Genomic DNA, 288,358 nt, shown 5'->3' on the forward strand with positions numbered 1-288,358 from the left:
GACCATTTTAGACATGGAAATAGAGTTCATATATTCACATGATATTCCATTCTTCTTTTTTTCCTAAGACTCCTACTTTATTTGTCGTCTGCCTTCCCTAATAGTCTATAGAATCCAAGAGTACAGGGGCCCTACCTTTATTGCTTATCAGTGTATTCTTAGAGCATACTATAGTGTTTAGCAAATAGTAAGATATAAGATATTTAATTCATGCAATAAAGTACAGGTTGACTTCCTTATTTCTGCAGAGTGTTCTTTGAATCACCCAAGCAGATATTATAAATTCCATGTTAACATCCCCACTGCAGCAAAGACACTACTACCTCTACTTTTTGCATTTAACACAAGATCTTGTCATTTTTCATTTACATATTTAACTTCTAAAATATAAGTTTCTTGTGTATTAGAATTGGATTTTATTTCCTTCTCTGGCACTTTATTTAATGTCTAGAACATAGTAAATGCTCAACATGTTTTTACAGAACTCAAATGACAGTGGCAAGGGAAATTGTTCAGATGGTAGAGTACAAGACTTGTAAGCCAAAAGCTTCTAGTTTGATCTATGAAACTACATGTACCACATGGTGCTCTAGTTTCTCTTTCCCTCTCTCTTTCTCTCTTTTCCTTCTCTCTCTCTCTCATATACACACACACACAGATACACACATACACACACACACACACACACACACACACATACACACACACACATCACTTAAAAGAAACTGAATTGATCATCTATCAGCTGACTAGATATGAACTCTGAAGGAATATGGAAAATCAAAGGTAAATTCTGTGCTTTGGCTTTTGACAGAGGTGGAGGAGTTGGTAGAGAAGGGCAATTTAGAATATAAATATATGCAGTTCTGAGCATGGATATTGATAGTAGTCATGACAGAAGGGAGAATTTATAGTGAGTGAGAAGGTCAGAATAGCAATGGAATCCTGAAAGGGCAGTATGAACATAATTCCCAGGGCAAGAAGCAGTCTTTGTAGTCAGGAGAAGGCTAATGAATAGGATACATTCTACCTTGCCTAGAACAGTCCTGGTTTACAACAGCTATTCTAAGAGAATAATTGATGATGCCTGCTCTCTAACACTCTCAAAAGAGGGCCAAGTAAGTTATTCCATCCATCCTATGGAAGACCACATGAATTTAGAAAAGTTAAGTTAGCAGCAAAAACACTTAGGATGAGGGCCTGGCAGAGAATTAGAGTGATTTCAGGTTGCAGTCAGTAAAGGGAAGTATTGTTACAGTCAAGAGCAAACTGTGAAATGAAACAGTTAATCACTTTAGATAAGCAGTCACTAAAAAACACACAAAAAAACACACACAAAAAAACACCAGATAGGTATAATACTTTCATTCATATTTTATAGATAAAATAAATGAAGCTCAAATTAAGTAATTTGCTCCCAGAGTTAACAAGGATATAGTTAGAAAGTTAAAAAAATAGAAAGTAAAAAAAAGGCCAAATATTAATAAATAGTTGGAAAGAGAAGTTAAAGGAAAAACTATCTGGAGTTTACCAGCGTTACCTGCTCTAACAACTTATAAGCATTTTGAGTAGGAAGGAAGAAACTGGACATCTTCCCCTAAAGAGAGGGCAACCAATACTATTGTGACCAATCTTATTGTGACGTATAAAATCAGTACCCACGGGAGTTGGGCGGTAGCGCAGTGGGTTAAGTGCACGTGGCGCAAAGCGCAAGGACCGGCATAAGGATCCCAGTTGGAGCCCCGGCTCCCCACCTGCAGGAGGTCGCTTCACAAGTGGTGAAGCAGGTCTGCAGGTGTCTATCTTTCTCTCCTCCTCTCTGTCTTCCCCTCCTCTCTCCATTTCTCTCTGTCCTAGCCAACAACGATGATATCAAGAACAAAAGTAATAACTACAACAATAAAACAACAAGGGCAACAAAAGAGAAAATAAATAAATATTTTTTAAAAATCAGTACCCACTAATTTCTGGAGTCAGGACCTTCACTATAAGCCATCCTTTCTTCCCTAAGGGAGATATGAGGTAACTTCAGTGAGATGGAAATAGGTACTGCTAGACTGGGATACACCTGGATTTAACATAAGCTTGGAGGTAGAGAAAAATCAAATACTGGGGCCAAAAAGAAATGTATATGGGCTAAAATGATGTTAGATATTCTTGCAGTAGAAAGTGGGAAAAAGACAAAACTATGAAAAACACAGAAATGTGTGTGTAGACATGAAAATTACTCCAAAAGTAGAGTAGAATCCAAGTAGTGGAGCAAAAACAGTGGAGGAACATATCAAGTGAGAACCATGAAAGACAAAAGAATCTAAACTTTACATGAGAGTAGTTTACAGGTTCATATATATATATATATATATATATATATATTCCCTTTTGTTGCCCTTGTTGTTTTATTGTTGTAGTTATTATTGTTGTCATTGTTGTTGGATAGGACAGAGAGAAATGGAGAGGGGAGGGGGAAGACAGAGAGAGGGAGAGAAAGATAGACACCTGCAGACCTGTTTCACCACTTGTGAAGCGACACATTCTGCAGGTGGGGAGCCAGGGCTTGAACCAGGATCCTTATGCAGGTCCTTGTGCTTAGCGCCACCTGTACTTAACCCGCTGCGCTACAGCCCGACTCCCAGTTTACAGGTTCTAAGGTGAGATACGGGTTGGTTCTTGTGATGATTCCTTCAAAGTCAATGAAAATTGCATTTTAGCTGCAAATATCCTTCAATCTTTCCCAAGAGCTAAATAAGATACTCTTTTTAAAAAATAATTAGTTTATTTCCTTTTGTTGTCCCCACTGTTTTATTGTTGTAGTTATTATTGTTGTTGTTGTTACTGATAGAGTTGTTGTTGATAGGACAGAGAGAAATGGAGAGAGGAGGGGAAGACAGAGAGGGGGAGAGAAAGATAGACACCTGCAGACCCACTTCACAGCCTGTGAAGCAACTCCCATGCAGGTGGGGAGCCCAATATATCCATGGGAGGTACCAAGATGATGGAAGATCTGAGAGGTTCCATAGAACAAGGAGTCACAAGGAGCTGAAGGTGGCAAGGAAGAAGGTGCACTGTGTATAATGCTGGCTAGCTCTGCTCATGTAGTCTCTATCTATCCTACATGATATTGGCAAGAAAAGGACTAATTAAAAACTAACCTTTATACTTTCCCTCCTTGTATGTAAAAAAACTTTGTTAAGACATCTGAATTCTAGACTGGGGAGATAGCTCAACTTGTTAGAGTACCAATTTATAAGTCAAAAGTGCCAGAGGCTGCAGGTTCAGTCCCTGGCATCACCACATACCAAAGCTGAGCAGTACTCTGGCTCCATCTATCTATAAACTAAACTAAATAAATATTTAAACATAAGTAATATATTTCAATGTCTCTTTGGTAATAGAAAATAACTAAAGATGTCTGAATTCTACCATTATACACACCCAAACCATGACTTGTGTCGGAAAATTTAATTTAGCAAAAAGAACTGTATAAATAAAAAATTAAGCAAATACATGAGCATGTAAGAATTTGGTGTTTTGTTTTGTTTTGTTTTGTTTTGCCCCCAGGGTTATTGCTGGGGCTTGGTGCCTACACTGCTAATCCACTGGTCCTGGAGGCTTTCTTTTTCTTTTTCTTCCTTTTGTTGCCCTTGTTTATCTTTGTTGTTCTTGTTATTGCTGTAGTTGTTGTTGGATAGGACAGAGAGAAATGGAGAAAGGAGGGGAGACAGAGAGGAGGAGAGAAAGAGAGACACTTGCAGACCTGCTTCACCACTTGTGAAGCAACTCCCCTGCCGGTGGGGAGCCGGGGGCTCGAACTGGGATCCTTATGCCGGTCCTTGCGCTTCGCGCCATGTGCTCATAACCAGCTACCTCCTGGCCCCTGATCTTTTAAAAATACAGTTTATTTATTTTGGATAGAGACATAAAGAAGTTTAGAGGGGGAAGGGAAGGGAGGGAGATATCTATAACAGTGCCTTACCACTTATGAAGCTTCCCCACTGCAGGTGAAGATCAGGGGCTTGGACCCAGGACCTTACACACTGTAAAAGTGCACCACCTCCCAGTCCCTATTAGAATCTGATCTTTTTAGTATATCTCTCTCCTTGAATCTTGAGCTTTAAGTTCAGTGACTCCTACTGAGTACACTGCTACATCTGCCATGATTAATCATGGTTCTGTATCAAAAGAAATATTTGCAGGACCTTCCAGACCATAGCTGGGTCCACTGTTCTCCATGAATCAGTTGGACCTGAAATTAACTAATTACCCTTCTCTTTCTTTCTTAATGTTTTAATTTGTTGGGGTTTCACTGCTCTAGGTCGACTTTTTTAGGTAGAGAGAGAAAGAGACCGGAGAGGATGGGAGAGACATCATGAATTTGCCCCAGTGCCATGTCAGGCTCAAAGACAGGTTAGGTGCATGGCAAACTGTGTGTCCTCACAGCTGATCTATCTTTCTGATCCTCTTTCCTTTTTAAAATGCAGCTGTGCTGGTAAATGATCTGAGGATTTCTTACATGTATAATACTGCATAATACTGCTGAACTGTCTTCCTGGCCAGATATTTTAAAATCCATTATCTTTAGAGAGACAGGGAGACCAAAAGACACAGAAAGAAACCAGTCTTGCAACTACCCTTGGTGCTCTCAGTGGTGTGAGGGATCAGCTAAGGAGCTCATACACGGTACCACCTGTGCTTTAACCAGCTGAGTCATCTCCCAGCCCTATACCTGTTTTCATAGACCAAAGCCCCAAATACAAAGAAATAATGGTTCCTTCTCTATATTTGTGGGACCATCATTCCTGAAATATTCTAAATTTCTTTAATCCTAATCTAATTACTTTCCTTACTTGCCAAAATTTACCATTTGCCCCCTGGAATTTTACCCCTTCTACATCTTCAACCACTTCCCTGAAGCCCCTTTCATCTCTTGCCTTATGAATTCTCCTCATATCCCACATCTGTGTAGCATCAGATAACAAGGCTACCATAGTACTACCCTGAGACCACTGTTTCTCCATCTGTTTCTAATAAGACTCCATTACCCTCTCCCTGATTAGTCAATACAATCTACTCATCTCCCAAATGTTCATCTTTCACAGAGAACACTGCCACTAATGGTCTTCCCTTGCTTGTACTGCAAGTCATGCCTTCATCCATATGACTTCTAGGTCCCATGAAAGATACCTGCTCTCTAGTGTCCTCCTACAATGCCACTTGACTACCTACACTGCAATGATTCTCTGGATCTTGTAACTACCTGAAACTGTTCTAGTCTATTCACTTCCAAAAATAATACTTTTTTTTCTTATTTATTTATTTATTTGGATAGAGACAGAGAGAAGTTGACAGGAAAGTGAGGTGATAGCGAGTTTAAGAGACAGAGAGATACCTGCAACACTTCTTCACCATTTGTGAAGCTTCCCCTCTGCAAGTGGGAACCAGGGGCTTGAACCACCTGCCCCCCCAAAAACTAATTTTTAAATATGTTTTTTAACATTTTTCTTTATTTGTTGGATAGAGACAATCAGAAATCAAGAGGGGAGGGAGAGACAGAGAGGGAGAGAGACAGAGAGACATCTGCAGCCCTGCTTCACCACTCACAAAGCTTTCCCCCTGCCGGTGGGGACCAAGGGCTCAAACCTGCGTCCTTGTGCACTGTAACATGTGTGCTCAACCAGGTGTGCCATCATATGGCCCCCAAAAAACTACATCTAATAGTTCACTTTTGGAACACACCCACCTATCCTTTCAGCTTTCTTATTAGAATAATCCAACAGTAGTATTTTCCCTTTTTATTTGAATATAGAATATTAATCCCTTTACTTTCTATTATTCTTTTTACTATTTTCAAGTCTCTGTTAATCTACTCTAAGGTTCATGCTCCATCATTTCACTCACTCTCTTAGAGTTACCCCGAACTTTCTTTTTGAGTGTACTCCTTCACTGTCTTCAAAGACTGTACACTCTACAGATTTATCTTACTTCTTTTGTAGATATTTTTTTTTACTGATCCTTTCTTTTCTGCTACTAAATCTTTAAATATCAGAATATATCAGACACCTGTTCTAGGAACTCTTCTCACTTCACTTAATACAGTTTTTAAGTAACCTCAACTCATCCCAATGGCTTCAGTTACTATGAGAATGTTTCCAAATTCATATCTTTGAATATAAAGTTGTTGCTTGATCTTCAGATTGATATACTGAACTGCTTACCTGGCATCCTCATAATAGTTATCTCCAGGGTACCTTCAACTCAACATATTCAAAAGGAAGCCCATCATTTTCCCATTAAATTTTCTCCTTCCATAAATCCCAGTATTTGTTGGCAACTCCTATCAAATTTCCCCATATTTAAGGAATCACCAAAGTCTGTTAATTCTATTTCCAAAATATTTCTCAGAATGTCCCTACTTTTCCCTATTTCTACTGTCACTTTTATGGTTCAAGTCACAGTTATTGTTACCACTGAGTATGTACTCAATACTTATCACATGCCATCATCCTAAGTGCTTGAAGCTCCAAAGAAGCCTTGTGCATGAATCAACTGTCTACCAGTAACCATTTCCCCCCTTCTGATCTACTTCTCATGACTAAAGACAACAATGATATTTTAAAGTTCAAATCTGATTTTGTTACCTCATTGTAAAGGTTAAACTAGATTATGTAAAGGACATAAGGTCTGGCACATAGTAGTTGATAAATATTATTAGTGAAAAGTGATTTTATGGGGGCTGGATGGTAGCACAGTAGGTTAAGCGCACATGGTACAAAGCACAAGGATTGGCATAAGGATCTCAGTTTGATCCCCCAGCTCCCCACCTGCAGGGGGTTCGCTTTGCAAGTGGTGAAGCAGGTCTGCAGGTGTCTATCTTTCTCTCCTCCTCTCTGTCTTCCCTTCTGCTCTCAATTTCTCTCTGTCCTATCCAACAATAACAGCCACAACAAGGACAACAAAATGGGAAAAATAGCCCCCAGGAACAGTGGATTCATAGTGCTGGCCTAGAGGCAAAAAAAAAAGATTTTGGAATAACCAGTCAGCCATTAAAACAATCTCTATCCCTGCCTCACTCCTTAGTCCCAAATGGGGATAGTCAGGGGGAGATAGAGATTGTTACACAGAACTTTGGTGGTAGGTATGGTGTGAACTCTTTCCCCATATAATCTTATCATATAAACTGCCGGGCTAGCCTGAGGGTGTTTCTTCCTGGGCATGCGCTCTCTGGGTTGGAGAGAACTTGACTGGAGCCAACCTAGGCTGCTGCTTACTCAGCGACGTGGGAGAAGAACCAGGAACTCTCATGGCTGAGCGGAAATGCAATGCAACGCATTTATTGATCAGAGAAAAATGCCTTTATATCTCCTGAAGCAGAAGTGGCAGGTCGGAAAAGGAAATGGCTAAGAGAGGGGGTGGGGGGGGGAGGGAGAAAAGAGCACGTAGTTCAGCAAGCTTCCATCTAACCAGTGGGGATTAAACCAATGCCCTGCAGGCAGGGTGGGTCTCAGACAAAACAGTGATTATGTAAATAGACCACAGCATCAAGCAATGCAACATGGAGCAGGGGGGAGCTGGTGTAATGCCCAATAATAGGCCATTATGAAGTCACTAATAAGTACAGAAAGAAAACATAAGTAAACACTTCTTTTTTACTTTTTTTTTGCTTCCAGGGTTATTGCTGGGGCTCAGTGCTTGCATTACGAATTCACTGTTCTTGGAGACCATTTTCCCATTTTGTTGCCCTTGTTGCTACCTTTGTTGTCATTGTTATTATTATTTTTGTTATTGCTGCTGTTGTTGTTGGACAGGACAGAGAGAAATTGAGAGAGGAGGAGAGACAGAGAGAGAGCAAGAAAAATAGACACCTGCAGTCCTGATTCACTGCCTGTGAAGCAACCCCCCCTGCAAGTAGGGAGCCGGAAGCTCAAACGGGGATCCTTGCACCAGTACTTTCGCTTTGTGCCATGTGTGCTTAACCCACTGTGCTACTGCCTGACCCCCAAGTAAACACTTCTTTATGTCTTGGAGTTGAAGAAGGTCTTGGGGGGTGGGCAGTGGCACACCAGTTAACTACACATAGTACTAAGCTCAAGGACCTATGTAAGGGTTTGGGTTCGAGTCCCTCATTCCCCACCTGTGGGGGGGGGTCACTTCACAAGTGGTGAAGCAAGTCTGTAGGTGTGTCTCTGTCTCTTCCTCTCAATTTCCCCCTCCCCTCTCAATTTCTCTCTGTCCTATCAAATAAAATGGAAAAAATGGCTGCCAGGAGCAGTGGATTCCTAGTGCCAGCATTGCGACCTAATGATAGCCCTGGAAGGAAAAAAAAAAAAAGGCCTTGCCAAATATGTCCCAGATCCTGGAGATAACTCACACTTTACCATGCCCAGGTTAGATGACACCACATGGGAGTACCATGCATAATGGGTTCTGCAGGGCCTCTCTTTTTTCTCTCTTTCTCCCCTCCCCCCCCATCACTTTCTATTAAAAAAAAAAGTCTACCAGAGTGTTGTATGCTTTACATTGGGTTGTCCTAGTTCTCCCCCGCCAAGAGAATTGGATCAGTCCTGCTAGTTTCGAGGGCCCTCTTGGCCCCACCCGAAGGAACCCCGAGAGAGTTCGAGAGTTCCAGAGTTCGAGAGTTGGAGAGTTGCAGAGTAAGAGAGTGCATGGTGCCGCCGCGGGGGAAAGAGGCAGCAGAGTTCTGTTTGGTGATTAGTTTGTCTTAGTTTATAAATCGTTGATCTTAAATAAAGAAATACAGCTTCCCTGCCCAGCCGTATGTCTCTGGTCGTCTCTGTTACCCGCCCGTGAAGCTAGCCCGGCCAGCTGGAGCCTCCGAATTTTAACAACAAATGGCGCCCACGTGGACCTGACCTGCGCATCTCTCAGATAAGTGAAGACAATTTGGCTACCTATGTACTATGGCCTTCTCTTCTGCTTGTGAAGAGATCTCCAAAGGCCTCTGCTCTTTCTTCACGAGACTGTTTTGCTGTTTCTGGAACATTTATCTCTGGACCACTCTGTGGTTCCCACTCGCTCGGGCGAACTCAGAACAGCCAGCGGGAATAGCCAGCGGGCGGGAGGCGAGGCGCCGAGCTGCTGTTTCCACCTGGTTAAACAGCCAGCCAGCTGGCTGTGCCCAGACAACCCCGCACACCGCGCCCGCAGCCCCACAGCCCACAGGAGGCTGACGCCAGCACGCAGGAGCCCGATGCCACCACGCAGGAGCCTGATGCCACCACACAGGAGCCCGATGCCAGCACGCAGGAGCCCGATGCCACCACACAGGAGCCCGATGCCACCACGCAGGAGCCCAATGCCAGCATGCAGGCCAGCCCATAGGAGCCAGCTCTCCACCGCGTGGCGCAGGGCACTGGACGTGTGATCCCTCCACGCTGCTCGGCCACTGTGAGCAGGGCAGCAGACATGACAGGGCCATGGGACAGAGCCGCGGCGGCCTATCATGGCCGCCACCCCTGGGCACCTAGGCCCACGCCTTCTACAAGGCTGGCCTGCCCGCCCTCTTGCTATGAATTCTGGAACAATCCCGGACCTCCCGGACCCCCGGGCTCCCTGCCGAAACTGGGCACACGAGATCTCCAGCTGCCGGTTTGGTCTGAAGGCAGACAAGCTGGAGTACACAGAGATTTGTGCAGAGATCGCAACCTGCAATTCCTAGAAGTGAAGCTGCCCAAGAGACCACCACTGGACAACGCACCCCCCCCAACAACTAAGATAGTACAGATTTGAATTCGTGTTTAAAATGATATGTCTTCGTAACAAAAGTTTCTCTCCTTGTGTATTAATGACCATGTTTATGTGTATGTTTAAAGTTTGGTAAACAGTAACTTTAAGGCTAAATTCTTACTAGTCAAAGTTAAATGAAAAAGGTTTTCAACGTAATTCTCATAAAGATAAAATTAACTTACATTTAAAGTCTGAGGTAAAAATTAGTTAACAATCAATATATTTTAACTAAGTTGGTCTAAACAAAAGGTTAAATAGACTTGTTGATATGTAAAACTCTCCATTACCTTCTCTATTAGAAATGGTAGATCGCACAATGGCTATGCTAATTATTCTCATGCCTGAGGTTTCCTTTCCTGCACACACCTAGGGTGTGACTCCATCTTGAATGGGTGTAACAAAAGGTTAAAAGACATTGTTGATATGTAAAAGTCTCAAATTCCTTCTCTATTAGAAACGTTAGATTGTGCTTCAGTTATGCTAATAACAAGTTTTGTTTCATAGTAAGTAAATTGCAGCCAGCTGCCTTTGGGACTCTAGGCTGTTCCCCACCCCCATGCAAATGCCTGTCGAGACAAGTACGCCCCCCCAGAGGCAAGAAATGTTTTTTTTTAAGCTGATAAAGTTTTGCCCACAGAGGCAAAAAAGGCCCCCTCAGGCCTTTCCTTGACAACACACTGGTTCTTGTTACTTGCTTACATGTTTCTCCATGTTTGTGACAGTTTCTTTTTTGAAATGCCTGTATGATAGAGGTTTCTGTTCACCCCACACCCTTGATACTGTAGTCATTTAGTTAAAAAGAAAAGGGGAATTGTTGTATGCTTTACATTGGGTTGTCCTAGCTCTCCCCCGCCAAGAGAATTGGATCAGTCCTGCTAGTTTCGAGGGCCCGCTTGGCCCCGCCCGAAGGAACCCCGAGAGAGTTCGAGAGTTCCAGAGTTCGAGAGTTGGAGAGTAGCAGAGTTGGAGAGTGCTTGGCACTGCCGCGGGGGAAAGAGGCAGCAGAGTTCTGTTTGGTGATTAGTTTGGTTTAGTTTATGAATCGTTGTTCCTGAATAAAGAAATATAGCTTCCCTACCCAGCCGTACGTCTCTGGTCGTCTCTGTTACCCGCTAGCCCGGCCAGCTGGAGCCTCCGAATTTTAACAACAAATGGCCCCGAATTTTAACAACACCAGAGTGGTAGAATTGTACACACATGAAACCCTAGTACATAAATAAAAAAGTTCCAAAGTCAGAAGTTGCAGGAGAAAATCTTAACTATATATAAATGAAAACACTATACAGCAAGAATATAACTGAAAGACATGGAACAAATAGGGAAAAAATTTACAATACTTTTTTTAGAGCTAGGACCTTGCACATGTGTGATTTCACTACTCTCAGTCCTGTGTTTTTTACTATTCAGATAGAGACAGAGAGGGAGACTCACTATAGCATTGGAATTTCCCTTGTGCCATGGAATTTCCAGTGGTATCTAGACAGGAACCTGGGCCATGCACATAGCAAGGCAAGCACCCAACCCACTGGACTATCACCCAGGCCCAAGTTCTTCAACTTTGGAAATGAAAAAGGTATTCCTCATTGCATCAAAGTAAAAGTCTCTGGGGTGGGTGAGTGGGGGGAGAATATAGGTCCTGGTAAAGTATGACAGAGGACTTAGTGGGTGTTGTTATGTAGAAAACTGAGAACTGTTATGCATGTACAAACTAATGTATTTACTGTTGACTATAAAATATTAATCCCCCAATAAAGAAAAAAAAGAAAAAGGAATTTCTCAGTCATCCTGACTGAAAAACAAACAAGCAAACAAACAACTCAGACCACCTAAAGGAGGAATCATGCAAGCCTCAAATATCACAGCAGTATTTTACAGTTGCAAAGTCTCTATGCAAATAAAATTAGCGTAAGAATATTATATCTGGTCAAGCTGTCATTTAAGCAGACAAAACAGATATTCCCAAGCAAGCCGGGACTTAGGAAACAAAGCTCCCTATGATATCTGTTCCTGTAGAAAAAAAAGACAGTGAAAATGAAATCAAACCAGCCAAGCAACTAGGACAAAAAACAAACAAACAAACAAAACCCTCAGAATCAGAAAAACATGAAGCAATGACTTTAGGGCTCCTAGGAGAAGAAAAGGCAACCTATGAATATTCCCTCCACTCACTGTTTTTTCAAGTATAAAAGCAAGAATCACATGTTGTTAAACACTTTAAATGATCATCCCAGAGAATTTGTATTAATGCGTATCTTGCTAAAAGTATTTGTGAATATATTTATCCACAGTCACCAATTATATTCAAGATACTATCCTTTATTATTATTATTGAATAGTGGTAACTAGTGACCGGGGATATAGCTCGGTGGTACAGACTGCATAATTGAGGTCCTGGGCTCAATCCACAGTATTTCCTCCCCGCCAAAAATGATATAACAAAGGGACCCCAGAAAGACAGCTTATTGTAGGGTGCTTGCCTTGCCATGAGCAATTGCCTAGGTTCACGTACCAGCACCACAAGAAAAGTGTGATGATATTTGGGGGATACTGAGTGTTGTTGTCTCTCTTTTGCTCCTGATTTCTCTGTCTGAATGAAAAAGTTAGTTTAGCAGCAGTAAAATTGTATGCTGGCTAGGCAGAAACAAACAAATAAATAAGTATGATAAATACTTGTGACATAACCCTCACATGCATCTTTTTAAAATTATATAGGTCTTATGGAAGGGAAAAATCACTGCTATTTTAATTTCATTTCCTCAGTTTAAAGTGAATTTGAACCATTGTTCATATGTTTATTAGACATATTTTTGTCACTTTTTTTAAACTGTTATTTTTTTAAAAGATTTTTAAAATACTTATTTATTTCCTTTTTGTTGCCCTTGCTGTTTTTATTGTTGTTGTAGTTATTATTGTTGTTTTTATTGATGTCATCATTGTTGGATAAGACAGAGAGAGATGGAGAGAGGAGGGGAAGACAGAGAGAAAGATAGACACCTGCAGACTGTTTCACCACCTGCAGGTGGGGAGCCAGGGGCTCCAACCAGGATTCTTGAGCTTTGCACCACATGTGCTTAACCTGCTGTGCTACCGCCCAACTCATGTCACTTTCTTAATTCATATCCTTTGTCCATTTATCTGCTGGACTGTCTTCCGCATATTAATTATTAGTATCTCTTCTAAAATTATGGATACTATACTCTGGTTTCTCTTCAGATCGCATAAATCTTTTGCCTTTTACTAAAATTATGGATACTAATCTTTTAAAATATCTTACAAATATGTGATTCCAATGTTCACAGAGATTTTCATGGTATCAAAGTTATATTTTTATTTATATATTTCCTTTATTTTTAAATGTCCTTTACTTATTTTATATACTTAATTTTTTACTTAAAATGAACATTTCAGCCACACATTTAATTTGTAAGTAATAATAGGTTACAAGATTGTAAGATTACAGTGTATAGTTTCATGCTACATCTATTACTAAAATTCTGTATCCCTACTCTCTGACCTGCCAAAGATAGTCACCATAGTTCTCCAAAGTTTTAAAAATAAATTCAAGGCTAACTTAGACACCACTAAAATCCTAGGTGTATTTTTTCCCCAACTTGAGGCCAGACCCTATAGACCAACTTGGATACAACAAATGACACTCAGTACTTTAACAGCCGGGAGAAAATTCTAAGCTTATCAGATAAAGAACTGACTACAAAAGCTGGAAAGGGTAAGAAACTTACATAATGGTGGTCTTTTTGGTCAGTATCAGGCCACTCCATCACCTGGGGCCCAAGTCAGGGAATCCTAGGATTCCCCCATAGATACGATGGGCCTCTCCATCATCACTGGTCATTTCCATCAGGAATATCATTACAAACCCTTTCAAGGGCCTCTCCAGGACCTTGCCCTCACTATATAATAGCAATTGTATAGACTGCCCTACTTTCCAAAGGGAGGCTGAATCAGCCTACACTGCCACTCAAGGAAGACAGGTCCTGAAAGGAGTGCAGCCTAGAATGTTCCTAGCTGTGACCATGGAGAGCAAGCTCAGATTGACAGGGACTCAGAGGTTATACAGACTCCTGTGCTAAATATGAAAATACATGGGATCTGGATCAGATTGGTGTGGTAAACAACTAATTGTATTATATATTTTCTTCAAGTTTGGAAGCTACTTTCTGCCCTAAACTAGCTTTCTAGTTCTATTCTCAACTCTGACTACATCTTTCCAGGTAATATTTTTAGCCTGGTAACTATCAAGTTCAAGCAAAAGTTGTGGGTCCCTAGGAACATACCTAAAATAGACTTCCTAGCTTCTTTCCACCCTAAAATCCCTATTTTCACATGCTCTATTCCTACTTTCTGGTCCTTGTTTATTAAATATTTTTTTCTGCCTCATATTGTACTGCCTTTCAGACACCAATTTGCAAATGTTACTATGATTCCATCCTGAACTCCATGGGTGGATGACCTCAGCAATGTGTCCCAGAACCTTATCTCTCCAGAGCCCTACTTCACTAGGGAAAGATAGAAACATGTTGGGGGTATGGATCAAACTGCCAATACCCATGTCCAGCAGAGAAACAATTAAAGAAGCAGAAACTCCTACCTTCTGCACCCCAAAAAGAATTTTAGTCCATACTCCCAGAGGGGGAAAATGTTAGGGGAAGATCATCAGAGGGGTCTAAAACCCAATTCCATCAGGAACCTGAAGGAGAAGAGGAAAAAAGGAAAAATATTTGGAAGTAGTAATAGGTGGCTTAAAGAGGAAGAGAAGACAAGACCATAGAAAAAATGGGCAAAAATATAAAGAGATAGACAGTTATAGAAATAATACTCTGATGGGGTTTACAGTTAACAACATTTATATACTTTTCCTATATTTGGGAGCTACTATCTGCTCAGATCCAGCCTTCTAGTCCTATTTCCAATTCTGACACCATCTTCCCAAACAATACCTTTAGCCCACCTGTATATTAGCTGTCAGGCCCAGTCAAAAATGAGTAAAGTCATGGGCCCCTTGGAATATACCTAAAATAGACCTACTAGCTTTTTCCAAAATAGAGACCCCAAATCTCATCTGCCATAATCTTATCTTTAGGTTCCTGACTATTAAACTATTTGTTCTGCTTTTATCTTAATGCCTTTCAGCCACCAAGATGAAGAAGCTACCATGATGCTAACCTGACTTTCCCAGATAGACAACTTCACCAATGTACCCTGGAACCCCACCTCTCCAGAGCCCTGAGCCCTGCCCACTAAGGAAAGATAGAAACAGGCAGGGAGGGGGCTATATGGCAGCTTGAAGACAACACCTGGTGTGAGCTCTGCAATAAAGCTGTTTTAAACCTGAGAATCTTGGCCACCAGTTTCCAGATGATATCATGATGCCAACTCAACTTCCTTGGGCAAAGGACCCCATCATGTGTCCTGGATCCCCACCTCCCCAGATCCCTGCCCCACTAGAGAAAGAGAGAGAGAGAGAGAGAGTGAGAGAGAGAGGCTGGGAGTATGGATCGACCTGCCAATGCCCATGCTCAGCAGAGAAGCAATAACAGAAGCAAGACCTTTCACCTTCTGCACTCTACAATGATCCTGGGCCCATACTCCCAGAGGGATAAAGAATAGGGAAGCTATCAAGGGAGGGGACTGGATATGGTGTTCTGGGGGTGGACACTGTGTGAAAATGTACCCCTCTTATCCTATAGTCTTGTCAATATTTCCATTTTATAAATTATATATATATGAAACAGGCTAGGAGTATGGATCAACCTTCCAATGCCCATATCCAGCAGGGAAACAATTGCAGAAGGCAGACCTCCCACCTTCTGTATTCCATAAGGATCCTGGGTCCACACTTCCAGAGGGATAAAGAATAGGAAAGTTGCCAACCAGACTTCCCTGGACAGACAATCTCACCAATGTGTCCTGGAGCTCCAATTCCCCAGAACCCTACCCCACTAGGGAAACAGACAGGCAGGCTGGGAGTATGAATCAAACTGTCAATGCTCATGTTCAACAGGGAAGCAATTACAGAAGCCAGATCTTCCACCTGCTGCAACCCACAATGACCTTGGGTCCATACTCCCAGAGGATTAAAGAATAGGAAAGCTGGGGGCAGAGCCAAGATGGTGACTTGGAGGCAGCTACTGGCGTGAGCTCTGACAACAATTGATGGGAAGGGTAGGATACCTGGCTGTCAGTAGGACAGTGAATAAGGGGTCCTAAGTGTGACATCAAGGAGGTGACTATAGCTCAATTTGGCTTAGAAAACAGAGAAAAAAGAAAGGAAATTTTTTTTATTATTTCTGAAGCGCACCCCGTCCCCCACCTTATAACCAGACCCCAAGGGCTGGAAAGCTGCTACTAGCAGGCTCTCCGCTGAGCTTTTTTCTTTACCAAGATTCCTGGCTCACCAGGGGTGTGATTCCAATCCTTTTCCTTTCTGATTCCCTTTGCTCTTTTATTTTCTTTCTAAGTGGCTCAAGCTCAGTTGGAGTTACAATATATCTGACCAATCAGAGCCTCACCCCACCTGGGGAAGACTACCTGGAGGTTTTTTTGTCTGTTTGTTTTGTTCTTTTTAACAATTGGCTGTCTTTGCTCAGGCTGCCTGAGCCTATCGGAAACTGTCCAAGCAGCAGACTGACTGTTAGGGTTTTTTACTCTGTTCTATTTTATTATTACTATTATATATACACATGTCCCTTCCCCTCCCCCCCTTCAGGTTGACCAAAATTAACTTTTAGTGTATTTTCCATTGCTAGGTGACTGGGTGTCCCATCCATTGTGAGAGGAACTTGTTTCATTCTACCTACCTCCTCTATCCACTCTCCCCTTTCTCCCTCCTCCTAGCTAATTTAAAAAAAAATCCTTTCACTGCTCCTTTTTTCTTTTTTTTTTTTCTCATTCTTGTCTTCTTTTCTTCCTTCCTCCTTCTTCTGCTTTCTGAATTCACTGATACTCATTTGTGAATTACTTGGGGGAAGAAATCTGACTCAGAGTGTACTCCCTTTGTGTGTGTCTCTTCTCTACTTCCCTTTCTCCTCTTGCTACCCCTAGAATTTACAGTGGACAGTAGATTTGCATAATTGTCTGTTCTTGCTATCCCTTTTTTCCTGTCTCTTTCTTTTTCATTTGGATTTGGTTGCTATTTTTTCTTGGACTGGAGGTATTGTTTGGCTTGCTGGTATTGGTTAAACTGCTTCAATTCTAGCTTCAGTTACTATTGTAATTTCCTAGGTTAGTGACTGCATTTGTCATAAAGGTATTTAGTATAGCGTGGCTTGTACTCAAAACACAACAACTGAAGAACAACAGAACATAAAAATAAAAAACACATTAATAAAAAAATGGTTAAACCAAGAGAAAATAAAACTGCTACTACAATGAATGAAGACAGGAGCCCAGAAGAAACCACAAATCAGTCAAAAGTAACCATAGATAAGAAAAGTATGCAAGCAATAGTAAATTTAATAATCACAGAAATGAAGGTAACTATGGAGGAAACGGCTATCAGAATTAAGGAAACAACAGATGAGACCCTCAAGGAAAATACTAGCTACCTCGAGGTAATTAGAGAACTAAAAGCTGAAGTAGCTGAACTGAATAAAGAAGCTGAGGAAGGGAAAGCAGACAACAGAAGCAGAAAACAGAATTAGCCAGACAGAGGATGAGCTAGAGAAAACTAAGACAGAAGTGAAAGAGCTCAAAAAGAGATTGATAGACACTGAAAACAACAACTGAGACATATGGGATGATCTCAAAAGAAGTAACATTCATATAATTGACCTGCCAGAGGAAGAAAGAGAGGAAAGGGAAGTAAACATTACAGAGGAAATTATAGAAGAAAACTTCCAGACCTGAACAACAGAAAGGATGTTAAAATGCAAGAAGCCCAGAGAGTCCCAAACAGTATCAACCCAGACCTGAAGACACCAAGACACATCATAGTTACAGTGAAAAGAAGTAAGGATAAATAAAGGATCCTAAACGTTGTAAGAAAAAAACAAAAAATCACATACAGGGGAAAACCCATAAGATTATCAGCAGACTTCTCCACTCAAACTCTAAACTCCAGAAGAGAATAGTAAGATATCTATCGAGCTCTGAGTGAAAAAGGGTTTCAACCAAGGATAATATATCCTGCTAGACTTTCATTCAAACTAGATGGAGGGATCAAAACCTTCTCAGACAGACGACAGTTAAAGGACACAACCATCAACAAGCCTTTCCTGAAAGAGATTCTAAAAAACCTCTTATAAACAAGAAAATCACTATAATACTTGCAATATATCAGAGCAAATAAAAAAGTGTTGAATAATGGCACTACAATACATTAAATCCATAATATCAATAAATATCAATGGCTTAAACTCACCCATCAAAGGCACAGAGTGGGGGATGGATCAGAAAACAGAACCCAACCATATGCTGCTTGCAAGAATCCCATCTGACACAACAAGATAAACACAGACTTACAGTGAAAGGATGGAAAACTATCATATAGGCTAATGGACCACAAAAAAGGGCAGGAACAGCCATTCTTATGTCTGACACAATAGATTTTAAATTAAATAAAGTAATAAAAGATAGGCAAGGCCATTACATAATGATTAGAGGATCAATCAGCCAAGAAGACTTAACAATTATTAACATCTATGCACCCAATGAAGGACCATCTAAATACATCAAACACCTACTGAAAGAACTATAAAAATACATCAATAGTAATACAATAATAGTGGGAGACTTTAACACCCCACTCTCACACTTAGACAGATAAACAGAGCAAAGAATCAACAAAGAAACAAGAGAATTAAATGAAGAGATGGACAGACTAGACCTCCTGGACATTTTCAGAGCTCTTCACCCCAACAAACTGGAATACACATTCTTTTGAAATCCACACAACACATACTCAAGGATAGACCACATGTTAGGCCACAAAGACAGCATCAACAAATTCAAGAGCATTGAAATCATCCCAAGTATCTTCTCAGACCACAGTGGAGTAAAGCTAACATTTAACAACAAACAGAGAATTACTAAAAGACACAGAATTAGGAAACTAAACAACATACTGCTTAAGAACCACTGGGTCAGAGAGACACTCAAGAAAGAAATTTAAATGTTCCTAGAAACAAATGAAAATGAAGACACAAGCTATCAAAATATTTGGGACACAGCTAAAGCAGTATTGAGAGGGAAACTCATAGACATACAATCACATATTAAAGACCAAGAAAAGTCTCAAATAAATGACTTTACTGCACACCTTAAGGACTTAGAGGAAGAGGAACAAAAGAACCCTAAAGCAACCAGAAGAACAGAAATCACTAAAATTTGAGCAGAAATAAATAACATCGAAAATAAGAGAACTATACAAAAGATCAATGAAGCCAAATGTTGGTTCTTTGAAAAATTAAACATGATTGACAACCCCCTAGCCAGACTCACTAAAAAAAAAAAAAAAGGAGAAGACTCAAATTAATAGAATCATAAACGATAGAGGAGACATCACAACTGACACCACAGAAATCCAGAAAATCATGCGAAACTTCTATGAAGAACTATACGCCACCAAGCTAGAAAATCTGGAAGAAATGGAAGAATTCCTAGAAACATATGCCCTTCCAAAACTGAACCAAGAAGAACTAGAAAACCTAAATACATCAATCACAGAGAAAGAAATCAAAACAGTTATTAAGAATCTACCCAACAACAAAAGTCCTGGACCAGATGGCTTCACAAATGAATTCTACAAAACCTTCAGGAAACAATTAATATCCATACTTTTAAAGCTTTTCCACAAGACTGAAAAAACAGGAACACTTCCTTCCACTTTCTATGAAGCCAACATCACCATGATACCAAAAGCAGATAGGGACACAGCAAAAAAGGAAAACTATAGACCAATATCTCTGATGAACATAGATAACAAAATATTAAACAAGATCTTGGCCAACTGGATACAGCAGTATATCAAAAAGATTGTTCATCACGACCAAGTGGGATTTATCCCAGGAATGCAAGGCTGGTTCAATATATGTAAGTCAATCAATGCCATGCACCACATCAATAAAAGCAAAGCCAAAAACCACATGATTATCTTACTAGATGCAGAGAAAGCCTTTTACAAAATCCAGCACCCATTTATGTTCAAAACACTACAAAAAAATGGGAATAGATGGGAAATTCCTCAAGATAGTGGAATCCATATACAGCAAACCTACAGCCAACAGCATACTTAATGGACAGAAGCTGAAAGCATTCCCCCTCAGATCAGGGACTAGACAGGGCTGTCCACTATCACCATTACTCTTCAACATAGTATTGGAAGTTCTTGCCATAGCAATCAGGCAAGAGAAAGAAATTAAAGGAATATAGATTGAAAGGGAAGAAGCCAAGTTCTCACTATTTGCAGATGATAGGATAGTATACATAGAAAAACCTAAGAATACATCAGAAAACTACTGGAAGTTATTAGGCAATATAGCAAGGTGTCAGCCTATAAAATCAATGTACAAAAAAAAGTGGCAGGGAGTTGAGCGGTAGTGCAGAGGGCTAAGCGCACATGGTGCAAAGCGCAAGGACCAGAGAAGGATCCCGGCTCGAGCCCCCAGCTCCTCACCCACAGGGTAGTCGCTTCACAGGTGGTGAAGTAAATCTGCGGGTGTCTATCTTTCCGTCCCCCTCTGTCTTCCCTTCCTCTCTCCATTTCTCTCTGTACTATCTAATATTGACAACAATAATAACTACAACAATAAAAACAACTAGGGTAACTAAAGGGAAAGTAAATAAATAAAAATTTTAAAAAAAATTTTTAATATTTATTTTATTTATTTATTCCCTTCTGTTGCCCTTGTTGTTTTATTGTTGTAGTTATTATTGTTGTTGTCATTGTTGGATAGGACAGAGAGAAATGGAGAGAGGAGGGGAAGACAGAGAGGAGGAGAGAAAGATAGACACCTGCAGACCTGCTTCACCACCTGTGAAGCGACTCCCCTGCAGGTGGGGAGCCGGGGTTCGAACCGGGATCCTTTTGCCAGTCCTTGTGCTTTGCGCCACCTGCGCTTAACCCGCTGCGCTACAGCCCGACTCCCCAATTTTAAAATTTTTTTTTAAAAATTAAAAAAAAAGAAAAAAAATCAGTGGCATTTCTTTATGCAAACACTAAATCTGAAGAAGAAGATATCCAGAAATCATTCCCATTCACTGTTGTAGCAAAATCAATAAAATACCTAGCAATAAAGCTGACCAAAGAAGTGAAAGACTTTTATACGGAAAACTGTGAGTCACTATTCAAGGAAATAGAAACAGATACTAAGAAATGGAAAGACATCCCATGATCATGGATTGGAAGAATAAATATCATCAAAATGAATATTCTCCCCAGAGCCATTTACAAATTTAATGTGATACCCATCAAAGTTCCACCAAGCTTCTTCAAGAGAATAGAACAAAAACTACATTCATTTATCTGGAACCAGAAAACACCTAGAATTGCCAAAACCATCTTGAGGAAAAGAAACAGAAATGGAGGCAACACACTCCCAGATCTCAAACTATATTATAAGGCCATCATCATCAAAACAGCATGGGACTGGGGAAAAAAATAGGCACACAGACAAATGGAACAGAATTGAAAGCCCAGAAGTAAACCCCCACATATATGGACATCTAATCTTTGATAAGGGGGCCCAAAGTATTAAATGGAGGAAGGAGGATCTCTTCAATAAATGGTGCTGGGAAAACTGGGTTGAAACATGCAGAAGAATGAAACTGAACCACCTTATCTCACCAGAAACAAAAATAAACTCGAAATGGATCAAGGACCTGGATGTTAGACCAGAAACTATCAAATACTTAGAGGAAAACATTGGTGGCACACTTTCCCACCTAAACCTCAAGGACATCTTTGATGAAATAAACCCAATTGCATGGAAGACTAAAGTAGAAACAAACCAATGGGACTACATCAAATTGAAAAGCTTCTGTACAACCAAAAAACCTATCACACAAACAAAGAGACCCCTCACATAATGGGAGACGATCTTCACATGCCATACATCAGACAAGAGACTAATAACCAAAATATACAAAGAGCTCAGCAAACTTAGCAACAAAAAAGTAAATGATCCCATCCAAAAATGGGCAGAGGATATGGACAAAACATTCATTTCAGAGGAGATCCAAAAGGCTAACAAACATATGAAAAATTGCTCCAGGTCGCTGATTGTCAGAGAAATGCAAATAAAGACAACATTGAGATACCACCTCACTCCTGTGAGAATGGCATACATCAAAAAGGACAGCAGCAACAAATGCTGAAGAGGCTGTGGGGACAGAGGAACCCTTCTGCACTGCTGTTGGGAATGTAAATTGGTCCAGCCTCTGTGGAGAGCAGTCTGGAGAACTCTCACAAGGCTAGACATGAACCTTCCATATGACCCAGTAATTCCTCTCCTGGGGATATACACCAAGGAGTCCATAATGCCCAACCAAAAAGATATGTGTACACCTATGTTCATAGAATCACAATTCATAATAGCTAAAACCTGGAAGTAACCCAACAACAGATGAGTGGCTGAGAAAGTTGTGGTATATATACACAATGGAATACTATGTAGCTATTAAGAACAATGAACCCACCTTCTATGACCCATCTTGGATGGAGGTAGAAGGAATTATGTTAAACTATGAGCTAAGTCAGAAAGATAAAGATGAGTATGGGATGATCCCACTCATCAAAAGAATTTGAGAAAGAACAGAAAGGGAAACTAAAAGCAGGATTTGACTAAATCTAGAGTAGGGCACCAAAGTAAAAACCCTGTGGTGAGGGGGAGGGTGGACATTTGGCTTCCTGGGGTGGTGCGGGGGCGGGGATGGGTGGGTGGGAATGGGACACAGTCTTCTGGTGATGGGAATGGTGTTTATGTACAGTCCTATTAAATTGTAGTCATATAAATCACTACTTAATATAAGAGGGGAAAATTGATTGTATGTCTCAAACTTTTTAAAGCACAGACTGAGTCTTTTTAATACATAGGCTGTCTTTGATATGTTGACTCTCTCAAAAGCCTAGACCAGGGAGAACAGAAGCAAGTGGTTGCACAGCTATATAAAAGATGTTGGGTATTATACAACAAATCCTAACAAAGGGACTTTTCAAAGTTAACCCAATTACCAAATAATGTGATGATAACAATAACTATCCATTGTCTTCTTGAACCCTAAGACAGCAGGAACCTCACATTTCCACTACAGAGCCTATATTTCCCCCAGCCCTGGAACCTTAGGGTGGTGCGCACTTTCCTGCATGCTTCTCTCAATTCATATCAAATAATATTGTATCCGCCAATCACAACCTAATCAAAGCAATGAGTGCCACCTCAGAATGCTTCACTTCAAACTGTGTCCAGAGACTTCAGGTGTGGAATGACAACCCTTCAGCTTCATTACTTGGGTGAGACCTTTCCTTTCATAGTATTCTCTAATTCCATTCCGTGTGGTTCACTTCCTAACAAAATCCCAAAACCTAGATATAGACCAAGTCCCCTGAGATAAAGCATATGTTCACACATATCCATAAACAAGGGCAAAATATATATGTAAAAACAAAAGTACACAATAGTCTTCAGTGAGTACCCCCCAACACTTCATCTGCACTATTCCAGCCTTTAGGTCCATGATTGTTCAACAATTTGTTTGGCTTTGTGTGTTAACTCTCTTTTCAGCCACCAGGTTCCAGATGCCAGCATGATGCTGACCAGACTTCCCTGGACTGACGACCCCACCAATGTGTCCTGGAGCTCTGCTTCCCCAGAGACCCACCCTACTAGGGAAAGAGAGAGGCAGACTGGGAGTATGGATCGACCAGTCAATGCCCATGTTCATCGGGGAAGCAATTACAGAAGCCAGACCTTCCACCTTCTGCAACCCACAATGACCTTGGGTCCATACTCCCAGAGGCATAAAGAATGGGAAAGATATCAGGGGATGGGGATGGGATATAGAGATCTGGTGGCGGGAATTGTGTGGAGTTGTACCCCTCCTATCCTATGGTTTTGTTAATGTCTCCTTTTTTAAATAAAAAAAAGAATAGGAAAGCTATTAGGGGATGGGGTGGGATATGGAGTCCAGGTGGTGGGAATTGTGTGGAGTTATACCCCTCTTATCCTATGGTTTTGTCAGTGTTTCCTTTTTATAAAAAAAAAAAAGAAAAAAAGAATTGGAAAGCTTCCAATGGAGGGGATGGGATATGGAACTCTGGTGCTGGGAATTGTGTGGAATTGTACCCCTCTTATCCCACAATCTTGTTTATCATTATTAAATCGGTAATTAAAAAATAAAATTAATTAATTAAAAAAGAAATAATAGTGAATCCATATCTGTGACCTTGAGAGAACCACTGCAGTTTCTTTCTTTCTTTTTTTTTTAAAATATATTTATTTATTGGATAGAGAAAGCCAGAAACTGAGAGGAGGATGGGAGATAGAGAGAGAGAGAGACAGAGAGACACCTGCAGCACTGCTTCATCACTCACAAAGCTTCCCCTGCAGGTGGGGACCGGGGCTCAAACCCAGGTCCTTGTGTACTGTAATATGTGTGCTCAACCAGGTGTGCCACCACCCGGTCCCTAGTTTATATATATTCCCTTTGTTTTTATTGTTGTTGTTGTTGCTGGATAGGGCAGAGAGAAATGAAGAGAGGAGGGGAAGACAGAGAGGGGGAGAGAAATATAGACACCTGAAAATCTGCTTCTCCGCTTGTGAAATGACTCACCTGCAGGTGGGGACCCTGGGGCTCAAACCAGGATCCTTACACTGGTCCTTGTGCTTTGTACCATCTGTGCTTAACCCATTGTGCTACTGCCTGACTTCCACCACTGTAGTTTCTAATAGAGGGAATAGGGATACAGAACTCTGGCAGTGGGAATAGTGTGGACTTATATCCCTGTTATTTTATAATTTTGTAAATTACAAATAAAAATGTTTTATAAATAGTTTGTTTATTTTTTTTTCAATTTTATGTGTATCAGACCTCTAAATTTTACATATGAGTGAAACCATCTCATTGTTGTCTTTCATCTCTTTACCTATTTCACTAAGCATAATCACCTGCACTTCCATCCATTTTGTCCCAAAGTACAAAGTATCATCTTTTTTGATTGCAGAGTAGTATTTCATGGAATGTATATCCCATGACATTTTTTCTTTCTTTCATCCAGTTGTTGGGGCTCAGTGCTGGCACTATGAATTCACTGCTCCTGAGGGCCTTTTCTTTTCTTTTCTTTCTTTTTCTCCTCCTATTTGATTGGATAGGACAGAGAGAAATTGAAAGGAGGGGGAGAGATAGAGAGGGAAAGAGAAAGATAGACACCTCCAGACCTGCTTCACCACTCATGAAATTTTCCTGCTTCAGGTGGGGAGCTGGGGACTTGAACCTGCATAGTACTATGTGTGCTTAACCAGGTATGCTACTCCCATAGCTTCTTCAGCCAGTCATCTGATGATGGGTATTCAGGTTGCTCCCAATCTTTGGCTATTCAGCTACAGATTTTAAAAAATACTCTGCTGCATTTTATCCTGGTCTATTTCATCTTTTTTTCATTTAGATCATTAGTTAAGTCTCAGATATACATAAATTAGATGACCCAACTTCATTTTTTTAAAAAAACAAAGCAATGCTCTGCTCTAGTTTATGGTGGCATGGGGGATTAAACCTGGGAACCCAGAGTCTCAGACATGAGTCTTTTTGGGTAACCATTATGCTATCTCCCCCAGCCAAGATGATTCAACTTCAATAATCAGACTCACATAAACAGTGAAGGCATAATTTTCCATTCATGAAAATGCTTGATAGCCTAGCAGAAGCACCCTATCTCTGTGTTGGTACTTGAGAGGCAGAATCAGTAAAACAGTCCCTTGATGGTATTCCCAGAGCTAGCAATTAAAGGAGGGGAGTATTTCAACCATTAGGTCAAAGATAAGAAGAATGGTGAACAAGAGGATAGTGTACAATGGAGCAGAATCCCCTGTCCTGAGGAAATAAATAGCTCTGGAAAGTGATGATTGAAATGCTCAGTTCCCTCTGTTCCTGATATCTTCCTCCCATGGACTGTACTGAAAGCATTCAGTTTAGGTTTTTTATCTCTCTGGCTGGCTTTCCTTTATTTCACTACAGACCACACTGGAGCTTTCTTTCCTTAGATGTGTAAATACTACTGATTAGTAGTCAAGACTGTTCCCAAGGGCCTAGGAGACAATGGGTTCCTTTCATCACCTGCTGATTAAGTTAAAGTCTCTCAAGGGCAGCCTTATTTTTCTCATTTGTAAGTTGCAAGTACTAACTACAGCACTTTCATCTGGGAAGAGAATACTAACTTGAAGAACAATTACTGGATAACATAGGATCCTATGTAACAGATGAAGAATACTGTATACTGTAAGAGAGTTATAGGAGGGTTTCAAGCATGGAAATTAGTGATGAAGAGGACTGGTATGTCAGACACATTAAGTGTGGAAGCTGAGGCCAGGAAACAGTAGAAACAACAAAAATAAGGATATAAGTCTTGTTCAACATTTTGTTTGGCTTTATATGTTAACTATCTTTTCAGCCACCAGGTTCCAGATGCCAGCATGATTCCGACCAGACTTCCCTGGACTGACGACCCCACCAATGTGTCCTGGAGCTCTGCTTCCCCAGAGACCCACCCTACTAGGGAAAGAGAGAGGCAGACTGGGAGTATGGATCGACCAGTCAATGCCCATGTTCATCGGGGAAGCAATTACAGAAGCCAGACCTTCCACCTTCTGCAACCCACAATGACCTTGGGTCCATACTCCCAGAGGGATAAAGAATGGGAAAGCTATCAGGGGAGGGGATGGGATATGGAGATCTGGTGGTGGGAATTGTGTGGAGTTGTACCCCTCCTATCCTATGGTTTTGTTAATGTCTCCTTTCTTAAATAAAAAAAAAAGGATATAAGTCAGAAAGCTTGTTGAAGTAATCAGCTCTAAGTTCTAGACCATAGGATTCATGCCTCATTAATCTCTGCATACAGCAATTAACCCAAAGTGAATTGGGACATTCAGATACTTTTTAAAAAAATGTTGTGCAAAACATTATTTATCCTATTAGTTTACTAATCCTCTTAATTTGGCTTAGTCATACCTTCCTTTGTAATAATAGCAACCATTTATCAAGGGTCCTCAAAGTGGCAGACATTTAAAGGTTTTTATATAGCCCTTATAACACTTCTATACTGATTTACAGCAAAGTCAAGCAGGTTCCGAGAATCTTAAGACATATGTATGTGCTTTATAGATACAAAATTACAGCCTTGACACTAAATAACACATCACAACTTAAGAGATGGAGAATTTCATGTTATCACTTTACTAGAAAAAAATCATATTTGATAAAAACTAGAGTCATATATAAAATAAGTCATATCCAGACTAGTCAGGAAAAAAAACACTCCACTAATATGTGCATATTTACTTCTAAATTACTCCCATTGGCTTATATCTCAAGTTACAATACATACTTAAGATAGAATATATTGAAAAGAAGATCATCTGTGACCGCAACAAGGCAGGACTAGAACAACTTCAGGAACCCACCAAATTACTGGTGAGTACAAATACATGTAGCTCCTGAACAGAGAGAACCTTAGGGAGAGATTAAGTGGCTGGTAACAGTCCGGCAGTTTACCAGTTGAGGCACCACATCCAATCTGTCTTACCAAAAAAAGACTGCTGAAAGGAGAAGACTCCCCTAAAACTCACCAAACGCAACTGTGAGTCTCTGTTTCTACTGCCCTCAGAAGGAGGCTGGAGCAGCAGAGGGAGGCCCTGTGCTGACACCAGGGGACAGAGAACTGATCAGGAAACTCAGGAGAAGATCTACACCTTGGTGGCCTAGCAGTGGGAGCCTTTCCATGTTGTTCTCCTGATGAGAACATAGTGAATAGTGGCCTCAGAACCTACAGACTATAAACAGGACTTTTTAGAAACTCACAGGGCCCAGCAGTGCTACCTGGCTTGGCAGAGAAGCTGAGTTGAGCCCTGAGCTTTGGATCCTTCGGGTGTGAGAGTCTCTTTGCATAACCACTGTGCTATCTCTCCCCCACACTGCTTTATCTCTTGGTCAGGAGTGAGGGATTAAGCTAAAAATCCTGCTTATAGTTTAAAAGCTCTCAGGCTCCCATTCCCTACAGTGAAGAAAAAGAACAAAAGACTTTTAAAGTCACTGTGCTCCATCTCATGGATTAAAATAATAGTGAAACAACTGTTAATTTCCACAACTGTGAACACTTTAAGTACCTTACTTAGACACAAATCAATCCAGGCAAGAGTGATCAATAATTTGAAAAGTACTGAGAAAGGGACTTCATAACATACTATATACAATGGTTAAACCAACAAGAAGAAATACTGGAGAAATGAACCAGGACAAGAGTCTAGCTAAAAGCCCCCCCAAAAGTTGAAGCACAAAATAATGAGGTCAACATCCAAACACTAGTTAAGGAAATAATCACAGGAGTGAGTAAAGAGTTTGAAAGAATTGTCATCAGAAATGCAGAAACAACAAATGAAAACAGTAATTAACTCAAGGTTCTTAGAGAGCTGAAATAGCTGAGCTAAGAACACAACTAGCTGAACAAACTAAAACAGTATCAGAACAGAGTAACAAAATAGATGAACTCCAGAAAACAGTAGGGGGAGAGAGAGAGAGTAGAATAACTAAGGCTGAAGACAGAATTAGCAAGATCAAGGACGAATTAGAGACAACAAAAAAAGAAGTAAGAGATCTCAAAAAGAGAATAAGAGATACTGAAAACAATAATAAAGATCTATGGGATGACTTCAAAAGAAATAATATATGCATTATTGGCTTACCAGAGGAAGAAAGAGAGGGAGGGGAAGAAAGCATTGTTCAGGACATAATAGCTGAGAACTTTTCTAGTCTAGACCATATAAAAGACATAAAGGTTCAGCTTAGGAGCCTATGTGACCTCTGCATCCCTGTAGATCTGAGCTCACATTCTGTGGTCATGAGTAGGAACATTCTAAGCTGCCCCAATATCTACCCATCTTCCTCAGCTGTAGTATAGAGTATGCTGTCCATCTTGCCTTTGGAGGATGGAACATTCTCTACCATTGTTGATCCAAGTTGAGGGCAAAGTCCAATGGGGGGCCCACAAAGGGGTCTATTTTGTTGTTCCTGATATGGATGATCAGTAACAATGGAGAGAGGGATTTTATCAGAATGTACTATCAAGCCTATCTTTACAAGTGGAACCATGGCAGGAATGTACAACTTGCATTAATAGAAGGGAGAGAGGGATTTATTTGAGGTCTAAGCAAAAAAAAAAAAAAAAAAGTATAATCACAGGCCCTTTGGAATATAACTAAAAAATGCCTACTACCTATCTACAAAATGGAGGACCCCCCCAACTCTTCATCTACACTATTCCAGCCTTTAGGTTGATGAATATTCAACAATTTGTGTGGCTTCGTATGTTAACTCTCTTTTCAACCACCAGGTTCCAGATGCTAGCATGATGCCAACCAGACTTCCCTGGACAGACACCCCCACCAATGTGTCCTGGAGCTCTACTTTCCCTGAGCCCTATCATACTAGGGGAAGAGACAGGCAGGCTGGGAGTATGGATCAACCTGTCAATGTCCATGTTCAGTGGGGAAGCAGTTACAGAAGCCAGACCTTCTACCTTCTGGATCCTACAATGATCTTGGGTCCATATTCCCAGAGGGTTAAATAATAGGAAATCTATCAAGGGAGGGGATGGGATATGGAGTCCTGGTGGTGGGAACTGTGTGGAGTTGTACCCCTCTTATCCTCTGGTTCTGTCAATGTTTCCTTTTTATAAAAAATAAAAATAACTCAACAATTTGTTTGGCTTTGTATGTTAACTCTCTTTTCAATCACCAGGTTCCAGATGCCATCAGGATGCTGGCCAGGCTTCCCTGGATTGAAGACCCCACCAATGTGTCCTGGAGTTCAGCTTCCCCAGAGACACACCCTACTAGGGAAAGAGAGAGGCAGACTCGGAGTATGGACTGACCAGTCAACGCCCATGTTCAGCAGGGAAGCAATTACAGAAGCCAGACCTTCTACCTTCTGCAACCCTCAATGACCCTGGGTCCATGCTCCCAGAGGGATAGAGAATGGGAAAGCTATCAGGGGAGGGAGTGGGATATGGAGATCTGGTAGTGGGAATTGTGTGGAGTTGTACCCCTCCTACCCTATGGTTTTGTTAATTAATCCTTTCTTAAATAAAATAAATTTAAAAAAATAAATAAATAAAATAAGAAATAAAAATAAATAAATATATAAAGACATGAAGGTTCAAGAAGCCCAGAGCATCCCAAACAGAATTAACCCAGACTTAAAGACACCAAGACACATTATATTTAGAATGGGAAGGAATAAGGATTAAGAAAGGATCCTGAAGGCTGCAAGAGAAAAACAAAGAGTCACCTACAGAGGAAAACTCATAAGATTAGCAGCAGACTTCTCCACACAAACACTACAGTCCAGAAGAGAATGGCAAGATATCTACCGAGTGCTCAATGAGAAAGGCTTTCAACCAAGACTACTGTATCCTGCTAGACTGTCATTCAGAGTAGATGGAGGCATAAAAACCTCCTCAGACAAGCAACAGTTGAAAGATTAAGAATCAATTATCACCAAGCCTGCCCTAAAAGAAGTTCTTAAAGGTCTCCTATAAATAGTCAGACCACCATAAATAGACCATATATCAGAACACTCTAAAAATGTAAAAGAATAGCATTAAAGCATCTTCAATCTATGATATCAATAAGTGCCAATGGCCTGAATTCACCTATTAAAGGCACAGAGTAGGAAGATGGATCAGAAAACACAACCCAACAATATGTTGTCTACAGAAAACCCACCTAACTCAACAAGACAAACAGACTCAAAGTGAAAGGATGGAAAACTATCATACACACCAATAGCCCACAAAAAAGGGCAGGAATAGTTATTCTCATATCTGACATGATAGACTTTAAAATAAATAAAATTTAAAAAGGTAGGGATAGACATTACTTAATGCTCAGAGGACCAGTCAATCAAGAGGACTTAACAATTATTAACATCTATGCACCTAATGAGAAGCCATCTAAATACATCAAACATCTACTGAAAGAGCTACAGCAATATACTAACAGCAACACAGTAATAGTAGGGGACTTCAACACCCCACTCTCTCGACTGGACAGATTACACAGGCAGAAAATCACTAAAGAAATGAGGGAGCTAAATGAGGATATAGATAAACTAGAACTATTGGACATTTTCAGAGTCTCATTCACTCCATGAAACTGGAATACACATTCTACTCAAGTCCACATGGGTCATTCTCAAGGATAGACCATATGTTAAGCCACAAAGACAGCATCAGCAAATTTAAGAGCATTGAAATCATCCCAAGCATCTTCTCAAACCACAGTGGAATTAAACTAACACTTAAGAAACAACAAAAGATTAGTAATAGTACCAAAATGTGGAAGCTCAACAGTACACTCCTTAACAACTACTAGGTCAAAGAGGAAATAAATGAAGAAATCAAAATGTCTCGAGAGTTTAATGAAAATGAAGACACAAGCTATCAAAATATTTGGGACACAACTAAGGCAGTACTGAGAGAGAAGTTCATTGCCATACACATTAAGAAACAAGTAAAAGCTCAAATAAACAACCTGATTGCATAGCTTAAAGACTTAGAAGAAGAACAAAGGAACCCTAAAGCAACCAGAAGGACAGAAATCACTAAAGTTAGGGCAGAAATAAATAACATTGAAAATAAGAAAACCATACAAAAGATCAACGAAAGTAAATGTTGGTTATTCAAAAGAGTGAACAAAATCAACAAGCCTTTAGCCAGACTCACAAAACAAAAAGGGGAGAAGACCCAAATAAATCAGATCATAAATGAAAGAGGAGATATCACAACAGACTCCGCAGAAACATATCATGCGAGGCTTCTATGAACAACTATATGCCACCAAGCTAAAGAACCAGGAAGAAATGGAAAATTTCCTAGATACCTACCAACTTCCAAAACTAAATAAAGAGGAACTAGATAATATGAACAGGCTCATCACAGCTAATGTAATTGAAACAGTTATCAAAAACCTTCCCAAGAATAAAAGTCCTAGACCAGATGGTTTTACAAATGAATTATACAAAACCTTCAAGGAAGAGTTAATACCTCTACTTTTAAAGGTCTTCCAGAAGATTGAAGACACTGGAATACTCTCTTCTAGTTTCTATGAAACCAGCATCACCCTGATACCAAAAGCAGACAGGGACACAACCAAAAAAGAAAATTACAGACCAATATCTCTGATGAACACAGATGCTAAAATACTGAATAAAATTCTAGCCAACTAAATGCAGCAATATATTTAAAAGACTGTTCATCTTGACCAAGTGGAGTTTATCCTAGGGATGCAAGGTTGTTTTAATATATGTAAATCAATCAACATGATCCACCACATCAATAAAAGCAAGACCCAAAACCACATGGTCATAGTAATAGATACAGAGAAAACCTTTGACAAAATACAACAACCCTTTATGATCAAAACACTACAAAAAATGGGAATAGATGGAAAATTCCTGAAGATAGTGGAGTCTATATATAGCAAACCTACAGCCAACATCATACTCAACGGTGAAAAACTGGAAGCATTTCCACTCAAATGAGGTACTAGACAGGGCTGCCCACTATCACCATTACTATTCAACATAAGGTTGGAAGTTCTTGCCATAGCAATCAGGCAGGAGCAAGGAATTAAAGGCATACAGATTGGAAGAGAGGAAGTCAAACTCTCCCTATTTGCAAATGACATGATAGTATACATAGAAAAACCCAAGGAATCCAGCAAGAAGCTTTTGGAAATCATCAGGCAATATAGTAAGGTGTTAGGCTAAAAAATTAACATATAAAAGTCAGTGGCATTCCTCTATGCAAACACTAAGTTAGAAGAAGATGAAATCTAGAAATCAATTCCTTTTAATATAGCAACAAAAACAATAAAATATCTAAGAATAAACCTAACAAAAGAAGTAAAAGACTAGTATACTGGAAATTATGAGTCACTACTCAAGGAAATTGAAAAAGACACAAAGAAGTGGAAAGATATTCCATGTTCATGGGTTGGAAGAATTAACATCATCAAAATGAATATACTACCCAGAGCCATCTACAAATTTAATGCTATCCCCATCAAGATCACAACCACATTTTTTAGGAGAATAGAACAAATGCTACAAATATTTATCTGGAAGCAGAAAAGACCTAGAATTGCCAAAACAATCTTGAGAAGAAAGAACAGAACTGGAGGCGTCACACTCCCAGATCTCAAATTGTATTATAGGGCCACTGTAATCAAAACTGCTTGGTACTGGAACATGAATAGACACATTGATCAGTGGAATAGAATTGAGAGCCCAGAAGTAAGTCCCCACACCTATGGGCATCTAATCTTTGATAAAGGTGTCCAGATTATTAAATGGGGAAAGCAGAGTCTCTTTAACAAATGGTGTTGGAAAAAATGGGTTGAAACATGCAGAAAAATGAAATTGAATCACTGTATTTCACCAAATACAAAAATAAATTCCAAGTGGATCAAGGACTTGGATGTTAGACTAGAAACTGTAACATACATAGAGGAAAATATTGGCAGAACTCTTTTCCGCATAAACTTTAAAGACATCTTCAATGAAACAAATCCAATTACAAAGAAGACTAAGGCAAGTATAAACCTATGGGATTACATCAAATTAAAATTTTCTGCACAGTAAAAGAAACCACTACCCAATCCAAGAGACCCCTCTCAGAAAGGGAGAAGATCTTTACATGGCATACATCAGACTAGAGTTTAATAACCAAAATATACAAAGAGCTTACTAAACTCAAACACTAGAAAACAAATAACCCCATCCAAAAATGGGGAGTGGACATGGACAGAATATTCACCACAGAAGAGATCCAAAAGGCAGAGAAATACACGAAAAAATGCTCCAAGTCTTTGTCAGAGAAATACAAATAAAGACAACAATGAGATACCACTTCACTCCTGTGAGAATGTCATACATCAGAAAAGGTAACAGCAACAAATGCTGGAGAGGGTGTGGGGACAAAGGAACCCTCCTGCACTGCTGGTGGGAATGTAAATTGGTCCAACCTCTGTGGAGAACAGTCTGGAGAACTCTCAGAAGGCTAGAAATGGACCTACCTTATGACCTTGCAATTCCTCTCCTGGGGATATATCCCAAGCAACCCAACACACTCATCCAAAAAGATTTCTGTATACTTATGTTCTTAGCAGCACAATTTGTAATAGCCAAGACCTGGAAGCAACCCAGGTGTCCAACAACAGATGAGTGGCTGAGCAAGTTGTGGTATATATACAATAGAATACTACTCAGCTGTAAAAAATGGTGACTTGGATGGAGCTTGAAAAAATTATGTTAAGTGAAATAAGTCAGAAACAGAAGGATGAATATGGAAAGATCTCACTCTCAGGCAGAAGGTGAAAATCAAGATCAGAAGAGAAAACACAAGCATAACCTGAACTGGAATTGGCGTATTGCACCAAAGTAAAAGACTCTGGGGTGGGTTGGGGGGGAGAATACAGGTCCAAAAAGGATGACAGAGGAGCTAGTGAGGGTTGTATTGTTATATGGAAAACTGGGAAATATTATGCATGTACAACCTATTGTATTTATTATCAAATGTAAAACATTAATTCCCCAATAATGAAATTTAAAAAAAAGAATTCATTATAATGCATATGAATCCGTATTTCAAATGCCATCCTAGTAATTTTAAATGGTGCTTACTGACTCTTTGTCAGTTCTGATTAGTTTGTCATTGGTTTTGTCTGATCTAAGATCTCCAACAAGGAATAAATAACTGCTTATGCTTGCATTTTGGGTATTATCTTCAGGTCATGTTTTCTTTCCAGGGATCTGTTTGAAACCACCTATCTGTTCTACAAATATGTTTAGCTAAAACTAGTTAACAGAAGGAATAAACTCCTTAATTGAGCACAGATTGACTACATGGTGTTGTGAACACTATTGTCAATCCCCCACATTTTGGATTTCCTGTCCCTTTCAAGATGGTCCAGTCCCTATATGACAGGTAACCTAGTGACTTACCAAGATCACCCATTTTTGGGTCAGCTACAGGGACTCAGTACCAGACATCCCTAGAGCAGCTACTACTGCCCCTCCCCCTTTTGGAGTCACTAAGGAAACTCAGGGGCCAAAGGCAACAGGGAGAGAGGGAGGAAGCCTCTGAATTGCTGAAGCCCACTCAGAAATAGCAGGAGGGGGCAGACAGAGAGGGGTTCAGGGCTCCCATTCCATTACACAAATGGCCTGCCAGTGCCTGCAGCCCCCACCTCTCCTCTAGCCTTGGCTCTCCCCCACCTTCCTTTCTCCCACTGTGCATCCTCTCCTACACAAGTCTCAGGCAGCACAGAGAGGTAAGCAAATACAACATTCGCTCCACTACTCTTAGATCTAATATGGGAGGTCAAGTAAACCCCCCCCATTTAATGCATAACAATGGCTGAGGGTCTTTGATTACTACTAATCAGCCCTTTCCCTCCATAACTCCTTTGCAGGGAGAATTTCTCGAAACTTTATGTCTCTGGTCTTTGAACCTCTGGACTATACATTACTCTTAGCCAAGTCTTAAGTCCCTGTACTTCATTTTGATTTACTTGGAAATTTACTTACAAACATTCAGGTGCCAAGGATGCTCCTATGCCTCTTTCCAGTTAAGTAGCAGTAGCTAATGTTAATGAGTACTTATTATGAGATAAATGATTTACATGAACTAACACATTTAAACCCTGCAGCAAGTCTATAAGGTAGATAGTCGAGCTACCCAGGCTTTATAGACAAGGAAATTGAATCTCAGAGACTCTAAAGTCCTTGCCTGAGACCTCCTAGCTGGCTAATGGTAAAGTTGAAATTTAAACCCAAGTAATTCAGATCCAGAGATCTGATCTTTTAGGAAATGTATTTAGTACCAGGTAGTTCCATATTGAAAGAGAAGAACAAAGAAAATGAAAGGGTGAGGGAGAGGGGTGGAGAGAGAGATAGGGTAATATACAATGCCAGGGCTCAAACTGGGAGTCTGAGGTATGAGAGTCATCTCTACTTTTTTTTTTCCTGTCACGAGGGTTATCACTGGGGCTCAGTGCCTATCCTACAAACCCAAACCCTGCTCTCTAAGGCCCTGAGAGTCCCACCACTCTTTATATATGCCTGACTACTGGAGTTGTCCTTTTTTTTTTTTCTTCCAGGGTTATTGCTGGGGCTTGGTGCCAGCACTATTAATTCACTGCTCCTGGGGTCCTTTTTTTTTTTTTTTACATTTTATTGGATAAAACATAGAGAAATTGAGAGGGGAGAGGAAGATAGAGAGGGGGAGACACCTGCAGACCTGTTTAACTGCTTGAAAAGTGACCCTTACTGCAGGTACAAAGCTGGGGACTGGAACCAGGATCATTGTGCTTCATACTATGTGCACTAAACCCAGTGCACTACCACCTGGCCTCCCAGAGTTATGTTCTTAATTACTATAGGCTAAGATAAGCTTTGTATAAGAAACTTATATTTTGGGAGTTGGGTGGTAGCACAGCGGCTTAAGCGCACGTGGCACGAAGCGCAAGGACCAGCCTAAGGTTCCAGATTCGAGCCCCCAGCTACCTACCTGCAGGGGAGTCACTTCACAGGTGGTAAAGCAGGTCTGCCAGTGTCTGTCTTTCTCTCCCTCTCTCTATCTTCCCCTCCTTTCTCCATTTCTCTCTGTCCTATCCAACAATGACGACATCAATAATAACTACAACAACAATGAAAAACAACAAGGGCAACAAAAAAGGGAAAATAAATTAATTAATTTTAAAAAGAAACATATTTTTCCAACTTCTTGTAAAGTATGACTAAAAACACAGGAAATGCTAAAAGTTAAGAAATGCTATAAGCTATAGAGTTGTAACTACATGGTTATTTCTTTGTAGGCCTGGTGCCCCCCCAACTTCCTATGTAGAAATTCTGGAATTGGTGCTGCAACTACCCTTTATTTGGCTCCTTCTTGAGACCCCTGACACCCCTATGGACACCAACATTGGTGGTCCTGTCTGCTCTCAGTGATATTCCTTTCCACTCTTTGAGGGGACACCTGCAGTGCTCAATAGTTGAATGTTTACTCCTCTTTCTGGGAGGAAGATGAAAGCAAGCAAGGAGACCTCGGTACACAGACATCCATCAAGTGGACTTTTGATCTTTCTGCCTGGGAAGCAGATTTAACACCCAAGCCAACTGCAACAAGTTTTACAAGAAAAGTGTCCTGTGACATCCCCTCCAGTTTGGAATTGAAACTGCATAGCAGTGAGTCTTCTGAAGGCCATGTCTGCCATCCCCCATCCCAAGGGCCTAGAGCTGGCTTGGGTGTGAGGACAGAAAACATTCAGATAATACAGTAGAACAGGCAGTCGATTCCTACAGAGACTGAGTAATACCAAAACCCAAACTCAGAATTCCTACTCTGTGCAGAGCCCATTGGACATTCGTATTTGCTATCATAGCCTGCAGGATAGGAGAGAGACTTGCTGGACACCATGACTAACCCTGCTCAAGGCAGTGACACTTGAGTTCTGTCATCCTGATGTAGGACCAGTTAGGTAACCTGGACACAAGTCAAATTATGTCATGATTCTCTGAGGGAAAATGGTAAGCAGATGTAGGGGCAAGGAGGGCTGCCAGGAGGCAGTGCCAGGTAGCAGCTGGAGAAGAAGAAAAGTCGACAGTGAAGGTATGAAAGGCAGGAGACCAGCTGTGATAAGGCCAGACAGCTGGTTGGCCAGAAGAAATCCGTTAGGGTGTCGTTCAGGACCTTAAATGCACCCTGAGCCGGGTAAGTTATTGCAACGCACTTGCAAATATAAAGTGCTGTACAAACACTAAATCTAGAATGGCTAATAATTTTGTTATGTTAAAGCATTCGTGTCAGGTAATTAATGTACTCATTGTGATCATTTAATTTTATGGCAGGTAGTGTAGGGCTGGACAGAAATAGGGCTCTTTGGCCCAGCCCTCTCATTTCTTATTAGATAAGCCAGCACAGTCTCCCTGGTGTGCAATGCTAAGGGCCTGCTGGAGGGGACTGCAGACAGAGATGCAGCACCTGGATCTGGGGCTTCCTTGACCTCTGGTGCCTAGAGGCCCTAGTGCCCTCTGGTGGTGCCTAAAGCACCACTGTGTCCACAAAGGAGCTGAATCAGCAAGGGGGAAAAGAAACAATGGAAACTTGATAATTATGCCTTGATAATTGTGCCTCAGAGCAACCAGGTACTGTGTGCAATCAAGGGGAAGCTGGCGTGGTAGGATGTTTCTTCTGGGGTCAACAGAGCAGAGGATTTGTAGCAGTTGGAGCACCTGGGAGGAACCAACCTGCCAGCCATCTTGCCCCAGAAAGTCCCCAAGAGAAATCATTCTAGGTCCTGCCTGCAGCACAGGCCACTGTCATGCTCTTGTGGAAAGAAGGAGAATATTTCTGGCCTAATCTATGTGGGTCTAGTTTATAGAAATGACTTTATCTACCCGCTGTTCTCTCTTCCTTATTTCCTATCACCTTTCTGTCTTCTTAACATGTCCTGAGTCAAGGCAAACTGCTCTCATCCCTTTTCCAAAATATTCCAGTGGGGACCTTCATGGCTAAGTGGATACCAAGGAAAAAATCTTCAATATGTTTTTGGTCCTATTCTATGTGCTAGCCTGGAATGAAGCTCAAGAGTGCTTAAGGGTAGGGCAGTAGTGCAGCAGGTTAAGCACACGTGGTGCAAAGCACAAGGACTGGAGTAAGGATCCTGGTTCGAGCCCCCAGCTCCCCACCTGCAGGGGAGTCGCTTCACAAGAGATGAAGCAGACCTGCAGGTGTCTATCTTTCTTTCCCCCTCTCTGTCTTCCCCTCCTCTCTCCATTTCTCTCTGTCCTATCCAACAACAATGACATCAATAACAACAATAACTACAACAATAAAACAACAAGGACAACAAAAAGGAATAAATAAATAAACAAACCTAAAAAAAAAGAGTGCTTAAGGGTAAGCCTTGTCCTGCCCTTAATGTTCCCTTAAAACACATTCATATAAACATGCACTCAGTGTACTCCATCCTGACCTTTATCTCTACATGCCTAGATGTGGTGTCTGAGGCTTTTTTGTATTGGATATATTAAGACTTATTTAGATAGAATTGAGCTATAATTTACAGAATCTTTGATAGTAGTCCTCTCTCTCTCTCCTCCTTTATTTATTTATTTATTTATTTATTTATTGCTTCCAGGCTTATTGCTGGGACTTGGTGCCTGCACTACAAATCCACAGCTTCTGTGGCTTTCTCTTCCTCTTTCTTTCTTTCTTTCCTTCTTTCTTTCTCTGTTCTTTGATAAGACAGAGAGAAATTGAGAGAGATAGGGGAGATAGGGAGAGAGAAAGATAGACACCTGCAGACCTGCTTCACTGCTTGTGAAGCATCTCCCCTACAGGTGGGGAGCTAGGGGCTCGAACTGGGATCCTTGCACAAGTCCTTGCACTTCGTACTATGTGTGCATAACCCAGTGTGCCACTACCCAGCTCTTCTCTCCTTTATTCTTTAATGGGCATTCCTCACTTTTGGAGATTGAAGATATAGCAGCCTGTTATAGTTATTTCCTTTTTTCTTAGTTGGATAAGGTATAGAGAAATTGAGAAGGGAGGGAGAGATAGTAAGGGACAGAGAAAGATGGGCACCTGCAGACCTGCTTCACTACTCATGAAGCATCCCACTACAGGTGGGGAGCAGGGGTTTGAATGTGGGTCCTTGCACATGGTAATGTGTGCTTAATTGGGTGCACCACCACCACCTGGCCCCTGAGTGTATTTATTATTGGCCCAGAGTAGTTTGGAGGAATGCTCTTCATAGTGATTTTCTCTGCTCAAGTCACCAACAATTGCTTGGGTGATCCACAATTCCAGGTTACTTAGAGTGGAGGGTCACAGTGGACTGTGGTCCTGCCTTTCAGAGTTGGTATGTCCTTAAAAAAGCTTTCTGTGTGGTAGGATCCTGCCTCACTCAGTTGAGTTAGGGACATGACTACTGCCTTGTAGGCCAGGAATTAGCTTAGAGCTCCATGCTCATTATTATGGGTCTCACAAAGGAAAATAATAACAACACCACCACCATGGCAACATCTCCATGTGCCAGGAGTGGTAGAAAAGTACTTTGCACACATTGTACCATTTAGCACAGCCAACACTGTTATGTCATCAGGGTCATTTTGGTCTCATTTTACAGATGTAAGAACTAAGTCTCAGAAAGTTTAAGAAGTTTGCTTAATTAAGACCTTATGGGACTGAAGAGATAGATCATCAGGTCATGTACATGCCTTGCTGTTTGCATGGCCTAGTTTGAGTCCCTGCACCTCATATGAGGTGCTGTGGCACCAGGTAAGTCCCAGTGCTATGGAATATCACCTCTCTGCCTATTTCTCTCTATCTGAATGAAAAAGCAGCCTCAAGTGGCAGAAAACATACACACAAGGCTCCTACTCTGCAGAAATGAAAAAAGCAAAAATATGACTGCTCGATGGCAAGTAGTCTACATATAAACCCACCACTCTATACCGCTTCCTTCTGTGCTATTTGAATACACTGACCTTCCATTCCAAAACAACTGTCATTGTCTACTCTGTGCTGGACACTCCGTTGGGTGCTTGGAAGGGGTGGACTTTATGTAAGATTGATTGATTAACTGACATTTCCCACTTGCCAGTCTTCATGATAAGATGTATTAGAGAGGAATCTATACTGGTAAGTGAAAACTACATGATGTTTCCATGTCAGAAGAAAGGGTTCTTGGTGCTTACTTGTGTACAGATGACCATTGTGTGTGTATGATTTACAAAATTATAAGATAAGAGAAATATAATTCCATACCATTCCCACCACCAGAATTCTGTGTCCCCACCACCCTCCATTGGAAGCTACAGTAGTTCTCCCAAGGCCACAGATAAGGTTGACTTTATATCTAAATCTGTATATACATACACACATACATTTTAATTAATTAATTAATTAATTTTGCCTATTTTTTCCGATAGTCCTGCCTTTGTTTCCTTTCTAGGTCTGCACTTATTACTACTTCTTACTGTCCTTCCCTTTTCCTCTTCTCTCTCAGATAACCAAAACGGTGCCTAACTTCCTCTGGTGCCTTCCAGATTCGCTTCCTTTTCAGTGATGGTATTAAAACAAAGATTCTTAGTAACAAATGTTTCAGATCCCAGTGAAATTGAAGTCCAGATTCCTCTCAGATGGGCATGTTTTATATCAATCAGTGTTACCACTTTCATCACAGTTCAATGAATCAGGGGTGGACTCTTGACCCAAAGGCAACCAGTCTAGTTGGCCAGGAATCTATGGAGTAATCCAGCAAGAAATCTCTGCTCATTAGAGCTACTGACTACAGTGTGACCATGCCAGCTAGACATATATATATATATACTGGAAAATATAAACTCATCTTGGTTGGAAGTGTTATGCTCTGTAGAAGCAAGGACATAGTACTGACTACAGTGAAAGTGGAAATCAGTTAATGTCCATTTCCGACACAGTGAATTTCTAGAACCCTATTATACTCTGAACATCCTCCTAACTCTCAGAGTTTTTATTTCTGTGAAGTCTCGCTGAGTGACTCTGAGTCTCACTATGTCTTGACTCCCTTGTTTTCCATCTATCTCCTTACAACAATCCTGTTACCAATACAGTCTCAATGTGTCCTCAACGGAGCTCATAATTAAGTGAATAACACAGACAGAAAATGATAGAGTTATAATAGACTATAATAAATACAACCACAGGGGAAGTCCAGGAGGCTGTGAAAACACAAAGAAGACACATATCTAACCAGAGAGAAAAAGCAAAAGCCATCATCCTTAAAACTCACCATAGCTGATTCTCCTATTCCTACATTTTCTTGGTTATTGCAGAGACATCATTGCTCCAGACTAATTTTTTATGTTAGAGAGAGAAAGAGAGGGAGAGGGAGGGGGAGAGGGAGAGGGAGAGGAAGCGGGAGAAGAAGAGGGAGAGGGAGAGGGGGAGGGGGAGAGAGAGAGAGAGAGAGAGAGAGAGACTACCACAGCACCAAAACTTCCTCCAATGTAGTGGAAGTTGGCCTTTAGTCTGGGTTATGTGTATGACAAAGCTGGTACACTTTCCAGGTGAACTATTTTGCCAGCCCATTTCTCTAATTTCTACTCCTGACACTGTTCCCCTTTTACATACTTGCTGGTCCCCTGACTGATTCTGAAATGGGGGCTCCTGTCTTCAAGTCTTTGAGTCTTCTCTTACTATTTTCTTTATCTGGGGTGTCTCCAGATATCCTCTCACTCCATTACATTTCAGGTCTCATATTTTCAGTGGGGCCTGATTTGACACCTGATTTAACAGCATCTGTCACCTAGTACACCAAGACACTACTAATCCTATCTTTCATGAGAGAAAAACAGTAATTTCAAATCCTGGCATCATTTGGGAGCATCAAGGGCAGGGCCTTGTGAGTCCTTGAATGATGGAGCAGGGCTGCAGTGTCTCTCCTCTCTGTTACTCTCTCTCTCTAAATAGAAATGTGAAAGAATTGGACCCAGAAGGTTGCTCAGTAGTGTCAGGCATGTGTAAGGGTCTGGGTTCATTTCCTGGGTGCTGCTTTTTCTTCTTCTAGCGTTTGCCCTTCTTCCGTAGCCAGTCAACAGCATCAGGTTGAGCCTGATGTAAAGTTTTGAGACCTCCTTTGAATCTGGAGAGGTAGCAGTCGTTGACTATGTGGGTCATAGTCTGTCTGGAGCCGCAGGGGCAGTTCGGGTCGTCTCTGGCTCCCTAGCGGTGGAACATAGCGGCGCACGGCCATGGCCTGTTCGATAGCGGTTGAGGAGGGCCCAATCATAACATGCTAGGTCAAAGCCGGGTTGATGCTTGCAGGGGTCTGTGATGAGGTGTTTGTTCTTTACCTCAGCTGACTGCCAACTCTGTTTCCAAGAGACTGGAACAGAGAAGTTCAGTGTAGGCATAGGGGACCAGATTGGGTGACGAGACGTCAAGCGTTGGACAGGGTGGGCGAAGATATCCGCGTATATTGGCAGGTCCAGTCGAGCGTAGACGTGGGAAATGAACTTAGATGATGCTGCATCCCGACGAATATCTGGTGGGGCGATGTTGCTAAGAACTGGCAGCCATGGAACCGGGGTGGAACGGATGGTTCCAGAAATTATCCTCATGGAGGAATATAATTTGGAATCGACCAAGTGGACATGGGGGCTACGGAACCATACTGGGGCACAGTATTCTGCAGTGGAATAGCATAATGCCAGAGATGATGATCGTAGTGTGGAAGCACTCGCGCCCCATGAGGAGCTGGCCAGTCTTGCAATGATGTTATTCCTCGCGCCCACCTTTGCTGCAGTTTTATGAGATATTCGTGAAATGACAGAGTGCGATCGAGAGTAACGCCAAGATAGACTGGCTGGGCTTCGAACCGGATTCTCGTATCGTCAAGCTGCACATTAAGCTCACGCGAGGCCGAGGCATGGTGTAGATGGAAAACAGATGATACCGTTTTGGCAGTGCTAGGGATTAGTCGCCATTTTTTACAGTAATCAGATATCAGAGACACGTCTTTCGTGAGTGTTTCCTCGAGGATGTCGAACTTTGATGCCTGAGTTGCACAGCAGATGTCATCGGCGTAGATGAACTTCCTTGAAGAAGTTTCTGGGAGGTCATTGATGCTGCTGAAGAGGAACATTAACAGAAACTTAAGATGTTTCTCTACTACTGTTTTAGTTTAATGAGTCCTATTACATCAGTATGTAGTTATTTTTGTGTGCTAGGTACTTGGCTACTAAACATTTTAAATTGATTATTAAGATTGTTTATTCTAGCCACATAATCTATAAAGTAGGTATTTGATGATGATGACTCCCACTTTAGAGGTGAAAACTGAAAGTTGGGACTGTTAACTAATGAATATATTTTATGTGTTTTTATTTTAAAGAGAGAGAAAGATATAGTGAGATCAGAGCACTGCTCAGCTCTGGTTTATGGTGGTATGGGGGTTGAATCTGGGACTTTGGAACCTCAAACATAGAAGTCTTTTTGCATAACCCTCCCACACCCATTAACTAACTCCTTAAGAACTTAAAGTTGGTCAGTAATTTGGCAGTCTGAATACTTGGTTAGTAATGTAGCAGTCTGAATACGTTGTCTGACTCTAAGGTGTATTGTTAAAAGAGCCACACTATGCAGGGGCTACGTTGTCTGACTCTAAGGTGTATTGTTAAAAGAGCCACACTATGCAGGGGCCTGGTGTGGCACACCTGGTTGAGAGCACATGTTGCAATGCTCAAGGACCGAGTTCCAGCCTCCAGTCCCCACCTGCAGAGGGAAAGCTTTGCAAGTGGTGAAACAGTGCTGCAGGTGTCTCTCTGTCTCCCCCTTCCTCTTAACTTCTGGCTATCTCTATCAAGAAAATAAAAAACAAATAAAAACAAAGAACCATACTATTAGCCTTTCTCTTCATGCTAATTTCCATAAACAAGGGTGAGGAAAATGTGTGTATGTGTGTTCAAGTAAAGACTTTTCTTCCTTTTTAAAATTTATTTTTAAGTAATTTTTATCATTGTTGTGATAATTATTATTGTTGTTATTGATGTCATTGTTGTTAGACAGGACAGAGAGAAATCAGGAGAGGAGAGGAATACAGAGGGGGAGAGAAAGATAGACACCTGCAGACCTTTGTCACCTCTTTTGAAGTGACTCCCCTGCAGGTGGGGAGCCGGGGGCTCAAACTGGGATTCTTATGTTGGTCCTTGTATTTTTAGTAATTTTTATGAGCAGTGGTCTAACATTGGTTTATGGAATAATAAGACTTCAGGAGTATAGTTTCATATCCATATATATGTATTGTAATTCACTGCACCCACCAGCAAATTTCTAGTTTTCTTTTTTATATATATTTATTTCCTTTTGTCGCCCTTGTTGTTTTATTGTTGTAGTTATTATTGTTGTTGTTATTGATGTCATCGCTGTTGAATAGTATAGAGAAATGGAGAGAGGAGGGGAAGATAGAGAGGGGAGAGAAAGATAGACACCTGCAGACCTGCTTCATCTCTTGTGAAGCGACTTCCCTGCAGGTGGGGAGCTGGGGGCTCGAATAGGGATCCTTATGCTGGTCCTTGTGCTTTGTGCCATGTGCGCTTAACCCGCTGCGCTACCACCCGACTCCCAAAGTTCTAGTTTTCACAAAGTCTAAGAGACAGTTTATTTAAGTTTTATTTATTTATTTATTTCAAGTTAATTTGCTTCAGTTACATATACTCCACACGAGTGAAACTATCTGGCAGATGCTCTTCACCTTATTTTACTTAGCATAATTGAAGTGGGTTTTTATGGAGAGGGAAGTGGGTGACAGAGGTGGAGAGAGACAGAGACATCTGCAGCCCTGCTTCACCACTCATGAAGCTTTCCCCCTGCAGGTAGGGACTTAGGGTTCAAACCTGGGTCCTTGTGCACTGTAGTTTGTGCACTCAACCAGGTGCACCACCACCTGACCTAGAGACTTTTTTATTGTTATTATTTTTATTTGCTTATTGGGTAGAGACAGCCAGAAATTGAGAGGAGGGGAAGAGGTAGAGAGGGAGTGAGACAGAGAGACACCTGCAGCACTGCTTCACCATTCATGAAGCTTTCCCCCTGCAGGTGGAGGCCATGGGCTCAAACCTGAGTCCTTGTGCATTGTAATACATGAGTTCAACTAGGTGCACCACCACCCAACTCCATGGAGACTTTTTTTTTTAGCATGACAATGCTGTGCTAAAGAATGTCAACATTTCTGTCAACCACTCTGTCCCTCATGCAACATTCACGGAATTCCTGGTTCATGTGGAACAAAATGGAAAGAAATGGAGGTCTTGCCACTATATCCTGGCCTCTTTCCTTGAAAAGATTCTCTACCAGAGGAGGGTTGGTACTCAGGACCAGGATGTGTATGTGTATGTGTGTGGTCCTCTCTGCACTCACCTGCCCAGGCCAGCCTGAAGGCTGAAGGAAGGAGAAGATGGCTTGGCTATTTGCTCCTCAGATGAAAAACTGCTCTTCCTCTCTGTTTCCAGGAGTTATCCCCCGCTCTGAAACCTTGGTGGAAGCACTAGCAGTCTAGTCCTAGATGTTTCTTTCCATCTTGCCCATTGGTCAGGTCAGTCTCTTCTTCGGGATCTCTGGTTCCTGATGCCTCAACAGCACCTAGTCCCCACTCATCTTTAGGTTATCTAGTTGATTTCTGCCTCACCTGCCCAGATTCCTACTTAGCCTCTTGTTTGTTTGTTTGCTGGGTGGTTTCTGGGGCTGCATGCATATCCCTGGCCCTGTCTCTGTTTTTAGTTCGGACTGGCAACATCTACAGCCTAAGTAATGACAATTTCAATTTAATAAGCACTTACTGTGTGCTAGGCTTTTAAGAAGACAAAAAGCTGGGGTTTTTTAAAATTTATTTTTTATTTAAGAAAGGATAAATTAACAAAACCATAAGGTAGAAGAGGTACAACTCCACATAATTCCCACCACCCATTCTCCATATCCCACCCCCTCCCCCGATAGCTTTCCCATTCTCTATCCCTCTGGGAGCATGGACCCAGGGTCATTGTGGGTTGCAGAAGGTGGAAGGTCTGGCTTCTGTAATTGCTTCCCCGATGAACATGGGCGTTGACTGGTGGGTCCATACTCCCAGTCTGCCTCTCTCTTTCCCTAGTAGGGTGGGTCTCTGGGGAAGCTGAGCTCCAGGACACATTGTGTTGTTAAATTTCGGGGGCTCCAGCTGGCCGGGCTAGCGTCATGGAGGTAGAGAGACTTGGAGACACACGGCTGGGCTGAGAAGCTACAGTTTTATCCTTATTCACGAACTAGCAAATCACCACACCATGTGCTTCCCCATGTTTCTTTTTCTGCTGCTGCTGGGACTCTGCCCATCCTTAGCATAAGGGGCGGGGAGAAAAAGGGGACGAAACTAGCAAGGACCAAACCATTTCTCTCCGAGGTAGGGGGAAGGGGGCCAAACCAACACAAAGAATGCCAACATATTCCCCCTTTTCTTTCTCCTGCATCCTTCTTCTCACGCCAGGGCGCCAAGAACTCTGGAACTCTGTAGGGGTTCCCTTGGCGGGGACAAGCGGCCCCTGCTAGTTTCAAACCAATTTTTCTAGGGGGGGGGGGGAAGCTAGACCAAACCAATGTAAAGCATACAACAACACTGGTGGGGTCTTCAGTCCAGGGAAGCTTGGCTGGCACCCTGATGGCATCTGGAACCTGGTGGCTGAAAAGAGAGTTGACATACAAAGCCAAACAAATTGTTGAGCAGTCATGGACCCAAAGGTTAGAATAGTGGAGAGGAAGTGTTGGGGGGGTACTCACTGCAAACTCCAGTGTACTTCTGCTTTCAGGTATACATTTTGCACTTGTTTATGGATACGTGTGAACATATGCTCTCTCTCACAGAACCTGGTGTATATCTAAGTTTTGGGACTTTGTTAGAAAGTGATCCACCTGGGATGGAATTAGAGAATGCTATGAAAGGAAAGGTCTCACCCAAGTAATGAAGCTGAAGGGTTGTCATTCCACACCTGAAGTCTCTGGACACAGTCTGAGCTGAAGCATGTTGAGGTGGCAATCGTTGTGTTGATTAGGTTGTGATCCAATATTATTTGATAAGGATTGGGAGAGGCATGCGGGAAAGTGGGCCCTATCCTAAGGTTCTAGGACTGGGGGAAATACCAGCTCTATAGTGGAGATGTGAGGTTCCTGCTGTCTTAGGGTTCAAAAAGACAATGGATAGTTAATGTTATCATCACATTATTTGGTAATTGGGTTAACTTTGAAAAGTCCTTTTGTTAGGGTTTGCTGTATAGTACCCAGTTCTTGTAAATAGCTGTGCCACTGGTTGCCTCTGATCTACTTGGTTTAGGCTTTTGAGAGAGTCTGCATATCAAATACACAGCCTATATATTAAGAAGACTCAGTCTGTGTTTTAAAAACTTCGAGACAAACAATTTCCCCATCTCATATTAATTAACTAGTGATTTATATGATTACACTTTACTAGGAGTGTACATAAACACCATTCCCACCACCAAAAGACTATGTCCCATCCCCCCCACCCCCCCACCCCCCACCGGCCCAGGAAGCCACATGTCTACCCCTCACCATAGGGTTTTTACTTTGGTGCCCTACGGCTGTTTTTATTTAATCCTGTGTCAACCCTATAATGGAGGCCCTGGCTGAACGTGAGGAGTGGAGAGGTAGATGCAGTCAGTAGGCAGAAGCAGTTTTTTAAAAAAATATTTATGTATTTATTTATTTATTACCTTTTGTTGCCCTTGTTGTAGTTATTATTGTTATTGTTATTGATGTAATTGTTGTTGGATAGGACAGAGAGAAATAAAGAGAGGTGGAGAAGACAGAGAGGGGAAGAGAAAGATAGACACCTGCAGACCAGCTTCACCGCTTTTGAAGCAATTCCCCTGCAGGTGGGGAGCCAAGGCTTGAACCGGGATCCTTATGCTGGTCCTTGCGCTTTGCGCCACATGTGCTTAAGCCGCTGCGCTACCGCCAACTCCCTGCAGAAGCAGTTCTTATGGCCAGAATTCTGCTGTCTCCCTGCCTGCTCTGCATATTGAGGCCATTCTGGGACCTGGGCCTGCTGCTCTGGTCTCATCTTGGGCCACCCCACCAGCTAGGTGTATAGCACACAAGGCTTTGAGTTTGTTTTCCCCTTACCAGTCTCCTGCACAGGTGTCTGTCTGCCAGGTCAGCTCCCTCTCCTTTGGCTACCGAAGTGCTTTCTCTGGCCTTGGCTCATGCTGTTCCTTCTGCCCAGAATCCCTTTCCCCTTTTCTGCTGGAACAATCCTTATTTCTCAAGGCTTGCTTTAATGTCATCCTGACCTTCCTGCCCTCTCCTGTCAGAATTAATTGCTCCCTCCTTTGTGTTGTTCAACAGCACTTATCACAGTGAACTATAGTTAGTACTGCCACTCAGCCTGAGGGAAGAGACTGCAGCAGCTGGTCTGATTCACCTGCCCATCTCTAGGGGCTCTGGGATGTCCAGTGTTTGCTGATGCCCATAGGTGAGAGGGTTGGGGTGGAAGGCTTAACCATGGACATCCTTGGGAGGAGGGCTGACTTCTCGCTGCACCCCTGCTGTTCCTCTGACCCTTTTCTCCCTGGCTGTCCCGAACTGGAATTCAGAGACTCAGATAGGATCCTGTCTGCTGGGATATATCCATCATCTCCCCCCAATACCGCAACCCCCCAATGAATCTCCTTCTTCAGTGACCAGCCTGCCCCCAGCCTCTCTCCTGGTGTGTCCTCCAGCTGTGGTGCTCCTGGCCTCTCCCCATTTAGCAGCATCTGTGGATTTCATTAACTTGCTACTTAACCCCTCTGGCTCAGATCAGCTCTGAAGATGATAAATCAGACCTGGGGCTCATCCCTGCAGCAACTGTCATCCCTACAGCCCCCTCTAACAAGGCTCTGGCTGCCCCTATTCATCACTGACTGCCCTTTCTCCTGCACCCCCTTGTCAGTGGTATCAGTGTAGTCACAGCCCAGTCATTGGACAGAGTCAGTTTGAGGGGGAGGGATCAGGCGGTAGCTCAGCAGGTTAAGCGCACATGGCACAAAGTGCAAAACCAGCGTAAGGACCCCTGTTCAAGCCCCCGGCTACCCACCTGCAGGGTGGTCGCTTCACAAGTGGTGAAACAGGTCTGCAGGTGTCTATCTTTCTCTCTCCCCTCTGACTTCCCCTCCTCTCTCCATTTCTCTCTGTCCTGTCCAACAACAATGACATCAATAACAACAATAATAATAACCACAACAACGATAAAAAAACAAGGGCAACAAAAAGGGGGAAAAATAGTCTCCAGGAGCAGTGGATTTGTGGTGCAGGCACCGAACCCCAGCAATAACCCTGGAGGCAAAAAAAAATCAGATTGGGGAACAGGTCCTGAGTGGGTGGTCTTTCTGGACCAGACCACCACTCTCCTGGGCACTGTGAGCCTTGCCTTCCTTCCTGAGGCTGTGAGGACAGCCTATAGAAAGCAGCACCCAGAGGCTACAGGGGAGGGTGGATCCTGGTGTGGGAAAGGATGGGGAAGGGTGAGGGGGCACAGAGCTGCATCCAAGTGATAATGTGTTCAGGTAGGGGCAAGGCAATCAATGGCTACAGGGAGCAGCAACCTCACTCTGTCACTTTCTTCCTCAAGACTCCTTTGCCTCTCAATCTTCCTATGTGTCCTTCTTTGTATCTCCTCTATGACTGCCAGTTTGACTCAGAATGGGTGAGATGATTATTGCTGCGCCAGTGACCCTGGGTGGTGGGGTGATCAGAGCAGCACTTCCTTTCGTTGATTCCTGAGCAAAGCTTCCCCTTCTCTGGGACTTCTTTTGCATCCTGATCATTTGAGCTCACCTTTTCCTTTTCCTTATCTTTTTTTAAAGATGCTTATTATCTATTTATTTATAAAAAGGAAACATTGACAAAACCATAGTATAAGAGGAGTACAATTCCAAACAATTTCCACCACCAGATCTCCGTATCCCATCTCCTCCACTGATAACTTTTCTATTCTTTAACCCTCTGGGAGTATGGACCCAAGGTCATTGTGGGATGCAGAAGGTGGAAGGTCTGGCTTCTGTAATTGCTTCCCCACTGAACATGGGCATTGACAGGTTAATCCATACACCCAGCCTGTCTCTGTCTCTTTCCCTAGTGGGGAAGGGCTCTGGAGAAGCGGAGCTCCAGGACACATTGGTGGGGTTGTCTGTCCAGGGAAGTCTGGCATCATGCTAGCATCTGGAACCTGGTGGCTGAAAAGAGAGTTAACATACAAAGCCACACAAATTGTGATCCTAAAGGCTGGAGTAGTGCAGATGAAGAGTTGGGGGATCCTCCATTTTGTAGATAGCTAGTAGGCATATTTTAGTTATATTCCAAAAGACCTGTAGCTATACTAGTTTTTTTTTTTTCCCCAGAGCCTGAAATCTGATATGCAGGTGGATCCAAGTTATTGTCTGGGGAGATAATGTCATGGCTGGAAAAGGACCAGAAAGCTGGATCAGGGAAGAGAGTAGCTCCCTAATATGGGAAAGGTGTATAAATATTGTTGACTATAAACCCCATTGATTTGGGGAGTCGGGCTGTAGCGCAGCGGGTTAAGCGCAGGTGGCACAAAGCACAAGGACCGGCACAAGGATCCCGGTTCAAACCCCGGCTCCCCACCTGCAGGGGAGTCGCTTCACAGGCAGTGAAGCAGGTCTGCAGGTGTCTATCTTTCTCTCCTCCTCTCTGTCTTCCCCTCCTCTCTCCATTTCTCTCTGTCCTATCCAACAATGACAACAATAATAACTACTACAATAAAACAACAAGGGCAACAAAAGGGAATAAATAAATAAAATAAATATTAAAAAAAAAACCATTGATTTGATTTGGTCTGGGCCCACATTCAGCTTAGGAGCCTATGTGACCTCTACATCCCTGTAGATCTGAGCTCACATTCTGTGGTCATGAGTAGGAACATTCCAAGCTGCCCCAGTATTGACCCATCTTCCTCAGGTGTAGCACAGAGTATGTTGTCTATCCTCTCTTCAGAGGATGGAACATTCTCTACTGTTGTTGATCCAAATTGAGGGCAAGGTCCTATGGGGAGTCCACAAAGGGGTATATTTTGTTGTTCCTGACAGAGATGATCAGTAACAATGGAGAGAGGGATTTATTTGAGATCTAGGCCCATCATGTCTGTTTGGGAATCGCAGGACTCCCTGAATAGGGCCCCAGCTGATGTGGGAGCTCACTTTTTTCTCACCTCTCAAAATTCCTCTTCTTACCACTCTGACACTGCCCCCTAACTGCTCTGCCCTCTTGCTCCCTGTCCCTGAAGCTGCTTTTATGCTCACTGGGGAGGGGGCTGTGGGGTGAACCTGAGTAGGGTACTGGAGTATGACTCCCCCTAAATTTAGCTCAACAGCCCCATCCCTCCTACTTTCCTCTCTAGCTGTTCCCCTGAGCCTCACCCAGAGGCCCTCCCTAATTTTCTTTCTTCCATCCTCCCCCCTTTTTCCTTTAGGCTCCAGATCTTTTTGCTGGCCTTTGTTCCTTCCCTCCTCTTCCCACCATTTATTTATAGACACAGACTCCCTAAGAGAAACCATCCCTACTGGGTCAGGGGCCCAGCTTTTTTGTAGTTCTGATGGGGTCTTTCTGCTTCTTTCTTACCCTAAAGATGTCTCCTCTCTGGGCCACCTTCTGTTACTGCCGCCACTGGCCTTCATTCTTTCTGCCCTTGTGTTCCCCTTCTTCTTGCCCTCATTTCGACTTCCACAGGACAGTGCTAGAGAAAATGGAACATCCAGCCTGACTCACAATAGCTTCTTGGAAAACATCAATAAAGCCCAAATTGGAGCCTTGCCTATCCTAGTTCCTTCTCTGTCTCCACAACCCCCTTTAAAATATGTATTTATTTGATAGGACAGAGAAAAAATTGAGAAGGGAGGGAAAAAATGAAAGGGAGAGAGAGAGAAAGAGAGAGAGAGAGACCTATAGCATTGCTTCACTACTCATGAAGCTTCCCCCCTGCAGATCGGGAGTAAGGGTTTGAACCTGAATTCTTGAGCACTGTAATGTGTGCACTCACCTGGGTGTGCCACCAACCAGCCCCTCTTGCCTGCCCCTTCCCAGGTCCTGTCATAACTGCTCCCCTCCACTGATACTCTTGTTCTGACAGGGGTGGGGTGATCTGGGATGTCATGTCGAGGCCATTGGATGAGCAGTGTGCCTCCCCCCACCTTGTGTGCTTTTGTCAGGTGCTATTTCTACAGTGTCTTCATTACCTCCTAATTGGCCAAATCTCTTTTCTTTATTTTTCTTGTTAAAGACAGATTTAAAGAACGAGTTCAGTAGCTCAGCCATTTTCAGACCCTCATTAATTTCCCGCCTTCTTATTTATTAATGGGGCAACTTCCTTGCTGGTATTTCTTGTTCCCTGGATATCTGTGTAAAAGCCTGCCTGGCTCACACAGCCCTTGGGACCAGTGCTAACTCACTCTGACTTTGTGCTGCCCTCAGCTGCTCAGGCAACATCCCCCCCCATACACACACAAAGATACATACAGGTCCTCCACCCACCCCCAGCCCCCAATAGGAGAGCAGGATAGCCTTGTGCTTGGCAAAGAGGCTTCCTCCACTGCTCTCAGAGAGGAATGAGGCTCCAAGAGTTCTCCTCCACCCCTTTTTTCCTCCCACAGAAGTTAGGCCCTGAACTAAGCAGGATGTACGCTCTCTCATCCACTACTAGGACCCTTTAATAACAGAAGAGAAACTGAAGCTCAGGGAACAGCAATGGCTTGCCCAGGTTTTACCTGGCTTCCTTGCTCCAGCTTCCTGTTCTGCCTGCCTGCTTTCAGGTAGTCAGTATGGAAAGGTCTTTTTTTTTTTTTTTTTAGTTGCACCAGGGCTATAACTGAGGCTCAGTGACAGCAGTATGAATCCACTGCTCCTGGTAACTGTATTTCCTTTTTTCTTTTTTATATTTTATTGGAGAGAAATTGAGAGAGAAGAGAAGGGGAGATAGTGAGAGAAAGATAGACACCTGCTTCATTGCTCATGAAGCATTTCCCCCTGCAGGTAGGGAGCAGGGGTTAGAATCTGAGTCCTTTCGCTTGGTAACATGTGTGGTTAACTGCATGAGCTACTGCCTAGCTCCAAGAAAAATCATTTTTAGGGGAAATGTGGATGCAGAGGTAGAAACTAGAATTGGTGTGATAACACTGTGGGAAACAGATTTAGCAACATGAAGATAGCCAGGGCCATGGTCAGCAAGCTGTGTCAAGTGACCTGTATCACCTCCCTGACCCTTGATCTCTTTGCTTTCTACATTCCTAGTCTCCCATGCCAGTTGGCCTAAGAGCTAAGAGCTGTGTTCTTTCATTATTATTGTTTTTACACCATGGGAGATTTGCACTATTCCACAGCTCCTGGAAGATTTTTTTTCTTTTAGTTTCAGATAAAAATAGACAGAAAGAGAAAAAGAGAGAGTCAGAGAGTAATAAGAAGAGATACCACAGTGTTGTTTTCACCATCTACAAAGCTTCTCATTGGTACTAAGTGTGGTGCTTCCATGTGGTGCAAAAACCTGCATCCTTGAGCAAGGGAAAGTGTGTACTCTACCAGGTGAGCTATCTCCCATGTCCAAAGACTCTTGATCTTAAATAATAATACTTATTTATTTATTTATTTTTGCTATAGAAAAGAGAAATTGAGAGGGGGAGGAAGACAGGGAGAGAGAGAGAGAGAGACACCTGCAGTATTGGCTTGTGAGGCTTCTTCCCTGCAAATAGGGTCTGGTGTCTTGAACACAGACAGACCCTTGTGCAAGGCAATGTGTGTGTGCTCCACCTGGTGTGCCACAGTACCCTTCTCACCCCTGCCCTGATTCTTGTTCTAATAGTGACATTGCTAACAAGTGGGAGGAGTTACCTGGGGGCTCTTTTCCTGACTCTGAGGGGTGGGTCTGTACATGTGGCCAACTCCCTGTGTAGACTTTCAAGTGTGCTCTGGGTCCCCATATCTGATGCTGGAGTTCCAGGAGCCTTACTTCTCTCCAGATGAGTGAGTTGGCCCTGCTGCTGCCCACAAACCTCTGCCCATATGGGGGTGTAGGTGAATCAGTAAGTCTCCTTGGGCAGACAGCTCCTAGGCCCTGGGCTTCAACACAGGCCTGGCTTCACTGCCATCTCCTAGCCCTTCTTAAATATGAGTGGCCAGGACTTATGGTGTAGTCCTGTTAGGATCCTCCTTGATTCTCCCACAATCAGGAACAGTTCTGTTGTCTCCTGCTCTGAGGCTAGACCCCAGGTCCAGCAGGTGAGTGAGGAGGTGGTGAAGGTACACAGAGATCCCAAATCAGGGTGGAGGCCTCACAAAGGCCTCTGTGGCTGCCACTAAATGCTTAGTCATTGCTCTTCTCTCTGGAAAAGAAAGCTCTGAGCAGGTGCTTAGAAAATCAGGAGAAGGGAGGAAAGAGAGAGAAGTCAAGGCAGAATCATCCTGCCCATAGGCACCTGGGCAGCCCCCTAGCAGGTATGGCTAGTGGCTGGTGGCTATAGCCATGAGGACTCCCCAGAGGCCAAGCCCTCAGAGCTGTGTTTTCACACTAAAAGACCTTGTTTCTTGTCTCGTACTGGTCATAACCCTACTTAATAGAGACATTAAGATGAATGACTGGAGCTGCCTCTTTCCCTGCAGCCAGAAGGAGGGGGCAGCCTAGGTGACCCTGGGCAGAGGGGACACAATGGAACTGGGATTGAGGGAGGAGGAAATGTACACAGCAAGCCCTGGACATGGGGACTCTGTTTTGGTAGGTGGAAACCTCAAGCCTCACAAGAGCTGCCCTAAAGCTGTCTCAGATCCTCTGGGCTTCTTGGCACTGACCCTAAGGCTGTAGAAGGGTTGATGTAAAAAGGAAAAGCTACCATAGATAGTTAAGGGGTAGCAGACACTTTTGCTTTTACAAGCTTTCAGAGGGCTTTGGTGAGTTATAATACACACAGGTTCTTTTTGTATTCACAAAAACAATAGCTGGTTGTAATCAGGTGCACCTTGCATTCTTCAGGGGCTGTGTTTATATGCACTATCACACTGATTATCACAACAGCCCATGAAGCAGGCAGAATTAGTACCCCCAATCAACAGATGACAAAACTGAAGCCTAGTAGTGGTGGTGGGCTATGAACCCAGGGCAACTGATTTCAGGCATCAGATACCACCTTCAGTGTTACAAACTGAAGTAGACCGGGATTGGGAGGAAGATGCAGAAAGACTTTTTTTTTTTTTTTTGTATCAGACAGGGAATTGATTTAGAGGTCAGAGATAACCGTTAGGGATAAACGGGCTCATATCTGGATGGGACTGCAGAAGCGGTGGGGCCCAAGGGAGCAGAGCTGAGACAGGCCTCATTTACCATGTTTATGACAGGTCTGGCAGAGGGCGGCTCAGTGAAAGCCGTACCCTTACAGAGGATGCCAAAGTCAGGAAAATGACTTCTTTTTTTTTCTTTCTTTCTTTCTTTTTCTTTTTTGTCTTCCTTTAGTCCCTCTGTCCCCTTGAACCTGGCCCTTTTCTGGGCACAGAGCAAACATTCCATAGTGCCTAAAATAAGAATGAAGGACCTCAGTTATTCTGAGCCAGTTTTAGTGGACACAGTGCTCTGTGCTGGTAGCTGGAAGTGGAGGTATCCAGGGAAGGCAGGAAGGTGGGTCACAGAGACCAGGTGACCTAAAACCACCTGACTCCCAGTGATCTGAGGACAGGAAAGTCACAGCATCTGTTAGAAATACAGATTTTTTTTTGTTTGTTTTTTGCCTCCAGTGTTATCACTGGAACTCAGTGCCTACACTATGAATCCACTGCTACTGGAGGCCATTTTTTCCCTTTTTGTTGCCCTTGTTGTTTATCATCATTGCTGTTATTATTGTTCTTATTGCTGTTATTGTTGTTGGATAGGACAGAGAGAAATCAAGAAAGAGGGGAAGACAGAAGGGGGAGAGAAAGATAGACACCTGCAGACCTGCTTCACCGCTTGGGAAGCGACTCCCTTTGCAGGTGGGGTGCCAGGGGCTCAAACCAGGATCCTTGAGCCAGTCTTTGAGCTTTGCACCATGTGTGCTTAACCAGGGGGCACTACAGCTCGGCCCCCAGAAATGCAGAATTTGAGGCTATCCCCAAACCCACACAATCATGATTTGGATTTTAACAAGATCACCAGATGACTGGAATGCACATTAAAATTGAAGTAGCCTGGCCCTAACACAGAAATGACCTAGTCACCGGCCTGCTTTAAACCCTTTGTGGGTCTCTATTGCCCTTCAAGATCAAGTTCAGCCACATTAAGTAGAATTGCTTTTAAGTCTTGCCTACTTCAAACTCTTCTTTTCATCCCTTGTTTTACCATACTTTCTGTCCTGATGGTACTGATTTCTCCCTACCCACGTGAGCCATTTCTTCACCTAGTGATTTTGCTCATGTTCTTTCCTTTGCCTAGAATGCCTTCTTCACTCTTCTTGTCTCCTTGGTCTAGGTAATATACTCAATGATACTTCCTAGTCAGCCATTAAGATTTGTCTAAAGTGTCACCTCTTTTGGGAAACTTTTCCATAGGTGACCAATGCATCTTTTAGTTGCAAGTGTTTTTTTTGTTTGTTTGTTTGTTTGTTTGTTTTTTAGTCGCTGCTCCAGTCTGCATGGCACATTTCTATACTTTTTCAGTAGAGTGTAAACTCTATGAGGGCAGGGACTGTGTCTAATATCCATAATGTTTCTCTCCTGTACATTCAAGAAGCTTAACACAGTAGGCACTTAAGGAATATCTGCTAGATCTTGAAAATATGTACACTTGAATAGGAACAAACTCAAGTTCTTAGTTACAACTTAGGAAAAGTGAATTCTGGAGCTCCTGGAAGAAATTCCCTGAATAGTATGAGTGCTCTTGTGGAAGTCCTAGAATGTCCTTAGGTCCTGGGGGGCACTGTCCAGAGAGGTTCAAGGCCCAATCCTTACCTACAGATAGGAAGCTTTAAGAGTAGTGGAGCAGTACTACAGGGGTTTCTTCTTTCTCTTCCTCTCTACATCTCTTGTCTCTCATCCTATATCAAAAAAGAAGAACTGGAGTTGGTATATTGCACCAAAGTAAAAGACTCTGGGGTGGTGGTGGTGGGGGGAGAGTACAGGTCCAAAAAGGATGACAGAGGATCTAGTGGGGGTTGTATTGTTATATGGAAAACTGAGAAATGTTATGCATGTAGAAACTATTGTATTTAATGTTGAATGTAAAACATTAATTCCCCAATAAAGAAATTTAAGAAAATAAATAACCCTGGAGGCAAAAAAAAAAGGTAAAAAAAGAGAAAAAAATCACTTATTTTGTTAATGTCTAGCTGATGACAAACAGTATTTAATAAATAGCATCTCACAGAATAGGATCTATGTGCTGTTCTTCATTTAGCAATTAGCATCTTAATAAGTTCTGAGCAAGAGGAATGGACTTCTAGAAGAAAATTGCTCATTTCCCCAAATTTTTAATAGATATACATTTACATGAAATGCCGCAAGTAAGTTCATTGCTTTATTATTATTTTCCAGAGCACTGCTCAGCTCTGGCTCATAGTAGCATGGGGTTTGTTTCTCTCTATCCTATCCAACAACAACAACAACATCAATAATAAATCTAACAATAAAACAACAAGGGCAACAAAAGGAAATAAATCAATAAATAAAAAAAAAAGAAGAAGAGGAGGAGGAAGATGAAGGAGAAATGCATTGGGAGTAGGGCACATTGCTCCAGGAGTTCTATAGATAGGATGGAAATGGGGAAGGTACTTCTAGTTGAGGAAACTTCACCAGCAAACACTTAGAGGCAGAAAGATACAAAGCACCTTGATGAAGAATAATTAGTGCCTTTGACTTGGAAAAGAAAGGAAATTAAAGAACTACCAGGATATAGATGACCTCACCAATGTGTCCCAGAACCTCACCTCTCCAGAGTCCTACCCTACTAAAGAAAGACAGAACCAGGCTGGGGGTATGGACCAACCTATAATTTCCAGCAGAGAGGCAATTACAGAAGCCAGAACTCCCATCTTCTGTACCCCTCCCCCATATTCTTTTGGTCCATTACTTCCAGCAGTGGAGAAATGATAGGGGAAGATGACCAGGGAGTTCTGAACACCAATTGCATCAGACCTAGAGAGAGAAGAAAAAAGGACATTTGGAAGTAGTAACAGGTGTAGGTGTGACTTAGAAAGGAAGAGAAGGCAGATTATATATATATATATATATATATATATATACACATTTATATATATGTATATATAAATACAGATAGTTATATGAATAATAGTGAACCCATATCTGCAACCTTAGGAGAACTACTGTAGCTTCCAATGGAGGGGGTGGGAATACAGAACTCTGGTGGTGGGGACATTGTGGAATTCTACTCATTACCTTATAATTTTGTATAATCAATATTTAGTCACTAACAACAACAAAAGGGCAAGAAGGAGAGGGAAAAGGGGTGGTTGGGCGGTGATGCATTTGGTTAAGTGCATGTACTACCATTCACAAGGATCCAGGTTCAAGCCCCTGGTCCCCACCTGCAGGGGGTATCCTTTTTTTCTTTATTTCTGGATTTATTTCCTTTTGTTGCCCTTGTTTCATTGTTATATTTATTATTGATGTTGTTGTTGATGTTGGATAAGACAGAGAGAAATGGAGAGAGGAGGGGAAGACAGAGAGGGGGAGAGAAAGATAGACACCTGCAGACCTACTTTACTGCCTGTGAAGGGACGCCCCTGCAGGTGGAGAGCCGGGGGCTTGAACTGGGATCCTTATGCCAGTCCTTGCCCTTAGTGCCACCTGCGCTTAACCCGCTGTGCTACCACCTGACTCCCTTTTTCTTATTTTAATTAATGTTTTTTTACCCTCCCTCCCTCTCAATTTCTCTCTGTTATATAAAATAAGATAAAGTTTTAAAAAAGGAAAGAACAACAAGGGCAACAAAAGGGAATGAATAAATTAAAGAAAAGGAAAGAAACATATTAACAAAAAAACAACTACCAGGGTAGTGGTGGGGGGGTGGCACAGTGGTTAGGGTGTTGGACTCTCAAGCATGAGGTCCTCAGTTCAGTCCCTGGCAGCACATGTACCATAATGATGTCTGGTTTTTTTTTTTCTCTCTCTCTCTTCTCCTATATTTATCATTAATAAATAAATAAAATCTAAAAAAAAAAAAAAACTACCAGGATATAAGGCTGAAAACATAGGTTGGATCCTGTGTAGAGGATGAATGCCAGATCAAGACTAGAAAAAGGGAGCCATGTAGCCATAAGAGATCCAGTATAAAAACAAGCCTTATTAGATTGAGAAGACAGGGAAAGGTGGCAGGCTCCTAGTAAAAGTTTATTCACTAAATCCTGGGTGTGTGGGCGGGGGAGGGATGCCATGTATTGTGGGTCCTAGTGTCCACATCCAGCATCTACTTGAATCCATTGATTTACTCGGGGGCTGGAAAGCCTTTCAGAGAAAAACAAATTGGAACTATACCCACAACTGTGTAGGTGTAAGCAGCTGGAGAGTAAGAGTGTGTGGACAACCTAGTAGACGCCATATTACTGGAAAGGCAAACACAAAGCCCTAGATGTTAAAGGAGGAAGGAGTGTGGCAGGTGACCCAGTTTCTACACTAGAACTAGAAGCTGGGGAGGGACTGTGACTCTGCTTCAGTGTGGGAGCTGCTCTATAAGCCTATCTTGACTACCCTGATGGTTGTAGATACATGGTAAGAAGAAAAAGGACAGCTTGAGTAAGTGGAGAGAGCTAACTCTGAAATTCACAAGAGTGCAAACCACCAGGGCATACCCCCTGTACCTCCCTCAATTATGTGGACATGGAGGGACTCTTTTTTTCTACCTTGTGAGACAGTGCCAGGCTCTCACACTGTCATTGTGCCAGGAGAGCTGAGCATATCAAGCAGAGGTGTCAAGATCAGCTTCTGCGGTATGCTTGGTGACAGGTTCCGGTGGAGCACAGTAGTTTGGACTGATTTGTGGGGACAACAGAAGCCTTTTTTCTTCTTTTTCTCCTTCTCCTCCTCCTTCTTTCTTTTACTTGACAGGATAGAAAGAAGCTAAGAGGAGAGGAGGAGTTAGAGAGGGGGAGAGAAAGAGAGACACCTGTAGCTCTGCTTCACTGCTGATGGAGCTACCCTCCTGCACGTGGGGAGTAGGATTTGAACCTGAGTCCTTGTGTATGGTAATGTGTGCGCTCAACTGGGTGTGCCACTGCCCAGCGCCCAACTGAAGCTCTTTTAAAATAACTCTGCTATGGACCCTACAGGGCAGATGGGACCTACAATTAGCAGGTTTACTACTGCAAGGTTAACATAAACTCACTGATAATGTCAGCTGGTGTAGACAGAACATCTGCATTGCAACAGACAAACCACAGGGTGAGGACTGTGACTAGAAACAGGGAGGCCAGAAGTCTGGGAGTGTTTATTTTATTTTATGAAAATGAAGCTATTATCTAGTAAGGTTTTAAAATATTTTATTTATTTTAATGAGAAGTGCACACACACACACACACAGAGAGAGACAGAGAGAGAGACAGAGAGACAGAGAGAGAGAAAGACAGAGAGAGAAGAGCACTGCTTAGCTCTGGCTTATGATGGTGCTGGGGACTGAACCTGGAACCTCAGAGCCTCAGGCATGAGTCTTTTGCATAGCCATTAGGCTGTCTCCCTAGGCCTTATTTATTATTTTTTTAAAGTGATTTAATAGTGAGTCACAAGACTACAGTTCCACATCACTGGGGTGTGTTTGAAAATATTGAGGGAGCATGGCCTGGAGGGGAGAAGTCAACAACATTTTAAAGGGCAGGGGGTGAAAACTGAGGAAGGAAACTCCACTCACAGAGCACCTATCTTAGGTGGGGACTGTACTTTCTTCACCTTATCATTCCTTTTAACTTTTTTTTTTTTTTTTTTTTTTTTTTTTTTACCAGAGCACTGTATAGCTCTGGTTTATGGTGGTGCAGGGGATTGAACCTGGGACTTTGGAGCCTCAAGTATGAGAGTCTATTTGCATAACCATTATTTGCATAATCTATACTCCACCCAGTTTAACTTTTGTTTTTACTTTGAATCCTGTGTAGAGAGTGAATGCCAAGTGGAGGCAGGGCACCAAGCATGCAGAACCCCACCACTCACAAGCCACTTTTTTTTTTTTTTCATTTCATTTTAGAAAGACAGAGAGGGAAAGACACCACAATTCTGTTCCACCACTTGTAGTGCTTCTCCAGGTGCTATGTTGTTCCCATATGGATCTAGGGCTAGAACCTGGGGCCTACCACATGGTAAGATGGGCACTTTACCAGGTGCCCATCTTTTTTTTTTTTTATTAAACTTTTTATTTATTTATTTTTTATACCAGAGCACCACTTAATTCTTTCATATGGTGGTGCTGGGAATCAAACTTGCTTTCCCTCTGTCTGTCTCTCTCTGTCTAAAAACATTAGCCTGAAGTGATGAAGCTGGTGACAATAACAACAGCAAGTCCAGCCAGCAGCAAGGCTAATTGCCCTTCCTCAGAAATACAGCTATGACTAAAGGCCCTTGTAATTATAGCTGTCCTGGGTTTGAATCCTGCTTCTAACATTTATTCACCTTGTAACCTGGGAAATATTTCTGTGAGTTATTGGACCATATGCCTATGTCTACCCTTGTCTATGTGCCACTCTATCATAACATGGTGTGTTATGCTGGAGAGTAAACTCATTGGCACATATCCTATCCAGTGAATTTATTATCTAGCTCGACAAATTATTGGATTGTCAGAGAATTCATGGCATATTCTCCTATGTTTTTCACCACAAAAATGTGTCACGAATTTTCTGACAACACAATATTTTATTATAAACAGACCCAGGTTCAATACCTGGCACCATGTGGGAGGTGTCATGGCACTGGGGGAAGCTCCTGTGCAGTGATGTCTCTCTTCTGTCTCTTTCTTTTTAAAAATTTATTTATAAAATAAAAAATAAAAAATATTGACAAGACCATAGGATAAGAGGGGTACAATTCCCCACAATTCCCACCACTAGAGTTCTGTATCCCATCCTCTTTTTTGAAAGCTTTCCTATTTGTTATCTCTCTGGAAGCATGGACCCAGGATCATTATGGGATACAGAAGGCGGAAGCTCTGGCTTCTGTAAATGTTTCTCTGCTGGACATGGGCATTGGCAGGTCGATCCATACTCCCAGCCTGTTTCTATCTTTCCTTAGTGGGACAGGGCTCTGAAGGTGTGGGGTTCGAGGGTACATTGGTGAGGTCATTTGCCTGGGGAAGTCAGGTTAGCGTCATGGTAGCATCAGCAACTTGGTGGCTGAAAAAGCATTAAGATATAAATCAGAACAAATTGTTTAATAATCAGGAACCTGAAGATGAGAACCTAAAGGTAAGAATATAGCAGATAAGATTTGGAAAAAGCTAGTAGGTCTATTTTAGGTATATTCCAAAGGGCCCATGGCTCTTTTTGACTGGGTCTTACAGCTAGCATGCAGGTGGACCAAAGGTATTGTCTGGGGAGATGGTGTTAGAGTTGTATGTCTCTTTCTATATTCATAGGTAGAGGACCAAAGGTGTGGCACACAGTACCAAAGCTTCCTCCAATGCAGTAGGGATTGGGTTTGAACCTGGGTTGTAAGTATGGCAAAGCAGGTATACTATCCAGGTGAACTATTTCACCTATCAGGCAGAAAAAATTCCAGGGGAACAGAGGATACTAGGAATTAAGGATGGAATATTCAGGTAACTCAGTAGCATTCAAGTTAAGATGATGATGCTTTTAGGTTTAAAGCCTTCCCTGGGACAGACAGAATTGATCCCAGAGCCTAGAAGTGGCTGTTAGTGGCTTTAGCTCTAGGAAATATTGGAGGCAGCAAACTAGCCAGTGTTAAGTTGGACTGGGACCAGAGTAGGGAGGATCTTAAAAATCAATCTGGGGGTTGAAAGAAGAGGCTACAGTGGGAGTAACAACGCAGATAGGGGAACAAAATCAGACAATGTCTGGGATGCAAGGAAAGCTTCCAATCTCTAGGATCATATCTCTTTTTGATCCTCTGAAGATTCCTGGCATTTCTGACTTTGATTTAAAAACTTGTTCTAAAAATGAGTTGGTGTATTGCACCAAAGTAACAGACTCTAGGGTGGATGGGGGGAGAATACAGGTCTTGGAAAAGGATGACAGAGGACCTAGTGGAGGTTGTACTGTTATGTGGAAAACTGAGAAATGTTAAGCATGTCCAAACTATTATATTTACTGTTGACTGTAAACCATTAATCCCCCAATAAATAATAATAAAAAACATGCTCCAAGTCATTGGTTGTCAGAGAAATGCAAATTAAGACAACAATGAGATACCACTTTACTCCTGTGAGACTGTCATACATCAGAAAAGGTAGCAGCACCAAATGCTGGAGAGGTTGTGGGCACAAAGGAACCCTCCTGCACTGCTGGTGGGAATGTCAATTGGTTCAACTCACGTGGAGAGCAATCTGGAGAATGCTCAGAAGTCTAACAGTGGACCTACCCTATGACCCTGCAACTCCTTTCCTGGGGATATAGCCTAAGGAACCAAACATACCCATCCAGAAAGATTTGTGTATACCTATGTTCACAACAGCACAATTTCTAGTAGCTAAAACCTAGAAGCAACCCAGGTGTCCAACAAATGAGTGGTTGAGCAAATTATGGTCTGGGGAGATGGTGTTCACCTTCTTCACCTCATCTTGGACGGAGCTTGAAGGAGTCATGTTAAGTGAGATAAGTCAGAAACAGATGGATGAATATGGGATGATCTCACTCATAGGCATAAGTTGAAAAAATAAGAACAGTAGAGAAACCACGAAGTGGAACTTGATCTGGAATTGGTGTATTGCACCAAAGTGAAAGACTGTCCTGGAACAGGATGGCAGAGGACCTAGTGGGGGCTTAATATTATGTGGAAAACTGGGAAATATTATGCATGTACAAACTGCTGTATTTACTGTTGACTGTTAAACATTAATTCCCCAATAAAGAGATTTAAAAAAACCAACCAAACAAAAAACTTGTTCTAGAGGGCTGGGTGGTAGTGCATCTGTTGGAGTGCACATGCTATAGTGCACAATGACCCAGGTTCAAGCCCCTAGTTCCTATCTGCAGGGAGAAGCTTTGAGAGTGGTGAAGCAGTGCTGTAGGTTTCTCTATATCTCCCCCTTTCCTCTAGATTTCTCTCTGCCTCTATTCAATAAATAAATAAAATATTAAAATATATGTAGAGAAAAAACTTATTTTAATTTCTTTTTCATATCAGATCTAGAACAGGACAAGGGTGTCAATCTTTTCTAGGGATTATGTGCCTATGACAAGTGACTGGGTAGCACATGTTGGGCTGTGGGCCTCACCCCTGGGGCAAATGAATCACAACTCTCTCTGGAGCAGTGGGCAAGGCAGGGGGAAGTGAGGCAGTCAGAGGCAGGAGTCCCCGTATTAGTGAAGGGCCAGTGAAGGCCGAGTGGAGCAGCTTGGGGAAAGACAGCTTCCCTGGGCAGGTGGCTCCATTTGATTTCCGATTTAAAGGGGAGGTTTAGATAGCCAGGAAGAAAAAAGCTAATAAGAAAAATATTAAACTGCAGTGTGTGTGTCCCGAGGGACTTCCTGTTGCCATGACTGACCTCCCAGAGAGCGCCATTCGTTCCCGAACATGGCAGCTTTATAGGCACTTGTAGGCCTGCAAAGAACACCAATTTGCTGCTGCAGTTTGTTTTGATAACTGAAACTTTCAATAAATCTATATTAAAATCAAAGGGAAAATTAACTAGGCCCCAGTGAGGGGCAGAGATAAGGAAGCACATTACCACCCTGGCCTCAGCCACCCCACATTCGTCTCTTAGTTCAGATTCAGGTCACCAGGGAGATGAATGGCTCAGGTTCCTGGGGAACAGCCCCTGGGAGAGCAGGGTGAAGAAGTTCAACCCCCCAGACCCTTACTGTTCCTGGAAAGGAGAAGACTGAAAAGGGGTAGAGATGGGTGGTAAGGAGGTGGGTAGTGGTGATCATGCTGGCAGAAGAGTTGGAGAATGAGGCAGGGGAGCTGCAGGAATAATATTAACAGCCAATCCACCGGATTCTTTATGTCTGATATTGTACTAGGCATGCTTGTATTTAATTCTAATGACAGGTGGATTCCAGTTATATATCCTGAAGAAACTGAACCTCAGAGTGGTATGCAATTTGCTAAGGTCACAAATGAAGCCATGCCTCTCTCTAAGCTCACATCCCTCTTAACTTTACTATGCTGTCTATGTAGCTTATAGGAATTTGAGACAATTGTGATTGTTTTTCCACTCTTCAGATAAAATGGTTTCAGATACAGTTTGAGTTCAGTCAGTAATGTCAAGTGCTGTACACTACCCTTGGTCTTTACTTTTCAACTGCTGGTGAAGGTTCTGGTTTTGATGATCTTCCCACTGCTTTTTCTGTTGATCTGATAGGTCAGTAGAAGAACTGCTCTTTGGTTCCTGCTTTTTTTTTTTTTTTCAGCTTTACTTATGGAAAATAGAGGTGATAGAACTAGAGCATTGCTCTGGCACATGATATGCTGGAGATTGAATTTATAGGATTATGAAAGGTTCTGTGGAGGATATAGTGGCTGGGTCTTTAGAAAGCCTGTAATCCTGATAGTATAGGCTCACTTCATTTTTATGGGAAAGAAAGTTTGCTGGACCTCATTCTCAGACTATGCTCAGAATATAGCAAAGTCAGAGAGGCAGGAGAGGCCACCTTAAGACCTATCACTTTACTGACCTAGGGTTAAGTGACAGCTGTCACTATTAATTCATTTGTCCACAAAATATTTATTACATGCCTGCTTTATGGATGGCACTGTGCTGTGTACTAATTATACAGAATGGACAATGTAACAGACAGTTGAAAGATGATAAATTCTGTAGGTGCAGAGTATAATCAATCACCTAATCCATTATGAAGAACTAAGGAAGGCACTCCTAGGTTAGGTGGGAACCATGCATGACATGAGATTTCAGAGGTGGTACGGCTCTAGAATTGATATTGACTGCAGGTCCTTTGGTCTTCATGCAATAGAAATTGACAAAAAGCTGATTTATTACCTGATAAAGCTTATTGAGGCTTACAAGTGACAGCACAGGCAGCAAAACTGTAAGGTGGCTGTCCCATGTGAGTCAGTACTATAGTATTAAGGAGCAGATTGTGATCACACAATGCTGTCCAGTCAGCATATAGGAAGCATGTGGCCAGATAGGCAAAAAGTGATGTCATTTCCCTAAATGAAAATATGTAAATGGGAGACATAGAGGCTGGTTAGGAAAGAGGGGCACAAAAGATGACTTCTTTTTTAATAATATTTTTTATTAATTTTTTTATTATATTATATTTATTTATTGGATAGAGATAGCCAGAAATCGAGAGGAAGGGGAGATAGGGAGAGAGACAGAGAGACACCTGCAGCCCTGCTTCATCACTTGTGAAGCTTTGCCCCTGCCGGTGGGGACAGGAGGCTTGAACCTGGGTCCTTGTGCACTGTAACATGTGCGTTCAGCCAGGTGCGCCATCTTCCAGCCCCCAAAGATGACTTCTGGTTGGCTGAAAAGCCGTCAAAACTACTATTGGCTTTGCTAAGGCTAGAACTGGTACTCACGACTTTCTAGAGTCATAGCCAAGATGTAGAAAAACATCTCTGGCTTTGGCCAGACTCTGTCCAAATAAATGACTGAAGAGAATAACTGCGACTTCCCCACAAATGAGGCCAGGATCCTTTAAACACTTAAATTCCCTTTGAAGCCCATATGAACAAGTCAGTCACCTTTATAAAGGCTCTTGAGAAAGATGAACATTTTCTTCCTGGCTTAAAACCCCTCTACCTTTCTCAAATCCTGCTCAGGCCTAGATCAGAGAGTACATGATAATGACTTGTTGAATGAAGGAATTATCAGGGATGTTAATGAAATATAATGTCATTTTCACGAGCCTATACTTACCTTATGACTATATATAGAAAGTGAGAAAATCTAGGTCAGGGACTATGATCATTCCAGGCCTTGGAAAGTTTTCGTATTTCAAAAATTTCCTTTACAACGCAGAAGTGAGCCCCTCCCCCTTCGCCCTCTTCTGAGTACGTGCAACCTCGAAACTACGAGTCCCATAAGGCCAGCCACTGCGAGTCGCCATCTTGATACACGTAGCGCGCATGTCGGCGGGAGAGCAGGCATTCGGGGCGAGGAGGCCCTGCCTCCCTACTGCCTATTGGTTGGAGGCGCCGGCAGCGGCCTCAGCGGTTGGCCACCGCGCCCGCCCGTCCACTGCGTCAACCGGGGTCAGAGTGCGCGGAGGTGAGTCGGAGTGTTGTGGACTCGTGGTGCTGGCTGCTGCTGTTGAGGCGGCCGGGAACGGGCGGTGGGGAGCAGGCGGAGCTGCCCTTGCCTCTGTCTGACCAGCGTCGCAGTCGGCACGGGCTGCCCCGGCTGTCGTAAACTGTCCTGAGCGCCTGCTGAGGCTGAGGGAGACGTCGGGGCCTGCACCTGGAGGGAGCCTACCGCGCTAGCCCCGAGGAGGGGGCGTTGCCATGGCGACAGCCTCTCCCGCCGCTGACGGGGGGCGGGGGCGGCCCTGGGAAGGAGGACTTGTCTCCTGGCCCCCAGCCCCTCCCCTCACGCTCCCCTGGACTTGGATGGGCCCGAATTGGGGGCAACACCCCGGGGTGGGTGATGCGGAGAGGCCCCCCCCCCCCCCAGATTGGGCCTTGGTTAATGCATGCAGGGTGAAGGTCGCGGCGCACAGTTTGTGCAGCTTGGGGTGCTGGCCCATGTGCTCACCCTGGATGCATGATCTGATGGTGCTGGTGGTGAGGGAGTGGGGCTGGGCTTTGCCAGACAGACTGGGTGAGGTGATTAAGGGTGCTGACTTACTAGGTAGGTTTGCTAGGGCAAAGGAAGAGCGATTTGAGCAGAGGGGTAGAAATGGACCAAGGAGATAAAAGGCTGATCATTCCTTTTCCTCCCCAATACATACACATATGCTCACAAGGTTAGCTGTTCACCTTGTAAATACGTAGCCAAGGTAGTAGTAATGGTGGAAGCGGTGAGTCAGGGGCCTAACCAGGCCAGCTTTCTGTTTGCCCTTCCTGCAAATAGTACAGCAACAGGTGTTTTTACGAAGAAAAGGAAAAAAAAAAGCATAGAGTTGGATGGGGATTTGACTGCTAGTTCTTGCAAAAATAGAACTGCTCTTTGTTGACTTGGACGATGCAGAGTGTAGCTTTTCATTTGATTTCTGCCCTTTGGGCTGGATTTTGCAAATTGATAGTGCCCATTCTTGCCTTTGTTAGAGGTCTCTCAACCGCTACTTGGCCTTAGTTCTTGTCAGACATTTTATCAGTCTCCTATCTGAAGGGCAAACAACCATGACTCCCATTGACTAAAGATCTTGTACTGTATTTGAATTGTAGTAGATTATGATTGGCTGAATGATTTTTGATTGTAGAGTTTCTACCAGAAATTGGCTTCATCAAATCCTGCTTTATCCTGACTTTATCATACACAGCATGCCTTGTTTTAGTGGATTCGTCCCTGGAGCTTAAGTATATTATACCTGAATCCCCTACCATTTAAAAGCCAATTTATAAACTGGGAGTTGGAGTGTGACTCCACTAATGTGTGTGTATGTGGTCTTGGTTAGAAACCCACTTGGATGTCTTTCATAGGAAAGGTGGGGGTTGGGTGGGGGAAAGGAGCTGCCTGGAAGTGATTGATAAGGTTTCCTTTATGGATTCTGTGGTGCTTCACTGGAGCTCAGAGCACTTTGGCAACTTAAGCACTCCAAATTAAAAGCTCATTAACAATTCCTGCCCAAAGATCCTGTAAATAATCGACTAGCTAGAGATCTTGGACCTTGGCTGAGAGCTCTCCTTCCAACTTGAAATCTCAAATAAAAGTGCTTTTATTTCTTTTCATTTTGAAAAGTATTTTCTTTGTGGTGGGGTAAGTTGTGAGTGGCATTTTCCCAGGGGATTTGAGTAGAATAATGCCTTGAATGATTTGAGTGGTAGGAAGAAGTAGACTGCAAATCCAGGTGTTTCATTGTGCAAAGGCATTGCTAATTTACACCTCTTCAACTTCTAGTCCTTTGGAAGATCTGAGTTAAGTGATAAATATGACAGCTGTCCACTGATCTTTGACTTGGGTTTTGGTTACCTTAACTTTCTTACTGCTTGCGGCAGACTTTGAATTATCCTGTTTTTCTTGGTCTGTGTGGCCATTTGCTGTATGGTCTGTGGGTCTGTGGCAGCCAGTCCCCTCCCTTCCCTAGTCCAGACACCAGTTCTTGAATACTGAATACTGTTAGCCTTATCTATATAAATAAACCTTAACTTCCTTGACTAGTCTAGGATTCTAGGATTACCCAGAGAGCTACCACAGGGCCATTTTTCTCAGTCCAAGTTTAGTTGTTGCAAATTTTTAATGTTTCTAGATTAACTTTTTTTTTTTTTTAATAAAAATGTGGTTTGGATGTAGTAATAAGATCATGAGTGACTTGGAGGGTAAGAGACAACTGGATCTGGAAGAAAAAAGGGAAATTGTGTGGAAATATAGACAGATAGTTGTAGAGCTGATAGTTAATTCATGTCTGCAACCTTAGGAAAACTAAAGTGGCTTGCAATGGAGGGATTGGGGATTCAGATCTCTGGTGGTGGGGACAGTGTGAAATTATACCCCTGTTGATATGTAATTTTGTAAATCAGTATTAAATCACTAATAGAATTTAAAAAAAGCAACATATGACAGCAAAAAAAGGATATATTAGACTGAATTAAATTGACTATAAATTAAAAAAAAAAAAGTGCTTCCAGAGAACATGAAACCATTTTTCCAGAAACAAATATAGTACAAGTAGCTTCTGAAAGGTCTAGAGGCACTAGTCTTCCAAACATTAGTTATTCCAAGTAGTTTTGAATTTAGGAGTTCGAAGTATGGTATGATCCTTAAATGATTTTGTATAGCAACTCTTTGGGATTTTGATACTTGATGTTGAAATAGACTTGTTGCAGAAATGTATGTTTATCCACAGCATTGGGGCTTTCCAGCTCTCACAGAACCATCAGCATCTCCAGCTGCCAGTCTTGGCATCTTCGAAGTAAGGAGAGGTGAGAATCCTGTTGCATGGTAAAGTTTGTCTTGATATCTTCCTTATGAAGGTGGGATTGAGGTTGGAGGTGGATGCAAATTGTATTTTTCTGTAGTTTTTTTTTTTTTTCTGATATGACAGCTATGCTCAGAGACTGCTGAAGCTCAGCTGAAATCTACTAAATGGTAAAAGTTGAAAATGGAGGGTCCAGATTCTCATGTTTTGTCATGAGTTTGTTACGGGTAGCAAATGTTTTAAGTTTCAGGATGACTGATGGAAGACAGACTAGTTCTTAATCCTGATAAATACACATTTCTTAAAAATTTTTTATTTATTAAAAAATTATTATCGGATAGAGAGAAAAATTAAGAGAGGGAGATAAAGGGGGAGAGACAGAGAGACACCTGCAGCCTTACTTCACCACTCTTGAAGCTTCCCCCTGTAGGTGGGGGCCAGGGGCTTGAACCTGGGTACATGTGCACTGTAGTGTGTGCGTTTAACCAGGTGCACCGCTGCCTGGCCCCAAAATACACATTTTAAGACTACAGGAAGGAAGGAACTTTTTATTTTGTGCTGATAATACATTTGACCAAAGCCTCTGAGACCTTGATTTAATGGAGTTGTAGGTTACTTTTGGGTGGATGGGTAACCCAGGCTATCTCCATTTAATAAGAATTAGGGATTGGGTAAAAAGGTGAACTCTGATGATTTATATCCAGGATCTCAGAGGCAACTGGGTCCTGAGATTAAATAGTGGTAAAACAGCCACTGTCCTGAGAAAGAGTTTATACATTCATGGGAGAGACATATCATGAGCTAGCAGTTATGATACATTCAAGAGCTAAGATAAGGTAAGTATATGTGTTTTGGAAGAACTCAGAAGGATCCCCAACCCAGACTAGTAGGCTTAGGGAAGGCTTCTCAGAAGTATCCTCCTCACCCAGAATTTGATGAAAACATGAGGGAGTAAGTGTGAAGGCCAGAGCTTTATTGAGTTTGAGAACCTGAAATTTAGTGTTTACTTCATTAAGTACTTCATGGAATTCTTAGTGAACAGGTGTCAGGAGACTATGGTGAGAAATTAAGCAGCAAAGTTAAGTTGCAACCAGCATCTTACTAAGCTTAAAAAGAGAGTGTAGCAAACTCCTGTAAAGAATCAAGCAGTAAACAGCCAGTTTTTGTGGGTTGCTATCATGGCTATTTAGCTTTACTGTTGTGGCACAAAAGCAGCCATCATTTTGGTATAATTTTATGAAAATAGGTGGCAAACTTGATTTAACTTTGGACCAGTTTCTTGATTCTTGTATCAGTAATACAACATTTAGAAGTTTTTATTTTAAATTCTTTCTTTATTATTTTATTTTATTTATTTATTCCCTTTTGTTGCCCTTATTGTTGTTGTCGTTGTTGGATAGGACAGAGAGAAATGGAGAGAGGAGGGGAAGACAGAGAGGAGAGAAAGATAGACACCTGCAGACCTGCTTCACCGCCGGTGAAGCGACTCCCCTGCAGGTGGGGAGCCGGGGGCTCGAACCGGGATCCTTATGCCGGTCCTTGTGCTTTGCGCCACCTGCGCTTAACCCACTGCGCTACCGCCCGACTCCCTTTAAATTCTTTTAGAAGGAGGAGTGGGGAGTTACCGCCCGACTCCCTTTAAATTCTTTTAGAAGGAGGAGTGGGGAGTTACCGCCCGACTCCCTTTAAATTCTTTTAGAAGGAGGAGTGGGGAGTCGGGCGGTGGCGCAGTGGGTTAAGCGCAGGTGGCGCAAAGCACAAGGACCGGCATAAGGATCCCGGTTCGAGCCCCCGGCTCCCCACCTGCAGGGGAGTCGCTTCACAGGCGGTGAAGCAGGTCTGCAGGTGTCTATCTCTCTCTCCCCCTTTCTGTCTTCCCCTCCTCTCTCCATTTCTCTCTGTCCTATCTAACAATGACGACATCAATCACAACAACAATAATAAAACAACAAGGGCAATAAAAGGAATAAATAAATAAAATATTAAAAAAAAAAAAAAGGAGGAGTGAGGGAAAGAGACCAGAACATTGCTCAGTTCTGGCATAAAGTTATTCTAGGAGTTGAACCTGGGAGTTCTAGAGCCTCAGGCATGCAAGTTGATACCACTGACAGGTTGAACTATCTCTCTACCCCATAGCTTTTAGAAGGGTTCAAGCAGTGGACTGAACTTAGCTTTGTTGTTAGGAATTTTGCTCTGCTTCAGTATTAAGAATGTTTGAAGAGGACAATGGTGGGATCAGAGAGACTGGCTGTGGCAGTTACATGGGCAGCATTATATATTTACCCCTATGAAGTCACTATTTTGACACTTTAAAATTGAGTAAAATGATTCTTTGTATATTAGCATATTCTAGTTCTCTTTAATATTTTCCTATCTATTGGAACTTAGATGATGTCTGTCAGAGAATTTGTTGGTGAAACATGCTCTTATTTCACAGAATAGAAAAGATGGAAGAGGAGGTGGCTATAGGGAATGATAATAACATTCATTATTAGAATGAATGTAAAAGTTTTAGAACTGTTGTCTTTGGAAAGAAGTAGATAATCAGTGGAGTCCTTGTAGAGATTTTATTTTCCTTAGAACATATAGCTTAATACCAATTGACTTTGGGGCTGGGTACCCAGTTGAATGCACACATTACCATGTGAAGGACCCAGGTCCAAGCCCCTGGTCCCCACCTACTGGAGCAAAGCTACATGAGTGGTGATGCAGCACTACAGGTCTCCCTCTTTCGCTCTCTCTCTTCTCTTTTTTTTTTTTTTTTTTAACTTTTTTTCTTTTAGTATTTATTTATTCCCTTTTGTTGCCCTTGTTTATTGTTGTAGTTATTGTTATTGATGTTGTTGTTGTTGGATAGGACAGAGAGAAATGGAGAGAGGAGGGAAAGGCAGAGAGGGGGAAGGTAAAGATAGACACCTGCAGACCTGCTTCACCACTTGTGAAGCAACTCCCCTGCTGGTGGGGATCCAGGGGCTCGAACTGGGATCCTTACTCGGTCCTTGCGCTTTATACCACATTTGCTTAACCGCTGCAATACCACCGGACTCCCTCCCTCTTCCTCTCTTATTCTCTCTCAATTTCTGTCTTACACAATAAAAAATAAAGTAAGGCTGTTGGGAGTGGATTTGTGTGCATGCACTGAGCCCAGTGATAACCCTGGCAATAAAAACAAAAACCCAGTTGCTTTGAACTTTTTTGACCTATGTAAACTGGTGTGTGTGTCCCCCATCTGACTACTTTCCAGTTAGTTGCCTCCATTCTATCTATCTCCTACTCAGTTTTTCTTTCCTTGCTTATGGCAAATTGATGATCTGATTTTAGGGAAAGATCTCTCAGTTCAGAATGATAGTTTAAGTTAGGGGACCAAATAAAAGCATCTGTTGAATGCCTAGTGAGAAGTCTTCCTCTTGAAAGCCCCAGCATACTTGTGCTGAGGGAGAAGACTTGAGAGATTTCTGATAGTGTCCTGTAACCTCACTGAGTTTGCCTTTGTGTCTGTGAAATGAAGATAATGTGACTTAATTGAGTTGGCAAGGGGCTTAGTGAGATAACATATGTAGAGCTCTCAATGGTTTTATTATTACTATAATAATAATAATTTATTTTATGGAACTGAATCTCAAACATGTGCAGCTTTACTGTTGCCATGACACTTTTTCATCCAGATAGACAGATAGCACCAGAGCTTTTCTTGGTGTCATGGCACTTTCATATGTACTGGGGACTTGGATTTGGGTTTTATGCATGCACCCTATCTGTTTAGCTATGTTTCTAACCCCAGTACAATACAATTTTTGAAAAAGCCACCTGCAGTTGGATGAGCTGGCCTTTGGCTTAGTATATTTTGGGTCTTCACAGGTATGACTGTATGATAGAAAAACAGCTACTGCTGGTGTCATCCAGTAGAAAGGAGGAAACCAAAGCAAGGGCAAGATACCACTCTTACTAAAGGAACATTTTCAGATAGCGGGAGTCCCACTCACGATCCCATAGTTCTCTTCAGGATGGTCATTACCCCCAACACCATCAGTGAAACATTGAATGAGCAGCTACCTGGAGTGTAGCCATTTATTTCTCCCAGTCTGTTGGGTCGTTTATTAATGGTATCACCCTTGTGGCCCTACATCATTGTAAAGTGCCCCTTGAATATGTTTTTATTACTTTCACCATGACTGGGGTGCAGGTCAGGTGGGTAGTTGTCATTGTCCTTGCTACCCATGTGAATAGATAAGACCCAAGAAGCTTATGTGTGTTGCCTGAAGACATGCTGTGAGGGGCTGCTAGAGCTAGTGCAGATATGCTTCAAGATGAAATTGTGCTACTTTATTGCTGCAATTTCTCTTCCTTTGAGTGAGACATGTACAGTTACTGCAGAACTGTAGTCTGCATGCATACCGTGTCCATATCTGCTAGGCTTGATTTGGGCCCCACTTCATCCACACGGTCCTGTTGGGTTTTAATTGATGACTGCTAAGAAAAGCCCTGTTGGAAAGCAGATTCCCTTTGGGTCATTGTTTTTAGCCCGTCCTCCTTTGGGGACAGTAGTAGAGGAGCCTTGGGTTACGAAAGATTGCTTTGATATGTTCAAAATTGTGCCTTGTGCCCCACAGCTACAGGTAAAATCAAAAGGCAGATAATTTATGGGAGTGTCAGAGCTGGCCGCTGGCACCTCAGGAGGCCATTAGTATGCCTGTTCAGACCCTCTATGTCTTTGCAATTGATTCTTCTTTGCATGAGCTTGATTTGGGAAGCTGTAGATCTGTGGGTAGTGATTGGATGTGACAGTCCAAACACCGGTCCCTAAATTAATCCTTTTAATAGTATTCTGACACCAAGGCAATTCTCTCTCTCTTTTACTGAGGACGACATGTTGGGGGTGGGCTAGGAAAGAGAAAGAAGCTTTGCTTGCTACTTAGTTTCTCAAGCATTCTAACACATTTTGATTTGAGTGAGCACTTGACACCATGACTTTGAGTATATTAATTCATTGCAAACATTTGCTTATACTTTCTTTGTGCCTGGCCCTGTGCTATGGTACTGGGAATACAGAAATGAATAAAATGTGGTCTTTATCCTTAATGATTTTACATGTGATGTAGTGTTTCTCATCTTTTAAGCTTATACAACATTTAGATTTAAAAATATATTTTTTAATATTTTACTTTAACAAGAGAGATCAGAATATTGCTCACCTTTGGCTTATTGTGATGCCAGGGATTGAACCTGGGAACCTCAGGTGTGAAAGTCTTTTTGCATAACCAGCCTCCTCCCCCAAAATCTTACCTTTTTTTTCCCTTTAAGATATAAATGAAAGAGGGAGAAAGAGTGAGAGAGAGAGGAGTGCTGCTATAGTACTACTTGTCTACTCATTAAGCTTTCTCTGTAGCTGTTCTTATGTGGTGGCCAGAGTTCTCAACCCCAGGTTATCTTGCATAGTAAAGTGTGCACTCTACTGGGTGAGCTGTCTCTATAAAGTTTTTAAAGTGTATCAAAAAAAAATCTAACAAAAAAGCAAGTAAAAAAAAAAGCAAATCAAAGAAATTCTAATGTCAGACATACACACACCTGACCCTGCTATCTCTTATCTTTCTTACCTAACTCCCTGGAAATTACTGGTAGCAGGTGAAACAGGTAACTAAAATCTTAGAATGTATGCATTGTAATATAGATAGACATAACATGACATAGACAAAAGTTAAAAAATAAGAATAAATTGTGCTACTGGGCTACACATAAAAGTGTAAGAGGTGTCTGGGAAAACTACTACTAGGAAAATTTGAGCTGAATTTTGAAGGAGCAATAATTTACCTGGTGTAATGGAAGTAAATACCTGAACAGATAGTAGCATTTGCCAAGGAATAAAACTGAGAAGAAAATGTTAAATTTGAGAATCTCAGCAAAAGCTAGTTGTAACTATCTCCTGTTGGTTTCTCCATTCTGTGAGATGGGAAGGTTTGCTTCTCTGGAATGATATTTGAAAAGAGACTTTGATTTCTTCATGCTGCAATTATTTTAATCCAAGGCTTCTTTTCCTGTTGCAGCTTTCTGTACCCAATTTGTTTTTCTTGTTAAAAAAAAAAAAGGCAAAAAACTTTATAGTGAGTATACATTTGGATGATTTAAACAATTACTGCTTATGATTGAGTGACTTTTAATGAAAGTCACACCTCAAAAGAAAAACTACACTAGGAATGTAGTTTAGTAGTAGAGTGCATGCTTTGTATGTATGACTACTTGAGTTCAGTCTGAAGCACAATAAGAAAAAGAATTGCAGCTGATGTGCATTGTTAGATAACCCTAAGAGTAATAGGAATCAGTCCAGTAGGAAAATGTGGACTTTTTTTTAACATGGAAGAAGGGACCAGGACCCTGAACTGAGTGCTTTCATTTTTTTTTTTTCTCATACATACAATGGGAGTTCTGTTATCCATGATGCTTAATATTTGGGAGGATTACATTCAGTGGAATATGTAAATCACCAGTACAGTACCTGACTTTTTTTAATTTCAGAAAATTTGTGTTTCCCTTTTCTCTTTCTCATGTACTGGTGGTAAATCCTTTTATTGAGCACTAGTTGTTATGCAGAGCACCTTAGAGTAGTATTATACAAAATATGTACCAGTCAGGATTTGAACCTGGGCTTGTCTAATACCAGTGCTTCAACAACTAGGGTGTATGACTCCTTGTTTCTTGTGAGATCTTTTTTGGAAGCAGAGGCATAGGAGGTTCTGGGTTCATGTCTCTCCTGTGGGTAAGATGCTGTCTGTAGGTGTAGGAGGTACTGAAGGGACTAAAGTACCATCCACTGCCTTTCCTCCATTTCTATGCTATTTATCATGTGATAGGAAACACAGTTTTTGCACCTTCTTGTGCAGCTGGCTCACAACTGACTTGTAGAACTTTGCACAGAGATGTTTTCCCAGCTTTGTCTCCCCTCACCCTCAGAGAAGTTTGCTTTTAAGCTACTGAGGGTTAGCAAACTGTAGCAAACAGTCACTTCTTTTATGCTCTTCCTTCAGTTGCTGGGGCAGTCCAATTGAAGGACAATGTGAGCCTCCCGTGAACTGTGATGTTACCAGTAGAACTTGGTGCTCCTGAATAGTTACCTCCTTGCTCCCTGCCCTAGGGCTTTGGTCTTAGTACCCAGGTGATTTCCCCCCACTCCTGGCAGTCTCAGTCAGCCTCTCCCTTTCCTTTCCTTTTTTTCCTTCCTTCCTTCCTTTTTTCCTTCCTTCCTTCCTTTTTTCCTTCCTTCCTTCTTTCTTTCCTTCCTTCCCTTCCCTTCCCTTCCCTTCCCTTCCCTTCCCTTCCCTTCCCTTCCCTTCCCTTCCCTTCCCTTCTTTCTCTCTTTCTCCTCCCCCACCTCATTTTCTCTCTCCAGAGAGAGGGTGAGAGACAGAAAAGGAGATAAACCAAGATACTGCTATATTAGTACCCTTTGCATGGAATGCCCAGGTGGTGACTGGGAGCTCAAACTCAAGTCCTGTGTGCACTGTGCTAGGTGAGCCCATCTCCCAGGCTTGCTCCTGAAGGTAGGTCTTTAGTGACTTTAGCTCTGCTGATAGTTTGAACTAGCAGCTATTTCTGATGTTGGGTGAACTCTCCCTTGCCTTGTTTTGGAGCAGAACCAGCTGAGGCTACAGTTCAAAGGAATGACAGATTATGGGAAGCAAGAGTGTGTTGTTGAAGTGAAGTGAGGGCCCAGCTTTAGAGTTTCTGTGTCCAGTTCACTTTGGTCCTCAGGAAATCTGGGAGAGATTCTGTGGCATTTCAAGCTTTGTTTTTTTTCCTCAACCTGTAGCCTAAAACAGATTAGACTGGGCCCTCAAGCTTCTATACTCCTGGAGAGTGGGGCTATAGAGAAGGTTGGAGGAAGAATGGTGAGGCCTGCTCTTTGTGTTAGGGCAGTAGCCCCAAGGCTCTGGCCTGGGAATTAGGAGTTTTGGGCTCAGTTCTTTTTCTCATTGCTCTGTGAACCTTGGATGGCCCTCTTTCCTTACTGGGTTTCATTTTCCCTGGACTGTGTCTCCATTTAGTTTTTCTTTCACCTTTGATAGCCTCTGATTTTCACAGAAAATGCTCTGGCAGATGGAGGCATTCATTAGATTGAAGATTGTGATTTTTGCAGGCGTGCAACTTATTTATAATTTTTCCCAGGTTATTTTTAGTTGCCCAAGACAGAGCCTGCGATTGAGTGAGTTCTAGACAGGTGCTTTCTGTGATGCTGCTGTAACCCAAGTACCTGAGCATTTGTGATGTTCCAGGTCAGACTGGGACAGGGACTTGCCCTGGAACTGGAAGCTGGGTGGTAATGACTGTTTCAGGTACCTTCTGCCTCAACTGGACTCAGAAACTGCCTCTGGTGTCGTTAAAGTTCGGGGCTCCAGCAGGCCGGGCTAGCTTCGCGGCGGTAGACAGAGACGACCAGAGACACACGGCTGGGCAGGGAAGCTGTATTTCTTTATTCATGAACACCAATTCATAAACTAACCCAAACTAATCACCACACAGATCTGTCCTGCATCCCCTCACGCGGCTGCACCAAGAACTCTCGAACTACTTAGCATAGGGGGCGGGGAGAAAGTGAGGTGCGAAACTAGCAAGGGCCAAACCAATTCTCTCAGAGGTGGGGGGAAGGAGACCAAACCAATATGAAACATATCAACACTCTGGTACTTGGAGTTTCTCAGGATTGTAGCCCTATATCTCACTATTGCTTTTAATGGAGTGAATTAAATCCAGGGTTGGTGTACACTCATACCCTTCCCTGAGATTCTAATTATTTGTGGTGAGGGGAACTGAGGTAGGACTTGACCCATATCATGACAGGTTTCTCTTCTTTCATCTCCCAGGCTCCCCCTTGCCCATGTATGCAGTTATTAAAGGATGGCCCCCCTCCCTGCGTCCTCCCTTTCCCCCTCCAGTAATGGAAGGCTATAAAATGTCTATTTACCCAAGACACCAGAATGACTCCTCTGTGGTTCCACTAATCTGGTGATTTGGTGCTTCTCTGGTCTCTCAGGTAAATATAGATTGAGGCTTTTTATAAAGGCATATTATTTCCCTCATTAAATGTGTGTTTTGGCACATGTGTTATTTACCTGACCGACAGTAATGGCTGCAGAGGAGCCATTGGTGTCTGTTGTGTAAATACTCTGCACAGAGACCATCCTCCAGGGGCTGTGTCGCAGGCCTGTTTCTCCAAATCGGCCAGGCCCCATGGCAGTCCTGTTTACCTGTCCCCTGTCCCAGATGTGTATGTGTAGGGTGTCTGGGCCTATCATGTGGAGGAGAGAATCATTTTCCTCCTTGCTATATACTGCTTTGCTCCTTAATTTGCTAACTAGGAGAAGGAGAAGGGTATCTGAGAATAAATGTGTGTAAACCTTGACAAACCTTGGTCCCTGATGACCAACATTCTGTGTGAAGAAACACACAGAATCATGAACAGTTTCATTTGAGTGCTACCCCTCATCTAGATACTAGAAGTCCTAGTTGATCATGGAAGCTATGTATTTAAATTCTGCAAATTGGAGTCTAAACTACAGAGGTCAGTAGAAGAGGGTAATCCCTAAGTGGACATGTCCCTAAGGGGGCAGGTGGGATGCTGCTGCAGGAAGTACAGTGGTGTCTCTTGAGAAGACCCCATGAAGGGACATTGAGTGGGGACTTTAATGGGAAGTAGATGCTTTGAAGGTTGACTTGCCAGCCTCCCTGCGGGAGGATTCCATGTAGGCAGGAAGAAGATTTGTGGATTGCACCAGGAGATCATTCCTAAACATACTATCTGTTGTGTCTGTTTTTCTTTCATTCTTTTTAAACCACATTACATATGGATTAAATAAAAAAATTAATTTGAAATAGGCCACATTTACATAAAAGTTGGAAGTGCAACACAAATAATTTTTCCCTTGAACCGTTTGAGAGTTAAGTTACCTACATAGTGCCCCATCACCTTGAATACTTTGTATTCCCCTCATTCAAGGACATTTTCCTACCTAACCACAATACAGCTATTAAACTCAGGAAATTACTATTGATACATTACTTCTATATAATCTTACCTTATTCAAATTTTGCCAACTATTCCAAAAATGATCTTTGTAGCAAAATGATCTACTTTGGAATTCTGTATTGCACTTAGTTGTCTCCATTAGACTTTTGGTAGTAAAGATTCCATAACTCTGTGACTTTAATACTTTTTTTTCTTGCTATCCCTAGCAATTCAGGCCTACTTTTTCAAATTAGAGAGACAGAGATAGAAATACCACAATGGTGAAGCTTCCTTCAATGTGGTGGTGGCCAGGGTTGAATCTAGGTTGTGCACATGGTGAAGCATGTGCACTAATGAAGTGAGCTATTTTGCTGGCCTGACCTTAATACTTTTGAAGATTACATGCTGGTTGGTTATTGTGTAGGATATCCCCTAGCTAAGGGTTATCTGATATTTTCTCATAATTAGATTCAAGTTATGCTTTATCTACAAGAATATTACACAGATGATGCTTTATCCTTCTCATTGCATCCTACCATACGGGACAGGGTATAATTTTGATTTATCAGGAGTTGGGCAGTAGCACAGTGAGTTAAGTGCACATGGTGCAAAGCGTAAGGACTGGCGTAAGGATCCCAGTTCAAGCCCCCAGCTCCCCACTCACTTGCAGGGGAGTCACTTTACAAGCAGTGAAGCAGGTCTGCAGGTGGCTATCTTTCTCCCTCTCTGTCTTCCCCTCCTCTCTCCATTTCTCTCTGCTCTATCTAACAACAATGACATCAATAACAACAACAATACAGCAACAATAAAAAACAAGGGCAACAAAAGGGAAAATAAATAAATATACATTTTTTTTTTAAATTTGATTTATCTCATTATTGATGATGTTCATTTTGATTACTTCACACCTTCTTGACTCTTGTGGATACCTTTTTCTCCATGCTATAGCTCTGATATGCCATCCTAGATACTTCTGGCTCCCTTGATTTCAATTGGTATAGATACCTAACTTCCTTCCCCTGCTAAAAATATTGTCTCTAAAGTCATTAGATTGAATTATTATTATTATTAATTATTATTTGCCTCTAGGGCTATCGCTGAGGCTCGGTGTCTGCATTATGTATCCACTGCTCTTGGAGACCATTTTCCCCATTTTGTTGCCCTTGTTGTTACTGTTATTGTTATTGCTGTTGTTGTCGCTGAATAGGACAGAGAGAAATCGAGAGAGGAGGGGAAGATAGAGAAGGGGAGAGAAAGATAGACACCTGCAGACCTGCTTCACTGCTTGTGAAGCAACCCCCCTGCAGGTAGGGAGCCAGGGCCTCAAACCAGAATCTTTACATTGGGCCCTCGCACTTTGTGCCATGTGCACTTAAACCAGTGCGCTACCACCTGGCCCCCAGATTGAAATTTTTTAGGAAGAAAACAGTAAAAACTGTCTTCTGTTTCTGACTTCGGTTGAGCTTAATTGTTAGAAGGAAGGGAACTATAGAACTCAGGGATTGCTGATGTGTAAAAGCTTGTTCTAATATTTGCTCTCAAGGATTTCTACAAGAGAACTTTTTTTTTTTTTTTTTTTTAAATATAGGAGGGGTTGGGTGAGAAAACAAAGGCTTTTGTAGGCCAGAAGTCCTGTGGTCATCATTGTGTTGTCCAAGGAATTGGGATATATGGGGTGCTGTATGGGTAGTCCAGAGTATCCTATGGGTCTGGGGGATTGATACTACTTTCATAGATTGCCTTATGCATATTGGATTTATAGGCCCAATGTATATAGTGATCTAGACTTCATCAGCTAGGCATAGCTCAATACATAATAGCTGTAATAATAGTAAGTTAATGTTTATTGAACCTTACATACTAGTCACTGCTCATAGTGCTTTATATGTGTTATTTCATTTTCACTTGAGAAGTAGGTATTAGCATTATTATGTCATTATAGCTGAAGAATTGAAAAACAGAACTTGGCCAACATGCCATGGCAAATAATTGACAAAGCCAGGATTTAAACCTGGATGCCCTCCTTAGTCATGATGTTTAATTGCCTACTAGCATTTGGTAGGATTCTAGTTGACTCCAAATATACATAATCTTTTACATATACATATTAGAGAACATTAAGATGTTAAAAAAATCCTCATGTATGACCTGAGTTTGAGGGGTTACAGAAGAGTTTTATGATTGTGTGAGACTTTGGATTCAAACTAGACTGTTGAATCTGAGCAAATTGGTGTCTCCCATCTCAGTTAGGCTTTGCTACTGTTAGGGAGTGGTTGCTGTGAAGTTATTTTGTTTTTTAATTTTATTTATTTTGCCAGAACACTGCTCAGCTCTGGTTTATAGTGGTGTGGGGATTGAACCTGGGACTTTGGAGCCCTAAGCATAAGTCTCTTTGCATAACCATTGTGCTATCTCCCCCAACATGAAGAGTAATTTTGAATACTGGTTTTTGAAAGGGTTATTGGTCTGTTTGCCTTTATGAAGGGTTTCATAAATGAAACTCAAACTAATCCTTTGTCTATCCCAGACTGAGGAATTTTGGCTACATTTTTGGAGAGACTATAAAACTATGGTGAAAACAAGCACTGGATCCATGAAGAAATTAGAATTCTTTCTAGTCTTAGTTCCACTCAATTGCTATTGAATACCACTATTGGGCTAGGGAAATTGAGGACTCATACTAGCATATATTCTAACACACACGAGTAAATTATTGTAGCTCCTTTGGTGAGTTGAGGGAGAGCTGGGACAAAAGATATTTGATATTGTCCATGTCCACTCACATAATGCTGACCTCATTGCCTTTGAGTGTATTTGGGATGTCACACATTGCTGTTTCCCTCTCGCCCAACCTGAGGGAGCAAGGACATGTTTGCAGACTTTCAGGGCAAGCATTTGACCTTGTTAGAATGGAGTTCCAGGGGAGTCGGGCTGTAGCGCAGTGGGTTAAGCGCAGGTGGCGCAAAGCACAAGGACCGGCATAAGGATCCCGGTTCGAACCCCGGCTCCCCACCTGCAGGGGAGTTGCTTCACAGGCGGTGAAGCAGGTCTGCAGGTGTCTATCTTTCTCTCCTCCTCTCTGTCTTCTCCTCCTCTCTCCATTTCTCTCTGTCCTATCCAACAACGACAACAACAATAATAACTACAACAATAAAACAACAAGGGCAACAAAAGGGAATAAATAAAATAAATAAATAAATATATATATATATGAATGGAGTTCCAGAAGGCAAAAATTGGTGATCTCTGTATTGAGCACTGAGATTTTTTTTTTTTTTTTGATTGTGAGGATTATAGTTAAGGAAGTTTGAGTCTTGGGCACAAAAGGGGGGAAACACAAGACTTCTGCTTTATTCCTTTTGTGTGTATGGGGTGGGGGGAGGTTTAGGTTGTGAGTAAAACTCAGACTTTGATTTTTTTATGTTTAGTTGGCCCACTAAGGAGCAGACATTCTGCAAATTTAAAGGGAAAAGTTAAAAAGTGGTTTGGAATTTTTTTTTTTCTGCACATGTTCACTCAAAAAACTTTACTAGATTTTTAGCAATGCTCCCATTACTGCCACATCTGGATTTTCTCTTTTTCTTCTCTATGTAAAAAAAGAAAAAATACTGCAGTCATTCCTGGCCTTTAGGAGAGAGTCTAGAGGCAGGGAATGGGAAGGCCTCAGGCTGCTGCCAGCTGTGTTCTGGGCTGCACTCATTCCCCCAGGGCGCCACTTACTGGTGTGGGGGGCTGGGGAATGGAAAGCTCTTGCGTGACTGACTCAGTACACTTTTGAGTTGGGAGAAGGGTAGGAGATGTCGGGATTGATACAGGAAAGCCAAGGGAGACATGGCTTGTAGTGGGAACTAAGGAGAGAATCTTGGGCATTTTTTGCTGTGTGACAGAGTATGCTTAGCATCCAGGACTGATTGTGCAACTGGGTCACCTCATGTTACTTTGAGAATCTTCATTTTATTGTTAACTGCCGCCACCGGGGAAGTGAACATAGACTTTTCTTGTCCCTCTTTAGAGCCTTGGAGCTCCATTTTAAAGTGAAGGCCGGTGTTGCATGTTGTTTTGAGAATGAATTGGGAGATTCTAAGCTGTTGTTAACACCACAAATGTCAGTATTAGGATCTCAAGCTTTGTAATGAGTACTGTGATTTAGACAAGGGGCCCAGAGACACTGGAGGGTGGGGGTCGGTTCATGTTATGAGAATATTCTTGAAAACTAGGGGGAACAGGATCACAGTGGGAGGGGAGTAACCCAGGCTCTCTTTGTTTGTTTGTTTGTTTTTCCTCCAATGTTTCTCCCCTAAGTTTTAGATGCTTCTGGATGTTCAATGCTAGCACCTTTACAGACTGGAGCAGCTCGATTTTCTTCATATTTGCTTTCAAGAGCAAGAAAAGTGCTGGGCTCCCAGTTATTTTCTCCGTGTGGTGTTCCGGAGTTCTGCTCCTTATCCACCAGAAAACTGGCGGCCCACGGCTTTGGTGCATCCATGGCGGCAATGGTGTCCTTCCCTCCCCAGAGGTATCACTACTTTTTAGTACTGGACTTTGAGGCCACGTGCGACAAGCCACAGATTCATCCTCAGGTAACTTGCATCATTGCTTCAGAAAAGGTGGGGTGGGCAAGGAGGGAGGGAACATAAAAATTTTGCTTGCTGGGACCTAGAGGAACTTTCTCCTGTCTTTGTGGCATTTAGTTACTTGCCTAGACCTCCTGCTTAGGAAGTAAAACTTGGTTCAGGCATGCCAAGGGGGAAGGTTAAACCTGAGAAATCTCTGGAGAGAACTGGGTACCTTTTTTCTCTCTGGATTCAACCTTTGGGAACCAAAACATTTTTTTTTCCTATCCTATCCTTCTCCTCTCCATTTCTGTCCTGCCTTTCTTACACTGCTGCAGTGTGTTCTTTTTAAGGAATACTATTGTAACCAGCCTTCAGAATGACCCCCAGTGATCCTGGCGCCTGATAGTCATGTACTTGGACTTCCGCCCCCACACTGAATCAGAGCTAAACCTGTGAAACCAAAAGAATATAGAAGAATAAACATTGTGTGACTTCTGAACCCAAATTGAAAAAAGCATTGTGATTCTTGCTGTTATTAGCAACTTGTTCTGGAGGAAGCCAGCTGTTGTACTAGGAGAACACTCAAGTAGCCATGCAGATGGACACTTGAGTATAAGAACTGAGACTATCTAAAAAAGCTACTACCAACATGTTTCTATGTTGAGGTTATCTTGGAAGTGAATCTACCTAGTCAGGCCTTCAGATAACTACAACCCTGGTGCACATGTGACTTCTACCTCAGGACATTTGACATTCAACTTCAAAAGTTCCAGACTGTGAACCAGACCTATTATTATTATTGTTATTATTCCCCTTCCGTTTTTTTTGGCACCAGGGTTATTCATGCCTGCACCATAACTTCATCATTCCTAGTGGCCTTTTTTCCCCTTTCCTTTTCTTTCTTTCTTTCTTTCTTTCTTTCTTTCTTTCTTTCTTTCTTTCTTTTTTTTAATGGAAGAGTGACTTTCTTTTCTTTTTTTAAAATTTTTTATTGTTGTTGTAGTTATTGATGTCATTGTTGTTAGGACAGAGAGAAATGGAGAGAGGAGGGGAAGACAGAGAGGGGGAGAGAAAGATAGACACCTACAGACCTGCTTCACCCCCTGTGAAGCGACTCCCCTGCGGGTGAGGAGCCGGGGGCTCGAACCGGGATCCTTACGCCTGTCCTTGTGCTTCTCACCACCCCCCGCTTAACCTGCTGTGCTACCACATGGCCCCCTCCTTCTTTTTCCTTTTCTTTTCTGATAGAGAAAGAAATGGGGAAGGAGAGACACCTACAACATTGCTTCACTGCTTGTGAAGCTTCCCTCCCCATACAGATGGAGTTTGGGGCCTCAAGCCCAGGCCCTTGCCTATTATAACATGTACTCTACTGGGTGTACTGCTGCCCAGTCTCATCCTTGACTCAGAAACTTTAAAAGAGTAAATTTCCTGTTCTCCCTTAAAGTGATGGTCTGCTTTGGGCTCACTGGAATCAAGGAGGATAAGAACAGTGTGAGGAGAAAGTTCTAAGGGAAGGAACTTTGTGTGAGAGGAAATAGGCTTGGGAATTCCCTGAACCACTTTCTCTTGTTGCTGCCCATTCCATAGAGTTTTCTCTGATACCCAAGATTGCTGGGAATTCTGTGGTGTGTGTGCCTGGCTGGTTGGTGGGAATTTTGGTTATGTAGATCCTCTTAAGTTGGGAACCAAGAATTCATATCCTTAATATCTTACTGATGTAGGTATTAGACATTGAGTAATCAGCCCTAGTAAGGACCTGAGTCTAAAATCTTAAGACATCTCTATTTCATGTGATTCACTTCTCTTCTGAACCTCATGGTTCCTTGGCACCTCCCATTAACATTTATTGCTTTCTTCTTCCTGCTATATGCCTATGTAGGTTTGTTGCTGAACTTTTCAGTTAGATTTTAAACACAGACAATTATTTAACTCTGGTCTCTTGTCCTAGATGATCCTGTCAGTGTTGCTGAAGGTGAAGTCTGATTCATGTCTCAAATTGGTCTGTCAATAGCACTTTTCATTTCTCTTTCAAGGGTGTTTTTTCAAACTTGCTTATTTATTGCAATACTGAAGATATAGTGCAGTTCAGATTTAAATTACTTGTTTCACCAACTTCCTTCTCAGACTTAGGCACCAAGGCCTTCCAGACTCATGCTGAGGTAGGATTTCCTGCTGTTTACCAGGATCTGGCTCTGATTAAAGATTATCTCCTGAATCAATGAACCCTGATGATGTGATTCCAAGGGCACTTAAGGAATTGGCTGCCCTGGTTCATTATTAGCAAAGCATTAGCTGTTGCTTTAGAGAACTCAGGAAGAAGCATTTGCTGTCTTGCTTATCTTTAAAAGAGGAATACGAATGATCTTGGAAATTATAGACCTGTTAGTTTACTGTGATTCTAGAGAAGATACTTGACCTGATCGTCAGATAATCAATCAGCAAACAGCTAGAAGAGCATAGGGTACTGAATAATAACTTACATGGGTTTGTGAAGGAGAGCAAATCCTGTCAGATCAATCTAACTTCTTCCTGTGTCATAGTGATGAATTTGAGTGGATCTAGGGCTGGTGATAAATGTAATGCAGCTCTACTTCATTAAGCTTCTGCACTGTTGTGATCAACAGGTAGGAAGGTGATTTGGGTCCAGATAGCTCTGTAGGGACTACCCATTGGACCTCCTTGAGGAGAGGGAAGGATGAGTCAGTCACTCAGGAGTGACTTGAGGCTGCTAGTGATGGTCACACCATTCCCACTCCCCCTTTAAAAAAATCTTTCAATTTTGCAGGTAGCAGGATCCTAGTAAGAGTCAGAGAAGGTGTGGAAGGGTCATTAGAGAAGTTTATAACTTCTCCCAGGTAGGACTGTGCCCTTCTGCTGAGGCTATCATAGATCAGGTTCTCATTACAGCCTCTGTATGAGGTCTCCTAGTCAACAAAGGCAGTGAGAGGTTTTTTTTTTTTTTAAAAAAGATTTTATTTATCTATTAATGAGAAACATAGGAGGAGAGAGAAAGGGCCAGACATCACTATGGTACATCTACTGCCGGGGATTGAACTCAGGACCTCATGCTTGAGAGTCCGATGCTTTATCCACTGCACCACCTCCTGGACCACAGAGGTGGAGAAATTTTGAGAGCCCAAGATAAGAGGGATGACTATCATTAGGAGTACAGTGGTTATAGGACTTCAAAATAAAGGGAATTAAGTATAGCTTTATTGACTGATTTCTTGTCCAGACTCAGTAATTGCATCATATGGGATGAGTTACTTCAAGGAATATGATAACTTACTCTTCATTTTAATAAGGGTTAAAAATAAATGGATTTAAATGGAAGCAGGAAGGATTGTGATTTGTGATGGAATGAACTTCTAGAAGACATAGGGAAGAGATTAGAATATGGTATGTAAGTTAGATCAGCTTTCCCTACTTACACTGCCTCAGAATAGCTTGATGGCTGACCACTTGACAGAGACTTAAGAGGCAAGGTCAGTATGTCTCTGAAGGATAAGCTCAGGGTTATGAATCACAACTATCTTGGCTCTCATGTTGACTACCAGCTCCCAAGAACTTTTAAAGCTTCTGAATAAGACACTGCTGATTCTTATGGGAGTATTTTCATACCCCGTTTGCTTAGGGGAGGCCAAAACAGGTTTGGGGCCAGGGCCTCTCTGGAAGCTTGGCACAGGTTTCATTTCACTTAACCTGTCTCTGGTTTTCAGAAGTTCCTGAGTCAGGTTATTGGGACTCTCTTAAAGGAATGTGATTATGAAAACTTGACAGGTGTAGGTTCTGTTGTACTTGTGAGTTAACAGTGTTGGCTATAAACATGGTAAAAACATTTGGTATTTTCCATTTATTTGTCATCATTTTTGTTTATTTGGTACTTTGTTCAGCTAGGTGAAACTGGAGTGGTTAGGTTGTTACTAATTGCCTTTCACTTTCTGGGTTTTGCATTTGTTTTACTTATTTCAAATATGTATGGTAAATATTTGTTCAACATAAGACTTTGTTCATTTGAAAACTTTTTTTTTTAATTTAAATTTTACTTTCAGTGGTTTAAAATGGGTTGAGCAGCAAGATTCCTTCCTTCCTTCCTTCCTTCCTTCCTTCCTTCCTTCCTTCCTTCCTTCCTTCCTTCCGGAATTGTTTCTTGTTACAAAAGTAGATTTTATCTGACTTGGGAAAATCACAGCTCCTTTTGTCCTCACTAGCAGAAGTTCATGTTGCTCATTTTGGTGTGGATGAGCATGCAGTGATGGTGGTTGTGACCTTGAAGCCCAGGGAGCAGCCTGAAAGCTTTGGTGGTATCTTTAATTGTGCATCTTTAACCTGGAGGCAAGTTCTCTCACCACCTCAGTGTTGAGAAAAGACCAGAGTGAATGTAAGTGAGGAAATGAGGTACAGGCCACAGCACCTGAGGAGGAAGAAGTAACCTCAGCTCTCCAGCTGGGGGTGGGGTGGCATAACCCTCCTTCTATGGGAACTGATGTTCTGACTAGGACCACCCTCCCTTCTTGAGTTCCCCTGGCTATTCATCAGGCTCCTGGGTGCAGTGTTTTGCTCATTGCTTTGCAGCATTCCCAGCCAACTATTTTCCTTCTCACCTGTATTCAAGTGCCCATAACTTTGGAGAAAAATGACCTTTGAGGTTGGGGTTTTCTATTGTTTGGTTTTTGTCCACAGGGATTTCTTTCCCTCCTTCCTTCTTTCCTTCCTTCTTTCGTTCCTTCCTCTCTCTCTCTCTCTCTTTACTTTTCTTTAAAGGAAACCTTAAGGAAACTCCATCTGCATTTTGAGTTAAACTAGGAGTAGAGGAGTTTCTGTTTTATAGAAAATTGTCCAGATGCTGGGCTATTTTGGGAGGAGAGGGTTGGGGGTGGGGGTGGGAGAGGGTTGATGGCAACAGGAGAAGGAATAATATGGGAGAAAGGCAGTTGAAGGATGTCAGTATGACTTAGCACTAGCATAGCAATATTAGTCTTTTGTGAGGGAGACGTTTTGGAAAACTTTACAGGAAATTGGTTAAGATCCCTAACAGATCAAACTATATTGATCCTCTTCTCCTCTTTCAAAAGCTGAGAGGCAGGAGCCCCTTTCTACCCTTAACTCAGTGAATTGCTCTTGCTTCATATTTAGCTTCTTTCCTTTTCTCTGTTCTTGGTTACCAAGCACTCCCATGTGGAGCAAAAGAGAGTTCCATAGAGAAGGACAACCCCTCCCAGGGGGGTTGAGGGGTGGGAGGTGGGAGGTGGTTGGGCCAAGTTTTTAGTGGGAGAGCCCAGTTGGGGTTATGTGGTCCATCTGCTTGTGACCCAGCCTGCCTTTTTCCCCCCATACAAACTAGCGAAGGCACGATGCTATTCTTCTAAACTGGGAAATGAAATGCAAAACCGACGTTAATGTAACATTATGGTTGAGATTAAATGCACCAAAATCAGGAAATTCAAAGTTATGCTTCCCACAGCAACTATAACTCAGCCTCATCTGGCATGTGTAGTATTTTGTGTTAGTGTGGATGGTGTTATATGTTAAGGCATTAAAGTTAACACCACAAGCAGAGAACAAAATGCTTGAGGGTCTGAGTTATGATGACTGTGTGAGCCATAAGTGTTCTTGCACAGGCTCCCGAGTCCTGGAATAATTTTCCCTGTGCCCATCAGAGCAATTATTGTTTTTCTTTTTAGTTATATCTCTGCTTTAATACATCTCTTTTTTCCAGGGTCACCATAAATTAATTCCTCTATTGGTGATGGTGGTAAGAATGAGGCATCCCACTAAGTCCTTTTGTCCTTTTTGTTGTGACCTGCATAAATGTGGTGTCTCTCCCCTCCTCCCAGGCTTCTGTTTCTTGGTGGTCTTCCCTAGAGCTGAGCCTCCCCCCTTACTCTCTGTGTGTCTTCTCACTGCTGCTTCCTGAGTGGGAACAGACATTTGCCGTGTCCATGTCTTGGCCCTGTTGTAAGTTCACATGAAAGCCAAAGGGCCATTTTTTCTCTGGAGCAGACATAGCAATGTAGAAGTAAAATATACATCTCATGGAGTGGAGCACTGATGCATGGTGGTGCTGCCTTGTGTGTTTGGTATATCAGAGGCACGAATGAAGTGGGTTTATTTGTTCTATTCCTACTGCTTCTGTGCCTTCCCCAGGGCTTATACCTTTAAACTGTCATGGTGTGTAGTTTGCCTATGGAGTGGCCTGAGGGTAGAACTGGGAACTTTCTTTAGGGAGCACTGAGTCACTGGTAACAAAATCACCACATAATTTAGTGCAAACCAGGAAACATCCGCACCAGTCTCTTTATTATCTCAGCAGCCTCCTCAGGGCTGAGACATCTGTTGGAATGCAGATTTTGTTAGACACTGGGCTAAGGTTGGTGGTGGGGAAGAATTCTAAAGAATAGGGCCATTGATAAACAGTGAATGAAATCAGGGACTGTAAACTAGCTTTAGTACTGAACTGCCTTTAAATGTTTTTGTTGGACCTGACAAAACCAACCAAGTCGGCAAAGGAATGGGGAGGATCTCATTGTAACCACCTTAGAGACAATAAAAAAAAGCCTCTTTTTACTCTTTGGATAGCAACTTCAATCTCTGTGTTGGATGCAGGGTGTAGAAAGACAAGTTAAGAAAACACACAGTTGAAGAGTGCGGGGATATGTGTATCCATGGTTAGGCAGTATGGAAACTACCATCTCATAAGCAAGTACTTGGTGCTGTGGGTGTGCAAAGGAGGGGGATAATTGACCCTACTCAGTGTTGGGGGTCACATAGGCTTGCAGTTAGGAGACTGCACAAGAGCTTGGTCAGCCTGAGGCTTCTCAGAATTGTTGTATTGGGGCTGGAAGAAAGTGCTTCTAGAGTAAGCCAGGATGAATTCTCCAAAGTCTGAAGAAACTGGCTTAGATTACAGGCTTATTTGTGGGGGTTTGAAAATGGGGAAGAGGGAAGACTTTGAATCTCGAAAATATATTGTTACTCAATTCATAGGATTATCTGTATTAGTTGTTTGCTACTTCCCATATTCCAAGTAGAAAAGTCTTACTAGGATTCTGTAAGTGAGAACACCAAAGCTAAGAAGAGGTTTAAGGGTGATTTTAGCCAATAAAATGTGGGCGATAAGGGTGAGGAAGCACTGTGTGGACTGGATTTCTGAGTCATTATCAGGGATCTCAGCTGTCAGGTCTCCAGGGTGAGACAAGGACTGCAGAGCAAAGGCCTGGGAATTTAATTCTGGATCTACTAGACATCCTTTGGGAGGTCCACCTTCCACAGATCAGGAAAGTTCAGGCCCTTGAGACAGATAAACAGCTGGCTGACTAACCTTGATAGAAGGGCGGAGGACAGGGCTAAGGTAGAGGCATGAGGGCCTGGGTAACCAAAGACATTTGCTAGAACAAAGGTGACTGGGGGGTATGGGGGTGGGGCTGAGGGTGAGGTGGGGGTAAGGGGCTGAGTTCTTTGTCCCAATAGCAGCAACAGGTGCAGCCATGAAAAGAAAGAGTGGGAGTGAAATCCATAAGAGTATTTCTCAACAAATTCATCGACTTCACTTCTCCCTACCCCCACCCTGTCTTGTCATTCCCCATTATTGATTATGTTTCTTACTTGTAGACTGATCACAGGCATTTGACATAAGGAAACTGATATTAGGAGTTGCTTTCTCCATTTCTGTGTCTTGTTGGGGAAAAGGATCCTGCATCATGTTGATTAAGATGTCATTGGGGTGATTATTTTTATTTTCTTATTCTGGGTGTTCACAACACTTGAAAAGGCCCCGCAGTCATACATTTGTGTGATGAGTTTTGAACTCCAGCTGCGAAAATTGAGTCATAGCCTAAAAGCCTGGAACAAGAGTCCTCCCAGATTGACACTAGCCCCCCAGGCCACAGGGCTGTAGCAGTTGGGTGAGGAGGCTGGAGCAGGGAGAGAAGGGTTTATATATATTGAGTGCTACAAAGCTCTGTTAGGTGCTGGGAAAGCCAGAGAAGTGGTAAGTAGACTCTAGAGGGAGAGGCAGGCATCAGGGAAGCTTTTAATCTGAAGTAGTGGTGTCATGGATTGGGCTGCTATTTTGGTCCAGTCCCTCGTTGTCCTAAGCCAATGGAAAATCTTGGTTGTGGAGAGCAAAACAGATCTGCTACATGAGAGGCCACTTCTACTCCAGGTCTGTGGCCAGTGTGTCATTCTGGAAAGTCCCTTCCTGCCAGGGTTTGGCTTGAAGACTAGATGTTGGCAAAGACTATATTTAGAGATGCCATTACTCCTGGAAGGAGGGGAAGTGTGATAGTCTGCAGGGAAGTTGGGGGCAAGGTTGGTGAGCCAGAATAGGACGTGTGAAATCAATAGAATGGAAAGTGTTGGACTGGCAAAATAACTCCCTTGGGTCCTTGCCATATGCATGACACAGGTTCTAGACTGGACCCCACTGCATTGAAGGAAGCTTGGGTGCTGTGGTTTTTATGTCACAGGAGCTGTCTCTGGGGCTTGGTGACTGCATGATGAATCCACTGCTCCTGGTGGTCTTCCCCTTTCCCTTTTTACTTGATAAGACAGAGGAATTGAGAGGGAAGGGAGAAGTAGAGAAGAAAAGAAAGAGACACTTAAGGATCTGCTTCACTGCTTTTTAAAAAATTTTTATTTATCTTTGTATTTATTGGATAGAGACAGCTAGAAATCAAGAGGGAAGGAAATAGAGAGGGACAGAGACACACCTGTAGCCCTGCTTCACCACTTATGAAGCTTTCCCCCTTCAGATGGGGACCAGGGACTCGAACCTGGGTCCTATGCACTGTAACATGTGCGCTCACCTAGGTATGCCACCACCCAGCCCGTTTCACTGGGGAATGGAGCCTTGAACCTGGGTCCTTGCAAATGTTAACTTGTGCTCTCAACCAGGCATGCCACCACCCAACCTAGTCTTCTTCTTCTAGCGTTTGCCCTTCTTCCGTAGCCAGTCAACAGCGTCAGGTTGAGCCTGATGTCTGCTTGTTGCTGGCTTTGAAAGTGACTGGATCCATGTGGATTCAGTCGGCTAGGAAGGATCATCAGTTTCCCCAATAAATGGGTACTCACGGGATGCACCACAAGAAGGTCGATCCAATGCATCCCCAACCCCTAGTGCTGTGGTTTGTTTCCCTCTTTACCTCTATCTTAACAAGTCAGCCCAGAATGGTGAAGCCCTGGAGATAACCGGAAAAAAAAAAATTGAGTGGAAGAGAAGAAACAGAAATACATTGTTGCAAGATAGACTTCCTAGGAACCAAGAGAAAAGTGTCCTTAGAGGTTGAAATAAGATGTAGGGAAACTGGCTAGCCGGCTTGTATCTCCCTTATTTTTGGCAGGGGGAGAGTAACTTTTCTCATTATTTTAAAGAGAAGAGAAGAGAAGAGAAGGAGAGAGAGAGAGAGAGAGAGAGAGAAGATAATGCAACATGATTCTGCCATCCATGGAACTCCCCCATCTCTATTTATGTTGCTTTCTTATGGTGCAGAGTTTGAATCTGGTGTCTTCACAATAAAGAGTCAGCTCTACTGGGTAAACATCTCCCAACCCCAGGAGGCATTTCTTAAAAAAAGATGTTAGTGGGTTGGACTAAGGTGTTTATAGTGGGAATGGACAGGTTTCATGTGGCAGCCCTTTGATGTTCTGGGAAAGAAATGAACTTGGAAACCATGCTTTTAAGTAGCTCATGGCTCCTTTGGATACTACTAGGATCCTGGCAGTCAGTGGTGCTCAGACATTTGGACTGTGGACCCTGTAGTTGTGTTTGTTTTGTTTTGTTTTGTATTTTACCAGAGCATTGCTCTGCTCTGGCTTACCTTGGTGGTGGTGGTGGTGAGGAGGATTTGTACCTGGGACTTTGAAGCTCAGGCATGAGAGTCTCTTTGCATAACCACTATGCAATCTACCCCCACCTGACCTGTAGTTGTTATGCATGGGGTGCTCTGAGCTGAAGGTTCAAACCATGGGGAACTGGTATAGAGGAGTTAGGGGAGTTCCTTAGTAGTTACTGCTCTAGGATCTGTTTCATGAACTGTTTGACCTTTAGCCTATGAGAGGCAGGATGATTAAGTACCTAGAAAACTTGGAACTTTGGTCTCCAAAAGTACGATACAGACTGAGAGCCATGACTTGTGATTGTTGTGTCATTCCCAGGTTTTTTTCTAGAACTATGAGCATTTGAATGAAAGGCCAACAGAAATGAATTGGTACTTAGAGATGGAATAGGTGAAGATCAGTGAATGGGATGAAATATACTATTTCAATAAGTCTGCTTTCATGAGATAGGTGATAGAGTAGAATAACAATGCAGGGGTGGGTCTTAAAGTAAGCTCATAGTGATGGTGCGGGATGTGGTGTTCAGTAATATTGGTTGGAGTCCCCAGCTGGTACCTCAGGAAATGACAGAAATTACTGTGATTCTTTTCCAGATTTGTGGCAGCTGTTAGGCCTTTCTCAGACCTAAAGACAATGAGATAGCACAGATGATTTCCTGGCTTGGGTCTGTAATGAATGGTCCTCATAGGAAAGGTACTTTTCTTCTTCTTTTTTTCCTTTTTGGTTCATTTAGACAGAAGGAAGGTATTTTTTTGGAGAAAGGGACTGGTAAGCACTCTAGTCTTGAGTGAGTGTGTGTTTAAAATTTATTTCTTTATTGTGAGAGAGAAGGCTTGAGGGAGGAGGGAGTATAAGAGAGGATCAGACCACTGCTCAGTTCAGGCATAAAGCCATGCCGGGGATTGAGCGGGGCTCCAACCTGGATCTTTGCATTGGTCCTTGAGCTTAGTACTATGTCTGCTTAACTGGATGTGCCACTGCCCGGCACCCCTGGTCAATAATTTTTAAAAAACTCTACAGTCAAACCAACACAACTGTTTCCCTGTCTTGGCTTCTGGCTGTCAAGTGTGGATAAAGAATAGGAATTCTAGGAAATAAACTGTAGGATGGAGTCTACTATGAAGAGACCAGCAGCCCCTGAAATCTTAGGTGGAGATTACTAAATAAGGAGTGAAGTTCAACCAGCTTCTTTAGGTCACCTAACCAGCACCTTCAGTCTACTGGAGTGGGCTTGGTTTTGTCTTGGTTACCTACTATTCCTGCCTCATCATCACCCCTCTCCCCTCAGCTGTCAGACCTTGAGCACATCTGCATTAATTGGAGAAAACGGTGTTTATCTAAGATTCAGCTGTGATCTTGTACAAGAGTGACCCCCCCCACATGTTGTTAAAATTCGGAGGCTCCAGCTGGCCGGGCTAGCTTCACGGGCGGGTAACAGAGACGACCAGAGACATACGGCTGGGCAGGGAAGCTGTATTTCTTTATTCAGGAACAACGATTCATAAACTAAACCAAACTAATCACCAAACAGAACTCTCCTGCCTCTTTTCCCTGCGGCGGCGCCAAGCACTCTCTAACTCTGGAACTCTGGAACTCTCTCGGGGTTCCTTGGGGCGGGGCCAAGTGGGCCCGCGAAACTAGCAGGACTGATCCAATTTTCTTGGCAGGGGGAGAGCTAGAACAACCCAGTGTAAAGCATACAACACCCACACACACCTTTCTGGTTGGTAAACTGAAAAGGTTTTAGCTGTTATGTTCCCAAGTCCCAGAATGTGGTCTCTGAACCTCTGGTGTGAGGGGATCTGAGATGGAAGTGGTTCTGCTGAGAAGCAGTCTAATAATAACCGTGGTTCAAAGCATGGATTGCAGAACTGTTCTCTGGATTTGAGTACTGACTTCACCACCTATGTGTATTCCTTATGCCTTATTGGCAAAATGGGATTAATAATTGTACCAGTCTTATAGGACCACTAGAAGAATAAAATGTAAGTGCTTAGAACATAATATGGTTATTATTCTGACTCATGGCCTCATAGTAATTTTTTGGGGGGTAGCAGGTGGCTGAAGGCAAATTGTACTTCTCCAAGGAGCATAGTAAAAGTCTTTAGGCATTCTTGCTAGTGTAGTGGGCAGAGCTGGGTCACTCACTAGAGAGATTTTTTTTCTACCACCCAAATGGTGAGTTAGATTTGATACCCTTCCACGTTCATGCCCTCCCTTAGTGCCACCTTTGGGGACCTCTCCTGCACGTGACCTGAGATTTGTCTCAATCCAATTTTTGACAAATATTGGTATACAGGTAGCTACAAAGAAACCACTCAGTTGTTGCCCTGAAGGATTGGCTTCACAGAGGCCACTAATATCTGAAGTTATTTACTATCAAGTATCTAAAAATGTGTGAAGGGAGGCTGATTCAGCATCTGGCACACCAGAGGTAGGTAGATATCAGGGTGCATACCCCTAGGTGAGAATACAGTCTAAGACTTTAGAACTCCTATCTTTTTTGTATTTTAAAACCAGTATATCAATAAAAGTAAATTATAATTAGTCTTCACCCTCCCCTAATAAAGAATATTAATTTCTGTTTTCCATATCTTTTCTACATTTTAATTGCTTTAAAGTCTGTGGGACTGGGTGAAGAAGAACATGCAGGTGAAAAATCAGCCTCTTAAAGCTCTGATTTTTCACCCTTCCTTGTCCTGAAACTTAGAGCATCAGCTCTCATCTGTCAAAGTGTAAATCAGCAATTAAAACCCAAACAGCCAAATGCCAAAGATGACCCGAAGCACAAAGCAACTGACAAACAAGTCCGGACAAATCGACGGGTAATTTATAAGCTTTGCCCTAAAATCTAATTATTTGGCAATTCGAATTTGCAGCCAGCCAGGGCTCGGCAATAAATTTAACCCGCCATAAATTATTTAGGAGCAGGCTGTGGTGTAAATCAAAACCACGAGTGTTTGTTTAAGAAATAAGCTCCTTGTGCATAAAATGTCTTTTTTTCTTTTCTTTCTCTCTCTTTTTTTTCTTTCCAAGAGAGAAACTGTTAAGCAAACCATACCCCCTTTGTTGCCTAGTATGGCTCCTCACATATTCAAACTTCTCTTCTGCCCTGAGGCCAGGGTGCTCCTTGATCCCTTGGAGAAAGTGTTCACCTTTGCAATTTTTTTAAATTCATAAACCAAATTCTTGTATAAAACCTTTACTTTTTTTGTTAGGTACTGCTTTTTCTACCTTGTGGTATGCTGCTGCTGCATTTGTAACTTTTCTGTGCAGGGTTGTTTACCTCTTTTGGGATTTTCTTTAGAGGATAAAGGGAAGAGACATATTAGTGGTTAATGTCTGTTAAGTAGATGGAATGCTGCTTCCTAGATTGAGAGAGGGATACTATTAAATAATGATCAGCTCATTTCCTTGGTTCAGTTAGGACTGTAGCACCATCCTCTCAGGCAAAGGAGAAACTGCTATGGAAAAGAAGGTCTGTGAAACTGCTATGCTATTAAACCCTGTGTTCCTTTGTAAAGAAATTCCAGCTGTCCTACCTGCCTAAAATCCTTATATTGTTGTTCTGTCTTCAAAAATAATCTTATCACTTTGGATCTTTAGTTCAAGGAAGTTTGAATACCCTGAAAGCAACCTGTACATTTATTTCTTGTAATCTACTGATTGTGGGTGTGAAGCTCCATTTCAAATGCTGTTGAGGTTTGTCTTCAGTTTATCAGGTGAATCACTGGAGTTCCTAGCTGAGCAATTAGAAAGCAGCCGTATTGAAAGCCTCTCTGTAGCTTAAACCTCTAATCACTTAAAAAAAAGTAAAAGAATATTTGCTTGGTGCTGCTTTTTCATCTCTCAGTCTTCCTTAGCCAACAGTGAGATTTGCAGTTGGCATTTTATTGAGGGAGGCAGTGGATAGACTAGGTTTGGAATGATGAATACTTCGAAACTATCTTAATTCTGTGACTTTTGTCCTTTGACCATTTCCCATCCACTGTGAGCAGACAGGCTTTTGAAGATTCTGATGTTTTACTCTTGGACATCCTGATGATGCGAGTTGCTTGTGGATGATATAGGGTAACTGAGAATCCTGACTATAGTACCAGAAGTCTGTATTCTAGGAAATTCTTGGTTCCAGGCTAATAGGAAGCTGGCATATTGGTGGTTTTTCATTGGTTGAGAGAGAACGAGAAACTGCCTAGAGCTAAGAGGCAAAGGACTCTGGTAGAAAAAAGTGATTTGGAATATTAGTGTATACTTAGGCTTGAATCCTGGCTCTGTCACCTTAGGTAGGTTACTTTGCCTTTATGGTCCTTTGGAAAGCTCTGTGAAATTCGGTCAGCAGAGTTGTGTATTTTCTGTGAGAGCTTTGTGCTTGGCTTCTGTTTTGCCATCTATCCACTCTTTCATATGTTTGTTCAAGTGCTAGCAAGGAGTTGGGTGCTAAAGAAGCACCTTGAGGGCTTGTGATTCTTGCCTTGTGAGCTTAGAGAGCAGAGCATTATCTGTGTGGAGCCTTTCCACAGGCAGTTCTCTGTCTGCATAATCCACAGTCTATATTCACTGCTCTCCTTAATTGAGAGTATAGTCTCTCTTCCTTGGAGATGCTAGGCTGAACTCTCTGAAGATAGCCTTTCAGACTGGAAGAATCAGATCTTTCTTAACCCTTCAGATTCTGAAAAGGTCTGATTTTCTGCTCTGATTTTCACTGTTTGGAGTCTTAGCTCTGTCTCTTACTAGCAATATAACCTTGAGCAAGTGACAACTTCTTTGGGGGCCATAGGTTTTTTTTTTGTGTGTGGGGGTGGGGTGGGGTGAAGGGAAAGGATAATAGTGGTTCCTACCTCATGAGTTGATGGGAGAATTCATGATAATCATTTATACTGAGCATTTAGCCAAGTGTCTCCCACATGGAAAACAATAAATGGAAAGAAATGATTCCCATTTTCAAGTTCTTCAGGGGTGTTGGGGCCTGCTCTCTTATGACTCTTGACCAGCCTTTGAACATCTCAGAAGAGCCAGATCTTACTTTCACACCCAACCACTGCCTGGTAAGTAGATGCTTAATAGTTATTGATGATGATGGTGATAAGGCCTACCTTTGAGGATGAATATGGGTAAGATCAGAAAATGTATTTGAAAGCACATTGCAAACTGAAAAGCATAGCACATGATGCATCTCTCTACTAAGATATCCATCATAGCACATTGTTCATTATTTGTTCATGTATCTTCTTCTTCTTCCCCTCCTCCTCCTCTTCCTCCTCCTCCTTCTTCATCATCATCATCATCATCATCTCCAGGGTTATCACTGGGGCTCAGTGCCTACACTACGAATCCACTGCTCCTAGAGGCCATTTTTTCCCTTGTTGTTTATCATTGTTGTTAATTGCTGTTGTTGTTGTTGGATAGGACAGAGAGAAATCAAAAGAGGACAAAAAGACAGAGATGGCGAGAGAAAGATAGAGACCTGCAGACTTGCTTCACTGTTTGTGAAACGACCCCCCTGTAGGTGGGGAGCTGGGATCCTTATGCTGGTCCTTGCACTTTGCACCATGTGTACTTAACCTTCTCTGCTCACTGTAATCTATGCTCTCCTCCAGAGCAGAGACTGTATCTTATCTCCAGATCCCACTCTAACACCTCTACTATGTCATGATGCTCAGGTAGCTTAATTGAATGAAAATGGCATAAATAAGTAAAGAATTATGAAAATGTTGCTAGAGATGGGGGAAAAAAAAAGAAAAACTCTCCTTTCCTTATTGGTGCTGCTTTTACAGCAGTAGATCCTTAACTGTTTCTAAAGAGTCTTTTCCCCCCTGGAGAATAGTGACATTGAGGGAGAACAAAGGAGGGATAAGGATTACTTTCTTTTTCTGAATAATTAGGCCTAGAAATAGGTTCACAGACACATCTTCATAAACTCTTAAGTTGGAATTAATGTAACTACTGTATAGTTTTGGGCTACTCCTCTGATCATTGTCAACTGAAAACTTGGAGTTTTGGGCTTCAGGTGCCCTAACCACACAGTTAGTTGTTCCACCTTGATACAGATTTGGGATCTTCTATGAATGAGCTGTTGGGGTTGATGTTTTGAGGTTGCAGCCTTGACTGGGCAGTATAGGAAGGTAAGATGCATTTAAGTGGGGTCCTTTCTGGTCTAACTCTCCAGAAGATCTTTTATCAGCAGTTTTTTTTTTTTTTTTTGCATACTCAGTGGCTGAAATGAATATGCCAGGGTTCAAGGTTACAACAGCTACTGATGGCTCTGAGAATGAACCCCTGCAAAATCATATTCTTCTTCTTCTTCTAGCGTTTGCCCTTCTTCCATAGCCAGTCAACAGCGTCAGGTTGAAAGCTGTCAGGAGCTGCTTGTTGCTGGCTTTGAAAGTGACTGGGATCCATGTGGATTCAGTTGGCTAGGAAGGATCGTCAGTTTCCCCAATGAATGGGTACTCACGGGATGCACCACGAGAAGGTCGATCCAATGCATCATGTTCTGATACTTGCCCATAGAAGTTCCTCCTTTTGGTGTTGGAGAGAAGACCTGGCTATTGAAATAGCAATACTAGGGAAGAGTTCAGTTTATCGTCTTTGAGCTTTGGGCTCCCAAACCCCAGGTATTTTAAGAGTATACCTCTCTTTTTGTATGGAGCTGAGACTGCCTTGTTTCTTCTTCTTGGAGAAACAAGTGTGAGTGCTTAGGTTGACCTTATCTTCTTAGGTTTAGGGGGTTGGGTGGTAAGAAAACTAGCAGCAGCAAAGTCAAGCTTTTGGAGCATCTACTGGAGATGCTGACTCCTTGATAATCAGAGCAAGGGCTAAAGCTCTTACTATTTTTATAAGAAATACTAATGAAATTTTAGATCTGTAATAACATTTCAGATATCTAAAACAAACCATGTGCTTGTAGAAAAGTGGAAAGAGATCAACTTTAAGCCATAAATTCTTGGTAATAGAGGGTTTGTTTTTTTTTCTATTTATGTTTGATAGATTTTTTTTTTCCAGAGGAATGTCAACTCCTAATTTCATAATGTATCATGGGCTTAAGAAAATTGAATTTAATAAAAGCCAGAGATGAATGGCATCCTTAAAGGTCCCAACACTTGTCTTTATTAGCAGGACAAACTGCAGGTCTCCAAACACTGCTTCTGTCCAAATGAAAGTTTAAATGAAAAGTACAGTTGTGTCACAGGTTAAATCTCATTGTGGGCCCAGCTAACATTGTTAGTGAGAAGCTGGCAGTATCTGTTCCCTTAGACACCAGGGCAGCCAAACTCACCAGGCTAGGCAGTGCTTTCTGTAGGGGAAGTGTTTCTTTTACTTCATGGGAGAGGAGGAATATGTCAGAAATTCTGGAGGCAGGTGAGCCTCACTTCAGAGCTTTTGGCAGTCTTGTGTATTTTGCCATGTGTGTGTGTGTGTGTGTGTGTGTGTGTCTGTGTGTGTGTGTCTCTGTGTGTGTGTGTGTGTGTCTCTGTGTGTGTGTGTGTGTGTGTGTGTGTTTAAAAAGTAGGGAGAGGAGGGAGTCGGGCGGTAGCGCAGCGGGTTAAGATTCTCTATCTTGTCTGCCTGGTAGTGCCTAGTAGGAAGATGAAGGGGCTATTACTGGGGACTCAGAGATAAGTACCTACTTCTCTTGGACTTGGGAAGAGAGGCATCACCTAGTCTGAGCAGCATCCAGGGCCTCCTCTTCATCTCCCTGGCTGCCTCCACCCAGAAGCATTTTTTTGGCTTCCTAGCTCTGGTGGCTCCTATCAGCTCCCCCATCTCTAGGGATCAACCCAGAACCTTTTAATTTCTCTGACATGAAATCTGACTGCCTTCATTTGACCTCTATGTCTTCTGTGATGTGTTGGATTGAAACAGATGCTTTAAAAGCCAGACCGATAATAGTGGGTGTGTTTGGGTGTGTATGTTGGAAGACACCTGGCTGCCCTTGGCTGTCAAGGAGGTTGGCTATTTCTTTTTCTGTCTTCCCACTTACCTGTTTCCTACATGCAGTCAGGTGTCAGTGGTTTCTGTTGTGCTGCTTTAGGCTTCCCTGGGGAGAACAATTTTTCCTTGATTGTAGTGATATGGGAAAGGTCTCTTTATAATGGTGGGGGTTGCTCTGGGATAGAGATGCCATGGGAATCTAATAGTTGGGGCCACCAAGTGGGCAAAGCCTCTGTTCTCTCTCTGCAGTGGATGCCTTTTCCACATGCTAATTTTACTTAGCGAATTTTACTTTTATTTATTTTTTTTATTATTTCCTATTTGTCTCTTCCAGATGTTTTCAGGGCAGTTTTTTTTGTGTGTGTGTTGTAAACTAATTCCATTCATGTTTTAAAAATTTATGAAAGCGCTAATAAAAATGTCAAAGTGGTAAAAATGTTAGCTTTTCCTCTGCTTTGATTAAATTTTGCAAACTGTTTTTGAATATTAAAAAGCAATATTTTTTTTATTCTCTCTTCCTGCTTTCCCTCTTTTCTCTGGTGCATGTGTGCTCTCTCCTGCCCTCTCCCCCCGCTGGTGTGTTCCTCCCTCCCCAGGAGCAATGTATGAGGCATGCTGCACAGCCAGCATTCTGCAAGCCTGTTTGCACACCAGGACCTTGATGCTGTGCATCTCTATTAAATAACGGAGACAAATTAATCTTAGAGACACCAAACAAATTGTCACTCCTCCTCCTTCTCTTCCATTACGTTCCAGTGGACTGGGAAGGGCTGGCTAAGCGGTTGGGGGTGGGGGGGGTGCAGGGAAAGGGGAGAGCTACTGCCTGAAAGAAAGGTGGGAAGCTTTCTAGCTCCTATTACTGTTGTTTTCTCCTTCCCTTTAGCATTCCCTTTGACTTTGTTTATTGTTTATCTTAAAACAAAAGAAACCAAACCAAACCAAACCAAACCAAACCAAAAAAAAAAAAAAAAAAATCTAAAGACAACAGAGAACTAATAAAGAAACTCATTGGCTCTATTTAAACTTCATATGCAAACATCTGCACATTGTTCTGATGGCTGGAAATCCAGGTTCATTCCAGAGCAGGGACCTGGGAAGAAGCCTGCTTTTAGGGGCTCCAATGAGCAGGCCTCTGCTAGAGAACCGTTTGGGGAACTGAGACAGATTGTGCTTCAGTCTCCCAGAGGCTGAAACCTTTAAAATTAATAACAGTTGGAAAGTTAGGGTGATAACTGAGCCAGCACAGTCTCACTTAGCCTTGAATTTTGGCCAGGTAGGAGCTAGTGAGTTTGAAAACACTCTCTCATTTTTGACTCGAGTTATTGTTTGAAACGTTTGATTAAAAAAAAAAATGTATTCCTGGGGCTGGGCGGTGGTGCACCTGGCTAAGTGCACACATTACAGTGCACAAGGACCCAGGTTCAAACCCCTGGTCCCCACCTGCAGGGGGAAAGCTTCACGAGTGGTGAAGCAGGGTTGCAGGTATCTCTCTGTCTCTCTCCCTCCCTATCTCCCCTTTCCCTCTCAATTGCTGTCTCTATCCAATATATAAAGATAATAATAAAAAAATGTATTCCTTACTTTCTTTTCTATGCCCATCCAGGAAATTATTGAGTTTCCCATCTTGAAGCTAAATGGCCGGACCATGGAGATTGAATCTACCTTTCATATGTATGTCCAGCCTGTAGTCCATCCACAACTCACTCCCTTCTGTACAGAGGTAAGGGTCATGGAACTGAGCAGCAAGGGCTGCTGGACAGGGGAAGCTTTGGTTTTATTTGTGGTGAAGGCAAGTACCTGTAGCACCCAGAAGTTGACTTATTACAAAGTCTGCCATTCCACTCAGGCCTCTATGGTCATTGAGGCTACCGGAGAACAGTGGCATAGTGTGTCCCAGCTTCCCTGACATTTTCCCTTTCTTGTCTTCCCTGCCCTTCCTGGTGACTGGTCACTTGGAGTCTAGGGGACAGGGTGGTGTTCATAGACTTCACTTTCTCTGTGGTTCCATTTCAACCCTTGACAGGAGGTGAAGATTTCATGTAGTTGGGAGGAGAGGTTATAATAAACTTTTTTCTTAGCTTTCTGTAGATGTTTCTCTGTCTTTGAGCCAAGAGGCCTTGCATGTAATATCAGCTGAGTTTGTGGGAAGCACATACTATGCCTGAAGAAAGAAAAGGACAATTCAGAAGGGGTTTGACTGCAGCTTGGCTAAGGCTGAAATGCCTTCATCTTTATCTTAGACTGGCATATATACCTTGTATCTTGTTAACAGGCTAATAATCGACCCCATTTAGTAGGTTGTGAAACTGGGGCTAACAAGATTTTGACATTTGCTGGAGGCTCAGAAGAGCTGTTGGCAGAGAAGGAGGCCTTCAGTAGTTCCGATTGTTGAGACTATATGGGGAAGCCTTCTGCAGCCTCTCTCTCCTATAATGTGGTCTTGCCATGAAGTCTGGTGGCCACAGGCTGTCATGGAATTATGGGTCAGAGCTGATGGAAAAACCAGAGTACTTCTGGCATCTGTTAAGAATTTAAGGCATTAGAGACTTTATGCCTTCATTTAGTGACATAATTTGTGCAACTGAATGAAACGGAAGTTCCAGAGCAATCCCGAAATCTCCTTGGTATGGAGCAGAAGGCTGGGGATGAGCCTTTGTGCTGGTGGGGAGGGTCTGACTTGCCTTGGATGTGAAGTTTTAAAAGACTCTTAGACTTGGTACTCATGTTTGCCACCTGAACCCAGTGGGCTGTTTATAGCAGGCCAAGATGTATAGTCTCAAATCTTTTGTTCATGAAGTTCTTGCTCCCTCTTTTCTTTGAAAATTATCTACACCACCAGGGGGCACTAGTCTGTCTTTTTGCCCCTTTCAAAATCACCTTTGTAATGATGATGACAATCACTTTCCTATAGCCTGGGAGGTGGTGTAGTGAATAAAGCCTTGGACTCTTAAGCATGAGGTCTTGAGTTTGATCTCTGGCATTTCATGTGCCAGAGTGATGCTGTGGTCCATTCCTTCCCCCTGTCTTTCTCTCTCTTTGTCTCTCTCTCATTAGTCATAAATAAATCAATCATAAAAAAGCAGTTAAAAAGAAAAAAAATATTTGGACTGAGCTTTGCTCTGGTCTGGAGTTATTCCCCTCTCCACTCTCTGTGTGTAGTCTTCTCTTAGGGACAGCCAGCTTTTGCTAGACTACCTGGCATAGGCACAATGTGATTGGAGCTCAGCCCTGTGCAGGAGTAGGTACTTGAAAATATTGGGGAAAGGTGCTTTTTCAGAGCAGGGCAGCTTGCTCCGTTTGTTGTTGTTGTTGTTGGGGAGTGGGGGACGGGGGTTTGCGACACTGAAAGTGATGCTTCTTTTTTCTAGAAAGTTTCACCCAAGGACGTACATAATTTGGAGAGCAGTAGATGTGATGGTACTGGGATACTTGCTGTACTGAAAGTACTGAAAGTGAAGGTCCCTGTGCTGCAGGCACCAAGCCCACCATTTTGGCTCAGGCATCCAGAGCTCTTAACTTCCCTGATCTGGTCTCTGCCTTTTTTTTTGTCCAGTCTACTATCTCCCTGCTTCATCTCCCTCACTTCCTTCACCCAAAGGTCCTGCATCCTCTCACAATCCATCTCTGATCACCAGAGTCCTCCTGCTTGTATGCTGCTCACATCCACCACTTGTCCTCCAGACTGCTTGGGTCACCTTCTCTGGGAAGCCTTCCCTGAACCCTAGCACCGTTGTGCCCACCTGAGATTACACTGATCAGATGCATTATACTAGTTATTGCTCTGTTTCCATATTACTGTGAATTACTTGAGGTCAGAAGCTAGATCTAAACCATCCCTGTCTGTTAGTAGGCCCTGATACCTGTTTTCCTGAAATGAATGACTACTGTTGACAACATAATCAATCACACCTTGCATCTCCCTAAAGTAATCTTACTACTGACTTGTACTTTTGAGTAAGTAGAGTCTTCTTTGGAAAACCTCAAGTCACCAAAATCTATCTCTCTCCTCCATAATAGATGGAACTGTAGAAAGAGAACATGGAAACAGGATGGGGTGGTTATCGTTCTGAGACATCATCCAGTCTGGCAGGATCTCTTTGATTGCAGGAACAGAGGAAATCTTTCATTAATAAATATGGAAGACAAACATAAACCTCTACATTGTACCTAAGCAGCTCCTGTGGCAGATTTATTGGTCTCTTTGTCTGAGGAGAAAGAGTGGGTCTGATTATCAGATTGCACACCAGAGACAAGTGCTTATGTAATCAACAAACTGTCTTGGTGTCAGAATACGATTGTGTTGGAGATAAACTGTGAAAGGAGAAAGTGCTGGATACTGACATGCTATTGGCACCAAGTGTCCTGGGACGCTTCCTTTAGTTGCTTGGGTTAATGACGAAGCTAGTTCTTTCTCAGACAAAGCCCCTGTGTGGGCAAGGGATCTCAAGTTACCAGCCATGTTATCAGTCAGGGTCAAAAGACCCTTGCCTTGTGGTTTCTGAGTTTGGAGAAGCGGGAGTTAATCTGTAATCCCTCAGTGAAAGGAACCACAAAGCACACATTAATTCTTCCTCTTACCTCTCCTGCTTTAAGTGGTTAAGGTCTGAGCTCTGTTTAGCCTGTGAGCCTTGGTTCTCAGCTTAATCATACTTGGCTTTGCTCTAGTACCATTCACTGTGAGGATGTGAAAGCTTTTTACAAACATATATATTAACCCAAGTAGGGATGGGCTTAAACTGCAGTGTGCAGGATTTAAGTTAGATGGAAGGAAGAACTTCCCTATATTTATCTTATTAAATTGCCTGTCTTCTTCACAGCTTGTTGTATGAGTTTTGAGGCCTTCAATATCAGATACAGGGAGTGGACCTGGGAAGGTTGTATAATGGCTATGTAAAAGATTTTCATACCTGAGGCACCAGAAGTCCAAAATTTAATCCATAGCACCAACATAAGCCAGAACTGAGCTGTGTGCTGATAAAATGACAATAGTAACAAACAGGCAAATAAACACATATTCCTAGACACAATGTACAAACAGATTCAGAAATTATCTTTCATAATTCCACCCTCTCCCCTTTTTCATCCAGTGCCTTGGAAAAACTGATATGTCATGGTCCAGCCTCAGATTAATACAGGGAAGTGAGGTCTCCTCCCTGGAAGTCTTCCTCTAGTTAAACCATTAGCTCAAGCCCTTGTGTCTTTGGGAGTTGAGTTCAAGTCCTTTGTGGAGGAAGCTGGACTTTGAAAGGTTTGGGAGACTCAAAAGAGCAAGAGACCTGAGCTCACCAGGCTCCTCTAGGCTAGTGAGTCTAGCATTGCTGTGTCCTGGAGAGGAGAGCTAATACCCCCTAGACCTTAGAGCCCAAGGCAAGAAGGGACCAGCTTAGCCAGTAGTGAGGGGGCACTGCAGGGCAACACCCAGTTTTCCTTTTGGTAGAGTAATTTTTTCGTCACATGTCAGTGACTTCCCTGGGGTTTAGGCAAGTGCTGGTGGGGTACATGGGTGTTGACCAAAGTCTCCCCTCCTGTGAGGGTAGGTTCTTGGCCAGGCTCCTTACACACTGTAATGTGAGCGCTTAACCAGGTGTGCCACTGCCTGGTCACTTGGTCTCTCTTTTTTCCAAAAATGCCCCTGCCCCTTTAGCCTGCTTCAGCTGTCACTGTGACAACCCTGGAAAAATTAATCAGAGGAGAAAACTGAGCCAGAAAGGGCAGTGGTGGGTACATGGCCATAGTCAGTCATCTTGGTGTTGGACCTGGATTTGGCAACAAGCCTGCTCTGGAGACTGGCCACTCCATGCCTAAGACAAAACACAAGGGCACTGCCAGTTGCACGTGTGACTCAGCTGGGTTGGGTGAAGGAGGAGGCTGTCAAGAATAGCAGTTCCTCTATAGCAGGGTTTTCATGTTTTCCTTCCTGGCTAGATCCCTTATTCCTAGAATGGGGCCCAGCACATTGTGGGCACATCTGCTTGACTAAATAAAAGGGAGAGTTCTTAACACTCCTAAGATTAAAGCTGCTAACCCAGTGCTGTCCCTCATGCCCATGCCCACAGCCCTAAGTGGGCTATCTTTTCTTCTCTGGCTCAGGCCCTCCCTCTGCTGGGCAGTTCCTAGTCTCCCAAGCAAGGCAGGGGTGTGGAGGTGCCAGCCGGGTGGGCATGCTGTGGGTTAAAGCCTTGCGAAACAACAGTATAGTTAATCTTTCTAATTTATTTTCCTTTTAGACCATGGGAAGTCTGTAGGCAGCAGCTGTTACCCAATTAAAATACAGATTAATATAAAAACAGTTTCTGGAATATAAAATAGAGTGGCTGTGTCCTTACACTTCCTTAAAATACCACCTAATAATGACTTGATGAACTACAGAAACCCACCTAGAGGAACTCAGCGTTCTTAAAATGAAAATTTCTTCCCTAAAAGGTGTGTATTACCATTCCATGTAAGTCACTATGAGAAAATAACCTTCCCTCTTAGAACCAGCAGTTTCTGTGAGTTGGGTATTTGGTATTCATTAAATGTAATTATAGTTTAATTGGAGTTTAATCCCCCACCCTCACTTAAAAAAAAAAAAAGATGACATTTCCAGCCAAGCCTAAGCTACTGCTCTCTTAGAAATAGCCGCACTGACATGAGGATGGAGCTTGTGGGTGAAGGTTCCCACCTCAGGGCATCAAGAGCCTGCTCTTGCCTCTGGCTTCTGCCACAAGGACATCTTCTCACCTCACAATAAAACAACTTGGAAGGTTGTTTGAATCTGGTCTGAGCTGGGTGGAGTATAGGGCCATGAGTCATCGACCCTTCAGGCCAGATTTGTATAGAAACTCCTCACTTAACCAATAGGTTCTTGGAAAGTGATTTTTTTCAATGAAGCTTTGCATAATGAAACCAAGTCCTTGAATAGCATTTCATTCAGTATAAGCCAGGGTTCCCTCCCCCTCCTTTCCTTCTCTTCAGAATTATAACAGAACAATGTTACTTGCTGTATACCAGGCCTTTTTGTCTGAGTTTCCCTACCATCAGCTACAGGGTGCGTCTGCTTGGCTAGTTGGCATTGTGGGCCTGGAGCGAGGGTGAAAGATGGATGTCTGTGGAGTCCCTCTATCTTCACTGATGTTAGTAGGGAAAATGCTGATCATCAAAGCTCAGAGAAGAGGTAGACTTGAGACCAAGTGTGCCTGTTGTGTAGGAGCACTCCCCAGGTTTTACAAGAACTTCTCCAAAGCTTGGAAGTGAATTGATACTAGCTTGTAATCTGTGAGGCATTGAACCTACTGAAAACGAAAGCCATGTAAAAATCAATTTCTCTGCAAAATGATTGCTGAAAGAAGCATGAGGCACCCCCCCCCCCCCATGGTCAGTGTGTACCTGTGTGTCCTTATGGCAGGGCAGGATGTTGTGGGGTGAGTTCATGTTGTGTCCTGGAACTTTATACCCAAGCCTTCTGTCAGACTGAGCCTGAAGCAGTGTAGGCCAGAATCTCTGATAGCAGGGTGCACTCAGACAGGAGTGATTCCTGTCCAGTGTTGAGACCCTGTGCTCTGGTTTTCCACCTACCAGCTGTTTCTCTTTCCTTTCAGCTCACCGGGATTATTCAAGCCATGGTGGATGGTCAGCCAAGCTTGCAGCAAGTGTTGGAGGTAGGTTGAATCACCTTTAATTCCTGACCCTTGACTCCTTCCTGCTGCCTTTCTCTCCTTCCCCTCCTGAGAATGTAGCCGTGTAATTTGACTATGATTATGGCTTGATTAGAATAACATTTGCTGTCACATCAGTGACATGCTGTTGAGAGTATTGAACCATTGATCTGTCATCTCCAGCTGTTCCTGTCAGGGTTACTGACAAGATGTCCGAGCGCTGCCAGGAGTCGTGCAGAAGACCCCCACCCCGCTTGGCTCATGGCCCTGCGCTGGCCTGCTTGGGGTAACCCAGGTTGGATGGCTTGGGGACCAAGGGAGTGGAGCTGTGGCATTGCAGGCCCTGCCCTGGGGACTGGAGGTGTTTTTGTTTAGCTTTAGTGCTGTCTCCTTGTGGCATGTGAGCACTTCATTAACTCACCCACAATTCCCCATCAATGGCTTTTGTTTGCTGTTAACTCCTCTAGGAGGTGTAGCTGGGCCCAACTGCCCACTGTAGCTTGCCGCTGGACACATGATGCCTGTCAGGGGTGCAGAGGCTGCACTGGGTAATGATTCCTAATCAGAATAATTACAACAATTGCCTATGTGAGGGAAATCAAATTAAAGGTCTTTAGAACCCTTGGCAGAGACCACACTTCTAGGATGTTCTCCTCAGGGAGCTGGAAAAGGTTAAGATGCTGTTTCTTGTGCTCTAGCCCAGGGGAATAAGGAAAGGCAGTGCTTGGCCTCAGCTCGTCTCACATCCCCCTTACTACCTGGGGCTTTTCAGAGAGGGAGAGGGTCCCCCTCCTGCTTCTTCTCTCTCAGGGGAGGGGAGAAGAGGGAAAGCCTGTGAATCTCTAGGTGCTTTATTTATTTCCAGATCCATAGACCCAAAGCCCAGCCCTGAGCCCTGCACAGGAGAAGCAGAGTCTCTCAGGGATAGCAGGGTGCATCTGCATTGGAGTGGTTAGCCTAGAGGAAATGGGATGGGATGATCTCTCTCTTGAGCCCCAAAGGGTCTCTTGAGACTGACTTTTCTGGGGCTTCTCCAGATGAGTCAGGACCAGAGAGTCAGGTTCCAGTCCACCTAGGATCTGCATGGGCAAACCTCCAGATCACTAAGATGTCCAGAGAGCCAACTTAGAAGTAATCTTACATCAGTATTGCCATGCTCTCTCTACAGCCTACTGGGCACACAAGACTCTTCACTGTCATGCGTAACCTAGACCCCCAACATCACTTCCTGTACGTTGTGAATTTCAGTCATACTCTCTGATCATTGCAGTCAGTCAGCAAGTATCTGTCAAGAAAGCACTGAATAAAGCAGTGAATAAAGCACAGAGTCCTGCCTTCATGGCACTTATAGTTTGGTAAAGAAGGCAGATATTACACAGATCATTGCTTCTCAAATACAAAATGATATGGCTATGCTTGCTTATAGTATTATTTCCTGTGTTCTTCCCTGTCAAGCAAACCCAACCACCATATTCCCAACCACCATATTCCCAGTTGAATTGTCTTCTTTATGAAACCTTTCAGACTCCTTTCCCTTTATGGAGAGAGCCAGCCCTGTCTTTGTCTTGCTACTAGAACATTCTATCACTTCTCCATCACCCCATCTGTTACTTTTTATTATGATGATCTATCTGCCTTTTCTACCTTTTTTGGCTTGCTCTCTGTTCTGTACATAAAATGCCACCACATTGTATTGTCAAACCAACCCTGTAAGGTTATCTATACTATCTCATTTTATATATAAAGGAAATTGAAGTTCAGGGTTAAATGTCTTTTAAATGACCTCCCATCAGTGGCATAGCCAGGATATGGAGAACAAAGGTTAGAACATAGGTGTGTCTGACTTCAGCCTGCATTTCTCTAACTTCTCAACAATCCTCCTTTGTGACTGAGACAGTGGTGGGATCTGCTGCACCCTCATCCCATGCCTGAGGTTGTCTGAAATGTTGGCAATGCTCCTTATGTAATGATTTTAGTATTTTTACTTTCAGTATAAGGATAAATAATAAAACTGAGCAAAGTCTGTGTTTGGGATGCGTTTTTTTTCTCTGTTAAGAAATTGAGCTTAGCCTTCCAAAGATTCTGATGAATTTGAATTACCAACAGGAAAGGAGAAATATGAAATCTATAAGCTGTATACCATGAGGTTTTATTAACTAGAGCAGGCAGTACTATCCTGGGATTCAGGACTGGGCTCCATCCCAGCAAAGGGGCCTCTCCTGTTAGAGTTGCGGTAAAAGTTAACTTGCCCTTCTTTTGAGAAATAACCAAATTAATAAATTAGGCTTATAAACATTTAGTGGGAGGGAGAAGTGAATTGTGAATGAATGAACCTATGGACTGGAGTTCCTGTTTGGAGCCTCCTCCTGGCCTGTTCTCACAGTCCAGGACAGCCTATAGCTGTGTAGGCTGTGCCTTTGAGGACCAAAGGTACTTGGGCTGACCCAGTGGAACCATCATTATGCTGCTTAGGGTAGGCTCCTAGGCAGTTGAGGGACATGTGGAGTCTCCCTATATAGATAACCCTCCATAACCCTCTTCTGAGCCAAGACCATGATCCCTGTGTGGAGCCATGGCTAGATAAAACTTCTTCCTGTTCTGATTACAAACAGCTTGTCTGTGTTTTACTGTTGGGGTTCTTCACAGCTCAGGAAGAGGAAAAAGAAAAAAAGTAAAATCTCATTTGTTCTTGTGTACTTTTCAGAGGGTCGATGAGTGGATGGCAAAGGAAGGCCTCTTAGATCCAAACGTCAAGTCAATTTTTGTCACCTGTGGAGACTGGGACTTAAAAGTCATGTGAGTATGGAAAGGGCTACTTTTCCAGTAGGCTTAAAATCTGTGGGACCTGGTTTTACCTTCTGCAGACTTAAATGTACATTCCTGCAGGGTCGGGGAGTCCCTGGATCTTTGGGGCTGTGCCTTCTCCCTCTGGAGTAAGCAGGGACACTAAACGGGCTGTGTCCTTTTTGCCTTTACTTGATTTTACTACTCAGTTGTGTGGTACCATGTTATTGGAGGAAGAAGTTAAAGGAAGGTCATTAAAAAAATACTCAAATATATTATTCTAAGTGTTTTAGAAATAGTAATACACTTAATGACCCTAGATATTCCAATTTTTATAGATGAGGAAATTCAAGCACAGAGAGGCAAAGTCACTTGCTTAAGAACTACAGAGCTGTGATTCAGACCCAAGCAACTTGGCCTTAAGATCCTTTTTCTTAGCCATTATACGCTTATCTGGTGAGCCAAATGAGAACTTAATGATGGAATGAGAGAGGGCTTCTTTTAGATGGCTGTCCAAGTCATCAACCTCCTCTTTTCTTCTTTGTCCCCAGTACTTTTTCTCCTTTGTCTCCTGCTCCTGCTCAGGTTGTGGAAGACAGAACTGGTTAACACATAAGCCTCTTGTCTATCCTTGTGGATAGCTGGCTTCATACAGCCCTCAGGGAACTAAAAAGGGGGTGTATGTGGTGGGGGCACTGTTTGCTGAGGACTGATAGAATCGATACTTCTGTGTTCTTTGTGATTGAAGGCAGCAGCAAACCATGTGTGTGTGTGTATGTGTGTGTGTGTGTGTGTGTGTGTGTGTACAGGGTAGGGTGTTGGTGGGAGAGGTTGGGGAGTGATAACTATGGTGTGACATTTCCTACTAATCAAACATTATCTTCCCACCACTGTTTTTTTGTTGTTTTTTTTTTGTGCTGAGCCTTTTGAATGCTGGGCATTAAGGTGAAGTTATGTGCCCAGGCCGGTGTCATGTCTGCATCTGATTTAGTAATTTTAGGTTAGGCAGGGGGAAGAACAAGCCTGGATCACATAGACACACCTCATCTTTACATCCCTTAGGCCATGTGAATGCACTGAGTATACACATCTTGGTTTGCATAGCAGCTCCCGGGGCACTAGAGGCTCTCTGTGCTCCCAGATGTCTCTCATTTGTTAGGGAAATTATACTGGCTGGGCCTGAAAACATCTATGATGCAGAGAGGGTTCCATAGAGAAGGTAAGAAGAAGGAAGGCTGCTCTTGCTGAGCAGTACTGAGCACTTGTAGCAGAGAAGGCATTTATATGGAATGCTGGAAGCACAGGAGAAGCAGGATTCAGGCTGATAGCTGTGGACTTTTAAGTCTCGTGGTCTCCGTTCTAGAGACCTAGTTCTTCCATTAGCCTCCCAAGACCTCTAGCCTACCAGTGATTTTCTGTCTCTGGCCTGCTCATGTTTCAAGCAGCCACATTTTAGTCTTCTATGCTAACCATGAATGGCATATATATATACACACACACACACACATATATGCAGATTCATGTGAGAGGTTGGAGACTATCTGGCTGGGCTTCCTAAGTTGGGAATTAGTCTCCCCATGAAATGTCAGAGGGTGTCTTCTTCTTTGGGATTGTCCTATTCTGACCTGTAGCTCTAGTTCAGCCCTTAGCATAGTGGGCCCTGGACAGATTTTGGTGACTAAGGAGACTGCTTATATTGTCACAGGAAAATACATTAAGACAAGGGGTTGTGTTGTGGAATCTAAAAAATGAAAGGAAACTAATTTTTTTTTTGCCTCCAGGGTTATTGCTGGGGCTCAGTGCCTGCACTATGAATCCACTGCTCCTGGAGGCCATTTTTCTCATTTTGTTGCCCTTGTTGTTACCCTTGTTATTATTGTTGTTGTTGGATAGGACAGATAGGACAGAGAGAAATCGAGAGAGGAGGGGAAGACAGGGGGAGAGAAAGATAGACACCTGTAGACCTGCTTCACTGCTTATGGAGTGACCCCCCTGCAGGTGGGGAACTAGAGTCTCAAAATGGTATCCTTTCGCTGGTCCTTGTGCTTCACACCATTGTGTGCTTAGCCCTCTGTGCTACGGCCCAGCTCCTGGAAACTAAACTTTAAAGAGCACATGGCATGTCTCATTCAATGTTCCAGACCTCCCTACTTTGGTAGGAAATGGCATCTCCCTTTTATAGACAAAGAAATGAGACATTACAGGGGGCTAGATGGTAGTACACTGGGTTAAGTGCACATAGTGTGAAGCACAAGAATCCCGGCTCCCCACCTGTAGAAGGGTCATTTCACAAGTGGTCAAGCAGATCTGCAGATATTTATCTTTTTCTCCCCCTCTCTGTCTTGCCCTCCTCTCTCAATTTCTCTCTGTCCTATCCAACAACAACAACAATAGTAACAGCAACAACAACAACAGTGGGGAAAAAAAAGATGGCCACTAGGAGCAGTGGATTTGAAGTGCAGACACCGAGCCCCAGTGATAACCCTGGAGCAAAAAAAAATAAATAAAAAATATTAAAAACCTGAAACAGGAGTTGGTTGGTAGCACAGTGGGTTAAGCGCACAATGGTTAATGGCACAAAGTGTAAGGCCCGGCCTAAGTATCCCAGTTCGAGCCCCAGACTTCCCATCTGCAGGGGAGTCACTTCACAAGTGGTGAAGCAGGTCTGCAGATGTCTGTCTTTCTCTCCCCCTCTCTGTTTCCCTTCCTCTCTCCATTTCTCTCTGTCCTATCCAACAACAAAGACAACAATAAAACAACAAGGGCAAAAAAACCCTGAAACTTGGCTAGGTGGCAGCACACCTGGTTGAGGGCACATGTTACAACATGCAAGGACCCGGGGTCAAGCCCCAGGTTCTCACCTGCAGGCAGAAAGCTTTATGAATGGTGAAGCTGTGTTGCAGGTGTCTGTCTCTCTCCCTTTTTATCACCCCTCCTGTCTCAATTTCTGGCTGTCTCTATCCAATAAATAAAGATAATTAAAACAAACAAACAACCTGAGACTAAAATTGGTAAAGACTCAGCACTTGATAGAATTGAACTCCAAGACTGTTGCATCTAATAAGAGATGGCACAGTGGACTCCAGTGGGGGGTTTGGTTTGGATGGGAAGACCAGTGAAGCTCTTCTCTCAACAAGTATTCACAGGAGGAAGCAGATGTCAGGTGCCACCTGGGGTGGGTGGGGGGGAGGAGAGCTTGGTGGCTGGCTGCCTTTTAGAGGCAGGACTCTGCATAACTGCCGAGAAGGTTCTTAATTAAATGTGAAACAAAATAAAAACAGCCGGAGAGGAAGCCTAAGCAGTGCTTCGTGACAGTGCACAGCTTATCGGCATTCCTGGAGCCTCTCATCAGGGAATCACCTTCTTCTTCACTTGCTGAAGGCTGCTGATGAGCCTGACAAGAGTTGTGGTAAATTGACACCCACAACTTATTAGTAAGTGGCTTACTTCTTATTCTGACATCCATTTTCAGATTTAACCAAGTCTTAGGAACTGGGCATGTATTTTGATTTCCTGCTCTGGCTTCCTGGTTTCCTGGGTCCTCCTCATTGCTGCCCTTCCTCTCTCTTCAGCCTCCTCCCCCAGCCAGCTTCATATCACTTTGGTTGGAAAGGGTCTGATTAGTGAGGCACTGAGAAGTGGGAACTGAAGTGCCAGTGGTAATCCCACTGGAGAAAAGAAACCTGCTCCCATCCTCACAGAATCATTTTGTGGCCATCTTTTGTCAAAGCTAAATTAGTTTATACTCCAGATTTACATGGGTTTAGATGTGATAGTCCCAGATCCTGCTAAGCTGGGCTTTAATTTAGTGGTTGTGGATTTAATTTCTTCCCCTAAACTTATGTAAGAGATGGAATTTGTTATGGAATTGGTCAGCTTGCCTTTCAAAACCTGACCTATCTTTTCTGTCTTATCTAGTGTTTCTTGAAAGTCCCCATGAGGTTTAGTGTTCTTTCAGTTTTCTATCTTCTCTGTTTACCCAGGTTAGGGAATGTCTATACAGGGGGGCCCATCTCTGACATGGTGGGAGAGTAGGGCAGGTGTAGAGTAAAGAGTGATACCTGCACAGGTACCACCACCCTTGAGGAACTCAGATGTCAGCCTGTAGCTTAAAATATGCATGCTCCAGCTGAACAACTTAGAATGACTGAGAAGCTAGACCACAGACTTTCCCACTGGCTGTGAGTCTGAAGAGAGGGAGAAATCTGGAACATGAGGTGGTGGGGGTTGGGGGGTGTTGAAGTGGGGTGGGGGCTGAAGTGGGGGGGAAAAGGGAGAGCTGACATGAGGGAGGCCCTGGCTCTCAGTATAGTCTGGGAAGAAACCCTTTGGCAAGGTTAGGTAGTCAGACAATGCTCTAGTAAAGCAAAATCAGAACCTGCTCAGTCTGTTCAGAGGACCTTCATCTGCTCAACTTCTGCTTTGGAATGGGATTTTTCCCATTGAAGGTCGACCAGGTGAATCTTGGCCTGTCTTCCTTGGTGCTGTGTAGATGTAGACCAGGAGCAACTAAATACATTTTAAAATTTGGAGATCAAAAAAATACTTAGTTTATCGTACTCTGTCACTGCCTGATTTGGTAGGGGAAGACACTTGAGGTTACTGATGGCTGCAGTCAAGTGACCGAAGACTGAATGAGCAGAGATTGCAGCCATTTGAAGTGAAGTCCTATTATGACGGAACCACACACCTACGAGAGCACTTGATGGAGGGGGGCTATAAAACAATGATTAAAGAAAGGGTGACCAGTGACATGCCTGTGGAGATAGGGGTTTAGGCTGGGCCTTCCTTTTTAAATATATTTTTTAAATTTTTATTTATAAAATGGAAATGTCGACAAGACCATAGGATAAGAAGAGGGGTACAATTCTACACATTTTCCACCACCAGAACTCTGTATCCCTTCCTCTCCCCTCCCCTGATAGCTTTCCTATTCTTATCCCTCTGGGAGTATGGACCCAGGATCATTATGGGGTGCAGAAGGTGGAAGGTCTGGCTTCTGTAATTGCTTCCCTGATGAACATGGGCGTTGGCCGATCAATCCGTACTCCCAGGCTAGGTGTTCTTGACAGTGTTCTACAGAGTTAGCTCTCTCATCCCTGAAACACCCTATTTTTGCCTCCAGGGTTTTTGCTTGTGTTCAGTGCCTACACTATGAATCCACTGTCCTGGAGGCCATTTTCCCCATTTTGTTGCCCTTATTGTTACCCTTGTTGTCATTATTTTGTTGCCATTGCTGTTGTTGTTGTTATTGGACAGGACAGAGAAATCGAGAGAGGAGGGGAGACGGAGTGGAGGTAGACACCTGCAGACCTGCTTCATGCTTGCGAAGCGACCCCCCTGCAGAGGGGGAGCTGGTGGCTTGAACCCGGATCCTTATGCCAGCCCTTATGCTTTGCATCATGTGCGCTTAACCCACTGTGCTACCGCCCGATCCTCTCCCCCCCCAAAAAAAAACGCTTTATCTTGAATTTCCTTGTATGTCCTATTTCTCTGCTTTTCCTTCAATTTCTCTTGCAGATGCTGCTGTCCTTTTCTTAAATTTGATGATCCTTAAATATTGGTGTTTCTTTGTTCTCCTGGCTGTCTTTTCTTTTTATTCTGCCCACTTGAACTTAACCAGAGTGGTTTCTTCTTTTGCCACAGCTGCTACTGTCATACTCTGTATGCTGATATCTTTTCAACTTTTTCTCCAACTGAGAAGTGGGAGCTGACAAGGCAACAGAGAGATCCTGTTGGGGAAAATCTGCTCCTTCCATCTGAACTCCCAGCCTTCATATTGGCTATAGGTCTCTTAAAATGCAAGTGTCTTTTCCCAACACCTCATCCTCCAGCATTCTTTCCAGTGATGACTGGTATTCACTAGTTCTGGTGGGAACCCAAGAATCATCTTGATTTCTTTCTATGACCGGAACCATTTAATTGCCAAATCCTGCTGATACCCATTGGTTTCTCAAAGTCATTGCTTTCTTTCCACCCCACTACCTTTGGTTAGTTAAAACCACTGTATTCTTCTTGGGTAATTACTCTGACTCCAGTCTTGCTTCTATTTCCCTTGACCCTCAAAGCAAGTGACACTTTTTTTTTTTTTTTTTTGACTTTCAAGGTTCTTGCTTACTTCTCTCATTTCCTCAATACTCTTTATGGTTTGGTCTTCCTCCCTATCACCCACAAGACAGATGCTATAGTTGATTAATTCCTAAGGTGTTCTCTGGCATCTTTCTTCTCAGTGCTTTCCTATGGAGTATATGTACTTACGCAGACATAAAACTGTACTGTAGCTGCCTCTACTGTTTGTCTCTTCTGCTGGATTGTGAGTACCATTGTAACTCCAGGACAAGGCTTGGCATGTTACATAAATGACAACTAAGCAACTGAGTAGGCCTCTGGTACATGTGCTGCCAGGGATTGAATCCCTACCTAGGAAGAATGACAGAGGTAGATTCACGGAGAATGAGACAGAAGTTGTGTCAGGCCTTTATGTACCAGCCTGAGTATGAGAGGTTAGAGAATTAAGCTGACAGTGCCAGGAAGCTCCTGGATTTCCTCACTGCCATCATGGTGTGTAGGCCTTTCATGCTGGGTCTGGGTGAAATGACCTATAGGCCTGGGCTGTGGGGAAATTTGAACCTATGAACAATGTGAAGGCTTTTCTTTGAGATAACTGTGCCTTTACTACTGGGAGGATTGGGAGTGCTCTAGAAAACGTGTCATCACTTAGTAAAGCTAGTCAGCATTTATTGAGCATCATTGCACACTAGGAATTCTTGATATTTATACACTACCTTGTTTAGTGTAATCCTGATGTAATCCTATGAAGAATTTTTTTTTTTTCCTCCAGGGTTATTGCTGGGCTCGGTGCCTGCACCATGAATCCACCGCTCCTGGAGACCATTCCCCCCCCCCCGCCTTTTGTTGCCCTTGTTGTTGTAGCCTCATTGTGGTCATTATTATTGTCATTGTTGGATAGGACAGAGAGAAATGGAGAGAGGAGGGGAAGACAGAGAGAGAGGGGGAGAGAAAGATAGACACCTGCAGACCTGCTTCACCGCCTGTGAAGCAACTCCCCTGCAGGTGGGGAGCCGGGGGCTTGAACTGGGATCCTTACGCCGGTTCTTGCGCTTTGCGCCACATGCGCTTAACCCACTGCGCCACCGCCTGACCCCGAAGAAAATTTTTATAAAGAGAGAAAAACCAGAGCACCATTCTAGCACATGTAACACCAGGTATTGAACATGGAACCTCAGACATGCAATTTCTTTTCTTTATTTATTTTTATTATTGATTTAATTATGATCAACAAGATTGTAGGATAAGGGGGGTACAACTCCACACAGTTCCCACCACCAGAGTTCCATATCCTATCTCCTCCCTTGATAGCTTTCCTATTCTTCATCCTTCTGGAAGCATGAACCCAGAATCATTATGGAGTGCAGAAGGTGGAAGTTCTGGCTTCTGTAATTGTTTCTTTGCTGGACATGGGCATTGGCAGGTTGATCCATACTCCCAGCCTATTTCTATCTTTCCCTAGTGGGGCAGGGACCTGGGGAGGTGGGATATTAGGGCACATCGGTGAGGTCATCTGCCAGTGATGTCAGGTTGGTGTCATGGTAGCACCTGTAACTTGGTTCCTGAAAAAGCATTAAGATATAAAGCAGAACAAATAGTTTAATAATCAGTAATTTAAGGATAAGGCTATAGCCATTGATATTTGGGGTCTCCATTTTGGATAAAGCTAGCCGGTCTATTTTAGGTATATTCCAAGGTATCCATGACTTCACTGATTTTTGACTGAGCCTGACAGCTAACAGGCAGGTGGGCCAAAGGCGCTGTCTGGGGAGATAGTGTCAGAGTTGGAAATCGGACCAGACAGCTGGATCAGGGAAGAGAGTAGCTCCCAATTATGGGAAAAGTATATAAATATTGTTAACTATAAACCCCATTAATTTGATCTGGGGTCCATGTTTAACATAGGAGCCTGTGTAGCCTCAGCATTCCTGTAGATCTGAGCTTGTATTCTGTGGTCACAGCTAGGAACATTCTAGGCTGTACTCATTGCAGGACCTGTCTTCCTAGAGTGGCAGAGTATGCCGACTCAACCTCCCTTCAGAGAATGGGGCAATCCCCACCAATGGTGACCCACATTGAGGGCAAGGTCTTGTAGAGGCCCACAAGAGGGTCTACTATGCTGTTTCTGATGGAGGTGGCCAGCGACAGTGGTCTAGGCCCATCACAGGCATGTGGTTTTTATGCTCTTCAGTTGAGCTATTTACCCAAGTGCTGAAATAAGTTTTTGATCACCCCCCCTTTTTTTTTTAAAGGAAAATCCAGAGTGGTAAGTTATTTGTTCAGGACACACAACCAGTTTGTGGCAGGGCAGGAATTTGAACCAAGGCATTCTGACTCTGAAACTCATGTGTTTTAACTACCTTGTTATCTAACCATCTGCTCCCATCTTCTTTCATGTTCCATGGTTTTGTGGTAATGGGTAATGCCCTTCCTCCCCTCCTTTTTGTGCTTTGAGTGCCAGAAAATATTCTCCAAAACCCTAGGCTGTTGGTACTTAATTTGGTGTTGCTAGAGATCTAGACTATTCTATTCATTTTGATATGGGAGTAGTTAGCCAGGGGGTGTGGCAGGGAATGATTTAGGGCTGATCCAGAGCCTCCTTGCTTAGCTACAAGTGAATGAATCCTAAGATCAGATTTCAGGAAACCACTGCCCATGTTGTTTGGGACACCCCTGTCCTGCAGTATATTTAGAAGCGCACTGGGCACATCATGCCACTAGGCTTCTGAGAGCCTTGCCCCTTACCCATGAGTATGCCACTTGGTCTCTACACTGAGCTGCATCACCTTTGATTAGCAGCCTGCTGGGGGGAGGGGGTTTGACTAAGAACTCCCTGGCAGTCTTGACTTGTTTCATTTCCTGATACTTTTATCTGTCACTGCAAGTGCTTGGGCTCCCCTCCTGAACTAATTAAGTTTGCATGTGTTTAGACACATTGCCAAATAGGGCTTAGCAAAGCGGAACTGAGCTACATCTCTTTCTGAGTAGGAAAGGAAGGGTATATGAATGCTTATCCAGGAGGACCAGAGAGGAGTATGGATGGTATGGAGTGGGTGTGTGTAGCAATGGTTGGCATTCTGCCCTGGCCTTCCTAAGGACACCACAGGCCTGCAAAGCAGCCTTCTTATTAACTTGGGGGGGGTTGATGAGGACCCACCCTCCCTCCAGCTGTCTCAGTGAATTCAGTATTCATTAAGATGAAAAGGGGGTGGGTTTTGAGGTAGGATTTTCCTCCCCTCCACAAGCAAAACTGAATGCCCAACTCAGTAGCATTTTCAGGGAAAGTTTGTTCTGCTGTGTGCTGCCTACCTGGCTTACCTACCTCCTAGACCTGAAACCCCTGTGTGGCTAGCAGAGTACAGGGTGGCTTTCTTTCCTAGTCTGTGAGAGCTACATTGGGAATATGTACAACTAAAGGCTCACATTTTCCTTTTTGCCTAATGGACTCCGGCTTCTTCTTCTCAGACCCAGTGAAGTAGTGCCAGAGGGAGGTGGAAGGAAGTAGAGTAGTACTGCCCAACATCTCATCCTGAAGGTGGGGTTCAACCTCATGTATCACCTGTGTGAGCTGGTGGCTAACAGCTTGTTTTTGTGTTTAGTGTTTAGTGGCATCTACCTTTCCCCTAGTCTTTGGTGGCCTGAAATCTGAGATGCCATGTGGTAGAACTTACTTAGGTTCTGTCCAGATAGGAGACATGGGGGCCTTACCATCATATAGACACCTGTGCAGTGGGGAGTGAGGGTGTCTCCTACAATAGCAGGAAGCCTGCTGAGGGCCTGGTCAGGGCCTCAGTCCAGTGGGTCAGCTTCCTGGTCACAAAAAGGCTCTTGATGACAACACACAGTGTGTCTTGGGGCTGTGTGAGGAGGGGGTTTGCAGATTGTATAGGAGTTCTGGACCTTGGAGCTATTTCCTTAGCCCAGAGAACACAAGAACCAGACCTTCTGCCCCGCCTTCAGCTTCCCCAGAGCCCTCATGTCAGGGTTAGCCCCAAGAAGGCAGCTTGAGTTGATGGGGTCATGTTTCAGCTGCAACTAATCCAAGTCACTCGATATAAATCTCTCCCTGCTGCCTCTTCCCCCCCTCCCATCCCCAACTCACAGACAGGGAAATGAATCCTGGCCCTCGCCCTGAATACATCATGGCAGGCCTGCCTCTAATGAGAGAGGACCATTCATTGTGGGGTGAAGCTCCCTGCAGAGGCTGGGATGCCATTAATTAAAGAAGAGCCACCTGAAGCCAGTCGTGCGGTGCAGCCTGCCACGCTCAGATGGAGTGGTGGTGGGGTAGCCTCGTTAGCCTGACAGCTCCTTGGGCCGAGGGTTCTTGGGCTTGGAGAAGCGAGGGGTGCCCCGCCTCCATTTGAGAGCACACATGCTTCTGAAGCCAGCCTACTCTAAAACACTGGGGAGCCCCTCCTGTCCTTGTTCTGGGGTCTAAAATATTACAGTGCAATGAAGGGTGCTCAATAATGGCTTGGCAGATTATCCGTGTCTTCTGTGCAGGCCTTAGGGCATATGCAGCTCTCTGGTGACCACCAGGCTCCTGGTTTTCTGTGGTCGTAGAGCTACAGATCAACAGGCAACTCAACCTGCATCCTTCTCTCAGCCTGAGTTTGGGGGAATTGGTCACTCTGGAAGGACTCTGGACCTGGAGGGATCCTAGGAGAGACCTCTGTTGTCTGGTCAATAAGTAGAGCCTCTCCCTGGAGGGCAGAACCTCTAGTGTCCAGCTTTCTGGGTGTTTCTACAAACAAGGGTGGCTCTTTACTGCTTAATTGGTTTTGAAGCAAGTTTTGAAGAAACTAAGCAAGTTGCTGCTTAGTTTCTTACCCTGATGTGAAACTCCCTGTGACCATCTGTAAGGGTCTTATCCTTTTTGGCTCGCAGGAGGGGCTTCGGCATAGCTCAGACTCCCTGTCTGGAAGACAAATTGGTCTTGGTGCTCTTGGGCATAGTCTCTGGATTTCCAGCTCTACTCACTGTGTTAGAATTTGACAGGCTGCTTCTGAAAGCCTCAGCCAGCTGGAGGCATGGCTTTAATGGTATGAGGATCTCTGCTTCTCAGTTCATCTTTCATGGAATGGATGACCTGCACCTCCCACAAGAGCAGTTTCCGAGACTAGAACTTGGGCTGTGCTTCTTTGTGTTTTGAATATTTTTAGGTCTTTACCAGTCTTATCACTGCTTGGGTCCCTTCTAGCCTTTGGAAAATAGAAGGAAGGCTAGAAAGTTTACCAGCCCTGAACTCCATGAAGGAGCTACTGTTGCTCTTTTGGGGGTAAAAAAAAAGAAAAAAAAAAAGTGTTTACCTTCTGTAAGGGGAAGCTTCATGAGAGGTGAAGCAGGGCTGCAGGTGTCTTTCCCTCTATCACCCCTTCCCTAATTTCTCTCTGTCTCTCTATAAAAAAAGTCTGCTGAGAGTGGTGGAATTTTGGAGACACAAAGCTCCAGTAAAGCCTTTGCTTGCAGAGTAAATACATAAAACAAACAAGAGAGTTATCCATATTGTTATAGCTATTTTGTTTTATCCATTTTGTTGCTGTGTTGACTTCCATTGTGTCTTTACCCTGTAGTTTATCTGTTTTCTTTTTGTCAGGTTACCTTCTCTAGTCCTTCAGTACATGCTGGAATGAGGCTGTGAATGTCCAAACTGATATAGAGTCTCTTGAGGCTTATCAGTTTGTCCCAATCCACCATATCCTTTCACTACTCTGAATCCCTTGGACATGTGATCTTTCCTATCTCCTAGCATCTGCACTGATCTCACTCTTCTCTGTACTTTTGTGATAGGGAGAGGCTGTTGAAGGTACCATTGAACTATACCAATCCATTCATTTATATTCTTTCAGCAGATATTCATTGCATACTCTTGATATGCCTTGCACTATTCTAAGTGTTGAAGATATAGTAATAAACAAAGATATAGCTTCCAGAGCATCTGTCCTTCAGCAAGTAGTCCTGCCCTTTGCCTTTTGGACCCTAATGGCAGAAGAATCATATTCGGTTGTTGGAAAAGTCACGACATTTTTTGCATGCTTCCCCCCCTTCTTTTTGCCTTTGGGGTTATCACTGGGCTTAGTGCCAGTGCCTGCACTACGAATTCACCGCTCCTGGAGGCTGTTTTTCCCATTTTGTTGCCTTTGTTGTTGTTATTGTTATTGTTGCTATTGCTGTTGTTGTAGGATAGGATAGAGAGAAATTCAGAGAGGGGGAGAGAAAGATAGACACTTGCAGATCTGCTTCACCACTTGTAAAATGACACCCCCCAGCAGATGGGGAGCTGGGGCTCAAACCGGGATCCTTATGCTGGACCCTGTGCTTTGCGCCACGTGCGGTTAACCCACTGCACTACTACCTCGCTCCCTTTTGTATGCTTTTTTATGCAAAAATACATCATGCATTTTCATACAGCCCAGTATTTCTTGTACAGGCTCCCTTGCCCTGTGGGGTTCTGCAGGAGCTGGGTAGTGGTGGACCTTGACACTTTGATAGGACCTCTTTAAGACTTATGGGCTTTCATCTCCCCTTGCTGCTGCTGCTGTAGTGGCTACTTGGCAGTGAAAGGGTCTCTCAGTCCTGTTGTAGCCTTTCCACTATCCGGGAGTCTGATTCCCTCTGTGAAAGGAGAGAATTAATCTCCAACTTTCCATGCCTGTAAGGTGAGTGACCTCTGTTTTGTCAGTGCTTGCCAATCTGTCCTTTAATTCCCAGCTGGGATAATGGAGACATTACTTTGTTCTAAAGCAAGCCTCCACTTCTGCTAGTGCAGATGCCGTCCAGACCCAGCACCAGGAGTGACAGGGCATCTCTGTGGGGGTTCTCCTCGCAGGTACACAGGCTGAAGGGGTGTTGGTACCTGAGCAGCTTTCTTCCTGAACTGTAGTTGGCAGATTTAAGGAGGAAGGATGCTCTGCATCATATTCTCCTAGCCACTATTCATGCCAGTGGGGGGAGCTGCTTCAGTTTGGATTGGAATAGGTTGTTTTCATCAAGTCCCTCCCAAAAGCACACGAGAGTCTACAAACAACCCAGTGAGTAAGAAGAGATCAGAGAGCAGAGGTCTTTCAAGATGAAGGTCAGGGTGCTCAAGGTGTAGTTGGCATAGTGGCCTGTATCTGAATGATCTGTGGACTCTTAAGGGTGAGCTTTGGGAAGGGTGACTGTGAGCAAGTAGGATAAGTTCTGTGTCCCTGGGCAAAGGGTGACACGACTCAGACTTGATAGTTCTGTAAAACTGTTTCTTCCAAAGTCCGCAAGGATTCTGGTTTGGGGAAGAAAGCTAGGCAGCCCAGAGAATCCCAGGAGCCTGACAGGCCTTTTTCTCTGTGATTCTTTCTTGCAGGCAGCCTGAGGCAGCCTGTCTCTTTGTTATCAGAGTGACAGCAATGTGACACCATGGAAATAATTACTAACAAATCACGGTGCTGACTGCAAACAGCTCTCTGTCTTCAGAGGCATGTCAGGGTGCATTAGAGCAGGACTGGAGAAGCGACACATGTGGGGGCTGAGGCGCAGCCTGCACTCAGCGCTCTACCCTTCTTCCCCCACCCTGACCCCTTTCTGCTTGCTCTGGCTTTCCTGCTCATGGCCTTTTTCTACTCTCAGTCAGTTGAAGTGCCTGGCTGGATAAGTGGCATCTGGCTAATCCCACTTCTTCCTGGCAGGTAGCTGGGATGCCCATCTTTGCTAAGGAACCCTTGGGTAGCTATGAGGTCTAGAAATTTTTCCTTTGTGGGCTTCCCCCTAAAGCCAAAAAAAATGCTTTATCTGCTAGTGATTTGGGGTTTGGGGGTGTCAAGTATAGGGAAATTTTTGCATCTCAGCATTGGCTCAGTTCCCTTCCCCCATAACCTCAATTTCTTCTTCAGTAGCCATAGTCAATTTTTGGTAAGTCGACTTTGTCCATTCCCTCTTGGTTAGCAGAGTGATTGCTCTGACTGTCAGGGCTGTAAATAATGTTCGTGTGTGTGTGTGTGTGTGTGTGTGTGTGTGTGTGTGTGTGTGTAGGCATCAATGTAGGGTGGGGAAAAGAGTAGGAGGAGCGGCACGCCAATGGCTTCCATGCTCACCCCCTCCCCTCTCATACAATATTTATCCAGGGATGGGAGTCAGATGCAGCGACCTCAGGGGTCACCCAGTTAAATAGCTTCTGAACCTCCCTGCATTCTAATTGCTGCAGTTGTCCTTTGCTCTGGAGACTTCTCCTCCCCATTGTCTGCTGAGGCACACACTAATGGCTGTCCTCCCTGGCCCTGCTGGGAGGCACGGTGGGGGGGCTGGTGGGGAGGGCACACCACTACCTTTCTTTCCCCAGGGATAAAGGAATCTAGGGCCTATTAACAAGTGGCTTTAGTTTAGGAGGAACACAGTTCCTAGTACCCTTCCCCTACTCCCAATTTTCCCAAAACTGATTGTAGAAGGAGGTTCAGCCTGTGGACTTGGTTAATGGGACCAAGGGATCCCCCCTAACCCCCCATTTCCAGTTAGTCCTAAAAGCAGAATTAAGACTAGTGACTTCTCTGTAAGGGACAGACCTTTGAGATATTCAGCTGATAAGCAGCATCCCATGTTCCCATAATCCCACATTCATTATTTGGAAACTTCTAATGAGTAATGTGTCCTCTTTGAATGTGCTACATTTTGTCCAAAGACTGGCCAGATGTAAAAGTCCCTTTGCTTCCCTGGAGGTCAATTTAGATTCCTGATGATAGTAGCAGGTGTGCCTGTGTGCTGATTTAAGAGTGGCATGCACCACTTGTCTTCACAAGGACCTTCTTGTAAGCGTTAGCTACCCTTCCCTGCAGCTTTCTCTCCCAGGGAAAACTATTGGAAATTGCCATGGAAGGCTACCAGGGCATAGCCTGAGGTGCTGGCATTTCATGACAATCTTTATAAAACTTACCTCTTCTGGGACCTGTTCCAGGCCCAGCAGGTCCTGAATAGGGGAGTATAGGTGGGTCAAGTGATCAGGACAAAAGAACAGCATATATATAGCCACTCATTTGCTAAGTAAGGTAAAGCCTGAGAATGCAATAAAGAAATTATAAGGAAAATGCTCCGAGTATAGCAAAGAGACAAAATGGATAATATTTTTCAGCAGTAGACTATTTTTAAAAGCTCAGTATTTCAAAATATAGAAGTAGGCACTGCCCATTTTTTCTTCTCCAATCTGCACAGTAGCCTGATGTCTCTCCAGGAAACCCAGAGCTTCATGGAACACAGTTTAAAATCCACTAGCCAGTCTTAATGTTCATCCAGAAATGTGACTTCATGTTACATGTGCTGAGATGTCTTGAAGGGGTTAGAAGAACTGGGACCAGGGTAGAAGAGACCAGCCGGAGTAAGGGGATCAGGTGTGTCCCCAAATGTATTAAAGCAGAGCTCAGACTTCAATACATACCAGATGCTGGATGCTAGCAGGATGCCTTCTCATGGAGCCTCCAGAGGGCATTGTAGGCTACTTAAAGACAGTCCAGGCAAAGGGTCAGAATGGCCAGAAGCCAGGTGGAGACTGAAGTAGACATGCATGTGGTATCTTGGAGAGAGCTCATTCTGCTTGAGAGCTTCTAATTTCCCTGGTCAGAAAGAAAATAAATAGCTCATCAGCTGAGATGCTGACCAAAGTGCCTCAGAAAATTTTATGTCACCTATTTCCCTTCCTCTCCAACCCTATTCCTTGCTACTTACCTCTGCTATCCCATTTGGGACCCCCACCCCCACCCCCACCCCCCAGTCAGGTAATAGTGGCAGTGTCAGCACTTCTACAGCCACAACAGGTGGGTCATTGAGACCTTTCCCTGGAAGAATTTCCTTGGGAGGATCCCTAGGGAGATACTTGTCTTATTGTTTCAGTATCGAAGGGCGGGGGGAGACAAAGGCTAGTTACTTTCAGAGGGATATTTGTGGCATTGGGAGCTGCATGTTACACTGTTGTTTCACAGGATGTTTGTGGCACTTCTGTGCTTCTTTTGGCCATTTATGTGACCTCCATGTGGGGGAAATGGAAGCAGGGATAGTTGGTACGTGGACCAGAAAGGAGTATGCTGTATGTGTATATACACACTCATGGACACACACAGAGCTTTAGGAGGTTTCTAACGACTGCCTAGCACTAGGGATTTGAGGCTGGTCTTTTTTGGGAGGACTAACAACCCTGTTGATGGGCATCATTCTGTACCCACCAGTGCTCTGGTTTCTGTTTGGGAACTCTCCAGAGCAGCATGTCTGGGAACACTTCCAGCTGTGCTGCCAGACCCAGACGCAGGTGACGGCCTTTCGTCTGTACCACAGGGAAACTGAGAGGAAATTAAATGTCATTTGCCCCCTGCACAGCAGGTCGCTGCCAGATCAGACACCGCTGATTAGAGCAATGGGGAGGGCACCCTAGGGAAAGCTGGTGCCTGCCACCATGCCCTCTGAGCGTGATGGCCTGGCTCACTCCCAGGGCTTTCTCTGCCTTGCTGGGTCCACCCTGGCCTGGAGCCCAGCCCTGTTACATGGCAGCTGTGGCCCCTGCCAGGCCAGAGGTGTGTGTGTACCAGTGGGAGGGAGTGGTCTGGGAGGGTGGGGGAAGAGCATGGCAATGAAGGATGCACAAGAGACAGTGAAGTAATCAGCTGTTCCTCATAAAAACTGCCTAAACAAGGTCATTTGAATGAAAAAAGACCTAGGTTCAAATCCTGACTCTGCTTACCGATGGTAGGATCTTGAAACATTGATTCTCAGCCTCTACTTCCTCACCTATAAAATGGAGATCATAATAAGTTCTGGCTCCTGACATCTGTGGAGGCAGTGACTACCTACTGGGGCTGGTGCTAGACTCCCTCACTTCTCCTACCTGAGTTTGAAAGGCTGGTCTTTGGCTGTGGGGCCTCGTGGTGTAGAGAATTAGCAGAATGATGGGAGATGAGGTGGGTAGTCAGCCTGACCTGAAAGGCACAGTTGGTCATCTTTCCTGCCCAAGGTTTTTCCTTCTTGTCCTAGTCCTATCATGCAAGCATCCAAAGGCCTTTATAAGCTGAGTTTGGTGATGGTATCCACCCTCCTAACTGTGGGGTTAAGTTGACTCCAGCCTCACACTTGCATTCCCCTTCCTCTTTGGGATGTCCTAGGGTTTTTCCCAAGCCCTCTATTGCCTTGAAATTTTAGTAGCTGGCTATAGTTCTTAGCTCTGCAGTATCATTTATTAACATAACTTTGTGAAAAGATGTTTTAATACTATGAGTATTCTTCCCAGAGAACTCCCCACCCCCAGCCTCAACGCCCCACCCCATACCCCCCAACTGAAGCATGGCTGCTGGTGGTGAAATTCATTAGTGTTCCCTGACAGGCAGTGGCGACAGAGGTGCTTGCTGTCTGCTTCCCGCTCCCTCGCTCTCGTGCTCCTGCTTCACGCACACTGATATTTAAAGCTGATGGGCTGCTTATAGACTTCTTGTACCATGACAAGTTTGGGGAGGGGGTGGGGGAGAAAGAGACAGACAAGGAGCCAGCTGTCACACTGGTATTTCAAACAGTACTCTCTCCTGACCCTTTGCAGGCTCCAGCAAGTGTATCATCTTTCTGAAGCCTGTGGTTAGAATTGTAACCTGCAACTGTCCCAGAGGACAGGGGCAAGTGTGGGGGCAAAGCAGGCTGAGAAGTCTGTGGTGCATTCTCTCAAGGCTGTGGGAAAGCAAAGAAGGGAAGGTGTGTGTGTGTGTGTGTGTGTGTGTGTGTGTGTGTGTGTGTGTGTGTATGTGTGTGCAAAGGAAATTGGAGCTGAGTCCTTATAAGTGCTCCTCAACACTGCCCTCCCATCTCCAGAAATGAGATAGCCCTGTCTCAGTACTCTCTGCTAGAGTGATCATTATGTTTCATGCCATGCTTATTTATCTTCTAGGTGGACCAGGGAGCTCCCTGAATATAGAAATCAGATTTGATTGGCCTTCACCCTTTAATGATCCTGGGTCTTGTTGGTGGCAGTTGAACTACAAAATTCTCTCTCTCTCTCTCTCTCTCTCTTTTTTTCTCGTCTATGCTTGGACTTTGGCTTTTGTTCCTTGTTTATGTGCTGATTCTTGGTACCGTCTCCAACCACACAGCTCCTCTCTTCTTCTCCCAAGTTTTTTGAGCTTATTTTTGCAACTGGACCTTTCCATTTGCCTGTCATCCTCAGCAAAGTTTGATCAATATCTAATTTCTTTCTTTCTTTCTTTCGTCACTGGGACTTCACTACCTGAGGCCACTTTTTTTCAGAGAGAAAGCCAGAGACAGACATAGAAAGACACTGTAGCACTGAAGCATTCCTCAGTGTAGTGGGGGCCAGGCTTGAACCTGGGTTAGACCCAAGGTGAAGCAAATGCTCTATCCAACTGGGCTATCCTGCTGACCCCAATATTTGTTTTCTAACTATGGCATAGTCTTCTCAGTGCAGGTGGCCTGGGAACATCTCCAAAGGTGGTGATTGTTGGTTTGGTTTCAGCTGATCTCCATATACCCAGTAGCCCTTTTCTGAATGCTTATTTATAAAATGTTTCTCTTGGCTGACTTGTAGCCTCCACAGAACAGGATATGGAGGTGTTGTAACTTGCTTAAGGACACATGGTCATTTGGCCAGGTTGTTCTCTCATGCAGCAGAGCCATGGTGCAAAGTGGTGGTTGTACTTCCAGGCTCGACAGTGGGGGGAGTCACTGGGGAACAGATCAGGCTTCTCTGTTCCCTGCCTTTAGTCTTGTCAATGGCAGCCTCAATTTCAGCTCAGAGGGTATGTGTTTGTTTGGGGGCATAACTAGCTTAAAAACAAAACAAACAACAGCAGTAACAAAACAAAGAAAAAACACCACCTTGGCACCTCCTTCTGGTAGAGGGTGGAGCCAGAGTGGCTTTTCTTTTTCTTTTATTTTTAAATTTATTTACTTATTTAAGAAAGGAGACATTAACAAAATCATAGGATGGGGGGGGGTACAACTCCACACAATTCCCGCCACCCAATCTCCATATCCCACCCCCTCCCCTGATAGCTTTCCCATTCTCTATCCCTCTGGAAGCATGGACCCAGGGTCGTTGTGGGTTGCAGAAGGTGGGAGGTCTGGCTTCTGTAATTGCTTCCCCGCTGAACATGGACGTTGACTGGTCGGTCCATACTCCCAGTCTGCCTCAGAGTGGCTTTTCTGTCTGTAGACTCAAGTGTATTCTTTTTAAAAATATTTTATTTATTTATTCCCTTTTTGTTGCCCTTGTTGTTTTATTGTTGTAGTTATTATTGTTGTTGTTATTTATGTTGTTGTTGGATAGGACAGAGAGAAATGGAAAGAAGAGGGTAAGACAGAGAGGGGGAGAGAAAGATAGACACCTGCAGACCTGCTTCACTGTTTGTGAAGTGACTCCCCTACAGGTGGGGAGCCAGGGGCTCAAACCGGGATCCTTACGCCGGTCCTTGTACTTGGCACCACATTCAAGTGTATTCTTGAACATTCGACTATTATTTCTTACATGATCATGTTCAATAACCTGTCCCTCCGCCGCCCCCCCCCCCCAACTCCTAGCTGGCAGTCTGTCTCAGAGGATCCTAGTAGGGCTGCTGATATGGGACTGTTGTCTTGGGCAGCTCCCCTTTTCTCTCTTCCTGTTCTTGCTGATGCTGCCTTGACTGAAAGCACTTAATGCATGGCCTTCTAGGGTGGCCTGGGCTGTGTCTTTCTGCCAGGGTGCATCTTGCAGGTGTAGTGGAAACTAACTGGCTTTGATAAGTAGGTGGCTCGAGCATTAATTTTTTTATACATCAGCAGTGGCCAAGTGAGTGAATTCAATTATAAGTCTGCTTGCTCTCCTCCTTCTCACCCCAGTGTGGTGGTTCAGAGCAGAGACTAGGAACCTGTTGAAACGAGAAACCCCTATTTCCTGGCTTGACCCCCTTACTAATTCGGGTTAAATTGCTATGCTATTGCAGTGGTGACACATTGTGCCTGCCTCTGTTTGTATAAGAGAATGCAGTGGGGGAGGAAGGACCAATTTGTGCCGAGATAAAAGGTGTCACAGGCAGATAACTAACGTCCCAGCCTTGTGCCTGCTCTCATTGTTGCTCAATTTGCTCTGTGTAGTCCAGCCTTTCCCTCTTTCTTCCTTCCCACCCCTTGCTCATATTTTACCTCAGTGCCACAGTGTAATGATGCCCTGCGTAGTGGGGGAGGAGATAGGCACCTCTGGCTGACAGCCCTTCCTGATAACCAAATTCCAGCCCATCCATCACCAGCTACTCTCCTCAACTTGAGGAAAAGTGATCGTGAAAGGCGCGCCGTTTATCACCCAGGGTCTGTTTATCTCCTCTGGGTGGGGGAATGGAAAGAGGAGAGACAAAGAGCTGTGTTCCCAGCTAAACACTGCCTTTGCTGGATGCAGACTCACCTCTTGCTGCTGGTGAAGCCTCTGCCTTGGTGGGACTCCCAGACTCAGACCCAGGGGAATAGGACTTTCCTTGAGCCTCAGCCTCAGTGCTTGCAGAGAAACAAAGGAACTGTAGCAGTTTTGTAAGGCAAGGCAGCCAGTGACAATATTCTGGGGCAGTGTTTGTATTGGAATGAGCAAGTGTGGAGACCCCACATGGCAGCAAACCCCATCCACTCCTCACAGGTGTCCTCTTAGCAGGAGCATTCCTTAGGCTGATTGCCCTGCTCCTCTAGGCTAGACTTCCTGTGCCTCCAGGTGCCAACTGTGACTTTGAAGAGGACAGGTATCCTGTCTTCTTAACCTGTGCTTTCAAAGGTCCCCCCCCCCCATATGTCCATATGTATCAAATAGAACAAAAGAGTTTGCCTTTATAGGTGAACAGTTTTTACATGTCCTAGAGCTTTAGGGAACAACTTTCCAAGATCCAAGTCCCCCAGCTTTTCCAAAGAGGCACAAAAGGGTTAGCTATGGCTCCAGATTCAGCTGACGGCCTCTTTAAGGGCTTGAGTCAATATATTAAGAGTGAGATTATCACCCACCTTCCTGATTTGAGGTTGTCCCTACACACACACACACACACACACACACACACACACACACACACACACACACACACACACACACACACACACACACACACGGTAGGTGGGGTAGGGGAGGGGTCCATGGCCTGTTCTGGCACTGCTGGTTCTGGCTATTGGTGTTGGCCAGTCTGTCTGTCAGACCTCCATAGGTTGCTGCTGGACTCCTTGATTTAAGTGTTGCAGTTCTAACAGAGATCTCCACCCCCGCAAGCTCTACTTCACCTAATCTTCAAAGCTGAGTCTCTGCTCACAAATGGCTTCATCTTGCCCATGCCCATTAATGGGGGTGGCGTTCCCTTAATGAGCTAGTCCCCTGCCTTGGCTGGCGCCGAGCTAGTCACACCTGTTTGCCATCAGGGCCCGTCTGGACCCAGCCCTAGTGCTGGGTTGCAGGTGGTAGGGCTGAATAAAGGGTGGTGGAGAAGGCGGAGGTCTTTTTGCTTTCTGCTATACTGGCGGCAGGGAGGGGGAGGGGGTCAGTTTCTTCTCCTTCTGTTCTTTCCATAGTTTTATTTCAAAGTATGGTGAGGATTCTCTGCTTCCTTTTTTGTTACTTAAGAGGAATAATAAGGGAACTTGAGGCATTTTCTTGTAACTTTCCCTCCCTGATGGAATAGCAAGGAGCCAGGTGCCTGAGGGTGAGGTTTGATGTTCTGTTCTGATGACATTTAGAGAACTGTATGGTAAGAACCGGGTCACTGGTAAGCCCCAAAGGTGGAACCTTTCCTGGCCATAGGCTCCCAAAAATCACTTGGAAAGTGATCATTTTCTCACTTTGGATCCAACAGACAGGACTGGGGGACCCTTCCTTTAAGGGGGCCCCTTACATTCATGAAGCTAAAGGAAGTTTTGATTTGGCTGAAAAAAAAAAACCCATTCCTTTTTATGGCCTGGACATAATTGGCTCTTTTCTATTGGCCATCAGTGATGTCATTCCGACCCTCATAAAGAAGGGGAAATCACACCTGTGGACTTGGTGCATAAAATTTCATTGGGTAACAGTAATAAGCATGGCCAGATGATGTTTAAGCATTCAAGGAGCTTTGTGCCCAGTGATCCCAGCTGCATGGAGACCTGGGCACCATAAACCTTCCTGCACGTTCATGCCCACAGGCTAGTCCAGGGCCCACTGCCAGTGGCTCTTTTCTTAGGATCAGTATCTGGTAGGAACTCAAAACATTCATACACTATGTGCCACAACAGCTTTTGTCTTTTTCTTTTCCAAATTGGCATTAAGTTTGTACCTACTACTACTCATCCTAGCCTTAGATTCCTAATATCTTTGGACCCATTGCTTCAAGAGTGACCACCATGCTACCTGCCTTTTTAGACCAGATCTTGCCTTTCCAGGTACTGTAAAGAGCTTTGAATACATCTGATGAGTGATGCTTTGTGCAGGCAGAATACTTAGACCCCATTTCTAGTTCTGCCTTTGGCTTACTGTATGCTCAAGCAGATCCTTTTCCTTCTCTGGATGTCAGTTTCCTCTTTCATGTAGGGTGACTCCCATAGAGTTCCTTTTTCCTGCTTTCTCTCAACTGGAGTAGGGTTCTGTAGAATTGTGTACTTGTTTTCCTAGTAGATAACCTAGTAGGATTTCAAATTTAGGCATTGGGCTCTGACTCTTGTGAAGATGGTTTCATACCCTGATACCTTTGTTCTGCTTGTATTTGTAGTTATAGGAACAGAACCATCCTTGGGCTAGAGACTCAATAACCCAAATAACCATGAGTCTTCATACAACATATGTATCTGCAAGCCACTAGAACCTCTGAAAGAGAAGTTGGAAGGGTGCTTTAGTCAGCTGGAAGGTACAGAATAGCACTCAGAACTGCCACAAAAGATGTTGAGCCTCCAGCCCAATGAGCTGCCATGATGAAGTTTCTCTGCTATCAGGGAAAAGCCTATTCCTCCATGAGAAGCAGGCAGGAGCCTCCTGAGCTAAGCCCTTCCTGCCAAGGGAGATATGTCTTTTTTTTTTTTAATTTATTTTTTATTTAAGAAAGCATAAGTTAATAAAACCATAGGGTAGAAGGGGTACAACTCCACACAATTCCCACCACCCAATCTCCATATCCCATCCTCTCCCCTGATAGCTTTCCCATTCTCTGTCCCTCTGGGAGCATGGACCCAAGGTCATTGTGGGTTGCAGAAGGTGGGAGGTCTGGCTTCTGTAATGGCTTCCCCGCTGAACATGGACGTTGACTGGTCGGTCCATACTCCCAGTCTGCCTCTCTCTTTCCCTAGTAGGGTGGGTCTCTGGGGAAGCGGAGCTCCAGGACACATTGGTGGGGTCTTCAGTCCAGGGAAGCCTGGCTGGCATCCTAATGACATCTGGAACCTGGTGGCTGAAAAGAGAGTTGACATACAAAGCCAAACAAATTGTTGAGCACTCATGAACCCAAAGGTTGGAATAGTGGAGAGGAAGTGTTGGGGGGGGTACTCACTGCAAACTCCAGTGTACTTCTGCTTTCAGGTATATATTTTGCACTAGTTTATGGATACGTGTGAACATATGCTCTCTCTCACAGAACCTGGTGTATATCTAGGTTTTGGGACTTTGTTAGAAAGTGATCCCCCTGGGATGGAATTAGAGAATGCTATGAAAGGAAAGGTCTCACCCAAGTAATGAAGCTGAAGGGTTGTCATTCCACACCTGAAGTCTCTGGACATAGTCTGAGCTGAAGTATGTTGAGGTGGCAATCGTTGCGTTGATCAGGTTGCGATCGGCTGATGCAATATTATTTGATATGGATTGGGAGAGGCATGCGGGAAAGTGGGCCCTATCCTAAGGTTCCAGGACTGGGAGAAATATAGGCTCTATAGTGGAGATGTGAGGTTCCTGCTGTCTTAGGGTTCAAAAAGACAATGGATAGTTAATGTTATCATCACATTATTTGGTAATTGGGTTAACTTTGAAAAGTCCTTTTGTTAGGGTTTGCTGTATAGTACCCAATATTTTGTAAATAGTTGTGCCAGGGAGATATATCTTATAGCTACCATCTACATTTGAAATCCCCAGTCTCCCCCAGGGCTAGCCAGAACCAATAAGACCCCTGACCTATGTTAAATAAAAGGTTAGAAGCACTGAGGTTGGCTTAAGAATCTGATAGGTGCCCCATGATCCCTGACTTTTCTGACCAGTCCTTGTGACCTGTCCATTTGCAGATGCTGCACAGTTTATTCCTCTCCCCATCACTCACAAATATTAATGTAATTTTTCAAAAATACTTTAGCTCAGCAGGCATTTTCACAAATTCCAAGTATAAGGAACATGAAAGAAAAACTGAAGGAAACAAGGAAACTCTCCAAACATTACAGTTCTGCTTCTTAGGCAACTACATTATAGTTACAAAGGCTATCTTTCTCCTTCTTCTTCTTCTTCTTCTTCTTCTTCTTCTTCTTCTTCTTCTTCTCCTTCTCCTTCTCCTTCTCCTTCTCCTTCTCCTTCTCCTTCTCCTTCTTCTTTCTCTTCTTCTTCCTTTTCTTCTTTTTTGTTATTTGAAAAATTTATTTTAAAAAACTCTCGATATGGTTTAAGATTATTGTTATCATTATTTTGCAGACACATGAAAATGTGTTTATTTATTTATTTATTTATTTATTTTAAAAAGGAGGTATTAACAAAGCCGTAGGATAAGAGGGGTACAACTCCACACAATTCCCACCACCAGATCTCTATATCCTATCCCCATCCCCTGATAGCTTTCCCATTCTTTATCCCTCTGGGAGTATGGACCCAAGGTCATTGTGGGTTGCAGAAGGTGGAAGGTCTGGCTTCTGTAATTGCTTTCCCGCTGAACATTGCGTTGATTGGTCGATTCATACTCCCAGCCTGCCTCTCTCTTTCCTTAGTAGGGTGGGTCTCTGGGGAAGCGGAGCTCCAGGACACATTGGTGGGGTCGTCTGTCCAAGGAAGTCTGGTCGGCATCATGCTGGCTTTTGGAACCTGGTGGCTGAAAAGAGAGTTAACATACAAAGCCAAACAATTATGAACAATTATGGACCTAAAGGCTGGAATAGTGCAGACGAAGTGTTGGGGGATACTCACTGCAGGCTCTTGTGTACTTCTGCTTTCAGGTATATATTTTGCCCTAGTTTATGGATACATATGAACATATGCTCTATCTCAGGGGACTTGGTCTATATCTAGGTTTTGGGACTTTGTTAGGAAGTGAATCACCTGGAATGGAACTAGAGAATACTATGAAAGGAAAGGTCTCACCTGAGTAATGAAGCTGAAGGGTTGTCATTCCACACCTGAAGTCTCTGGACACAGTCTGAAGTGAAGTATACTGAGGTGACACTCACTGCGTCAAAGGCTATCTTTCATCCTCAAAACCTTGCCTACTTCCTTGAACTGGATTCTCTTCACACTAGCATTTTTTTTTTTTTTTTGCAGTGGAACCTTGGGTCACCTCTCTGAATCTCATTTTCCTATCTTATCTGTAAAATGTAGGCAACAGTATTATCTCACAGGAATACTTTGAAGATGAATGCAACAATGTAAGTAAGATGCTTGGCATAGTGTAGGCACCAGGAAATAGTAGTTGCTGGTATTTTTCAGCTATATTTGATTTGTTTTTATGAGAGAGAAAGTAAGCAGAGTTCCACACCAGCATATGTAGTGCTGGGAGTTGAACCTGAGGTCTCACATATACAAGTCCTGCACTCTGCCCCCCAGTCCCCCTCTCTGGTTGTTGATATTTTTTTTGAATACAGTCTCTGGGTTCTCATACTTGGATTTGGAGGCCCAGTGTCCAGGATGCTGGAGATGGGTATGCCTTTCTGAGGGGAAGTAATGGGTTAGCATTTTGAAGTCGATTTGTCCAATCGACTCTTGAATTTCTGAATTTAAGTCAGTACCTGAGACGTGGGTGTTCCAAACATATTTCTTCTTCCCTTTCTTGTAGGCTTCCAGGCCAGTGCCAGTACTTGGGTTTGCCAGTTGCGGATTACTTCAAACAGTGGATTAATCTGAAAAAGGTACAGTGTCTGAGTCCCACTTGGGGCTTCCTCTGATTCTCCTATGCCTCAGATCTCCCCTTTCCCTCCTGCGTTCTCTTTACTTATCTCTTCTTTTCTCAACATCTCAGGTAGAAGGAGGGATACTTAGGCTTAGGAGTGGGATCTCTAATCTTCCTGGCCCTGATTCTTTCCCTGATGGTGGGAAGGTGAAGTTGGTTTAGACGGGCCTTGGTCCTGCCTTGCCCCAGCAGAGCCTTGCTCATGAGGAAAGGCCACAGAAACTAGACCCAATTTCCTTTGAGTATCTAAGAAGAGACTAGGCACCAGTGTAGCACCAAGTACCTTGCAAGTGGGCACTAACATAGTGGGATAAGAGGGAGCCCATATAGCTCAGAAACTGGGCCCTGACAGAGAACAAGTCACTCAGAAAACTATACTCTTACAGTGTGTGCAGTTACTTCCTAGGTAAGCAGAAGAAATGAGACAGGAAAGGATTCTTTTGATCCGTGTTCTGTTGGGATCCTTGCTCTAGGGGTTCCACTGCACTAGGGAGATTCACCCTCATAAATCCTTCTGATGTAAGGCCATTATCCCTGGAGCAGCCTCAGAAACCTCATGTCACCAATCAACTTGGGGACTCAGCTCAGAGAAAGATAAACTCTCTAGAGGGCATGAGGGTGGCTCCTAGGGGGTCTCAGGAAAAAGAGGTCATTGAAGGGTCAGAGTTGGTAATGTTTGGACTGGGTCTTGCACTATGCATCTAAGGAAGACAGGGTATAGTCTGAGAAGTAGATAAGGCCTTGTAAGCAGGGAGAGCAACCTGTATGTGGGAGCTCAAATTAAACATGTGGAGGAAGTGTGAAAGAAAATGACCATGGACTTAGGACAACCATTCTTTGTGATAGTGTTTGAACTCTTTGTCCTCTGGTGTCTGTTTCCTTTGCACTTTAATTTACTGTACATTGACCCATACTCACTACCCCATGTAGCTAAGCAGGCAGCTACTTTTTACCTCCTAGCTTTGGCTGAGAAGGCCAAGTTCTGTCCCACTTCCAGACCTTGGCCTTTGAGCACTTACTCTGAAGTGTCCTCCAGCCATCTCCAGCAGGCCAGTCACTCTCTTTGAGAATCATCTCAGGTATCACATTACCTCTGCCCAGCACATCTTGCCTGAGGTTCCTTAACATTCTAGCTCTCTGTGATCTTGGAGTGTTCAAACTGTGTGTGTGTGTGTGTGTGTGTGTGTGTGTGTGTGTGTGTGTGTGTGTGTGTATATTCACCTGTGTCTTTCCAGCTGTCTTCATCTGGAGCACAGAGACCACAAGTTTAGTTCCTCTCTCTGTTCCCAGTTGGCCAATGTGGCTAAGGACAGAGTATGTGCTTAGTGAACAATTGTTGGCTGATCTTTGAGAGCTGGCTCCTAAAAGGGCCTCACACACAGGGTTTGGCAGGGCTATTTTATGTGGGTGTGGCTAGCCTCGTGTTCTCAGAAGACCAGCATGCCAGCTGTCAGAGTGCATCTGAGGTTGCTTGCTGGGCTCAGCAAATGCAATGTGAAGGCCTGGCCAGGCGAGGCAGGCGCTGACCATGAACAATCCTCTGTGAAGTTCACTTGACTTTTTGGTGTGCATGTTCTATGCCTCTAGGTTCCTTGGCTGAGAGGCAGGAAAGCAGCTGACCCGTGTGGTAACTTAGGTCTACACACACACACACACACACACACACACACACACACATACATATACACACATACTTTGAACACTCTGAGATCACAGAGAGCCAGAGTGTTAAGCCTCAGGCAAGATGTGTGATAGCTGAGATTATTCTCAAGGAGAGTGAACTGGCTTGCTGGAGATGACTGGAAGACACTCAGTGCTACTACCTTGTTGCTGCTGGGGATAAAGATGGGTTGTTCAGATTGGGTCTCTGCCAGACTGCTGAGCTGTAGAGGGCACAAAGATAAACTGAGGACTCTGTTCCTCATTGGCCTTGTGATTACCTTTTGTGAGTACACTAAACAGTTCTAGGGGAAATAAGGAGTCCAACCCCTTCCTCTGTCCTCTAGGCATAGGATGTTCCATGTGCTTGAGGGCAGCAGCAGGAGAGTTGACCACTCTGGATGTTAACATAGTCCTGACTGGCAAGTGTTCAAGATAAGTTATTGCCAAGGATCTGGAGGTTAAGGGGCATGGTGATCTTCCTGACCTTTATACTATACAGTATAAGCAGCACAAACATTCCTGCTCCCTTGAAAAGAAGTAATGAGAAAAGCAAAGCCACAGCCACTTCCAAGCCTTATGCAAAAGCCTTACTCCGTACCTTCTTTCCTCATGTGTGACTTAGACTCTGAATGTCTTCATGGTGCTCTCTTGTCCTTGATGTTTGTCCTTCCACCACCCCTTCCTCTCATTCTCTCCTCAGCTTCTTAGCACAGCTAAAGCACCATGAAAAATGCAGGGAAGGCCCTCCTCAGCTTAGCCACCTATACCCTCCTAGTAAGTGAGCAAATGCCACTGAATCACCATCCCTACTTCCCAAACTGTTTAATCTGAGAAGAGGCAAAATGTTATCTTTTAGTTGCCCTTTTCAGCCTGGCAGTGATATAGGCTGCATAAGGAAGAGCAGCTTTTCAGTGACCAAGTTTTCACATCTCCCACCTCCACCTACTTCCCCTGTAGCAGAGTAGAACAAGCCAGTGTTTGCTGACATTTGGAATGTCATTGAATGATCATATACTCTTATTGAACTGTCAGCTTAAAGAGGACTTGAGGCCCAGCTCCCAGCTCCTTCTAGCAGGTCAAAGTTGTCACTGAGGAGCTAAATGAATACACACACAAATGTACACATACATGCATATGTGAATTAGTAATGTAGGTAGGCATATCCAAAATTGTGTCTAAGTACCCATACATGTTCTTATAGATATAAACTCATTCACATCATCACCTGCAGACATATTTGACAATATGAACCAACACAAATATATTTATACGTACATATTCATGAAGTGTAAAGGCACATGTACATACATAAACATTCACATTTTCAACAGTAAACAAATATTATTGAGTAGCCTTCTGTGGTAGACCTGGAGGTTTAGCAGAAAAGATAGAAGGTGGGGGAGATAGCATAATGGCTAGGCAAACAGACTGTGATGCCTGAGGCTCCAGTCTCCCACATTACTATAAGCCAGAGCGGAGGAATCCTTTAAAAAAAACAAGGCCTGGGTGGTGGTGCACCTGGTTGATGTCCATGTTGCAATGTGTAAGGATCTGGGTTTGAGCCCCTGGTCCCCACACATGAGGAAAGAAGGTACGGAGTAAGGCTTTTGCATAAGGCTTGGAAGTGGCTGTGGCTTTGCTTTTCTCATTACTTCTTTTCAAGGGAGCAGGAATGTTTGTGCTGTTTATACTGTATAGTATAAAGGTCAGGAAGATCACCATGCCCCTTAACCTCCAGATCCTTGGCAATAACTTATCTTGAACACTTGCCAGTCAGGACTATGTTAACATCCAGAGTGGTCAACTCTCCTGCTGCTGCCCTCAAGCACATGGAACATCCTATGCCTAGAGGACAGAGGAAGGGGTTGGACTCCTTATTTCTCCTAGAATTGTTTAGTGTACTCACAAAAGGTAATCACAAGGCCAATGAGGAACAGAGTCCTCAGTTTATCTTTGTGCCCTCTACAGCTCAGCAGTCTGGCAGAGACCCAATCTGAACAACCCACCTTTATCCCCAGCAGCAACAAGGTAGTAGCACTGAGTGTCTTCCAGTCAGTCATCTCCAGCAAGCCAGTTTACTCTCCTTGAGGAAAGCTATGTGAGTGATGAAGCAGTGTTGCAGGTGTCTCTCTGCCTCTCTCCCTATCACCCCCATCCTTCTCGAGTTCTGGCTTTCTGTTTCAGTAAATTAAATAAAGATAATTTAAAAATTAAAAAGAGAATAAGATAAAAATAGCATTGAATTCTCAAGTGTGATGTCCCGAGTCCAACCCCCTGCAGCAAATGTACCAGAGTGATATCTGGTTCTGTCAGTCTGACTGACTGACTGTCTCTGTCTATCTGTTTTCTTTATGAGTAAATAAGTAAAATCTTAAAAGAAAAAGAAATTAAAGGGGACCAGGTGGTAGTGCACCTAGTTGAGTATGTGTTCCCATGTGCAAGGACCTGGGTTTAAGCACCCAGTCCCCACCTGCAAGAGGAAAGCTATGTTAGTGGTGAATCAGTGCGATAGGTGCCTCTCTTCCTCTCTATCTCCCCTTCCCTTCTCAATTTCTCTGTGTCCTATCAAATAAATAAAAAATTAAAAAGATCTTAAATGATTTCAATTGTGCTATAGTACTAGCAATTCAGAACCCCAGAATTAGATAATTAGGGAACCTGATTTAGTGGGGTGGAGTCACAGACTGGTTTCCTGAGAAAGGTTATCTAAGCTGAGACCTGAGGATGAGTAGGAATTAGCTAAGCAGAGGAAGCAGCATACAGAGAGACCCTGAAGTGAGGAGAAACCTGCTAACATCATATAATTAGAATCTAAGTTACAGGAAGGCAGGGAATTGTGTGTTTTGATGACTGTTTTGTCTCTATTACTTTGAATAGTTCCTGGCATGCATTAGATGTTTAATTGCAATTTAGTGAATAAATGATCATCTGAAACATAGGGAATGTAGAGAAGGGGGGAGAGTGGGATGAGATGAAACTGCAGTGGGAAGCAGGAACTTTTAGGTCATATTTGGGATTTTCATCTTTATCCTCAGGGTAATGGGAAGCTGTTGAAGGCCCCTAAACATAGGCATGGTGTCATCTAGTTTGACATTTTGGAAAATCTCTCTGGCTGCAATGTAGAGTGAACTAAGAATGGAGTGAATAAATGAGAAGAGTCTAAGACAGAACACTGAGACATTTGATAGGGGAAAAGTCAGATATGGAGAAGGAGTGGTCACTAATAGTAATAATGCTAATTATCATTTGTTTATTTCATTTAAATAAATCATTTATTTATTTGCATTTTGTGTGCTAGACCTGTGTTGCCCAGTATAGTTGTCACTAGCCACCAGACCATTAGGAATGTCACTGGTATGACTGAAGAAAAAAAAAAAATTTATTTTTTCAGTAATTTGCTCTTTATTTTTAAAAAAGATTTATTACATTTCATAGGAGCTAGAAGGAGGAGGGAGGGAAGGAATGTCAGAGAAACCAAGCATTCCAGTACATGTGGCATGTGATGCTGAGAATTGAACCTGGAATTTCAGACATGAAATTTCTACACTTAATCTATTTTCCCAGCTGCACTTGCTCTTAATTAAAAAAGAAAAAAAATTGACAGAGAAAACAATACCACTCTAGCATATGCCAGCTCCAGGGATCAGACCTAGAGCTCCATGCATGCCAGACCTGTGCTCTGTCCCTGAACCACCTTCTAGCTGCAATAATTTGCTCTTTATTTTAAATTCTTTACTCCTGTTTTTATTTCCTTAGCTAATGTTTGGATGTTGAACTCGTTTTGTGCTTCGCCCTCTGGAGGACTTTTAGCTGGACTCTTGTCCTGGTTCGAGTCTCCATTATTTTTTCTTGTTGTTTTAACCATTTTATATAAGTTAACAGTTTTTTCAATCCCTGAGTTGGAGTTCAGTGGTGTAAAAGCCTTTTTTTTCCCCCTGTAGGCTATGGTAGCCTGAGGGCTTTTAAACTATCAATAGGCTTCTTGGCTTAATCAATGACTCCTGACCAAGAGATAAAGCAGGGTGTGGCAGAGATAATCCAGTGGTTATGCAAAGAGACTTTCACAGCCCTTCAGCTATGCCACCGAGGTATAGGTCTTCTCCTGAGTTTCCCGGTTAGATCTCTGTGCCCTGGTGTCCCTCCCTGTTGCTGCTCCAGATTCTGAGGGTAGTAGCAATGGAGACTCAGAGTTGTACTTGGTGAGTCTCTGGGGAGTCCTTTCCTCCCTTCAGCTGTCCCCTTGTTGGTGGAGCAGACTGAGGTGGTGTCTCCACTGACAGACTGTCGAACTGTTAGCAGTCACTTAATCTCTCCTTAGGCCCCTCTCTCCTCTCTGTCACCAGCCACGCGTGTTTGTACTCACGGGTGATTTACTGGGTTTCTGTGGTCATTCTAGTCCTGTCTTGTTTCGGTCCGGGTGGTCTCCTTTGGTATTCCTAGTTGATCCGGGAGAGGAGAGGAGAGGAGAGGAGAGGAGAGGAGAGGAGAGGAGAGGAGAGGAGAGGAGAGGAGAGGAGAGGAGAGGAGAGGAGAGGAGAGGAGAGGAGAGGAGAGAAAGCGATCTGCTGCTCGTAGCTCCGCCTCCGGAAGTCGAATCCAATTTGCTCTTTATTTTAATTAACTAGTTAATTAAAATATTTTATTTTTAAATTTAGAGAGGTACAGAGAGAGAGACTGGCTAGAGCACTGCTCAGCTATAGCTTATGGTGGTACTTCGGATTGAACCTGGAACCTTGGAGCCTCATGCATGAAAGTCTTTTACTTCATCACTATGCTGTCTCCCTCAGCTCCAATTAATTTATTTTTAATGAAATAGAAGGCCAAAAACTTTTGACAGCATGTTAGGGACAAGAGCCAAATTGGAAAGAGCTGGGAATTAAATGAGAAATAAGGAGGTAGATAAATTTAACCTTTTTTTTCTTTTAAATATGACTTTGAAGGAGGAGAGAGGACCAGGACCAAAGCTATAGTGGCCTAATAATGGGGTTGAGCAGATTTTAAGAGGGAGACATATATGCCCATATGTATGTGCAATTAGAGAAGAAAAGATTGAATATGTAGGACTGAGAGGCCTCTAAGCAGGTGAAGGAGATGGTTATTGACATTGGCTCTCCTCAGGAGGAAAGTTTCCACTTCCATTGTGATGGGGAAGGAGAAGAAGATGGATTCAGAAAGGGGCAAGCAGGCCTGTAGATTTGGGAATTGCTAGTTGAAACAGTTCCCATTTGATGGCTTTTAACTAATAGGGAAAGGCCAGGAAGTTTTGTAGATGGCAAAAATGGAATTCTATAGCTTTACTGAATAGAAATGTTTACTACTGGAAGAAGTATAGTTAAATTTCAAGGTGTATAGTAGAGGTACTCTGTTCTGTTTAATTAATTAGTTGGCTATTAATTAATTAATTCAGCACTAACCTGCCTGGCTGTGGGCATGCAGAAGGCAGACTTTTAAATTCATCCAGTAGGATTTTTCCCTGCAAGTGTTATGAAAGAAGGTGAGGGTGTTGTCAAGATAGTGGTTGCTAAGATGAACTACAGAATCTTAGCTAGCTATTGAGGGGAGAGAAGACAAAGGGGGAGGGGGCCATAAATCTGCAAAAAGTAACTAGGTCTCAATAAGATGAAGAACAGGTATATTGGTTGCATTTAGATAGAAGAATAAGATAGTAAGATTGGAAAGTAGTATGTCCACATTAGTGGTTTCAGAGATGGAGCAGTTCTAGGTGTTGACAGTTTCATAGCAGGTGTGCCCACCAGAGTGGGTAGCTAAGGTTGAGTAGAGAAGAATGTACCTGTAAATGAGGGGGAAGAAATTATAGTTCTGATGTAAGACCTCCATGAAGATGTGAGTCTGGATATACACATTCACACACAATACAAACCTTTGCTACTTACATGACATGTATTATATTCACTGCCTAGGCACAGATACATGCTTGGATACACATGCAGTTCATGTACATTCATACCAAGCTTTGCACATTTACTCACATACGCTCATAAACGGTCTGGAATGCCCTCTGATTTCAGGGTCTGTTTGGATGGGCTTTGGGGAAGCAGGCCACCAGCCTTAGGAGGATTCTGAGTTAGTGCTGGGAGATGGCTCAACCAGTCATGCTCAGAGATTGTAAGGAAGGGGAAGTCACCTAGATTTGAACAGGCATACTAGGGTGTGAAGGGTGCCATTCTACGTTTCCTCTGCCATCTGTGCTATAGCCCTGCTACAGGTCTGGATGCCATAAAAAGAGTGAGGGTAAAGCTGTTAAAGAGGAAGTATGGAGGAGGTGGAGTCCTTCTTGGGTCCTGCTAAGAAGCGTCTGTCTAACCCTCCCTCTTCTGGGAGGGGACAGCAGGAGAAACTGCTGAAGGGAGTGTTAGTGTCTGCGATTGAGCACGACTTTTTCTGACCTTGGAGCATTCAGAGTCCCAATCAGTGCAGTAATAAATTAAGGGCTTATGGAGGAATAAATTCTCGGTCTTAATGAAGTTCTTTGCTGGGGGCCATAGGCAGGTCAGCAGGTCGGGATGATACAGATTGGAGGCTCCAGTGAGTGGGCTGAGCGAGCTAGAAAGCCATCAGGATGGAAAGGATCTGTTATTCTGCAGATCAGACCACACACACATGTGAGGATAAGATTATTGATGGGCAGCCTGACAGGAGCTAGAACTTCATATAATTGTGGCTGCTTGGCTGCAGCTGTAGAGCCACTGGAGCTGTTCATTTGAGGTGGGGTGAGGTGGAAAACACAAAAGATAAAAACCAAAAGAGGTGTGACGATCGAAGGGCCCTGCAAGGTGTTTGTTTTATTTTATTTTGGCAGAAGGAGGGCTTGCGCCAAGACTTAGTGATCAGTACCAGATTAGGACTGTAGTCTAGGTATTTGGTATCATCTAAAGTGCAGGTGTTGTCTGCAGGGTGATGGACAGTTGTGACTGATGTCTTGGAGGGAACCAGCTCTGCAGCAAGGCAGATTAGGGACTCTTAACTGTTTGGGGGAAGAAACACAAGCACAGAGGACAGGACCCAGAGCTCCAGGTGTAAATGAAGAAGAACTGAGGAAATAGACACAGCACAAGAAGAGGGCACTTGGGAGAGCATCCCAGAGTGCTTACTGCTGCAATGTTGGGAGGAGCCAGTTTGGGGGCTGAACACTGCTGAATTGTAGAACTGAAACTAGAACCCGAGGCTCAGGGTTCCTCAACCTGAGGCCTTTCCCCATTCAACCCACCCTCTACAATGCCAGCTTGGGAGGTGTAGTCCAGCCTGCCCAGTTCAGAGGCAGTAGAAGGAACAGTGCTGTATTTGGAGCCAGGGGCAGCTGGAGCTGCAGAGAATGTATGTCTGCTTTCTTCTTATCTCCCTGCCCCCATGGGGTAGTACCCTGCCTGGGCTTTTCCTTTAAATATGTCTTACAGCTGTCTGAACTCTGAAATTTCTTTCACTCCTTCTCTTGCCTTGTTAACATGTGTTGCCTTTGGGGTAATCAGGGAAAAAATATTATGTCCTTTTACAATTACCGGGTTTTGGAATATTAAAATGTCTCGCTGCATCGGCACTGTTATTTTGATTGGTATTCTAACCTTTGACTAGCCCATAAAGCGCGCTGCTCCTGAAGCCAATATTGCAGGACTGAAATTTAATTCCGAAATGATTCCAGATAATAGGGAGACAGATAATATATGCATGAAGGATATTATGTTTGGACTAACTGCAGCAGGGCCAGGCTTGGGAGCTGAATAATAGCCCAGAGTGAGTTATAATCTATGGGACAGAAATGCCTTACTGTCAGGGCCAGGATAGGAACTCTTAAATCAAAGACATGGAAAAGGGTGTGATTGCAGTGTGTTTGCTTTGACAGGAAGAGCACTGGAGCCAAGTGGGTCCTAGGTATCGAAGACTATGGCCCATCCCATCCCTTGGTCAGAATATCTGAAGCCCAGGATGATCAAGCTCATTTCATCACCATCTTCCTATCTCTCACCCCTGTAATATTCTAGCCATATCAAACTTCTTGCTGTTCTCCCCATATATAAGACTACCTCACCTTCCTTTGTACATCTTATTCTGTTTTTCTTACACAGTCTTTCCACTTTTTTAGTGTATTGGTGAAACTCCTGCTTATTCTTCAAAACCCACTTTTTGAACCTGCCTCTGACATTCCCCCCCTTCAGAGAAATCCTTAATAACCACCTCTTTTATAGGCCTTTAATACTTCATATTGAGTATAGCACAGGTTTTATAGTTGTCTGCTTACTAGATTATGAGCTCTCTGAGGCTTACATGCTACCCATCTCTGTATTTCCAGTGCTCAACACTGGGCCTACTGCCTACTAGGTATCAAAAGCACTAACTGAATTCACACTGAAGATAGGACAACAGTAATAAACTCCAGAGTATAGAATCCTAATTCTCTCCCAGACATCTGAGTCAAATAGACTTAGAGAAGTTAAGTGTACTGTATGTACCTAAGGCCACAGAGCCAAAAAGAGGCAAAGCTAGGATTTGAACCCAGGTACCTACACTTTTTTTTTTTTCCCCCAGACCATGTATCTTAGGCAGATGTGCAGAGATGGAGTTGGAAGAAGGGTAGGAAAGATAGAGGCTTAGTTTTCTGACTCCTTTTCATAGCGCAGAAATTTAGTCTTCTTTATTGGAGATTGTACTGGTTCTTGGCCTCTGTGAGACTCAAGTCCTGGATGGCACTGTGCTTTCTGTTGCCACACAAAAGACACTCCTTTATTTTGAGTTTGTAGCAAAGATTAAGAAAATACTGTGAGAAAAGCACCCAGGTGATTTTGGAGAGCTCTTAAGGATACTTGGAGCTCTTATTATTGTCTGAAAACTTCCTGGATAGTACTTTTCCCCCTTTAGTATTCAGTGGGCCTTCTATTATGACTATATACTGGTAAAGTACATAATGAAGCAAGTTAGGTGAATGTCTTTGACTTTTAAATGGTTTTGCATTTTGTTAATTACAGTACTATTTCTATAAATCCAGACAAATGACATGACAATAAGTAAGATTTCCTCTTCACTTAATCTCTAGGCGATGATTGGGATATATACTGGCCCATGGGAAAATGACTCCATATAGGATAATGGAGATAATGGAGACTACTGGTGCAAGAGAGAACTTTGGAGCCAAATGAGTCTGGCTAAGACATCTGATACTGCTACCAAACTAGCTGTTTGATCTAGAGAAATTCCTTAACCTCTCTGAACCTAGAAAAGATGACAGATATCTGACACACAGAGCTTGGGCTCTGGCTTGATTTAATTTCAACTCTGCACTTACTACTTATGTGGCTTTAGGGAAATCACATGTTGTCTCTCAGCCTCACATCATCCTTTGTATAACAGGAAAACTAACACCCATTCCCTGAGTTGTGCATGAAGCAATAGCACTATACTTTTGCTCCTCCCTCTCCTAGCACAGACCACTAGAGGTGAGATGGCTAGGCTTCAAAGAATGGAGGAGAAAGGAGATAGGAGCTTAATGTAGACATTGAAGCTTGGAAAGGGATTTTCCCAGCAGTATTCAGTTGAGTGCCTGGGATGGGGAACCTTCTGCAGTTTCTGTTCTACCTTACCCACAGTCACACTAAGGAGGAGGGCCAGTCTTCTCATGCCCTCGATTCCAGCTGCCATCAGCATGCTGACTCTCTACTGTAGTTCAGAGTCGCATTCACCTTCAGACAGGTCTTGCCTCTGTCACCCACCTTGGTGTATGATCTTGAACAAATGACCTACCTTTCTAGAATCTTTCTCACTTATAGAAATAATACAGTAATATTTAAGAACAGATGCTGTTCTAAATGTTTTCTGTGAATTGACTTAATCATCTGTGAGGAAAATATTATTATTAGTCATCTTAAAGATGAAGAAATTTGAGGTACAGGGAGATAAAGTACTGTCCACAAGGTTCCGCACCTAGTGAGTGATGGAACAGGTGCTTGAATCTAGGTGTAGACTCCAGAGTTCATACTCTCAATTTACTTGCTCCATTGCATTTTTTTTTTAAGTTAGTAATCTGGTCCAGCCACATGTATGCCTTTTACCAATGAAAAAACAGAGAAAGTATGAGCAAACAAGTACAGTAAAGAGCCATTGCCCAATTGTCTAGTTTAGAACTGGCCTAGATTACCTTCTGAGAATGAGGCAAAGCTCTTAGAAACTGTTAGGCTTATGTCCATCGAGGGAAGGAGAGCAGAGGGGTCAGGGAAAGCTGTAAAGGATAGAGGCTCTCTGCCTTACAGCCATGGGCAGCGCAAGATTGGTATACCACAATATCCCATACGTATACTCATGGTAACGTAGGAGATTGCAGCCTGAGGAATCAGGCCATGTTTGTAAAGTTCCGAGACCAGTGTTGGTGTTCTGTGTGTGGCTGGCAGCTTGACACAACCTTAGCCAGGGAGTCAGCCTTGATCTGCTTCCACGGTGAATGTGGCCATCAGGGCAAAAGGAGCAGGTGAAGGTATTAACTCCAGGCTGCTGGGATGTTTTCCATCTCTGCAGCTACTGTGAGAGGACCTCTTCTCTGCAGCTGGCCCAGGGATCTGTCTCTGCCTCTCCATGACTGCTTCTCAGAGTCTGTGTCCTGTCAAGTGACTCAGACTCTCTGTCCTAGCCCCACTGTCAGCCTTCTCTTTCTCTTGTACTTGTCAGGAAGTGAATTCTGAGCTCACTGTGGAGCTTAGGTGAGTAGGGAGCTACCCTGGGTCTCATTGGGTAGCTGGATTTAAACTTGGACGTGCTGACTGCAGGGCCAACACTTTTAACCCACAGGCCAAATACCAATGCCTAGTATAACCTGGGATTGGATGTTATGTTGTGGGTTCTTCCTCTGTGAAGGATAACGAGCCACTTGAAGAAAGGGACAAAATCTACTTCTTGTGGGTTAAGCGCAGGTGGCACAAAGTGCAAGGACCAGCGTAAGGATTCTGGTTTGAGCACCTGGCTCCCTACCTGCAAGGGAGTTGCTTTACAGGTGGTGAAGTAGGTCTGCAGGTGTCTTTCTCTCCCCCTCTCTGTCTTCCCTTCCTCTCTCCATTTCTCTCTGTCCTATCCAACAATGACGGCATCAATAACAACAACAATCATAGCTACAACAGTAAAACAACAAGGACAACAAAAGAGAAAATAAATAAATATTTAAAAAATCTATTTCTCTGAACCCACAGAGCTAGGCAAGTGGAGGGGATCTCAAGGAAACATTTGGCTGTATAGATACTGTGAAATAACTGAGAACTTCAGTACTCATTGTTAAGTCTGAGGGAGCCAAGGGAGTCTCTAATAACTTTGCCTTCCCCTAGGTTAATTTATGTTTTTAGTTTTTTCCTTTTTGTCTTATTTTTGCTGCTCTGGACCCTGCAAAGTGAGGAAGGTTACAGAAAAGGACAAGAGGACTTTGAAGGCAACAGGCACAGCCCTGCCTTCCATCTATCTTCCACAGTATCCTGAAGGCCACGGTGGAAAGGCAGGCTCATTGACCACATTCTAGTTTTTAAACACAGGGATCTTGTACACACATGATTCCACTGCTCACAACTCTCCCTTCCCTCCCCTCCCCTCCCCTCCCCTCCCCTCCCCTCCCCTCCCCTCCCCTCCCCTCCCCTCCCCTCCCCTCCCCTTCCTTTCCTTTCCTTTTTATTTATTCCCTTTTGTTGCCCTTGTTGTTTTATTGTTGTAGTTATTGTTGTTGTTACTGATGTTGTCGTTGTTGTTGGATAGGTCAGAGAGAAATGGAGAGAGGAGGGGAAGACAGATGGGGGAGAGAAAGATAGACACCTGCAGACCTGCTTCACTGCTTGTGGGGGCTTGAACCAGGATCCTTACGCGTGTCCTGCGCTTAACTGACTGCACTACTGCCTGACTACTCCCCCTTCCTTTCTTTTTAATTACAGATAGAGAAAGAGAGGAAGAGAAAGAGATACTAGAGACACACAGCACCACTCCACCATTCTTGGAGCTCCCCCTCCACTACCCTTAACCTCCACCCCCCCCCGTGCTGTCTGTGGTGCTCCCATGTGATCCTGAGGCTCTAACCCAAGTCCTCACTCATGGTAAAGTGTGTACTCTCCCAGATGAGCTTTATCTTGGTCCCAGATTTGACATCTCTTTGTATTAATAACAGAGTGTCAATGAACTGAGCCTTGATTGGTGCCAGCCTCTGTGCTAGGTGATTTACATATGTTATTATGTTCTGTCTCCTAGCTACTCAGCAAGGAAGAAACAGTTGTCCCTATTTATAGGTGCTAAAATAGAGACTTAGGTTAAGAAACTTGCCCCACTTCACATGGCCAGGATATAAATTCAGATTCTTTCCTTACAGAGCTTCCTTCTTGTTATTTATCGCATACCAGGTACCATCTGAAGGCACTTTCTCTTATTTGACCTGGTTTGAGCTGGAGATTGGGGAGCATCACCAGCTATTACAAGTTGCATGGCTAATAAAAGTCAGTGACTGACTTCATACTGCAGATCTCGTGGGAGAGATATTTACTTACCTATTTATTGTGGAGCCAAGTCCTTGCTCATGTATGATTTTTACCACCCCTGGGCCACTTTTTCATATGTACATATTTTCTTTCTTTTTTTTTCTTTATTGGGGAATTAATGTTTTACATTCAACAGTAAGTACAATAGTTTGTACATGCATAACATTCCCCAGTTTCCCATATAACAATACAACCCCACCAGGTCCTCTGTCATCCTTCTTGGACCTGTATTCTCCCCACCTACCCACCCCAGAGTCTTTTACTTTGGTGCGATATGCCAATTCCATTTCAGGTTCTACTTGCGTTTTCTTTGCTGATCTTGTTTTTCAACTTCTGCCTGAGAGTGAGATCATCCCATATTCATCCTTCTGTTTCTGACTTAGTTCACTCAACATGAGTTTTTCAAGGTCCATCCAAGATCGGCTGAAAACGGTGAAGTCACCATTTTTTACAGCTGAGTAGTATTCCATTGTGTATATATACCACAACTTGCTCAGCCACTCATCTGTTGTTGGACATATTTTCATGGAGTGGGAGGCGGGGCAGGGCAGGGAGAGAGAGACCATAGCATCAGAGTTTCCTCTGATGCTGCTAAACTCCCATTCTTTCTGGGCCTCATACCTGGACTGTGTGCATGGCAAGGCTTGCACTCTACCTGGCAATCTCTCTCTCTCTCTCTCTGACCCCAGTGATGCCTATTTAATGGGAATCTGTGTGTGAGAAAATGTGCCCCTGTATACATGCATTCATATGTGTTTAGGGAAGTGTATCTCCTCTTGAAGAGGTTTGTATCTGTGTGTGCTCAGGTATGTGCTTGAGCCCACATATGGGAATATGGCTATCGAGTAGGCATGGAATCTGTGTATTCACCCCATGCACCTGAAAGTAAACAGATGAGGCTCTGTCTCTAGAAGACAAGAGTGCAAAAATTCCTGGACTCACCTTGAAGCTGGATGAGAAAGACAGAAGCTCTGGTGCTGGGTCACTTACCCTTCCTGAGACCTCATTTTCCTTATCTAATGAACCAGGGAGTGAGTTGAATGAAGTGATCTCTTCTACTCTTGTCATTCTGATATCATGATGATACTACAGATTTCCTCTTTTTGCTCTTAGCAAAAAGTGAGACAGACACAAGTAAAGTAAGGGAAATTCCTCTCTCACCTTCACCTACTTTGATCTCTAGCCTTGGGATTATTTTCCCATCCCATTGGAAAGAGTTGAAGGTTCAGGGAAGACAGGATATTGGTATCCGGTTGGGAGAGCTGGGGGCTCAGATGTTGAGTAAGAGTTTGGATAGCTGGTACTTGTCCCAGTGTGAGGTAACCTGGATGGGACATGAATGACTTTGATACTTTAGACTTATGTGTGAGAATATGGGATGAGAAACTTGTATCCCGACTTTTTTGGGGGATAGATATAATACAACACCCCCCCCCCAAAGAAACAAGAAAATACCCTAAATAGCCCAGGCCTGTCCTGTAAACTTTGAGCCCCTTTGTTGATTGTCTGGGCTGTCATGGAGTGATGGCCGAAAGACCAAGAAAAGTAACTAGACAGGGGCCAGGTGGTGCACCTGATTAAACGTACACAGTGTAATGCTCAAGGACCCAGGTTCAAGCCCCTGGTCCCCACCTGCAGGGGGAAAGCTTCATGAGTGGTGAAGCAGGTCTGCAGATATCTTTCTGTCTCTCTCTCTCTCCCTGTCTCCCCCGTCCTCTCAATTTCTCTCGGTCTCTATCCAATAATAAATAATTAAAAATTTAAAAAAACAAATTAGACTTGTGTACACATTTATATAGAACTTTCACTATTCAGACCTAGCTGTGAACTGATTTGCCCTACTTTCAAATCTCTTGGAAGAAGAGTGGTTTTAAGGTTGGGTGTTTTAATTTCCTCTGGTTGACTTCTCAAACTATCTGGCTGACTCCTCAAGAGAGGAGACCTTGACTGTCTCAATATTCACTTGGGACTATAGCAGGATTTTTGTCTTTTCTGTCCCATTAGTTCTCTGTCAGTTCCCTATAACTTCTGAATTCTACTGGCTGCTCTGCAGAGAAGAGACACACATTGCAGGGCACTCAGTGCTAGGGGAGACTTCCTCCTGTTGGTTGGACTGATGAAATTGAACATAGGTGGTTAGGGCATCTGTATTCACATCCAATCACCAGTCACTCACTGAAACCTGTGTGCCAGAGCATTTAGACTCAGTGATGAGCCAGGTCAAGTCTTCAACTGTACAGAATTCCCAGTCTAATGGGAAAAGTAGCAAGCAAGGTGTATGGATAAAATACAATGAAGTTAGTAAGTAGGGTGATAGGAGTATATATATATAGTATGATTTTATATATATATACACACATATAGGTGTATATGTATATTATCTGTATTGAGTTGGAGTTAGGAAACATCAGATTCATGTAGGCATGTCTGTGTTATCATTTATCTCCTGTTTGTGAGACTCAGTAATCTCAGAAACACCTGAATGAGCTAGCCTATGCTCACTAGACCTCTGATACTTCTTTAAGGGTCTGAAAGTGGGGCCCTCAAGAGACCCTAGGTTGCACTGCTTGGAAGAGGAGTGACTCTCCAGGAGAGATGAACTCCAGTCTCATGTTCAGCATGTGCTTGTGTGCAGGTGTGCTTGTGAGTTTACACAGGTAAGAGCCTAAGTGTGCATATGACCAGAGTGCCCTGTCCTCAGCACCATGACCAGGTCTGGGACTGGACTAGACACCTACTTGGCTGCAGGCAGGAGGACAGGCTGCAGGCAGATCCCAGGGCAGCCTGGAGGCCTCCCTAGTGGTGTATTTGCTGTGCCTAATTACCCGGCAGTTGTTTAACTATGCAAGCTGCATGCCTGCCTTTATTGCGCTGTGATTGCTGAGCTGCCTATGGGGAGTGTCATAAAAAGATATAAAATGCCCATTATCTGTCTGACGCCTTCCTCCTGGACTGTGGGTGTTTGTGTTTTATTTTATTTTTATGGCTTGAGGGAAGCTCAGCAGGAAAGGAAGGGAGGGAGGAGAGAAGGGAGGAGAGGTAGTACAGGGGTGGGGGGCTGGGAGACGGAAGTGCCCCTTCATTCTCTGCTCAGCCATGAACTGATGGCTCTCCCATCCAGAGAGGTAGGAGGGTCCCAGGTCAGGACAAGATGCTCAGGAAGTAAGGCTGAGACCTTCCCCTCTTAATCCTTCTGCAAGCCCTACAGCTTATGTTTCTACCTTACATATCTGTCAGCTTTCATGTAAGGTCACTGTTTAGGGTGCAGGGTTCTGAGAATGGGCTATGGGGAATGATCTCTCATAACCTTCAGTCCTTTAGTGGCTGTGATGATCTGGCTTGCTGCTGGCCTCCTAGAGGACCATGACTTGCTTTGGGACCAGTAGCACAGGCAACATCATCTGAAGCCCTCTCCACTACAGCCCCTCCCTTCTCTTCTAGCCACAGTGCTGTATTCAGGCCCATCTCATCAAGATTCAGTGGATCTTGGGGAAACTTCCTAGATCAGAAGGAAAGGAATTAATACAATTTAAGCACTTTCCCAGCCAAGCAGAACCTGTGCAAGGCACTGAGGCCAGAGATCAGAAGAGCTTATGCTATGTAACTAAAGTGCCAACTTCACAATAGGTGTTCAATAAATGTTTCTTAAGTAGGATTGAACTTGACATTCATTCAGTTTGTTTTTCTTCTTTTTATTACCTATTTAATATTGATTTACAAAATTACAAAATAACGTATAATTCCATACCATTCCTACCACCAGGGTTCTGAGTCTCCATTCCCTCCATTGGACACTGTTACAGTTCTCCCAAGGTCACAGATATGGGTTGACTATTATTTCTATTTCTATATATTTATATGTTTTTGTCCATTTTTTTCTATGGTCCTGCCTTCTGTTCCTCTCTAAGTCACACCTACCCGTTACTACTTCTGAACACTCATTCATTTTTCATCCAGTAAATGGCTGTTAGGGTACCTACCAAGTCAGGCACTCTGCCTAGCACTGGGGATAAAATAGTAGAGAAAAGCTGACAAAATTCCAGCTTTCATTGGTCATTAGAGTTTATTAGGAGAGGATTTAAGGATTGAAGCCATGGGTAACTGCTCCCTCCAAAACCATGTGCTCGAATTATGACCTGTTGTTTCCCCAGCCTGAACCATCAACTCTAGTCTGCCCTGTTAGGATTATCTATCTTCTATACTTGAAAGATCTTGATGTCTACTGAATGAAGTATAGACTTTCTAGCCTGTCCTTTTAGACTCTCAAAGTCTCCTTTCTAACTTCAGCAGGTCATCAAAGAAAGTCATTGTAAAATTGAGGGGGAAAAAAAAAGAAATTCTAGGCAATGGTGAAATAAATGTTATTAAGGGTGTGGTTTTGGTACATGTCATTTCCTTGAAGTTGGAGTTTCCAAGAACCTTCAAGGGTGTTAAGTGAGGAAATACTAGTTGTCAAGATAACCTTTATGGTCCACATTCAAACCATTATTCACATCTGCTTTATTTATCTGGAATACCTTTTCCTGCAGTCCTGCCTAGTGGTGCCTGCTGATCCTAAAACCTTAACTCCTTTCCATCCTATATGAAGGCTTTCAGTTTCCCTTTGGGAACATCCTTCATTTTCACAGACCTGTTTTCAGTGCCTCTAAATATTGAGGCACTATGCTGTCCAACCTTCTCTACCTAAGTCTAGAACATTTTTGTACCCCCCCCAAAAAAAAAACCTCTATGAGCAGTCCCTACTTTCTTCCAAATGTCCCACATATTTTTATGATTTTGTTTTATATCATTGTTTTCATTTTTCATAATTTGTTTTATGCCTTTACATTGATAAATTTGCTTGTTCTTGCAATTCTGGGAATTTCTTAACAGATATTTTGTGACTGACTTTCACTTAGCACAATTTCAAGGTCATCTGTTTTGTACTGTGAGCCAGTACTTCATTTATTTTCATTGCTAAATGATAGTCCAGCTTGTGGATATACCACATTTCATTTATCTCCTTATCCATTGATGGATATTTGGGTCATTCCCATTTTTTTGCCTGTTATGAATAATTCCATTATGAACACTCATGTACAGGTTCACTCTATTGTTTTTAAACACTTCTCTGTGTTTCCTAGTATATTGTTAGCTCCTGAAAGTAAGGCTCACTTCTATATAATGTATCCCCACTCCTTACCCCATGCTTAGCACTTAGTAAATGTCAGTGAATGAATATATGCATGCTTTCTAATTCTCTTTCCCTCTCAGGATATAATAGCAAATTGTTGGGATCTGTTTTAATCACACAACCCACTCTGTCCTGGGTATCTCTGTATACATATATCTGGTACCCATGCTGAAGCATAAGTTCATTCATCAGTGTCCTTGGCCCTTTCATTCTGCTGTTGGCTTCTTTAGTTAAATCTTTGCTCAGGAACAGCTGATGTGAAAAGATTTCCTGGGTTGCCCCCATAATGGCAGATATGGCCTCTGGCTATCCAAACACTTGAGGCAAGTATAGACTCTACCTCTCCACCTGCTTCCCTTTCCTGCTGAGACTCTGGGTCAGCCTCAGGGAAGGCTGAAGCTGTGGAAAGACTCTGCCTGGATTGTTAGGTGGGGTGGCAGCCTGCCTGACTTGAGCCCTATGTCACAGGTCCTGATGCCTGGCATCTGAGGAGGGGAAGCAGCCTGTACAGTCATTTCAGGCAGTAACCAGATCTGTGGGAGCAAAGGAATTTCTAGAACCAATAGTCTGAGAACTTAGCAAAACCAATATTTCTCTTTTCTCTGCACTCACTCACCCTAATAGTTTGAGCTCATAATTAGAATTGGGCTTTATTAGGCTAATTAGGAGGTAGGAATGATGGCAGAAGGGCATGTGGAGGTGCATTTGGGCGGTGGGCAGTAAATCTAGAGTTTTAATAGGTTTGCTCCATAATCAGGTGGTTGGGAAGGCTGACTGGATAACTGAGCCCTCTCCCTCCCTCCTGCTCCTGTCACTCCTTGAAGTGGCCTTCATACTTTGTTGTCCTTGTCCCTGCTACTGGCAGTGGCACTGGGATAAGGGGGCCTCAAGAAGGAGGGAGGAGACCCCACCCAGAGCTTCATTGCCTATGCACACACCGTCCAGCCTGGCGGCATGATTACCTTGCTGAGAAATCCGTCCAGGCGCAGGGCTGCTGATAGCAATCATTGATTAAGAGGGTAATTGTCCTGAAAATTCAGATTGATCAGAAGGCAGAAATGATAACTTGTGTAACTGTGTTTAAAGCCACGTCCTGTCAATAGAAGAGACTGAGATGTATCACGCCAAGAGGGGGGCAGAACGGATGGGTGTGTGCGGGCGGGCGCTGCCATCCTTCTCCCAGGGCTGAGCAGGATGTTTCTTGTCAGTAACCTGGACTATTGGAGATTCAATCACTTTTATCTCCCCCCTCTCTCTCAATCCAAATGCCTTTTCATATTAGGAAATTAGAATTGGCCCTGCTCATGCAAGATTTATTAGCTCTACTGAGCAGTCGCACCAAAGAGTAAATGATTTTGCATTGCTGGAGCTTTTTACACATTAGGACCCAACTTCTTCCCTGCTCTGTGCCACTGGCTGCCTGGAGGAGTGGATTCAACAACCAGGTACTCAGGGTGTGAGCTTGCAAAGTCTGGTTTGGGAGGAAAGCCTCACTCAGGTCTGGCTTCTTATAGGGTTTGGGTGAACATCCCAGAGTTGGATGTCCTGATGGAGGTCCTCTGAGTGTGTGTTGTGATAGGGACTGACGATAAAGGCAGAGAGACTCCTCCCTCCCCTCCCCTGTGCCTTCTCTCCCCAAAGCCTGGGACTGTTCTGTCAGGGGTGGGCCTACAAAGGCTGGTACATCTTTCTGAGCCCCTGGGGAAGCTGTCTAGGACATTGTCTGGGTGTTTAGAATGTGAAAACTGCTTAGAGCAAGTTTAAGGCTGTCTGGATCTGCTGGCTACTTGTGTCTAGGGGACTTCAGGGTTGACTCTGGTTGAGGCTTTGTGATCTGCCAGCAATGCAAGCTCTTGGGGAAGGGAGGGCCTAGCATCCAGGCTTCACTATAGCCTTCGACTCAGAGACAGTGCAGGCATATATAACTAGCTATACCTGGCTTGCCTTGAGAGCCAGGAAATCGCTAGGCTGTTTTGGTTGTGAAGAGAACCATTCTCCTGCTCTGAGAGTGCCCTCCCTTCTTACCCTTTGTCTTTAGTCTTCCATGTCTTTGGGTCACATGGCCCCACAGACAAATGCCAGTCATTATCATTGGTTCACCCTTCTTCTTGCAGGTATTTGATCCTAGAAACTTGAGAGAGCAGATCAGAGTACTTCTCACATGGGGCAAGGGGAAGTTTAATGGAACTTCTGATTTTTTGTGGAAGGGATATGATCCCAAGAACTAGCCTCTCCCTACTTTACTCTTTTACTTGACCCTCTGAGTTCTCCTTTGCTCTGATGCTCAAGTTATTTCCCCCCAAGTTAAGATATAGCTGGTACATCATTAATGCCAGAGGTACAGAGTTGGGCTGGAAGTGATGGGTCTCCAGGAGTAAGTGTTGAATGTAGATGGCAGCCATTTTGATTGAGAAGCTGGGCTGTTTTCAGACAGGAGGAGGCTTTTGGTGGGGGGGAGAGAATTTGCCAAATGTCTGAATGATGTTTCCTAGTTGGAACCTGCCTTGGGTCAGATCTATAGGCCATCAGCTTTTTGACTGTGGGTCTGCTTCAGGTCTTTCTTTTCCATCAGCAGATTCTGCCCTTGGAGAAACCTTGACTTTCATGGTAGTCTCCCCTCACTGAACTGATCAGGAAGGGCAGGCCTTTCTTCTGCACATACGTGCCACCCTCCCTCCCCCTTCCACCTTCTAGATGGACACCTACCAAGAAGGGTATATTGAAGACTACAGCAATCTGGGAGCTTGATGCAGCCCCACTGTCCCCTACTATAGTGGATTATGAAAGGAACAAGTGTATGGGGCCCTGTGAGCTTCTGCCTCTGCCTCTGAGCTAGGCCTGCTGCTGCCTAGAAATACTTTGTAATTCAGAGATAAGACTGAGTAATGTTTGGCTTAGTCAAATGCCACAAGCAGCTTGGACCTAAAAACATAGTACTCAGAGGACAGATTTTCAAGGATCTAGGGGAGACAAGAGGGCCACTAATGATAGAAATAAACTTTATAAATAATGTTACCTTCTAGAGCCCAGAAGAGAGGGTGCCTGTGAGAGTTCAGGCAGGCATCCAGAGAGGGGATGAACTGAAGTTGTGGGAGTGCACCATGGAAGAAGTGTGAGTGAGCATCTAGGAGAAAGAATAAGAAGTGGGGCTAGAACTAGGGCACAGCAAGTTTTATTTTTCCTGGGCACACCTCTTTTTAACCTGTGAAATACTAGCTGGGCTAGCTGGGCAGCTGAGGAACTAGGGGTCTTGGATTAGACCAGCTGGGAGCTGAGTATGGAAAGATTTGTGGTATAGAGCCATAGAGAATGGACTCCAAGCATTCCCTCTGCTCCACTCTCTTTCCCATCATGCCTAAAGAGCCTAGAGAAGGGGTCAGGGATCCCCACTAAGAGAACAATCAGGGGAATCTTCTAGACAGCTTGCTCCACCCTTGCTAAACCCACCAGCTCTGTCTTGAGCTGAGCTCTAGCCCTGATGCCAGGGGGTGGGCTCGTTCCCATGGGCCCCGTAGGGAGGCCTGAAGAAGACCTGGAAGCCCAGAGACTTATTTTCACTGGAATTTGACCTAAAGCAGGATTGGAAGGAAAGAAAAGAAACTGAACAAAAGTGCAGGCAGGAAGGAGCTGTTAACGAGCCTTTCTTTCTCTTTGGGGACAGAGCAGAGCGCATAGCGGGGCGCGGCGCCTGCTCTCCTCAGCCTCTCTCTAAGGTAGCTGCAGTCTCTGGCTGCTCCTGTCTTGCTCGCTCTCCTTTTTCCCCTCTCTTCTTTCTCGGCTCTCTCTATTATGGGGACTTGCTCCAGCTCTTTCTCTCTCTTCTGTCTCTCCTTTTGTTCTCTCTTTGTCTATTTATCACACTGTGAAGGTTGAAAGAGATGTTATTAATCTGGGAGAATGAAGGCAGGATTAGTGGTATGAATCGGATTTTGAGAGGTGTAATGATAGAAAGACTCGCTCGGCTGGCGGCCTGCGTGAGCTTGATAAATGGGGAGCACTCCAGACTGACTTGTGCCTTCCTCCGCGCGGTGCGCCCTGCCTGCTGGGGCGTGCCGCGCTCTCAGATCTGCCAGCCGGCCCACCCCGCTTGTACCTGAACCGGAGCAAAAAGCCAAGGGTAAAGCAGACACAAATATCTCCCATCGCACTTGGAGACATCATTGCTTGTAGCACCCTCTTCAAGTGGAGGCCTGTTGAGTTCTCAGAGGACTGGGCAGTTGAGAGTGGGGGCCCAGACTTCTGCCTGCTTCTGGGGCCTTTGAGTATAGAGCTTCCTGCCTCCTCCTTGAAATGGATTTCAGGGGTCAGGCAGTGAGAAGACAGTCCTTACACCAATCAAATAAGAGGACCAGACCATATGTAATGTGTAATTAGGCAGAGTGCTTTTGGGAGAACACAGGCTGGTCTGTGGAAGTCAGGAAGCGACACGGGTGAGAAATTAGGAAGGGCTTGCTGAAGGTGCTATCCTAGTAGACAGGGTGGATTAGGAGAGGCTAGAGGAAGGTTAGTGTTGGAGTAGGTGGATGAGCATAAGCAGAGAAATAAGCCTGTTGTCTGTGGAATATTGGAGAGCCTCAGATCTGCTGGATGTTGGGTGGAACCTGTGAAACCAAGTAATTAAGCCTCTCTACACAGAAGAGGAGACAGGCTTGGCAGCTAGGTGATTTTTTTTTTCTGACTGGACAACACTCAGCTTTGGTTATTGGTGGTGCCAGGAATAGAACCTGGAACCTCTCACATGCAAGTACTGTGTTACTATTGAACTATCTCCCCAGCCCTATACCTTGTTCTAGAGATGTCCTCCTGTTCATCATCCTAAAACCATGTGGTGAGACTTACTTTCTTCTTCTCTGACTTTGGTCACATTCTTTCAGTCTTTACCTTTGCAACAGGAAGACACACGTTCCTTCTCTTGGTCTCCAGCCTTCTCTCAGTAGCCATATGGCTAAAGGCTTTCCATATACTCCTGTCCACAGCCTAGTCTGCAGGCTATGTGAAGAACACTTTCATTGAGCAGAGGACCTGGAGGCAGTTTACCCCATTTTGGGCTTCAGATGCCTCCAGACTGAGCACTTTCTTCTCTGAAGTTCTTTACAAAGAATACATGAGCAGTGATTGGTTATCCAATAGTATGTTGCTTCTGTTTCTCTACAAATTTTTCTGAGTTTCTTTGAGGGCACAGTCTAGATATGGTTCAGCTGAGCTGCCGGAGTCAGACAGGCCATCAGTAAATATGTGAATCTTTCAAGAATAAGCTCAGCTGCTTGGGTGGTGTCTTTATCTCCTTAAAATAGATAGAAAATGGTCTTAGTTATTTCTAGTTTTTCCCAGGGCTGGCTACCCTTAAGACCAGGAAAGGGGTTAGTATACAAAGGAACTAACATTTGACATAGGAAGAGCACTATAAATCACAGAGCATAACAGCAATAGACCCTTGGGTTACTTCACATTGCCTGAAGAAGTAGTGTGGAACCCTTACTGTAGCTTTCAAGGCCCTGCATGTCCTGGCATCTGCATTAGCCACACCACATGCTTGTTTTTGGTGTTTTAAGGACACTGTCCTTGATATGAGACTATCTAGATGCTGGGTTAAGTTTATAGCGTGTTGCACCCTCTTACCTACTACCAACAGTTTCCCCCTTCAGCTAGTCTCTGCTTTTACCTGTTCTGATGGAAACAGTTCCCAGCCAGGTCAGGTTCCTCTCTTCCACCCTATCATAGCAGCTGCATTTCTTCTTTGAAGCCTTTTTTTTTTAAAATTTCTTTAATCTTTTTATTTATTGGATAGAGACAGCTGGAATTTGAGAGGGAAGGGGGAAGGTAGAGAGGGAGACAGATAGAGACATCTGCAGCCCTGCTTCACCACTTGCAAAGCTTTCCTCTTGCAGGTGGGAACTGGGGGCTCAAACCTGGGTCCTTGAACGTTGTAACACATGCACTCAACCAGGTGCACCACCACCTGGTCCCTCTTTGAATCCTTACTATAGCTATAACTTCGTGATTGTGTTGCTGTTTAACATTTGCTTTCTCCAGTAGACTATAAGCTCTCTAAGCACAGTACTGTGCCTTTATACTACATGCTATCATCTAGACTGTCACATTATAGGCTCTCTATAAATGTTTGCTATGAATGGGCCTTTACTTTCCTATCATAATCACACCTGGGTGCATTGAAAGTGGAAGTGACATCACAGGTGGTGAAGCAGGTCTGCAGGTGTCTTTCTCTCCCCCTCTCTGCCTTCTCCTCCTCTCTCCATTTCTCTCTGTCCTATCTAACAACGACTACATCAATAACTACAAAGAAATCAAGAACAACAAAAGGGAACATAAATAAATAAACATTAAAAAAATTTTAAAAGTGGAGGTGGCAAGGGCAGGTGCAGAGGCTAGGGTGGTAGGTACACTCTGAGAGGAGTGTGCCTTATCTCTGAGTGGGTCTTATCTCTGGAAGTTCTAGCCTTCCCATCTCTCAGCCTTTCACCACCACCACAACCCCCCCCCCCAGCATCAAAGAGGAGAAGGCCCTTCTCTGATGCTAAAGGCTTTTATTCTCTTCCTAGGTGGTCTTAGCCACTCTGAGTTTCATGTACCACCCACATGCTTCCTCATCTCAGCTCAGACCACTGAACTAATCCCTGTACCTATAAGCCCACCTTGGATGTCCCACTGAAGACCATCTTGATGCTTCTCAGTGATTTTCCTCCAGGTCTGATATGGGCTACATCTTCAGGGCTCTTATAGCATCTCAGCCCTTCACCACATGTGAATTTACATGTCTCTCCTAGCTTGGAAGCTCCTTGAAGTTAGTAATCTAGTCTGCTTGATCTGTCTCCAGCACTTTGTGCAGAACTTGGCATATAGTAGTTGCTTGATTAGTTATATGGTACATGAATAAGCTAGTGAAGAGTCAGGGAGGTCTGGTCTGATGGTTTTGAAGATGCTTTTCATTCTTCTCAGAAAGAAAGTAAAGGTGCATGTGCTGTGTGCAAGTGTACACATACCATCTTGTGTGAGGGCTGGGTGGTGGTGGTATTGCAAGCTTGGTAAAGGATTATATTTTAATTTGGAAAGCACTTTAGAAACTTAAAGTGCTTTGCCTGAGTTCTGACTGCTATTAGTGTCTCCTTTTTATTAGGAAAAAGGACATGATTTTTCTCTTTTATCTTCAGGCTTGTCCAACTTCTGAGAGTCAAACTTAGCAAAATGCCTACCCCTCACCGAGGACTAGTTACATGCCAACTTCAAAGCTTTGGACTTGAAACGCAGAATTCTGGTTTGCAGACCAGTTCTGACACCCCTGAGGTGATTAGCCCTAACAGCTCAGTATTGGGAAGGGGATGGGAGAGACAGGGTCACTTGACATAGTTCTAACTGTAGTCCTGGGGCCTTCCTCTCTCCAGGTAGACCTGGGTGATGGAGAACACAAGAACTTGGATTTTTTTTTCCTGGAGGGGGTAAAGGGCCTACGATAACAACCATACTGGTTATCCAAAAACTATTTGTCATATAATAAGAAGGACCATATTTCAGAGAGGACTGAGGATGAATAACTGAGAAGAATTGGGTTTGTTCAGCTGAGGGATGATAGGACCAAAAACAGTGGCATCACAACTGCTGGACCTGCTTGTTAAGAGGTGCCTCCAAAGGGACTATGTCTGAGGAAGAGAGTCTGTATCAGTAGCAGGAGGAATCTGTCCTGTAGACAGGGAGACAGGAACTTGCTATATCCCTTATGAACACCCCTGGGTTCATGCTGGTTTGAAAGAAAGGTAACGCCCCTCACCATGAAGATACTTCCTTGCTTCAGTGGCAGAAGGTGTGGAAGGCCCAGCTGAGCCGTATCTCTGTGCAGTCTCTGTTCCAGGCTCTTCCTGAGAGTTCACAAGCCCAGCAGCATCCTGCTCTCAATCATGCCTCCCTCTGCCAGCCCTGGATGCTGAAGGCTGGGCCTAACAAAGGCTGATGCACTGGGAGGTGGAGGCATTGGTCCAACTTGCTAGTGTCCTTCAGTCTCCATCTCCTAGTAGGGTTCTCATTTGGGGGAGCTAGGGTAGTGGTGGGGGGGAGTACATTGAGCCTTCTGCCTTAACTGAATTTCCATACCTCCCGTTGTTAATTATAGAGATGTAATAATGCGATTAGTGCACGATTAAAAAAAATCCCTGATATGATTACCATGGATTTAATATCACATGATATATCATTATATCGTTATGCAGTGACAGATGTAATTGAAATACACTTATTGGAGCCGGGGGTGGTATTTCATTCAATCCCTAGCACCCCAGGGAGAAAAAGGCTGACTAAAAAGAAGCAATGGGAGAGGAAATTGTAATGAAAACAAAGAAAACTCACAATGTAGCTCTCACCGTGGGCAGCTGCCTTAGATCGACCTGCTGCCTTCAACTTTGTGACCTCAAGTGTGGCACCCCAGACAGACCACCCTCATTTGTCAGTGAGGCAGCATGGCTCTGGGGCTCTTTATCTGGCTCTTGCCCCAGAAATCTCATTGTCCCCAAGTCCACCTCTGACTCAGCAATGAAGCAAGATTCTAGGAACATGAGAGCAACTGCACCACCTAGAATTAATTGTCCTCTATATGTTTTGACCCTCGACTTGTGGTGCTGCTGCCATGCCTTTGCTGAGGTGGTGGTCTAGTGCACAAGAGTCAACTGTTTGTGGTAGGCAGTGAGCAGGAAGGTTAAGCATACAGGGATGTGTTCTGTTGATGTATAGAATGAAGCACCTCTGAACCCCTGCAGTATGCTGATAACTAAGGTGTACTTTAACATAAATCTACCAACTAGTGATAGAGAAGATGTGTTTGTGTCTATTCTTCCGTTGCTAAAGTCTCTAGCCTCTGTTGGACCCCAGCAGTCGAGTGGGGCTACCCATAAAACCAAAGAGTTCAGAAAAAAAGAAAGGGGACAAGATTAGTCTCTCCTCCTTTCTTAATACAGTGGATGGACTTTCCTTTCTAAGTGTGAATATTGGGGGCTTGCTGTTCTGCTGGACAAAACAGCTATAGTTCCTGAAGGACACAGATAAGATTGGAAGAAGTGGTAGTTCTCAACCAGGCTTTGCTTCTCATCAGAATTAGACACAGAGATATCTATTTTTCCCTTCCTTCAATGAAGCCCATCTGAAAGACAACAGATAGAACCCCTACCCTTAAAAATCACTCAACATAGGGCTGGCGAAAGAGCTGCTTTGCCATATGTGCAGCCCTGGATTGAGCCTGGCCTCTACCATACTGAATGAAGCTTAGGTTCTGTGGTGTGTCTATCTCTCTTTCTCTGTTTCTAAAAATATCTCTCAGCATCACACAGCTGTAAAAAATGGTGAAATAAGCAGGAGGAGGGGGGCTGGGTGGTAGTGCGTCGCTTAAGCGTACATGGCACGATGTGTAGGGACTGGCATAAGGATCCCGGTTCCAGCTCTTCACCTGCAGGGGGGTCACTCACAGGTGGTGAAGCAGGTCTACAGGTGTCTATCTTTCTCTCCCCCTCTCTGTCTTCCCCTTCTCTCTTGATTTCTCTGTCCTATCCAACAACGACAACAATAAAAACAATAAAAACAATGATAAACAGCAAAGGCAACAAAAGAGAAAAAAATAGCTTCCAGGAGCAGTGGATTCATAGTGGAGGCACCGAATCCCAGCGATAACCCTAGAGGCAAAGAAAAAAAAAAAAGAGCAAGAGAATAATTATCACGTGATTTCATTCATATTGAGACCTAAGAAACAAAGCAAGCAAGGGACAATACAGGGTGAATCCTCAAAGAAGTGTGGTATGTTGTAGCAGATCCAGAGACTTCAAAGGGGTCAGGGATGAATGTTAGGGGATGCTGGTGACCTAAAGCCCTCTGGTGGAATAGGGTATTGGTTTTGGTGAAGGGTGAGATGTACTGACACCTATCTTGGGGAAATATGGGAATGTATCCATATGACAATAATCCTATAAGTCAACATCCCCTCAATAAAATGATGCCAAAGTTGAGGAAGAAACGACTCTCTCACCATCATGGGATAACATATTTGTAAGTAAATCTAAAGTTTCAGCAGTTGTTCCACATATGGATGGATTTAAAGAAAGCATGAATCAGGCAAGATTTTAAAAGGCACTTTTGAACTGTATGCCTATTGAATTTTATTGTTCAATAGGACAGAGAGTGGAAGAAGTTGGAGAGTATTTTAGTAGACTGAAGGAATTACTTGAAAAAAGTCTTCAGATACGTAACACAGCAATTTCAAGACGTGGTGGACAGTAAGACAGAAGAAGGAAGCAAGGTTAACACATTTTCCCATCCCATCCCACTCTCCCCCCCATTTCTGGTAGACCAAGTTTTCTCTGGACCTTGGAACCCAAGAGAAGGACCACTTCAGAGGAAGTGAGTTTAGCATATTGAGAATGAAGAGCCCAAGTGAAATTCAGGTGGAAGTTTCAGGTACACAGTATAGTATATATGTTTGACAGTCCAGTCATAACAAAAAATATTGATCTGGAAGTTGGAGAGTGTTGGGAAATTGTGAGGAGTCTCACAAAGCACCCTGCATTGGCCTATCTACATAATCATTGTTTTGCCTGAAAGATCCCCATCCATTCCATTCCTTTGATCTATCTTCTTTCTACCCTGAAGACCCTCCTGCCTCCAGGGTAGTATTAATTCCACCAGTTAAAACCCTCGCAACGGTTGCTAAGGGAGTTCCTGCCTTTCTCTGCCCCCTTCCTAGCCATTTCCATTTCCAACTCCCCACTTCCAGGTCTGTCTTTTAAAAGCCGTGGCTCTCTGATCAGTAAAGACATTGCATTGTCTCGCCACGTGTTTGGTTCCTGAGTCATCTCCCTTGCGTTGCTGAGTGAATAGCAGCCTAGGCTGGCTCCGGTCGAGTTCTCTCCAACCCAGAGAGTACAAGTACGTGCCCGGGGAAGAGGCACGCCCACGCTAGCCTGGCAGGAGAGGTCAAAGACAAGGGAGGTGAAGAAATATACTCAAGAATCATGGCAGAGGGTAGACAAAATCAGGAAGAGTGTGTGTGAGCACATATAGAGGATGATCAAATGTGGAAGAGAGTATGCAGGAGGTAGTGAGGAAAACATCAGAGAGAGAGAAAAACTCAAAAAGTACAATGTTGAGAAAACCAAAGGAGAAGAGTTTCAAAGATGAAGCAGATAGCAGAGTGGTGAAAACAGCAAGAAGCTGAAATTATCCATAGATGTGGGCAGTGTGGTGAGAATTGTTGGTTTCAGCAGGAACCTACAGGAATGCAGTTGAAAGAATTCTATTCAGCAGCTTTTACTGTCTTTGCAAAAGTAGGGGAGTGAAATTGTTATATACTATTAAAAATTGCTAAGATCTTGAATCTGTAGTGGCCACTTCAATACATGAGTGAATTTTTTCCTGCATCACTTAGCTCAATGTATAGAGAAGGAGAGTGGGAGTTGTAGGAATTTTTCAGGGAAAATCCTAGATAAGTGGGCAGAGGTATTGAAGATTGAAGAATGGGTGGTTGAAGTGATAACATCTGAAGGATCCAGGTTCCGTAGAAAAGGAATTAAGGTCAGAATACGATGGGCATACCGGGGAAAGGGAGAAACAGTAGAAGGAGAGAAGGTACAAAATCTAGAAGGATATAGAATCTGAAGTCAGAGTGGATGCTGTCATTTTTAATATTTCAAGGGGAAAGCAATTCCAATTGATCACCTGTTCCGGGGTGTTGCTGGCCAAGCTAGGTAGACAAAATGATCGTTAAGAGCACAGTAAGTGGAGAAATTGAAAGGCAAAGGTGTGGGTAGGCTATCCCATAGATGCCAGAGTTGTGATGGTTAGGAATGAAGTCTTAGAGGGAGACTTCCAGAATAGTCTGGAAGCATCAAGAAAGAAGTTAAAGGTATTGGCATTAATATATCCAGAAGTTAGTAGGTATTAGCTTTCCAAGTTACTGTTGCTGCGTAACCAGTCATCACATAATGAAGTGACTTAAGACAATAACTTTTTATTATTTCTCATGCTTTTGTTCTAATCAATAATTGAAGGACTAAATTCTGCCTCAGGCTCTCCCATGCATTTATGGTTGGTGACTGGAGCTGGCATAGAACATGATTAGAGAAACCAGAGAGTGGCTAGGCTGCTTGTTTTCCTCACCTAGTCATATGGCTTCTCTGGGTGGTCTCTGCATGAGCTAGCTTGGGCTTTCTTACCAGACCAGCCTGACAGGCCAGCTTAGAGCTCCAAGACAGCTATTCTAATGAATGAGAACACACACCAGCATTACTGTGTTGGCTGAAGTAGTTACTCAGATCTACTGTTTCAAAGAGAGAGGACACAGACTCTTCCTCTTGATTATTATAGGTATATCAAAGTCACACTGTAAGAAGAGAATGCTCGATGGGAGATAGTGTTTCAGCTGTCACTGGAAAATACATTCTGCCACAAGTGGTATTAGATTGAACCCAGAAGAAGGGGAGAGAGCTGTATTCTTTGCCCCCTCCCCTTTTTCCAGAGCACTGCTCAGCTTTGGTTTATGGTGGTACGGGGGGTTGAACCTGGGACTTTGGAGCCTCAGGAACGAGAGTCTCTCTGCATAGCCATTATGCTGTCTACCCCCTGCCCAAGAGCAGCATTCTCAAAGACTGTATTGTTTGATCATGAAGAACTTCTGGAGGTGGCAGTAGGAATGAGTATTCCTGAGTGGCTTCAGATGTACATGGGGAAAAGAACTGTCATCCTATTTTGGAGTACAGGAGACCAAAGCTCAAAGAAATTTGACAGTTGATCCAGAGTTAAAGTGCGAATAACTTCGAAACTGGGAACAACCCCAGGTTTGTCTGATTCTCGGTCTTGGACACACTACCTTTATATGAGGCATAGGCTATAGGTTATGCCATCTTCTGGCTTATCTGTGACCCAGTACTTCAGGTTTACCTGTTGGCCAGTAGAAAAAAGGTGAGGTAGTATTAACAGTTATGTCTGTCAGACTTATCTTTTATTAGAGTGCCATTTTTCCAGCTTTGTCAGTTGGGTATTTGTGAGAATGGCAGGTGATTTGATTTGATTTCTCATCTTGGGAAGTGGTTCACCAACCTTAGACCTGCAAAGTCACAAGTTACCTGAAGACTTGCCCTTCTTCCACCTCATGGAGAGGCTGGAAGAATGCCAGCCTGTTCAGTAGCTCTGATTTTCCTGGGAGTTTGCAAAGCAGTCTATGCTTCTGTCTACAATCTGAGTTGGGTTCTAGCTGCAACCACAACACTGCAATCCCGCTCTTGGGACCCTGGTAGGTAGTGAATGGGTGGGCACAGACACCCTTGCAGCTGTCGATGCCTCTTCTTTCCTCTTTGAAAGATCTGATGCTGCTGCCGATGAGGGCTACTTCATCTATTAAACCCAATACACTTGTCGCAGCTGCTAAGCCCCCGTAAGCCGCCGGGTGCCGTGTTTGTGATGGGACTGACAGTGCATGGAGGAGGCTGATTATACACGATTCCATTTCTCGGGCCCAGCAATGTAATTTCACAGGGCGATCAGCGTTTGCATGTAATAGCAGGCTATGCTGAGGTGTCAGAATATTAAAGGCGCTAATGGCAAAGCTCCCTGTTACACAGGGGGCCACCCGCCGCGCCTACAGCAGGGCTGCACGGCAGGCCCGTCGCAGATGGCTGGCCACTAAGCTAATGGGGCAGCAGCCAAGGCGGGCAGAGCCGAGAGAGGGGAGAGCCAGCCGGGAGCAGCTCGGCACCTGCTTCCCTGTGCATGGAAATTACAGCCGCCCAGGGGAAGGGAAGTGTGTGTGCATGCCTGCCTGGCCCGGGGCTGGGGCCAGGCTAGTTTGGTAGGGCCCGCTTTGCTCATGCCAACTCCACCTGCCCCGGATAGACACAGGAGCTCCCCAGTCTTCTGTGCTCTATACCCCATCCGGAACCATGGTGGTTAGGAGAGATGAAGTGGGAGAAGTAGCACCCAGAGCATTTGGAACCAGCATGGCAAGGGGGCTCAAACACAGCCTTGGCAATAGCTCTTACAGCAAATCCCTGCCTGACTGTGAGCAAGGTCAGAGAGCTTCTGGATCCCTTGCCCTTGCATCTCACAGACTGGCAGGAGGGAGAGGGGGCAGACATAGAAGCAGGTGGGAGGAAAGGGGTGAATGATAGTGGACCCCTTGTCTGACACCCTTGTTGCTGTTAGGGAGGCAGCACCTCAACATATGGCTCCTTTCATTCTTGTTGGCTGCCCCAGCCACACCCAAGCCCTTGCCTATAATCTAAATCAGCTCCTGCCATTGTCCTTTGTCCTTGCTGTGTCTCCACCCTGGATTGTCTTCAAGCCCTCCAGTACCACATTCTCTAGGAAGCTTATCCAGCTGCCTCCAACCCTGCAGGGCTTGTTTGTCTCTATTGTCCCTGTGGGCAACCCAAGGTCTCTCCCTCTCTCTCTCTCTCTCTCTCTCTCTCTCTCTCATGCATGCACACGCACATGCACACACAAACACAAACACACCCACCTCTGATCTTCCTGCTATGGTGACTCCCTGGGTGTTCCCAACCTGGAATCCTCAAATTTCCTGTCAGAATATCTGATCCATAACCCATGTCACCTTGCCCTGAACTGAGCTTCTGGGAAGTCTCTACCAAGATTCAAAGATGGATTCAGCTTCTCAAGTGAGTGGAGAATGGGCCAGGCAATCTGAGAGAAAGCTTCATGCCCTATGTGGGTTTGCTCCTCAATGGTGTGTACATCTAGGAAGGAGGGGAGGATCATCAGACTTGAATTTTGGATCAGGGCCTGGTGGTAATGCACCTGGTTGGACACACACATTACCATCTACAAGCCTTTACTCCCTACCTGTCAGGGGAAAGCTTTACAAGTGGTGAAGCAGTGCTTCAAGTGTCTTTCATTTCCTCACCTCTATCTTTCTTCCTCCTCTTAATTTCTCTCTGTTCTATCAAATATGACTATTTCTTTAAACACAAATGACTTTTGGGGGGGTGGTCATGTGGGTACAGGTGCAGAGGGGCAGCACGTGTGAGGATCCAGACCCCACATGGATAGGAGCACAGCTGCTAGAGGACCTTGTGTTCTCTGGGTACTACCCCTCTGGCTACTGGCTATGCCTCAGGGATAGCTGAGATGGCAGGAATTGTGGGGAGCTTGCAGAGCTGCGCCTGGAGGAGGAGGGCACTCACCAAGTTGGCGGCTTCATCTGAAGGGTCAGCCCTGTAGGGAAAGTGGCAGGACCTAGGGGAGACATGCCAGGGCTCTTAGCAGGGGGAGAGCCCAGGCTGAAGGAGAGCAGTTTTAATTAACCGTTTTTAATATCATTTTGGACTTTGGCTGGTATGTGAAGGCCCCGCTGGAAGCAGCATTTGTAAAAATTAAATCCCTCTTATTAGGAGCTTGGCAGACCCATGTACATGCACAACCCCCCTGCCCCCACCCTTGCGCCCCTCAGGACGTACTGGATGAGTCCATGTCACAGCAGCAATTGGTTATCATGCCTTATCTGGGAATATGAAACTGTGGCATGACACCCACGGCTGGTGGAGACGCCAATTCATCTCGCCTTCACTCTGACAGGCTAGACTGCCCTTCCTGAAAGGCATCCGTCAGGTGGGACCTCCATGTTCCTGCCATGGGTTCTGGCTTGCCTGGGTCCAACCAGGCCCAGCCTGGCCCTCCTGGACTCTGTTGTCCTCCACTCCCCCCTTCCACATGTCCCAGACTGGGGGAGATCTTGGGGAGTCATAATTACAATAATAATCTAATCATGGCGACACGTCGGGGCAGGTGTCTAATGTTATCTGAAGTGGTCTTCCCGCTTAGCTGTGATAAGACTCAGGATGACGTGCAGATAACGTTGAGCTGCCCTGTCCCCAACTCAAGCAGAGCAGAGGGGCCTCCACAGCCCTGTCGCCCGCCCGCCACTTTAAGCCGGGAAGCGGCAGCACCTGCTAATGCAAGTGTTTAATATTTGATGGGCTGGGATAAAGCAGGATCACCTTCGAATTGAATTGAGTGTCAGCCGAGAATCTATTACTGAAATTCGGGTGTGATTTGACAGCAAAGTAGACGATGTTATTCTTCACTAGTTACTGCAATCTTCTCCCCGACATCACTTAAATATTTTTTTCTTTGCTTGAGTAAACACACATTATCCTTCTTTTCCCCCCCTTCCTTCCCTTTTTCCTTTTTAGAGGAGGGGAAAAAACATCAAGCTTGCCTTCTCCAGGCTGATAGAGTAGATTGTTATTTCTTTATTTGTCCTATTAAATGGAATTTCTGATCGTTTAATCCGGCCTTTGTAAGTGATTTTAAAGTACTTGAAAGCCGGCCTGCCACTGCTCTCTGGCCCACTGCGCTCCAGCCGTGGCCCTGACCACGCTCAGCAGCTCTTCCAGCTGTGCACCGCCCACTGGCTGCTTTCTCCCTGCCCGAGAGTCTGGCTCAGCCCTGGCTCACAGCCAGTGTCGTTTCCCTTGTCCTTGAGGCTTACACACAGCCTCTAGTTTGTGGGTATACTTGTGGCCTGGGAAAGATGGGTGAGTGGGTGGATGGCAGAGAAGATAGGTTGTGGCTAATACCTCTGTGGTCAAGGCAGATGTCTTTGGCATGTGCAAAGGTTCAAGTACACTGGCTCCTAAGCCTCTCCGTACCTGTAAGGCTGGAGGCTTGGTTTCTGCAATTGGGAAGGAAAGGTCCTCGTTTAGTCAGTGTTCAGCTTCCTGTTCTTCTTACCCTCCTTTCTTTTTCCCCCGCTCTCTCTCCTCCTTCTTGTCTCCTTTCCACCCCCCCTTTCCTTCCTTCCTTTTTAATTTTAGATCTATTTCTTTTAGTGTGTGTGTATATGTGTGTGTGTGTGTGAGAGAGAGAGAGAGAAGGAGAGACAGAGACAGAGACACAGAAAAAGTACTGAGAGGTCAACTGTCTGACCCAAGCACAGCTCAGTTCCGGCTTATGGTTGTACCAAGGATTGATCCTGGGGTCTCAGAGCCTCAGATATAAAAGTCTGATGCACTATTTCACTGACCTCTGTTATTTGTTTCATATCCCACTGTGGACCCTGATTTAAAAAATTTTTTATTTCTTTATCGGGAGATTAATGGTTTACAGTCAACAGTAAAATATAATAGTTTGTACATGTGAGAAAAATAGTTTGGACATGTCTAACATTTCTCAGTTTTCCACATAACAGTTCAACCCCCGCTAGGTCCTCCTCTGCCATCATGTTCCAGGGCCTGAACCCTTCCCCCCACCCCAGAGTCTTTTACTTTGGTGCAATATACCAAGGCCCTGTATTTTGTAGTGGGATGGGGATCTCCTAGATCCAGTGCTGGCCAAGGGCACAACAGTGTCTGGCTCACCTTGGTTGGCAGTCACTTTGGTTCTTTCAACGGACACACTGTACAACTTCTCGGTACTGACCCCAAGCTTCATATCCACTAACCACAGTCCCTCATTGATGTTATCTTCTTGCCACCTACTGGAAGAAGTTCAGGGACATCTAAAGTGAGGGAGTGGGCAATGGTCATTGGCCATACCGTCCTATCCTGGACATTGTGAGCAGGCTAAGCAGGAATTAAATTCCTGTTGGGCTACTTTGCAGCAGACCTTTACAAGTCTCTCCTTGCTAGACCCCAGCTTCTTGTTTGTGAAACATAAGCTCAGTCATGCCTGTAAGGGAAGGTGCCGTCTCTGGCCCCCTCCTGCCCCATGGAGGCTGGTGGCGGCCAGGTGGCAGCAGTGATGCAGGTTGGAGGTGAGGAAATGGAGAGCTGGGGGCCAGAGCGGATCGATGCCCCCAGCACTTCCTTCCCCAGCCCCAGGAAAACAATTAAGTACAGATCGATGGGTGGTCGCTTTGAATATGCATAAGTGAGCACTTGACCTTCAGAGGAGATTGGCTCCCCACACCACAGTATATGCACGGGAGCACGTGCGCATGCACACGCACGCGTGTGTGCGCGCGCTCTCTCTCTCTCTCTCTGTGCATGCCACGTGCTTCCCTCACAGCTGCTTGAGTCAGCCAGGTGACCTGACCTCATGATACTCAGCTGCCTTCTGTGGAATGAAGTTTGGGTACCCTGGTCTTATGGGTTCTTTCCAAATAGCAGTTTTTGTCACCAGTGATACTGTAATACTGGGGAAGGAGCCCAACAGAGTTCTGGGGGCTGGGGTGGGGCTGGGGTGGTGCATAGTGAAGGAGAGGAGAGGAGGGGTTCTGATAAGGAGAGTCTTTAGTAAATGGGAGCTCTATGGTGAGGGAGTGCCCAGTGAGGATTGGGGGTCTGTGGTCAGGAAATCCTCAGGACAAAGGTGCTCTCAGTGGGGTGGGGCTGTTATAAAGTGGCTTGCAGAGAATAAGCCCTCTGGTGGGAAGACTCAAGGGGAGGGCAGGGTTGGTGAACGAGTGGGGTTGGCTCAGGGCCTCTGTTAACCACTCTTGCCTCCTGTCTTCCAGGCTTACAGCTTCGCCATGGGCTGCTGGCCCAAGAATGGACTTCTAGACATGAACAAGGGTCTCAGCCTGCAGCACATAGGCCGGCCCCACAGCGGCATTGGTCAGTCCCTCCACATATCCCCCTGGCAGCTCGGTCAGTCTCTTGCCTGCATGTCCCAGGCCCTTGAAATCTAGAGGAGTTTTATGGCTCATTCAGTGCTCTTAATAGTGCAGCCCATAGTTGGAGGGCGGTGGTCGGGGGGAGGGGAGTGAGGAGAGACTGGAACCAGGCCATTGATGATCTCTCAGAATGATATTTAGGAAGAAGCTTGACTCTGAGCTTCTGGTAGGTCACTGGTGGCCTTGGATTCAGGTTCAGGTGCTCCCTCCATTCCAGCTGCATCCTCAGTGGGTGATGTCCTCAAAGGGGGTGGGCATGTCAGCTTACCCATCCCCATGGAACTGGAGGAGGCTATTTAATATTGTTTCAAGTCTGTGGCCACTAAACTGGGCGATCAATGGGAGTTAAGGAGATGAATTATTTAAACTTCACCAGCTTTTAATTAGTTGGGGTCCTTCTGACCGATGGCTCCGTCCACAGGGTATTGACTCCCCCGAAGGAGCAGCAGCCTCCATTGAGCGATGCCTGGGTTGGGAGGGACCACTTGGGGTACTGGGAGGGGGTGCACCCTTAGGAAGATTCCTATTTGGGAGGGGCCTGGATGGTTGTGGTTCCAGACATGGGAGGCTCTGATGTATCATTGTGGATGTGTCTCTTTGGGCATCTGACAGCTCCAGCTGACTGTCTCTGTGTGTCTATCTCAAAGAAGCATTAGTGCCCCCATGTCTGTGTATGTCTGTGTGAGGAATGTGAGTGTAATAGTATATCAGTGTATGTTTTCCTAAGGGCATGTGTCTGTATATGGAAGTAACCACCAGCCTGTGTGTGTATCCATTCTGATGCCTGTTCCTGTCTGTGTATCTTATTTTGTTTGGTGTGCACACACAGGCATGCACATACTTTGAAACAGAGTACTTGACAGGCATTGGCTTTGTTCCAGGTGGGGAGGAACGGGACTATTCCTGGATGACACTGTGGGGAAGGGGCCTGGAAAGATAACACCCAAAAGACCCAGTCACCAGCAACAGATTAGCCCCTCAAGTTTTCTTAGACACTGTTGCCTGGTGGTGGCTAGACATGCTGAAAGAAGGTTCCTATCCTCCAGGAGCTCACACCTGGTGGGAGATGGAGACAGAACTGGCTGGTTGCCATCCACGATGCTAAGGGCTGTGATAAAAACACCTGATGTCCCCTGTCCTCAGTTGCCAAGGTGGCATCCACATCTTCATTTATATTTCACTGACACCCCCAAGACTTCTGAGGTGCACTTCTGAGAGGAAGTGGTCAGTTGACCTAGGGGAGTTAGGGTTCCCCACAGCAACTGCTGCTCCCTCCCATTGGAATTTTTTCATACAACCTAGAGGAGGCCCCCAGATCCAGTAAGTTGATTTGCTTGAGAGGTCTGCAGGAAGTTTCCTAGAAAAAAGTGCACTTAGGTCATCCTTGACATGATCTCCTTGAAGGATGAATAGGAGTTCAGTAGGCAGAAAAAATTGAGGGAGGGTTTTAATCCTAGCGAGGACGGTGCATGGCAAGAGCCAGAGGCCATGAGAAAGGCCAGCATGTCTGGAGGCATGTCTGAACATCTACAAATAGCTTCCTGTGACTGGAGTGGGACACTGGACTGGGGAATGACTAAAAGAGGAATTGTTCTGAATGCCATGTTAAAAGGCGTGGCTTTTGTGTGAGATTCTGAGGACACAAGAGGAGGCTTATGAATGAGAAAGTAACTTGATCAGAGCTTCAGTTCAGAGTCATGAATGCTGTATAAACCATTTCTTAGCAGGGCCCCACAAGTGCTGTGGAAGGATGGATGAGTGTGTGAGTGTGTGGCTGAAACAATCGAGGACTGATGGAAAGGAAGGAGTAGAGAAGAAAGACCATGAGAGGGGGAGAAGACTTGCTTTAGCCAGGGAAGGGGGAACTGCTGCTGTGTATCCATGCCAGAGTATGTTAGAGAGAAAAAGGGATTCCTTGTTCCCACTCTTTGCTGCCTCTTGGGATGCAGGATGCTCCTCCCCACCCTTCTCTTCCCCCATGCTGACTCTTGAATGAGAACCTCCTTCAGAGAAGGTTTCCTACCTGGACAGTCCCAGGCTATGAGAGTGAAGTAAGAAAGTCAAGCTACCCAGCCTGAGACAGGAACAGTGGTTCTTCTGTCTCTATCTTCTGGGTGTGAGTTCCTGCAGGTCAGAGACCTTCATTCAGCATGCCTTGCCACCACTAGGCACCCCCATGGCACCCAGGGAATCTGAATTAACTATTACCTACTTTTTTATGTATAGAAAGCATATGGGGTTATTCTGTGACCTTTTGGTGTGTCTTTCCAAACCATAGCTGCTGGGAAGGCCCAGAGGTCACCTCTGTAAAGGGCTTGCACAGTGGGTGCTCGTGGAAACCTCCCCTTGCCAGCACCACAGGCTTCCTAGAGCACAGGGGTTCCTGGCACTTGATCTTTGTATGTTTGAATGAAAAGGGCTGCCCTGCTGGCTCCTGGCTGGTGTTGAGGTGTGGGTGAGGGTGCTTGGAAGGGAGGGAGGATGCTGGGCATTAATTGGGCTGAGAGAGGCAGGGAGGAGAGGCGTGGGTTTTGAGCAGTGAGGTTAATGGCCCTCGCGCCAAAGAGACAGCTTTAATGAGCTTCAGCTGGCGGTGCCCCGAGTTACTATGCGTGCTAAAAGGGTCGCACTGTAAGAGTTTGATGTGGACTGTTTCCCAGCCCTGGGGTCAGGGGTCAGCTCCTGTCACTGGCCACTCAGGCTGGTCCTCAGTGACATGGTGCTAATTAACTGTGTGAGGAGCTGCCAGCCTGGAGTGGGGAGTATATGTATCTCAGTGGGGGGTGAGGCGGTATGGGTGATGTTGGACAAGGACTCTGGAGATCCCACAGCTTTGCCATCGACGACATCCATTTGGCTATTCCACAATGCCACGGGCACCAGTGGCTGTGTCTAAAACAATGGTAACCCTAAGCCCAAGAGGCATCTCCTGAACTCACTTTCTGAAAGGTACATCTGGAAGAGTTAGGCACATAGGGGTAGGACAGAGAGAGATAGCTGGAGAGAGGGTAAGGGCCCGTTGGGGCGGTGAATGGAGCTGTTTGAGGGGCAGCCATAGAAATGCTCAGGCAAAGGAGTGGCCTGGCCAGCTGGATGTCAGAGCTCATGCAGGGAGGACTAGTGAGAACTTGACAGTGAGGTCACGGGGGAGGCCCAGTAAGGCATGTGGTAGGTAATAGTTAATTCAGATTCCCTGGGTGCCATGGGAATGGAGGTGGGGGTCCATTCAGTAAAGATTTACCTGTATCTACATATGTTAGGAGCTGTGTTAGTTAAGTGCCCTGCCTACACAGAGCTCACAGGCACATGTGGGTATGGAGATGGCTTGGCCCTGGGGACTAACAGGGAGAGGTGGAGTACGGGGATGGAGGCTGTGGGGCTCCCAGCAGAAAAGGAGTGCTGGGACTCTCAGCATGGCCTCTTAGTTCCTCCTGGGAGAGTGGGGTTGGCCTGAGGAACCTGGTGGACAGGGTATTGTGGAACAGGTTGTGGTGTGGTGGATACTTATGTGTAGACCTGCTGATGTCCAGGGCAGTCAGTGGCTCTATCAGCATCCTAGACATGGGACAAAGGCTCTGAGGCAGGATAGCTCCACAAGGGATTCCTGAGTGCTCTCTGTTCCTTCTCTTATTTCAACAAACTATCAGAGGGGTGCTCTCATGATGGGAAGGGGGGGCTCTTTTTATTAACTGATCTAATTTTTTATACCAGTCTGATGGAGACAGCAACACTATTCCCATCTTAGAGCCTAGGAAACTGAGACTCAGTTAAGTGATTTCTGTGAGGTCATACAGTCAGTTGAATTCAAGGGATTCAAACCCAGATCCAGTTAAGTACAAAGCCTATGTTCTCACCACTGAGCTGAACTAGAAAGCTTTTTTGGTATTGGTCTTTGTACAACCAGTAGATGAAGTGGAAGCAAACAAGTTGACTCTCTTCATTTTCCTCAGGGTCGCTTGAAGCACACAAAGCTCCAGTAGCCGCAACTTGAGGAGCAAAGACAAGGTGGTATTGTCACCTCTTCACCCCTACTAGTTGTCCTCAGAGCCTGAACCCAGCAACGATTTGCTTCTCACCTTCTCTGATCCCAGCAGTTCTTGCTCAGTATTTCAGTTTCTCCACTACTTAAGTCAGGAAATCCTGTCCATCTTCCAGGGACCACCTCCTCTGGGAATATTGCCCAGCCTTTCTTGTGCGACTGTATAGAACCCTTGAGCCCTGACTATAATTTGTTGGGGGTAATGATCAGACCCTGCACACTTGACATCTTCTAAGGGCAGGACCCAGACCCTCTTCCTTCTCTTTTGAAAATCCGTAGGAAATGTTAGTAAAATCTCACCTGATGTTGGGACATGCAAGCCACGTAGACTGCTGGTTTCAGCTGGCAGGGAGAGTAACTGTAAGCCTCCCCGGTGCCTGGCTGGGTGGTCCTGCCCTCTGTTCAGTGGCTGAGGAGGAAGAGGGACCCATCGGAGGCTCATGATAATGTGGGGTGGTCAGTTACCTTTGGACTCTCTCAGGATCCATGGCTCTGCATGATTTGGGGAGAGAGCTTGGGTGGTAGGTGGCAGGGTGAGGATCTGACCCTGGGAGACAGTACTGGCCCGTGGTCTCCCTGAAGGAGTGGGGTGTTTATCAGGAGTCCAGTCAGAGCACATTAGCTCAGTGACACGGATCTCATTAGTGCCTGTGAGAGGTGTCACTGCAGGAGAATCGTCGGCTCAGGGAGACGCTTGTACCAAAAGGAAGAAAGGACAGTGACAGGCTTTTCTCTGCCGCCACACTCCCTGGGCTGCTAGCCCTCCTCCTCATGGGAGGGGGATCTGGGGTGCTGGCTAATGAGCTCATCTACAGTACAGCTTTGCCTTCCCCTCCTTGAAGTTCCCTAGGTCCCTCTGAAGACCTCAGGCCCAGGATTAGCACACACCAAACGCCAGCCCCCCTCTTGCCCAGCAGGGAGTTCCTTCTGATCACCCTCCTCCTGCTACCATCAGCAAGGGGAAGGAGGTGTGCCAAGTCAGGGTCTCTGTGGCCAGGGGAGGGGGCTCCAGCCCCTTGGCCTCCCTCCCCTGACAGAGTGACCATGTTTACTGCTCTGTGCTGGGCTTCATCCTAGAGTTGTGATCTTCTCCATGCCTCTCCTTCCCCCATCATATCTTCTGTCCCGCCAATGTCACCCATTCCTAAGGCCAGTCCTCTGGCCAAGGTTCAGTATCATTTAGATCTCATCTGATGCAGGACTTTCTGGCTCAGCCAGAGCACTTCTGAATCAGCAAAACTCCAGGACCTGGGCTATAGCTAGTCTTAGGAAGTGAAGTATTGATCTGAAGCCCCACAGACCCAACACCCCCTTCCCATTTGACCACCTTCAAATAGCACCAGTACTAGCTACCTACCCTCTGGGGGAGGGAACAGAGACAGCTGGAATTTGCCTGATGCTCTTCCTTCTCCTGGTTCTTGTGTGGTTCTTTTGGATGTGGCCCAGAGAAAGTAGGGGAGATAGATGGACATGAGGTATCAACAGGGTTGGTCCTCTGAGCTGCCCTGATAGTGCCAAGGGAGAGGGGCACTTGCTCCTTCCTCCCTGAGCTGGCTTCCTTGGGGCTAAGGGACATCTGAGGATGTCCTTACCATACACCAGATTCTAATCATGGATAGACAGATGGCTGAGTAGACTGATAGATGGGTGGAGGAAGCTTCTGTTGCATGTATGTATATATGCATGTATATATGTATGTATGTGTTCTTTGTGTGTGATACACTGGCAAGCACAATCTTTGTTTCCCTACCTTCCTAGCCTGAGGCCTGGCCTCCTCTTGTCTCTCTCTGTATCTCCTGTCAAACCATCACAGACATAAATGACAAAGAAATCAGAAAGACAGATCAATGCTGGCCAAATTAGCACTTGCAGATAGACTGTGTGGGGATGTCAGCGCCCTGACCCCTGGTGATCTTGCAGTCTCCGCTGCTGATATTATGCAAATTGCATCCATCTGGCAGGACCTGCGTGCTGGCTGCTCCTACTGTGGAGTAATGGGCTGGGGGGTGGGCTGGAGTGTTGGAGCAAGAGTCTGGTGTGTGTGTGTGTGTGTGTGTGTGTGTGTGTGTGCGCGCGCGCATGTGCATGGGTGAGAGTGTGCATGAGTGTGTATGAGGGCGCAAGGTGCCCACCAAGTACTGGGCGGTGATGGAATGATTGACAGGGCAGATAAGGGGCTGCATTGGATTCCTTTGGGCTGGGGGATTAGGAGCAGTCACAGATGGGAGATAACTGGACTTCATTTCAGTTTATTTCCCTCCTTATCCCCTCTCCCCACCTTCACCCTCCGAAAAACACAATCTCTGTAGTTTGCGTTTTTCATCAATATTTGCAAGTCATTACCACTGGTTTAAGGTGAGAGACAATGTCAGGGCCAGAGCAGACAGGCCACCCCCTCCCCCATCCTGTCCATTCTTGGTATCCTGAGAATGAATGCTGTTGCAGCCTGACAGCCTACACTCCAGGGATGGCCACAGTTTCTGCTCCTGTCAGGCCCACAGTCCTCATTGGATGCTCCGAACCTCATCACTCAACCCACCTTGTCTGATCTGACACCAGTCCTGAAGCTGGGCCCCTGCCACTCCCACCTTATGCTGCTAGATGACACTCTTGCCCCCCAAGCTTAGGCTCCTCCATAGGTGTGGATATCTGCTCTGCCCTCTAGGAGCTGCTCTTTCTCTTCTGAGTCTCCAATCCCTTCCTTAGAGCTCTTCCCATCCTGACACTACTGACCAGGGTCCAGTCCTAGACTGTACAGAGCACGGCCTACAGCCTATGGAAAAGGGAACTTGCTTGGTCTGGCCCAAATCTTCCACTGAAACTGGCATCCTTCCACATTTGCTGAGTGCCAGAAGTGATACACAGCATAGAAAACATTATCCCTGTTCTCTTGTTGCATTTTCAACCCCTGTGAGAAAGGGGATGTCTGTCACCTCCATTGTACCTGTCACCTCCATGAGGAATCCATGATGTCGGTCACCTCCATGAGGAATCTCAGGCTCAAGAAGGTTGTCATTTATCCAAGACTGCATTGCAAGGATGTGGGAGAACTGGAATTTAAACACATATCTCTCTAGGGTCAGAGCTCTTCATCAGCACTCTCCTGCTTTTCACTACCATTCTCCACAATGGATCCATTTAAGGGAACCATCCTGTAGCAGGCAGGAGAATGTCTGAACACAGACTTTGACCCAGACTCAGCAGGCTGAACCAGACCCAGGGGGACAGGATCCAAATACATCCTGCCCTCAAGAGCCCTGTGTGTGAGACAGTTGGACTGTATGTAGCAAAAAGGACACACAGAGGACAGACCACACCCAGTGGCTGAGCCCACCCAGGGATTTGTCGTAGCACTTGGTGTCCAGGACCCCTCGGCTCAAGAATAGAGGCTAGTGCAGACTCACCCAGCCAGCTGTGGTATCTGAGGGTAGAGCTGCCCCAGGGGCTGCTCCAAAACTGGGTCCCTGCATTACTCCCACCAGGCAGGATTGGGAGCTGGGAGTGCTGGGGACATGTCCGGGGACACATGTGCAAGGGGAGCTTGTCCTAATGAGGAGAACATGGCTGCTAGTTAGGCGAGGGGCGGGCGGGGAGCCACAGAGCTGATTGAAGGCAGGGGCAAGGGTCAGACAATTAGGCCCAGATCCGGCCGTTTGATGTGAGTTCTGAGACCTCAAAGCCTCCCTTCAGCCCGCTCCCTCTACTCCCTCCTCTCCCTCCTCTTTCCTTTCTTCTTCTGCCCAAAGGCAGGAAGGATGGAAACGCTTACACTCAGTTACTATTATTAAACTCTGTGGAAGGCCAGCCAGACCCCAGGACTCCTGCCCACAGGGGGCACCCTAGGCCCCAGGAGGCTCCTTGGGCCCCAGGGGGGCATCTGGCCAGTGGCCAAGACCAGGCAGAGGGCAAGGTCACCCTGCTACTCTCTTGCTTCTGAGGCCCATGTGAATGGAGCTGCCCAGGAGGATTTGGGCTTTGGGCTGCCAGGGCCACATCCCAGGCCTGCTTTGACCATAGACTCCTGCAGCCACTTAGTTCCTTTCTGTTCTGTCCTAGGGGTGGGGGTAGGGGGAGATGAGGGCGTGGCTTATTCAGGCTCAGTCCTGTCGTGCAGCCATCCCAGAACCTAGCCCCACAGGATAAAAATACATAGGGTCACACAGCCCCAGAGTACTTTGACACACAGCAAATCAGAGTGCCACCCCCTTCCCCTGCCCCAGATGTCAGCCACACATACCCGCAGAGTCTATACTTCAATCCAGACACAGGTCTTGCTCCCTGTGGCAAGGCCCTGGGAGCTGGACCTCTCCCCCAGAGGAGCTAGGAACAGCTGGCCAGTCTTGTGTCCAGGGTGGGTAGGAGGGGCGTTGGGTACCAGGTCCTTCCCATCCCCCATCCTAGGAGAGGAGCCTGGAGAGCTGGTACTGACCAGAGAGTGGGAAGGACCCAGATTGGGGGGGCTGTGGGGAGAGGGAGGGTGGGAGCAGAGATAAATGTTAGCTCATTTCTTCCGTAATTAGTTACTCCCTCATCCCCGCGTTGTAATTGTGAACAAGCTGTAATGTTTAATTAGTCTGTAAATGAAACCCCAATTTCATAATGGCCTGGCTGACAGGGCTAAGTGAACAGGGGAGGAGGCTGGGGGGGGGGGGCGGCGGGCGGTAATAGGGAGGGCCCGAGGAGGGGGGAGGACAGACCTGGCTCTTCTCAGCCTCAGCCCAGCCCAGCCTCAGTTGGGGGAGGCTCTCTTCCAGGTTAGGGAAGGGGAGGCTCCCAGGCTCCTGCTCCCCCCACCCCCACCTCAACCATTTTTCAAGTTGGGATGCCACCATCACGGCTTCCAGGCAAGGCTGCTGCTTCATTCCTAGGTCCAACCGTACCCCTCTCCCCATATCATCCACCTGCTAAGAGGCCTTGTTGTGGCCCCTAGACCTCAGGAGCTGACCCTCCTCCTAAAGGAGCAGTGATTGGCGCAGCACAGGCCCCTCCTGCTCCGCCCATGAATCCAGTATCCTTCCTGACCCTCCACTGCAGACTGTGATAAACCGGAGCTGCCGCAGGGGGGAGCCCCCGGCCCCACCTCCACCTCGCCTCTCTTCTGCCCCCCCCCCCCCAAAGTCCTCCCGCCTGTACACGCCCTCGCCCCGCCTGCCGCAGCCATAAATCTCAATTTACGAGGGCAGCTCTTGTGGGGGAGGGAGGCAGCGCTGCTAATGACGGCTCCGCAGCCGGATTTTTCATGTTGCACAGTCATAAATTTTTAAGAACAGCATGGGCAGCACGTTAGCGAGTTATCGAGGCTGCCTCTGTGCTGGCTGCCTGGCTCCGTGAGCAGAACTCTGTTGGGACAGGGGAGGGACAGGCAGCCAGACTGGTCTGAGGATCAGGGTGAAGTGGGCCAGCCAGCAGGCCAGGTGAGGCTGTGCACTGGGCGGGTGGGCCCTGGGAGCCAGGAAGGGCACACAGGTGGGATCCAGCGTTATTGGCGGGCACACAGACCATGGCATCGAGAACTGCTGATGGATGCCTCTGCTCCAGGACTTGACACCATGATGTACGAGGAGCCTGGAGACATATGGATTTTCAAAGTGGCCACTTTGAATAGAATTATAAACCCTGGCCATGCGCACAGTGAGGCTTCTGCCCTTGCAGAGCTGCAGTTGGATAAAAAACCAGGTGCTGTTCGGGAGTCCTTCTTAAAAGGCACCTGGGGTCACTGAAGGAGTTCCCTGGGGGAGTCTCCACAGGGGTGGGTGTATCAGCGGATGAGCCGGGAGCCAGGCTGACCTTGTTCTAGTTAAGCAGCTTCACTTCCACGTGGAGTGGTCCTGGGTAAGTCATGTACAATCCTGGGCCTCTGTTGCTCCCTCTTTAAAATGGGTGATGATGGTTCCTAACTCTTTAAAATTAAGATAAGAGCAAAATAGCTCACCTGGATAGTGCTCCTGCATTGCCAAATGAGGGATCTAGATTCAAAACTGGCTCCACTGCACTGGGGAAAGCTTGGTTCCCTCCTGCTGCTTTCCTTTTCTCTATCTGAAAAAGCCCACTCTAAGCAATGAAGCCCAGGCTATGACAAATAAAGGTTGTTCTTTTGGAAACACTGTTTGGCTTTGAGGTCATGTTAGCTCACTAGCTTCTTTAAATTTGGGGGGAAAATTGAGGGAATTACTGGAGGAACATATCTTAAAATCTCTGTGGCCATAGTAGTATTCATTTTTGTTCATTCACTCAGATGTTTGCTGATGGCTGGATGAACTAGATGGCTACCCAGTCCAGATTTGGGGATTCAGAGGTGAGGGGAGTTTCTCCCTGGGGAATGTCCCCAGCCCTGTGCCTTGTCTCCTCCCTGCCTGGACCTGCCAGGTACACACCTAAGCTGTTGGGTGCTGAGCCCTACACAGAGCCCCTCACAGGTCCATACATGGGATGCTCACTTGAGTTTGCAGATCTGCATAGCTGAAAGTTAATGAACTTTACTGCCTCTTGGGAAACATTTGTACAAGAAGTCAGTGGAGGTGGTACGACAGTGTTTGTATGGGAATTCCAGAGTGACTCACTCTGTGATGAGGAGACCAATGCTGCTCCTCTAGGGAGAAGAGAGTCTTCAGGTTGGGCTTTGCTCTCCTCTCTTGGGGACTATCCTGCTGGCTTTCCCTGCACGAGACACCTGGCTCTGTCCCACCTTCTCTCACCTGCAGGACTTAGTCCACTCGATCCCCATTCCTTGACCTAGTTAATGCCTATACATGTCTCATAAGTGCAACTCAAGATTTGCTCCTTGAGGCTAGACTAGGTCAGATCCCCTCCTCTGTGCTCTGCTTCATCACATATTGCACCCCCTGGGCCTCATAATAATTAAAAAATAAGTTGTTTGCTGCCCCTCTTCCCAGCCTGACTGTAAGTTCCCTGAGGGCAGGAACTTCCACCTGTTCTGTTCAGCTCGACCTCCCTACCACAAAGCTCACCACAGTGTCCGAGTCATGTAGGCAGATGGTAAATAAAGTGTGTTATTTTGAATTGAGTTAAATTGAGTTGAGATGGCCTTGGCCCACCCCTGGGTGCCAGGGCAGGGGGAGGTGGCTAGGGAAGTGCCTGGAGCCGAGGTGCTTCCCATTAGTCCTCATGATTAATTCACAGCCACACCGTGATGGAGTGGGCTTGTCCCCAGCCAGCGTCTCCGCTGGGGCCCACCTGTTAACGACAAACAAACAAAGGGGATAAATAATGCATTGGGAGCTGAGCCAGGCAAGGCGGCGGTATTGAAATTAATAGGGATTAGCTGAGCAGCTTGAGGATGAAATATTTACCAGGTGGGGCTGGGGCTTAGTGAGGGTAGCCCCCCCTAGTCCCTAAGCTTAGCCTACACTGGCTAGAAATGGGGAGTTCCAGCATCACTACCACCCCCAGCTTTCTTGGTTTATAGGACAGGCTGACCAGACTGCTGAGAGCTGACTTTTGTCATGGCAGGTGGGGAAAGGGCTGAAGCCCTCCCTCAGTACCCTAGAAGCTGAGGACAAGGGCCATCACTGTTCCCAGAATCTGGGCAGATCTAGCTTTTCATGATATGTGTTCCTGCTGAAAGAGACTCACCTGTGTTCTTGTGCTCCACCCTCTCCAGTCCTTCCTCCCTTCCATGTGATGCAGAGTTACAGAGGCCTGTGTGTAGGTAACATTGTGCCTTGGGGTTTGTGATCTAGCAGGTACTGACAGGAGGGCACAGGGTACTGTGGGAATACTGAAAAGGGGTCTCTAATACAAACCTGAGCTGGTGGTGGCACACTTGGTTGAATGCACACATTACCATGTGCAAGGACCCAGGTTCAGTCCCCTGATCCCCACCTGCAGGGGAAAACTTTATGAGCGGGTGAAGCAGGTCTGTAGGTATCTTTCTTTCTCTCTCCCTTTCTGTCTCCTACCCTCTCAGTTTCTCTCTAAAAAAGACCAAAAACAGGTGCTTGCTTCGGCAGCACATATACTAAAATTGGAATGATACAGAGAAGATTAGCATGCCCCCGCACAAGGATGGTACACAAATTAGTGAAGCATTCCATATTTTTCAAAAAAGCAAAAACAGCAAAAATGCATACATTACAAAGCCCCTCGCCCCCCAAAATGGTAGCAAGTTTTGTTGCTGAGGGAAGAGGGCTAATGGAAGATTTTCAGAAAAGACCATGAGGCAAAAGATCCCAAACTCCATGGTCCGGCAGGAGAGTGGGAGAGATGGAAAGAAAAGTTGGGCAGGGGGAGTCAAGCGGTAGCACAGCGGGTTAAGTGCAGCGCGAAGTGCATGGGCTGGTTTAAGGATCCCAGTTCAAGCCCCCGGCTCCTCACCTGCAGGGGAGTCCCTTCACAAGCGGTGAAGCAGGTCTGCGGGTGTCTTTCTCTCCCCCTCTCTGTCTTCCCCTCCTCTCTCCATTTCTCTCTGTCCTATCCAATAGTGACGACAACAAGAATAACTACAATGATAAAACAACAAGGGCAACAAAAGGGAAGGAAGGAAGGAAGGAAGGAAGGAAGGAAGGAAGGAAGGAAGGAAGGAAGGAAGAAAGAAAGAACAACCAGGGCCAGGCACCTGGTTTAAAAAGAAAAAGTTGGGCAGACCATCAGAACTTCATTAAGAAGAGTTTGTAGACTATCTAAGCAATGAAGTACCATTGGAGGTGGTTGCTTTTTTTTTTTTTTTTTTTTTTCACTTAGAAGCTAGGTAATTTTTGTTTTCTAATAAGAGACAGGGACAAGGTGGTGGCATATCTGGTTAAGAGCACCTATAGTGCTCAAGTACCCATGTTCAAGCCGCTAGTCCCCACCTGCAGGGTAAAGCTTCATGAGTGATGAAGTAGGGCTACAGGTGTCTCTCTGTCTCTTTCCCTCTGTCTCCTCCTCCCTGCTCAGTTTCTCCCTCTCTATCCAATAATAAATAAATAATAAATTTGAAAAATAGATACAGAGAGAAAGTGAGAGAGAGAGAGAGACTAGAGCACCCCTTAGCTCTAGTTTATGACGGTGCTGGGGACTGAACCTGGGACCTCAGAGCCTCCAGCTTGAAACTCTTCATGTATAGTCATTATACTATCTCCCTAGCCCAGCTCAGAACTTTTATTTTGAATTCATTTTACATTTTCAGGAAAGTTTCTACATTCACTGTTGCCACTCATTTTATTTTCTGTTCCTGGTCCAGACCACTGAAGGGTTTTAAGACTTGGAGTGAAATAGCCAGATTGATAGCTCCAAGGATTGATGTGTGTACTGCTGTCACCAGATGAGAGATGGTGGTGCCCTGGACCAGGGTGGTAGTCATGGGGATATAGATTTGGAAACTGTTGGAAAATACATGGTAATTAAAAGCCTTGGGGGTGGATTCAGTTGCCCAGGGAGAGATAAGAGGGTCAAATGACAGTTCTGAACAGCACCTGCATGTTAGGGGTAGAAGCAGCGGCAAGTGCAGAGGGACCCAGAAAGCTTGGGGAGATGAAAAGCTGCCACGGAAGCCAGGGTTTCCAGGAGTGAGTCAGTCCCCTTCTTCTTCTTCCACTGGGTCGACCTAACTAGACTTTTTTGGGTAATCTTTATTTATTTATTGGGTAGAGAGAGCCAGAAATTGAGAGGAAGGGAAAGGAGGGAGAGAGGCAGACAGACACCTGCAGCCCTGCATCACCACTTGTGAAGCTTTCCCCCTGCAGGTGGGGATCAGGGGCTTGAACCTGATGAGTCTTTGTGCACTGTAATGTGTGTGCTTAACCAGGTACGCCACCACCTGGCCCCCTAACTAAGCCTTCACCCCCAAAGTCTCAGAGATCATTAGGGAAAGTGGAGGGTGGGGTGGGGTCCAGATTGCAAGTTGGGAGATGAAGAAACATAACTGTTAACAACTCTGAAGTTTGGCTGTGGGGGCTCTGTTCAATGTAAGGCCCTTTTAAAAGGGCAGCGTGGTTGGACTCCAGAGCCCAGGTGGGGTGAAGAGCTGCGCTGTAGAAGAGCCTGACAGGGTGAGCCCCTTCTGAGATCAGGACGTAACAAGAGGATGGCTGCAGGCCAGGGGAGCTCCTGTGTCTCCTGTGCTGTAGGAGGTAGGGCTGTATGGGTGAAGAGGTAGAGGCCATGCTGGGGGTAGATTTGAGACTCTGTGGACAGTAGGGGAAAATTAAAATCATCACTATTGAGAGAAAGGGCACAATATCCTCAGGAATGTGCAAGATTGGTGGCAGTTTTCAACACCCAGTTGAAGTTTGTGATTTTTTTTTCTTTCTAGCTAGAGGGTGAGATACAGAAAAGGAGAAAGCCAGAAAAGGAGAGACCTCAGAGCACTGTTCTACCACTTGTGAAGCTTCCCTTGTGCAAGCTCTCCATTGTGGTGGTGGGGTCTTGAAGCCAGATCCTTGTGCATGATAAAGTGTACACACTACTGGGTGAGCCATCTCCTGACCTCAAAATACCCACATTAAAATTAAAATTTTTTTATTATTCTTATTTATTGGATAGACACAGAAATTGAGAAGGGAGAAGGTGATAGAGATAGAGAGGAACAGAGCCAGAGAGACCTGCAGCTCTGCTTTGCTGCTCATAAATCTTTCCCTCTGCAGGTGGAGACTGGGGACTTGAACCTGGGTCCTTGCACTCTGTGATGTAACATGTGCTCAACAGGTGCGCCACCGTCGCCCCCCCCATTTTTAAAAATTGATTTATTTTAACGAAAGATCAGGGCACTGCTCAACCCTGGCTTATGATAGTACTGGGGATTGAATTAGAACTTCTAAACTTCAGACATGGAAGTCTGGTGTGCTACCTTCCTGGCATTACTGTGATCTTAGGTGTGGCTTGAACCTATGTGGTGCCAATTCCTCATGTCATACTTAGTCCAGATGTAGGTGCAGAGAAGACAGTGTCTGGGTTTTTTCCAGGCTAGGGTGATGGAAAGAAAAGTGAGAGAGAGAGAGAGAGAGAGAGAGAGAGAGAGAGAATTAATACAGAAAGGGGGGCTGGGCAGTGGCACATCTGGTTGAGAACACAAGCCCCCAGTCCTCACCTGCAAGGGGAAAGCTTCACAAGTGATGAAGCTATGCTGGAGGTGTCTCCCCCCTCCCCCATCTCTCTTTTTAAAGATTTCACTTATTAATAATGAGAAAGATAGGAGAGAGAGAAAGAACCAGACATCATGTTGGTACATGTGCTGCTAAGGATTGGACTCTGGACCTCATGCTTGAGAGGTCCATGCTTTATCCACTGCGGCATTTCCTGGACTACTTTCTTCCCTTTCTGTCTCCTCCTTCCTTCTCCATATTTTTCAATCCTTATCCAATAATAATACATATTTAAGTATTAAAAGAGAGAATTAATACTGGCAAGAAAAGGTTGACATGGTGGATGATGGACTACAAGCTCCAGAGTTAAGAGCATCAGTTAGGATGCTAGAACAAAAGCTGCTTGATGCATATCCCTATTGTCCGCTGCCCTTCTTCACTAAATAGAACCCCTGTATTAGTGCATATTCTGTTAAGGCTATTATTTTTTAGTATATTTTTGCTGCTACCAGAGTTATCACTGGGGCTTGGTACCTGCATGATGAATCCTTGCTCTTATGGCCATTTTTCCTTTTTCTTTTTTTATTCTCTCTTTTATTTGGTAGGATAGAGAGATATTGAGAGGGCAAGAGGAGTTATCGAGGGAGACAGAAAGATAGACACCTGCAGCACTGCTTCACCACTCAGGAAGCATCCTCCCTACAGGAGCTAAAACCTGGGTCCTTGAGCATGGTAATGTAAATACTCAACTAGGTTTGCCATCACTCTACCCCCTGGAGCTAATTTTTAAAAAGTATCATCTCATACAACTAGATATGGTTGTCTCTGAGTTCTAGCCAGTGAGATAAAAGGAGAAGTTATGTTATTATTAGAAACAATACTAATGGAAAATGACTTGGTTAGAAAATGCTTTGCTTTTGTGATGGAGTTTCAATAGCCATTTTGGACTGTTCGATAACACAAAATTTGGAAGCAAAATGTTGTGAATATGTAAGACAGAAGGAAGAAAACTATGTCCTTGATTCTGTGGAGATGTGGGGCTTTCAGTCAACTAATTAATTAATTCCTTTGTCACCAGGGTATCACTGGGGCACAGTGCCTACACAAAGAATCCACCACTCCCAGTGGCCATTTTTTTGTTTTTATTTTTTGGTAGTGAGACACAGAGAGTTAGGGCAAATAGAGGGAGAGAAGGGGAGCAAGAAGAGAGAGAGAGAGACACCTGTAGCACTATTCTGATACTTATGACACTTCTCCCCAACGTGGGGGGGGCAGGGGCTTGAACCTGCACCTTTGTACGTTATAACCTGTGCACTCTACTGGGTGTGCTACCACTTGCCCCTGGGATTTAGACTATAAGTCACCAACATAAAAAAAATCTCACCAAGTAAAGCTGTATTTCCCTGTTTTCACATAGGCTCCCATCTAACTTTGACATTTATCCTTCTTAGTAGCATGGGCTGTGTCCTGAGGTACAGCAGGAAGCAATTAAAAAGCATCGGAGCACAGCAAAGGTTACCAAATTCTAGCCTGGACTGGCACCATTCTTATTGCCGTGTGCCGTTCTCCTCTGCCCTCATTCAGCTGAGTGTACATTTAGGGTCCATTTGTTTCATCATTCTCTTTCCTACCTTAACATTCAGTATTAGTATGATTTCTGATACAAGAGAAGGAAAACCAAATTTGGACTGGTAAGATAGTTCACTTTGGATAGTTTGCTTATTTTGTCACTTGCAACCTGGCCCCCACTGTGCTGAAGAAAGCTGTGGTGCTGTCTCTTTGTCTCTTTATCTGGGGTTGGGGGAGGGTTGTTGGCCTGGGGTGTTGAAAGCCCAGTGAGAAGCAAGAGAGGAAGGAAGGAAGGAAGGCAAGCAGTGCTCCAGCCTTCCCAATTTAAACTGTCATAAATATCAACAGATAATTTCACAAAACTTTTAAGGGCTTGTTATCGTTAGCTAACCAGTTAATTCAAAACCCCAGTGTCACCAAGGACCCACATCTCTCCCATCCTTTTACCTTCATCATGTTTTTTGCAATCTAAATCCCCTAAAGGTTGGAAGTCCCAAATACTATGTGCAGACCTGAAACCATTCAGCAGAATGTAAAGAACTATTTCCTTTTTGCTCTTCTCTAGAGAGTGAAGGATATTTCCTGACCTTGAACTCACCTACCCTCACACCTCAGGATCCAGACCGTGACCACCCCTAAATAAGTAGCCAGCAAAGGGGAGAGCTTGGATCCTCGCATCTTAGACCACACAGGCTGTGCCTGGCCACTTGAGGGAGGATTGAGCTCTGTCAACTGGGTGCAGGGGTTGGTGAAGTGAGAAAAAGTGGATTGGCGGGTGGTGATGGTGGGTGTAGACAGGAAGAGTCAAGGCATACATGGCTTTAAGGTCCCAGGAAGATGAAAGAAAATGCACTGTTGTGTCAGAAGCTAGGGATGTTTAAATTTTTTTTTTTTAAATTTTTTATTTAAGAAAGGATTAATGAACAAAAACATAAGGTAGGAGGGGTACAACTCCACACAATTCCCACCACCCAATCCCCATAACCCACCCCCTCCCATGATAGCTTTCCCATTCTCTAGCCCTCTGGGAGCATGGACCCAGGGTCGTTGAGGGTTGCAGAAGGTAGAAGGTCTGGCTTCTGTAATTGCTTCCCCGCTGAACATGGGCGTTGACTGGTCGGTCCATACTCCCAGTCTGCCTCTCTCTTTCCCTAGTAAGGTGTGTCTCTGGGGAAGCTGAGCTCCAGGACACATTGGTGGGGTCTTCAATCCAGGGAAGCCTGGCCAGCATCCTGGTGGCATCTGGAACCTGGTGATTGAAAAGAGGGTTAACATATGAAGCCAAACAATTTGTTGAGCAATCATGGATCCCAAGCTTGGAATAGTGGAGAGGAAGTGTTAGGGAGGTACTCACTGCAAACTCTAGTGTACTTCTGCTTTCAGGTATATATTTTGCAGTAGTTTATGGATACGTGTGCACATAAGCTCTCTCTCTCAGAAACCGGTGTATATCTAGGTTATGGGACTTTGTTAGAAAGTGAACTACCTGAGATGAAATTAGAGTGTACTATAAAAGGAAAGGTCTCACCCGAGTAATGCAGCTGAAGGTTTGTCATTCCACACGTGAAGTCTCTGGACACAGTCTGAGGTGAAGCATGCTGAGGTGGCAATCGTTGCGTTGGTTAGGTTGTGATCGGCGGATGCAATATTATTTGGTTTGGATTGGGAGATGCATATGGGAAAGTGGGCCCTATCCAAGGGTTCCAGGACTGGGGGAAGTAGGGGCTCTATAGTGTAGATGTGAGGTTCCTGCTGTCTTAGGGTTCAAAAAGACAATCGATAGTTAATATTATCATCACATTATTTGGTAATTGGGTTAACTTTGAAAAGTCCCTTTGTTATGGTTTGCTGTACAGTATCCAGTATCTTGTATATAGCTGTGCTATTGGATGCTTCTAATCTACTTGGTCTAGGCTTTTGAGAGAGTCCGCATATCAAATACATAGCCTATATATTAAAAAGATTCAGTTTGTCTTTTTAGAAACTTTGAGACATACAATTGATTTCCCCCCTCTCATATTAATTAACTACTGATTTATATGTCTACATTTTGCTAGGAGTGTACATAAACACCATTCCCACCACCAAAGGACTGTGACCCATCCCTCCCGAACTGCTCTAGGTCACTGATTGTCAGAGAAATGCAAATTAAGACAACACTAAGATACCACCTCACTCCTGTAAGAATGGCATACATCAAAAAGGACAGCAGCAACAAATGCTGGAGAGGATGTGGGGACAGAGGAACCCTTTTACATTGCTGGTGGGAATGTAAATTGGTACAGCCTCTGTGGAGAGCAGTCTGGAAAACTCTCAGAAGGCTAGACATGGACCTTCCATATGATCCAGTAATTCCTCTCCTGGGGTTATACCCCAAGGACTCCATAACACCCAACCAAAAAGAGGTGTGTACTCCTATGTTCATAGCAGCACAGTTCATAATAGCTAAAACCTGGAAGCAACCCAGGTGCCCAACAACAAATGAGTGGCTGAGAAAGCTGTGGTATATATACACAATGGAATACTATGCAGCTATCAAAAACAATGAACCCACCTTCTCTGACCCATCTTGGACAGAGCTAGAAGGAATTATGTTAAGTGAACTAAGTCAGAAAGATAAAGATGAGTATGGGATGATCCCACTCATCAACAGAAGCTGACTAAGAAGATCTGAAAGGGAAACTAAAAGGCAGGACCTGATCAAATTGTAAGTAGGGCACCAAAGTAAAAACCCAGTGGTGAGGGGTAGACATGCAGCTTCCTGGGCCAGTGGGGGGATGTTTAAATTTTTATGTTTCAGAGAAAGAGCAGTGGAGAGGATGTTAAGAAGTGAAAGGTAAGGAGAGTTGGGCGGTAGCGCAGCAGGTTAAGCGCATGTGGCGCAAAGCGCAAAGACCGGCTTGGCATAAGGATCCCGGTTTGAGCCCCTGGCTTCCCACATGCAGGGGAGTCGCTTCACAGGTGGTGAAGCAGGTCTGCAGGTGTCTATCTTTCTCTCCCCCTCTCTGTCTTCCCCTCCTCTCTCCATTTCTCTCTGTTCTATCCAACAACAACAATAATAACTACAACAATAAAACAACAAGGGCAACAAAAGGGAATAAATATTTTTTAAAAAAAGAAGTGAAAGGTGGGAGTCGGCCGGTAGCATAGGGGGTTAAGTGCAGGTGGCACAAAGTGCAAGGACTGGTGTAAGGATCCTGGTTCGAGACCCCAGCTCCCCACCTTCAGGGGAGTCACTTCACAAGCGGTGAAGCAGGTCTGCAGGTGTCTATCTTTTTCTCCCCCTCTCTGTCTTCCGCTCCTCTCTGTCCTATCTAACGAGGACAACATCAGTAACAACAACAATAACTACAGTAAAACAACAAGGGCAACAAAAGGGAATAAATATATATATATATATATATGTGTGTGGCTGTGGAATTGAGATCCAAGGACATCACTGGTCATTGCTGTTCAGGTCCTAGAATGAGGCTGGTGACAAGTTTTTCAAAGGAGAGGCTGTGCTCAGCTGGTCTCAGAAGCCAGTTTCCCCATGGCCCTCCCAGGGCAGGCATCTTCACTGGGCCTTGGGCTGTCTATCTGGCTGTCCTCTAGCACCCCTAGCAGTACCATCCCAGAGCCAGGAGGAGTGGGAGACTACCTGGCCCCTCTACCTGGATGGGGTCTTGACAGGAATGAGTGGGGGGAGGTTGGTACCCGTTGTAATGGCTAGAACAGCCACCCTGTTACTATGGCGTATTTCACTTTTAATTCTGACATATAATGTAATGATCTTTTTTAAGGCCCGATGATATTATCTGCCTGACTAGATTATTGAGTCTTCATCATCTCCAGATAAATTTATGGCCAGGACGAGGCTCAGGATTTATCATCAGTCAATAGAGCTCGATACTCTAACAAGGCGTGTAATAAGATATACATATTTAATGATCCAAGGGGAGGAGCGCTAATGGGAGCCCAGAGTGAGTGGTCCACAGGCCGGGGCTCTGCCCTCCGGTTGCTATAGATTCAAGGCCATGGGCATAGTCTTCGCCTGCCGTCTGTCCCCAGCTCCAGCACCTCAGTGTCTTGTTGGGACTCTGTGTGTGAGGCAGCACTGGGGACAGTGTCAGAGCTGAAGCCTAGGCTCTCTCAGCCCAAAGGGTACACAGGCATCCCTCCAGGAAACTCCTCTCCTGCTTCTAGACCTCAGAAGGGTTGGGGGGAGTCTTAGACCTGGACGAACAGGCCCCTGAGTGTTAGGGCGGGCCCACAGGGGAAGGGAGTGCCGGGGCTGCGTGCCCAGGCCGCTGATGGTGACGGATGGTTTTTCATTACAGCCTCTCAGGTCCTGCCCGCGCCCTGTGTGGAAATTCTATTTATTCCCTAATTTGTAAAAATTCCCTCTTTATCTGATCCCAATCAGGGCGGGGTAATTGGCTCTCTGGGGCAGCGGCTGGGGTCCTTGATGAAGAGCTATGTGGATATACCCAGCCTGGCCCCCGCCCAGCCCGCCACCAGGGCCCACAATTAATAATGATTTGCAAATGGCAGACAAGCAATAACACAGAAAGATGTGGTGTCCGCGCTGCCTCTTCATTTCTTCCCCTCGCAGATATAAATGGCCATAGAACAAAAACCCAGCAGTATAAATTCTGGAATTACTTATTCGCTGGGATAAATGGGGCCTGGAGCCACCTGCCCTGCTCCCGCCACCCTGCTTGCCAATGCCCTGACCTCAGGTCTGGCCCCTCTGCTCTTTGGTTTCCACCATAGTCACCACCACTCTCTCTGCTCCTACTTGTGTGGCCCAGAGTTGAGAGTGGTCAGTTGCCTGCCCTGTGGTCTATAGCTTCCTTAGTCTCTGTCTTCTCTCATTGGCTTCTGTCCCCACTCTGCACTGGACTTTGAATGGAGTTCACATGTCCCACCAGACCTGGGAGTCTGGCTCAAGGTGGGTGGTGAGTATTTTCTTTGGCACTTAGGACCCATCCTGTGATTGGCCTAGTTGAGTCTGAGTTGGGTTCCTGGTGGCCAAATGTGATGCAAGGTACATAAGAAGTTTGATGCTGTGCTGACTGGTGCTGTTGTGGGAGGTTGGCACAGGCATTTCCGGGCATGATGCCCTCTCGGCCAGGCGCATCCTCTTCCCCCCCCCCCCCAGTGGCTGTGAGCTGGCGGGTAATGGGCGTGTAATGGCCTCATTTCTATGCCCGGCCTCCAGGAGTGGCGGTAAGTGTTTGATTGCCTTAATTTCCAAACACATCATTATCCCAGCTTTACCAGCGCTTAATAAACACTTTATGAGGATTTTTTTAAAAACATCTTCGGTTCGCATACTTCTCTAAAGTGATAAACTCTAATTAAGTCTAATATTTAAAAATATGGTAATGGTGAGTTGTTTGAATAAGTGGACTGCATTTCTGTAATTTCATTATTACGTAAAACACGCTAATTATTTGGAGCGCTCTTATTATGGAGAGAGAAATCGCCTGCTAATCAAGATGAAATTGCCTTTTCCCCTTATTGTGGAACCACCATCATCTTTCACCATCAGCCCCGTGGCACCTCCAGGCACCTCGGTCGGGTGGAGGAGGCTGAGAGGAGGGGCTGAAAGAAGGGGTCACTTTGGAGTTGAGGCTGCAAGGCCCTGTCTATGGAGAGGAGGGAGGGAATCTTTGTCTGGGGAGGGGTCCTTCCAGTGAGCCAGGGTGGCCCTTCTTGAGCCCCTAGGGGACTGTGTAGACCTTGTCTGGGACAAAGAACAGGGGCTTGAGACTGGGGGTTATTAAGGCATTACTGGTAGAACACTATTATTATTATTTGATATTACTGGAACAACAACAGCTAGCCCGGGCACTGATTCAAGAAAAGACAAACAGACAAAAACCTCACTGCATTTAAAAAACCAAAAAAAAAAAACACAAAAAAAAACCTTGAGGGAATGTTAGAGAAAACAAAACATGGCTGGTTAAACAAGTTCACACTGTTATAAAGTGGAAGCTTTGACTTGTACCCAGAATCTAAGGCTACACAGGGGCCCTTTGCTGGTTCAGTTCTACATTCAGTGCCTTCACCCCCGTCTTCCTTGTGACTCCATTTGTTATTATCCTGAATTCTACCTAGCTATAGAATAAGGTGTTGGACCCCACACCACAAAGCAGCACACCATCTAAGTGTGGTGGCCTGAAGCTACATCTGTATCTTACTAGATAACAAAAAAGTTAATTTTAGGAGGCCGGGTGGTGGAACACTGGTTTAAGTGCACATAGTACAAAGCACAAGGGTCCAGGTTCGAGCCCCCGCTCCCCCCCCACCCCCGCAGGGGAGGTCATGCCTCACAAGCAGTGAAGCAGGTCTGCAGGTGCCTGTCTTTTGTCTCTCCCTCTCTATTTCCCCCTCCCCTCTCAATTTCTCTGTCCTATCCAATAAAATGGTAAAAATGGCCACTAGGCACAGTGGATTTGAAGCTCTGGCACCAAGCCCCAGCTACAGTAACCTTGGAAGCCAAAAAAACTGTTAATTTCAGACAGGTTAATAAGTAAAATTTAGGGGCCAGGCCATGTATAACTAGTTAAGTGCTCACATTAGAGTGCACAAGGACCTGGGTTCAAGACACTGGTCCTTACTTGCAGGGGGAAAGCTTCACGAGTGGTGAAGCAGGGCTGCAGGTATCTGTCTCTCTCCCTCTCTATCTCCTCCTCCCCTTTCAACTTCTCTGTCTCTAATAAATGAAAGTAAAATATAAAGTCTGGAAGTATTTGAGGAAAATACAGTTTTCTAACAATGCTGGAGGACTATTAGGCTTTCTGAAGCAATAAATAGCACCTAGAAACCATCAAGGGAATGACTGATAAGCTTAGGTGTTCTATAGGAATCATCACAGCCCCAAACCTGGACTGTAGACAGTAGTTTGCTGTGTCTCCATGAGTGGTACTAAGATTCTAGACTCAGCCCTCCCCTCCTACCCTCCCATCCCCCCTTGCTACGACTTGCTCCACCTGGCTCCTGAAGAGCTCTTCCTCCAAGTGCTAGTAGGTTTCCATCTGTCTCTGCTGCCGCGGGCCTAACACAGGGCCAATGTTCCCAGCCTGCTGCTTGGGCTCTCAGCCTTCTGAGTTAACCCCTCCAATCCTTGAATGAAAATTCTGAATAATCAGAGATGTAGCATTCTCATACCTGTGCCACACACTTTAGTTTCTTCCCATCTTCCCCAGAATAGAATCTTAGATGCTTCAGGGCTCTGCAGGGTTTCCTGTGTTCAGTCACTGCTGACCTTGCCAACTTCCTCTCTCACTACCCCTCTGCTGTTTATTCTTCAGCAACCCCCACCAACCCTCATCAGAGCACTGCTCAGCTCTGGCTTATGGTGGTTCTAGAGACTGAGCCTGGACCTCTGGTTCCTGCCACAGATATAAAAGTCTTTTTACATAACCATTGTGTGAGCTCCCCAGCCCCTCAAGTTTTTTTTTTTTTTTATTAACATTCTCTGTTTCCCCTCCAAAAATGTGCCTGCACTGTCCACTATTCTGAGACCACCCCTTCACCCAACCCACTGGCTAGCTCCCTTCTCATTTGCCCTTCGGATCTCTGCTTATCTTCTCCCAGGAACCTTTCCCTGACCCTTAGACTGCACGAGGCACTTTTCCACGCCTCTTTTTCTCGTAGCACTGCTCACGCTGCTCCACTGACAGGTCTGCCTCTGAGCTCCTTAAGACCAGGGAGTTGGACTGTGTGTAGCCCTTTGACATAGCATGCCCTGTGTTCTGGGCACACAGAAGGGGCCAGTGTGTGTGTGTTGAATGACACAAGTGCACAGGTGAAGGCCTTCCATCTCCAGGAGTGTCCTGGGGCCCCTTCTCTCCTGAGGGTCTCCCTGGCCTGGGCCCTACTTCTGTCCTCAGCTATTCAGTCTCCATCAATGACAGCTAACGGGAACATGTTAGCCTTTCCATTATTGGCCCTGGCAATATAAAAATACTTCTAACAGTAAGAATATACATGCCCCCAGAAGAAGAGGGCCATCTTATTATGAGTTGATGACTCTGCAGGAACATAAGAACAGGTTGGCCTAGAATTTGGAGGTGATGAAGACCTGCTCTTGGAGGCTTCCACTCTGGGCTCAAGGCTGTGCTTCACTTCTGTTTCGGCCTCCCTTTCCGTAATAGCTTCAGGCTGGCCTCGTTAGCTCCACAAGAGGTTCCAGGAGCTAGGGCTGCTGACCCAGGTGACCGCAGGGAACTTTAAGAGGCCATGTCACTAGTAGGCTCACTCTGCTGTTACCTGTCTGAACTTACAGACTATTAAAAGCCCCAGATCTGTCTCCATGCTTCTACCCAGTGACTTTTCAGACTGATCCATAATTTGCATGAACTTATGAATGCTTCAAGGAATGGAAAATGCCATACCAGTAAATATGCTGGGTGAACTGGAACTGATGTCTCCCTCAACCTGGGTCTCCACTGTAGTGGTCCATTCGCAACAATTGAGACACTAGAATCCACAGTAAACAGGATTAGTAGTCAAGAGTTTGTGGAGCAAATGACCACTGGTTTCATCAAGTGTGTTGGGCCCGTTTATTTGTGTCGCTGATTACACAAATATACATTTTCTCACCATTGGGCCACCCAGAAAGCTAGCATCCCTGCAAGTTGCTAGGTATCCCAAGCATAATGCCTGAGCAAAGACATGTGATGCACCACCTTTTGTAGTCTGTGAAGATCAAGTTCAGAGAAACTAAGCTCTTGCCCAAGGTCACATAGCAAGTGAGCAAAGACTAGAAGCAGGTCTGTTTGGCTCCAAAATCCATTGTCTTTTTCAGATAGCAGTAAATGACACTTTGAGACTGGATTATGGGACCTGGGGGTGGGGGTTGTCAAGTGGCAGAAGTGAGACCATTCTGTTATTAAGGATTCAGAGGGTAGGAGTGGGTGGGGGGGGTGCAGAGGTGCAGCTTCCTGAATGAAGGGAAGTGGATGATTAGAAAATAAGATTAGAATTTTGGGTCGGCTGGTGAGATAGCATAATGGTTATGAAAAAATACTTTCATCTAAAGGTTCCAGTTTCAATCCCCAGCACCAACATAAGCTAGAGCTTAATAGTGCTCTGGTAAAACAAAAAGGTTTCAGTTTGTAGTTGATTCAGTTTTTGGAGTGAAGGGGCAGGCAAAGGCATGAAATCTCTTAGGTTTTATTCCCCCCCTCCCCCATCCACCAGAGCCCTGCTCAGTTTTGGCTTATGGTGGTGCTAGGGACTGAACCTGGGATGTTGGAACCTCAGCCATGAAAGTCTTTTTGTGTAACCAGTATGCTGTTTCTCCAGCCCCTCAGGTTTCTTGGTTAGGCATTTTGGGATGTCATGTATTGACGTGGAGAACACAAAGGAGTGAAAAAACTTGGGGGAGAAAATTAGTTCATTACTACACTTTTTTTTTTTTTTAAAGATTTTATTTATTAATGAGAAACATAGGAGAAGAAAGAGCCAGACATTCTGGTACATGTACTGCCGGGGATTGAACTCATGACCTCATGCTTGAGAGTCCGATGCTTCATCCACTGTGCCACCTCTCGGACCACAATTACTGCACATTTTGATTTGTGTGTATCTAGAAAAAAATATTCTAGAGGCATTTTGATACGTGGTCTAGAGCTAGAGAGAGCTCCAGGCTGTGGAGATGGCACTCTTCAGGGGTAACTAAAGCGCAAGATGTGAATGAAGTCAACCAAGGTGTAGTATGGGGAGAGGTCAAGGACAAGTGACCAGGACACCTGGACCTTTTCTCAGCTCAGGTAGAGGTGGAAGGTCAGTGCCTGCTCACTGGATGGCTGGTGGCCTGAGGGCTGGGCACACTCACTTGGGCCAGGGGAGGCAAATTGAGCGATTTTTTTCCAGCAGTGAGGGGGGAGCCAGATGAAGTCAATAGAAAACTAATTTTCTTTTCTGCTGGAAGAAATGAGGTGTGTGGCTGCTAGGTAATTGCAGATAACGAGGGGGACTTATTCTTAATATGCACAGTGGCCATAGTCCCTAGAGTATAGGACACAGGAAGGATCGGAGGTTCCCTGACAAGGCCAGACTGATTTGGAAAGAAAATTACCCTATTGTGGCTCCTTGGAAGGTATCATCGTAGCTCCTGGGCCCTGTCATAAACACTCGCTGCTTCCGGGGCCCTTCCTGCCCAGCCTGCACCCCACCCTCCGGCACAGGTCGCCCTGCCCCATCCCCCTTCCTGTTAACTGCCCGGTTCCTCCTCTACTACACCCTCCCTCCACCCTCTAAACCCCGCAGCACAGGCTTACACACTAAGGGAGACAAATGACAGGGCCTCAGCTGAGCAAGGTGCGTGTCTGGCCCATAAACCACGGGGATGGGTCACGTCTGGAGTTGCCATGGCCGCCACTATCCACCCATCTGTCTTCCCACTGTTCTGCCTCAGTCCTCCCCTCACAGCTTCCTGATTCCCTGAGGAATAAAGTGTCTCTGTGTCTGGGTCCTGGGCTCACATCCACGTGGGTACATTCCTGTTGAGCTGAGACAGGTCCTGTGTGACTTGTCTTCTCTATGCAGGGTATGTAGAACTGGTGTCTGGCTAATGGCAAAAGGCTCTGGGCTGACTGGACTCCTTTCTGCGGCAGCCCTTTCCAAGCTCTGGTGGTACCCTTCCCCAGGTCTTGATAAGGGTTGGTCCTTGACAGATGCAGAGGCCTCCTGACCCTACTTTGACCTTTCCACCATCTGTGCACCTGCACAACGGATTATGACATCAATGTACAATGCCGCTGCAATCTCACAGCATTGATCCCATGAGGGCTGGTAGTGGCTGAGGCCCTGGTTATGGCCCAGAAACATCTGTCACAAAAGGGAGACAGGTGGGAAGAGATGCAGGTGAAGGGATGGGGAATCAGCAGCTCTCTGGACCATGGCACTTGGGACATTCCCATCCTAAGCTTACTATTGAGAGACAAGTTCTGGGCAGTTGCACCTCCTGCTGGTGATAGGGGAGTAAGTCTTATCCCACATTCATGATACAGAAGCCCAGGGTGCCTCTGTCTCAGTGCCTGGGCTCTAGTACCATTTAGAGCATGGTTTCTCACAGGAACTAACTCTGGAGGAACTGCCAGGTGGAGTATATTTAAGCTGAGATAATGGCCATAGTGTGTACCCAGTGGGAAGCTGCTGGCCAGGATGTTAAGGGACCACAAACCCCACCCTTCCCATGGGTCTGGCAGCACAGCAGTGCTCTGACAGGCTGCTGCTAAGAGCATACAAGTCCCAGACCTACAGAAGGTGTTTCCCAAGGTCCTGGCCTGGAAGTGCCAAGGTCTGTGGCTTGTCACCAGTGATTACGGCCTGGGCCACATCCACACACATGAAAGTGCCGACAAAGTCACCCTGGCCGTGGACTTGATGAATGGCTGCACAGTAATGAAATGGAGACATCAAGGCGGGTGGTGGGAAGACGGAGTGTGGCGGACGGGCCGTCCCCATGCGGCGGCAACAAGAAGGATCGCCAGGCGGCCGGGGGCCGTCAAGGGAGAAATTACACATTTACTCTGCCTTTTTCTTACTGCGACGGCGCCTATACATCACCACTGGGGCTGGGTCGGGACACACTGGCCAATTTCCAGCATGAATTATGGGACTAAGAAGCATTGAGACCAGGTTTCCTGCCCAGTCCAAGCTAGGGTGGAGATGTGGGAAACAGGACATCCTCTGGATCCCGTAGCTCCCAAGTCTGGCCTTGCTTCCCACCCCTGTCCACATAAGAGCACCTACAGACAGGGAGGATCTTGGTCCACCTAACTGTTCTTTATTTCTCTTTTTAGATGACTGCAAGAACATTGCCAACATCATGAAGACCCTCGCATACCGAGGCTTCATCTTCAAGCAGACTTCAAAGCCATTCTGATTGGCTGAGGATGGGATGGGGCAGGACAGGGTAGCTGCTTGGCCCAGCCCAGAACTCTCCTCTCCCTCACCAGAAGGGAAAAAGGAGAGTGGCACAGTTCTGTATCAAGGGTGTCCCCCAGTCTGCCCTGTGGGCTTGTGCCCTGGGTAAGGGCTTGGCCACTTGGCCCCTCTGGAGCAGACACTCTGTGCCCCCTACCCCCAGTCCCACCCCTCAACCTCAGCCCAGTGTTAGCCTCCCCTCTGTGGGCCTGGGCTACGGGGACCCAGGCACTCGCTGCCACCTCCCTGGTACACAGGCTTCTGCTGGAGCAACCAAGCCTCTCCCTGTGCCCTTTCCCACATCTGTAGTGCATGGTGTGTGGTGCCCCTCTGGGCTCCAGGACAGATCAGGCCCCACCTTGTGTCTGCCCCCATCCCTGCTGTGAACGTGCCACTGAATAAAGTCGGGGAAATGAGACTGTGGGTATGTGTGGACATATCAGGATGTGTGAGGGCTGAGCCTGCTCCAGGCTGGTTTCTGTATTGGGCCAGCAGTGTAGCTGGGTAAATGGGGTGGTGGTGTTAAGACTGGAGCATGTGAGACCCTCACTGCATAAGCATGGGGTCACCATGACTAAGCACAAAGCTCTAGTGGAAGCTGCTGGTATCTGAGGTGAGTGCTGTATGTACAGCCATCCTGACAGGTGTTCTAGGTAGTGGTTAGTTGGTGGAGGGCTAATAAAGGCCTTGACCCACACAGACCGACTGCTGAGCCTATGGAGTGGGTATGATAAACATCTCCAGTCCGCCCTGCCAGCTACAGACATCACAAATGGTGAGAAGGAAAAAGCAACAGCCCAGTCAAGTCAGCAGCTCTATTTACACAGCAGCATCACCCGCACCTCATCCAGCCTCTCATGGCTTCTTAGCTTTCTTCACAGAAGAAGAACTGGAGGCAGATTCCCTTCGTTTCCTCTGAGGAGACACAGACAGAAGGTGTTGAGGCTAGTGACCCCAGAGGCCTGCCTCATGCTTAGGGGAAGGTGATCCCCACCAGCCACCCACTCTAATCCTTAGTCTCAAAACCCCCTGAAGTGACGATTCCTGTTGTGGGCACTAGGGGCCGCAGGGTCTGTCCATGCATGCTCACAGGCAGGGCTACGGGCTAGTTAGTGCCTACTCTACTCTAGCCAGTCTGGGCTCTTACCGAATTGGGTGTGAGGGGTGCACCCACAACATCAATGATGGTGTCCTTGGTGGGGTCAGGACCGAGACCAGGTTCAGATACTGCTGGTTCAGCAGATGCTGGGGCAGGGCCTGATGCTGGTGTGGTAGGGCCCCCCAGCACCCCGGCCCGGGCCAGTGCTTCATGGCGGTGCCGCAGCATCTGCAGCTCGTACTCGCAGTTGGCGCAGGCTTGCTTGAGCTCATAGAGCAGCACCAGGTCACTCCTCAGCTCATTGAACATGTGCACCAGGTCTTCTGTGGGTGTTGGGCTCAGCTCTGCAGGACAGAGGGGAAGGCAAGGGAGCAGTGCTGAGGTGTGGGGGAAGGCTGGTGACAGAAACTTCTTTCTCCCACACCTTTACCTACAGCCTGGTTGAGTAGTCTGATGGGGAGCCCTACACTCACCCACACCAAGCTCCAACAGCATCTGCTCCAGGGCCTTGATCTTCTTCTGTCCCACAGAGCTTGGCAGTTTCATCTGTAATGATACAGGCAGCTAAGCTTTCTCCCCAACAAGTGGTTTAGGATGAAGGAAACTAAAGAACTTGGGGTGTGTGTGAGGGTGTGGGTGTGTGGAGAGAAGTGGTGGTGGAGGAGAAGCTAACCCCTGAAGATAGCTCTGGGCCAGAAAAGGAAGCAGGCACTAGAGTAGTGAACCCTAAGACTTCAAACTGGCTATATTCCTTGAGATTCTGGTGGGGCCAACTCCAACCAAAGCACATGGCACAGCCTCTCCTTTGCTCTCATCACATACCTGCGGCATCCAGAGTACAGAGCCCAGAATTAAAGCACTGAAGGAGCTAACTTACCCGCTGGCTCCGCAGCGTGACGCCTGCAGACTTGAAGTCTGGAAACTTGATGCCTGCTGTCTCAGGAACAGCCTGGGGGGGAAGGGGTTATACAGACTGAGGTGTTATAGGGCAAGGCCCCATGTCATTGCCAGCCCTCTGCCGGCTCTAGGTACCCTTAGAGCCCTCCCTCCACCAGGTGTCCCCTGTGCCGGGTGACTCCTGAGCTGAACGAGGCTGATTTAGCCTCCATACCGGTTTCTCAGCTTCCTTTTTCTGGGGTAGCTTCTTCTTGGGAGCTTTGCGTTCTGTGCGCCGCTGTTCTGCAGTAGTGTCTGCCGCTGTTATCAGCTTCTGCAGGTCCTGACTGCGCTTTTCCCGCTCCTTCTTCCGGGCCTCGATCTTGCGCAGCTCCTGTAGCAGGTACTCTTCCTCTGCCACCTGGGAAAGTGAGAGGTTAGACATCTGTGAAGGCACATGGGAGGTGGGGTGGGGTGGGGTGGGGTAGGAGGCTGTCTGAGGGAATGCAAAAAGGGATGACAAGGAAGTGAAGGGCTACCAGTAAGAGAAAGGGCTGGGGTGAGTGGGGGCAAGGGTACCAGAGGAAGGTGGGTAGGAGGAACTGGAGATGAAGGCATGGAGGAGGAAAGCAATAGCCAGGTGGTTTGGGGGCATGGACTCTGTGGGGTCTGGGCTGACCTGTTCTGGAGTCCGATTATAGAGACGCTCCAGCTGTTCCTTCCGCCGTCGCTCATGCCCTGCATCAAACACTGGTATCTTGAGGTCTGTGCCTGGCACAGCCCGTACATTGGCAAGTTTGGCACAGATGTGGTAATACCGTTCCTTCAAGTCCTCCACAGAACGTTTCTGAAGAGAAAGACATGGGGGAGAAGATGGCATGAGGCTAGTAGGTCTGGCAGGTGCAGAGGTTGTGCGTGCATGCAAATGCATGAATCAGCTCACCTTAAATTGCTGGTGGTCATACCGGTCATGAATAACTACAAAACGGAGGTCAAAACGGCGGCTGAGGTCAAACAGGTGGTCAGTTTCTGCCTTTGTCCATGCATCATCATGAAGATAGAGTTGGTACTCCTGCTCTGAATACACGGGCACCTGCACAGTCTACTGGCACAGAGGGACAGAGTGGGGCATGCCCATGTCACATCATGTGACATCCCATGAACTCCAGCCCTCTTGTGACTATAGTTCCTCCTATTTATTGTTAGTTCCTAGGTTGGACAAAAGCAAATCCCCTGCCTGGAGGCCTGCAGAGGACAGTATGAAGATGATGCTTCCAGAGTGAGGAAAGGTCTGTCTACTTGACTAGAAGTCCTGGCAGCCTCTGGGAGGACACCCACCTCCAGATTTACCCCAGGAGCAACTTCTCCATGTTGTCAGCTCCAGAACCTCCACAGCAGGACACCAGATTCTGCCCTATGGTAAAGGTGAGGGGCAGCATGAAAATACTTCTGTGTTGTCCAACTGTAGAGTAGGAAAGAGGGCTAGATACCCAGAGAAAGGCCCCAGACCTTAGTCCATGGAACAATTGTCTGAAGCACTCCTGCCACCCAGTGGTTAACAGTGAGACTTGCAGCCACTGAGAGCCAGGCAGGGTCACACAACTAGAGAAAAAGAGGTCTGGATCTTAATGTCAACAGGGGCACCCTGCTTCTCTTTTCAAGTCCTGTCCCACAGACCTCCCCCAGGGATAAAGAGCAGCACCACCAGTTGTGCCTGTCAGAGACACATGCTAGGCTAGGCAAGGGGAGTTCCCCATCTCCATCAAAGACTACAGTGTCCTTGAACTTTATTTCCAGATGCCTCGATGACATCTACTGACATTGCACATACATTTCAAACATAACATGCAATACCAGGTTTATCACTCTCTCAAACTCACATCTCCACAGTCCAAATCCCCGTCAACCAACTCAGTTGAGTCTGATCCAGAAACCTGGAAGGCATATTTAATCCTAACCTTTACCCATGACCTTTTACAAGCTGCTGCACACCAACTCTGTGGCTCATAAGTTTGGGTCCACTGCCATATCTGACTCCAGATCATGCTAACACTGCCTCCATCTAACTCCTCTCCAAGGAATTCTCTGTCTGTAACCATGTTTGGATCTCTGTACAGTGCTACTCAATGGGACAGCCCACAGCCCAGTACTGTTTGCAAAGTATAACTGGTCTATGCTAAGCACAGAAATTGAGAGTTGGCATTTGGAAATCTTTTAAATGATTTTATAGTAATCATATGCTGCCAAATCTGATTTCAAATATGAACTTACACCTTGTTAATTTACTCTTATCAGTATCTGATGGATTAGATTTAAAAAGAATGTCCTTCATCAGATAAGAGGCACTGTTCTAGAATGTATTATCTGATCATGTAACCCAGCCATGCCTTGTTAAGCCCCCTCAAAACTTACTACAGTAAAAGTAAAAGTAACTTCTAGATAATATGCAAAGTCACCCAGAGCCAAGACTGGCTGGCTCCTTGACTATCTTCAGGGTTCAGCACAGGGTCAGGCACAGTACAGGTAACAATAAATAATCAGGGACTCAATCAAGAGCACATGGGTGAATGGCCTGGCCCCTCTCAAGTATCGCTCACAGGCCAATCTAGTCAGATAAGGTCTAACTCACATGTCACCCTGGAAATAGGAGCATTGGGGTCTTGCAGGTGGGAGATGGAGCGCCTAGGAGACTAGTGTGCAGGGTTAGAATCTAGATGAGAAGAGAGAAGACCTAAAACAAAGTAGTGCTAGTAGAACAAAGAGGAAAGGACAGACTTGAAAGGTTCTGAGTTAAAAACCACAGGATTTGACAAATGGATGTTGGGGGTGAGGATAGATGCTATATAGGTAAATCTGCATTTCTGGTTTAAGCAAGAGCCAATGGGCTGCCACTCACTTCCTAGTGTAGGTCCCCAAACAAAAGCAGTACTGGAGAGAAGATCATTAGTTCACATAACTCTGACTTCATTCTCCACCTAGTCTTCTTTCAGATTTGATCCTGAAACTAAACTGGCAGTTTAAATTCTGCCAGTAGACGACCTCACCAATGTGTCCCAAAGTCTCATATCTCCAGACACCTACCCAACTAGGGAAAGACAGAAACAAGCTGGGGGTATGGATCCACCTGCCAACATCCATATCCAGTAGAGAAGCAACTACAGAAGTCAGACCTTCCACTTTCTGTACCCTATCAAGAATTTTGGTCCATAATCCCACAGGGACAAAGAACAGGGAAATTTCCAATGGAGGGCTTGGGACATGGAATTCTCGTGGTGGGAATTGTACCCCCGGTTATCTTACAATCTTGTTAATCATTGTTAAATCACTAATTAAAAAAAAAAATATGCCAGTAGCTGCCCAAAGACATCAAGGCATAGCCCAAATTCCTAAGCCTGGTCACCAATCCTGGCTGACCTGGCACTTGTCCTTATCTCTTCCATGTCCCCCTACTGTGAGCTTTAAATTTCATTACTCATACATCCTCCATACAGGACTGGGTGCTAGCTTCTTCTCTCTCCTCACCTCCCTCCTTCCCTCCCTTCCTTTTCTTTGCTCATGACATCCCACTTGCCTGAAAAGTCATGACACCCCTTTATTAATATTACCTGGTAATATCCTTCAAGACTCAAGCTCTAACTTCTCTAGATAGCATCCAAGACCTTCAGGTCCTCCCAGTACATGTGTATACCACCAGATTGTAATTATCTGTGCCCCCCCCACACACACACAACATTTCTTCAATTCATTTCTGTGTCTGATTAATTTTTGTGTTCTCAATGCCTAGGGCTTGGTATGCAACAGTAGTTACTAAATAACAAAATGAATATATTCTTTTTTAAAAATATTTATTTATTTATTCCCTTTTGTTGCCCATGTTGCTTTTTTTTTTATTGATGTAGTTATTATTGTTGTTGTTATTGACGTTCATTGTTGGATAGGACACAGAGAAATGGAGAGAGGAGGGGAAGACAGAGGGGGAGAGAAAGACAGACACCTGCAGACCTGCTTCACCGCCTGTGAAGCGACTCCCCTGCAGGTGGGGAGCAGGGGGCTCGAACCAGGATCCTTACGCCGGTCCTTGCGCTTTGCGCCACCTGCGCTTAACCCGCTGCGCTACCACCCGACTCCCATGAATATTCTTTTGTCTTTACCTCAAATTGTTTCACCTAGCCTTCCCTCCCATCACTTCAATGTCTCACCTCTCAGTTGTCCTCAATCTTACATTTCCAGCCTTTCCACTGGACAAGAGGAACCTAAAGATGTTGGGGGAATGATGGGTCATTCCTGGATATGCTAAGTCTGAAAAGCCTATGAGCCATCCAAGGAGAGGTGTTTAGATGAAGGGGGGGGGTACACCAAGTTGAAGCAAAAGAAATGAACTTGGAATCCTGGGTTCATGTCTCTAGAGCTTTGGGGCTCAAAGTTGATGCCATTTCAGGCTACAGGGATTATAAAGCTATATTATGTATAGTGACTTAAAAATGACCTAAACTGGGGCCAGGTGGTGGCGCACCTGGTTGAACACATAGATTACAATGCACAAGGACTCGGGTTTGAGCCCTCAGTCTCCACCTGCAGGGGGAAAGCTTTGCAAGTGGTGAAGCAGTGATGCAGGTGTCTCCCCCCCCCATATCACCTCCTACCCTCTTGATTTCTGGCTGTCTTTTTTTTTTGCGTCCAAGATTATTGTTGGGGCTCAGTGCTGGCTCTACAAATCTGCTGCTCCTGGCGGACTTTTTTTTTTGTGGATAGAACAGAGAAATTGAGAGGGGAGGAAAAGATAGAGAGGGGAAGAGAAAGACACCTGCAGTCCTGCTTCACTGACTATGACACTTCCCCTGCAGGTAGGGAGCCAGGGGCTTGAACCGGGATGCTTGTGCAGGTCCTTGTACTTCATAGTATGTGCGCTTAACCAGGTGTGCCACCTTTTTTCCATTTTTTTTTCTTTTTATGGGCTGGCTGTCTATCCAATAAATAAGTAAAGATTATATTAAAAAAACAACCTAAATAACCCTAGCCCAGTCACACTCTGCCTCTTGATGATTGGGTGACTCTAGGTAAAGTCCTTTCTACCTGAACCTTAGTAAACTAGACAGAAGATAATGCCAGCTGGATTTGTGCTGACACTGAAGGTGAAGGACATAAGCAGAAGTGATTTATCATGGAAATTGCATCAGCAGGATTCAGTGATTAGATATATTACTAAGGCTGCTGAAATACCACTTCTACAGAGAGACCCTCTCTCACCAATATATCTAAGGCAGCCTGCCCTCACCTACTATTTCATTTCATTAGAACTTGGGGTACCAATACTATTTATATCCTGTTTTCATTTGACTGATGGCTTTTATCTGAAAAAAATTGAATTTGCTTGATACACATTTGTTGTCTTCCCCAACCATCTTTGTCCCACTGTTGGCTTAAATAAGGGGTGGGATTGTCCAGTCCTCAGATGTTTGGTCTGTCACTGCCAATGCAACCACAGGAGGAACTCAAAATTCAATAACTCTAGATTTTTTTCATAGTAACATTAAGTACTGATTTTTGAATATTTATTCTCTTTTGTTGCCCTTGTTTTATTGTTGTAGTTATTACTGTTGTCGCCGTTGTTGGATAGGACAGAGAGAATTGGAGAGAGGAGGGGAAGACAGAGAGGGGGAGAGAAAGACACCTGCAGACCTGCTTCACCACTTGTGAAACGACTCCCCTGCACATGGGGAGCCGGGGGCTCGAACCGGGATCCTTACACTGGTTATTGTGCTTTGTGCCACCTGCACTTAACCCACTACCCTACCGCCCAACTCCCCAAGTACTAATTTTTAAGCTAATAAATCTGTATAGCCTACAGATGATATTATAAATACCCAAATACTTCACAAAAGTCCCTATTCCTCGCTTAAATAATGGGAGGGCTAAGGGAAATGGCTATATCAAGAATGATTCCCAACTTTCTAGTCTGGGCAACTAGGTGAGTATAGGTGCTACTCACCGAGACAGGGAACAGGTTTGAGGGTGGGGAATAGGAAAGCTTATCAGTTCCGCTCAGGAGTTTCTACTACATCTAAAATACCTGTGAGGTTCTCAGGAAGAGACTTTAAGCAATAACTGGATATGGAGTCTGTGACAGTAATTGCTCCTGGCAAAACAAGACACACGAGGAAGAAAGTATACACAGGAGTAAAGCACCTACAGCACAGTCCCACCCTATGAGTATTTACCGTGAAGACTTAATGGATAACCATGCTTGTAACAAAGGCCTGAGCCTAACCCTGGAGCCAATCCCTTGAGACTAGAGTGTTCACAAAAGTGGCTCAGAGAGGTGGACAAGCTTGGCCTGTGTACAAACAGAGGCAGCTCACCTTATTGAACCTGGCGAAGGGGTAGTCTTTGCCTTCCTCAGCAGCCCGTCGCCAATGGAAGAACATAGCTCCATCCTTTCGGGCCGGGTTGGTGAATGGCATCCACTTCCAAGGGCGCACCTTCTTGGAGCCCAGCTTGGCCTTCACTGTCCGGTAGCCCTGCCCAGTGTCGCTGGGTAGCAGTGGGGGTGCATCCCTGGCAGTGGGGGTTTAGGAAGGTGACAGGGTAAGAGTCAAAAGGCATGCAGATAGCACTTAGTCCAGGGCACTGACTCACCCTAAGGCAATGAAGCTGTGCTCTGCAGCAAGATCTGAGCTCCCCCTGCAGCCTACTAAGGAAGCAGGAGCTCTGGCTACAGAGACACAGAGAAAGAACTGGCAGAGAAAACTCAAGAGTTAGGGACAAGCAGGTGGGTCAAGAGAGCCTGGAGTAACCCGGTTCTGATACTTGCTTCTTGTCAGAGTAGAGCAGTGCGTAGACTTCGCGGTGCATGCCCTCCGGCCTCTTGAAGGTGAGTGTCTCTGAAGATTTCTTGGACTTTTTCTGAGAGAACACAGAAGAACTAGATCCTCATCCCTGAAAATGCTGTACTGGCCAGCTCGATGCTCGGACATACAGGCACGATGACAATGACACAATACGGCATGTTATGAAAGCACAGGATCCCCCTCCCCCCCCCCCATTTCATCTGGGTACAGTCCTGGCTTGTCAGGATTGAAGATTCTTTACTGTCCCCTCTCAGAAGGTCACCCTCTGGGGTGCTCCTCCCCAGTGGCCCTCGAGTCTCAGTGCTACAGCCTGTAGGTCCCCACCACGGCCACAGGTGCCCCGCCTCCTCGACCCCACCGCATCACCAGGCCACATTGCCCACCGCCCGCCCGGCCAGCAGCGCCCTCCAGATTCCCAGGCCTCCCACTGTCACATTCCCGCCACCCGCCGCCCTCGGGCGCCCCCCGTCACCTTGTCGGGGTTGATGATGTCCTTCTTACTGATGGTGCCCGAGGCTGCGTCCCCCTCGGGGCCCCCCAGCTCCAGGATGTCCCGCACATCCGCGCCCGTAGCCATCGCACCCGAAAGCTGAAGGAGAGCTCCTCGAGGTCAGGGGTCAGTGCCTGGGAGTGGTGGTGGGGGGGCAGGCCCGAGGTCAAGGGTCAGTGCCTGGGAGTGGTGGGGGGGCAGGCCCGAGGTCAGGGGTCAGTGCCTGGGAGTGGTGGGGGGGGCAGGCGCGAGGTCAAGGGTCAGTGCCTGGTGGGGGGGCAGGCTCGGGTCGAGGGCGGAGCCACGGTAGCCCCCCCGGAGGGGGAGGGGTGGGGTGAGGAGGCCCGCTACGAGGAGAGTGGGCCAGTGCAGGCTCGCCTGTAACCTGACGCTTAGTTTTCTCAAATGACCCTATTTGTCTCCTTGGCCACGGAGCTTCTGAGCCCGGGTTTTCCGGCTGCGACCGCCGCCACAGTCCCTCAATACTAAAAAAGCCGCGGACAGAAACTTCCGGTCGTGCGCTTTTGTAATGCTGCCGGCAGAAACACTTCCTGTCTGTGTTTCGTTGAAATGGAGCCGGCTGGCAACCCAGTAAGACCCTTTATGGCTTCTCACTCTGGGTTATCGTCCTAAACTCCAAGGAGGTCAAGGCATTTTCCTTCCATGCTGCCCGACTGTATTTAAGACAATGGAGAGGGAGCGCGCAGAGCTTTGTAACTTTGATTTCGCTAAGCCTGTTGTTTCACTTGTAAAACCGGAAAGAAACAGTACATTTTAAATGGAAAAATGGGGGCCGGGGGCCAGCTGGTGGCGCACCTAGTTAAGGGCACACACCAAAGTGCTCAAGGACCAGGGTTCAAGCTCTTGGTCCTACCTGCAGGGAGGACGCTTCACAAGTGGTGAAGCAGGGCTGCAGGTGTCGCTCTGTCTTTCTCCCTCACTCCTCTCAATTTCTCTCTATCTATATATGTTTATATAGAGAGAAAATATATATTTATAATCTCTATCTATATATGTTTATATATAGAGAAAATATATATTTATAAAAAAAGAAAGAAAAACGGGCCGCATGGTGACGCAATTGGTTGAGTGCATGCTACTGTGCCCAAGGACTTGAGTTCAAGACCCAGTGCCCACCTGCAGGAGGGAAGTTTCTCCATCGATAAAGCAGTACTATAGGTCTTGGTCAGGGACTCTCTCTCTTTCTCTCTCTCTACTTCTCTCTATATTTCCCTCCCCCTCTCTATTTCTGTCTTTATTCTATAAGTAAGTAAAAATATAAGTAAATACATAAAACTTAAAATATAAACTTTACTTTATTCGATGGGACAGGGAGAAATTTGGAGGAAAGAGGCAGACACCTGCAGCACTGCACCACCACTTGTGAAGCTTCTCCCCTGCTAGTAGAGACTGGGAGCTTGAACCTGTGTCCTTGGGCACTGTAATACTTAACCAGGTGCACTACTGCCTGCTCCCAATAAAACATTTTTAAGAAGAAAGAAAAAAGAAAGATTTTGTAATTGAATAATTAGAATAACAATGGTTCTTATAAAGCTTTAACATGGTGCAGGACAGTGTGTGTGTGTGTGTGTGTGTGTGTGTGTGTGTGTGTGTGTGTGTGTGTGCATCTTACACATACACACAATCCGCTGTGCTATTGCCCAGCCCCCATGTGTGTATATTTTTTAATTAAATGAGTCAGTAGTGTTGATCACTCATGTGCATTAAAATGCTAAGCATGAACTAGACATTGTACTAAGGATTGGAGATGAATCAATGAGTAAGACAAGGCAGTCTTTCTCAAAGATTGCAAAGATGGGGTGAGGTCTGAACTCTTAAGGGATCTATATAGGAGCTGGCTGTGGGTCAGCACCACTGGGGGCTTTCCTGGAGTGTACTTCTCTTGAATTTCCTAGCCTGGGCATTAACTACATTAGTGTGGGTAGCAGAAACCCAAAAACACAGACACAAGTAGGAAGAAGCTAGAAATATCCCTCAAATTTGCTGCAGTTCCCAGACACTTCTAGGACAGGATGCTATGAAAGGTCAGAAGGGACAGCAGGAAGAGACTAAAGAAATTTCAGCCTCTTCCTGCCAACCTAAAACAACACAGTGGGTGGTAAGCATGGGGGGTGGGAGTTCTTGTTATGGCATTAAGTATTCTAGACATAATAATAATAATAATAAGAAGAAGAAGAACCTCTGGCTTATGTTCATGTGGGGGGGCTGAGCCTGTTTGAAGCCTCAGGCATGAGAGTATTTTTGCATAACCATTATGCTATCTACCCCTGCCCCTAAAATTAATAAAATTTAAAAACCTAGTCCTCAAAGCAAGGCCTGCTGAAAACTAAGCAGAGACTGGATGAGAAGACACCCATATAATTGAGCTATAAATATTGTACGGTATTTTGGTCTCAAGGATGAGGGAAATATGGTATTTGCAACTGCAGACTAAGCACTAAAACTTTAAAAGTACTGGGTGTGAAGGCACAAACTACCTTGTTCCCATTCCCAGAGCCATAGGCAAAATCTCAGAGCACTTCCCAGGGAATTTCAGAAAGGTGGCCCAGTGGAGAGAGTGTAAGCCCCCAGGTTTGATCCCCAGCACCACATATTGCTGGAACAGTGCTCTGGTCTCTCTCTCTGTCTCTGTCTCTGTCTCTCTCTCTCTCTCACACACACACACACACACACACACAGACACAGACATACAAACACACACAGACACAGACACACACGTAAATTTAAAAAGTAGAGGAGGAAGAGAAAAAATAGTAATTTCCCATGGAAGCCAGGTCTAGCTACAGAAATCATCCACGGACTAAGAATGATCCTTGGAATTAGAGGTGGGCACAGCAGTAGCAATGGGAGAGATTCAGGATGGGGTAGATAGCATAATGGTTATGATGGTTATGCAAAGAGACTCTCATGCCCAGGTTCCAAAGTCCTAAATTTAATCCCCTACACCACAATAAACATAGCTGAGCAGTGCTCTGGCAAAACAAAAAAAAAAAAAAAAAAAGAAAAAGAAAGAGGGAGAGGAGAGTCAAACACTTCTGCTTTAAATACTTGATCACATGTAGTTAATTAGTTTTGCAATTGTTTAATATACTTCTTTCTTGATAGACTCATTTCTATGAGATCTTTGTGTTTAAGTGCATGTATATGCTAGGCTTTTTTTCTAGGCTCTGGAATTATAGTGGGCAAATGAGACATAAATATCTCTGAGGAAGAAAAGTATTAAGCATGCAAACAATAGAAAAAATTGAATTGTTATAAACAATAGAAAAAATTGTTATAAAAATTGTTATAAAAAAATAGAAAAAATTGTTATAAAGGATGCAGACTGCAGTGACTCCAGGATAGGCTCCAAAAACTGCAGAAATGAGATAGGCCCCAGTTTCTAGAAAAACAAGTCCTGAAATTCAGGACGGTTACTGGAGATTGAACCCATGGCCCTGAGTCAACAGGAACAAAGATAAACAGAGCATTAAGAAAAGCATCTCTGGAGAGATAGAGACCATTAAGCATTTCCAAGGCATCTCCGGAGAACTGTGAAAAAGTAAAATAGGGAGGTGGAGGGTAGATAGCATAATGGTTATGCAAACAGACCCTCATGCCTGAGGCTCCAAAGTCCCAGGTTCAATCCCCTACACCACCATAAACCAGAGCTGAACAGTGCTTTGGTGAAAAATTAAATAAATAAATAAATAAATAAAATAGGCTGTAGGGCAAAAGAAAATTTCTCTGGGAGCTAAATTTTAACTGATACTAAAAATGATAGGGAAAGCCACAGATTATCTTGAAGGATGCAGACTGCAGTGACTCCAGGATAGGCTCCAAAAACTGCAGAAATGAGATAGGCCCCAGTTTCTAGAAAAACAAGTCCTGAAATTCAGGACGGTTACTGGAGATTGAACCCATGGCCCTGAGTCAACAGGAACAAAGATAAACAGAGCATTAAGAAAAGCATCTCTGGAGAGATAGAGACCATTAAGCATTTCCAAGGCATCTCCGGAGAACTGTGAAAAAGTAAAATAGGGAGGTGGAGGGTAGATAGCATAATGGTTATGCAAACAGACCCTCATGCCTGAGGCTCCAAAGTCCCAGGTTCAATCCCCTACACCACCATAAACCAGAGCTGAACAGTGCTTTGGTGAAAAATTAAATAAATAAATAAATAAATAAAATAGGCTGTAGGGCAAAAGAAAATTTCTCTGGGAGCTAAATTTTAACTGATACTAAAAATGATAGGGAAAGCCACAGATTATCTTGAAGGATGCAGACTGCAGTGACTCCAGGATAGGCTCCAAAAACTGCAGAAATGAGATAGGCCCCAGTTTCTAGAAAAACAAGTCCTGAAATTCAGGACGGTTACTGGAGATTGAACCCATGGCCCTGAGTCAACAGGAACAAAGATAAACAGAGCATTAAGAAAAGCATCTCTGGGGAATGTTATGCATGTAAAAAAAAAAAAAAAGAAGTAGAAACGCAAAGCAGAAATTGACTGAGTTTGGAGTATGGCACCAAAGTAAGAAAGCAGAAGTATACTAGAGTTTGCAGTGAGTACCTCCCTAATACTTCCTCTCCACTTTTCCAAGCTTTGGGTCCATGATTGCTCAACAATTTGTTTGGCTTTGTATGTTAACTCTCTTTTCAGTCACCAGGTTCCAGGTGTCATCAGGATGCCGGCCAGACTTCCCTGGATTGAAGACACCACCAATGTGTCCTGGAGCTCAGCTTCCCCAGAGACCCATTCTACTAGGGAAAGAGAGAGGCAGACTGGGAGTATGGACCGACCAGTCAACGCCCATGTTCAGCGGGGAAGCAATTACAGAAGCCAGACCTTCTACCTTCTGCAACCCTCAATGACCCTGGGTCCATGCTTCCAGGGATAGAGAATGGGAAAGCTATCGGGGGAGGGGGTGGGATATGGAGATTGGGCGGTGGGAATTGTGTGGAGTTGTACCCCTCCTACCCTATGGTTTTGTTAATTAATCCTTTCTTAAATAAAAAAAAAAAAAAAAGCATCTCTGGAGAGATAGAGACCATTAAGCATTTCCAAGGCATCCCCAGAGACATAGAGACCGTTAAACATTTCCCCACATTTCCCCCCAGATGTGTAAAGAAAATAACCACAAGGCTAAGCCTGTCATGTATACTATGTAACCCATACTCTATGTATCTCCTTGTGTGCTGGGTTTCAAGGTCAAACACCAGAGAGCTGCTGAGTCAGTGCCTCGGTTTTTCAGCCCTAGCCCGGCTAGAAATAAAGATTCTTTGTTTTTACATCACTCTTGTCATTTGGTGCTTTCCTTGGATTCCCAAACCTAACAATCTGAGCAAACGCATACCTCCTCTGCCCACTTACCTACCTTTCTTCTCTTCAGTAATACTCTGCACTTCTTAGTGGTAGCATTGGCTCTCACTATGTGAGCTCTCTCAGCAGAGGCACTCTGTTTGCCAGGGATCCTTAGAAACTGTAAGAAAGGGGAGGCAGTCTGTCCATGACTTCATGGAGATTCAGAGTACTTCAGTCTAATCCTGTGTGACTCTTGTTATAAAGGACATTTTCAAGCTAATACAGATAAATTACTCATTTTCAAAAATGAACAAAGTACATGATTAAGAAAATCAGTGATCAAGGGCAATATTCAATGAATGTACAGATAAGCATTTAACCTTGTGGTATTTGAAGAAATATTGATCAAATACTAAAAGGCACAAGATACCATTATTTACCTATTGGATAGGTAAAACTAAAATAATTGTAATCTTTTTTGCATTATCTTTATTTGTTTATTGGGTCAGAAGTTGAGAGAGAAGTGGGTGACAGAGAGGGAAAGAGACAGAGAGACACCTGCAGCACTGCTTCACCACTTACAAAGGAAGTGCAGGTGGGGATCAGGGGCTCAAACCCAGGTCCTTGCACATTATAACATGTGCAATCAAATCAACCAGATGAACCATCACCTGGCCCCTATAATAATTGTAATACTTATTCTGACAAGCATATGGTTGACAGGGACCAGTATATACTGTTGGGAGGAATGTAAGCCGATTCAATTTTGTTTAATATTTCATTCAGCAAATAGCTAGCTGCTTAGTAGTTATTCTGTGCCACTTAGTAGTGCCAGCTTCTGTGTTTGACCTTAGATACACAACAATAAAGAAGACAAGTGAGATAGAAGAGGAAAAAGAAAAAGAAAAAAAACAAGAGGAAGAAGAAAAAAGAAGAAGAAGAAGAAGAAGAGAGAGAGAGAGAGAGAGAAAGGAAAGACACTCAGAAGTAGTATGTGCGACTTAGAAAGGAAGGGAAAGCAGGACCACAGAAAAAAATTGGCAAATACATATAAATATAAATATATATAAATATAAACGGTGTGGAATTATACCCCTGTTATCCTATGATTCTATACATCATTATTAAATCACTGATAATTTTTTAAAGTAAAAAAAAAGACATGATCACTGCCTTCAGCTGGTACATTTAAGATGTGTATATATATGAACCCAGCTTTGTGTATGTGCTATACTACTCAGTGGCATCATGTCTTCATTCTTTTTTATTTACAAAAAGGAGAAAGACAGAGGGAGAGAGAAGGGACACCCCATCATTGCTCCCACTATCTATAGAGCTCTTCTGGTTCCACCATGGTGTTTCTGTGTGATGCCCTGGCTCAGACCCAGGACCTGGGCATCGAAAAGTATGTGCCAGGGCCAGGCAGTGGTGCACCTGGTGAAGCATACACATTACAGTGTGCAAAGACCCAAGTTCAAGCTCCTAGTCCCCATCTGCAGGGGGAAACCTTCATGAGTAGTGAAGCAGTGCTGCAAGTGCCTCCCTCTCTCTCTACCACTCTATCTCTGCTTCCCCTCTGAATTACTCTCTGTCTCTATAGAATAATAAATAAATACATAATGTTTTTAAAAAGTAAAACATGTACCTAACTAAGTGAGATATCTCACAACTCTTTATTTTGTGTGTCTTATTGTGTGACAGTTATATCTTAATAAAAAGAAACAAGTACAGTGGTCTGGAAGGTGGCTTAGTGGATAAAGCACTGGACTCTCAAGCATGAGGTCCCGAGTTCAATCTCTGGCAATACATGTACAGAGTGATGTCTGGTTCTTTCTCTCTCTCTGCCTGTCTTCTTCATGAATAAATAAATAAAATCTAACATAGAAATATGAAAAATAAACAAGTACACAGACCCTGAAGCTTAATGAAGCCAAATCAACATGCAGACTTGCTCAAAGCACAGTGTTATATGCCAGAATCCTGAGGAAAAAAAGGTCAGTGGGGATCCTGGTAGGAGGTAAAGTCCTGTGCAAGAAGCTGGAAGAGGCTTTGACAGGACTTATGTGGTCCTTGGACAGTTATATAATTTGTCTTTAAATAAAGAAGCAAGCATGTCCATGAGACTGAAACAGAAATTTATTAAGAGTAACTTATAGGGAGATGGGGATCCTCACACCAGAATTAGTGAAGAGGCCTTTGGTCTGAAGGAAGATCCACACCTATCTGCCCTGTAGTGGGCTTGTTACACCTCAGTGAAAGAATGTGTTAGTTTAGTACCTTCAGCTGGCCCTGGTAGAAACTGAATGCTTGACCATGAGACTAGATTTTCACAACATGAACTAAGAACTAAGAATCCCATTATTGAACCAGAGTTCAGCAATAGGATTCTTGGGATACAAGTCAGCATTCCATGATAAAATGTACTCTACTGCATATGCTTAGTTCTGTATTTCACCATAAATCACTGGTTTAGCTACATCCTGTGATGTGTTAACATTTTCATTATTCTAATTTCTCTTATTACTATTTTGATCCACCAGTTATTTAGAGGTGTTGCATATCTATTTACAATAGTCAAAATATGGAAACAATCTAAATGTCCTATGGCAGATGACTAAATAAAGACATTATGGCAATATATATATATGTGTGTGTGTGTGTGTATCTGTGTATATGTGTCTATAATGAATTCACTGAATACATATATTAAAAATATATATTATATATATTCAGTGGAGTGCTGCTCTACAATAAAAATAAAGTGAGTTATATTGATATCATATGGAACAAAATGGATAGAGTTAGAAGTGATTGATTATGCTAAGTGAAATAGGTGAAGTGGTTTCACTCATAGGTGGAGTATAAATGACTAAAATAATTTAACTTGAGGGGGTCGGGCGGTAGCACAGTGGGTTAAGTGCACGTGGCGAAAAGCGCAAGGACCGGCGTAAGGATCCCGGTTCGAGTCCCCGGCTCCCCACCTGCAGGAGGGTCGCTTCACAGACTGTGAAGCAGGTCTGCAGGTGTCTATCTTTCTTTCCCCCTCTCAGTCTTCCCCTCCTCTCTCCATTTCTCTCTGTCCTATCCAACAACAATGACATCAATAACTACAACAATAAAACAACAAGGGCGACTAAAGGAAATAAATAAATAAATATTAAAAAAAGAAATTATCAGTGAAAGCAATTTTCAAGGTGAAAAAAAATGAAAAAAATAAAAAAGAAAAGCACAAGGACCAGTGTAAGGATCCCATTCAAGCCCCCAGCTCCTCACCTGCCTAAGGAATCGCTTCACAGGCGGTGAAGCAGGTCTGCAGATGTCTATCTTTCTCTCCCCCCCCCCCCCGTCTCTTCTCCTCCTTTCTCCATTTCTCTCTGCCCTATCCAACAACGAACGACATCAACAATAACAATAATAACCACAACAAGGCTACAACAACAAGGGCAACAAAAGGGGAATAAAATGGCCTCCAGGAGCAGTGGATTTATGGTGCAGGCACTGAGCCCCAGCAATAATCCTGGGGGCAAAAACAAAATAATAATAATAATAATAATAATTTAACTTGAGGGAAAAAAAACAAACCATGTGTTAGACTTTATGAGAACTGGAGTGGTTATCAGAGGTGGGACAGTAAAGAACTTTGGTAGAGGGTGTGGTGATTTACATTTTCATGTATGGTTGTGAAATTGTACAACTGAAATCTCATAATTTTGTAAAACCTGTTTAATTGCTAATAAAAAAGGAGAAAAGGTTGGGGGTATATAGCATAATGGTTATGCAAAGAGATTCTCATGCTTGAGGTTCCAAGTCCCAGGTTCAATCACCCTCACCACCACAAACCAGAGCCGAGCAGTGCTCTGGTAAAAAAAAAAAAAAACAATAAAGTGTTGTTTAGTTCCCAAATATTTGGGAGCAATCTAGATATCTTATTATTGATATCTAATTTAATTCCATTGTGGTCAGAGAATATATTATTTTAAAAATATATATTTTATTTATTACTTATTGGATACAGACAAAGAGAAATTGAGGCAGGAGGGGAGGTAGAAAGGGAGAGAAAAGTGGGCCAGGAGGTGGCACAGTGGGTAAAGCATTAGACTCTCAAGTGTGAGGTCCTGATTTCAATCCCTGGCAGCACATATACCAAGTGATGTCTGGTTCTTTCTTTCTCTCTTCTTTTCATATATATATATATTCCAGAGTTACCATTGGGGCTCGGTGCTACGAATTCACTGCTCCTGGTGGCCATTTTTTCCATTTTGATGGATAGAAATTGAGAGGAGAGAGGGATATTGAGAGAGATAGAGAAAGATAGACACCTGCAAATTTGCTTCATCACTTGTGAAACATCTCTCTGCAGGTAGGGAGAGTAAATAAAAGGAGGGGAGGAGGGAGAGAGAGAGAACTAGTTGCATCACTACTTCTTCGCTTGTGAAACTTTCCCTCTGCAGGTGAGGACCAGGGGTTTGAACCTGAGCCCTTATGCATTGTAATGTGCGCTCAACCAAGGCATACCCACACCTGGACCCCAGAGAGTATATTTCATATGATTTAAATTCTTCTAACTTTATTAGACTGGTTTTTTTTTTTTAAAAAAGAATTTATTTATTTATGAGAAAGACAGGCAGAGAGAGAAAGAACCAGACATCACTCTGGTACATATGCTGTCAGGGATTGAACTTGGGACCTCATGGTTGAGAATCCAGTGCTTTATCCACTGCACCACTGCCTGGACCACTATTAGACTGGCTTTATGATCCAGCATTTGGTTAACTCGGGTCACTTTGTAAACAAGTGAAGTATAAGACAGTCAAATACTGTTTCTTTTCAAAAAATTTTTTTTCCACTTGAAAGTGACTAGGCAAATTTTAACTCAATACGTTCTATTTATTTATTTATTTATTTATTTATTTATTACCAGAGCACTGTTCAACTCTGTCTTATGGTGGTGCAGAGGAGTGAACCTGGGACTTTGAAGCCTCAGGTATGAGAGTCAATTTACATAACCATTATGCTACCTTCCCAATAAGTTCTTTATAATATGAAAAATATGCACCTCTGAGTCAATGAAATATGGTGTTCTGCCATTTCCCTATGATAGCAGGTTGGTAAGGTGAAGCGACTTGTACGTAGGAGGGGACACTGTGATGTTCCTTAAAATACTGGATCTCTGGAAACACCACTGAGATTTATTTACATGAGGTTTACCTTACTTTAGTGACTCTCAGATGCTGTGATCCTGACACGCTAGTTATTTACCAGTAGGTGTCGACAGAGGCTTTCACAGAAATGGATCACTGTTTCTCTTGCAACAAGGATTGTCAGAAGTTGCTCACTAGTTGCAGAGAAAAGGAGTAATTTCTGCAGAAAAGGGAGGCTCAAGGGGAAGCTTAAGGGCTAGGACTCGGCATGCTCTGGCTTGTCTGAGTGCTCTCTTTTTTCTGGTCTGTTTACCCAATACCCACAAAAGAAACTAGACAAGGGTGTGAATTTAAATACATTTTTTATTATAGACACTCTCAGTATTGAACTTTGGACTTAATTTTCGCTCATAGTAAGGTTCGTGACTACAAGAGAGAAATGATTTTTGTCATAGTTATAGAAAGTCAATAATTTGGGACATGTCTTGAGCCAAAATGTAGTGTATTAAGATAGACATTTCCCCCCTTTATTTTGTTCAGAAAGAAAATACTCTTCATTGCATTTTGCAAATCCCATCTGCCTTCATATGCCCTCCACACAGTTCTGTGGCAAAGGTCATTTTGTTCTCCCCAAATTTTGCCTTTAATACATCTTTCATTCAGATGACAGGTACTAACTTATTAGGTGCAGGTCAAGGATTGTCTTTCACACTAGGTGGTTCTTCACTGCTGACCCCAGTCCCCACCCCAATTCCTTCAGGAGAAATTTGTGTCTTTTTTGATATTTTTTTTAATCAGTTAAGTTTTATGCTTCTTTGTTCTCTTATAGTAAAATCAAGTAGCCAGATTATTCCAAGAATTTGAGAACCAAATGGAGCAATAATTATAGGGGAAAATCTCTAAAATTATTATTAATGAGCTACAATTTATAAAGGTAACAGGCTGAAAATTATAAATAGGTGAGTTAAAGTTGACCTTCAAGGAGTAAATTTCTCCTCATTTATTCAAGTTGATTTTAGAGCATATAAAAGTTGAAATTTTTCTCAATTCAGCTTATAAAAAAGTACAATGTCAAAGAAAGTGTTTGAAGAATACATAACTCTTACTTTATATTAACTATTTAAGTAAGGTCAAACATCCAGTTCAGTGGTCAAGGCTAGGAGTGGAAAGGGGTTAGATTATAGTGAAGGCAGAAAAGGCATACCAGGAGTTGGAAAAATCATGTTAGAGTGATCTGGGAGATGGTGCAATGGACAAAGCATAGGACTCTCAAGCATGAGGCCCAGAGTTCAAGTTTCAGCAGCACATGCACCAGAATGATGTCTGGTTCTTTTTCTCTCGCCTCCTATCTTTTTCATTAATTAATAAATAAAATCTTTAACAAAATAAAAGAAAAATCATGTTAAGCAAATAATTCATATCAAGACCAGGGCTGAGATACAAGCACATAGGTAGTTCAACTTAAGAAGTCTAATTGCTGGATATCAAAGTCTGGAAAAGATGGCTGCTCCCAAGAACATGCCCAAAGACGCACAGAAAGTAGCTCCCAAACTTTCAGAGAATATATAAATACAATTAACTGTTTACCACATCAATTTGATCCAGGGTCCATGTATATTCATATTTAGCACAAGAGCCTGTATAACCTCCAAGTCCTTGTCAGTCTGAACTTGCACTCCATGGTCACAGCTGGGAACATTCTAGGCTACACTCATTTCAGGATGAATCTTCCTCGAGTGGCAGAGTAGGCTGACCTCACCTCCCTTGGAAAACTGGGGCCTTCCCTACCATTGCTACTTTTTAGTGAGGACAAGATCCTAGAAAGGCCCTTACGATAATGATTTTGATGCAAGTGACCAGTGATAGTAGAGAGAGGGAATATATTAGAGGTGATCACAATTTTAGATTATACAAGTATGTATTTAAATCATGGAATCTAATGTTGTATTGCTTATACCTGTCCTTCTCCAAGAAATTTTTAATTAAATATCATAAAGCAAGAAATGGAACCCCTTGTCACTGATCAAGTATAGCCTGGTCCCAAATTACCACCTGGCTATAGTTTCAAGTTATAGACTTAAGTCTTTACCAAAGAGTAAAATATAAAATACAAAGAAAGAAGGGCTGGGGAGATAGCATAGTGGTTATGGAAAAAACTTTTGTGGCTAAGCCACCAAATATCTCAGGTTCAATCCCCAGCACCTCTATAAGCCAGAGCTGAGCAGTGCTCTGGAAAAAAAAAAAAAAAAAGCAGAGTTAGATAGCATAATGGTTATGCAAAGAGACTCTTATCCCTGAGGCTCTGAAGTCCCAGGTTCAATACCACAGTAAGCCAGAGTTGATCAGTGATCTGTTAGGGGGAAAAAAGTCTTCTTCTACATGAAGAGTATCACTACTGCATGGCCCCAGAACCAAATCTTTACCATAGAACTGTTACTCTTCATGTAGAGTGGCGCACCTGGTTAAGCACACATTACAGTGTGCTAGGACCTGGGGTTCAAGCCCCTGGTCCCCACCTGCAAGGGGAAAACTTCACAAGTGGTGAAGTAGAGCTGCAGGTGTCTCTCTGTCTCTCTACCTTCCTTTTCTCTCTCAAATTATCTCTGTCTCTATCCAATAATAAATATAAAATTTAAAAAAAAGAAAAAAGATTTGGTTCAGTTACTAGCAGACCAAGTATTCTCAAAGCAGGCACATAAGTCATGTTTGTCTCAATGAAAACAGAACTCCAATGACTCTTTCAGGTCATAGGATTATAATACAGTTGTCCATCAGAACTCTGGTGGTCAGAATGGTGTGGATTCAAACCCCTGTCAACATGTAATTCTGTAATATAAAAACATAAAGAAGTTAAAAAATTTTAAAAATCAGCCTGTAGTGGTGAAGCTATCCCCTACCCCCTCAAAAAATATTTCAGACTACAGAGATCAATTTTATTTATCTATTTATTTTCTTGCAGAGCATTGTCCTCCTACATTTATGCTTCCTTCCAGATACTTTTCATTAGATAGAGATGAGCATAGAAAGGAAGATAGTGGTGAGGGCTAGGTGGTAGCACACCTGGTTGAGTGCACATGCTACAATACACAATGACCTAGGTTCAAACCCCCTATCACCTCCTGTAGGAGGAAAGCTTTGTGAGTGGTGGAGCAGTGCTGCAGGTGTCTCTCTGCCTCTCTCCCTCTCTATCTCCCCCTTCCTCTCAATTTCTGGCTGTCTCTATAAAACAAATAAAGACAATAAAAAATTAAAAAATAAGGAGAAAATAAAGTTAAAAAAATTAAAAAAGAAGAATTCAAGGGTGTGGGTTGATAGCATAATGGTTATGCAGACTCTCATGCCTGAGGCTCTAAAGTTCAATACCTTATACCATCATTAGCCAGAGCTTATCAGTGTTCTAGTAAAAGAAGAGAAGAGGAAGAGGAAGGGGAAGGAGAGGAAGGAGAAGGAGAAGGAGAAGGAGAAGGAGATGGAGGAGGAAGAGAAGGAGAAGAAGAAGTCAAGCAGTTGGGAAGGTAGTTCAGCAGTAGAGGGCAGGACATGCTTGTTTGCCACCAAGTTTAATTACTGGCACTGCATGGAGAAGAGCTTTGACTTCTTTGCTCTTTCACTCATGACATGCATAAATAAACTTTTGAAAAAAAGGAAGACTAGTTGAAGTCTAAATATTTATACTAGCACTGCTAAGATTGTTCAACATTAGAATATATAACAATGTAATTTAGTATATTAATAAAATAAAAATATATTTATCTTTAAATAATTCAATGTGAATTAATAATATAAAAGAAAAAATCTTATATAAAATTGCAGAAATGTGTCCTTAATTTGATACAGTGTTTTCAGTAAAATAATGATCAAAGTCTGACAGTAGAGCACATGCTGACATGTGTAAGGCCTTTGATTTGATCCCTGGTGTGCATGCACACACACACACACACACACACACACACAGACACGCGCAGACACACATACCAAAACACAGGCAGCAAATGCCATTTTTACTAGTAAACTGGTAGACACATCCTGATCGAAGCTAGATATAGGACAAGACTGAATTTTATCACCGCCACTATTCAAAATGGCAATAGTGGCTTTCCATAGTTTAACAAGAGAAGAAAAGCAGTAAGAGGTATAAACATTAGAAAGGAGAGGTGAATTGTGATTATTTGCAGATGATACTATTGCTTACATAGAAAAACTTAAGAAAATCAATTGACAAAATAATAGAACTAATAAAAGAATTCTGCAAGGTGACCAAATACAAGATCAAAATATGAAAATCAATAGCTTCCTATATACCAGCAAGAGTGAATTAGAAAATGTAATAGAAAATAAGATTACATTCACCACAACAATGAAAGCTGTTAGCCAGCTAACTATAGAACTTAAAATAGAATTTATTTCAAGCCCTTTAAAATAGTTCAAAACTGGAAGTCGGGCGGTAGCCTAGTGGCTTAAATGCACATGGCGCAAAGTGCAAGGACCATCATAAGGACCCTGGTTCAATCCCCCAGCTTCCCACCTGCAGGGGAGCCGCTTCACAGGCGGTGAAGCGAGTCTGCAGGTGCCTATCTTTCTCCCTCTGTCTTCCCCTCCCCTCTCCATTTCTTTCTGTCCTATCTTACAACAACGACATCAATAACAATAATAACTACAACAACAATGAAAAACAACAAGGGCAACAAAAGGGAAAAATATAAAAAAAATTTTAAAAAGTTCAAAATTAGAAAAGCTATCAACCTAAGCAATCATGTTGACAAAATCAGGTCAAAAACTTTACAGTTATATGTTGCAGCTGAGAAAATTCAAGAATCATTTCTAGTGAAAATACTAACTGTAACAGGAGACACAGGACATTTCCAGATGATGATAAAGAGTTAGCTGGTTTTCTCATTTTCCAATAAACTCAGAACAAGCAACGTATGCAATGGCTAGGTACTGAAGATCTGTAAATAAAGTCAGGAGCAAGGAAGAGGGCATCCCTTTCTTCAGAAAAGTTTTGTGTGCTAGGGAGATAGCACAAAGGGAGTACACTACACTTGGATGCCTGAGGCTAAGAAGCTACTGGTTTAATTCCCCCACACCACCATATGCTAGAGCTAAGCAATGTTCTGCTCTCCTCTGGCCTCTTCTCTTCTCTTCTCTTCTCTTCTCTTCTCTTCTCTTCTCTTCTCTTCTCTTCTCTTCTCTTCTCTTCTCTTCTCTTCCCTTCCCTTCCCTTCCCTTCCCTTCCCTTCCCTTCCCTTCCCTTCCCTTCCCTTCCCTTCCCTTCCCCTCCCCTCCCCTCCCCTCCCCTCCCCTCCCCTCCCCTCCCATCTCCTCTCCCTCCCTGAAAATAGACTCTTTTAAAAAATGCTTTGAAATTCACTGTGTGGAAAAACCTTGGAACCTGTTAAAGGGATATTAATTTAAGTTTCAAAGAATACATTTGAGCGGCTGGGTGGAGGTGCACCTGGTTGAGCGCACATGTTACAATGCACAAGGACCTGGGTTCAAGTCCCCAGTTGCCACCTGCAGAGCGAAAGCTTTGCAGGTGTCTCACTGTCTCTCTTCTCTTCTATCTTCTCCCTCTCTCTCAATTTCTGACTGTCTGTATCCAATAAAAATAATTTTTCTTTCTTTTCGTTTCTGTCTTCCTTTTTTCCTTTTTTTGTTATTTATTTATAAAAAGGAAACACTGACAAAACCATAGGATAAGAGGGGTACAACTCCACACAATTCCCACCACCAGAACTCCATATCCCATCCTCCCCTCCCTTGATAGCTTTCCTATTCTTTAACCCTCTGGGAGTATGGACCCAAGGTCATTGTGGGATGCAGCAGGTGGAAGGTCCAGCTTCTTCTTCTTCTTCTCCTTCTCCTTCTCCTTCTCCTTCTCCTTCTCCTTCTCCTTCTCCTTCTCCTTCTCCTTCTCCTTCTCCTTCTCCTCCTCCTTCTCCTCCTCCTCCTCCTCCTTCTTCTTCTTCTTTTTTTTTTTTACCAGAGCACTACTCAGCTCTGGCTTAGAGTGGTGTGGGGATTGAACCTGAGCCTCAAGTATGAGAGTCTGTTTACATAACAATTATGCTATCTACCCCCATCCATAATTTAAAAATAAAACCAAAGAGTACACATGATAATTAGCCATGCAAATAAAAACTTTGATTTGTTAAAACTGAAAGTGTTTTGTGTGAGAATGAATTAGAGGATCTGACAATGGGAGTAATAGTTTCATGTAGTAGACTTAATTCCAGAGTCTGTGAAAGTATAGAAGGATTTCTTCCCTCTACAAACAAGACAGCTTTGATTTTTTGTTGTATAATAATGCAGAAATTAAATTATTGAGAGCTTGTTTGGAGGTTCTAGCAGGGGAGTGCAGCTACTGGTATACTGAAGACCAGTCCATCTCTATTCGACTGAGCAAGCAGCTGCAGGAGGGAAGCACATGGAGCAGTGAGGGGGGAAGGGGATGCCCGCCTGCCAGCCAGATCAGCTGAATCAACTGTGGCGATCAATGGGATGACAGATGTCACAGCCAGATCACCCTCACATCCCTGAAAATAAGTTCTAACCCAGAGACAGATTGGTCAAAAGGCCCAATATTCTTTGTTCCTATCAAAATCATTCCCAAATATTATCCAGACATCATTGTATTGTTCTTGTCTTCTGCCTGAAAAAAAATTATTCAAACAGAGACCTTTGAGATAGCTCACTTGGGAAGACACCTGCTTTTCCATGTGAAATGCGGCCCAGGTTCAAACCACAGTACAGCACATGAGAGTACTAAAGCACTGGGGAGGATTCAACACTGTAGTGTCTCCTCTCCCCACTTCCTTACCATCTGAAAAAGTTGGCCCTGGACAGTGAAAACTCAGTAATGAAAGCAAAGAAAAACAAACAAAATACCCAGCCACTATGTGTAAAGGGGAAGTTTCATGAGAAGTGAAATGGTGCTATTCTATTCTCTCTTTTTAAAATTTTTAAATTTTAAATTATCTTTAGTTATTTATTGGCTAGAGATGGTCAGAAACTGAGAGGGTAGGGGAGATAAAGAGGGAGAGAGAGAGAGAGAGGAATACTTTCAACACTTTCCCCCTGTAGGTGGGGAGTAGGGGCTTGAAACTTGGACCTTGTGCATTGTAATGTGTGCGCTCAACCAGGTATGCCACTACATCAGCCTCTCTCTCTCTCTCTCTCTCTCTCTCTCTCTCTCCCCTGTCTCTCAGTCTCTAAGAAGAAAAGATCTTACCAAGAGATGTGCAACCACGCAGGCATGAAGCTCAGTGAAAAAAACTTAAAAATTAATTAGATATTCTAGCCCTGAGCCCTAGGGCTGGTTCCAGCAACAGGGCAATGTGAGCTGGTGACAAAAAGAGTGGCTGATATGCAGTGAAGTGTCTGTGGGCAGAAGTGGCTGTCCCATAAAGGGAGGTGGACCCTGACAAACTTTTTATACTTTTCACATCCACAAATTGTGGGCATATTTTGATATGCCATCTGGACTCTTATCTTGTTTTGGGAAATAAAAGGTTAATTTCTACTTTTTAGTATTTATTTATTGGATACAGACAGAGAGAAACTGAGACAGAACAGGGAGACAGGGAGATAAACAGAGCACTGATTCACCACTTGGGAAGCTTCTTCCCTGCAGGTGGAGACCAGGGCTTGAACTGGGGTCCTTTCACATGGTAATGTGTGTACTCAACCAAGTGCTCCACTACTTGGCCCCTCTTTCTCTCCTTTCTCACTCTTTCCTCCTTTCTTTCTTTCTTTCTTTCTTTCTTTCTTTCTTTCTTTCTCAAACAAAACAATCTTACCAAGATGAGTTCTAAATAAAGTCAGTAAGCATGGGATCTTAAAGATAGTGATTTGACATGCTTGTGTGCTCTGGACAAAAATACACTCATGGACAAAAACATGCTGCTTTTAAAATGAAAGACCAAAATTCATGGTTAGAAGGAGTTAGTTTTGAATCTTCTTTTGAAAATAGAGAACTTTGGGCTGACAGAAATAGCACAATAGCTCTGCAAAAAAAAAACTTTCATGCCTGAGACACCAAAGGCTCAATCCCCAGTAACACCATAGACCAGAGCTGAGCAAACAGTGCTCTGGAAAACACACACACACGCACACGCACACACACACGCACACGCACACACACACACACACACTTATTACAAAAAAAGAGAAGAGAACTGTGAGTTTAAGTCCTTGAGTAACTAATTCTGAAACAGAGATCAGCATATAGGAAGTCAGCGAGTAAGTACACTTGGTACCAAGCCTGGAGGAGGGGAGGAAAAGGCAGATTTGGACAGAAACAGTTGGACTGTGAATAATACATTGACAATGCTTCATCTGACCACACGGGGGCACTCTGCAAGTGAAATGGCCTTTCAGAGTTGTCAAATCAGGCTCTTTCAGTCTTATGGCAACTAGTCTTTTAGTTGCCAGCTATCCTGGGAAGGTGAATGACCTCAGGTGAGGAAGCTTGCCAGCAAAGATGATTTCAGTGTCAGCTGCTGACAGAATCCAACCTTCACAGCAGCAAGGGGAGGCTACTAAGATAACTAGGAAATAAAAGCAAGGGTTCTGATGCACCTGGTTGAGTGCACATGTTACAGTGCACAGGGACCCGGGTTTGAGCCCCTGGTCCCACCTGCAGGGGGAAAGCTTTGAGAGTGTCGAAGCTGTGTTACAGGTGTCTTAGTACTTGGTGAAGCACTGCTGCAGGGGTCTCTCTGTATCTCTTCCTCTCTATCTCCTTTCCCCCTTCTTTTTCTGACTGTCTCTATCCAGTAAATAAATAAAGGTGATTTAAAAAGAAAAGAAAAGCAAGAAATGTGCAGTTAACATTTTCAGTAAACAGGGCCAAATAACCCCAGGTGGTGCTTTGGGGGTGTGGGGGTATAGGGACATGGAAGTGGTAGTTGCTCAGATGGCAGCAAGATTTGTGTGGCTCACCTGGTTGAGAACACATTACAGTGCTCATGGACCCAGGTTCAAACCCTCAGTCAACACCTGTGGGTGGGGGGAGGGAGGCTTCAGCAGTAAAGCAGAGTTACAAGCATCTCTCTTTCTCTTTCCCTCTCTATCTCCACCTCGTTCTCTCAGTTTTTCTCTGTCCTATCAAATGATGATAATAATAATAATAATAATTCCATATGATGTAATCTACAGAGAAAGAGAAATAGAGAAATGAAAGGACAGATCTGGAGATCAACAAATGCTCACATCTAACAGGGAAGATACCACTCAGAGTGGAGACTTTGGCTGGTAAAACAGGAACAGTCAAAAGCACACTTAGGCTCTCAGGGTGGGTACAAGTGGACTGCGGAAAGTCCTGAGGGGCCAGGGGCAGTCTGAGTCTTCAAGGTTTTAGGAACTATCTATTATGAGGATAGAAGCCCTCACTCTCAGAGGAAAACCTGAAGAGATAGTATAGAAAATGTCTGGGAGAGGGTGGGGTAGGCACACCAGGTTAAGTGTACATGGTACAAGGAACCGTCAAGGACTGACTGGGCTTTGAGCTCCTGCTTCCTATCTGCAGTGGGGGGCCGCTTCACAAGTAGTGGAATAGGTTTGCAGATGTCTCTCTCTCTCTCTCATTCTCTGCCTCCCCTTCCCCTCTCAATTTCTCTTTGTCGTATTGAATATAAAATGAAAAGAAAAAAAGGAAAAATGGCCACCACCACCAGCAGCAGCAACAGATTTGTAGTGCCTGCAGCAAGCCCCAGCAATAATTCTGGAGGCAAAGAAGGAAAATAAAAGAAAATGGATTACTTAGGGGCAGGGGAGAAAGCACAATAGTTTTGCAAACAGATTCTCATGCCTGAAGCTCTGAGTTATCAGGTTCAATTCCCAGCATCACCATAGGCCAGAGATGAGCAGTGCTCTGGTGGAAAAAAAAAAAAAAGTGTTGAGCGGTAGTGCAGCAGCTTAAGTGCACATGGTGCAAAGTACAAGGACCGGCATAAAGATCCCAGTTTGGGCTCCCCACCTGCAGGAGTCACTTCACAAGTGTTGAAGAAGGTCGGTAGCTGTCTTTCTCTTCGCCCCTCTGTCTCCCCTCCTCTCTCCATTTCTCTCTGTCCTATCCAACAACAATGATAGCAATAAAAACAACAATAACCACAACAATGATAAAGCAACAAGGGCAACAAAAGGGAAAAAATAGCTTCCAGGAATAGTGGATTTGTGGTACAGGCACTGAGCCCCAGCAATAATCCTGGAGGCAAAAAAAAGTGGGGTAGATCTTTGGGGAGAAAGAAAAAAGATAGTTATTTGTGGGAGAAAGGATAAGAGGGAGAAGATATCTGAGACAACTGGTGAAATGTCCACACTGATTTAATACATTTCTTTCTTAAGATTTATTCATTCATTTTACAAGGGAGAGGGGGAGGAGGAGGAGGAAGAGGAGGAGGAGGGGGAAGAAGAAGAAGAAGAAGAAGAAGAAGAAGAAGAAGAAGAAGAAGAAGAAGAAGAAGAAGAAGAAGAAGAAGAAGAAGAAGGAGAAGAAGAAAAGAAGAAAAGAAAAAGAAGAAGAAGAGGAAAGAACCAGAGAATTACTCTGGCACATTCGATGCCATGGATCAAACTCCAGACTCCCAGCATGAAGATACAATAATTTATCCACAGTGCCTCCTCCCAGACTGCCAAATATATTTCTTTTAAAAAATTTAAATTATTTTTATTTATTGGATAGAGACAGCCAGAAATCGTGAGAGAAGGGGGAAATAGTGAGGGAGAGCAACAGAGAGACACCTGGAGCACTGCTACACCACTTGCAAAGCTTTCCCCCTGTAGGTGGGGACTGAGGGCTGGAACCTGGGTCCTTGTGCACTGTAACATGTGCACTCAACCAGGTGTGCCACCACCCAGCCCCCCAAATATATTTCTTAATACTTCAGAGTAACAATATAAAACAGATCTGTAGAGCCATGCAATTAAAAAAACTACCTTTCCAGTAGGGGAGATAGCATAATGAAAAACAGCATGCAGAAGAGTGTGTCAGTGCTATGCTTTTAGTGTAAGAATAAAAGGGAAACAAAAGAACACATATATGCATTTTTATATTTTTACAATTTAAAACTTTAGACAAAAATTAATAAACATAATAACCTATCATGGTCTGGAAGGTGGTGTTGTGGATAAAGCACTGGACTTTCAAGCATGAGGTCCTGAGTTAAATCCCTGGCAGCACATGTACCAGAGGAATGCCTAGTTCTTGCTCTCTCTCTCTCCTTCCTTCCTTCCTTCCTCTCTTTCTTTCTTTCTTTCTTTCTTTCTTTCACATCCAGGGTTATTGTTGGGGCTCAGTGCATGCACTAAGAATCCACTGCTCCTGGTTGCCATTTTTCCCCATTTTTGTTGCCCTTCTTGTTATATTTATTGTTATTGTTGTCATTGCTGTTTTTGTATAGGACAGAGAGAAATTGAGAGAGTAGGGGAAGACAGGGAGAGAGAAAGACACCTGCAGACGTACTTTACCACTTGTGAAGTGACCCCCCCCACAGGTGGGGAGCTGGAGGCTCCAATGGGCATCCTTACGCTGGTCCTTGGCACTTTGTGCCATGTGCGCTTAACCCGCTGCACTGCTGCCCGGCCCCCTCCTCCTATCTTTCTTATTAATAACTAAATAAAATTCTTTTTTAAAAAGATGATAACCTATGAGAAGGATAGGGAGGGAAATTACATTTCTGGCACCACCACAGATACAAAAAAGACAGAACAGGTGTAACTCTATGAATGATGGAACGGTGCTTTGAGCTTCTCTTTTCCTCTCTCTATCAGTGAGTCAGAGATAGAACCCAGCAACTCAGAAATGTAAGGTATGCTCTCTGACCCCAGTCACCTCAGCCTGCCCTGAAGTACCCATTTATCTTATTAATTTTAATTTTTTAAAACATTTAAAATTAATTTTAATTTTTATTTATTTATTTTGCATAGAGACAGAGGCAGAGAGAGAGAGGGTTTGACATGGGAGGGGAAGATAAAAAGGGGGAGGGACAGAGAGATTCCATAAATTAGTTTATACATGAACTCTTGAAAAAGTGTTTGTAAAATTGCCACATAACTATTTATGCCCTCTGACCCCAGCCACCTACTTGGCCCCATCAGCTGGTTTTAAATGCAAAGTAGTTACTGTTTTGTTTTTTAAAAAAATATATATAGCAAAATTGTGCACAAAGGTGAAGGCATGGGATTTCCTTACCAACACTTTTTCAGGAACTCATGTATAAATTAATTTATGCCACATTAATTTAACGTACAAAACCTCAACATTGCTACAATTTGTTTACTACAGTACTGTCTACTTTGAAAGAAATTTATTATTATTATTATTACTTTTTCTCTTTCTTTTCTTTAAATACAGAGAAGAGACAGCACAGTACCAAAGATTATCCTTCAACTCAGTGAGAGCTGGACTCAAACTCGGATTATGAACATGGCAAAAAAAAATTCATACAATCCAAATGAGCTATTTCACCAGCCAAAGTTTTTATTTTTATGCAAAAATTGACACATTAAATTTGTTGACATGGGACTTTTTTTTTTTTTTTTTTTTAGAAAGATGGGAAGAGAGAGAGAAAGGATCAGACATCACTTTGGTACATGTGCTTCCAGGGATTGAACTCAGGACTTCATGTTTGAGAGTTCAATGCTTTATCTACAGCACCACCTCCCGGATGGAGCACTCTTCATAGCAATGTACACATATCAAATGCACAGGAGACATTTGTGAAAAGTTTTTTTAAAAACATTTATTTATTCCCTTTTGTTGCCCTTGTTTTATTGTTGTAGTTATTATTGTTCTTGTTATTGATGTTGTCGTTGTTGGATAGGACAGAGAGAAATGGAGAGAGGAGGGGGAGACAGAGAGGGGAAGAGAAAGACACCTGCAGACCTGCTTCACCGCCTGTGAAGCGACTTCCCTGCAGGTTCCTTCTGCTGGTCCTTGCGCTTTGCGCCACTGGTGCTTAACCCGCTGCGCTACCGCCCGACTCCCTGGGTAAAGTTTTATGACCTGAAAAGCAATAAAAATCTCATCTTCGGGGAGTTGGGTGCGCAGCGGGTTAAGCAAACGTGGCACAAAGCGCAAGGACCTGCATAAGGATCCTGGTTTGAGCCCCCGACTCCCCACCAGCAGGGAGTCGCTTTACAAGTAGTGAAGCTGGTCTGTAGGTGTCTATCTTTCTCTCCCCCTCTCTGTCTTCCCCTCCTCTCTCTATTTCTCTCTGTCCTATCCAACAACAACGACATCAATAACAACAACAATAAAAAAGAGCAACAAAAGGGAATAAATAAATAAACATTAAAAAAAACCCTCATCTTTGGGACCAGGTGGTGATGAACCTGGTCGAGTACACATTACAATGCACAATTACCAGGGTTCAAGCCCCTGGCTCCCACCTGTAGGGGAAAGCTTTGGGAGTGTTAAAGCAGTGCTGCGTGTGTCTCTCTTTCTCCTTTAACTCCCCCTACCCTCTTGATTTTTAAAAATTATTTATTCATGAGAGAGATAGGAGGAGAGGAAGAACCAGACATCATTCTGGTACATGTGCTGCTGAGGATTGAACTCAGGACCTCATGGTTGAGAATCCAATGCTTTATCCACTGTGCCACCTACTGGACCACTACTCTCTTGATTTCTGGATGTCTTTATCCAATAAAAAAAGATAGTAATTTTTTTTTTTGAAAATGTCATCTCAAGTAAAGTCTATACAAACTGATTTTAAAGTATTTTTTAATTTAAAAATTATCTTTATTTTATTTACTGCATAGAGACATCCAGAAATCTAGAGGGAAGAGGGTGGTAGAGAGGGAGAGACAGAGAGACACCTGCAACACTGCTTCACCGCTTGCAAAGCTTTCCCCCTGCAGTTGGGGACTCGGGGCTTGAAACCGGGTCCTTGTGCACTGTAACATGTGTGTTCAACTAGGTGCACCACCACCTGGCCCAACTGATTTTTTTAATAGAGGGTTTATTCTTTTGTTGTTCTGTCTTTTTTTTTTTTTTTTTTTTTCTGTTTTGTCTTTGCCTTCTCTCTCAGTTTCTCTCTGTCCTATCCAACAACAACAGTAGCAATGGCAGCAACAACATGACCACCAACAATGGAAAATGATGACTGCCAGAAGCGGTGGATTTGTAGTGCAGGTGCTGAGCCCCAGCATTATTCCTGAAGGCAATAAAATAAAATGAAATGAAAATTTAAAATAAATAAGTAAAATAAAACAGAATCGATTGTATGCTTTAGATTTTACTTTAGGAAGGTAGGGGGAGATAACCTAATGGTTATGCAGATGAGGTTCATGCCTGAAGCACTAAGTTCCCAACTTCACTTGCAGGCACCACCATAAGGCAGTGCTCTGGTCTCTGTATATTTCCTTCTGTATCTCTCTCTCAGTTGTTCTCTCTTTCATAAAAACAAAACAGATAAAATATATACCCTACATAAAATATATGTCCTAGATAAAATACTCAGGTAAAATATATTGAATTTGAGGCTGGGTGGTGGCACACCTGGTTGAGTGCAAGTTACAATGCTCAAGGAAAAAGGGGGTAAATAGCATAATAATTATGCAGAGACTCTCATGCTTGAGGCTCCAAAGTCCCATGTTCAATCTCCTTTCCCACCACTACCATATGTCAGAGCTGATAAGTCCTCTGGAAAAAAATAAACCAAAAAAAAAAAAATGCTCAAAGGCTTGGGTTCCAGTCCACACCTTCAGGGAGAAAGCTATGAGAGTGGTGAAGCAGTGCTACAGGTATATCTCTCTGTCTCTTTCCCTCTCTATCTCACCCTACCATGTCAATTTATAGCTGTCTTTATAAATATATAAAAATAATTTTAAAATCTTTAATATATTATATTTTATGCAAGATAATGCCAGCTTTGTGTTCCAGTTCCCTTCCCTCAACATTCAAGTGACAGAGATAATGTCATCATGCAGAGTGACATGCAAGGATGCTTTCTTAGTCCTTTCCACTATGTCCTGAGGATTTTCAGTTTATGCTTTTTCCATCACTCTTAGGGATTTAAATGTAAGTCCCTAAACTGCCAGGGGGCAGCCCCCCCCACACACTCCAATCACCTGCTACATCCCAGGATCTCTCTGTTTGTCTCTGAGAGTAGAACCTCTTGACAATTTAGCTGCTTTGACTGGAATGGACACTTTCCAGTCCATTCCCTTCATCTCTAGTGCTAATGTTATAGCTCTTCATACATACTCTCTTCCTCTCTCATTACTTCCTACTGGTTGTACCCCTCTCCTGGGTATGGAGCAAGCCTTGTGGGTTTCCTGTGGGTTTTGTCATATTTTGTCCTGAGAGTTTTCATGCGCTTAGAGAGCCAGTGTCCTCTCTTTCCTGAGTTCTTTTTCTTTCCATGTTGGCTGAGAATCAGGAGACCTTCCACAACACTGATTCCTCAGGAGACACTGATTCTAAACTTGGGCAGCACAGCAGCATTGAGTGTGATATGCCAAGAGGACAAGGGACAGACTTATTTCTTTTCCAGGCTACTTTGAAATAAATTGGGAAAGGACTGGAAATCTCTCATCTGGAAGAGCAAGATACTTATATGGCCCCCATGAACTGGCAGAGTGGTCTCTCTTTCTCTCTTTTCCCCTGTCTCTTTCTCTCTTTCCCTCTCTCTCTTTTTCTCCCTCCCTTCCTCCCCCTGCTCTCTGTCTCTTTCCCTTCCTTTCACTCCTTTCTCTCTTATGATTAATAATTTTATTAGATTATTAAGAAAATTTATTAGACACAGACATAAGAGTCAGTTCATTTAGGAAAGCAACTTAAAATTGAGTACAAAGTCTTTCAAAATTTGATGGAACAAGGAAAGAAAAATATATCAGGAAACCTATTCCTGTATCCCTCCAAAGGTATGTGGGGGCCAGAGTTAAAACAACTTTGTCAAGAAGGAAAAAAGTTAATATTGTTTAAGTAACATAGAAATTACTCATAAATTATCTCTTTATGTTAATCTTTTAGTGTAACCAGAATTTTCATGGGGACTTAGTGCACTCAAGGTAAATTCACCATGCTCAGTGTCTTTCTATTTATTTATTTGTCCTTGTTATTGTCCTTTTTTTCTTTTTGATAGTAATAGAAATGTAAAGATAGAGAGGAAGAATGAAACAGAAACACCTGTAGCACTGCTTAAACACCCAGGAAGCATCTTCCTGTGCAGGTGGGAACTGGGGGCTTGAACCAGGGTCCTTAACAGCATAATGAGCTTGCTCTTTTGGCTGTGTCAACTTCAGGCCCCACATGTAAATTATTACAAGGAGGGGGTGGGGGTAGGTAGAATATGGTTATGCAAAGAGACTCTCATGCCTGAGGCTCCAAAGTCCCAGGTCCAATCCTCCCCATACCACCATAAACTAGAGCTCTGTTAAAAAAAAAATTACAATGAGGGAACACAATTAAGTTTCACAGAAGTATAGAAATAAAGACATTTAGCTTGCCATAATCAGTAATTTAGTGCATTTACATTGAATGGATCAATATTTAGGCAGTGCGTATTTTAATTAGTTGTTAGAAGTTTGAGTTTCATGGTGCTTTTATCTAGGAAGCAATGTGCCTGCTACTTGAAGAACTAACACTGAGGTGAAGGAGATAGCATAATGGTTATGCTGATAGACACTACTGCCTGAAGTTCCAAAGCACCAGTTTCAATGCCCCTTGCCACCATAAACCAGAGCTAAGCAGTGCTCTGGTATTTCTCTCTCTCTCTCTGCTTCTGTCTCAAAAATGTAATAAATAAAATATTTTAAAAAAGAAAAAGAAAACAATCACCATGTATGCCAGCAAGGAGTGGTGGTCTGTTCTTTCTCATTCACTTATAAAACTAATAAAATGCAAAATTAAAAAAAAGAACACTGGATTAAAGTTAATCATGGTATAATAATCATTATTTTTGCTCTTGTTATTACTGTTTTAATTTCTTCCCCATATGTACATAGGACCCCAGGAAGGGAGCATGTATGTGCTCTAACAGTGAGTCACTCTCATATTACAATTCAGAAATTCACTTCTTGTCAATTCTCTTTTTCTCTTTGTCTGTAATTCTAATCAATAGACTTTCCTTGGCCATTTGTGCTTTTGCTAAGATTTACTTGCATATTTATAAGGGAAAGAGAGAAATGAAAGAGGAAATGGGGGGGGAGGAGAAGGAGAAAGAGGAAGAGGAGGAAAAGGAGAAGGAAGCGAAAGAGGAGGCGGTGGTAGAGGTGGAGGTGGAAGAGGAGAGAACTAGCACAAAACTCTGCAAAATACAATGGCAGACTTCAAACCTTACAATTTGTTGACTTTTAAGTTATCAAATCAGTCATAAAAAAGCAGGGGGAAAGGGAAATTCTTTTTATTGGATCCGCTGACACACATTGATGTTTGCAGATGATATTCCTTGCTTCACTGCTTACAGTGGTCAGTCTATGCAACTGTATTTAAATCTATACTGGAGTTGGTTCTGCTGAGTGAGAATAGTGCCGAGCAGACCCTTGGTAGGAAGAATCTCTTAGCTGTGCTTTGCTCTTCTGCGACACAGTGGATTCCTAGTCCTTTGTGAAAGTCATCTGTGGACTCTTTCATACTGCTTTCCAGAGTCAGCAGGCCCAGTGGATGATTCTTACCCTTTCCTTATTTTTCTAATACAGTTAAGTTATGTAGAGAGGGAGAGAGAAATATAAACACCTGCACCACTGTTAAACCACGCATGAAGCATCACTCTTCACATGGGAACTGGGAACTTGAACTACGTTGCTTGGCTACATTGGAGTGTGTCCAATGAATAAAGATAATAAATTTCTTTTTGAAAATGTCATCTTAAGTAAACTCTATAAAAACTTATTTTTTAAAAACAGAGGGTTTATTTATTCTTTTGTTGTTTGTTTTTAGATAGAGACAGAGTGGCATAGAGTGAAAGAGACTTCCTTCATTGTTCTGGGGGCCAGATTCAACCTAGGTTGTGCACATGGCAAAGAAGTGCACTATCCAAGTGTGCGCTAGTTCACCAGCCCATTTTACCATTTTATTTAATTTTATTATTATTTATTTTATTTTATTTTACCAGAGCACTGCTCAGCTCTGGCTTATGGTGGTGCTGGGGACTGAACCTGGGACCTTGTAACCTCAGACAGGAGAGTCCTTTGCATCACCATTATGCTGTTTCCCAAGCCCCAGTTTATCTTTTTCTTAGATAGGAAAATTTTCACTTATACCTAATGGAGACTATATCTGTGAGATTGTAACTTGCCTGGAGTCCTTGAGAATATGTTTTTATTGGCTGGTGGAAAGATGTTTGCTTAGTGGGCCCAGGGCAACATAACTATAATTATTTTTACAAAAATACCATTAGCTACTTAGGAAAAGAGAGTTGATTTGTTTGTAGGTATCTACTAAAGAAAAGTAAATCACTATGATGAATTAAACTAAACAACCAGAAGACATAATATTATGTAAATTTATTTATTTATTTATTTATTTGAAATAGAGTAATGCTCTGACATTACTGTGTCATATGTGATTCTGGGAACTGATTTTAGGACCTAATACTTGCTAGTGAACATTTTATCCAATGTGCAGCCTTCCAGGACACTTAAACCATACATATCATTTTATTTATTTATTTATTTATTTTTCATTTTATTTTTTATATTATCATCATCATCATCATGATTCATTTTTATTGCACCAGGGTTATTGCTGGGGGTCAGTGCTAGCACTATGAAACCACCTCTCCCAGTAGCCATTTTCTTTATTTTTTTTGTTTTTCTTTTCCTTTCTATTACACTTGGTAGGACAGAGAGAAACTAAAAGGGAAGGGAATAAAAAGAGAGATACCTGCAGACCTACTTCACTACTCGTGAAGTGTATCTCCTGCAGGTGGGGAGCAGGGGCTTGAACCTGGGTCCTTCAGCATGAAACTATATGTGCTTAACCAGGTGAGCTATTGCCCAACCCCCTCCCCTCCTTTTTTTTTTTTTTTTTTTTTTTGCCTCCAGGGTTACTGCTGTTGTTGGGAAATTGTGAGGAGCCTCACAAAACATCCTGCATTTTTCTGCCTCCAGGAGCCTGGCATTCCTTAAAACATTAAGCCATCTCCCCCTGCTCCACCCTGCATTCCTGATACTATGGTCTATCTACATAATCATTGTTTTGACTGAAAGATTCCCACCCATTCCATTCCTTTGATCTATCTTCTTTCTGCCGGGCTGGGCTAGCTTCACGGGCGGTAGAGAGATGACCAGGGACTCATGGCTGGGCTGGGAAGCAGTATCTCCTTTATTAATCAGATACATTGCCTTTTATGCATCTCTTCACCCGAAGTGGCAAGGGAAAGGAAATGACTAGGAGAGGGGTGGAGCAAAAAAAGAGCATGAACAGAACATAGAAAGCTTCCATCTAACCAGTGGGAATTAAACCAATACCCTGCAGGCAGGGTGGGACCCAGGTAAAACAGTGATTATGTAAATAGACCACATCGTAAGTATACAAGCGAACCTAATGTGATGATCAAAACAGAAGGTCTTATAAGCAGAATTTAGAAGCATACTAACATTTCCCCCTTTCTTTTTAACTAATGGCCATAGTATCAGGAGTGTGGGGTGAACAGAAACCTATATAGTACAGGCATTTTCAAAAGAACTGGCACAAGACATGGAAGAACAAGTAAGAGAGCAGCAAGAACCAGTGTGATGCCAAGGGGAGGCCCGAGGGGGGCGTTTCCTGCCTAAAAGGGCAAGGCCTAGCAGGCAAAAGGGCGTTTCCTGCCTCTGTGGGCATCTCTTGCCTCAGGGGGCATTTCATGCCTCAAAGGGTGTTTCCTGTCTTTGTGGGCAGGACCTAGTAAGCAGGTGGGGGTTTCCTGTCTCTGGAGGCAGGGCCTGCAGGCAAGAGGGTGTGGCATATAGAGTCCCAAGGCTTCTGGATGCAAAATCCATGGACTTCTGTTGTCAGTCTTTGAGAAACCCAGATGTAAAGGGAAACTGCTGTAAAGTTGTATAAAGTGTCCAAGAGGTGTACCAGTAAGTCCAATAGAAATGTCAGTCCAAAGCAGATGACCAAGGAAGAAATGCCAGGGGATGAAATGCTGCACATCTATCTCGATGGGGAAGGTCAGCCACTGGAATTCTGCTTTTCTATAGAGAGTGAACTTTGGAGTCTGTGAATCTGTTTCTTCAGGTCGTGTCAGGTCACATCATTGGTTTCGGGGGGGGGTGCTGTAGTCGTGCCATCTTGTGGGCCATGTCAGAGAACAGGGGTACAAATGGATTTCTGGGGATTTATTTTGAGCAGATGCTTTTTTATGTGAAGACTTGACATCTTAAATTCACTTACTTGTCAAACAAAACTTGTAGCAGATTAGAAGTTTACTATAACTGATAACTCCATTATAATTGGAAGTCCTTTCTAGTATGATTTTAAGGTTGTTTAAACAGTTTAAACTCAATAAAATGTGGAAGGGTAAACAGAAGAACCATGGTTACAAGCCTCAGGCATGAGAATCATTAGCATAACCATTGTGCTATCTACCCCACCCATACTCATACAGTTTTTAGGATTAAATGTTTTACATTAATACAAAGACGTAAAAAAAAATCAAAAGAGAAAAAAACAATTTTTGGACTGTTTCTGGATGTCTCCAGAATCATGGTTGCATCCAACATTTTTTCATTTTATAAGTCAATTAAATTTCGGAATACTCACAGCAAAATGGGTCATACAAAAATTCAGTCATTAAAATCACTTTCTTACAGAACGCAACTGAAAGCAGACAGCAAACTTAAGATATTCAGAGAGAACAATAAGGGGGGAATGGAGAGAAAAGTGGTAGGCAGTTTTTACTTCTTTCACCTTGAACCAGATTATGCAGATCTCACCATGTAGCATCATGAGTCTCCGGAGGGTGTCCTAGTCTAAAAAGCTCCTCAAAATTTCATTTAGGGTGCTTCTGATGGTTCCTGCTAGATTGCTGCAGGCACCCATTTTTAAAGGCATCTTCCCATTGAAGAAAGAATCGAATCAGGAGGGTAGAACTAACCACATGTCTCCATTCTTGGGTACTGCCAAGGTACTGGATAATGCTTTTCAAGTTAGAGTAGTCCTTCTCGGTGGGAAACATGTGAGAAGAAGTCCAGAAAGTACAAGGAGAAATCTCCACTCATCTCCCAAGTTCTACGATCATGGTCATAAGGAACCAAAGTTCCCGGTCAGGGAACCAAAGTGTGGCCCAGAGCAAAATGTTCCAGAGACAGAGAAAATGTCTCATGACTAAAGAGTAGAGGCTTTGGGAAACATCTTCGTAAGTAGAAAGGCAGCCCATAGTGGATAGCTAGCCAAGTTTACTTATCTGGGGGATGGGCAGGTTAGGTCCCATGTTGGTTGGGTGCCATTGCCAGTCCCTGTTCAGGCGCCATTTGCTGGGCTGGGCTAGCTTCACAGGCAGTAGAGAGACGACCAGGGACTCATGGCTGAGCTGGGAAGCAGTATCTCCTTTATTAATCAGATACATCGCCTTTTATGCATCTCTTCACCGGAAGTGGAAAGGGAAAGGAAATGACTAGGAGAGGGGCAGAGCAAAAAAAGAACATGAACAGAACATAGAAAGCTTCCATCTAACCAGTGGGAATTAAACCAATACTCTGCAGTGGGAATTAAACCAATACCCGGGACCCAGGTAATACAGTGATTATGTAAATAGACCACACTGTAAGTAATACAAGCGAACCTAATGTGATGATCAAAACAGAAGGTCTTATAAGCAGAATTTAGAAGCATACCAACACTTTCTACCCTTAAGACCCTCCCTGCCTGCAGGGTATTATTAATTCTACCAGTTAAAACCCTCGAAACAGTTGCTAAGGAAGTTCCTACGTTTCCAGCCCCTTTGCCTTTCTCTACGCTTTTCTTAGCCATTTCAGTTTCCGACTTGCCACTTCCGGGTCTGCCCTTTAAAAGCACTGGCTCTCTGATCAATAAAGAATTGCATTGCCTTGCCGCTGCCATGAGCTTGGTTCATGAATCATCTCCCTCGCATTGCTGAGTGAGTAGCAGCCCAGGCTGGCTTGTTCTCTCCAACCTAGAGAGTATGCGCCCAGGAAGAGGCACCCCCATGCTAGCCCAGCAGGTATTTCTTGGTACTTGCACTATGAATCCACTGCTCCTGGAGGCCATTTTTTCCATTTTTTGTTGACGTTTTATTGCTATTGTTACCATTGCTGTTGTTGTTGGATAGAACAGAGAGGAGGGGAAGACAGAGGAGGAAAGAAAGATAGACACCTGCAAACTTGTTTCACCACTTGTGAAGTGACCCCCCTGCAGGTGGGGAGTGGGATCTCAAATTGGGATCCCTATGCTGATCTTCATGCTTCATGCCATGTAGGCTTAACCTGCTGTGCTACTGCCTGGCCCCACTTTTTTTTTTTAAACCAGGGTACTGCGCAGCTCTGGTTTATGGTGGTGTGGAAGTTTGAACATGAGACCCTCAAATCCTCATGTTCCAATGGCACAAGAGTCTTTTTGTGTAACAATTATGCTATCTCCTCCACCCCAAGTCCTTTATTTATTTTTTTAATGTGGGGCTAACGAATGAACTGAGGGCATGTGATACCACTGAGTGGCCTCCAACTTTTTCATTTTTTTATTTAAAGAGAAAAGGAGAAACTGATAGATTGTAATGACACCATAGTAGTGCTCCATCATACATGGAGCTCCTCTGGTACTATAATGATGCTCCCATATGGTGCCAGGTCTTGAACCCATACCTTGTGCATGGCAAGGTGCATTTGGTATGGGGTGAATTATATCCTGGCTCCTATGTAAATTCTTTTTTTTCCTATGTAAATTCTTTTTTTAAAAAGAATTTATTTATTTATTTATTTATTTTTTATTTTATTTTATTATTTTTTTTATGAGGTCACCCGCCTGACGTGGGGAGCCATGGGCTAGAACCCGGATCTTTTTTTTTTTTTTTTTTTTTTCACTTTATTTTTTATTTATTTATTTTTTACATGCATAACATTCCCCAGATTCCCATTTAGCAATAAAACCCCCACTATTTCATTCATCATTTTTCATGGACCTGTATTATCCCCACCCACCCACCCACCCCAGAGTCTTTTACTTTGGTGTAATACTCCAATTCCATTTCAGGTTCGACTTGTGTTTTCTTTTCTAATCTTGTTTTTCAACTTCGGCCTGAGAGTGAGATCATCCCATATTCATCCTTCTGTTTCTGACTTATTTCACTCAACATGATTTTTTCAAGGTCCATCCAAGATCGGCTGAAAACAGTGAAGTCACCATTTTTTACAGCTGAGTAGTATTCCATTGTGTATATATACCACAACTTGCTCTGAATGACTCTGAAAATGTCCAATAGTTCTAGGTTATCTATCTCTTCATTTAGCTCCCTTATGTCTTTACTGATTTTCTTCCTGGATGATCTGTCAAGTTGAGATAGTGGGGTGTTGAAGTCCCCTACTATGATTGTGTTACTGTTAATATATTGCTGTAGCTCTTTCAGTAGAAGTTTGATGTATTTAGATGGCTTCTCATTGGGTGCATAGATATTAATAATTGTTAAGTCCTCTTGATTGACTGATCCTCTGAGCATTAAGTAGTGTCCATTCCTATCTTTTTTAATCTTATGTATTTTAAAGTCTATCATGTCAGATATGAGAATAGCTGTTCCTGCCCTTTTTTGTGGGCCATTGGCTTGAATGATAGTTTTCCATCCTTTCACTTTAAGTCTGTGTTTGTCTTGTTACGTTAGGTGAGTTTCCTGTAGACAACATATTGTTGGGTTGTGTTTTCTGATCCATCTTCCTACTCTGTGTCTTTTAATAGGTGAATTCAGGCCATTCACATTTATTGATATCAAAGATTGAAGATATTTTAACGCCATTCTTGTAGAGTTTTAGAGTGTTTTGATATATGTTCTATTTGTGGTGGTCTGGTTGTTTATAGGAAACCTTTCAGAACTTCTTTCAAGGCAGGCTTGGTGATGGTTGCTTCCTTCAACTGTTGCTTGTCTGAGAAGGTTTTGATGCTTCCATCTAGTCTGAATGACAGTCTAGCAGGATATAGTATTCTTGGCTGAAAGCCTTTCTCATTGAGCACTCGATAGATATCTTGCCATTCTCTTCTGGCCTGTAGTGTTTGTATGGAGAAGTCTGCTGCTAATCTTATGGGTTTTCCTTTGTAGGTGACTCTTTGTTTTTCTCTTGCAGCCTTGAGGATCCTTTCTTTATCCTTATTCCTTTCCAATCTAAGTATGACATGTCTTGGTGTCTTTAGGTCTGGGTTAATTCTGTTTGGGACCCTCTGGGCTTCTTGAATCTTTATGTCTTTGGTGTTGTCTAGACTAGAGAAATTTTCAGCTATTATGGCCTGGAGAACGCTTTCTTCCTCCCCTTCTCTTTCTTCCTCTGGTAAGCCAATAATGCGTATATTGTTTCTTTTGAAGTCATCCCATAGGACTCTGTTGTTGTTTTCAGCATCTCTTAATCTCTTTTTGAGATCTCTTACTTCTTCTTTAGTTGTCTCTAATTCATCCTCAATCTTGCTAATTCTGTCTTCAGCCTCATTGATTCTATTCTCTCTGCCCTCTACTGCTTTCTGGAGTTCATCTATTTTGTTGCCCTGCTCTGATACTGTTTTAGCTTGTTCAGCTAGTTGCCTTCTTAGCTCAGCAATTTCAGCTTTCAGCTCTCTAATAACCATGAGATAATTAGAATTTTCTTCCATATTCTCATTTGTTGTTCCTGCATTTCTGATTACAATTTTTTCAAATTCTTTACTCACTCCTGTTATTATTTCCTTAGCTAATGTTTGGATGTTGAACTCGTTGTTTTGTGCTTTGCCCTCTGGAGGACTTTTAGCTGGACTCTTGTCCTGGTTCGAGTCTCCATTATTTTTTCTTGTTGTTTTAACCATTTTATATAAGTTAAGAGGTTTTTCAATCCCTGAGTTGGAGTTCAGTGGTGTAAAAGCCTTTTTTTTCCCCCTGTAGGCTATGGTAGCCTGAGGGCTTTTAAACTATCAATAGGCTTCTTGGCTTAATCAATGACTCCTGACCAAGAGATAAAGCAGGGTGTGGCAGAGGTAATCCAGTGGTTATGCAAAGAGACTTTCACAGCCCTTCAGCTATGCCACCGAGGTATAGGTCTTCTCCTGAGTTTCCCGGTTAGATCTCTGTGCCCTGGTGTCCCTCCCTGTTGCTGCTCCAGATTCTGAGGGTAGTAGCAATGGGGACTCAGAGTTGTACTTGGTGAGTCTCTGGGGAGTCCTTTCCTCCCTTCAGCTGTCCCCTTGTTGGTGGAGCAGACTGGAGGTGGTGTCTCCACTGACAAACTGTCGAACTGTTAGCAGTCACTTAATCTCTCCTTAGGCCCCTCTCTCCTCTCTGTCACCAGCCACGCGTGTTTGTACTCACGGGTGATTTACTGGGTTTCTGTGGTCATTCTAGTCCTGTCTTGTTTCGGTCCGGGTGGTCTCCTTTGGTATTCCTAGTTGATCCGGGAGAGGAGAGGAGAGGAGAGAAAGCGATCTGCTGCTCGTAGCTCCGCCTCCGGAAGTCCTATTTATTTATTAATGAGAAAGATAGGAGGAGAGAGAGAGAATATGAGATATCACTCTGGTACATGTGCTGCTGGGGATTGAACTCTGGACCTCATGCTTGAGAATCCAATGCATTATCCACTGTGCTACCTCCTGGACCACTATTTAAATTCTTTTTTAAAAAGATTTTATTTATTTATTAATGAGAAAGATAGGAGGAGAGAGAAAGAACCAGACATCACTCTGGCACATGTGCTGCTGGGGATCAAACTCAGGACTTCATGCTTGAGAGTCCAAAGCTTTATCACTGTGCCACCCCTCGGACCACACACTATTTAAATTCTTTAAAAATATTTAGTATAGTAGCCATCCAGGAGGTGGTATAGTGAATAAATTGTTGAACTCTTAAATTTGAGGATCTACCTGTTTGATCCCTGTCATCACATTTCCTATAGTAGTGCTCTGGTTCTCTCTCTCTCATTAAAAACAACAACAACAACAACAACAATGGCAACTATTATTATTTTTGATAGAGACAGAAAAGACAGAGAGTAAAAGACCACAACATCCAAGCTTCCTTCAGTGTGGTGGGAGCCAGACTCAAACCTGGGTCACACACATGACAAAGCTACACACTACTCAAAAAAGCTATTTCACCAATCCTTTCTCTCATTAGCTAGTAAATAAACCTTTTTAAAGTTAGTAAAATGAAGCTGAGGAGACAGCACAGTTATACAAAAGAATTTCATGTCTGATGTCTGAAGTCTGAGGTTCAATCCCCACCACTATCATAGGCCAGAACTATTAAATGATCTGGTCTTTCTCTGTCTCTCCCTGTATCTCTTTTATTAAAATTAAAATAAAGATCATTTTTAAAAGTTAATAAAATACAAGTGCCTTGAAATACATGCAAATTGGAACAAATAAAGTGAAACACAAGTATGTGTTTGTGAAATATTTAGCAGTAAGTGGTATACTGGGTTGTATGCCATAGCCTGATTAAGGGCAACTAGAAATGAAAGCAATATTATTAACAAAGTGCAGATCTTGACTTAAGGATGGTGGGCAAGGTGAGGTAATATATCCCTGTAATCTTATCTTGTAAATTACTATTAAATCACTAATAAAATTAGTAAAACATAATCAGACTCTTATTCCTGAGACTCTCATGCCTGAGGTTCCCAGGTCCCAGGTTCAATCCTCATACCACCATAAACCAGAGCTGAGCAGTGCACTAGTAAAAAAAAAGGAAACTCTAATCTGACTGTGTTTTACTAATTGTATTAGTGATTTAATAGTAATTTACAAGATCCCTGGCAACACATGTACCAGAGTGATGTCTAGTTCTTTCCCTCTTTGTCTATCTTCTTCATGAAAATAAAGCAAAAGAGCAGAAAGCATCTTATTCACATGGGCAGAGAGAGGGAGAGATAGAGAGAGAGATAAATAGATAGATACATAGAGAGAGAAGCCATACCCACCAGTCTAATTTATAACACCCAGGCCCTACCTTCACCTTTCCAAGCCACACCTATCACCACTCCTATTTCCTGGGCAGTATTATCCTCCAGGTACCTCCTGTCTATCAACAACAACAGGACAGAGAGAAATTGAGAGGCAGCAGGGGGAAAGAGAAAGAACGAGAAAGACATCTACAGATAAACTTCAATGCCCCTGAAGCATCCTCCTGTAGGTGGGGAGTGGGGGCTTGAACCTAGGTCCTTGCTTATGGTAATGTGTGCATATAACCAGCTGTGCCACCACAGGCTCACTATCTTGATTTTTCTTTTTAGTATACCCAATTACTTTGCAAAGTGTGCCTCCATTTACATTCATGTCTTGTTTTAAGTTCTTAGGTTTAGATGATATGCTTCTGGCATGGGCATCTGAATGGTGGCTCTTTTTTTTTTTTTCTGTACTTCAAATAAATGCTCCTGTTTTGTCTTTTAGTTTAGTTTTTTTTTTTTCTTGCCTCCAGGGTTATTGCTGGAGCTTGGTGCCTGCACTATGAATCCACTGCTTCTGAAGGCCATTTTTTCCATTTTATTGCCCTTGTTGTTGTCATCCTTATTATTATTGTTGTCATTACTGTTATTGTTGTTGGATAGAACATAGAGAAATTGAGAGAGGAAGGGAGACAGAGGGGGGAGAGAAAGACAGACACCTGCAGACCTGCTTCACTGCCCATGAAGTGATACCTCTGCAGGTGGGGAGCCAGGGGCTCCAACCGGGATACTTATGCTGGTCCTTGCACATTGTACCATGTGCACTTAACCTGCTGGGCTCTACCTACTGTCTAACCCCCATCTTGAGAGAGAGAGAGAGAGTGTGTGAGATAGAGAGAGAGCAGTTATGTTCACTTTTAGCAGATAGTGTTGCTGGGGATTGAACCTGGGACTTCTGAGGCCTCAGACATGCAAATTGATGCTCTAATGAGTAAGCTCTGTTCTGTGTGAACTTTCATGTGAATGTATTTATTTATTTGTCACAATTATGTTTTTTGAATTTATAGTGTGACACATGCTGTTGTGTACATTCTGTTATCTAAATGTATAATTCTTTTTTTTAACTTTTAAGTTTTTTTACCAGTGCACTGTTCAGCTGTGGCTGGTGGTGGTGCAGGGGATTGAACCTGCGACTTTGGAGCCTCATGCATGAATCTATTTGCATAACCATTATGTTATCTACCCTCTGTCATAAATGTATAATTCATCTATGCTAGTGGTCACTTTCAGTGCTTCTTTGTGATGATAAATGTGTGGCCTGTGTACTGCTTCCTAAACTTCCTGCTATACTTGTCATAGGGTTTTTTTTTCCTTCTTCCAGAGAACTGTTCATCTCTGGTTTATAGTAGTGAGAGAGATTAAACCTGGGACTTGGGAATCTCAGGCATAGGAGTCTCTTTGCATAGCCATTATGCAGTCCCCCAGGTAATATGTTTCTCTTTGAAGAATTTTAAAAGGTTGGTTGTTGAGAAGCAGAGATAGAGAATAGGTATCATAATGGTTGTGCAAAGAGACTTTCATGCCTGAGGCTCTGAAGTCTCAAGTTCAATCGCCTGTGGCATCATAACCCAGAGCTGAGTTCTGTTAAAAAAAAAAAAAGATGAAGGGAGAGAGAGAGAAGCCAGTAGCCCATGCACATCTTTAGTACATGCTGTGCCTGTGGTTGAACTGGGAACTTCAGGCATGCAAGTTCATGCATTCATGATCTGCTAGCAGTTATGTTATTTCCCTGGCTTCAGATTTACCCAGTTTTTTTAAAATTTATTTTCCCTTTTGTTGCCCTTGTTGTTTTTTTCATTGTTGTAGTTATTATTGTTGTTGATGTCGTTGTTGTTGGATAGGACAGAGAGAAATGGAGAGAGGAGGGGAAGACAGAGAGGGGGAGAGAAAGACAAACACCTGCAGACCTGCTTCACCGCCTGTGAAGCGACTCCCCTGCAGGTGGGGAGCCGGGGGCTCGAACCCGGAGCCTTATGCTGGTCCTTGCGCTTGGCGCCACGTGCGCTTAACCCGCTGCGCTACTGCCCGACTCCCCAAATTTACCCAGTTTTGGGTATGGAAAACTTTTATGGAAAATTCTCAGATGCTCCTCTGATCCCTGTTGCCTATGTAGTTAAGGAGGAACTGGTGAGAATCAGCTGGGACTAAGGCTTTGTCAGGTGAGCAAGGAAAAGTGAAGGATTTATGAAAATGGCCGTGCATTCAAGGGACCCTTGAATCTATGACTGAGTGAGAGGGACATGTGAAGTCCATAGGAGGCTGAGGAACAGACATAGTAGAGCAGCTGGGTTGTGGCTCAGTGGTGGAGCACAGGACTTGCACATGTCATGCTCTGGGTTCATTCTCTAGCACTGCACGTATTGAGTGGAGCTTTGAAAAATCCCTGCTTGGATATATCTGCAAGGCCTGTGAAGGCAGTGTTGGCATTCCTGGTGACCCTTCATTTCTTCTATGAGGATTCACAGAAGTGGCTAGTGGTTTCTAGGACTATTGTCCAGGCTCAGGTTGAGTTGCTCCTTTTCCTTTGCTTCTGCTGGCACTGCTCCTGCCTTTTAGAGCTCTTAGTGAGTCTGGGCCAAAAGTTAATGCCACAGTCCTGTTCTTAGCTGGTAAATTCTCAGAAATGCACATGTAGTGTACTGTACTGTCTTAGTTGATCGGGGGGTGCATTGTCTGGCAGTGGCCTCTTGCCCAACTTCACCTCCAGGAATTGCAGGGGTGTGATCACTGCACTGATGTCTACATATTCTAGCTCCTCTTCCGTCACAGAAGAGCTGGGGATCTTGGTCAGGAGGCCCAGTCCCGGCAGGGAGGCTGTGGTCTCCAGGTGGTCCGGGATCTGCCCAGACACCATAGCAAGAGGGTGGGCGGGCCGGCCATGCAGAAGGTGCAGGCCGAGGTGCCCCAGGGTGGGGGCCAGGATGGGCTGCAGCTCTGCCCACCTTGCCCACCGCCCTGACCCCAGTGGCCAAACAGCATGGAGGGAGCCCGCGCCCAATGCCCCGCACCCTGTGGTGGTGAGCAGGCTCCTGTGGGCGGGCAGAAACCAGAGTGTGAAGAGCAAAGTGTTCCAGAGACAGAGAAACTGTCTCATGAAGAAAGGGCAGAGATCTTTGGAAACCTCTTCATAAGTAGAAAAGCAGCCTATAGTGGATAGGTAGCCAAACATCTTCACTTATCTGGGGAATGGGCAGGCTAGGTCCCACGTTGTTGCGCCATATCTTGGTCAGAGTTCAGGGCATCAGTATGCTAGGCTAGCTTCGTGGCAGGAGACAGACGACCAGGGACTTATAGCTGAGCAGAGAAGCAATATTTCTTTATTCACAAGCGAACACTTCAAAAAACTAATCTAATCTAATCACAACCCAATTCTGTCTTGCTTCTCTCTCCTCCGGCGGAAGAGTCAAGAACTAAGGAAATATATAGGATAGGGGGTGGGGAGAAGGAAGAAGCACAAAAAGGCAAGGACTAAACCAAAATCTCCTGGAGGCAGGGGGAGTGAAACCAAACCAATGTAACAGAATGACCATGTAAATAGACCACAACATCAAGCAATGTAACAGAAGGGATCCCAGAAGCAGAACTAGAAGCATACCAACATTTCAAATTAGTCTTTTATGGGCCCTTCTGTTATTCCAACCTTAGAGAGAGTTGGCAGCAAACCCAAATTACCCCAGAGGTCTGTTAAGGCATAAACCATTAGTGACACTGTCCTTTCCCTCTCACTCACCAGTTTGCTTGCTCTCATGGTCTCACAGATGGGAAGGTGACAAGTATGACTTCCCACAGCCCTGGTATGTGCAGATATAGGGCCTCAATCTGTCTACATTATTCTGGAATTGATGTCTCTGGGCCTTGAAGTTCTTCTTCTCTAGGCTTTGTTCTTGCAGCAAATGGGCATTGACAGCACTCAGGCATCCTTACTGTGGCAATGTTGAGGACTGACATGGCATCACAAGGTCTCCAGAGAAGGTGTGATAACCAGGGAAGGTCATCATCTGGCACCCATGCAGGGCCATCACCTGACCCCCTAAGAGGACCTGGCCATCACTGGGAGTCATCATCTGGCCCCCAGGGATAGTCTGGCTTCCAAGGAAGGGCTGTGTGTAGCCCCCTAGGAGAGAAGTCAGTTGTACTCCCTGATGGGTTTGCTGATGACTGAGGGTGTTTATCTGACCCCCATAGAAAGTCTGATCCCCAGTGAGGCTCATGGGGCTCCAGTTCACAGCCTGCTCGCCACTGGGAGGTACCATATGAATCTCATTGAGAGTCTCAGCCCAAGAGCTCAAGGTCATTGGGATGTCAGTGACCGCCGTCATCTGGGATGTTGTAGTGGGGTATATCTGAGCAGTGGAGGCTGTATTCTGATCCATGGAATGACCTCAGTTATGTCATAAAGGAGCTCATCAAGGTCATCCTTTTTCTTCTGGGATAACTCCTGTTGGATGTCCTTCCTATGCACAGGCAGAGGAGTACAGGCCTGTGATTCTGGGGCATTTGAAGTTTCTGGTTTGAATGTCTGCAGAAACCCCTCTATTTCCTCATATAAGGTGTCTGTGGAAGTCTGAATGAGGCTGTTTTCAGCTATTTGATCCTGAAAAATTGAGGTAGAAATTCATTGTTTCACCCTGCTTCAACCCCACAAACCCTTTCCTTCTACTCCAGTGAATTTCCTCCTAACCCAGCCCACCATCATCTTTTTACCTCAAAGCTTACAGCTGTCTTTACTGGTCTGTCTGTTTTTTTGTTTTGTTTTGTTTTACTTTCTTTTAAAAATTTTTAATTTTATTTATTAGATAGAGACAGTCAGAAATCGAGAAGGAAGGGGGGAAATAGAGGTAAAGAGACAGAGAGACACCTGCAGCTCTGTTTCACCACTTGAAAAGCTTCCCCCCTGCATGTGGGAACCGGGGGTGTGAACCTAGGTCCTTGTGCACTGTAATGTGAGCACTAAACCAAGTGTGCCACAACCCAGGCCCATTTGTTTTGTTTTTTAATAAATAAAAAATATTTTTGAGCCACAAAATTTTCTTTCTTCTTAAAAATTATCAACCTCACCAATGTGTCCTGGAGCTCTGCTTTGCCAGAGCCCTTCCCCACTAGGGAAAGAGAAAGATAGATTGGGAGTAAGGATGAACCTGTCAATGCCCATGTTCAGCGGGGAAGCAATTACAGAAGCCAGACCTTCCACTTTCTGCATCCCACAATGATCTTGGGTCCATACTCCCAGAGGATCAAAGAATAGGAAAGCTATTAGGGGATGGGATGGGATACAGAGTTCTGGTGGTAGAAATTGTGTGGAGTTGTACCCCTCTTATTCTATGGTTTAGTCAATGTTTTCTTTTTAGAAATAAAAAAATAAAACAAAAAAGAAACATTTCATTTCTTTCTTGTAATGAGAAAGATTTAGAGACTAGAACACCGTTTCACTCAGGTTTATAGTTAAAACTGGCTTAATTTCCATGCTTCTGTTAAGTAAAGTGGAGAATTCTCTTTGAAAAAGCATACCAGTCCCCCTACATAGATGTGTAGAAAATGAAGGCATTTAGTCATTAACTGTAATATTTTGGTTAAATAGTGTAAAATTTATTTTTAGATTTAAAATACAGCTCAACTGGTAGAGTCCAGCAATTATATGCAATTACACGCCCAAGGTTCCTAGTTTGATCCTATGCACTGCATATACTGCAGTGGTGCTCTGGCTTCCCTTTCTGTGCCTCGTATGAAATCAGAAAAATAAAATACATCTTTAGATAGATGATTCTTCAGGTAGGGTGCATTCTTGGTTGTGCACTTCATCCAGGTTCCAGTTCCTATACCACATGGGAAATACTATAGCACCAGAGGACACTCTGGTTCTATGATGTTGCTATCTATCTATCTATCTATCTATCTATCTATCTATCTATCTACTATCTATCTATCATCTGTCTATCATCTATCTATCTCTCCATCATCTATCTACTTAATCTTCTAACAATAGATAACAATCTATCCATCACCATCTCTTTTTAAAAATCTATTTATTTATTGGCTAGAGATTGAAATTGAGAGGAAGGGGGAGATAGAGAGGGGGAGAGACAGAGAGACACCTGCAGCCCTGCTTCACCACTTGCAAAGCTTTCCTCCTACAGGAGGTGATAGGGGGTTTGAACCTGGATCATTGTGTATTGCAGCATGTGCACTCAACCAGGTGTGCTACCACCTAGCCCTCACCACTATCTTCCTCTTTATGCCCATCTCTATCTAATGAAAAAGTATCTGGAAGGAAGCATAAATGTAGGAGGACAACGCTCTGCAAGAAAAATAAATAGATAAATAAAATTGATCTCTGTAGTCTGAAATATTTTTTGAGGGGGTAGGGGATAGCTTCACCACTACAGGCTGATTTGAAAAAAATTTTAACTTCTTTATGTTTTTATCTTCACTCTCCCCACTGCAATCCACCTAAAGTTTTAGACATTGGCCAGCCATCTTATCTACAACTATCTGTCCACATTTATACATAGATGCTCCCACCTTTTTTTTTTTTTTTTTACTGATTCAATCCTCTTTCCCTCTAAGCCACTCATGACATCATAACTACCTCCATATGTCCCTCTCTGTTTACTTCTCTCTGGATGCTGATGGAGCTGGAGTGCAGAGTCCTCTTATCTTCATCCTATCATTTCTCCCCTGCTGGGAGTATGGATCAAGGTTGTTTATGGGGAGAAGAAGGTAGGAGTTCTGGCTTCTGTAGCTACTTCTCTGCTGAGCATGGGCGTTGACAGGTTGTTCTATACCCCCACAGGCTAAAAAAATGTTTAGATAGGTATATAGATGATAGATGATAAATAGATAAACAAACAGACAGAAAAAAACACTTAAGCTTTTTTCAATGTGTTAGGGACCAGATTGGAACCTAAGGTTGTACTCATGGTAAAGCAGTGCACTATCCAGTGAGGTATTTTCCTAGCTCAGTAATCTGAATCTCATAGTGGTTTTATATCTGAAAAATGTGACTAATGTGAAAAAAGAAAATAAGGTTAGAATGATTGTGTGTGTGTGTGTGTGTATGCTCTAACCCAGGACCTTGCACATGAGACCTTTGTTACTGAGTCACTTCCCTGACTGACTCTCCTATTATGATCCAAACATAGTTCAATTGGACTATTTTGATTTTTTTCCCCTCAAGGGCTCCAATTATATTTTTGTTGAATCTTCCTTTTATTTTATTTTATTTTTGTATCAACCACTCTCATTATCTGATTTAAAGAGTCATTTTTGGTCCTTTTCCTTTATATTCTTTAAATTGTTTAGTGTGTTTTCAGCTATTTATTCTAATTTAGACACATTATACTTTATTCTTCATTTTTGAAATAATCATGCCTTCTTCAACCTTATTGAGTTGCTATATAGCCACAGTTAACAATTTCTTTTAGTTAATTCTCTTTCTCCCTCTCTCTCTGCTTCTGGTGACCTTCCTCACTCTTATCTATAATTGTTTGACTAAATATTTCAAATTTAAGGTAGATTTTTGTTTTGAAATTTTTGTCTACTATAGAGTAGAAATTGTTGCTTTACATGGCGGTGGGATGCGAAGGAGAGAGAATCCAAGTGCAGAGGGAACACAAATCTTTATTGTTGGGTCAGACGGGTGGTTCAGGCCACGTGGAGCCAGCCAAAAAAATGGCTGTCCCCTGCTGCCTCACCACTGGGCAAGAGAGCGGGAGCAAGGGGAGGGAGAGTAGGCAGACTTTTTAGGTCAACACCCAGGAGTGATGTGTCAGGACAGGATTGGTTGGGGGAAAGCCCTGAAAGTACCATAATACTCTGTGTATAGTGGCAGAGCCTTGGGGAGACATCTGCACAGCATCTACCCCTTTTCTTTTATATCTAATGGACACAGTAAGGAAATGTATAGAGTGGAGCAGGCTAAAATGTTTTTAAGGAATGCCGTGATCAAGTGGGAAGATGTAAAACATTTTTGTGGGGGAGGGAAGGCTTAAATGGCTGCCAACCTTGTGATATTCATGTGTCCCCCCTGTGCTCAACCCCTCTTTAGAGAGAGAGACTTACCTGGAGGGACTCATCTCATAGGTTAAGCTCTGCCAGGCTCAACCATCTCCTCAAAATATTTCTACATCTTACTCTATCTTTCTATCTAGTCATCGCATATGATGGTTCAATGTCTATAAAAGACTCTATCTGTGACAGAGGAATAGTAGTGTAGGGGTGAGCAGAAACCTTTTGGGCATAAACCTGAATGATATAACAGAACAGGAAGGGACAAGTAGGGGAGCAGTAAGGGCCAGTGTGATATCAAGGGAAGGCTTGGTGTGCAAATGAACATTCCCTGTCTCTGGAGGGGGGCAAGGGTTCATAATGAGGGGACGTTTCCTGCCTCAAAGGGCAGGACCTGTAAGCCGGAGGGCATGGCCTGCCAAGCAGAGTGGCTATTTGGCATTGTATAGTCCTCAAGGCAATAGTATGTAAAGTCTACGAACTACTCAGGGTCAGTCTTTGAAAAGCCATCAGCGTGAAGGGAAGGAAACTGTTGTAAAAATTGTGTAGTGTCCAAAGGGTAAACCAGCAAGTCCAATAGAAGTGTCAGTCCAAAGTAGGCGACTAGGGGGAGAAATGCCAGGGGATGAAATGCTGCATGAGGAAGGTCAGCCGCTGGAATTCTGCTTTTCTGTAGAGAGTGAGCTGGAACCGCCAAAAGGTGACAGGCAAAGCAGAAGCAGGAAGGGCAGACAGGCAGTAAAAAAGTTCTGTCCTTGGAGTCTGTGAATCAGGTTCTTTAGATCACGTCAGGTGACGTCTAGGGTTTCGGGGGATGTGCCACTATAGTTGTGCCATCTAGTGGGTGATGTCAGAGTTTGCAGGAGTCCAGATGTTTTTTTCCGGGACTCCTGTGAAAGAAACACAAACAATCTGCTTCCCGTGGTTAGCAGGGCATTTGATTTGAATTTTTTATAGAAGAAGAGGTTTGGTGCCTTAGCCAACTGAATATTGGGGGGTATATCTTCCCTTATTTATTTATTATTTTATTTATTTATTTATTTTTACTTAATTGAGCCTAGGCGTTTGGCGGGCCTAAAGTGGCAAGACGAGATACACCAGTTAAGTGTAGAAGAATATGTGAATGTTGTTAATTCACATAATTTGTGTATGGAAGAACTTTTTATAGTTTAATACCTTACCATATGAACAGATGATTCTTCATGTGAAGGCTTGATAGCTGTAATCACTTACTTGTGAAAAAAAATAAAACTTGTAACAAGTTAGAGGTTTACTATAATTGATAGCTTGATGATTATAATTGGTTTCAGTATCTTTATGATTTTGTTTAAAAGTCATCTAATGTGACCTCTTGTGGCAGTCTCTACAGCAGGATCTTCAGACCAATTTTAGTTAAAATATATATTGATTTTTTAACTATTTTACTTTGGACTATAAACAGACTCAGGTTACTTAGAGAGTTAACACGTGTTAGTGACAATGGTTTTAACATTTACAGTGTCATATTGATGCCAGATTTGTTGTGGATTAATTTCCACAAGATAGTTTACAGGGCACTTTTGGGGGCCCTCCAAAAGCGCCCTGTATAGAGAATTTGTATTTTAGTTTTGTGGATGTATTATCATGTTAAATATTTAGTCTTTACCTTAAATAGTTAGTTACTTTTAGCAAATTAATTTTACCTTGTCTGGTAGTAATGTAGCTTCAAGGTTACACTTTAACCATTAAGTTAGTGTTTACCAAACTTGAAACATACCTATAAACATTTAGTTATAACACACAGAAGGAGAAAACTTTTGTTATGAAAACATCATTTAAAAAACAAATTTAGATCTGTCTTTACTCGCACAGTTTAAGACTAAGCACTTTACATATATACCAAGACTTATATATAAAAAATCAAAAGAGAGAAGAAAAAAATTATTTTTTTGGAATGTTTCTGGATGTCACCAGAAACCTTGGCTGCATTCAGCATTTTTATATAAAGTCAATTAAGTTTTAGAGTACTCTGAGCAGATGGGCCATACAAAAATTTTTGGTCATTCAACACACTCACAAAACACAACTGGCCAGTCATAACATAAGACATCCAGAGAAGGGGTAGGAGAGAGGGCTCTGTGAGCCAGATTTTCCAGATTCTACCATGTCATATTATGGATCCTGGGATGCATCCTGCATCTAGTCCACTTGTAGTATTTATTGTTCTTCAGGGATAGCAGCGTCATCATGTGGGTATTGTCGGACATGGTGGGCAGGAACCCAGGCAGGTTTGGACTAATTCTGTGAAAAATGCATTCGAAACCCCTCCCCATGGTCAATAGAGGGTCAGGCCCTTTCCAAATTTTATCGAGTGGGTCTTTCCATTTGACCTTAATAGTTGGGAGGGTAGATGGTGTTTGCCAGTGAAGAATAATAGGAGGTAGGTCCGAGTTACTGTAAATATTAAAGAGATTTAATGTAGTTAAGGCTTTTGCCAGCTGGATATTGGGGGGGGGTACATTCCTCCTTTATATTTGTTTAATTGAGCCTTAAGGGTTTGATGGGCCCTCTCGACAATGCCTTGTCCCTGTGGATTATAGGGAATGCCTGTGGTATGCGTAATGTTCCAGAGGGAACAAAAATCTTTAAATAGTTTGCTGGTAAACGTAGGTCCATTGTCAGTTTTTAGTTTAAGAGGTAAGCTCATTACAACAAAACAGGAGAGCATATGGCTTATAAGCTTTTTAGAGCTTTCTCCCATCTGAGCTGTCACCTACATAAATTTAGAAAAGGTATCAATTGAGACAAACACATATTTTTGTTTGCTGAAGTTTGGTATGTGGGTGACATCAATTTGCCAAAGAGTGTTGGCTTTTAAGCCTTGGGGGTTAGCCCCAAGAGTTTGAATAGCAGGTGTTTTTATGAGACTTGCACAGGAAGAACATGTAGCAAGGATATGTTTCAACTGTGGTAAAGGAACATCAGGAAATAGAGCTCAAAGGCCTTTAAGATTAACATGGGTTAGGGAATGAAAGTCAGCAGGATCAGAGACAGAGACTAGGAGAGTTCCTGTGGAGGCAAGGTGGTCAGCTGCAGCATTTCCTTTGGACAGGGAACCAGGAAGAGTGCTGTGGGAATGAAGGTGTTGAATATATGGTGGTTGGGTTAGAGAACAGAGCGTAGAGGTGATTTGAATCAAGAGAGGGGAAAGTGGGTTGTCATCAATTTTCACATAAGAACGAGCAAGCCACGGAAGTAAGTTAACAGTATACACAGAAAAAAGGTTGAAGGATTCTGGTACAGCTTTTAATGCGAGGAAAACAGCATACAGTTCTTTGTACTGAGGGGAATTATCAGGAAGCTCAGTAAAGAGAGGTTTAGGGGATTGTTTGTCTGGGTAATATATAAGGGCAGCAGCTCCTTTTTTCCACCATCAGTGAAGACAGTAGGAGCAGAAGGGATGGAATCTCAAGAGAAAAGTTTAGGTACTAGTAGAGGCAAAAGAGGTAAAGAAGCTATCAATTTATTAGAAGGAAAATTGTTATCTATTTGTCCTGGAAACCCCACAAAGCTTATGGCAAAACGGGAATGGTGGTGTATGAGCCACTCTGTATCTGTGAGAGAAAAAGGGAGAATAATTAAATCTGGTTCTTTCCCTAAGACCTACACAGACCTGTTTCTTCCTTGGCGAACCATGAATGCTAACGTGTCTGTCTTAGTGAGGAGTCTTGGAGCTCTGCCTACTGGTGTGTGAAGGCACTCGAGAGCCCCATGGTTCTGCCACAGTGCCCCCACTACTGTGGGGGTGGAGTTAAAGATTAGAAGGTTTACCGGAGAGGAGGGGGAGAATCGAACAAGGTGCATGTCCTGGAGAGCCTGGTTAAACCTTTCCAGTGCTAAGGAGGCCTCTGGAGTTAACATCCGTTTTGAGGAGGGCTGTCTATCTCCTTTTAACAGGTCAAACAGTGGTTGGAGGCAGCTAGTAGGCAGGTAAAGATACTGCCTAAGCCAATTTAAATTTCCAAGAAAATTTTGTAAAGAAATAAGAATAAGGTTTGAAGGAAAAGTAACACTAGGTTTTAAGGGATGAATTTGCATTAGAGAAATCTCTGAACCTAAGAAAGATACTGGAGGAATTAGCTGTATCTTTTCAGGCGCTACATTAAAGCCGCTTTTCTTTAAGGCAGGAATGAGAAAATCACCTAGGGCACAGAGTTCTGTATCTAATTCTCCCCCTATTAAGACATCATCTATACAATGAAAAAACTTAAGGCCCTTATGAATATATGGAAAAAGGGCAGATTTAACAGCCTCTTGACAAATTGTAGGACTATTGGCCATGCCCTGGGGCAGCACCACCCATTCAAATCTGTCAGCAGGGCTGGCGTTATTAATAGAAGGAACAGAGAAGGCAAAATGCTTACAATCTTGTGGATGCAAGGGAATAGAGAAAAAACAATCTTGTATATCAATAGCTATGATTGGAATTCCTGTCGGAATTGCAGAACCAAGAGGCAAACCCCTTTGGGGGGAGCCCCAAACCTGCATGGTTTTATTTACCACACAAAGATCTTAGCAACCACACTGAGAGCAGGCCCCGTTTTGATTATGTGGGGTAACTGCATAAGCCTGTGTCATAATGGGTGCCCCATAACAGCCTGGTCTAAGTTCCTGTGTAGCTAAAATCCAATTATCTGGGTGTTGGTGTTTAAGACTGAGGCATGCGTGACAGAATTTTGGAATCATGCCATCCCAGACAATAGAACGCAGGAGGAGAGAATGGATTTCAGGATTATAAATCTTTCTCTCTAAGGTTGACCACACCCTAGCAATGAAGTTAGCTAGGGATTCACTGGTTTCTTGGTGAAGGGAATTAATGGGGACTGAGGCCTCTCCTGTGGATGGGGTTAACCTCTCCCATGCTTGTGTTGTGCAGATGCGTACCTGTTCAAAATAACCAGTTGGAAACTTGGCTTCTGCCTGCTAAATTCCAGTTTCAAACTCTCCCATTGTCTTTTTGAACCCTAAGACAGCAGGAACCTCACATCTCCACTATAGAGCCTGTATTTCCCCAAGTCCTGGAACCTTAAGGTGGGGCCCACTTTCCCGCATGCCTCTCCCAATCCATATGAAAAAATATTGCATCTGCCTATTGCAACCTAATCAACGCAACGATTGCCACCTCAACATGCTTCAGTTCAGACTGTGTCTAGAGACTTCAGGTGTGGAATAACAACCCTTCAGCTTCATTACTCGGATGAGACCTTTCCTTTCATAGTATTCTCTAATTCCATCCCAGGGGGATCACTTTCTAACGAAGTCCCAAAACCTAGATATACACCAGGTTCTGAGAGAGAGAGAGAGCATATGTTCACACGTATCCATAAACTAGTGAAAAATATATACCAGAAAGCAGAAGTACACTAGAGTTTGCAGTGAGTCCCCCCCCCCCCCAACACTTCCTCTCCACTATTCCAACCTTTGGGTCCATGATTGCTCAACAATTTGTTTGGCTTTGTATGTTAACTCTCCTTTCAGCCACCAGGTTATAGATGCCATCAGGATGCCGGCCATGCTTCCCTGGACTGAAGACCCCACCAATATGTCCTGGAGCTCCGCTTCCCCAGAGACCCACCCTACTAGGGAAAGAGAGAGGCAGACTGGGAGTATGGACTGACCAGTCAACGTCCATGTTCAGTGGGGAAGCAATTACAGAAGCCAGACCTTCCACCTTCTGCAACCCACAATGACCCTGGGTCCATGCTCCCAGAGGGATAGAGAATGGGAAAGCTATCAGGGGAGGGGATGGGATATGGAGATTGGGTGGTGGTAATTGTGGGGAGTTGTAACCCTCCTACCCTATGGTGTTGTTAATTTATCCTTTTTTAAATAAAAAATAAATAAAAAAAAATAATAGGACAACTATCAGTGGAGGGGAGGGGATACGGAGCTCTGGTGATGGGAACTGTACCCCTCTTAACCTATGGTCTTGTCAGTGTTTCCATTTCATAAATAAATACATTTTTTAAAAAAGGGGAAAAAAGAATATGAAAACTATCAGGGGATGGAATGGGATATGGAGCTCTGGTGGCAGAAATTGTATGGAGTTGTACCCCTCTTATCCTATGGTCTTGTGTTTCCATTTTATAAATAAAAACTTTAAAAAAATAATAGGAAAGCTATCAAGGGATAGGATGTGATACAAAGTTCTGGTGGTGGGAATTGTATGGAATTGTGCCCCTCTTATCTTGTAGTCTTGTCAATATTTCCATTATAAATAAAATTAAAATATAAAAATAAATAACAGGATTATGAGGCCTGATGGTAATGAACCTGGTCAAATGCACATATTATAGTAAGGACGCAGGTTCAAGCTCCTGACCCCCACCTATGGAGTAAGCTTCACAAGTAGTGAAACAGTGCTGCAGACATCTCTCTTTCTCTATCTTCCCCTTCCATAACTGTTTCTCTTTGTTTTTATATAATGAATGAATAAAAATAGTTTTTAAAAAAGGACAGGATAAGGGCCAGGTGGTGGCACACCTGGTTGAGCGCACATGTTACAATGTGCAAGGACACAGGTTTGAGTCCCAGTCCACACCTGCAGGGGGAAAGCTTCACAAGTGGTGAAGCAGTGCTGCAGGTGTCTCTCTGTCTCTCTTCCTCTCTATCCCTCCCTCTCCCCTCTTGATTTCTGGATGTCTCTATCCAATAAATAAATAAAGATAATTAAAAAATTTAAGAAAGAACGGGACTGTATCATTACCTTTGGCCCATACTCAAGAGCAGGTTTAATAGGCAGAAGCAGCATAAGCAGGATAATAGGAGGAAAATGGACAAACATGGAAACTAGAGTCTAACCAATAGTCTTACCAGCCATGGCATTCAGTCCCTCACTGTAGACATGAAGAATCACAAAGGATTCTCCCAGGGACATCATAGCTCCTGAATATGTGTCCAAGCAGAGCGCTGGTTCAAATTCCACTCTGGCAAATAGGTTCTGAAAACTTACCCAAGGGTCTCCTATGTTCAGAACCAGTGTTCCTTCCACCCACTGAAACACATCCCTGACTGCTTTTCTGTGCCTATTCCTTGGCCTCCTCTGGATTTCAGTTTTCCCCACCCAGGCCCAATCTAGATTCCATAGTCCCTTGACTGGGCTGCCATTGTCCTAAATCACCTTGTCCTTTGTCCTAATAGAAAGCACCTGCCAAAGCCTCAACCCCTGCAGACTCACACCAATTCATCCTCGGTTACACATGTCAGCAAGTGATGTCAAAGGAGACACCTCAAAAGTGGGTAAAGTGAGATTTCTGTAAGTTCATTGTCACCAAGCTCAGCAGGGTCTCAATCTTTCCCTGCAGTCCTACTGACTATAAATGGGTCATCAACCACCATTTAAAATTCTTCAAACACTTAGGACAATTATGGCAGTGTTAGGCGAGGAGTATTCAGGACAGCAATATTTTCAACTATGGTTTTGTCAGTGTTTCCTTTTTATAAATAAAAAAATCAAAGGTCAAGGGAGTGGTTTAGTTGGTTAGCTGCACACATTACCATATGCAAGGACCCAGATTCAGTCCCCCAGTCCCCACCTGCAGGGGTGGGGGAACTTCAAAAGTGGTGAAGCAATGCTGCAGGTGTCTCTCTTTTCTCTCTTCCTCTCCCTCATTTATCTCATTTTTCATATGTCTGTTGACTTTCTGTATCTCTTCTGTAGTGAATCTTCTGTTCTTGTCTTCTCCCCATTTTTGAATGGAGTCATTTGTTTTCTTGTTGTTATGTTTGACAAGCTCTTTATAAGTTTTGGTTATTAGCCTCTTGTCAATATTTGGCAAGTAAAGACCTTCTCATATTTTGTGAGGGACCTCTTTGTTTGGGTGATGGGTTCTTTTGTTGTGCAGAAACTTCTCAATTTGATATAGTCCCATTGGTTAACTTCTGTTTTAGTCTTCTTTGCAACTGGGTTTGTATGACTGAAGATGTCCTTGAGGTTTAGATGGAAAACTATTCCACCAGTATTTTCCTCTAAGTATTTCATAGTTTCTGGTCTCGAATCCGGGTCCTTTATCCATTTAGAGTTTACTTTTTGTTTATGATGAGATAAAGTGGTTCAGTTTCATTATTCTGCATGTTTCAACCCAGTTTTCCTGGCACCATTTATTGAAGAGACTCTCCTTCCTCCACTTAAAACTTTGGGAACTCTTATAATAAATTAGATGTCCATAGGTGTGGGGGCTCGTTCCGGGCTTTCAATTATGTTCCACTGGTCGGTGTACCTATTTTTGTTCCAGTATCAGGCAGTTTTGATTATGATGGCCTTATATAGTTTGAGTTCAGGGAGTGTGATGCCTCCATTTCTGTTTCTTTTCCTCAAGATTGTTTTGGCAGTTCTAGGTGTTTTCTGGTTCCAGATAAATGATTGTAATTTTTGTTCTATTCTCTTGAAGAAACTTGGTGGGATTTTGATGGGTATCACATTAAATTTGTTTATGGCTCTGGGTAGAATATTCATTATGATGATATTAATTCTTCCAATCCATGAGTATGGGATATCTTTCCATTTCTTTGTATCATTTTCTGTTTCTTTGAATAATGACTCATACAAGTATACAGTCTGTATACAAGCCTGTATACAAGTCTTTCATTTATTAAAAAAAAATTTTATGTTTATTTATTCCCTTTTTTGTCCTTGTTTTATTGTTGTAGTTATTATTGATGTCATTGTTGTTGGATAGGACAGAGAGAAATGGAGAGGAGGGGAAGACAGAGAGGGGGAGAGAAAGATAGACACCTGCAGACCTGCTTCACTGCCTGTGAAGTGACTCCCTTGCAGGTGGGGAGCCGGGGGCTTGAACCAGAATCCTTATGGCAGTCCTTGCGCTTTGAGCCATGTACTCTTAACCAGCTGTGCTACCTCCTGACTCCCAAGTCTTTCACTTCTTTAGTCAAGCTTACTCCTTTTTTTATTTACAAAAAGGAAACTGACAAAACCATAGGATAAGAGGGGTAGAACTCCATACAGTTCCCATCACCAGAATTCTGTCTCCCATCCCCTCCCTTGATAGCTTTTTTATTCTTTAACCCTCTGGGAATTTGGACCCAAGGTCATTGTGGGATGCAGAAGGCGGAAGGTCTGGCTTCTATAATTGCTTCCCCGCTGAACATGGGCATTGACAGGTCTATCCATAGTCCCAGCCTGTCTCTGTCTTTCCCTAGTGGAGTGGGGCTCTAGGGAAGTGGAGCTCCAGGACATATTGGTGGAGTTGTCTGTTCAGCGACGTCTGGTCATATCCTGTTAGCATCTAGAACCTGGTGGCTGAAAAAGAGAGTTAACATACAAAGCCAAACAAACTGTTGAACAATCATGAAACTAAAGGCTGGAATAGTGCAGATGAAGAGTTGGGAGGTACTCCATTTTGTAGATATCTAGTAGGCATATTTTAGTTACATTCCAAAGGGCCTGTGGCTATAGTAGTTTTTTTCCCCTTAGCCTGAAATCTGATATGCAGGTAAATCCAAGTTTTTGTCTGGGGAGTTGATGTCATGGCTGGAGAAAGGACCAGAAAGCTGGATCAGGGAAGAGAGTAGCTCCATAATATGGGAAAGGAGTATAAATATTGTTGACTTTAAACCCCATCGATTTGATGTGGTCTGGGGCCCATATTCAGCTTATGAGTCTATGTGACCTCTGCATCCCTATAGATATCAGTTCACATTCTGTGGCCTTGAGTAGGAACACTCCAAGCAGCCCCAATATGGATCCATCTTCCTCAGGTGTAGCATAGAGTATGTTGTCCATCCTCCCTTCGGAGGATGCAACATTCTCTACCATTGTTGATCCAAGTTGAGGGCAAGGTACTATGGGGGGCCCACAAAGGGGTCCATTTTGTTGTTGCTGATAGAGCTGACAAGTAACAATGGAGAGAGGGATTTATTCTAGGTTTAGGCCCATCGTGTCTGTTTGGGAATCTCAGGACTCCCTGAATAGGGCTCCAGCTGATGGGGTGGCCTAGTCAAGCTTACTCCTATATATTTTATTGATTTTGCTGTGCTAGTGAATAGGAGTGATTTCTGGATAGCTTCTTTTTCAGACTTGGTGTTTGCATAAAGAAATGCTGTCGGGCTGCAATGTGGAGGAGAGAGGAGATCCGGAGTGGAGAGGGAACACAATTCTTTATTCGTGCAGGCACCTCAGAGTTGGGTGAGAGTGCAGCAGTTTGGGCCACATGGAGCTAGCAAAAATGGCTGCCTCCCGCTACATGCAGCACCCTTCCCTGCATCCATTCACCGAGGTGAAAAGCAGGCAAGAGAGAGAGAGGCGGAAGCAGGAGGGCTTTATAGGGCAAAAACCAGTAGTGACGAGTCAGGACAGGATTGGTTGGGAAAGGTACTCCGAGAATATCATATTAACTCTTGTGGGAACTGGAAATAATCTGAGGGGACAACATGGCAGTTGTGACTGCATCTGCACAATTGCCCAGCAGAAATGCCACTGGTTCTTGTCATTAATTTTGTAGCCTAACACCTTGCTATATTGCCTAATGATTTCCAGTATCTTTCTGCTGTATTATTTAGCTTTTTATTTCTTTTTTTTCTATTTAGGTTTTTCTGTGTATACTACCATATCATCTGCAAATAGTGAGAGTTTGACTTCTTCCCTTCCCATCTGTATTCTTTTGATTTATTTCTATTGCCTGATTGCTCCATACTATCCTATGATGAGAACTTCCAATATGGTGTTGAAGAGTAATGGTGATAATGGACAGCCCTGTCTAGTCCCCAGTCTGAGGGGGAGTGCTTTCAGCTTCTGTCTGTTGAGTATGCTGTTGGATGTGGCTTTTCTGGATATGGACTCTAATATCTTGAGGAATTTTCCATCTATTCCTATTTTTTGTATTGTTGTGAGCATGAATGGGTATTGGATTTTGTCAAAGGCTTTCTCTGCATCTAGTGAGTTAATCATGTGGTTTTTGGTTTTGCTTTTATTGGTATGGTGAATGACATTGGTTGACTTACATATATTGAACCAGTCTTGCATTCCTGAGATAAATCCTGCTTGGTTGTTATGAACAATCTTTTTGATTTACTGCTAATCCAGTTGGCTAGGGTCTTGTTCAATATTTTAGCATCTATGTTCATCAGAGATATTGGAATGTAGTTTTCCTTTTCTGTTGTGTCCCTATCTGCTTTTGGTATCAGTATAAGCAATGCTCAGCTCTGATTTATGGTAGCACAGGAGATTGAACCTGGGACTTTGAAGCCTCAGGCATGAGAGACTGTTTGCATAACTATTATGCTATTTATCCCTACTTCAAAGTTGTGTGTTTTTACCACTGGGACATCTCCCTGACACTGTTAAGGAACTTTATGGTGCCTCAACTTTACCAACAGATCACTGTGGACATTACACATTGCTGCAACTGGATTCTGCTGGAGCAAATCATCCCCCAAAATGAAAACTTACTGTTGTCTGGGAAGCAGGCAGATGACTTCTGAAAGAAGGTACAGAATTTGCTAGCAGCTATATTGGTTATATTGGTGGTAGCCTTCTCCCCTTCACTCACTCCTAACATTACATGGACTGTAAATTAATCTCTCTGTAGGCACTATCCAATTAGAGAAGGCTGTATATAATCTGTCCTTGACCATTACTGAAATTACTAATGATACTGAGTTTTGGGCTAGCTGAGACTGGCCTAAACTTTTTGACTTAAGTCATGATGGATAACTTAACAGCCCTTGACTTTCTTCTGCTCATTCAGGTTGAGGTCTGTGTCCCTGCCTGCACTTGAGTCAGTGAAACTGGCAAAGTAGAACTGTGTGTTAGGAGGCTTAGACAGAGGCTTCCTGACTCTATGGAATAAAATCTAGAGATACTCCAGAGCTATGAGATGTCTTTCCTGGCCTGGCATCTATTGTGGCTCATGATTATATTCACTTCTGCTCATGCTACATGGAATGGCTTTAAACATGACCCTGACATGTTGTTGTTCAAACTGACTAATGAGTGTGTGCACAACTCCTCTTGTGTCCAGTTCATCTGAAGCCATGTTGGTGTAGAGTGTGTTTCTCACTCAAGCCCCAAAGGATCAAGGAGGTGGAATGAGGCACTGGGCTCTAGGACAAAATTATGTTTGTAATCTTACAGGCCTAATCATATATAGTACAATATTTCCATGAAGACCTTATTAGGGAAAGTTGCTTTCTCCTGAGCAAACTTGGTGCAGAATGGGTGAATTGCAATATTCTGCAGGGAGATGCTACCCATGACCCAGCACACAAGCCAGTTATACATGTGTGCACCCCTGCATTCCAACCCAGGCACTTTCATCAGGAGGCTGTATTAAGGGAAACCTTGACTGGGAAACTCCTTTCCCAATTGATTCAGTACTTTTCTCCCTTCCTCCTTCCCTCCATTCCTCTCTTTCTTGCCAGGCTAGCTTTGCCAGTGAGAGAGATGAGGAAGTCGTGGTGGAGAGGGAACGCAATGCAGTGCCTTTACTGATCAGAGAAAACACCTTTATATATATCTTTAACCATAAGTGGCAAGTGGGAAAAGGAAGTGGCTAGGAGAGGTGGTGGAGAAAACAAGGCAGTCTGGGAAAATAGAAAGCTTCCATAGCTGCTGTTGTGAAGGTTCTAACCAGTGGGATAAACTAATACCCTGCAGGCAGAGTGGGTCTCAGGCAAAACAATGATTATGTAAATGGAGCAGAGCAGGGGGGCTGCCCGATATCTCCCCCTTTCTTTTTCTCTAATAGCCATAATATCAGGAATGCGGGATTCTTTGTGAGGCATGGAGTCTGATAGGATGAGGCATACCTTTGGGATTACTACTGTCCCTCCTTGCTCAAACTCTAGGTAGAGAGAGAGAGAGAGACTAACAGGATTGACACAGGTTCAAGCCCTGCCAAGCTCAACCACATCCTCACAATTTCCCGACATCTCTCTTTTTCTAATGGCCATATATAAATGGGTCAAGGTCTGTAAAAGACTCCATTTCTATTAAGGAATAGCAGTGTAGGGGTAAACAGAAACCTATATTATGCAGGCTTTAAAAAGAACTGGCACAAAACAGGGAGGGACTTATAGGAAAGCAGCAAGAGCCAGTGTGATGTCAAGGGGAAATCTGATGGGTGAAAGGGGGCGTTTCTTGCCTCAAAGGGCATTTCCTGCCTCTGGGGACAGGATCTGCAGGCAAGGGGGGCATTGCCTGCCAATCAAGAAGGGGCTATTCGACACTGTAGAGTCCCAAGACAGCTAGATGCAATGTCCATGGACTGCTACGGGTCAGTCTTTGAGAAACACAGCAGCGTAAAGGGAAGCTGATATAAAGTTGTGTAAAGTGTCTAAGAGGTGTACCAGTAAGTCTGATAGAAGTGTCAGTCCAATGCTGATGACCAGGGGAAGAAATGCCAGGGGATGAAACGCTGCACGTCTATCTCGATGGGGAAGGTCAGCCACCAGAATTTTGCTTCTCTGTAGACAGTGAGCTGGAACTGCCAAAACGTCACAGCTGAAGCAGAAGCAGGAAGGGCAGACAGTGATGGGTGAGAGAAAGGCAGTAGGAAAGTTCTGTCCTTTGGAGTCTGTGAATCAGGTTCTTCAGATCATGTCAGATAACATCATGGGTTTTGGGGGGGGTGGCTGTAGTTGTGGGTGATGTCAGAGAACAGGGGTCCAAATGGGTTTCTGGGGATTCTGTATGAGCAGATGCTTCTTAATGTGAAGGCTTGACATAGCTGTAATCAGTTACTTGTTAAGAAAAAACTTGTAACAAATTAGAAGTTTACTATAATTGATAACTCAATGATTATAATTGGATTAATTACCTTTATAATTTTGGAAGTCCTTTCTAGTATGATTTTAAGGTTATTTAAACAGTTTAAGCTCAATAAAATGTGGAAAGGTAAACAGAAGAACCATTGTTAGAAGCCTCAAGCATGAGAATCATTAGCATAACCATTGTGTGATCTATCATTCACCCGGGCTGGTTCTACCTCTTTAATTGGTATATGAGAGCTTTACACATTAATAGCATCTTTTCTACCTTTTGTTACACCATTTAAGATGGAGGCACACCCTAAGTGTGCACAGGGTCTTCAGACCAGATTTAGTTAAAATATATTGAGTTTTAACTAATTTTTACCTTAGACTTTAAACAAACTCAGGTTACTGAGAGAGTTAACACGTTAGTGACTGTTTTTTTAGCAGAGCACTGCTCATCTCTGGCTTATGGTGGTGCAGGGGATTAAACCTGGGACTTTGGAACCTCAGGCATGAGAGTTACTTGGCATAACCATTATGCTATCTCCTCCGACCATACTCATACAGTTTTCAAGATTAAACATTTCATATTTATACCAAGAAGTAAAAAAAAAAAAAATCAAAAGAGAAAAAACAATTTAGAATTGTTTGAATGTCTCCAGAAATCACGGCTGCATCCAGCAGTTTTTTTTAAGGTCAATTAAGTTTTAGAGTACTAAGAGCAAAATTGGTCATACAAAATTCAGTAATTCAACTCACTCACTCACAAAACACAAATGAAATCAGAGGGGGTAGACAGCAAACTTAGGATATTCAGAGAGAACGAGGGGGGAAGAGGTGGTAGGGAGTTTTTTTTTTGGGCTCTGTGAACCAGATTTTTTAGATCCCCCTATGTCGCATTATTAGTCCTGGAGGGCATCCTACTTCAAAAAGGGCCTCAAAATCCCAGTTAGGCTGGTTCTGACTGTTCCTGCAGGATTGCTGCAGGCACCCATTCCCAAAAATATCTTCCCATAGAAGAAAGAATCAAGTCAGGAGGGTAGAACTAAACATGTGTCTCCATTCTTGGGGACTGCCAAGGTTCTGGAGAAGGCTTTGCAAGTTAGAGTTGCCCTTCTCTGCTGGAGACACGGGAGAGGTAGTCCAGAAAGTCCCAGGGGAAATCTCTGCACATCTCTCAAGCTCTATGATCATGGTAATGAGGAACCAAGGTGTGGCCCAGAGCAAAATGTACCAGAGATAGAAAACCTGTCTCATGAAAAAAGAGTAGAGGGTTTGGGAAACCTATTCATAAGGGGGGAGGTCGCCCATAGCAGAGGGGTCTCAGAAAAATAAGAGGGAAAAAAAGAACCACAGTGCCTTCATTAAACATGAGGCTGCAGAGAGACAAGGCCGTATACTTATCTGGGGTGCCTTCATACATCTGCCACTTGTGTGGAGCCGGTGGCCCCTGTTCAGGCACCAGACTGCCTGGATAGCATCGCAGGTGTTTCTTCCCTGGCATGTGCTCTCTGGGTTGGAGACAACTCGACTGGAGCCAACCTGGGCTGCTGCTTACTCAGTAACGTGGGAGAGAGACCAGGAACTCATGGCGGAGCGGGAACGCAGTGTAATGCCTTTATTTATCAGAGACAATTCCTTTATATGTATCTTTAACTGGAAATGGCAAGTGGGAAAAGGAAATGGCTAGGAGACAGGGTGGAGAAAAGAGCGTGAAGGTAGAAAGCTTCCATAGCTGCTGTTGCGAAAGTTCTAACCAGTGGGATTAACCAATACCCTGTAGGCAGGGCGGGTCTCAGGCAAAACAATGATTATGTAAATGGAGCAGAGCAGGAGGGCTGCCTGACACTTTCTCTCTTTCCTTTCATTGCCACCAGGGTTAGCTGGGGATCAGTATAGGCATGGTGAATTCACTGCTCCAAGAGCCATTCCTCTCGCCCTCTTTTGCCTATTTTATTTGACATAACAGAGATAAATTGAGAGAGGAGGGAGAGATAAAGAGGGAGGGAGATAGACACTTGCTGATATGCCTCACAGTGTGTGAAGCATCCCACTTGCAGATGGGGGGTGGGGGGCGGCTCAAACTGAGGTTCTTGAGCATGGTAATATGCTCATTTAGCTGCATGAACCATCATTGCCTAGCCCCTGACTTGGTACTTTTTCACCCACAAGCTTTTCCTGTCTTTCTCATCTCCTCTCACCTTGATATAAGTCTTTTGTTTGGGGACATGACAAAAGTCTGTCTTCTGTGACACCTGATTGTATATGATGGGCTCTCACAGGTGTTCATTTTGAATGCATTGATAACTAGCCTTATAATGCTTCTAATGGTATCAAGTACATAAAGATTATTGAAAAAGAGATCAGGGGTCAGGTGGTGGTGCACCCAGTTGAGCACACATATTATAATGCACAAAGACTCGGGTTCAAGTCCTTGGTCTCCACCTGCAGAGGGAAAACTTTGCAAGTGGTGAAGCATTGCTAAAGATGTCTATCTGTCTGTCTGTCTCTCTCTCTCTATCACCCCCTTCCCTCTTGACTTCTGGAAGTCTCTATCCAATAAATAAAGAATTAAAAAATTTTAAAAAAGAAAAATAGATCTAGAAGGCAACCAGGGCAATGTATAACTATGTATGTAATGACCCTGATTACTAGTGGGATTTGCTAGAATATGATCATCTATAATTTTCATTGGTGGTGATGGTATGTGACTGGGACAAGATTCCACTGCATGCTGGTTTTTTTCACTGATTTATAGCTATGGAGGCAATGTAAAAATCCTACACAAACTAAAACAATTTAATAAAAGCAATATCAGACCAGTGGGATACTGAACTGACAGAAAAAGTCACTATTATTATTTTTGCCACCGGGGTGATTGCTTGAGACTGGTGCTTAGATGACAACTCCACTTCTTCCAGTGGCTTTCTCATGTTCTCTTTCACTCTCCTTTCCTTTCTTTATAGAAGGTGAAAGACAGAAATAGAGTGGGGGAGACAGAAACACCTCAAACACTTATGAAGCTTCCTCCTAGCAGATGGGGGCACAGGGATAAAATAATTTTTTAAAGATTTTATTTATTTATTAATGAGAAAGATAGGAGGAGAGAGAAAGAACCAGACATCACTCTGGTACATGAGCTGCCAGGGATTGAACTCAGGTCCTCAAGCTTGAGAGTCTAGTGCTTTATTAACTACACCACCTTAGACAGTATTTTTTTTCTTTTTAATTTCCTTATTGGGGAATTAATGTTTTACATTTGACAATAATTACAATAGTTTGTACATGTATAACATTTCTCAGTGTCCAGACTGGACCACCTCAGACAGTACTTTTTTCCTGCATGTTTCAACCCATTTTTTCCAACACCATTTGTTGAAGGGACTCTGCTTTCCCCATTTAATAGTCTGGGCACCTTTGTTAAAGATTAGATGTCTGCCAGGCTAGCTTCACTAGAGAGAGAGATGAGGAACTCGTGGTGGAGTGTAATACAATTCTTTATTGATGCGGACGCCCCAGTTGGGTGTGAGCACAGTGGGTTTAGACCACATGGAGCTAGCAAAATGGCTGCCCCCCACTATGCACGCCAGCCCTTCTCTAGGTCAGGACGTGGAAGAGAAAGAAGCAAAACCAGGAACAGCAGCAGGCTTATAGGGTGAAAACAGAAGTGGCAAGTCGGGAAAGGGATTGGCTAGGAAAGGGGGTGGAGAAAACAAGGCATTCTGGGAAGGTAGAAAGCTTCCATAGCAGTTGTTGTGAAGGTTCTAACCAGTGGGATTAACCAATACCCTGCAGGCAGGTCGGGTGACCTTTGATATCTATGATTTTCATCAAGCTTTGTTTTTCTTTCCTCTACCTCACTTTACTGGTTTAACCCTTATGCTTCTCTCAAATGCCTTTGGATAATTAACCTGCCTGCATCATGGAGACTAATCATTTTGACTTTCATGTATCACATCAATTCTTTTCATACCAGCCCCCTAACATAGGGACAAGCTGACCTTTAAGAAACCTGTAATTTCTGACATATGTGAAAAATGTTCTTTGTTTAACTCTCTATATAAACCTGTACCCATCTCCAAATAAATGAGTGTTTATACCAGAATACTCCCTGAGTCCTCCTTTCTGAATCATGCAGTCCCTAAGAGCCAGTGAGGGAGGACTGGAGACTTTCCCTCTGGCTGGATCCCCTCCACAGCTCCCTTCTTTCCACCATCCATAAAAATTGTGGGAACAGAGGGGATGGTATCTCAAGAGAAAAGTTTAGGTACTAGTAGAGGCAAAAGAGGTAAAGAAGCTGTCAATTTATAGGAAGGAAAATGATTATCTACTTGTCCTGGAAAACTCATTAAACTTATGGCAAAACAAGAATGGTGGCGTATGAGCCACTCTGTACCTGTCATAGAGAAAGGAAAAACAACTGAATCTGGTTCCCTTTCTAAGACCTGCACTGATCTATTTCTTCCTTGGCGAATGATAGATCCTAAGGCATCAATCTTGGTAAGAAGTCTTGGAGCTCCCCCTACTGGCATATGGAGTCATTCGAGAACACCATGACTCTGATATATAGCCCCCACCATGGTAGGGGAGGAGTTAAAGATCAAAAGATTTATGGAAGAAGAGGGGGAGAACCTAACAAGGTACATGTCCTGGAAAGTCTGGTTAACCCTTTCCAGTGTCAAGGAGGCTTCGGGGGTTAATGTACTCTTTGAGGAGGGCTGTTTGTTTCCTTTTAACAGATTGAACAGTGCTTGGAGGCAACTAGTGGGGAGATAAAGATACTGCCTAAGCCAATTTAAATTTCCAAGAAAACTTTGTAAAGAAGGAAGAGTGAGATTAGAAGGAAAAGTAACAGAAGGTTTTAAGGGACGAATCTGCGTTAGAGAAATCTGAGCCTAAGAAACATACTAGAGGAATTAGCTGTACCTTTTCAGGAGTTACATTAAGGCCACTTTTCTTTCAGGCGGGGATAAGAAAATCACATAGTGCAGTGAGATCTCCATATTAAGACGTCATCCATATAATGAAAAACCTTAAGGCCCTTATGAATATATGGAAAAAGGGCAGATTTAACAGCCTCTTGACAAACAGTAGGGCTATTGGCCATGCCCTGGGGCAGTACCACACATTCAAATCTATCGGCAGGGTTGGCATTATTAATAGAAGGAACAGAGAAAGCAAAACGTTTACAATCTTGTGGGTATAAGGGAATAGAGGAAAAAACAATCCTGTATATCAATAGCTGTGATTGGAATTCCCATGGGAATTGCAGAAGCAAGAGGCAAACCCCTGTGGGGGGGAGCCCCAAACCTGCATGGTTTTATTAACTGCACAGAGATCTTGGAGGAGGCGCCATTTTCCCGAGCACTTTTTAATCACAAAGACAGGAGTATTCCATGGGGCCAGGAATGGCGAATGTGTCCCAAGGACAACTGCTCTTGGACGAGGTCTTTTATAATTTCTAGCTTCTCCCTAGGAAAAGGCCACTGCTCCACCCAGACAGGCTTATTAGAAAGCCAATCTAAGCAGGGAGTTCTGTTATGAACAGTGGCAGTTAGTATTGGGGGTGCTGGTCGGATCTAGAGGTCTCATGCGAGTGAGTGTGATGCTCTCCAGAGGTGTCTGAGGATATTACCACATTAAAAGATGCCAGCAAGTCTCTGCCCAATAAATTGGTGCTAATATCAGCTATCAAAGGACGAAAGTGTCCAGTGGTCCCTTCTGGGTCTTCTCACACAAGTGAATCTCGTGTGAGGAAATCTGTGTCAATCCTCCAATGCCATGTAGTGGTGGTCCTGGAAGGAGTTCCCAACTCTGGGGAACCTCTGCTTGCCTTAAAATTGTCTTGTCTGCTCTGGTATCAATCAAACACTTAAAAGGAATTTTACCAATTCTTACTGTCATAGTAAGGTGACCCCTTTCTAAAGCAGGGGTGGTCCACAAAATCTCAGGCTCTGAATCTGCGCTGTTCACTTGCTCCAGCCCGCTATTTTTATACTGGGAGTTCCCACATGCCACAGGCTCCTCCTTCCCTCACCCTCTGCTATTGTTACATGGCATGGTTGGTGAAGTGACAGGTTGGGTCTGGGCTGGGCTTTTGTTTAGGAAAGAAAGGCGTGGCTCCGAGAGGGCAACTCGCTTGACTCCCTCTTGAAGGCGGTGTTGAGGGATGCCCCACACCTAGTTTAAATCCCTGTTTAAATCTAAATTTGGCAGGGGTGTGCCATTTCTATGGAACTTAGACCAACAATCTTTCCTCTAATGAAAACCTTTCTGACATCTAGGACAAGGTGTTCGGGGCCTCGGTTCCCTGACTGGAAGTGGTGTTGGTATGCTTCTAAATTCTGCTTCCAAGACCCCTTCTGTTGCATTGCTTGATGTTGTAGTCTATTTACATAATCATTGTTTTCATTGGTTTAATCCCCACTGGTTTACATGCTATTTCCTTCTCCCCATCCCCTAACATACGTACTTCCTCTTCCTGACACTTCTGCATCAGGAGATATAAAAGACAGGGCTTTATAATGAAGAGAGATTAGAAGACATTAGATTGTTGAACTGCATCCCCGCTCGTCAATAAAGATTGAACTGCGTTCCTAGCTCAGCCATGAATCCCTGGTCATATGTCTCCCACCTGAGAAGCTAGCCCGGCAGAAGCAGGGTTGCAGTTTATTTTCTGAACATTGGTTCAGAAACCTTAATACCCCCCAAGACTGGAGAGACATATCTCGCACTATGCTCCCAGGCCTGCTTTTCCTTCAGTGGGAGGCATATTGTAGAGATGAACGTTTACAGCAATCCTGGAGAAATCCTGGGATTTTAAGGCTCTGTTTGGAATGGGTCATTTGGGAACCGGAATTCAACAGGCAGAGGCCAAGTTTCCACCAGGTTATTTTGATCAGGTAAGCCTCTGAGCATTACAAGTGTGGGAGAGATTAACACCCCCCAAAGGAGCAGCCTCATCCCCCATTCTCTCCCTTCACCAAGAAGCTGATATGTTCCTAGCTAAATGCATTACCAGGGTCCAATCAAGTTTGTAGAGAAAGATTTATTAATTCACCTTAATTGTATGGTGAAGTTCTTTTAGATCTGTGGAGGAATATGGGTACCACGCCTGAGGTCTCTGTCTATTGGGGATAACGTTTACCAGGAATGTGTGAACTTGCTCTTGAGGAAAAGCTCCGTTGTGAAGCCGGCAAAGGTATTCTGTGTCCGATAGCAGTGTAGCGATGGGGGTGGAGATGAGGTAGCAGAAGCTGCAGAAGCGGCAGTGGCAGCAGCAGCCAGAGACATATCTGCTGAAATGGAAGCCTCTGGGTGAAATGCAGAGGGCTTAGGGTTAGTCAGGATAGGGGCAGGATTTTTCTTTCTCTAGAAAGCATGTATGGTTAGGTAAGAAGAATGCCCTGTTCCCTTGAATTTTGGATCACAGCCTCAAGGTCCCTTAGCCTTTTGGGAGGGGACCCTGAATATCTCCTGAAAGCTGTGACCATGGTCAAGAGAATCCAAGGTGCGACCCAGAGCAAAATGTCCCAGAGATATAAAACCTGTCTCATGAAAAAAAGTAGAGGGTTTGGGAAACATTTTCATAAGGAGGAAGATCACCCATGGCAGAGGGGTCTCAGAAAAAATAAGAAGAGGGAGAAAAGGAACTGCAGTGCCTTTGTTAAACATGAGGCTGCAGAGAGCTAAGCAGTGTATACTTATCTGGGGGTTGGGTGGGTTATGTCCCATGTTAATGCTCCAAAATTCTGGGCTAGCTTCACTGGAGAGAGAGACAAGGAACTCGTGGTGATGTGGTAATGCAATTCTTTATTGATGCGGATGCCCCAGAGTCAAGTGTGAGCACAGTGGGTTTAGGCCACGTGGAGCTAGCAAAGTTTCCGCCTCCCACTATGCACACCAGCCCTTCTCCGGGTCTTCTTCAGGTAGGGACGTGGAAGAGAAAGAAGCGAAACCAGGAACAGCAGTGGGCTTATAGGGTGAAAACGGAAGTGGCAAGTCAGGAACGGGATTGGCTAGGGAAGGGTGTGGAGAAAACAAGGCACTCTGGGAAGGTAGAAAGCTTCCATAGCAGCTGTTGTGAAGGTTCTAACCAGTGGGATTAACCAATACTCTGCAGCAGGTCGGGTCTCAGGCAAAACAATGATTATGTAAATAGACCACAGCATCAACCAATGCAGGGGAGCTGGCATAATGCCCAACATATGTCCATAGGTGTGGGGGCTTACTTCTGGGCTCTCAGTTCTATTTCACTGGTCAGTGTGTCTATTCATGTTCCAGTAGCAAGCAGTTTTGATGAGAATGGCCCTACAATACAATTTGAGATGTGGGAGTGTGATGCCTCCAGTTCTCTTCTTTCTTCTCAAGATTGTTTTGGCAATTCTAGGTATTTTCTGGTTCCAGATAAACATTTGTAGCATTTTTTTCTATTCTCCTAAAAATGTGGTTGGGATCTTGATGGGGATAGCATTAAATTTGTAGATGGCTCTGGGTAGAGCCATCATTCATTTTGATAATGTTAATTCTTCCAACCCATGAACATGGATTATCTTTCCACTTTTTTGTGTCTTTTTCAATTTCCTTGAGTAGTGACTCATAATTTTCAGTATGCAAGTCTTTCACTTCTTTGGTTAGGTTCATTCCTAGATATTTTATTGTTTTTATTGCTATAGTAAAAGGAGTTGATTTCTGGATTTCAACTTCTTCTAACTTAGTGTTTGTATAGAGGAATGCCACTGACTTTTGTATGTTAATTTTGTAGCATCACACCTTATTGTATTGCCTGATGATTTCCAAAAGCTTCTTGCTGGATTCCTTAGATTTTTATATGTATAATATCATGTCCTCTGCAAATAGGGAGAGTCTGACTTCTTCTCTTCCAATCTATACATTAATTCCTTGCTCCTGCCTGATTGCCATGGCAAGAACTTGCAACACTATGTTGAATAGTAATGGTGATAGTGGGGAGCCCAGTCTAGTACCTGTTCTTTTTCTTCCCTGTAGGCTACGGGAGCCTGAGGGCTTTTAAACTATAAGTAGGCTTCTTAGCTTAATCACTGACTCCTGACCAAGAGATAAAGCAGAGTGGGGCATAGATAATTCAGTGGTTATGCAAAAAGACTCTCACAGCCTCACTGCTAGGCTATCAAGTTATAGCTCTTCTCCTGAGTTTCCTGGTTAGTTCTCTGTCCCCTGGTGACAGCACAGGGCCTCACTGCTGCTGCTCCAAGTTCTGAGGGAAGTACCAATGTAGACTCACAGTTGCATTTGGTGAGTCTCAGGGGAGTCCTCTCCTCCTTCAGCCGCCTTTTTGTTGGTGAAACAGACTGGAGGTAGAGTCACAACAGGTAAACTGCAGGACTGTTACCAGCCCCTTAATCTCTCCCTAGGTTCCTCCCTGTCTACACACCACGTGTGTTTGCATTCACCAGTGATTTAGTGGGTTCCTGAAGTCATTCTAGTAGTGTCTTCATGTGGTCCTAGGTGGTCTCCATTGGTATTCCTAGTTGACCCAGGAGAGGAGAGGAGAGAAACACAGCTGCTGCTGCTCTGTAGCACTGCACTGCTTTGTCACTTGTGAAGCTCATCTCCCCAATCCCATGTGGGGACCAGGGGCTTGAACCCAGGTCTTTGTGTAAAGTAATATGTGTGTTCAACTTGATGTGCTATCTCGTGGCTCCCCTTTTGATTTTTTTAAAATTATATTTTTGGGAGTTGGGCGGTAACACAGCAGGTTAAGCTCACATGGCACAAAGCACAACGACCAGTGTAAGAATCTCGGTTTGAGCCCCCAGATCCCCACCTGCAGGAGAGTCACTTCACAGGTGGTGAAGCAGGTCTGCAGGTGTCTATCTTTCTCTCATCCTCTGTCTTCCCCTCCTCTCTCCATTTCTCTGTCTTATTTAACAACGATGACATCAAGAACAACAATAATAACTACAACAATAAAATAACAAGGACAACAAAAAGGAAAATAAATAAATATAAAAATTATATTTTTTATCATTTTCTTTATTCTTTTCATGTATACTCTTTATATCCTTCAGTGTGTTTCCAGCTATTAATTCTCACTTAGACATCCTGTCATTCAGTTTTCCTTTCTGAGCTAATTGTGTCTTCTTCCATTTCCTTACCAAGTTGTTACCAAGTTGGTTACTATCATCCTTTGGTTTGGTCCATTTCTGTTTTTGCATTTTTGTTTTTGGTGATCTCCTCCCTTATCTACAGTTGGTTGATGAAATATTTCAAATTTAGTTATATTTCTTTCTCTGTTCATTCCTTTCTTTCTTTTGCAAATTACCTCTGATATACACTATAGAATTTTTTCACCTGACAAATGTAAATCTCATTAGCATGAATTGTCTCTTAATATAATTTTCTTTTTCTTTTTTTAAATTTTATGTTTATTTATTTATTCCCTTTTGTTGTCCTTGTTGTTTTATTATTGTAGTTATATTGATGTCATCATTGTTGGATAGGACAGAGAGAAATGGAGAGAGGAGGGGAAGACAGGGAGAGAAAGACAGACACCTACAGACCTGCTTCACTGCCTGTGAAGCAACTCCCCTGCAGGTGGGGAGCCGGGGGCTTGAACCAGGATCCTTACGCTGGTCCTTGCACTTTGCGCCGTGTGTGCTTAATCCACTGTGCTACCACCCGACTCCCCATAATTTTATTTTTCTTGTTTAAACTTGGATCATGATAAGGTTTTCAAAACTATTTATATAAGGAATAATTTCTAAACAGTGTGGAGGGAACGTTTGGGGATCTTTTTTTGTTGTTTGTTTTACAGACAAATGCTAGGTCATCCTGACTATTCAGACTCTTCCCTTGTCTCCTCTCTGCTGGGCTCAGGGTGGAACCAGCAGCAGGAGCCCAGGATTCCAGGGGGGATCAGAGACCATTTCAGCCTACCCCTGGGCATCCTGGTCAGTGGGGCTCCACCAAGGGCAATGACATCTGCTGCGCTTTTTACATCTGATCACTCATGACCTAGTGGAGCCTGTTGTGATCTGCTGGGTTTGCATGCTGACACGGACCTTCCTGGTGTCCTTGGCTCTGTTAGAGGTACCAGCCCCAGGACATCTCTTCAGTGCAGGAGGCACAGCCTCACCCAGGTGCTGGTCTAACTACATTTAGTGTGTGTGTGTGTGTGTGTGTGTGTGTGTGTGTGTGTACATATGTACACCACAAGAATGAGGATTGAATCCAGAGTTATATATGGGAATATATCTTTTCAAAAATTTTTTTGGTGATTCAATATTGATTTGCAAGAATGTAAGGCAATAGAGGTATATTTCCAAACAGTTCCCACAACCAGAGTTCTGTGTTCCATCCCCTCCACTGGAAATTTCCCTATTCCCTCTGGTAGTAAGAACCAAAATTCTTTTGGGGGTGCAGAAAGTGGAAGGCCTGGCTTCTTTAATGTCTTATCCACTGGAAATGGATGTTGGCAGGTCAATCAATATGCCCAGCCTGTTCTGTCTGTTCTATCTGTCCTAGTGGGACATAACTCTGGAGAGGTGAGGTTCCAGGAAGCATTGGTGAGGTTCACCTGCCCAGGGAGGACAGGATGGCATCATGGTAGCAACTGGAAGGGAATATGTCTTATACCACTGAACTACACCCCTCATCTCTATTTTGTACTAAAAATTAAATTGTCATACTGTAAAATTCTAGTGGTTATAGAATTAAGAGATTTCTTTCTTCACAAGAACTGAAAATTTCCTGATGTTTTTGTTTATTTACTGGACTACAGGTAAAACAAAATGGAAATTTCAAATATGGGTTGTGAAGTTATAGTTCTTTTATGATTGTACATTTTTAAAAGATTTTATTTATTTATTAATGAGAAAGAGCAAAGGACAGAGAGAAAGAACCAGACATCAGTCTGGTACATGTGCTGCTGGGGAATGAACTCTGGACCTCATGCTTGAGAGTCCAGTGCTTTATCCACGCTGCCATCTCCCGGACCACTGACTGTATCTTTTTTTAAAACTCATTTTCTTTTTTAATCTTTATTTTATTTTATTTATTATTGGATAGAGACAGAGAGAAGTTGATAGGGGAGGGGGAGATAGAGAGAGAGACACTTGCAGTCCTGCTTCACCACTAGTGTAGCTTTCCCCCTGCAGGTGGGAACCAGGGGCTTGAACCTGGTTCCTTGTGCACTGTAATTAATGTGTGTGCTCGGCCAGGTTTGCCACTGCCTAGCCCATGACTATACCTTTTAAAACAATAAATGAATTGGCCCTGGCTATTTGAAGCTTGTTACAAATGATAAAAAATTATCCTTTCTTTTAAATTTTTTAAAATTATCTTTATTTATTTGATAGAGACAGCCAGAAATCTAGAAGGAAGAGATAGAGAGGGAAAGAGAAAGAGAGACACCTGCAACACTGCTTCACCATTTGCAAAGCTTGCCCCTGTAGGTAAGGACTGGAGGCTCAAACTTGGGTCCTTGTGCACTGTAACCTATGCACTCAACCAGGTGTGCCACCACCTGGCCCTGCAAATAATGCATTTTTTCATTTTCTTTAGAAGAAAGATGGAAATCCATGAAATGTTAAATATTTTTCATTTACTGTTTCAGTAATCATCGTAATAAGCAACCCATGCAAATCTCAGTGGATACAACAACACACACTTATTTTCTTGCTCTTAATGTGCAGTCTGGCTAGCCATCAGCTAGAACTGTGGACTGGCCTGGCTGGTATTTAGGCTGTGGGCTTGGCTCAGCTCTGCCTCTCATGCTCTCGTTCTGAAGGGGTAGGAGCTCTCTGGCCTTGATGTGTCATGGTGAACACAAGAGTGTAAGAACGAAGAGTGGGAACCATGTTGTGTATATATATCATGTTCTTAGTTGAAATCTTAATGCAAAACTGAGGAGATAGCATATGGTTATGAAAAGATACTTCCATGTCTGAAGCACAAAAGGTCCCAGGTTCAATCCCCAGTGCCACTATAATCCAGAGTTGAGTAATGATCTAGAAAAAATAGAAACGTAAAAATTTATTTATTTATTTATTATTGGATACCAACAGAGAGAAATTGAGATGGAAGGGGAAGATCGAGAGGGAGAGAGACAGTGAGACAACTGCAGCTTTGTTTCACCGCTCGTAATCCTTTCTCCCTATAGGTGGGGACCAGGGGCTTGAATCCGGGTGCTTGCTCACTGTAGTGTGACTGCTTAACCAGAGGCACCACTGCCCTCCCACCCCCCCACTCCTCAAAAATTCATAACGCAGTTGCTTCTGCTCATATTTATTTCAAAGCAAATCATGTGACAAATTATCAGTATAGTAAAAAGTTCTAGTTCTGTCTCTTTTAGTAAAACTTACACTGGTTCAAATTGACCTTCTAATATCTAACTCACATTTTGTCCATTATTATAATGCCTTGGATTCAATTCAGGATCATGCATTGCGTTAGCTGTGGTGCTCTTTATTCTTTTTCCATATGCAAAAACTCCGGTCTTTCCTTTAACTATCTTGAATATATGTATGTCCTGTTATTTTGTTTAATTCCTCAATATGGGTTCCTATGTTGTGTAACCACTATATATAGATGTTCAAATTTTGGAAACAATAACTGAGAAGCAATGTTACATTCTTGTCCCTATGTTATATCACAAGGCATGTTGTGTTGACTTGTCTCATGTTGTTAGTTTGTTACCTTTTTAAGGTTTATTTTTATTTCTTTTTTTTCT

The 288,358-nt window shown here is 44.0% G+C and overlaps 2 protein-coding genes, 1 long non-coding RNA gene and 1 other non-coding gene across 11 annotated transcripts; 2 read left to right on the top strand and 2 right to left on the bottom strand.

The window, feature by feature from the left end:
* Nucleotides 1–61,467: 61,467 nt before the first annotated feature.
* LOC132542868 (uncharacterized) lies at nucleotides 61,468–67,847 on the bottom strand. The gene is made up of 2 exons (XR_009553838.1): nucleotides 67,566–67,847; nucleotides 61,468–62,889 (listed from the first exon to the last, which is right to left on the bottom strand). It is a non-coding gene; the product is annotated as an uncharacterized LOC132542868 (long non-coding RNA).
* A 19-nt stretch (nucleotides 67,848–67,866) lies between these two features.
* On the top strand, nucleotides 67,867–206,499 carry ERI3 (ERI1 exoribonuclease family member 3). 8 transcript variants are annotated; one of them, XM_060206029.1, is made up of 9 exons: nucleotides 67,867–67,916; nucleotides 70,651–70,726; nucleotides 85,019–85,296; nucleotides 104,648–104,764; nucleotides 110,625–110,684; nucleotides 113,386–113,477; nucleotides 139,463–139,535; nucleotides 177,366–177,498; nucleotides 205,958–206,499. In XM_060206029.1, the coding sequence occupies exons 3-9, from the start codon at nucleotides 85,042–85,044 to the stop codon at nucleotides 206,038–206,040; spliced, it is 813 nt and encodes a 270-aa protein (XP_060062012.1). In that variant the 5' UTR covers nucleotides 67,867–67,916; nucleotides 70,651–70,726; nucleotides 85,019–85,041; the 3' UTR covers nucleotides 206,041–206,499. The 8 variants fall into 8 exon arrangements, with proteins under 8 accessions (XP_060062012.1, XP_016047136.1, XP_007531031.1 ...); XM_007530969.3 differs by having other exon boundaries at nucleotides 67,909–68,284; nucleotides 177,366–177,465; XM_060206027.1 differs by lacking the exon at nucleotides 67,867–67,916 and adding an exon at nucleotides 67,923–68,284.
* On the top strand, nucleotides 189,518–189,623 carry LOC132532489 (U6 spliceosomal RNA). The gene has a single exon (XR_009544443.1). It is a non-coding gene; the product is annotated as a U6 spliceosomal RNA (small nuclear RNA).
* Nucleotides 206,500–206,882: 383 nt separating the features above from the next.
* Nucleotides 206,883–215,904, bottom strand: DMAP1 (DNA methyltransferase 1 associated protein 1). Its single transcript, XM_007530967.3, has 10 exons — nucleotides 215,377–215,904; nucleotides 214,868–214,959; nucleotides 214,416–214,611; nucleotides 209,000–209,158; nucleotides 208,736–208,903; nucleotides 208,292–208,477; nucleotides 208,058–208,129; nucleotides 207,654–207,726; nucleotides 207,229–207,524; nucleotides 206,883–206,996 (listed from the first exon to the last, which is right to left on the bottom strand). Exons 1-10 carry the CDS (start codon nucleotides 215,479–215,481, stop codon nucleotides 206,937–206,939), a joined length of 1,407 nt encoding a protein of 468 aa, XP_007531029.1. The 5' UTR covers nucleotides 215,482–215,904; the 3' UTR covers nucleotides 206,883–206,936.
* Between the last annotated feature and the right edge of the window lie 72,454 nt (nucleotides 215,905–288,358).

Source organism: Erinaceus europaeus, chromosome 13 (genome assembly GCF_950295315.1).
Source record: "Erinaceus europaeus chromosome 13, mEriEur2.1, whole genome shotgun sequence".
Taxonomy (NCBI): domain Eukaryota; kingdom Metazoa; phylum Chordata; class Mammalia; order Eulipotyphla; family Erinaceidae; genus Erinaceus; species Erinaceus europaeus.

Excerpts from the sequence above, each read along its gene's own strand:
- DMAP1 (XM_007530967.3), bottom strand. The coding sequence starts at position 215,481 with ATGGCTACGGGCGCGGATGTGCGGGACATCCTGGAGCTGGGGGGCCCC. Across the intron at positions 207,525-207,653 it reads GCTGTTGGAGCTTGGTGTGG|AGCTGAGCCCAACACCCACA; the intron begins GTGAGTGTAGGG and ends TCTGTCCTGCAG. Across the intron at positions 206,997-207,228 it reads CACCCCTCACACCCAATTCG|AGGAAACGAAGGGAATCTGC; the intron begins GTAAGAGCCCAG and ends GTGTCTCCTCAG.
- ERI3 (XM_060206027.1), top strand. The coding sequence starts at position 68,150 with ATGGCGACAGCCTCTCCCGCCGCTGACGGGGGGCGGGGGCGGCCCTGG. Across the intron at positions 85,297-104,647 it reads AGCCACAGATTCATCCTCAG|GAAATTATTGAGTTTCCCAT; the intron begins GTAACTTGCATC and ends ATGCCCATCCAG. Across the intron at positions 110,685-113,385 it reads GCTTGCAGCAAGTGTTGGAG|AGGGTCGATGAGTGGATGGC; the intron begins GTAGGTTGAATC and ends TGTACTTTTCAG.